At 39.0% G+C, this 288,358-nt stretch overlaps 17 protein-coding genes and 9 non-coding genes across 33 annotated transcripts in view; 16 read left to right on the forward strand and 10 right to left on the reverse strand.

Annotated features, from left to right (window-relative positions):
* Positions 1-11,846: 11,846 nt before the first annotated feature.
* LOC139937989 (rab GTPase-binding effector protein 1-like) lies at positions 11,847-44,079 on the reverse strand. The gene is made up of 22 exons (XM_071933310.1): positions 43,910-44,079; positions 40,613-40,750; positions 38,579-38,752; positions 37,907-38,054; positions 36,957-37,158; positions 36,032-36,154; positions 34,912-35,025; positions 33,875-34,010; positions 33,198-33,469; positions 31,976-32,189; positions 31,238-31,384; positions 30,105-30,232; positions 29,079-29,201; positions 27,968-28,066; positions 27,232-27,330; positions 26,272-26,310; positions 25,537-25,638; positions 24,045-24,234; positions 23,390-23,556; positions 22,477-22,593; positions 20,703-20,816; positions 11,847-19,591 (listed from the first exon to the last, which is right to left on the reverse strand). The coding sequence occupies exons 1-22, from the start codon at positions 43,959-43,961 to the stop codon at positions 19,430-19,432; spliced, it is 3,060 nt and encodes a 1,019-aa protein (XP_071789411.1). The 5' UTR covers positions 43,962-44,079; the 3' UTR covers positions 11,847-19,429.
* A 234-nt stretch (positions 44,080-44,313) lies between these two features.
* On the forward strand, positions 44,314-50,578 carry LOC139937991 (INO80 complex subunit B-like). Its single transcript, XM_071933313.1, has 8 exons — positions 44,314-44,509; positions 45,486-45,684; positions 46,002-46,204; positions 46,715-46,857; positions 47,504-47,665; positions 48,789-48,845; positions 49,120-49,235; positions 49,619-50,578. Exons 1-8 carry the CDS (start codon positions 44,443-44,445, stop codon positions 49,764-49,766), a joined length of 1,095 nt encoding a protein of 364 aa, XP_071789414.1. The 5' UTR covers positions 44,314-44,442; the 3' UTR covers positions 49,767-50,578.
* LOC139937992 (RPA-interacting protein B-like) lies at positions 50,283-65,295 on the reverse strand. The gene is made up of 8 exons (XM_071933314.1): positions 65,194-65,295; positions 61,798-62,004; positions 61,269-61,341; positions 59,563-59,674; positions 58,344-58,407; positions 56,697-56,834; positions 55,935-56,049; positions 50,283-50,341 (listed from the first exon to the last, which is right to left on the reverse strand). Exons 1-7 carry the CDS (start codon positions 65,293-65,295, stop codon positions 56,020-56,022), a joined length of 726 nt encoding a protein of 241 aa, XP_071789415.1. The 3' UTR covers positions 50,283-50,341; positions 55,935-56,019.
* On the forward strand, positions 52,116-54,664 carry LOC139938276 (uncharacterized). The gene is made up of 2 exons (XM_071933688.1): positions 52,116-52,577; positions 52,745-54,664. Exons 1-2 carry the CDS (start codon positions 52,116-52,118, stop codon positions 54,662-54,664), a joined length of 2,382 nt encoding a protein of 793 aa, XP_071789789.1.
* A 620-nt stretch (positions 65,296-65,915) lies between the features above and the next one.
* Positions 65,916-70,525, reverse strand: LOC139937993 (transcription elongation factor SPT4-A-like). Its single transcript, XM_071933315.1, has 4 exons — positions 70,396-70,525; positions 69,135-69,241; positions 68,544-68,599; positions 65,916-68,084 (listed from the first exon to the last, which is right to left on the reverse strand). Exons 1-4 carry the CDS (start codon positions 70,456-70,458, stop codon positions 67,963-67,965), a joined length of 348 nt encoding a protein of 115 aa, XP_071789416.1. The 5' UTR covers positions 70,459-70,525; the 3' UTR covers positions 65,916-67,962.
* A 565-nt stretch (positions 70,526-71,090) lies between these two features.
* On the reverse strand, positions 71,091-95,652 carry LOC139937990 (E3 ubiquitin-protein ligase RNF10-like). 2 transcript variants are annotated; one of them, XM_071933312.1, is made up of 21 exons: positions 95,220-95,652; positions 89,972-90,144; positions 88,706-88,905; positions 87,865-87,955; positions 86,982-87,039; positions 86,216-86,342; positions 84,455-84,588; positions 83,995-84,059; positions 83,051-83,104; positions 82,707-82,751; positions 82,297-82,357; positions 81,701-81,777; positions 80,732-81,149; positions 79,807-79,940; positions 78,785-78,902; positions 78,339-78,440; positions 77,662-77,847; positions 77,068-77,183; positions 75,762-75,882; positions 74,995-75,123; positions 71,091-74,426 (listed from the first exon to the last, which is right to left on the reverse strand). In XM_071933312.1, the coding sequence occupies exons 1-21, from the start codon at positions 95,308-95,310 to the stop codon at positions 74,326-74,328; spliced, it is 2,601 nt and encodes an 866-aa protein (XP_071789413.1). In that variant the 5' UTR covers positions 95,311-95,652; the 3' UTR covers positions 71,091-74,325. The 2 variants fall into 2 exon arrangements, with proteins under 2 accessions (XP_071789413.1, XP_071789412.1); XM_071933311.1 differs by having other exon boundaries at positions 77,068-77,186.
* Positions 95,653-95,736: 84 nt separating this feature from the next.
* Positions 95,737-106,638, forward strand: LOC139937994 (uncharacterized). Of its 5 annotated transcripts, none has more exons than XM_071933321.1 (8): positions 95,737-95,819; positions 96,881-97,022; positions 97,739-97,843; positions 98,738-98,861; positions 99,404-99,768; positions 99,978-100,078; positions 100,816-100,905; positions 101,364-106,637. In XM_071933321.1, exons 2-8 carry the CDS (start codon positions 96,906-96,908, stop codon positions 101,581-101,583), a joined length of 1,122 nt encoding a protein of 373 aa, XP_071789422.1. In that variant the 5' UTR covers positions 95,737-95,819; positions 96,881-96,905; the 3' UTR covers positions 101,584-106,637. The 5 variants fall into 5 exon arrangements, with proteins under 5 accessions (XP_071789422.1, XP_071789417.1, XP_071789419.1 ...); XM_071933316.1 differs by having other exon boundaries at positions 95,787-95,860; positions 101,364-106,635; XM_071933318.1 differs by having other exon boundaries at positions 95,795-95,864.
* Positions 106,491-114,080, forward strand: LOC139937995 (uncharacterized). The gene has a single exon (XM_071933322.1). The coding sequence runs from the start codon at positions 106,491-106,493 to the stop codon at positions 107,358-107,360; it is 870 nt and encodes a 289-aa protein (XP_071789423.1). The 3' UTR covers positions 107,361-114,080.
* A 2,464-nt stretch (positions 114,081-116,544) lies between these two features.
* LOC139938576 (RING finger protein 215-like) lies at positions 116,545-138,424 on the reverse strand. Of its 2 annotated transcripts, XR_011786176.1 has the most exons (11): positions 138,191-138,424; positions 137,263-137,418; positions 135,940-136,011; positions 135,389-135,474; positions 134,128-134,185; positions 133,573-133,680; positions 132,761-132,877; positions 124,479-124,610; positions 123,638-123,740; positions 122,931-123,025; positions 116,545-120,109 (listed from the first exon to the last, which is right to left on the reverse strand). XR_011786176.1 is itself a non-coding variant. In XM_071934152.1 (10 exons), the coding sequence occupies exons 1-10, from the start codon at positions 138,338-138,340 to the stop codon at positions 122,985-122,987; spliced, it is 1,023 nt and encodes a 340-aa protein (XP_071790253.1). In that variant the 5' UTR covers positions 138,341-138,424; the 3' UTR covers positions 116,545-122,984. The 2 variants fall into 2 exon arrangements, 1 of the variants encoding a protein (XP_071790253.1); XM_071934152.1 differs by having other exon boundaries at positions 116,545-123,025.
* A 134-nt stretch (positions 138,425-138,558) lies between these two features.
* Positions 138,559-141,295, forward strand: LOC139938577 (THAP domain-containing protein 1-like). The gene is made up of 3 exons (XM_071934153.1): positions 138,559-138,905; positions 139,564-139,688; positions 140,613-141,295. Exons 1-3 carry the CDS (start codon positions 138,835-138,837, stop codon positions 141,239-141,241), a joined length of 825 nt encoding a protein of 274 aa, XP_071790254.1. The 5' UTR covers positions 138,559-138,834; the 3' UTR covers positions 141,242-141,295.
* A 1,538-nt stretch (positions 141,296-142,833) lies between these two features.
* On the forward strand, positions 142,834-157,142 carry LOC139938676 (uncharacterized). Its single transcript, XM_071934287.1, has 5 exons — positions 142,834-143,081; positions 145,693-151,027; positions 151,240-151,410; positions 151,671-154,551; positions 155,328-157,142. The coding sequence occupies exons 1-5, from the start codon at positions 143,069-143,071 to the stop codon at positions 155,985-155,987; spliced, it is 9,060 nt and encodes a 3,019-aa protein (XP_071790388.1). The 5' UTR covers positions 142,834-143,068; the 3' UTR covers positions 155,988-157,142.
* Positions 157,143-159,498: 2,356 nt separating this feature from the next.
* Positions 159,499-159,570, forward strand: Trnat-cgu (transfer RNA threonine (anticodon CGU)). Its single transcript has one exon. It is a non-coding gene; the product is annotated as a tRNA-Thr (tRNA).
* A 226-nt stretch (positions 159,571-159,796) lies between these two features.
* On the forward strand, positions 159,797-159,868 carry Trnat-cgu (transfer RNA threonine (anticodon CGU)). The gene has a single exon. It is a non-coding gene; the product is annotated as a tRNA-Thr (tRNA).
* A 219-nt stretch (positions 159,869-160,087) lies between these two features.
* On the forward strand, positions 160,088-160,159 carry Trnat-cgu (transfer RNA threonine (anticodon CGU)). The gene has a single exon. It is a non-coding gene; the product is annotated as a tRNA-Thr (tRNA).
* Positions 160,160-160,381: 222 nt separating this feature from the next.
* On the forward strand, positions 160,382-160,453 carry Trnat-cgu (transfer RNA threonine (anticodon CGU)). Its single transcript has one exon. It is a non-coding gene; the product is annotated as a tRNA-Thr (tRNA).
* A 226-nt stretch (positions 160,454-160,679) lies between these two features.
* Trnat-cgu (transfer RNA threonine (anticodon CGU)) lies at positions 160,680-160,751 on the forward strand. Its single transcript has one exon. It is a non-coding gene; the product is annotated as a tRNA-Thr (tRNA).
* Positions 160,752-161,012: 261 nt separating this feature from the next.
* Trnat-cgu (transfer RNA threonine (anticodon CGU)) lies at positions 161,013-161,084 on the forward strand. The gene has a single exon. It is a non-coding gene; the product is annotated as a tRNA-Thr (tRNA).
* Positions 161,085-161,302: 218 nt separating this feature from the next.
* Positions 161,303-161,374, forward strand: Trnat-cgu (transfer RNA threonine (anticodon CGU)). Its single transcript has one exon. It is a non-coding gene; the product is annotated as a tRNA-Thr (tRNA).
* Positions 161,375-161,606: 232 nt separating this feature from the next.
* Trnat-cgu (transfer RNA threonine (anticodon CGU)) lies at positions 161,607-161,678 on the forward strand. The gene has a single exon. It is a non-coding gene; the product is annotated as a tRNA-Thr (tRNA).
* A 207-nt stretch (positions 161,679-161,885) lies between these two features.
* Trnat-cgu (transfer RNA threonine (anticodon CGU)) lies at positions 161,886-161,956 on the forward strand. Its single transcript has one exon. It is a non-coding gene; the product is annotated as a tRNA-Thr (tRNA).
* A 1,101-nt stretch (positions 161,957-163,057) lies between these two features.
* On the reverse strand, positions 163,058-198,061 carry LOC139939171 (ATPase MORC2-like). The gene is made up of 26 exons (XM_071934945.1): positions 197,774-198,061; positions 195,846-195,899; positions 195,659-195,693; positions 189,660-189,728; positions 188,934-189,024; positions 185,928-186,111; positions 184,218-184,311; positions 183,341-183,467; positions 182,732-182,860; positions 182,468-182,547; positions 182,256-182,338; positions 181,782-182,008; positions 179,818-179,972; positions 179,309-179,440; positions 178,608-178,713; positions 177,729-177,822; positions 177,047-177,085; positions 174,387-174,458; positions 173,465-173,647; positions 172,973-173,062; positions 171,845-171,992; positions 170,516-170,657; positions 169,150-169,575; positions 168,454-168,586; positions 168,016-168,132; positions 163,058-167,360 (listed from the first exon to the last, which is right to left on the reverse strand). The coding sequence occupies exons 1-26, from the start codon at positions 197,833-197,835 to the stop codon at positions 167,277-167,279; spliced, it is 3,156 nt and encodes a 1,051-aa protein (XP_071791046.1). The 5' UTR covers positions 197,836-198,061; the 3' UTR covers positions 163,058-167,276.
* Positions 198,062-200,925: 2,864 nt separating this feature from the next.
* Positions 200,926-213,843, reverse strand: LOC139939172 (transmembrane protein 248-like). Its single transcript, XM_071934946.1, has 7 exons — positions 213,700-213,843; positions 209,618-209,785; positions 208,593-208,884; positions 207,669-207,810; positions 205,942-206,104; positions 204,612-204,755; positions 200,926-202,708 (listed from the first exon to the last, which is right to left on the reverse strand). Exons 2-7 carry the CDS (start codon positions 209,771-209,773, stop codon positions 202,691-202,693), a joined length of 915 nt encoding a protein of 304 aa, XP_071791047.1. The 5' UTR covers positions 209,774-209,785; positions 213,700-213,843; the 3' UTR covers positions 200,926-202,690.
* A 730-nt stretch (positions 213,844-214,573) lies between these two features.
* On the reverse strand, positions 214,574-227,005 carry LOC139938041 (carboxypeptidase B-like). Its single transcript, XM_071933394.1, has 10 exons — positions 226,812-227,005; positions 225,308-225,389; positions 224,288-224,506; positions 223,454-223,552; positions 223,182-223,283; positions 220,224-220,334; positions 218,854-218,944; positions 217,423-217,631; positions 216,696-216,780; positions 214,574-216,077 (listed from the first exon to the last, which is right to left on the reverse strand). The coding sequence occupies exons 1-10, from the start codon at positions 226,871-226,873 to the stop codon at positions 215,884-215,886; spliced, it is 1,254 nt and encodes a 417-aa protein (XP_071789495.1). The 5' UTR covers positions 226,874-227,005; the 3' UTR covers positions 214,574-215,883.
* A 2,093-nt stretch (positions 227,006-229,098) lies between these two features.
* Positions 229,099-237,870, forward strand: LOC139938042 (IgGFc-binding protein-like). The gene is made up of 4 exons (XM_071933395.1): positions 229,099-229,268; positions 230,822-232,228; positions 233,191-233,278; positions 234,227-237,870. Exons 1-4 carry the CDS (start codon positions 229,205-229,207, stop codon positions 234,450-234,452), a joined length of 1,785 nt encoding a protein of 594 aa, XP_071789496.1. The 5' UTR covers positions 229,099-229,204; the 3' UTR covers positions 234,453-237,870.
* Positions 237,871-239,463: 1,593 nt separating this feature from the next.
* On the reverse strand, positions 239,464-260,253 carry LOC139938043 (phosphatidylinositol transfer protein beta isoform-like). The gene is made up of 10 exons (XM_071933396.1): positions 260,182-260,253; positions 256,695-256,725; positions 250,294-250,457; positions 248,660-248,759; positions 247,855-247,932; positions 247,025-247,105; positions 245,508-245,588; positions 243,057-243,152; positions 242,211-242,333; positions 239,464-241,324 (listed from the first exon to the last, which is right to left on the reverse strand). The coding sequence occupies exons 1-10, from the start codon at positions 260,199-260,201 to the stop codon at positions 241,283-241,285; spliced, it is 816 nt and encodes a 271-aa protein (XP_071789497.1). The 5' UTR covers positions 260,202-260,253; the 3' UTR covers positions 239,464-241,282.
* A 3,109-nt stretch (positions 260,254-263,362) lies between these two features.
* The window catches only part of LOC139939051 (TBCC domain-containing protein 1-like), a 70,818-nt gene continuing 45,822 nt past the window's right edge, over positions 263,363-288,358 (reverse strand). Inside the window, exons 13-19 of one of the 2 annotated variants that reach the window (XM_071934767.1) lie at positions 284,957-285,049; positions 274,300-274,379; positions 272,936-273,058; positions 270,490-270,665; positions 268,889-268,986; positions 267,071-267,220; positions 263,363-266,257 (exon numbers count right to left, since the gene is read on the reverse strand). In XM_071934767.1, coding sequence (XP_071790868.1) covers positions 266,183-266,257; positions 267,071-267,220; positions 268,889-268,986; positions 270,490-270,665; positions 272,936-273,058; positions 274,300-274,379; positions 284,957-285,049 — 795 coding nt within the window. In that variant the 3' untranslated portion in view covers positions 263,363-266,182. The remainder of the gene's footprint in view (positions 266,258-267,070; positions 267,221-268,888; positions 268,987-270,489; positions 270,666-272,935; positions 273,059-274,299; positions 274,380-284,956; positions 285,050-288,358) is intronic. The other variant, XM_071934768.1, reaches the window with a different exon arrangement.

Here is a 288,358-nt window from a genome sequence, read left to right on the forward strand (position 1 = left end):
CGAACAACAGCACTGGCTCTCAGCGACTCTGCTGCCAAGTACTAATGTCCTGTCTGGGAACGCTCAACACATGCTTCAAAGCTGGACCTGGCACTCAATGCCTGATGCCGTATCATCACCAGCTGCCTGACACAAACACCAAAGGAGCACCTGTACACACTTGCTGGCATAGCCCCTCCCAACATACGGAGAGCTGTCACCAGCCAAATGGAACGCTAAAAGCAGATGGATGACACTCGCCACCCCTGGTTGGCCATGCTCCAGGAGAAGTTTGTGCTTCTCCACCATGCCCCTCAGGACACTGCAGTGACAATCAGAACCCGACTCTGGCGGGATCACCAAAGAGTCACGCAGAGAAACACCTCGGCAATGAACATCCCAGCCGCAGTGGTGCCAACTCAAAATGGACCACATGGAAAAGCCCCAACCGTCTACGTACCCAAATCAGGAGGTGCCACACCAACATGGTCAAATGGGGTTTGTGAACCAACTCAGACACCTGCAAATGTGGGGAGAAGCAGACATTGAGCAATCTCCTGTGTTGTCGACAACTCCATTCACCTGTCACCTAGCCAATGACCTTTCCGCTGCAAATGGCATTGCCGTCCTGTGTGCGGACTACTGGAGGGACACCATATAGAGCAGGATCGAAGGACACCATGAAGAAGAAGTCAAATTAACAATTGTAAACATTCTCCATAAAATAGTTCATATACAAAGAGCATCATAAATGAGGGTGCTTGAGTTTTACGATGATAGTTTGTTATGGTTTCTTTCTCTCAGATTTCTGTGAGAGTCGAACAACTCTCTTTTAAACTAGTTGTTTCGATTAAACAAACTTATCATACAATTTTGAAAAGAAACATACAGGAGGGTTTGTGGACTTAAGGCTTAAACCTTAAATGCTGTCTTCGGAAATATATTACATGTCAATCAAGCAAACATATATATATTCACGCCAAATACTTTTTACTGTATTAATTTTGCAAGGTTATGGCATATGTTCATGTACCAGAGTGTGGTTGCTTCAAAACAAAATTCAGGAGAGCAAAACAAATCTGCTCAATGAATAATAATTATTTGGGTCTTACAAGTTGATAGAAAATCTTGACATCACTTGAAATTTGACTAGGAATAAAGAGAGGCACCACGGTGAAATTGAGTGTTGTGATGCAGTCATTTTCCAGTAGTAATAAACATGTGAGGGTATGGGGAACACTGCGTGTATCTATGTCACCATGGAGGTAGGTGTCAAATAAGTGGGGCTCTTGTCTTTGGCGAGCTCTGTGGTTATAAGTTGACCATGGGGTCTTGTATTACACACGCATTATAGTAATGAGTGTTTTTTTACTCCAAAACAAAATCGTTAAGGCTATGATTGGATGAGACCATGTATCCATTAGTAAGTAAACATCTGAGTAGGGTCTGGGGACACTGCATGTCTCTCTGTCACGTTTTTATGGTGCAGAATACAAACAGCACTCTTTCAGAGCATGACATCATCGGTCGACAGGCAAAACAAATGGGTCTGTACATGAGCTCAGGCTTGATGTCCTTTTGACTAATTTTGATCAGAAATTGGAAATGAACTGAAGAATTTCCATCCACAATGTATGGCCCATTATATTTGAACTGCAGTGATGAAGAGTATCAAACACGATGGCATTTTACACCACTATGAAGTTTTAGAGACTGCCCCCCCCCCCAAATTTGCAATGAGGACTCTATACCAATTGGAAAATTTATGACTTAGAAAACTGAATTTGATGACCATGAAGCCCCCTTTTAAACTTAAACAAAATCTTCATTTGAGGGTAAATCTTACCAAATTAGGGTCCCTCATTACTTGCCAAGCTACCTACCAAACTGGAAATAAACGTACCTTGAGGTTCTGAACTTTAAAATGAGTAGGTGTTGTTTTCCCCACAGCAATTGGTGATAGTAAGGGTGATAATGTACCTTTCTAGGTGGACGTAATCCCTCTGTGCGGTAATACGACTCAGTAGAATCCCAGGATTTAAAAGGTGTGTCCAAGTAGTTGAGTACAGCTTTATCTGCAACAGGATTCCAGTGGTTGCAGGGTCTGTCCTGAGAGAGCATGTGGAGATGAGAAGGACTCCACACCAGGTTTCCACACTCGGTCATTGCATGTAGGGAAAAAAGGTGACATTTCTAAGCTGAACAACAACTAGAGTACAGTGGTACTATGAAGCAATTTAATTTTTGCAGTATTAAGCACCGTAATGCGCCATATCACTAGGTGTTTCAGAAGAAGAATGTTTGCATGGGAATGCTATTCAATTAGTTTATAAACAATGTGTTTGCTTGGGCGCTATAAACACAGCATCATCGTCGAGTTTTGTTGTTGCAAGCCCCTGCTGAAAGGTTGGGACACTTTTCAATTTAGGAAAGACGTGATCTTAACAGACTTGCAGCCGATTTCACGAAACGCTAGGATCCTAACTCGAGTTAGGACGAGTAACCCGTCCCAACTTAGGATGGGTTCAATGCGTCTTACGTATTTGGATACGGAACTGAACCCGTCCTAAGTCCTAAGATTAATCCTAACTTAGGAAGAGTTTGGTGAAATCGACGGCTGTTGTTTTAACTGTTGCTATGCAAGAAAGTAAAAGAATAAACCAGGAGAAACCTAAGAAGAATTCTTCTTTTTCCTGTGTGTTTTTGCTCAAGTGATTAGTTTTATAAGACAGGAAATATGCTTGTTATGATGTATGTTGACCAATCAAAATATAATCATGTTATTCAGGGCTTATATTGGGGGATAATTTGTCAGATTTACTAGATTAAAGGGTTTGTTTCAAAACAAGAACCAAATAAGTTTTTTAACTGGACTTGCAGTGCTTGTAGAAGTATTGTTCGAATAATTGCCTGACCTTCTGAGTTAGTTTTACTTCCAGTCGTAAAAAAACTAAGTCGCTGAACCAAATTTAGGTATTTTTGTGTACAATAATTTATGAGTATATGACAAAAAACACTATGTATTCAGATTATATGGATAAAAATCGTAATTAATGGTCAAAATTCGAACGTAAGATTAGCATTCAGATGTGTAATGGAAGGTTGTTGTATGGCCCCCCGGGGTGGAGGAGCAATCGGAACGTACCGCACATGCCGTGTCTCGTGGGGGCTGGAGGTGTAAACCCAAGCGGTATGAACTCCCAGCTTGCGGGTCTGGCCCTGGGCTTTGGAGGGGGTTGGGAGCCAGACATCAAAGTACATGTTTGTCATCTTGGGTTTGTCAGTCGGTACACCTCGCGTCAAATCCGTTATTTCTTATGATCGCAACATTCCATAATGCTCTGTACTGTTTCATGGCCCCTATTTTCTTTTCTTTTTTAGGAGTTATCAGGTCATTAAAAAAAGATTTATGTCAAAGCGTAGGAACACCGCACTGTTGTTATATTGAGAGTGTTGTGTGAGTAGCTTTTGAACAATGCTTTATGAAGAAGAAAAAAGAGAAACACTAGGTCATTGAAAAAAGATTTATGTCAAAGCGTAGGAACACCGCACTGTTGTTATATTGAGAGTGTTGTGTGAGTACCTTTAAACAATGTTTTATGAAGAAGAAAAAAGAGAAACACTAAACAGAGCCCCCCCCCTCCCCGATCGTAAAAAGGACAGTGAACAAGAATTTGTTTATAAAAGGTTAAAACAAAAATAATGATAAAACAAAATTCCCTCAAAGCATAATTTTGTCAAACAAAATATTATTTGTTAATTCTGCGAATGAAGTGTTATTTTGAGATTTTTGTGGCATGTCGTGAATAGTTGTGAGCGACAAAAGTGGCTAACCAAGCAGGAATTCGGTCATGACTACTTTTATAGTACAGAGTCGTAGCATGATTAACCATGTGAGTTGAATAGCAGTATTGCGACTCGCCTAAGCAATAAACAATTCGCAATTTCCCATGAGCTGTTCCTAAACATATGGTTACGACTACAGTCCAAAAGATATTATGTTCCAAGCTACGCAGCTACTCAGATACGCTTACGTTCCAAGATACACTTCAAGTTATGCTATCATATCAAAAGGTACGCCATAATATCAAAAGGTATGTTTTCAATTCTGAGTCAAGTTACGCTTAAGTTCTAAGATATGCAGCTATGTTTACGTTGAAAGATACCCAGCTACGCTTACGTTCCAAGATATGCTTCTGTTCCAAAAAATATGGTTACGTTCCAAGCTACGCAGCTACTCAGCTACACTTACATTCCAAGATACGCTTACGTTTCTTCAAGTTACGCTATACTATCAAAAGTAGATTCAAAAGGTACGCTTCCAATCCCAAGTCAAGCTACGCTTAAGTTCCAAGATACGCAGCTACGTTTAAGTTCAAAGATACCCAGCTACGCTTACGCTCCAAGATATGCTTACATTTCAAAAGACATGGTTACGTTCCATCTACGCAGCTACTCAGCTACACTTACATTCCAAGATACACTTCAGCTTTCAATCATGAGTCAAGCTAGGCTTACTTATGTTTCAAGATTCACAGCTACGTCTCAGTTTCAAAATACTTTCTCACAAGGACGCTTTCACTCCCTCAATCAGTTTCTGCTAAGCAATACTATTCTGTGCTAAGCAAAACTTTGTCCCAATACAGGCTTTATTACAGCATAACAACACGATCGCATTCCAAACTGTATCATGGCAATGCAGTAGAGGCCTAGTTTATTTGTGCCTGGAATATGCTTTATTTACTTGTCATTGTTGATCCCATCATTTTATTCTGGGTAAGTACTGTACCGACGTCGAAGCATGGAGGTCTACCTCCATCGTCGTCGAAGGAATTTGCCTGATCCGTGTATTCATGCTGGTTGTTTATAATACACGGATATAAAGACTTGCACATTATGCTGCGTCATAGTAGTAAACGTTGCTATTAGCAAAGCACCAAGGTCTATTGCACGACAATGTCACAAAGATTTGACAGTTGCAACGGCTGGAAACACGGACACACTGGCCTTTTAAGTTTTACTGCTTTTAGTCTGGTTCCCAGACCCAAAAATCTCCGACTAGGCTCTGTCGAACTTAGGGTCCGGTGTGGCGGTCTCGGAGCTCCGGCGTACTCAGAGCTCCAGATTACCAAATACGGTAGTATTACGTCATGCCGTGCCTGCGCACACCAAGCGAAAGTAGTCAATTTTAGCGCCGTGCCGAGTACACTCTCATAGTAGCCTTGTGGACAAGTCATTGTTTGTCCCACGCAGTGAGATAGTCCAGTTGCAGCGGTGCTCTCCGCGCGCGAACTGTTGGTTGCGCAACTACTGCATTGCCCGACTCCAGGCAGCTCGTAGTAGTCGCGCAACCAGCAGTTCGCTGCAACTAGACTATCTCACCGCGTGGGGCCATAAACGACTTATCCACAAGTCTATTCACGTAGCTGTCATGGCGGTGCCCATATCGTGTGGTAAACGAGTGGAGCGTATGCGACAGTATTGTGAAAAAAGTAATAATACGTAATAGGTATTTGAGGAGAGCGAATTACAAAGAAGGTTCTTCTGAAAGCCAGAAAAGGTTTTTGGGTTGCCCCTCGAAAAAGCACTCGTACGATAACAGAACAGGTCTCGTTTTTGTGGCGGAGGGGGGGGGGAACGGGGGAGGTCACCGCAGCATGTATGCAGAGCACCTAAGACTCACGCCAGCAACGACAGCATGCTACGTCATCCCGGAGAGCTTGGCACGCCAGAGATCTAAGACAATGATTACTGCGTGCCGAAATCCCCGGTGACGTCACCCGGAGCTCTGAGGCCGCCACACCGGTATCACCCAAAATCACGTGACCAAAAAGGAGGAATTCCTCCTTTTTCAAAGTTATCCGAAATGTTCCAACATTCGGACAGTATCGTTAATGGTCGGTATGGAATCATAATGTCAGTCCTGTCGGCCTTAGATCCAGGAGTTTTTATGCCGGCTATTGTTATTTAAAGCCAATGCAGGCGTTTTGCCTAAATAAAGCGTTTGCAAAGCGTTGCGACAAGTTCAAAATATACCTGGGAAATCGCTCCAGGATCTGGTAAGTTTTTGTCCTTTTTCTTCAAAAATATTTTCTCCGAGGTGTTTTGACTTGAGTGTCCATTAGACATTGATTGAGGATTAAGTGTCATGATTTTTGAAAGTGGTAAAAATGGGGCAAATCTGGTGACTAGCTATCAAAATTATACGTGTTGAACCAGATTGTCATTTGCCGATCAAAATAATCTCGTAATCCTCCAGCCTGGCGGCCGTCGGGAGGAGGGTTACAATATCGCAACTAGTGCAGACATGGTTTCCCTGGAGATGACCCCCGACCCTGACAAGTTGTGTCATGCTCTATTTTTAACCGTAAGTGATACCTGACCTAAGATTTTTAACAAGAGACGTCCAGGAATAATTTTTCGCTAATTACTTGACATTTTGATGATTTATTTTTACAGCAACCACCTAAAAACAACATTATTAAGGTTCTTGATAATTTTACCAAGACGAAGTCGAGGTAAATTATCAAGAACCAGGCCTAGGTGGGTTTAAATCACTAGTTGAAAACCGATTCAACACACTTTGATTCCCATTCCTATACCTTTTCGGGCAAAAAACATCAACATTTTTTGTGAAAAAGTAAAATAAATGCAAAAATTATAATTGTTCAACGATTTCTTTCAACACAACACCCCTCCAGCTATGAAATGGTAAGGCTCCCGAGTAAACAATTCCTTATAAGGAGATTGCTGTGCGCGTCCCGCGTATCGCGTGATGTGGCATGACTGTTCCAGCTGTTGCTCTCGACTAATATAGGAATGACGAAACTGTCTTATAAGCACAGGTGCAAGCTCGCATGTTACGCCCATGTTTCAACACTTTTTACTGGTCATTATAAAAGGTTTAAACACCCCCACGTGACGCGCTTTCCACCAATAGGAATAGCAAAACTGTCTTCTAAAGGTATTTATGAATAATGATTGTACACTACTCTAAATTGCATTTAAGGAGGAACATTCGTTAAAACACAGTCTTCAATAATATTATGTTAATAATAAATTAATGCAATGCTAAAAAAGACGGCTAGTCAAATAAACTTCTCCTGTCCGGGTTTAATTCCTTTAACCCAATAGCACGATACATGCAATGCAATCATTGCAAAAAGTCACAATACTAATATTATACAATACAATTATTATTATTATTATTAATAATACACAGTTACACAAGCAGTGTCTAAAACTTTAAGCATGGTCAACGGGAAGGTCAAAAAAGGTCAGCAAAGAGGGCAGCTAGTTGTTATTCTTTCTTAAATTGAATTGAATTGAATAGCTATAAACACGGCGCGCACAATGCTGCCTGGTCTACATTTCCTGCAAACAATCCGATCAAAATAGGGTCCTAGAACTCAAAATCTATCCGATAAACTGAGGGTTTAAACACAAAACAATACTCACGAGTGGCTCGATGAGCTTATCCCTTCCAAGCAAGTGACTAGCTTTTTGAAGCAAAGAAAAAGAGTGTGCATGTCAGGTGACAATCAAAAGTTAACTTTATAGAAGTTATCAACACTGAGGGCGCACTTGGGATCCCTATAGTTTAAAATTTTATTTTATGTTTTTGTTTTTTTCTAATGAGTAGGGTAGATGGCCTTATTTCGATCCAAACTGGACCTTCTTTAGGGGCATAAATTTCCAAAAAATTACATATCCATAGAAAAAAGAGGAGAAAGGAATTAAAGGAAGGGATCCAGAAAAAAACTGGAAAACTATAGCCTCAAAAGCCCTCAAAGTTTCTATTTTAGAGGAACGTTAAAGAATTGGTAAGAAAAAACATCTTGATCACAGATTTACATAAAACTACACGGTCTAATAATGATGATAGTAGAAAACATCCTATGAAATATTTCTGTCTGAAATGTCATAATTGATGAGCGTTTTATTTTATTTTGTTAGGGCATCGAGTGCAAAATTTGTAATCGATTTTCCACTATTTTCTCGTGACCCAGACGGCCAATCGATCTCAAACGTCTCCATTGTCTGTTTATGTATATTTTATGATGGATAACATAAAGTGCTTATACACTGCCAGCAACTGTTTTGTTAGCAACAACCAATTATGTAATGTTTCTTTAAGTAAACAATAGACCGATCCAGTAGGCTCCGCCCACGACGCACGTGTGAGCAATTGCGGAAGAACACGTGGGTCTCTCCAATGCCTTTCTGCCATAAAAATTATAGCTCTATATGCTTTCTGCACAACTCTGCCGCGCGCGCCATACGCGCACGCAGGCGCCATGTCGGACCTTCGTTGCGTTGTTATTGGTCAATACGCAATGGGGCGGAGCTTAATGGGTCGGTCTAATAAGAGTAAAGTGGTGTGGCTAAAGGATGAATTGATTACTTGAACATAAAAGTGGTAAAAATGCAGCAGGGAAACATGAAAGGGTAGGATCACAGAGCAAGTTGCATCATGATGCAACTATTATTGGGTAATTAAAGAGGAAGATTAAAGGTTGGATGATAATAACTAGAACAGCGAAGCTGCCATGGCGAGCCGCCGATCGCCAGAATAGAACCAATGGTGACAGAAAAACCAGTTTTGTTCAACTGATTACTTGAAACATAGTCTAAACTTGAAACAATTCAACTGTACACTATAGTGACTTGGGTACGAAGTGACTTTGGGTACGAAGTGGCTTGAGTCCGAAGTGACTTGGGTATGAAGTTACCGACATTCATGAGGCTAATAATGAGGGTTTCTGGCTCCGCGGAAAAAGGTTTTAAAAAGATAGTGAAGCACAAGATTTATTATCGGGGTGGGGGTGGGGATGGGTGGCCATGGAAGGCGAGGATTTTGAATAACGGTTAGAATTTATTTTCAACTTTTTTTGCGGACTGGATTTTCTGAACACGCTGAGCTCACAATGAAAAGAACTCATAGGGACTTATTTTTGCGAGATCCGGTTTCAAAAAACCACTTCAGGTGCATAAATTTATCAAGGGGCAAAATGCTAAGAGGTTCGGCGAGAAGGTAGATAGCTATAGACTATTAGATAGAAGTGTAGCAGAACGAATTCATTTGGTATTATAGTTCTAGTCCTAAGAAAGCATGGTGAACTGTTGAAGAAAAGACAGTACTCACAAAGCTCGACAGTGTTTTGCCTATAAGTTTCCATTTGCACCTTGTGATGTGCTATGCTGGCGCTGACTGCAGAAACTTTACTGTTAAACTGGTCCCGTCCCCAGCACACAACCACTCCCAACCGTGGCGTAGCCGCTTGTTCACTCGACCGTGCTGCGTAGGTTTTCGTATAACGGGACATTTCCACTGAATCACGTGCTACCTTAGAGAAGAGCTATTGTAATACTTATACAACTGAGTTATTAACATTCAAATTAGCCAAGGAGCGTGCAAGCCACACACCCCAAATAACAAAGAAACTGGATTTTAAAAGCGCTGGTCTTAATCACCGCGATTTCATAGTAGCAATCAATTGAATCTTCGCGGGCTTTTACTTTCTGCGCTATGATTGGTGAGCTCTGAAATGACGCAGTATGTCACTTACGTCAAGCGGGCGGGGTTATTGGTTATTTCGTAAACCTGCTTAAGGCACTATTGGTAAAACTACTCAAAATATTTCTAAGCATAAAAACTTACTGGGTAATAAACGAGGAAGAGATGTTGATCTCCTCTAAAACATCGTGGGAACTGGCTCCCTCTGAAGTAACACAATAGTAGAACAAGGCGTGTATTCTAATGGCTTATTAGATGCTAATTAAGAGAACGATTTACCTTCCTCCAAAATAAAGTCTGCCCAATTTTGGGGAACTATGTGCAGTGTAGGCTGCAGAAACTACAGAAACAACGACCAATACAACTTATTCCCACATACATTTTTGGGTTAAAAGATTAATTGGGTATACGGTACAAAACACAATGTCCACTCTTACAATGATGTCACACAGAAATTACATAAAATTGATGGTGATTACATCATTACCTAGAATGAGATGATGTAATGGTCAACGGGGGGGGGGGGGGGGGGTACTGGTCAGCTGGGAGACCTGGATGTAGTAGCCCAGGAGTATTGTGAGTGGTGCTTTCTGGAAATGGGGTGACAGAGTATATGGGCCACCTGTTGAGGTGTAAACAACTATTATTTGGGGATTCTAGAGATAACAGTGGGAAATGATCCTTACACTACCCCCTTGCTCTATGCACTACCCAATACTGCTGTATTTTTCACCCAATACTATTGTATTTTTCACAAGGTAGTAACTGGTTGTTGCCGTTTTACCAAACAAAGACCCTTTGGGATGGTTTGTGTGTCCTGCCAGCACGTTTTCATCCTCAAATTCCTTTTAAAATTATTGAAAAGTATAATGTCAGGGTACAGAACGTTTTCCGACCCTCAGAGAAATAAACGGAACGGAAAGTTATCCAAATAAACCATTTGTGAAGGTACTTTGTAAATCTTACTTTTATAAAAGAACAGGCCTCTTCAAGTGAGCTCCAGGTTCCTCACATATTATTGCAAAGAGCCATTGGCAGCTCTATTTAGATTGAAAGAAGAGTACTTTCATCTCGATTTAGAGTGAAGTACGTTCAAATTTCACTCAAACTGAGTTGACATTCTCAAAAGAGCAACGCTGACACGATTCTAGGTCAAGAGACTTGACATTATTTTCCACTCTATAAATACATTATAGAAGAGTAGGCTAGTAGGCTAACACACAACTCCCAAAACAAACTGTATAAATTTGATACTGCGGCTAAACAAAGCAAAAACCACTGAAAACGCTATTGTTTTTATACTCACACAGAATATTCTTGGCTATCATGGTTTCTCATTTTTCAAAGGAAGTCTAAGCATTGTTTTATGAATACGAACACTTGTAGAGTACCAATTGCCAAGACCGCTGTTGTAGTCGTGTAAAACTACGACCACCGACCAAGCTTACAAGAACATAGCATTGCATGCACGTATATAAAAAACATGGATACCTCTGATGATTGGCACAACAAAGCGATTCGCATACAGCTTGAGAGATTCTTAGCTCAAAGCATGCAAGGAATTTACCAGGCGCCTCGAAATTCCCGAAAAGACAAAAACAACACTGTGCTGTTTCAGTGGTTTTGTATAAGTTTTTTGTATAGTTTCTAACCTTACAGTTTGAGTAAATTTGTCCGAGACACCCAAACCAAACAGTGCGCTCTTGGGTCCACCATACCTCAAAAAGGATAACTAAGCACTGCATTACACAATACTTTCCCGAGTTCTGTGAAAAGAATTAACTGCCAAATCACTTGGGTGGGATACGAACCCATGACCGTTGCAGTGCTAGGATACACACATTAACATTTATAATGGGGTTTATGTGGTTGTTCGAAGGAAGCAAGAACCTGGGTTTGTATTTTGCTTAGAAAATGATGCGTAATAGAAAATGCAAATTTCACCTATTAAACCGTTGCGGTACCTGCTGCTAAAATTTAGTTTTCCAACTGCCTCTATAACGACCACGAAATCTCGGTGGTAGTAGGCCTACTGTTCTAGAAGTGCAAAGGTCTTTGGTTCGAATCTCACCGGAGTAATATTCCTGGGTTTTTTCCACAGAGCTCGGCAAGGTATAGACCTACTAAGAATACAATGCTAGCAAACATCAGTTTATTATGGGTAAAACCAAAATTTATATTCCTCATCCCCGATGCAAATTCCATATTATAAGATGGCTATAAATTGTTTGTATTTAAATGCCACGCATGCTTCTTTCATAACAAAAGAAGAAAAAGAAGAAGAAAAAACGAAAGTCAGACGGAGCTCTAACAAAAAGACACACATTAGTCTTTATCTTGATATGTTCAACTCATTCTTAAGTTTAATAATAAAAAAATTAAGGATCCAAGCAATATTGTATTGTAATAATATTATGCTAGACCTAGCCTAATTTATGTTTCTCTGTTCTATTCGTGCATTGCAGACTGGGTTTCAACCACCAAAACAAAATAAGTTATTAAAGTAAAACGGAGACACAATGTGAAGGAAAAGAAAAGTTGAATATTTTTACTGATGTAATGTTGACATAACCGGCATTGTAAACAATAACAGTAAGAAAGAGTAAAAGCACACTTTTTTCTTAAAGGAAATATCAATCCACTCCTCTTACGAAAAAACAAACTTTAGAAATTGAACATTACAGAATTGGTGAGAAAAACTCGTCTAAGATCACAGATTTACATAAAAATTACACGGTCTAATGATGATGATAGTAGAATACATTTCTTTGAGTATTTCTGTCTGAAATGTCATATTTGAAGGAACAAACATTTTTCCGTTTGGAGTTTATCACTCAGTGAGAGTTTTATTCATTTGTTTTTGTATGCAAATTATTGTGTAATCGGTTTTTCACCGTTTTCTCGTGACCCAGATGGCCGATCGATCCCAAACTTCTACAGGCTTGTCAGTTTTCATGTATGTATAATGATGGATTACATAAAGTGCTTACACATAACACTGCCAACAACTGTTTTGTTAGCATCAACCAATTCTTTTAAGGAGATATTATGCGGCAGCTACCTGCACATGTACTCTATATCCATTAAACTCTGCACCCACATCAAATTAAATTACATTTGAAAAAGACAAATTTGGGATGAAGTTGTTACAACCAAAGTGCACAATCACCCAAATTGCTTTTGTTTGATTAAAGCAATTCAAATAAATAATTAAGCAAGTTTTAACCTGAATATATTTACAAACGATAGCTCAAACATGTTTTCACAATTGATGTATAATTTTAATTAATGGTACAACTTTGATCATCTTTTGGTTGGTTTTTAAGCTTTCTTTCTTAAATGCAGACCCCACTTAAGAAAAGTTATCAATGAGTCCCATCCTTGAAGAGTTTTCTTAAGCACAAAAAATAGCTAAGCACAACAAAATTATACTTAGCAACATTTCACGTGTATAATTTGTAAACGGTTGTACAATTTGTAAACGGTTGCTGAGTTTGTTTTGCTGAGCAGGAAATTGTTAAGCAGTTTAGTTTTGCTTAAACAGCTCTATGTAATAGGGCCCAGATTTTTAACTTCTTTTAAAGAAGTATTCTCTTCTCGATTGACACACCTAATTAAATTCATTGGACTAAGATAAGACCGGAAAGCCTGACCCTGTGAAAAGCAGTTGGTGCTTGGGCCTACCTTCAAAAAAGCTGCTCAGCAAAATCTGCTAGAAAATCTGCTTAGCAAATTTCTTGGCTAAGCAAGACAGAATCAGGGTATCAATCACAGCAATGGCAACTGTATGGTATTCTGGCATATTTGATAAGCAAAAGTTTGTTATGCTTAGCAAGTTTTTGTGCTTACCGGCTTTATAATATTGGGGCCCGGTCCCACCCTTTTGGAATCTTCATTTTTGATTTAGAAGAAAACTGAAGTGTAAAGGTTAACTTTGGTTCCAGTACCAGTCATGATAGCTATGCAAGATCCGAAAACTAGAACATGTTATATATTATTACAAACGAAATTGCACAAGCATAATTAAAAAAAATTAATGTTCACCTTTCTGACAAGAAATGATTGACACAAATAGCATTAGAAATTGAAATTGTCCTGCATTCTATTAAAACCATACTGATTTCTAAGGAAACATATACTCTAATTGTACGCTGGAACGATAAAGGCCCAAGTTCATAAGCCTTTTTTGAGATATGGCGGACACTATAGGAGTGCACTGTTTGGTTTGGGTGTACACCGGGAAATTTACCCAAACCTAATAGTGTTGAAGCATTATGTCCGCCATACCTCAAAAAAGCTCATAGAAAATATTGCAGCAACTCATTTTTGCTTAGCGGAAATGAGCAGGATACCAGTCACAAATTGTACATGCAACATGGTAGTTTGGCTGGTAACTTTTTCTAGTAAGCATAATTTTGTGTAAGGAGCTAAATTTTGTGCTTAAGCAGCTCTATAAAATTGGGCCCCATCTGACAAGCAGTTCAAATATTGCAACAAAACACAATTTTGCTCACAAAACTTTTCTAATACAAAATGTGCACACTTTGGCTGGTAATGTGTTCCTATGTTCAAATATTCTTGTTCACCTGTGATTCAAGTGCATTTTTCATCTCATACTTTTGTATTATACTATTCTTCCTTTTCTAGTGTAGCGTTAACGACTGTGTCTTTTACGTGTGTTGGTAGTTTTATAGCAACACACAGGACCTACAGCTTTACATCCCATCCGAAGTCCGAAGCAATGGTTATAAAGTGTCTTGCTTAAGGACACAAGTGACACAACCGGGACTCGAACCCACACTGATCAGATACACCAGAGCTTGAGTTCAGTGATATTAACCACTCAGCCATTACAGCCCATGCCAATGCAATTGCTAGATTTTTGTGTGTATTTTGTGGATTAGTTTGTAAGATTAAGATGCCCTAACTGTCATATTGAATGAATATTTTACAACTGCAGTCAAATTTGAATAAACATTGAGCAAAATTTGCTTTGGCTCTACATTTAGCGTCAGTCCCAACATGCATCATGCATACAGTGTGCATTCATTATCGTTAATAATTTAGATCAATATATGTATACTACGTTGATCTATTATTATATATATTTGTTAATATCATTACATTATTATATATTATAATTTATTTACAGGAAGAAGACAGCCAAAAATACCAAAAAACATACAACATTCATACAGTCAAATACCTATAACAATTTAAACATTATAACCACCGCCCAATTTCGTAGAGCTGCAGCACAAAAAGAAGCTAAGCACAACACAAATTATGCTTATAAATCAGAATAAAGCTACCAGCCAATATGCCACGTGACATACAATTTGTGACTGGTATCTTGCTCAACTCTGCTAAGCAGAAAAATGTTGAGCAATATTGTCAGCTTAAGCAGCTCTATGAAATTAGGCCCAGGTTGATGAACATTAATTCGTTTGAATAAAATAGTTAGATATAAAAAACAGCAGTGAAAAGTCACCAACTTCCAAAAAACTTTGAAAATTAGTCTAAAGGAGCAAATGTTAACACACATGTCACTATAGGAGTGAAGGGGAACACTGCCTTCAGATGCGGCGCTTTGGGTTATAGAGCATTTGTTTTGAAATGGATGCCATTAGAGGATATTTTAAAGGGTGTAAGTGGTTTTAGATCAAGTTCTGGTAGTTAAGTCATTGAAGTGTTGGTTCGAATCCCCGTCATGACACTTGCATCCTTTAGCAAGATGCTTTACTAAATACAATTGATCCTCTTCACCACGGGGTATAAATGGGAACCTGTGAGGGTAGAGCAGCTTTGGATAGTATAATGCATTTTGAGAAACTTTTCACTTCGAAGTACTGCGGTTATGGAAAATATATCACTTTTTTATCCCCTACATTTTGAATCTGAGAATGTTACCGACAGTAACAATTCTCAGATTGCCTATTCCAATTGCAGATTATTCTTCCTTGAGTGGATATACATTGTAACCACTCCAGATTATTTCAAAGATCTCAAAAACGCTACCACCTTTTGAAATGAAATTTACACAGGTTAGTTTTATGGTATATATCGCAAAACTATATACCATTAAAACAAACAAAAGGTTCCAAAGGTATCATGTACAATCTCTTTAAATGTTGTTGTTGCTGGCAAGCACAATCTACAAGAAATTGAAAATGGCTTCAAAAATGAATGACTGGTTAATGGATGTGTTCCTTGTGCCATGGACAAAAGTTGTTTTAGTTTATGGTCCATCGTGACTGCCATACACATGTAGCTGTAACGTATTGATACGTGGTTACGATTTTGTGGGAAACTACATTACCAACTATAAAGTCCTCGCTATTGGGTTCTCCAAGCTACTTGGATTCTAGTACATTAACTAGTTGTTGCTAATCTGCTGTCACTGGTGACAACCTAATATGCACTCTTCCTTTACATGGAATTTTCACTGGTTGTTAGCTCTCTTATGCTTACTTATTGTACCTACTAAGCGCAAATGTCAAACCCAATGGGTTTAAGATTTCCCTTACAGGCCCACATACATGTAATGCGTGGACAAAGTGGAAACAGGCTTGAAAATGTATGGAATTTTTTTCAATTTTATAAAAGTGATAATGAAGTATTGTTCTGTATTATATCTGTATAGTGCAATTTAATTTACTTCTGCCGTTTGTATCCAAATGAACACAAATAAATTCAAGTCATGAAGATCACTTTTAAATAATGAGTTTTTCCTCAGGAAAAGAAGCGTTTTGAAACCAAAACCGAAGATCGCTTGAAGGAAAAGGATGAAACATCTGTACCCAGCAAATAAGAGCAGTACAAAGTGAATCAGTACAAAGTGAATAACAGTATGAACAAGGTAATGTTATCCAAGAAATGCAATTTCTAAAATTAACAATAGACCAATGAACTGGGCCGAATTTCATGGCTCTGCTTACTGCAGAATTCTGCACATGCCATCATCATTCTCCGCTTACTGTGCAAGTGCCCAATTTCTGTGCTGGCTGTGTAAGGGAAAGAATGCCTAGTACCATGGAGTTAGCACGCTCACCCGTTAAATACGCTTGGCATAAGCATGGAATCCCCTTCTTCTGTAAGCGCCGCTTATTTGATTATGGTAAGCAGAGCTATGATGCTTAAACCTGCTAACCTAAATATCTGAAAAAGTACGGGGAGGGGAACACAGAGAAGCGTCTTCTGTAACAAATTTAATGAAAGTTTCCAATTATAAGTTCACTAATATGTATTTATGATCTTAATATAAAAAATTTGTGATTCTGAAACATTTCAACATGTTCAAGAATAAAAGAGAACTATCTTGTAAAGACAGCAATGTTTGTGCCTCTGAATTTTTTTAAATTTTATATAAGGTGCATCTGAACTCTAGTTACTAGTAAAGTTCCTGTTTAAAGTTCTTTGACAAATTCTGCCTGGAGGACATGCTTCAATAGTTCACAAACTGTGTGGCACGAACAAGACTTTCATAGTGTTCTACTCAAAACATACAGGAAGCACAAATATATGAATTCACAATAACTATGATCAATCAAAGGTGCTCTTTTGAGTTGCTCTCGAGGATAAAAGTTTGAAAACCTTGGGCGTCTTGAATCTCCATGTCTATTTCAAAGCTTGCCCACAGTTGATTCAATGTATTAAAATATATGCAGGATTGACTTTACTACATAAGTATTTACCAAGAAACAAAAATACAAATCGTCTACAGGAGAATCTGGGTTTATATGTGTTTTCAAATCTGCACCTTTTAAAGAACAAAAACTAACATTGCTGTATGAAAAAGCCGGTGTCGTAAAAGGCCTGCTGTGTTTGCACCGAGCCCTCTGACACAAGGAAATGCTAGGAACTTTTTGAAAGCACGGCTTGGGCTTTAAGATTCCGCTTGGGATCCTTCAGTCATTTTCAAAAACTTATAGACCCCTTGCACAATGTGGATGGCACTCACCTACAACCTATCCTGTACGCCATTTTAGGGGTCAAACTCATGCACAAAAATGTTGATTCCCCTGTTAAACCCGCATTGTGCGGAGGTATGTTCCGCATTGTGCAAGAGGGGTCTATTGAAATCAAAAGAACCCCCTTGCATAACGCTAAACGCAACGATGTCATGCACACGTTTTGAAATCTATCGTCCTATCGAAACAGCTATCTTCCAACGATCTGCCTCCCTTTGGGCTCAGTGATGGCGCTTTTTAAGAGTGTAACATCATATGCAAGAGAGTATTAAAACTATAAATAAATAGTAAACTTGCGGGTACAACCATGTGTAAATCTCTTTTGTGTAAGAGTTGACTCAGAGAAAAGCAGATTTGGTCGCGATGCCTCGACCACATGTACACTCTGCTCGTCTTCTCCTGAAGATGAGCTTTACACATGGTTGTATCGCAAGTTTACTTTTTATTTATAGTTTCTTCATACACTGTGTATATATGCAAGAGAGTTTATACTTTTGGTAAGGGTCTTCAAACTGGTGGAAGGTCCTTGAGCCAGAGCCCAAAACTTAGTCGTGGTTTAAAAAATTACCTACATTAAAGGCAGTGGACACTATTGGTAATTGTCAAAGACTAGCCTTCACAGTTGGTGTATCTCAACATATGCATAAAATAACAAACCTGTAAAAATTTGAGCTCAATCGGTCATCGAACTTGCGAGATAATAATGAAAGAAAAACCCACCATTGTCACACGAAGTTGTATGCGTTCAGATGGCTGATTTCGAGACCTCAAGTTCTAAATCTGAGGTCTCGAAATCAAATTCGTGAAAAATTACGTCTTTCTCGAAAACTATGGCACTTCAGAGGGAGCCGTTTCTCACAATGTTTTATACCATCAACCTCTCCCCATTACTCGTAACCAATAAAGGTTTTATGCTAATAATTATTTTGAGTAATTACCAATAGTGTCCACTGCCTTTAAATGCAACATTCATACATTCTGTACATTATACAACCAATGTTAATGTATCTGAACATGTCTGACATGCATAAAAAAACACATACATTGTAACACACCTTGCTCATACTTTTCTTGATTTAAACATTTCGACATTCACTAAATAACTACGAGTGCCTTTATAAGAACACTCAAAAAATTAACCTTTACACTGAAGATGGTGATGAGAATGTGTAAAGACATAAGGTAGTGTATATAAAGTGAAAATGTTCAGCTCACACGCAGTTTCATCTGTGATGTACATGTATTAATCTGCAATGTACACAACATGTATGAGTATCTGCAGTGTGAATGCAGTGTATCTACGCATGTTGCACACACATTGTTTATGAAGTGATCGTACAATGTGTGCATGCACTCAGTGTAGCAGTGTGTTTTACACTACGCAAAGTGTGGACCTGGGAACAAAAGAGGTCCTCATATCAAATGTAGAGACTTGAAACACTATGTGGACTTACAAACGTCCACACAGTGTTATGTACAGTGTTGAAAAATAGGATTTTCCTTCTGTGTACAGCAGGAATGTACACACAGTGACTACAACACAGAGCTGTGAGTGTGTACTTGTAGTGTACCTATCAGGGCTGATACTTCTTGGAGGCAACAAAGGCGATTGCCTCCATGTCCCCTGGTCCCTGGTCATTGCCTTGGTGCCCAATAGAAATTAACAATTTCCACACAGGGTGCCCTTCACCAAGGAGAAAATGCTTTGGTGCCCTTGCCCTTTAAAAGGCGAAGGGTACAGGGCTGATACATGTTATGTTGTAGTTCTTCTCCACATTGCACAGGATATACATGTAACAACACAGTCTGACTACGCATCTCTTCCAAATACGAGCAATAACCTTGAGACTGCAACAGTTAATATACATACAGCAAGTTTGAACCAGCTTGAGCCAGTTTGAACCAGTTAGAACCAGCCAAATAAGGATCTACATGTAGCCTACCCAAACTGTGTCTCTGTGTGCTACGTCTCGGGTGCCTCTTTGCTGAAATATGGCGCTGACTCGTTGACTAGTAATGTGTGACAGATATTGCAGACTGGCATCCGACGTTTGCGTGGACCGCTCTCCACGTTGTGGTTAAGACACTCTGGACAGAAGACTTTACCACAGTGCATGCAGTGGTGCTGTTGTAAAAACACAGAGAAAGATCATTCAGTCAGTGGATCCATCTCTAAATGGGACCAACAGGGCCCAATTTCACAAAGCTGCTTAAACAGCAAACATTGTTTAAGGGCAGTGGACACTTTTGGTAATTACCCAAAATAATTATCAGCATAAAACCTCACTTGGTAACAAGTAATGGGGAGAGGTTGATAGTATAAAATATTGTGAGAAACAGCTCCCTCTGAAGTGACGTAGTTTTCGAGAAAGAGACCTCAGATTTAGAATTTGAGGTCTCGAAATCAAACATCAGAAAGCACACAACTTTGTGTGACAAGGGTGTTTTTTTCTTTCATAGTTATCTCGCAACTTCGACGACCAATCGAGCTCAAATTTTCACAGACTTGTTATTTTATGCATATGTTGAGATAAACCAAGTGAGAAGACTGGTCTTCGTCAATTACCAATAGTGTCCAGTATCTTTAAAGACATTGGACAACTTTAGTAATTTAAATTTTCAAAGACCAGTCTTCTCACTTGGTGTATCTCAACATATGCACAAAATAACCTGCGAGATAATAATGGAAGAAAAAACATGAAGTTGTGTGCTTTCAGATGCTTGATTTTGGAACCTCAAAATCTAATTCTAACGTCTTGAATTCAAAGTCCTACATCTAGTCTAGGATTCTGTATCAGGCTCTTCGACTAGATATAGTCCATATCACACCCAATCTCATCTACATGTAATAACTTTTATAACGCCTCTTGCTTGTTCTGTATTCTGGTTGGCTGAAACACGGTCACATTGGACGAGTCTAGTGATCGCGCGCGTGTTTTGCAGGAATAGTGCCCGCAACTACAGCAACTACAAAACTTCCTTTCTTTTCCAGATTTCTGTTCTTATTTCACATTTAATACCGAGGTGTGTTATAACACACTACTGACTGGCATAAATCGGAAACTAGTGTACGTCTATTCCCCGTGGGCCTGTGAGTGACCAGAAGAAGGGCCTATTTCCCTCGACTTCGGGAAATAGGTCCCTCTTCTGGTCACTCAAAGTCCCTTGGGGGAATAGACGTACACTAGTTACCTCATTGCCAGTCAATATGTGTATAATAATAATATCTATCTTACCTTTTTCTTCTTCTGTGAACCAAATGGTGATTTACATCCTTTGCATTGTTCCACATCTTCTTCGTGTTCCCACCTTACTTCATTGTCTTTCTGTCGGATATTCTCAAGCTGAACCTAGGAGAAATCAACAACAAAATGGTTACTTTAACTTGTTTTTTACCCTTGCACTGATCAAAGCACTGTATACTCAGTATTTCCACGAGTTCAGTGAAGAAATTCACAGGCAAATCACTCTGGTGTGAATCGAAATTGAACTACAACAAAACAGTCATCTATTGAAATAGGTTAATGAGAAACATTACTTGAGAAATACCGAACTGAAAACGACCCACTTTATTTCTAAATTAAAGACCGATCCGACGAAACAAAATTGGTAGCGCCCTCTATTGAAAATTACCAACCGCGATGTCTTTTTTGTGCACAATCTAGGCAATGAAGACACCGCAGCAAATGGCGTGCGGTGCTCAACACTTGCGCGCCTGATTCGCGTCGGATTGGTCAATAGCAGGACTCCTCACACAACTATTCTAATGAGCATTACAAAAAAACACAAAGAACACAAAATTTTGCTGCACGATCAGTTACCTGTACAAAAAAAATCAGAGCACATAACACCCATCATTCGCTCTCTTCATTGGCTTCCAATTCACCAACGCATGCACTTCAAAATTCTTCTTCTTGTGTATAAAGTTGTTCATAATTTGGCCCCTGTACATTTCTCCATAACCTCATAGCCCTTCGCTCATCTTCACTAACATCAGCTACCTAACACCTTTGCTCTTCTTCAATCGCTCATTTCCCTGCTTTCCCCTGGGCCCCACACCATGACACGCTATGGCGATCATGCTTTTTCAGTCATAGCTCCAACACTTTGGAACAAGCTACCCACCCACATTCAAGCAGCTCCTTCATTGGACATTTTTAAAACATTACTTAAAGGCACTGTGTACACTATTGGTACATGTAATTACTCAAAATAATTATTAGCATAAAACCTTACTTGTTAACAATCGATGGAGAGCTGTTGATAGTATAAAACATTGTGACAAACAGCTTCCTCTGAATTAACATAGTTTTAGAGGAAGAAGTAATTTTCCATGAATTTGATTTTGAGACCTCAGATTTAGAATTTGAGGTTTGAAATCAAGCATCTAAAAGCACACAACTTTGTGTGACAAGGGTGCATTTTCTTTCATAGTTATCCCGCAACTCCTTAGGCCAATCAAGCTCAAATTTTCACAGGTTTGTTATTTTATGCATATGTTGAGATACACCAAGTGAGAAGACTGGTCTTTGACAATTACCAATGTGTCCAGGGTCTTTAAAACCCATCTGTTTTGTCAATCTGGTCATAGTGCTTAGAAACTACCGTATTTAATTGTTATCATTATTATTATTATTATTAATGGTTTTGCCCTTAAGGCCATCATAGTTTTGTGTTAACTGCAACTGTTACCTGACACAACATGCACAATGGCATAGTGTGGCTAAGTATTGCAAAATATAACCAACTTCATTTGAATGCACTCTTATTTCTCCAGATTTGCAAGACAAAACAAAATGATAAAAGCTAACTTGAGTATATTACCATCATACACAAATCTCTAAAAAGAAATACCTCTTTTTGAGTGAATTTTAAGTTAAAAAGACAACTGACAACTGAGCAGGGCCCAATCCTAGCTCTGCTTACCGTAAGCATAGAATCAACGCTTACGGAGTCAAGCATATTTTTCAGGTAAGCACTTGTGGTATTTGTTGACTGCTGTTAACTTACTTGTAATGATTGAGATAATCGAACAAAGTCCCTCTGTACTGCCTCACTGTTATCCAGCTCTACTTGCAAGGATTGCAGTTTATTTCGACTCTCTCTAGCCTCCGTCTCAAGTTTGCTCTGCAAGTCAAGACAAACTAAATTCATTGCATACATGTATCATTTATATTTGAAAATCGCTTGCCTGAACAGTTTCCACTTGAGACAAGACCAAACTTCCAACTGTCTAAGACTGTGAAGTGAAAACAAACCCAGACTCAATGACAAATTAAAGGCTGAGACCCAGAGGTCAGAAATCAAGGCCCAAAGGCCAGAAACCATGACCCAAAGGTCAAGGAGCAAGACCCACAGATTGGGGATGAAGACCCTAAGGTCCAAGACCTGACCCACAGATCTGAGACTGTGACATAATTTATATTTCAAAAGGTCATAACTTCAGCATGTTTAGAACATCAAATTCACTCAAGTGTATGTAGAAATGAACTTTGTGTATGCTCTTTTCAGCTATATACTTTGGAATAGTCTCCCCCATCTCTGCGCTCTGCTGATTCACGTCATGTTTTCAAGAAGCATCTGAAATCACACCTGTTCCCACAATGATTGTTTGGCCGATTTCATTTGCATTGTTTCATTGTCTCCTTGTTTTCTTCATTTCATCACAAACCGCTGTGGTCTCTATGAAATGGCGGTGTATAAAACAATTTTGTATGTATGTACTGTACTCAAACAGATAATAGTTCCCTGTGACTCTATTTCACAGAGCCCAAAACAAATTGTGTCTGGTTTCTTAAATCAATGAAGTTTAAAATTTGGAAAGAGGACTATGGCAAAGACTAAATAAGACCCAAATGAGTTTAGATATTAACACCATTAAAAGTACTTCTTGCTTCGGGACCAACAGCACTGATGAGCTTACCTTGAGTTGTAGAAGTTCTGCCACCTGAGCCTGCAGTGCTGAGATGACTTCTCTAGACTTGGCCTCAATGGTCTTCTTGCCGTCTTGCAACTCTTGCAAGCTCCTCTGAGCATCCTCACAGAGTTTGTGCTCCTTCTCAAAAGTGTCCTTCTGGCTTCGCAGGAGCCCTTCGGACAAAAAGAAAATAACAACTTTTTATCTTAAAGATTCAACCCTTGTGTTAGGGGTCAAGAATATTACTTGGGTTTTATTGTACATTGATTTGCGGGTTTTGGGTGGTTAAAGGCTTTTGGTCATTGGTAATTGTCAAAAGACCAGCACCCTCACTTGGTGTGTCCAAAGGTATGCAAAAATAAAAAACCTGTGAAAATTTGGGCTGAATTGGTTATCAAAGTTGTAAGAAAATAATGAAAGAAAAAAACACACTTGTTGCACAAATTTGAGTGCTTTCAGATGGCTGAGAAAGGCTTTAGGGTGAAGCCTTTCTAAGATTCAAATATTTTGGAGAGAAGTTACCTCACTTTCAAAAACTATGCTACTTCAGAGAGAGTCGTTTCTCACAATGTTTTATACTTTCAACTGCTGTTCGTTGCTCATTATTTGAGTAATTACAAAACGTGTGTAAAACAGCACTTGATACCGAATTATTACTCACTGAGTTCTTCCTTGTACTCATCCATCTCCATTTGGTACGTATCCTCCAGCGTCATCTTAGTGTGTTGCTCTGCCTCCAGCTGCTCCCTCAAGAAGCTGTTCTCATTCCTTAACTTCTCCTCGATATGCTCAGCGTTGACGCGCACTGTGATGATATCCTCACGGTACTTAATGCATAATGTTTGTAACTCCTAAATACAGCAATGTTGAAGACAGATTTATGAAAGGTGGAGAGCCATTAGCATTTTTTAAATATGTAAGACACTTTGGGAGTGCACTGTTTGGTTTGTGTGTGGAGTATACAGCCTCATTGGCTCAAACATAAATCAAATAATAGTGGATTCCTATATAGCAAGCATACATCCGCCACTCAGTGCTGCTCAAGGCACTTTAACATACAGTATTTTTCTGCTAGGTATGTGGAGTACATTTGAATTATAAGATCTACTCCTTTAACGTAGCACCATGTAATGGTTTACAAAATGTTGTGGCGCAAAATGCAGCCAATCAAACCAACAACTCCGGGGCGAGCCCCTTCTCTTTTCAATAAGTGCACTCGGTTCTTTTTACCTTTGTTACACAATACACAAAACCAACAGCTTTACGTCCCATCTGAAGGATGAAGCATCATGGTTAAGTGTCTTGCTTTAGGGACTAAGGTGTCATGACTTGGATTCGAGCCTGAACTCTGCTGATCAGAAACAACAGAGTTTGAATCCAATACTCGTGTCATGGCCGAGTGGTTAAAACCACTACGCCATGACACACTTGGCCGTGACAAGCCACAGTAGAGAAATATGGAGACATTTGTCATTATGAAAAGTGGAAAGCAATTAGCCTTTTTGAAAATATGTTGAACACCATGTGAGTGCACTGTTTGGTTTGGGTGTCTTGACCTTTTACATTGTTGACAAACAAACTGAGCTAGTTGGCATAGACGGCCGAATGTTAGTAAAACACTCAATCATGTTAACAGATGTTTTAACCCAATTCGCCATCTTCTGCAAACTTTGAATTATATAAAATACCTTCCATGACTGTTTGTCATGGTTGTATTGTTTTCAACAATATCAACACTATGTTTAATATTTTTGTAACATTGTGACAAACAGATTACTATCTGTTTTGTGTGGAGTTTATGGCTTTCCATAGTTTTCCCAACCTCGGTTAGCAAAAACTGGGGCTGTGACGTTGCAATAAAAAGGTCTGTACAGAAAAATTTACCTAAACCAAATACCGTCATAGTATTGTATCCACCATATCTCAAAATTGATTATTAGCACTTGAGACATGGCGGTCACCTTAGGAGTGCATTGATTGGTTTAGGTGTATACAGTCAAATTTATCCAAAACTAATACTGTCATAGCGATGTGTCCACTATATCTCTAAACGGCTTATGAATCCAATGAGATTGCCATGTAAAAATGGCTGGAATTTGACATAAGGAATCCTGTTACTATGGTTGGCATGAGCTTATGTTTGAATGACTTACATCTAGACCTGACGGAAGATTAAACTCCTCCCCGCTCATAATGGACATATGTAGCGTTCTCTTGGCACTAAGGCTCTCATTCTCTCCCTGTAGTCTGCTCACCTTCAATGACGATAAATAAAAGATAGCCGATAAAACAAGGAAGGCTTTAGTCATGTAGCACTTTAAGACTAACTTGTTACATAAAAACTGCATACATGGCGTAAGCTGTCTTAGCAACAGTTCTTTGCATCTGAAGCAGGGAATTCTGTGCTGATGTCAGGCGTATTTTGCAGGTTAGCAAGGAATTTTGGCTTGTGCGCATGTGACTTCACGTTACTAGGCATTCTAGGCTTACACTGCTAGCGCAGAAATTCGGCCTTGCATGTAAACAGAGAATGGTGATCGTAAGCGCAGAATCCGTCAGTGAGCAGAGCCCTGAAAATGGGCCCCAATGAAGTAGTTGTTGCTGAGAACCTGATTTGCAGAAGGATGTGGCTGCAATATGTTCGATAAGCAGGCATGTGATGGGGCCTTTGGCGTTAGCTACGTCAAAACATGATTACATAGCAAGTATTTGACTTTTTTAAAGGAAGGAAAACCGGAGGGCTCAGAGGAAAACCCCTGTGGCAAAGGAAAGAACTAATACTAATCCCATTTATACCTAATATCAGTGTTTCGAGAGCCACAGAAAGCCAACAACAAAATGAATCGCCAACAAAAACTGTCAACACCAAAGACTTTCATAACACTTACCTCTTGATATATCTGTTCTCTGGATTCCATTAACTTTTGCTGATAATAAAAAAGGTAAAAAAAATTAAAAAGGAAGTCAAAGGATAGGTATATGTTTGGTACTCACTCTTCAAATTGATGGCAATCAAAACTTTTGGTTTGAAGCCTACAGCTGCTTCCGATAGTATAAAGCATTTTTAAAAGAAACATTTAATTTTGAAGTTATGTGGTTATGAGAAGATATCAGTTTTTACACTCAGTATTTTTCCAGCAAGGTACATGTGGATGGAGTCGGTTTTGAAGTACGAGACCTATTCCCTCATCGCACCATGGGATGGTTTACAAGGTGCTGTGCTGCTTCCGATCAGACCAGGAACACCTGGGCGAACCCTTCTCTTTACAATAAGTGCACTGAGTACTTTTATATGCATTACACAGTACACGGGACCTACGGCTTTACATTTCAACAAAAGGATGTAGCTAAAATGGTAAGTGTCTGGCTTAAAGGAACGCGTTTGCCGTTGCCTTTGATCAAACGAGTTGGTCTATAAAAAGCATTTGTAACCGTTTGCTATAATGGTTGGAAAGATGTTTTAAAAGTAGAATACAATGATCCACACAAATTTGCCTCGAAATTGCGTGGAAATTGCCTCAAAATAACACGATTTGAACCCATAAATGCCCGACCGTGTGTTAGTCAACGAAGTAAAAGGAAAACCTTGCAATTTCGAGGCATATTTGTGTGGATCATTGTATTCTACTTTTAAAATACTTTTCCAACCATATGCATTTTATAATAAACGGTTACAAATGCTTTTCAAAGACCAACTCGACCGGTCCAAGGAAACGTGTTCCTTTAAGGACACAAGTATCAAGACCGGGACTCGAATCAACACTCTGCTGATCAGAAACACCACAGCTTGAGTTTTATGTTCTAATACGCTCGACAACGACATTGAACCCTTTCAGAGAGTGACTTACCAGCTGATCATGCATTTCATTGTGCTCTCTTAAGTACTGCTGTCTAAGATCTGTCAGGAACTTCTCAGACTCCTGGTTCATCGCTGTTGCATTTCCGATCTGTCCAAAGCAGAAGAAAGAGGATTCTTCATTACAGATACACACAAGATCTTCAAGCACGATGCCAACACTGGTAAGACTAGTATCTGCACTTAATGTGACCAAACATTATGCATGAAATACATGTAACAAACCCGTGAAATTTTAAGCTCACTTGGTCATCTGAGTTTTTAAGAAAATAGTGGGTAAAACCTATGATATAAGTTTTTACTGTTTTTTATAAATCAGGTTTATTTCATACATCTGTACATCAGGTTTTCGACCTGCACAATCAAAAGTAATTGTTTCATTCATTTTCCATAAACTCTAGCATTTCAAGCTAAAATGTTTAACGAAGTTTTCTACCAGAACCATCATAATACCATGTAAGGTACATGGCAATGTGTAAATATTTATAGTTTCAATCTTACAAATGCAGAGCCTTTATACTGTCATTACTTGTAACAATTGAGATGGGAAACATGGCAAAATATGTATTATATTATAGAAAATTATATGCTCATTCAAACAGTGTACAGTTTGTTGGATATTGATTTGCAAGACAGTAAATAAAGAATATTTATTTTATACAGCAATGAGTGCTACATAGGTTGAGGCTTTGGTTCTAATCATGTGAATTTCTGGCTGTATTTCTCACCTGGCTCTGTGCATCTTCTGCAGCATTCTGTAGACTTTCCTCTAGCTCAATCCGTAATCTCCTCTCTCTAGAGACACTTTCCCTTTCGGCATCCAACTCCTACAGGAACAGAAATTCAGGTGTTTTATTAACTCTACTATATTATTAATATTAAGGTAATAACAGGGTAGCGAAAAGTTTTTTAACAGCCGTTTAGAACCAGCAGGGTCAGGGCCATGCGATGAAGGCCCAAGCCGAAGGCAAGGGCCTTTTTCAAACGGCCACGGCCCTGCAAGGTTTTAAACGGCCATTTAAGAGCGAGTCACTACTCTTTTATCCCATTCATCATGTTCATAAATGCCCTTTTGTCAAAAGGCGAAACAGTATAACAATTCTAGACAATCTGCCACTTTTTTTGCAAACTTTCAAAATCTTTTGTCAAAATCTTTTGTGTGCATCGGGTGTTGTGTTTATGAGCGTGTACACACATATTATGCTCCGTTACTAGTAGGTATGAATGGCGTTCTGCGTAAGTTGAATTGGTGTACATGAGCTTGCGCGCCCAAAACGCGTAGCCAGCCAGTCTTAACAACTCCAGCTGATCATTATCAACCGTTAAAACACCACATGTGACGCGCTCTCCACCAATAGGCATAGCGAAACTGTCCGAGGTATTTATGAATAATGTTTTATGTAGATTTTCCCAGCAAAAAGGACTGCACATTTGGTAATTGTCAAAGACCAGTCTTTTCACTTGGTGTACAGTATCTCAACATATGCATAAATTAACAAACCTGTGAAAACTTAAGCTCAATTGGTCATCAAAGTTGTGAGAGAATAATGGAAGAAAAAACACCCTTGTTGCACAAGTTGTGTGCTTTTAGATGCCTTGAATTTGACGCCTACGCTGAGGTCTTCAATTCAATTCAATTATTTTAGTGGGAAATTACTTCTTTCTCAAAAACTACATTCTTTCAGAGGGAGCCGTTTCTCACAATGTTTTTTACTATCAACTGCTCTCCATTGATGGTTACCATGTAAGTTTTTATTGCTAAAAATTACTTTGAGTACTTACCAATAGTGTACAGTGCCTTAAAACACTAATTTATCCCTTTTGTAGTATTGCACTCACCACTTTGAGGCTCTGTGTGAGTTCCTTGTACTCGCCCTCGCGTGATTGGACGCTCTGCAACTGGTCTTCGTAGTTACTACACATGTCACAGGGCCTTCCAAGCTTCTCCCTTGCTATCCTTATCTGAGAATCACAAGCCCCAAAACATGAATAAATTATGACTTAAAAAATACAAAGTAAAAAAGTTTGGTATTAACTTTTTTTAACAACCTACTTAAACTGAAAGATCACTTATTATATAGTTTGTAACAAATAAATTGTCTGCTTGAAAGATTCTCAGAAGTCAAGAAGATAGAATTTGAACGACCCATAAATCCTCTTGTTATTATCTGTAGCGCCAGGAGGCATGCTTTCGAGCTACAGTAGTTTTAGTTCATTTTTATTGTCATTTTTATTGTCACTGACTCGCATGATTTGATGTTTTTCCCTGTGTTTTGGTATTGCTTTCTTTGTCGTTTTTGTCTTGTTTTCCTCTTTATGAACCTTGCAAAGATAGGGTTCGATCTAAAGCAGAGACAGTCGAATGTAACACTAACCATCCATTGAAAAAATTCTTCATCAAACTAAGAAGTGGTAGGAGATGGCAGTCGCTTTGATGCAAAACAAACAGGTACCTCAACTCCTTCATACCATACTCTGTCCGTCTACTCAACCTCAGTGTTTAACTACTTTGTTTACTTTCTGCTTAGATGTTGTTATCACTTTGATTCCATTGTGGTTTATTATGTATTTTTCTGATTAATAAATATTATGTATTTCCAGTAGTTCATTTATGATTGTGCCTTATTATTAATTTTGTCTGTATTGCATGTATTCAAAATGAATTTCCTCCATGGTAGGACCCATAACAATTGAATTGAATTGAATTGAATTGTCTGTTGGTTTTGATCCCCTCATGCAGGCTTCACACTCATTTTCTCAAATGGTTATTTCCCATAGTTGTCTTTGCAAAGGAGTGCAAAAAATGAAGGAGGGCTTCAATCAAACACAAGAAGGAAGACACAACATGTTTTCATGAACTCTGACCTCTTCTTGGAGTTTCGTCCACTCCGTTTCGCTGACGACCCTCTTCCCTGCTAGCGATGGAAACATTTCGGTGCGCGCTCTGGCGCTGGCAAGAACTGATCGCATCTCCTCACCCTCTGGCGTTTCCCCTGTAACAAGATGGTCAGAAATCACTTATATACTGTTCAATGGAAGACAACCTAGTTAGGAAATACTATGAAGTTCTTAGAACTTGCTTTTAACACTACCCTGGCATACAAGTGTTAAGGCAAAAACTGTTGCTGGCTGTCTGATAGCATTACTTAACTTATTGCAGTGTCGTGACAAGGCTACTACATGTACATAATGTCCATCAGACCTGTTCAAATAATGAATATTTGGTTGCTTTTTAGATCCACATACATGTACTTTAAAAAAATTACTTTATACATTTGTTGTTGGCGTGCCAGACCCAAGCTCTAGTGTTGTCAGCAGCAGAGTCTGGGTTTGATTCCCGGTCATGACACTTGTGCCCTCGAGCACGTCGAGCAAGGCACTTAACCATGATTACTTGGTAAAAAGCTAGGAAGGCAGTGCATTCTGCTCTACCAGCCAGGCTTCTAGTTAATGATACCATGCCTACATCCTTGGGACTGTGAAAGGGGTAACCCTGTTTCAGCCCGAGGAGTACACTGTAGGTGGCAACGAGCCCCTGGTGGCAGTTGATTTGGGTCAATAGCCCAAATCAGTTAAGTGTAGCCTTCATCTTAGAATGTGTGAGTGATACACTTTTTTTTTTAAACGAACCCAGCTCATTTCACTACAATTGATAATACATCTGAAACCTTTGCTGAAAAACTTCTTACAGGTAAGTATAAAACAATTTACAAGCCAAGATAGCTAGTGAATACTTAAAAAAAAAACTTCTGGTTCAAGCCCCTTTCATACTTCCTGCGAATGCGAATGCGATATGAATGAAGACATCGCATATTCGTACAAATAATTCGCAGCGGTTGAGTTGTGCTCAACTCTCTTGGGAATATCGCTGCGAAAACAGAGTTATCACGTCAAATTTGCATCGCATTCGCATACGTATGAAGTATGAACCAGGCTTTATGCCTAAAAGGTATGCTACTAGGAAGTGTAGGTTACAGTTAGGAGTTTCATGATCTTACCAGAAATTGCACGTTCCTGAGCCTCCGTCAGACTAATGCTGGATGACAATGAGGCTGTCTCTGCGTCCATGCCATACACTGTGTTATCTGAGAAGCTATGGGCTGCTATCTCATTCATACTACGATGAAGTGGAGAACTCGACTGACCTGCAGTCGACAAATAAAAACACACTGGTTTAAGCTTACATTCTAGGAATGTATATTGTAACAACCGCACAGATGCTGTGTTGTGAGTGGTTGAGATCACATCACTTGTAATGGCTATTTTAACCATTTCATAAAGAGTGTTTCACAATACAGTGCGCCCTCTACAGTTTATTATGGAGACGTCGTTTTTATAAAAATCAGTCGGATACAAAAGTCACTATAATAGATGTTATATTTGCATTGTGGTTTAAGAATATTATTTGGTTAAACCCTTACACTGATGTGTCTAAGCACTGTATGCTCAGTACTTTCTTGAGTTCTGTGAACCAAATTCACAGACATATTGCTAGGGTGGGATTCGAACCCACAACCTTTGCCATTCTAGAGTAGATGTCTAACCTACTAGACCACCGAGATTGCCCATTATTTTACCAGAATTCTTTTTATTGGGAAACAAAAAAAAGGATTTTGAAGAATCAGAAAAGAAAGCCATGTCTGAGCGAGTGGCGACGATGATAAAATAACAACTATGGTCTCAAAAAGGTTCTGGTAAAATGAGTTACACGAACAGACCAGAAGGATTGTAGACACCTTGAGTTTCAAACTGAAGTAGCTCCTCCGGATCCACGTTGGGCGTCGTGAAATTCTGCGCCGACGCTGACGAGTTGACAAGCAACCTTGTACCCAGGTGGCTAGGCCTGGTAGACTCGGAGTCCAGCTGAGTGGTAGGGGAATTGAGGTCGATGAGGGAGGAGGATCGGCCATGTTTAACCTGGGGCTCAGAGCTTATGAGTGGTTGCTCCACCTGCAGGTCAGAAATAGGACAATTAAAAAACTCTGTAATTCTTGTAGGGCCTATATTCACCATGTGTATATTTACTTTACTGCATGTCGCTTGAATTCAAAGTCTACTCCGCGGCAAAAGAATAAAAAGCAAAACCTTGTTGCCAAAGAACAAAATATACACAGCAAAGTAGATATACACATGGCGTAATACAAACCGAGTATACTTTGATACCTCACCATGCAGCGCCTCAAAAACTGAAGCTCTATTTCTTTAGCCTACCAAACATTATACCTATTGGAATATGGTGTGAAGGTACTTTGATTTTTGCAGTTGGGAATAAAATTGCAGAGTCGACCATGCTACATTTTTGTAGACATGAAAATTCATGAAAAGCTTGTACTTGAACCAAACAAGACCTTGTTGCTAATATCAGGGCCCACATACCCACTATAGCACAGGTCTGAATCCAGTAATGTTATCAATAGACCAGTCCCCTAACAACTGGGCAAGTCTGTCAGTCCAGTGTTTTTTATCCCAAACACTGAAGATTGCTTAGTTTATATTGCTGTACTGGTTTTGCTCTCCCTGCTTACTTCTGCTAAGCAAACAATTATTATGCAATATTTTGTGCTCAAGCAGCTCTATGAAATTGGGCCCAGGATCTATACAGACTAAGACAGGGAAACAACCACTAGACCACTAGGCCACTGAGCCAACCTGGGCCCAATTTCACGGCTCTGCTTACCGCCAAACTCTGTGCTTACGATCATCATTCTCCGCATACGTGCAAGCGCCAAATTGCTGCGCTAGCTTTGTGAGCCTAGAATGCCTAGTATGGTGGAGTAAGCACATGCATACCTGCTAACCCATGAAATACCCTGTTTTCCGCAAGCACCAAGGTAAGCAGAGCCATGCAATTGGGCCCTGATGTCTTGCCCAATGCGGTGAAATTGTTTAGTAATCTCAGGGAAAACCAGGAATGGATTTGGTAGGAGTTGAACCCTATACATTCAGTATCCACCGTACCTGAGCCGATTGCTGTAGTCTCTCAGTCTCCCGTTCATGCTTAGCCTGTTGCTCTTTGATCGCCTGTACCCGCTGCTCAGCCTCTTCTCTCTCCCTGTCCTTCCGCTGGGCCTCCACGATCTGCCGTTGCTGCTCCTCAGTCAGCACCGACTCCATCCGTCTCATGTCCATCATCTGCAGCCGTTGCGACTCCAGGAACTGGTTGTTGGCCATGTGCCAAGTGTGCTTCAGGTTAGTGTGCTCTTGTTTCTCCTTCTCTAGGAGTCTGCAGACTGTGGGAGTGGAGCATAAGAGATGTACATGTTAATAATATATTATAATAATAGTGGCTTCTTATGTAGCACACATATCCGTCACTCAGTGACGCTCAAGGCGCTTTTAACATACAGTATTTTCCTGCAAGGTATGTAGGAATATGTTTGAATTACGAGACCTACTCCTTTGATATGTAGCACCATGTAATAGTTCACAAGGTGCTGTGGCGCCATATGCTGCCAAACAAACCAGGAACACCGGGGCGAACCACTTCTCTTTTCAACAAAAGATCTGAGGTTAATTTTGTGTTCAACAAGACGGGTAGTATTAGTATAGATATTATTATTATTATAGTTATTATTATTATTAATTCTAATCACATTCAAACTGAAGTGATTTTTCTTTTTGAATTTAGTACTAACCTTCTCTTAGTTCTTCTCTCATGGTATCGTTGTCTTCCTGCATGACATACTTCTGTTTGTTGAGAACAGCGACGTAGAGTTCCATGTCAGAACGTGATGTTTTCTCTGCCTCCAACACACTACTCAACGCACGAACCTGTCAATAGTAACAAACAGATATTAAACATGTTAAAGATGCTATGTCAGATTTTTGGCCCCAAACATTAAAAAATAGATTTTTTTGAGTGATTGGTATTTCAAAGAGCATCACCCGCTCTAACGAAAAAAGGTTGAACTTTTACTTTTAATGGGCAGGAACCATGACAAAAAATTAAAACGTTTCTTATCAAACACATAAGAATTGGTCATGTGATATATTGTCGGGATCCTGACAAAAACAAATTTTGAGCACTTTATTTCACTGCTACTACTAATTGGGGGACTTTTTCGAGCAATGGCTCAAATGAAAGCTTGTAACTTTTCCGACCCCCATCAAAATACCTATTGAATTTTAAATCAAAATTTTTGGGTCAAATCGGCAAAAAATCTGACATAGCATCTTTAATTTGAAACCATACTTTTTAAAAAGGTTGGAAGCAAGGGGGGCCAATCAAGAACATGGTAAAGATGATGAAAGAAGATACAGGGATGGAGACTACCAATGAACTAGTTTGCTGCATGAGGGATCGTGATGTGTGGTGTGTGTTCCATCGCACTCGTCTCAAGTAACTTGCGTTGACGAAGTGGACAGTGCAATCACTAAGTAATATTTCTTTCTGAAATAATAAGTCATCGCAAGAAAATATGCCCGGACATACACATAATCCTTTATAAAACAGCATACTCTTGAAAATGCGACCTGCTAATTTTAACAACATGTACATGTAGTTGTATGATGAATTTACTCAAAGTTACATGATAGAAACTAGTGAAATTTTCATTGAAAAAAAACCAAGGTTACTTCATATTCATATGAAATATGAACCGACCTTATATGAAATATGAACCAACCTTGTCATTGTAACAAAGAAAAGTGATTGTTTTCTCATTTGTCTTACCTTTTCATCTAAGTCAGCAGAAGACATGGAAGAGCTAAGCACTGATTCAGGGGGTGTGGCAGGACTCTGTGCTTTGTCTACAGTAGAGATCCCCAGATCCTCAAGACCGTATTTCTGATAGGGAGAAACATGGGCATAGTAAGCATAAGACTATGTTAGGGGAACACATCCAAATAATTTAATTCTGGTGTTTGCAAGTGTGACAAAATAGCAGTGTCTACTGTATCTCTTCCTGTGATCAGTGGGTCATTATACAATTGTTGCACGCTGAGACGGGGTCCATGGCGTTTTGTACACCCGAGGGGGAAAATGGCACCCAAAGCGAAGCCGAGGGTGCCATTTTCTTCGCCGAGGGTGCCATTTTCCCCCTCGGGTGTACAAAACCAATGGACCCCAGTCACAGCGTGCAACAATTGTTTTGTTATACCTTGGTAACATTATTATTCCTCTTCTCGAAGTTCTGTTGTCCTCCTCAATTATTATTAAATAGTTTAAAACAAGTTTTCACTGTTCCCTCGAACCCGCGGATGTTTCATACTAAAAAGCGCTGGAAATCGACCAACAGTGGGAACGATCAAGGTAATGTACACCGGTGATCATCACTCAGCCATGGTACATGCGTCACGGCACGGTTCTCGACCAATCAAACTTCACAGTTTGTTACCGAGGTATAACAATCTTAGTTGGCACTATCTAGAAGCTAGATTGAAGACCCTCCTGCAGTGGCCTTATTCAACTCACAATAATAATAACATCAAGGGAAACTGACTGGGTTAAATTTTAAATGATTTGGGGTTGAACAAAGAGAAATTGAAAGAGTGGGATATGAACTAATGACCTTCGGATTCTTTTCTACTTAAGCAGCCCTATGAAGATCGGCCCTGGCTCAAAGAATTATCAGAAATTAGGGCATGCATTGGCCAGGTTTATTTTCTCAGAATTCAACAACTTAGCTGGTACTGTAGCGTAAAGCGTTAAGAAGTTAGTATCATATTAAAGGAAATCTCACAATACGAACCAGTAAAAACAGCTTGCCGACCAGCGAAATTACAAGCTAACCGGTCCTGCTGGCTAGTCACTGAAACAGTAAAGAGCAAACTACTGAAGATTGAGCTCCTACCTTTAGCCTGTGTTCCAGGGCTCTCCTCTCAACCTTAGCCCCCTGTAGCTTCTCCTTCAAGGATTCAATCTCCCTCTCCAAGGGAACCACAACAGAGCGCAAGATCTCGGTATCTTTCTGCGCCTAAAATAAAACGAAAGAACAAATGATATGAGGAAATATCAATATAAATATGAATAAAATATTACTGATATAATTACGCGGTAATGTTGTTTGTTTGCTTGTTTAGATGATCTTCCTGTCAAAGGAACTTGGCAAACTCCCACAAGGGGATATAAATGCTAAGCTGGCAACAGCCAAATACATGTATGATTCTGAGTTGCACAAATCAATAAATAGTGATTCAGTATATAGACAACAAAACTATCCTAGTCATTGTGAAATCAGGGGACAGATTAGGGGAGTTGAACCCACAACCTTGTTATTGCAAGTACTGCAGTCGTACACTAGACCATGAGCAACCTGATTTCTTTTTATCAAAAATGACATCTATAAGGTATTACTCAAATCATTCCTGGATTTGCATCAAATTCCTTGAGACCATGCACTCAATGAAGCTTCTGAAATGTAAAAGACTTAATAACCATAACACTATCTCAACCCTTGTAGAAAGCACCATTCATTCACATGGGCCCAATTTAATAGAGCTGCTTAAGCAGACAATTTTGCTAACATTACAAACTTTGTGCTTAACAAAATTAAGCGGGATACCAGTTAAAAATTGTGCATTTGACATGGTTTTGGTCCGTAACCATAATCTGGTAAGAATAAGTTTTTTGTGTTTAGCTATTTTTGTGCTTAAACAGCTCTATGAAATTGGGCCTTGGTTGAAGAGAAGCAATTTGTGGCTAATTTGTTTTATCAAAGGCACAAACAAAAATCCTGAATGAGAACAGTCATTGTTTCTCCTCATCCCCGCCAATACCTTGAGCATGCTATTCTCCAGGTCTTCTTCCTCCTTGGTAGGTGTGTGTTTCTGCTGGGGAGAAGGTTGCTGTTGGGGTGGAGGTGGTTGTTGTTCTACTGTTGTTGGCTGTGGCTGTTTTTCTTCCCTTGATGCTGATGGGGAGTTTGATCCTGTCAGACTGCGTAGTGATCTTGTCATGCTAGACAACAGACTTGTGTCCCTTCAATCAAAGACAAACCAATGTTAAACAATGGTCACACTGAAAAGAGCAGTATATAAACTCAGTTCTTACAACACTTTGAAGAGAACACACATTTGGTTTTAATCCTTTATAAATGTAGAAACAATATATATACATATAATGGGATTTGAGGTATTGCATGGTGGGGTATCAATATATATTTGGTTTGCAGTAACACCATGTTTGTATCTACTTGCCAAGTAGAGTTTGTTTGAAAATAAACTCTGCCTGGCAAGTAGATACACACATGGTGTTACCGCAAACCAACAGTAAAACCTGTGAATCATTTTAAAGTGATAGAGTTTTGAGATATCGCCGAAAATCTGAAGCGGTTTTGTCCACGCAGGAGGGCATGTGAGGGCACTCCCAAACATTTTGTATCACTTCTGGGCATACCCAAAACAGTTTTTAAAGAATGGAACACATTACCAACACAGACATCATAGCCATCACGGACTATAAGACTTTTAAAGGAGCCATAACAACCCACCTCTAAAGCAACTTACAACTACGGCCAACAAAAGTGGCAGAACATCAATTGAAAAGTGTGCAGGACAAATCGCGTATATACCTTTGGAAGTGATACAGATACTAATGAGAGCGCCCTCACGTGGTCAAAAATACGACGCATTGAGAAGACAGTAATTAAAATACCCATAGAAGGAGGAAATCTGGAAAGTTGTCAAAGGCTAACATTTATTTTTATTATTTTTTTTAAGTTCCTTACTTGTCTGAGCCAGACATCTGACTTTTCTCGGCCATGATTTGCTGAAAGCTCTGAAGTTCCTTATTGAGTTGCTCGTTGGCCGCAAGAAGCTTCTCCCGTTCCTGTTGGTAGGTGAGTGCCGTCTCCTCAGTAGTCATGGCAACTGCATCTTTTTTAATGAAAGACAAGAAAGGAAGTTTCAGTTTAAGATGTGGGAGGAAAACCCTCATAATCAGGTAGGGACTAAAAACCCATTACGAAGTGCTCCCAGCAGAACTTGAAGCGGGTCCTTGAGGTAAAAGTTAAGGAAAGAAGGGACTATGCCAACTTGGGATTTGAACCAAAATCCTAAAGGTGGACGGCAAGGAAAGAAGGGAGCACATGCCAGCCAAACCTGACGGCTAGTCCATGTACATGTACACATGTAAATTGCTATATTAGTTGGAGTGTAATATACCGTGCATATTGTTTGTTCTAAATCTGAGAATTGCGCTTTTAAAAGTGGCATGTTTGCGTCAAGTCTACTTGAAGATAAATTTGTTATGACACGCACTAGTGGAAATCCAAAAAAATAAAGCGTCCCATTTCCACTCCTCTTGTGTGATAAATTATAATATTATCTTAACTTCCCTTGTTGAGATCATAGAATGAACACTGGGGGGGGGGGGGCAGTCTAGTCAACTACATGCTTACCTCTAAGGATAGCCTGCATGGTGCCCACCTCATTCTTCCACGTTCTCCTGCATTCGTCCATCTCCTCCCTGTACGTTGTCTCAGCCATCACAGCTACCGTCTTCAGCTCATCCAGCTCGTTCTGCATGGTATCCCGCTCACTCCGCATTAACTCTGCCTCCTTGATCAACTCCTCTGTAGATGGGTGGCGAGAAAAAGTAATGTCAAGTTGGTGCAAGGTTTGTCGATGTTAGCTCCCCGAAGTATTGGAAGTTGACATATTAGTTTTACTATACATGTACTTCATACATATTCAGTTACCGGAACAATATTATTTGGAGCAAGGGGGAAAGGACGAATAAGGGGATCAATGTGTGGTGAAGAGGTTTTCAACTTGTGGTTTAAACCCAACGAGGCCTGGTTCTTGATAATTTTACCGAGACGAAGTCGAGGTAAATTATAAAGAACCAGGCCTCGGCGGGTTTAACCACTAGTTGAAAACCGATTCAACACACTTTGATTCCCATTCATAAATACCTTTTCAGTCTAAAAACAATGAACACTTTTTGGTCAAAAAGTAAAATAAATGCCAAAATTATAATTGTTCAATGATTTCTTTCAACACAACAACCCTCCAGCTATGAAATGGTAAGGCCCTCGGGTAAACAACTCCTTACAAGGGAATGCTGTGCGTGTCGCGCGTATTGCGTGATGTGGCACAACTGTTTCAGCCGTTGCTCTCAACCAATAGGAATGAAGAAACTGTCTTATAAGCACCATATTTCAACACTTTTTACTGGTCATAAACAAAGGTTTTATACACACCCACGTGACGTGCTCTCCACCAATAGGAATAGCGAAACTGTCTGAGGTATTTATGAATGTGAAATAAATTGAACCATGATAGAAAAATAAAAAAAGTTTGTTCATGTGTTGAATGTCGCTATAGCGATGTTCGCGTGTGTACACAACACCCGGGGAACAGTTCCACGGGCGATAGTCTATTTGTCATGCCTCCTAAACACGTGTGTGAATATGTGTGTGCACGCACTTAGTAGATAACAAAGATACATGTACATGTAGCAACTGCCACGTGATATTGAATAGACTAAGCTTGGGCGATATCACGATATTATCGAAAATCGCGATATTAATTTGGAAACGATTTCGATATCGGATGGATTTGGTTTTAATCGAAATATCGATATATCGCGATATATCGTGATATATCGCGATAACGATTAAATATCGCGATGTATTTGCTAGCTGAGACATCTTGCACCCCATAGGTTTGGAGTAAAACCAGAAGAATAGGTCATTAGAACACCTCTCTTATGCTATGACTGTCTCTTCTACAACTTTCACTTGGAGTTTGAAGACTGATGATGTCAAATTTAATTAATCGCGATTATATCGAATAACAGACCAGTGAGAATTTGACTTTCAGTCATGATTATCATGAGGTACAGTAAAATCTGTAAACTATTTCAGGCCTGGAAGACCGTGCAGGCCATGGCCTCTGTTGATCTGGTCTTGATAATTCAAAAGTTTCCCATAGACTTAAAGGTTTGTCCAATGGAAGTTCTCCTTGTAAAATGAAAATTGCCCCGCCCTCGGCTTGACTACTTTTGAAACTGGCACTTTCCCCATCTAGGATCTTATGAAGTTGCATCGTGGCAGAGCAGTCTAGTTTGTTGAACCCTAACTCCGGTGTTGTCAGCAGCAGAGTGTGGGTTGGAATTCCTGTCATGACACTTGAGCCCTTGATTGAGCAAGGCACTCTGATATTTATTCTTTTTAGTGTATTAAAAAACCTGAGCACTGTAAATTGTCAAAGGATCGAGGGATGACTTGGGCTAAAGAAGTGGGCTGCGGGTCGGTAATTTGGTGTACAGACAGCCCAACAATCTTTGCCATGGTGAACAAGTTGAAAAGTTTATGGGCAAGCCAGATACTGATGGATTATCTGTGAGGGAAAATGTCAAGTCAAAGACTACTTTCTCTATCCTAGACGAGACCCTGTGGTTAGGAATTGTTACGTTCACTGAAAGCTACCTTCTCTCGTCAGGAATATTTCCTTGAACTTTGCCCTCTTCTGGGCGAAGTCTGCCTCTTGGGTCATCCTCTCCTGTAGGACACTGCGGAGGTTCGTCTCCAACTCTTCCACACGTTGCCGGAGTGCATTGACATCATCTTCAATGAGATTTAAGCAGAAATAGAACAATTATCAAAATCATAAAAGCAAAACATGAATGATTCTCACCTGGTGTATTGTTTAAAGAAAAAGTTCAGGTGAACTCAGACAAACGCTCTAGAATGGGACTCAAACATGTGCCCTCCGGATTACTGCACTGGTGTGGCAGGAGATCCTGTCCCACCACACACAGCTAACTGCCTACAAACTTCTTCTGACAGCGCCCTCTTTTGAATCATCCTCCTTCAGCCCATGTTAATTTCCGTATGGGGGACAGAATCTCGGGTGGACAGATTGCCCTGGGACACCGGCACTCTATAAACTGAGCTACATGTACATCTAGCGCTAATGTTGCCAATCTCCCTATTTTGTCAAAAATAGTTGTTCAGGAGTGACAGTCAAAAGCCAATTTCATCCTGTAACTGCTGTACAGCCAGCAGCCGATTTCTTGAAACTTTACGCAGCTGCTGGAGTCCACTTGCGCAACGTTTATGTCTTAAGTGGACTCACGCAGCTGCGTAAAGTTTGTGAAATCGGCTGCAGGGATCACAGCAAAGTTGACGATCTACCCTGGGAAAATGCAGTACAGGGATAAGCTATAAGGGGATGCAAATTTGTTTTTCAAATACCAAGTAATGAACACAGTCAGTTTCCTTTTGGTTTGTTACTAATTGTTTTGAAGGATGTGAATTACAATGTGTATCTATTCTATAGACTACATAAAGTATCTTATTGAAAGATAAAGGATAATTAATTGCCATAATTTCGAGCCTTTGTTCAGACTATTGAGTTTGACAAAACCTTTCATTAAACTAGCTACTTTTCTTTATACGCTTGTTGGTTTTCCTTTCGATGTCAACACTTACATGTATATCTTGCGGTATTGTTTGAGACTTGAGGAAGTAAAACCACAAGAAGAAAAAAGTGTCAAAGCTCCACATGCAATTTACAATATTTCCTTGTTAATATCTAACTGCTAATAACTTCTGTACTCGATGCATCTGATGCATAGAGAGTTGAGCCTAATGTTGGGGTTGTTGGGCTTGCCAAATAGGAATGACAAAATTTGGCAGGCAAGTCTAGTGTGTATGAGAAAAAAACGTGCAATCCTGTCAAATTTAAACATCTTTTTATGAAAAATGTATCCTGCCACCACCTTTATTCGTTAGGAAAGAAATTAAACTAGCAGTTGATTTTACTTTTATAGTTAATTAAAGGCGGTGGACACTATTGGTAATTAATTAATAAATTAATCAAAATAATTATCAGCATAAAACCTCACTTGGTAACAAGTAATGGGGAGAGGTTGATAGTATAAATGTTGGGCGCGATCGGTCAATCTGCGCGATCGGTCGATCGCGCTGCGCTATTGAAAGATCAATTTGGCCCATAGCAATCGGTCAATCGCGCAACAATCCGTCGATCGCGCAACAATCGGTCGATTGCACAATGAACATCTTTGCGCAATTGACCGATCAAGCTACGAGTATTTTTCCCGTGATCAACCGATCGCGCAGGAATGGTTTTGCGCGATCGACCAATAGTGCAGGAAAAGTTTTGCGCGATCTACCGGTTTATGCAGGAATGGGTTTGCGCGATGGACCGATCGTGCAGGTAAACCATTCCTGGGGGCGATTTCTCAAAGCAATAAAATTCATTGCAAGACAAATTTTCAGTATCACCATGGTGATTTATATTGTGACTTCACACTTAAGTTGGCAACTATTGATTTGCAGTTACGATCAATCCAACATCTTTGTGAATTCGGCCCCTGAACATCGGCCGATCGCGCCAAACAATTCCTGCACAATCGGCCGGTCGCGCCGAGCCATTCCTGCACGATCGGTTGATCACGCATGTTCGTTGCCGAGTGTTGCGCGATCGACCGATTGTTGCGCGATCAACAGATTGTTGCGCGATCAACCGATTGTTGCGCGATCCACCGATTGTTGCGCGATCGACCGATTGCTGCGCGACCAATAGATATTTCAATAGCGCAGCACGATTGGTCGATAGCGCAGCGCGATCGGTTGATCGCGCAGATTGACCGATAGTGCCAACATAAACATTGTGAGAAACAGCTCCCTCTGATTCTGAAATGATGTAGTTTTCAATCAAGAAAAAGTATCTAATCCTATTGTTTGTATTTGTATATTGTGTTTGTATGGAAATGAATGTTGATTGATTGATTGATTGATTGATCTTTCCACGAATTTGATTTCGAGACCTCAAGTTTGGAATTTGAGGTCACGAAATCAAGCATCTGAAAGCACACAACTTCGTGTGACAAGGGTGTTTTTTTTCTTTCATAGATATCTTGCAACTCCGATGACCAATCAAGCTCAAATTTTTACAGATTTGTTATTTTATTATGTATGGGGAGAGATACACCAAGTGAGAAGACTGGTCTTTGACAATTACCATAGTGTCCAGTGTCTTTAAAGTTAAAATTAAAATGAGAAATTCCCTTTTTTGTAAGAATTTGTGGAAAAGTGGTGGCAGGAAGAGGATACGGAGGTCTTTTTTTTTTCTCCTGTTATTATTGTTGTTGTATATTTGGTTTGCGGTAACACCATGTGTGTATCTACTTGGCAGGTAGTAGTTGTTCTTAGGGAACTGTCTTGCTTTATAATTTTATTCTACTGCCGCGGAGTAGATAATCGGAGGTTCGGGAGACTTCTCGGTTCTGAAAAGAACTGTCCTGCTTTTTAACTATTACCAGGGCGGATGGTACTTTAGCTTTATAAGATCGTAATTAACTGTACTGCCGCGGAGTCAGTTCTGAATTGGACTCAACGTTTCGACTAGCTTGCTCCTCTATCTAGTCATTGTCAGGAGACTGCTGTTGTCATCTAATAATTAAAAGTATTTTATTGGTTAGCAATAATATTAATAATATAGCACGGAATTAGGAATGGTTGGGCTCAAAAATTAGTAATTTAAATTGTGGGATGGAAATGGGTAAGAAACTGCTGGTCGAATTAACCATGTCGAATTACATCTTTTCACAATATTCAACCACGCCCACCACCTTACACCCCATCCAACTGCACAGGACAATTACTGCATTGTTTGCGTGCGTTGCACTTTTGCACTCCGCAGCTCCGTGTTTTGTAACAACAATTTCATTTGACCACGACATTTAGACATTTACGTACCTTCTATATTTAAGCCAGCCGCACGATGAACACTGTTGACCTGGTTCTCCATGTTTCACTTAATGGATGTAACTAATTACGTTAAAATTCGGAAGAAATTCATGATTTGCACACGGATTTCCTATCGCCTTTAACGTCGATCTTCGCACTCACAAAATTATTTCGGCCATTTTCCCATAGCATAATTAACCTCGTACAACTAATGTGAATTGTTTTTTTTAAGTGCTGAAAATTCCTCCAAATATATTAGAGTACAATAATTATATTCTTATAAGAAATCTTCGAAAGATTGATTAATAGAAAAAGTGTGTGTTGACGTTTTTATATTGAAACAAATTTCTGAATTAAGCGCAAGTTGATTAAAATCTGGATTTCATCAATGTCAAAGGTCAAGAGTTCAAAGGTGAAGTTTGGTCTGCGCTAGCTAGCTCCTCGAGAGATAAAAACAACCACATTTAATACAGAAGCAGAACCTCAATCAACTTGTTTTCTTCTTGTGACTAATCTTGTTTACTTAAATCGTTGTAATTGAGATGGGAAGGCGGAGAGAGGACGATCACTCTGGAGGAACACACACAAACATGGAGGAAGACAATAAAGGTAAGCCTCCTTCCGGCCAATTTTTTAAAGTAATAATTTTTTCAGTGTGTTGTTTTATTTTGACTTGTCTGTTAGTGTTATTGCATTTGTACCAATTTTGTGTTCAAATTAAGTTTTTAATTTTATCTCATATAAATTTTACAACTTCAATAGGGGCCTACAATTATTTAAAGTGCAGGTGATCAAATCATCGGCATTTACCAAAAAATATCTGCTACACTGTTTTATTTTATGAGTTGGTTTACAAATATTCAAGGAACCGTTTTAAATTTATTTAAAAATATTGTGATTTACTGATTGACAGTGTGAGAATTTAATATTGTCCAGAGAACAAAAAGTTTTGAATAGGATTTTGTACTAGTGACCTGTTAGGTACATGTAGGTTCGTGAAGATGATTAGCAGAACAAACCTCAGAAAAGTTTGTGTATGGCGCGACCACTTTTTCATTCGATATGAAATAATATAGTATCTAATTTACCTCAATGAGATATCCCTTTTTGTAAAAAATAAGTGAAAAAGTGGTGGCGCCATACGGAAAGTTATCCCAAACCTCAGAGTTAGGAAAGTTAGAGGTGCAGCCAGCAAACATAAATAGATTTTTTTTAAAGTAATTTGTTCCCCATGACCATATGTAGGGTTTGTTGTGGTACGTCTTGCATGGAAATGTGAAAGATCCAAGCACCCAAAGATAACCAAAACAAATTGCCAATTTGACATGTTTGAATTGTGTTGCTCCTAAACTTACATAAAGTGTTATAACTGTTGCATTTGTGTGTGACATGCCTCAAAACACATGTGACATTACTCCTCAAGTAAGGTTTTATGCTAATAATTATTTTGAGTAACTACTAAGCCATATTAATGTCCACTGCCTTTAAGTAATAATTTTTGCAGTGTGTTGTTTTTTACTTGTCTGCCAGTTAATAGCATAATAAAGGGATTTTCTCATATATTCTGTACTATTTTTATGAGCAGATTCTTCAAGCAGTCCTTACAAGAAACACAAGAAGCACAAGCACAAGAAACACAAGCACAAGAGATCAAGAAGCGACTACAGTCCGCTTCATAGCCCTGAACCATTCCTATCATCAGAGGCTGTCATGAGCGACTCGTCTGGCAAACCACAGCTCAAATTGAAGATCAAGATCGGTGGCCAGACTCTAGGGACGAAAAGGTATCCAGGAGGGCCTAATTTGATGCTAAGCAGAAATTTCTTTAAAAGCAGTATTTTGTGCTTAAAAGGTCTATGTACTTTTTGTGGGAAAAAAAACACAATGTTCACAGATTTACTTTTAACTTACAGTTTGAAGATAATGATAGTAGTTAATGATAGTAGATAATGATAGTAGAAAGCTCTAGTATATAGTGCTAAATATAATACACATCAGTGTATATGGGTAAACCAAAAATTAATATGCATTTTGTTTCCTTGACAATGACCCTTTTTATCTGATTTTACAACATTCAATCTTTTTTCCTTTTAATGCAAAGCTACGACAGAGTTATTTCACCACACTTCACAAGTGAAGAAGAGGAAGAAGAAGAAGAAGAAGAGGTGGAGGAGGAAGTTGAAGATGAGGCTGAGGAGATTGAAGATGAGGCCGAGGAGGAAAATGACGTGGATGATGAGCCAGTTGATGTCGTCCAAGAAGAAGATGATGATGAAGAAGAAGAAAGATTCACTCCATGGCAAGGTAAACATAAAGTCTGTAATGAGCCAATATAGGCAAAGGGATCTAGGAGGGTGGACTAAAGTTCTTTAATTTACAGAATGTGGGTTCAATCCTGGCCTGGTCCATCGCAACACTTGTGTCAGGCACTATATCATAATTGCTTCTCTCCACCCAGGAATACAAATGGGTACCGGTTCATCAGGCCAGTGTGTATATCCGGTTTCCTTGGCATTAGACAAATGAGAATATTTCAATTCCAGGACAGGATGCCAGTCAATTTTAGGTTACCCTCCGCTCTCGCCAGTATTCATTTGTACTCCTGGCTGTTTGGAGAGAAGCAATTATGATAAAATGCCTGACGACCCAAGTCTCGCGCTTGACCAGGCCAGGATTGAACCCTCATTCTGTAATAACGGAACTAAAGTCCACCACCCTAGACTGCTCTGTTGCACAGTATTGTGTTTGTGTATTATAGATTAAAAGTACTATACTAATGTGTGTCTGTTTTTGGGGGGGTTTTTTTTCCTGAAGATCAAACACCACCAGCATCTCAACATGGATCGGAGAATCCCGATGAGGACGAGGCCTGGCTTGATGCGCTGGAGGCGGGGCAATTAGACGCTTATGGTGAAATCAAACGAGTCAAGGATCCATCCTTACTGACAGCAAGACAGGTACATAAATAGTGCAAAAAAATACTGATTTATGGTCTCTAATGTACAGTATAGTTAATCGCCAAAAAGCTGTGACATTAATAATAAAAATAATAATAGCTGACTCTTATATAGCGCATTACATAACTAAAAGAAATACCAATGCGCTTAACAAAAAACAAATAGCAACAAATTAACAATAAATACACAAATACCAGGCAAACAAAAGGATTAAACTGAACAATAGGCAATAGAAAACAAATGGGATTTGAGCTGAGTTTTGAATTGTTCTATGCTCTGTGGAGAGCGGATGTAGCTTGGAAGAGAGTTCCAAAGTTGGGGGCAGCACATTTAAAACCAAACCCCAAAGATAAAATGGCAAACTTTAAAAAGACAAACTACTGTACCTAAACACAGATCAGGAAAACATTGCACAACGAAAATAGTTTAAAAACAAGGACAGCAAAAATAAAAGCTATTTGTTTGTTGTTGAGATTAACCAGGGTTGGAATTGGGCTTGTCTTGGTAACGGTTAACTGGTGGGAATTTTAAAAGGTATTATTCCTCTTGAAGGAAGGCAACAACTGGGAGTGCTGGAGTCAACAATGAGTTCCCAAGGCTGAGATTTTTTCTTGAAGTGATGGTAAACATAACTTTCTCCCGACAGAGAGCAATGTTACATGGAATGTCCGCTGAAGAAGAGAAGCAACTACTGCAGCTCCCTAGCGGTGCTAAACCACTGGAGATGACTGAAGAGATGCTGGAGAAAAAAGCTGAGAAGGCTCAGAAGAGGCGAGCACAGGCGCATAAGAAGGTGGAAGAGCACAAAGTAAGTTCTGTTTAAAGGGTCTATGCAACTTTTGTAGGACAAAAAACACACTGTCCACAGATTTACACTAAACTTACACAGTTTGAAGATAATGATAGTGGAAAGCTTCCCTGAAAATACTACGTGCTGAGGTGCTGTAGTTTTGGGGAAATGAGTAAAACAATATCGGAAAATAATTTTCGTCTCATGAGACCAAAGTTATTTTAATAATTTACAAACGTATTTTCATGACATTGTTTTACTCATTTCTCAAAAACTACAGCACCTCGGTAAGTAGTATTTGAAGGGAAGCTTTCCACTATCATTATTTTAAAACCCTGTAAGCTAAATGTAAATCTATGGACATTTTGAAAAGGTACCCAAATCCTTTAATTTAATAAAAACACAGCATTTGTAAGGCGCACTTTCTCTGTAAAACACACAAAGACATCGGTCCTGGTCAAAATGGATGTGAGACGAACCCAGTTTCTAATGGCTTGAATTGGGGGGGGGGGTTGAGAATCCACCAAATCACCTGACCACAGGGCTTGTGGCTCAAAATGTTTACTGGACCAGAATTCTTTTTACAAGACCAGAATCAAAACAAGAAAGAAAGTGTTCTTGAAAAAGCGCAAAGATATTCAAAAGAAAATTGATCTCATTTGTCTTTTTGGGTACTGTTTTAAGTATGCTTCATTATGTCATTACTCAGTAGAGTTGAAAGGTATTTCATCAGATAAATGTCAAAAATTTACGATATTATTTTTTTCTTAAAGAAATTAATTGACATAAGACGGCCAGACTTGTCCAGGCAAAAGTATACTGGCCGAACACCAAAACCTGGCCTCACGCTAAAACCATTTTATCTTCAGTGGTGACCAAGTGGCAGAGTCTCATCTAGGATTGCAAAAGTGCCCATCCCCCATCATTTTTCCCACACCCCGAACGATGTGGGACGTCAAACTTGGCCGCCTTGAAAACTCAACGTAGAACAGCACACACATGTAGTGTCTTTGCTTTGGTCTTTGCCTTGTTGCCCCTGAAATTGTAAGATTTAACCGATTACTGTACAGCTGTATGAGGTCCACTCAATGTTCTTTTTTATCTAAGTGTTGTGTATGATTATACTTTGTTTTTCTGACAGAAACAAACGATAGCAAGACTCCTGAAGAAACAGGACAGCAAGCTGAAAGGAATGAGGGTAATTAGCCAGTTAATTAAACCTTTACACAAACAGTTTATCAATTATCAATCTAATCTGCCCGATAACTTGAATATTCTATTAACAGTGCCACCAATTTGTAATCTTAATTAAAATAATGATGCACGCATCAAAATTACTTGATTTTTTTTGTAGTTAAAAGCACTGATTACAACCATTCTGATGTGTATTCCTGTATGCAATCCTGTCATATCCTAGAAACTAAAAACCCATCCCCTTACCACATTCTTGGTGATCGTATTTTTACAAACAGGCAAGATTACGACGTGGAGCTGATGCACCCAGGATTCATTACGTCAGCAACGTACACAGAATCACCATTTCATTCCCACCAGGGAGGCAGTACCCACTTGAGAAACAATCTGCACAGTAAGTCAAACAAACATTACTAATTTAGAGAGCTACATAAAACAACTAGAGGGCGCACTGGTGATGCTGCTTGCACAAACGAGACGGGACCGCAAGGAGACACGCGCGCCATTCTGCACGCGCGTTAAATATGAAGTACACGTTGGAGTTTGTGTTTGTTGAATGCTACGCGATGCTGTTTTGTCAACTTACAAAATTGCAGCACAAACACATGCTGTGCGATGCTGTTTTATCAACTTGGAAAATGGGCGCATGCTGGGCTGCGTATATTGGCCAGTGCGCCCTCTAGTTCTTATATATAACTCTATGATACAATCTGAACTAATTATGGCATCTTTAAAAAGTAGAGACCCTCAAATTGTTAATAATTTGTTCTTCTGCAGGCCCCCTAAGCCGGTAGCTTTATGTGGAGCATCAGGGTGTAGCAATCCCAAGAGGTATTCCTGCTCCAAGACCGGAGTTCCACTCTGCAGCTTAGAATGCTACAAGAAGAACCTACTAACCCATCAGCCAGTTACTTGTGCATCATGAATACACTGGAGCACTGTCTAGCTCCTGCACCATCGATTGAGGTTTTCAACACTGTAAAGCATCATTCTAAAAGAACCAGTCTTGTTTCTTGACACAACACTATGGCCAAGTTTAAAGAATGGAGAGAATTTGGCCATGGATACGCACATTGGCTGCAGTGGCAACATTGAAGAACAAGACTTTTTGGCCTAAGCCATTAATCAGAGATGGTTTGTGCAATTCACAATCATAGACATTAAACCTATGTTTGTATGAGCGAGATTGGCTGTTGCAAGCTTGGCATTCATCCCGGTATGAAAATTGCTAAGTTCCCTCGACCGGAAGATCATCTAAACAAAAAACTTTGACACTTGGCCCCCAAACGGTTATTAAGCATGGGCTTCGAAGATTTTTCAAAAGTGGTTGCTTTTAGATGAAAATTCTTAACATTTCTTCCTATGGGGGACGAGACGATGGTTGCTTTTCCTCAGAAGTACATACATACATGTACATAAATAAACTACTAAGAACACTTACCATCCAGTTTTACAAATTCTTCTTGTCAGTTACTTGTAGGTCTTGGCCTTAATATCCCTCTATCAGGAGTGAGAAATATCATGGTTATTTACAATAAACTTTTAAAATGAGTACAATATAAAACACAAAACAACACAGAGTTGGCATGACCAGTAAGTTTTCTTTGATTGCTTCAAGGCCCAGTTATGCGCATTTTATGGACTCAAAACCACACCTGTGATGTTTTGAATGATTACATCATCTGTGAATGGGCTTTCTAACTCCACCTTGCAAATATTAAAGCTCATGTGACAAGATTTGTATGTACAAATTGTAAATAAACTGTAAAAAGTAACAAATAAAAAATGGTGTCCTTTTTGTGGTTTTTATTTTCAAAATATGTATTAACATGGTTAGTTTACAGTAATCAACTCAAAATAATGTTGAATAGAAACAAATACATTAAATAAATAAAAAATTCAAAACAAAAATTACAAGTGCACTCCTTTGATTTGTTTGCTTATAGGCAAAGTATACATTTGGTTTTGGGAAGTGTTAGATTGTTTTATCCTATACGTAGATGTATACAATAACACTGATATGTGAAAACATATATTGTACTGCGTCCTCTTACGGCTCGAATCAATAGGCATTCTACTCTGACTACCGGCGGAGCACCAGGCTTTAAAACTTATGACCTTATTCGAGTCAGAAGTACTTGACTGGTGGAAACAACAGAGGACACATGTCCTTGAGCAAAACAAGAAGGATGAGTTGTTGGAAGGGATGAAACCAGATCCCTCTATTGACGAATACTTTAAGGCCCCAGATATGCCAAAACCCATCAGAGGGACCATGAAGAAGACCAAGTTTGAAGCTTGGAAGAGTGAAAACTCAGTCTGGTCGATCCAGGAGGACATGCTCCGTGCCTCTATTCCGCTCATTAAAGCAGTCGAAAAGATGAAAGATGCACCTGAGGGATTTCAAGAAGTGAAAACCCTTTTGACGTCCTCGGGCAGCCTTTTAGGGTCAGCAATACAAAGGGTATCGCTTTTCAGACAGCGACATGCCGACCCCTTCATTAAGGAAGGATACCTCAGAGATGTGACTCCTTCGATGGGCTGTATCCTGGGCGATGAATGGGCCCAGAAAGTAGAAGAGGAAGACAAGCTCAACAAAGTGACACAAAAGGTGGTCAAGTGTACATCAAGTACAACAACAAAACAGAAAATGGCTCCGAAAGATAAAGACAATACTTTCAGGAGATCCTTCAGCTACAATAAGGACAAATCTTCTTCATACAATAGTCGGAACAGAAACAACCGTGGGCAATACCATAAGTCCTTCAGCACTGGTAGACATGGGCGATTTGGCCAGAGTTATGATTCTTTTCGTTCTGAATCAAAGGGAAAAGACTACAACCAGACAAAAAAGTTCCAAGAAAACTAGTTGTCAAGCCTCCAGACACCAACAGACAACAAGAGCCCGATTCGGTAAACTACTATGGGCGTCACTATGCAGGAAGGATAAAAAATTATCTTTCCGAATGGGCAAAGATGACCAACGATCCCTTTATTCTTCAATCTGTAGTGGGTTACCGAATCGAGTGGGTATATCAACCGTGGCAAATAAAAGTGCCAAAACAGTTTCACATGAACGAGAAACAACGACTTTTAGCTCAAATAGAAATAGCAAATACATGTAAGTTGGAAAAGGGAGCAGTAAGACAGGTGGAAGATCGACCCGATCAATTCATCTCCACGATCTTTGTCATACCCAAGAAATCAGGGGGGATTTCGACCTGTTTTCAATTTAAAACGGCTCAACTGGTTCGTCAAATCCGAACACTTCAAAATGGAATCAATGAACATGGTAAAACAGTTGATTCAGAAAGACGATTGGATGGTCTCCATCGATCTAAAGGATGCCTATTTCATGATCCCAATTTGGTCCGAAGACAAGAAATTTCTGAGGTTCGAATGGGAAGACAAAATAATGGAGTTTCAAGTACTCCCATTCGGGTTGAAAATCGGCTCCTCGACTATTCACCAAAATGATATAAAACCAATCATTTCGCATTTACGACAGAGATCAATGAAAGTGATTATTTATCTAGACGACCTTCTCTTGATGTCTCAGTCCGAGGAAGCTTGTCAGTCCCAGAAACAACACATTCTACAGTTGTTCGAAAAACTGGGTCTATTAGTGAATTGGGAGAAATCTCAATTGATACCATGCCACAAGATTTGTTTTCTAGCATGTCTAGGGCACATGAGTGACTCATGCAGTATGACACTGAGTCTTCCGGAGGAAAAGGTAAAACGTTTGGAAATTCTGTGCAAACAAACGTTAAAGAAACCCCAAATAACTGCAGAAGCGTTGGCCAGCATACTGGGGAAGATGAATGCAACAGCAGAAGATGTAGTCCCAGCAACGTTTTTTTCAGGGGGCTACAGACAGATTTAATTCCCATTGTCCAAAAGGACCCTACGTACCAGAGTCTGGTTACCTTGTCAGAAACGAGCATTCAGGAACTGCAGTGGTGGGCTCAATGCCTCCGTCAATGGAATGGGAAACCAGTGAGATTACCAAATCCGGAAATAACAATAACATCAGATACGTCGACCCAGGGGTGGGGTGCCCACTGTGGGTCGACCGAGACAGGGGGACGGTGGTCTTTAACCGAGAAAGAGCACCACATAAACTATCTAGAACTACTGGCAGCTTTCCTAGCCCTTCAAACCTTTGCAGTGGACAGGAAGAATTGCCATATAATGATGCGTCTAGACAATTCTACAGCAATAGCATACATCAAGCACAAAGGAGGGACCCATACATGTACCTCCAGCCTCTCTCACCTAGCGATCAAAATGTGGAAATGGTGTATGCAACGGGAGATCATTCTTACTGCATACCATGTCCCAGGGATAGACAATTGCATAGCAGATTACCAGTCGCGAGTGTTTGTAGACAGGCTGGAGTGGGTGTTACATCCCCAGATTTTCGCACAACTGTGCCGTCATCTACAGTACCGTCCAACAATAGACCTTTTTGCCTCCAGACTACACCACCAGATACCTCGCTATGTGGCGACCAGATCCAGGGGCAGTAGCGGTAGACACTTTCTCAATGAGTTGGAGGAACGAACAAGCATATGCATTTCCGCCCTTTTGTCTCTTGGCACAAGTGTTGAGGAAGGTAGAGATGGACAAAACAACAATCCTTGTAGTAGCGCCAACATGGACGACACAGATTTGGTACCCCATGTTACTGGAATTAGCCATAACACAACCAATCCTGCTTCCTCAGTGGGAAGACAGTCTAACTCAACCCCATTCAGGCCAGCCCCACCCATTGAGCAGTTCCCTTCATCTAGCGGCGTGGCTGCTTTGCGGAAACAGTTCACAGCGAAAGGTTTTTCGCAAGAAGTTTCGCAAGTCATGCTCGACAGTTGTAGACCATCAACTCACAAACAGTATCAATCAGCATGGACAACTTGGTGTAGCTGGTGTGATAGAAGGGGGCTTTGTGATCCAGTTTCAGCACCTATAACTGAAATCGTAGAGTTCTTAGTAACATGTGAGAAGGACAAAGGTTTGAGTTACAGATCTTTGGGGGTGTACAAATCGGCTATTTCAATGTATCATCAACCTTTAGAGGGTAAACCGGTAGGGCAGTCAGCTGATGTTTGCAAATTGATGAAAGGTTTTTATAATCGAAATCCACCGAGACCAAAGTATGCTTTGACTTGGGAGGTGGACCAAGTGTTGCAATACATCAAGACTCTCCCACCAAATGACAGTCTGTCGTTGAAATTGCTATCTCTCAAAACTGTGTTGCTTTTGGGACTAGTAACACTGGGAAGAGTGTCATCTTTGGTGCACATTGACATCAGGGATTTGTGTGTTTCTCAAAGTGAATTGAGGTTCATTCCAACAAAGTTGCATAAGCAAAACAGACCAGGTAACAATATTAAGAGTGTGATCATAGAATCATATGAAGAAAAACAAATTTGCCCAGTGTATGCCATCTCGAAATACTTGGCACGAACTAGGGCATTACGAGGTACTGAGACTCAATTGTTTATCAGCCACATGAAACCTCATAAGAAAGTGGTTTCTTTAACGGTTAGTCGTTGGATGGTTGAAATGCTCAGTGTATCGGGCATAGATACTGATCGTTTTAAGGCACATTCAACAAGAGGTGCAGCAGCATCTTGTTCTCACAAATTGGGTGTAGCCTTAAGGGATATTTTGGAAACTGCTGGTTGGGCTTCTAATTCAACATTCAGTCAGTTTTACCAAAGGCCTACAGCAACCTCAGTGGTTGCAAAGGCTGTGCTACGTGGGGTGACTTCAAAGTCGCCTATTGATTCGAGCCGTAAGAGGACGCAGTATAATTAATGATTATGCAAGGGTACTTACCTGAAGTATAATCGTGATTATACAAGTCCTCTGGAGGTGAGAATCAATTCCCACCCAGTACTCAAGTGATTGTACTTGTCAGTATCCCAAGCCCTTGATTCTCACCCTCAAATGATTCACATATTGAGTTTGTTTGTGGATACCAGTAAGATATTCAGTGTATATAATTATGTTTGAGATTATGTTAACATGTTCTTACCTTTTTAGGCATGTTTTATGCTTACTATACCTGTTGGTTATTAAGTGTTAACCTTTGAGGTACAAGTTGTAACAATATTTTGTAACGGTTGAGGTTTTGCCTCTACATGTATATATTTAACTCTTTATGTTTCAAGAAATTTTACCCACCCTGTAGTTGTCACTAGTGAGTGTTGAGTGACCCTCCCAAGGAACAGGGCCTAATGAGAAGAGGTCGGAGTTCAGAGGTCAGGACAGGAAGTGGAGGTCATAAGTTTTAAAGCCTGGTGCTCCGCCGGTAGTCAGAGTAGAACGCCTATTGATTCTCACCTCCAGAGGACTTGTATAATCACGATTATACTTCAGGTAAGTACCCTTGCATAATCATTAATTTCAAAAGGTGGTTGCCGAAAAGATATCGCCGAAAAATCTGCAACGATTATGTCCATGCAGGAATAATAATCCTAATAGGAATACACAATCTGAGGACATTGCTGACAGTAACGCTTCTCAGATTCAAATTTTGAGCGAAAAAAATTACATCTTTTTACACAACCAGATTACTTTGAAGTGAAATAAAAAGGTACTTTTCAAAAGTTTTTTGCTATCGAATGCTGCTGTAGGCTTTTAACCAAACCAATGAGTTTTTATTGCCACTAATTTTAAGAGTGATTACCAAATGTATACCTTCCTTATTAAAGGAGACGCATACAACTTGTGAACGTTAAGTTGCTTACACATAGAATAACAATCATATAAGTTATAAATATAAGTCTTGAATATGTACACAAATCTTTACATCTCCTATCAACAATGAATGGTGCAGGTTTACAACTTCTCGGCTGACAATGCTATAGAAAACATGGAAATACTGTTTAAAGCTTTTGTGTTGTGACTCTGATGACCGAATTACAATTAACTTTCACAAGTTGGTTATTGCATTTGCTGTGTCTTTTTTTAAACATGTTATTAAAAGCTGGGCATTTTGGGATCCAAATGCAAAAGAAAGTAGGCACTGACAAAGTTAGGGTGAATCTTTGTGCTATGTGAGAGGGCAATTTTTTCAGCCAACCTTCTTTGTAATCTCTAGCACTGGTTTCTCTCAGTGTTGGAATTCATTTGTTCAGTCGCTGCATCGGTCACTCCAAAGGTTGAGTTTAAATCACAATGAATAGGAAATCACACATCTGCAACAAAATGAAAAAATTAACACATGTATAAATGTCCATAGTGAGCATTTGCCCTAAAAAGACTGCACATTTCTGTTTTCTTTCAAGAGGCTGTGAGACTTTATTGGGTAACTATATCCCCAATGTCCATTTTATAAACTTACCAACTGTCTTTCAATTAACCCAGGATCATGACTTACTACACCATTAGTTATAATGTGCTAAATAAGAGGTAGCCATGGAGGGGGAGTCGTTACACTATCGGAGCAATGGGTATAGATAAAACCCTTGCATATGTCATAAGCCAAACACAGTCCCCTCACTTAAGTCAATGAAGAGCTATCATTGGCTGAGAGTTGTGTGTGACGCGTACATGTGTGGGGTTTGGTAAGGGGTAAATTACATTATAACATTAGTGATTCCTGCAGCACTAAAAGAATAACAATTTCATTCGATAAATTTGAACAGGAAACTTGCACAGGGCCCACAGCAAAAGCACAGGGCAACACGACAAGTGTTGTGGGTGGCGTAGGTTATTTTAAGGCCTGGGCTCTAGTAAAATTGCCATAAACCGTGACTTTGGTAAATTGTAGCCTCTACTGCACGAATCAACTTATTATGCATGTTTGTATCACAGGGGACCAGTCTACATCAGACATTCATACCTGACAAGATAATAAGAGGTTGTGTGCATTGAAGGCATCGGTGATAGTAAACTCAGGCTGGCCATGGCATCTTGCACTGTGCTGACTCACTCCCTCCTCCAGCTGCTGTCTGACATTAGCCAGGGTCAGGCAGTCTTGCTAATAATGAAAGCAGAAAACAATGTACTTTGAAAACGAAGTATTCAAGAATTTATTTGAATAAGCAAATACAAAATCAAATACAAGATTGCGAATCATTAAACTTGAAGTATCAACAGCTTGCTTACACAGAAAGGGAAAAAAGAGGAGGGACACATTTTTTAACTGAATGTTTCTTTACTTGGTGTAGTTCAAAGGATACCAAATTTCCATTCATAAATACCTCAGACAGTTTCGCTATTCCTATTGGTGGAGAGCGCGTCACGTGGGTGTGTATAAACCTTTGTTTATGACCAGTAAAAAGTGTTGAAACATGGGCGTGACACGCGAGTTTGCACCTGTGTTTATATGACAGTTTCTCCATTCCTATTGGTCGAAAGCAAGGCCGAGACAGCTGTGCCACACCACGCGATAGGCACGCTGCGCACAGCATTCCCTTATAAGGAGTTGTTTACCCGAGGGCCTTGACTGGGCCTTACCATTTCATAGCTGGAGGGGTGTTGTGTTGAAAGAAATCATTGAAAAATTTAAATTTTTGCATTTATTCTACGTGTATTATGAATGGGAATCAAAGTGTGTTGAATCTGTTTTTAACTAGTGGTTTAAACCCGCCGAGGCCTGGTTCTTGATAATTTACCTCGACTTCGTCTGGGTAAAATTATCAAGAACCAGGCCTCGTTGGGATTAAACCACTAGTTGAAAACCTCTTCACCACACATTGATTCCCTTATTAAAAACAAATGGGAATCTTTTGAGTACTACATGGCAGCAGACTTACCAGGTAAATGTCCATTGTTAACGTCTACAGTAGTTCTGAGCATGGGCACATCCAGAGAACAATGGATTCAACTGGCAAGTCTGCTGCCACCTACGTAGCGTCACATAACTCCCCAATTGCTAAACAAAAACGATTCTAGTAGCTATGACTGCACAAGTTCAAACTTCAAAGCAGGGGGGGGGGGCTAGTTTTTTTAATCAAATTTCAATAAACTATTGGGGAAAACTTTGCACTCATGACCAAGTAATAGCTAAATACAAAATAATCAAGGACAAATAGTCAAAATAGTTTGAGTGATTTCGATCTTAAGCAGGGCCCAATTTCATAGAGCTGCTTAAGCCCAAAATATTGCTTAAGCAAAAAAATCCTTGCTTAGTAAAATCAGATTACCGGCCAAGACTCCACTCAATTGTTATGCTAAGTAAACAACAGCTAAATACCAGTCACGGGGAATGTATATGTCATGAAATTGTGGCCAGTAACATGTGTAAAATAAGCAAGCCATTTTCGTGATTAAGCAAATATTTTGCTTAAGCAGCTCAATGAAATTGGCCCCTGATCTTTAAGTGTCTTGCTCAAGGACACAGGTTTTACAACTTAGATTTGAACCCACATACTGATGACTAAGGCACAAGCACTCCAGTTCTATGCGCATGACAGTTAGGCCATCACACCATGACAATTTGTTTTGTTAATGCTAGTATTTGAATGACAAAAAAATTAATAGTTACCTCTGTGTTTATCCTTGTTCCACAAGAGCAGAAAATTATCCCTTTACTTAACATCAGAGGATTTCTAGAAAGACAAATATTGATCATGACAGTTAATACAAATTAAAAAAATATTAAATAATACTTTTTTAATAAATGCTATTCATTTCATTTATCAATTCTGGTTGTGAAGCCAAGGACTCTCAGAAAAATGAACATAATCAATTTACTAGCTAAGAACCCAATGGAGAGAAGACAAGGAAGGACGTTTCAGTTTAAGATGTAGGAGGAAAACCAGACCGAATTTTTCCAGGGACAACCCACAGTCAGAAAGGGACTGAAAACCCAATTCAATTAGTGCCCCCAACGTGAGTCCTACAGGTGGAAGGCCAAGAAAGATACTACTGCGCCAACCCGACTGTCCAAAACAAATAAGCTACATTTGTACTGTTGGTTATAAATGTAACACAATGGCAGTCTAATGGCAACCAGCCCCAAGCAACCTTGAAGAAAAAACATTTGCAATTCAGTTTCCCATAAACCTCTTGGTAATAGTGAGAAACTCTTGGAAAAGTGTATCTCGTGCTGCCAAAGTATTCCTTTTGTATGCCAGTGCTTTGATTGGTCCGAGGTGATGCTTGTCAGGTGCACCCACATCACCTCAGACCAATCAAAACACATGGAAAGCATATTTTGGGTGGCACGGTTGGCTTGTGCGTAAAGCGCTCGCCTCTCACCAAGGTGACCCCGGTTCAATTCCCGGTCGGGGCCATATGTGAGTTGAGTTGTGTGTTGGTTCTCTGCTGTGCCACGAGGGTTTTCCAGACTATCCGGTTTTCCTCCCTCAGGAAAATCAAACACTTTCGATCTTGGCTGTGCTCCGTGGTCATAATGGGTTGATGTGGCTGGCAGCTGAATGCGCCCTTGCATGCCTGCTTTTCGAACCCCTTGTAGCCGCGTCCTTCGCAATTCAGCTCTAGCTGCGAGTAAGGACGATTAGCCCCCCAAATTATTATTATATGTCACTGCACAACTATCCAATGAGATCATTGTATCCAATAAAATCACTGGTTCTCTAAAACCAATACCTGTTTTTTGCTTGCGGATAAAAGACAGGGGACTACAGTCTAGTTGCCTCCAAGTTGCCTGTAAAAAATTGTCTAACAACAAGGCGCTGTTTGTTGAATTGAATTAGGTTTTAGGTCATACAGCAGTAAACTCGGTATATAAACTCACTAACCTTTTGCAGATGGGGCATATGAGATCATCTGAGTGGAGTTGTTCTACTGTGGCACTGAGTGACGCTTCCGCTAATTGCACACTGGCTTCATATTCTGCTATGATGGCATTCTCTGACAAACAGGATGAAATAAATAATTCTTTTAAACACTTTCTTTATGATTCTACACAGAAAAATGTTTCTGACAGGTATGCTAATTTTTTGAATTATCAGACCTAACACTTAAACATTAAATGGTTTACGCACTGTGAAGGGCGCAATCTGCAACTGACTATGCCAGAAACACTGGGGCAAACCTCTTCTCTTGAGATTGTGTAAAAATGAAAAAGCTTGAATACTTGACACGGTCTCCTCATAGATTTGAAATGAAGCCCCCTGAATGCTTCCCCCGGATGTTACATGTATCAGACTCTCTACATCATTTCAAAATCTAAAGGTTTCTGGTCATAACAAGGGCCAAGTCTGAAATCTGTATGATGTCTGAATAAAATCTGAGCTTGAAAGAGTAGGTAGATCAACAACAAAACTGAAATTTTGAAGAATAAAAATGTCAAACCACAGGCCTGTTGTTACAATACAGAAAAATCCACAACACTGCAGTGCTTGTAGTTGGAAATTGTTGCCAGAATATATTTTACAAGACCAGAATCAGAATGAGCTGAACAAGTAGAGAAGATCTACATGTACTTCATTTGTGTTTACGTGTTAGTGTTTGATAATCTTGACAGAGAATTTAAATATAATAAATAAATACCTTGGACGGTTTGAAGACTCTGATTGGTCAAAACCCGGTCACGTGTGAGAGAAAAGTCACAAAATTTGGACAATTTTAGCCGTTTAATTCGCTAAAAAAGGTATTTATTAATGGGAATAACAGTGTTCGTACCCGGTCTTCACTGCGTGGTAATGACCTTGGTCATTGGTTGGTGGCTGGCGTTGTTAACGGACCTCGCCTCCGGCTCGGTCCGTTAACAGCGCCAGCCACCAACCCGGTCATTACCACGCAGTGAAGACCGGGTACTCGCACTGTTATTCCCTAATTAACACGTTCACAGTCAACATTTTTTCACAACGATATTACACATTGTAGGTATTTTATTCAACATAAAACACTAGACCACTGCGCATGTTCTATAGAGCTTATGCATTGACGTCATCCAGCCGCCAGCTTAGGGGGGAAAACAGTGACGAAACAATCGAGACGCACAGATTTGTATGCGCGGCGCACAGTATTGGCCAATGAACAATCTCCTTATGAACTCTAGGTGAGGGCGCCCTACTGAAATGACGTCATGTGCATAAGGTCTATAACAATAATAATAATAAAAGTTGCTTCTTATCTAGCGCTCAGGTCTGTCACCCCTGGTCACTGGGCCTTAAATCATTCCTTAAATTATCTCGGCTCCCTGGGGAGTATACAGCCTGTGCCGCCAAATGTAGCGCAATCAAGGCTAATCAATCACAATAACCAACTCTGCCCTCACAGGTACACACTTACCCCTGGGTGGAGAGAAGCAATTATAGTGAAGTGTCTTGCTCAGGGACACAAGTGTCACGACCGGGATTCGGAGCCACACTCCGCTGAATCACCAGAGCTTGAATTTGGTGCTCTTATCCGCTCGACCATGACACCCCTACTGTGAGTTTACAGGCACAAAACTAAATCACAGGCCTCATCAGTGCTAATTTCGAGCCCTGCTGCATACCTTCTATCATGAGTTCTGCTTGAATATCTTCCATTAGGGAAAGAAACCCATCCTTGTTCAGGTCCTCCATAGACTGTTAAATAAAATCATATTATGTTACTATATTACAGAGCAGAAAGTCTGACATCTAAATGTTGTAAACTTGTTTAAGGGTCAGTCCAACAGTTTAACCCTCTGAAAGCAATGATTCTAACATTGGGTACCAGCAAGGAGAATGCCGACAAGGATTTAAACGTTAGTCCTTGTAATGATTATGTCATGATGCCTTTAAAAGGAATTATTGTATCTCTTAAGATTTGGCGATGGCGAGAGCAGTGACAAAATATCCTCTTCAAGTTCCCCAGGATTTTAAGAAGTTAACAACAATTCTGCTTCCCATGGTGTTGAGTAAATTTGCATTGGAACTTTGCAAGAGGCACCACAGCAAAAGCACAGGGCACCACGGTATATACTGTGGGCTAATTCGAGACCTGTTCTGCATTAGAAAATTTGTTTTTGTTCAACCCCAAACTAGTCAAAATTTACTCACATCATCTGGATTGCAACCATGGGTGGTTTTCATCTCCACACTGGCCTGTCTGTGTTCCCATTGCATCAGCTTCCATTCCTCTGCCATAACCTCACTGACCACTGAGCCTCGTCCAGGGCTAATGGCCCCTGGGGAGGATCCATCAACCCCACTACGGAACTTCTGTAGGAGATTCTCTCTACTGTTGCGAAGTCGTTGAAAACATCGCTGTAGAAGCCATCAGAAAAAAAAGAAACATAATAGAAATTTTTCTTTTATTTCTTAAAAAAAATGTCAAACTACAAGTATTTTTGTGTAGGCCTATAGTATAAAAACATAGCTTTATGACCCTTTTTGCACTGGGTGTTAGATAAAACGATGTGTTTTACCTTTCAAAAGTCAGATAAGCTGCATCTAATACGCAGAAAACTACAGCATTATCTGTTTAGAAATTTCAGGATGCTATGTCAGATTTTTGGCCGATTTGACCCAAAAATTTTGATTTAAAATTCAATAGGTATTTTGATGGGGGTCGAGAAAGTTACAAGCTTTCATTTGAGCCATTGCTCGAAAAAAGTAGCAGTGAAATAAAGTGTTAAAAATTGGTTTTTGTCGGGATCCCGACAATATATCATGTGACCAATTCTTATGTGTTTAATAAGAAACGTTTTAAATTTTTGTCATGGTTCCTGACCATTAAAAGTAAAAGTTCAACTTTTTTTGTTAGAGCCGGTGATACTCTTTGAAATACCATTCACTTAAAAAAATCTAGTATTTCTAATGTTTGGGACTTTGGGGCCAAAAATCTGACATAGCATCTTTAACACATATTCGTTCTTTTAATCATATTTATTTTGTTTTCTAGAATTTCTATGCTCGAAATAATAAACAGAGTTTGCATGTTAATTCAAATTTCTTCTCGTAGTCGTTGTCAACTTCTTGAGGGTGACTGCTCTATATTCCGACATCCCTATGTTCCCACACCCCTACAATGTATGTTCCGACACCCCTATGTTCCGACAACTCAACCTATATCAAATAATAAACCACAAGGAAAACTGACTGGGTACATTGGCGGACTTTTTTCGAGCAATGGCTCAAATGAAAGCTTGTAACTTTCTCGAGCCCCATCAAAATACATGTACCTATTGAATTTTAAATCAAAATTTTTGGGTCAAATCGGCCAACCTATAATCCGACACCCCTACATGTATGTTCCGACACCCCTATATTCCGACACCCCTATGTTCCGACACCCATTTTTTCCCGACAACCTAAACACCCCTATGTTCCGCCACCCCTACACGTGTTCCGACAACCTGCACCAATATTTTGTGCTAGCAATTTTCCAAGAAAAACGGTGTGAGTATAATATTTATATGAAAAGTGTTATTCTGCAACTTTGGTTTAGTAAGAAGGGCTGAGTAAATGGGGGGGGGGGGGTAGGACTTGATTATTTGTTATTATTAATTGTTAACATATTATTATTACTTTTATTATTATTTTTGTTGGGGGGGGCAAGTGAAACTAATTACACATCGGCGCAATAAACGCAGGGGAGAGTTGTAATTTTTTTAAATTGAAGGCTCATGTCAGGGACACGCATCTAACAAAGAAAATTGTAAAGTACCGAGCATTTTCTTGTGAGCTAGCTTACCCTGGGAGCCATAACTCATGTTTATACAGTCGTTTGACCAGTTCGGGATCACTTTTTGAATTTACATTGTTTTTTGTTGCAATCTCTTTGATATCTTAAACAAAAAAGTTTATCGGTTTACCTAAACATGTCATAAAACTCACCAAGTATTCACTGACGAAAAAATATTGGTTCTTTTGAAGAGGCTTTGAGAAAAGTATCGTCACCTGTTTGACCAGTTCAGGATCAGTTGAATCTATTCTGAATCAGTAGAGTGCCCTTTATTGCAAACCCATACTCCCATTCATAAAACTGTCTCTCAAGGACACAAAACTTTAGAGGTGTGTTGGCATGGACTTGGACTTCCTTTCTTTAGTGAATGTCATGCAAGTGTCCTCAATAGCAGCGCAAAAACCCAGCCACAAAACCCCAAAACAACAGCAAAGGCAAATGAAAAAGTGAAGCGAACCTAAAAAGCAATATTGACCCCTCCAAGTTTAATTTTCTCACAAAATAAAAAATCTACAAGAATTTGTTGAAGTAATGTTTCTCAAAATCAACTAAATAAACTTTCTACTGCAGTAGTATGATTTTACCATACTTACTGACTTCGTAAGTTAGTGCGGCACAATTTGTTGCAATGAGATGTTGAGTGATCCCGAACTGGTCAAGGGTAAGCTGCCCGCCCAAAGAAGATTTTGGGATCTTCGTCACCTCAAAAAAACAAGATGACTGCACAGTATTTACAGGAATGTCTTTTTACACATTCTTATCATTTTACATAAATATTTTTTGCCCGGGCACTCCAATTCTACAGGTAAGAAGTTTTAACAGTGTTTTTCAACCAACATTTTTAAACAAAAAAATGATAAATTTCGCAGACAACCTTCAGGAAAACAGCCATAATTTATTTGCTGATGATATTTGGCACCTTATTTTGGGGTTTGTTGGTTTAATGGGTGTTAATCTTCACATTTATCAACAGAAATTGGTAATAATGAGAAGTGATATAATTATTTGGTTATTGCAAAGTTGAAGTGATCCCGAACTGGTCAATGATCCCGAACTGGTCAAATGACTGTATTCACAAAACAAAAGCACCAAATTCATGTGTGATTCAATTATCTTAATTTGATTCAATCACTTTAAAAAAGAAATGGACAAAATTCAACTTATGAATGTTCAAACTTATTACCGGCCGAAATTCGCCGGGAAACATGTAATACAACTTGTGTTTTTGTTATTGGTCAACAGAGTAATATAATGTGCGAATATAACTTGTCGGAACATAGGGGTGTCGGAACTTAGGGGTGTCGGGATATAGGGGTGTCGGAATATAGGGGTGTCGGAACATAGGGGTGTCGGAATATAGGTTCAGTTGTCGGAAGTGTCGGAATATAGGGGTGTTGGAATATAGGGGTGTTGGAACATAGGGGTGTCGGAACATACATGTAGGGGTGTCGGAATATAGGTGTGTAACCCTTTTAGAACAACCCCGTTCTTCAAACACGGGGTGGACGTCGGAGGGTCGTGGGGGTCGAGGGGGTTTTAGAACAACCCATAAACAACATGTTCTTCTGTTTATTAATAAGGAAGCTCTCAACAAATAAAAAATTGGGCTGAACTCGACATCAATCAATCTGAATCTGCCAATTAAATTAATCAAAAAAACAAAAAAAACGAATGCCGATCATGCCGATTTTCTTCATCATGTTTATTCTACAATTTACACATTTTACAAAGAGCTTAAAGACAGTATACTTCATCACTGCTATACTTACTTTTCTGTATGTATCTCGCCATTGTGGGCTTGTATTTTTGTACAATGCACGGTGTTTTTCCATGCGGACAGAAGTTGGTGACTTTCCTCTGGGGGTCGCCATTTTGATTATGGCGGGTTCAATACGGAACTCTGGGTAAAACAAAAACTAAACTAGTGATCTAAAAATAACCTCTACAGCAATCCTGACAGCAATACATCGCATCGCCCACTTTAGAGCAAGAAATAATTTCTTTAGAAATGAAAAAATATATATTAATTTGGGGTTAAAGATCGAAAGAAAAGTTTTTACCATATTGCATGGTTTCAAAGAAATGTTTTAGATTTGATCTATTTTGTGGGTGGATGGGATTTGGGTATTTCTACAGGACTTGAGCGGGATTTGAACCAATTATAATAACCAATAATCTCGTTCTACTCAATCCGAACTATCTGTAAAGGCCGTTTAAAAATTAATCCATGGAGCAACATGGATGGTTGATTGCATTTTATTTATTTATTTTTGTCCAACAGTTATTCAAAATAAACAAATCAGAGTCTTTTAAGAGCAGTCACTTGGGCTACTTAGTATAGTAATCCCAATACCACTTTCCATGACTAAATATTTCATAGAAATTACTTCATGAGTATAACACAGGGATAAAGACATACAACATTAAAATTGCTTATGGATCAATTGATTACAACCAAAGACAAATAACTCATTTCAAAAACTAAACTAAGTGTTTGGAAAAATGTTTATCATTTATTTTATTCAACTGACTTCAAGGATAGCACAAACTCACATTAATAGACTTTGAGGTTCCGTTTGTGTTACTTTTTGTTTTTATTACACACAGCAGGCCTAGAAGTCTGGAACTTCATATTCGAGGGCAAGGCCATTTTCATTTTGTAACGGGCACTTTCATTGGACAATCTGAAAGTCTATGGGAAACATTTGACTAGCCTACCAGGGGTGCGTTTACGCGGTCGTAACCAAAAAACTATTTCGGTCAATGGCCAGTGGTTAATCCATGGCAAGTTCAACCGAAACAGGTATTGGTTTCAACTGTCAAAACACACCCCAGGGGCAACATAAGCCTTGGCCTCTCATGTAATAGACCCTTCCCATGAAATATGTTAATTGCACATAGCGCGTGTGAACTAACATTTTGGTTGGCAAAATGAGGGAATATTGCGCTGTTTTGTACCTGGCTAATGGGTGGGTAATGCAGACGCGATTGTGTGTCTGGTTAGCGCACATCTCTATGGCGTTTGCCAACCAGTAGGGCCGATGTACGCATGCGTGAATGTTATTAGCATATTTCATGGGAAGGGTCCGTGCCACTGTGTAATTTAAATGGGTCTTATACAATGAGGCAAACACTATCCCATTATGACCTCTGTGTACATTTTGACACTCTAGGCTCTTTCAATCAATCAATCAAAAGTCATTTATTTAGAGCCAAAATAAAAAGCTTGCCCTAAAGGCTCCGAGGCACAGTTGAATTAAGCATACATTTAAGTAAGCCTGCTGGAACAAGTGAGAAGGGCACCATTTGAGGCTGCCCTCGATGAACTGTGCATGGACTTGATAACAAGAAGTCATACTTAAATTAAATGTAGGCAATGTCAATTTTATCTTATAATCGATGCTAAACACTATTACTGTTCAAGTAATTACATTATGTAATACATTAATAAAACATGGTTTGGAATGAAAGTCATTGTAAAAAAGGTTGCACAATGTGCTCCTCCAAAAAACCAACCAAACCTTTTGAAAACCAATGGCATGTTTTGCTAGACTCTTAAGGGCTGAGGACTGCACTGGTACACTGATCATAATTTACATGGAATCAAGCATACCACCAAACTGAGAGTCCGGATGCTGAGTCACCAATATGGTGTTGATGCTAGTACATGTAAATCTATCAAAGGGTTAGGGTAGCAATAACAATTAAATGCAGAAGTGATTCTGGTCCTAGCTCACACCAATGGTTTTGTATACATTGGGAGTTTAATTAAAGATTTTATTTGAAGTTATCGCCATTTGATAAAATGACATTCTTGCATGATACATGGTCATCAAACTTCAGATATTTACAACCATAACTATGGATCCTTTATAGATCAACAACATGTTAGATAATGTTTGTTTGTTTGTTTAGATGATCTTCCCATCAAACTTGGCAAACTACCCACAAGAGGATATAAACACCAAGCTGGCAACACCCAATCCTAGAAATATTTAGTTAACTACCAACTGTGAAAAACTTAAATATTTATCCCCCAGCAAACTTGAATCCTTGCTGCTGGATTAATAGTGGCTGTATTTCTTTGTAGTCCAATCACATTTGCAGAATAACTAATAGTATTGCCAGCTCTCAACAAAAACAATGCGAGTAATTATAGATGCTGTGTGCATATCTTACTAACATCTATTCTCAAGCAAGCTTGAACCCTCACTGCAGGTTGAGGGGCTAACAGGCATTCTGGACCCAAGTTTTGGAAGTTTGGCGAAAGGACGTTGAAATAAAACAAGGTATTTGGAATGTTTTCTGCTTGGTGTTTATTTTGGTTTTAAATGCCCCAATGTGCACTATGGATTTGTGTGTAAAAATTTGTGTGTATCGGCACATAGATTGTGTGTTATGGCTTGTGCATGAGGGAGAACCCTGCTACATTTGACCATACCCCACTCGCACTTGTAGGATAACTAAATAATATTAGACAAATAATACAAACAAACACGTTGAGACAGACACTTAAAAAAGTAAACTAATATTGTTCTTCATGATCTTGTACTGGTGTCTCTGGATCTGTAGGTAATTCCTCGACTCTTTAATTCTCTGATGACTGCATTCGGGAGTCGCCCTGTGACTGAGATGGCATAGCAACCTTTCTGATTTCGATCTGTGGTCATACAAACAAAAGGGCAATGGTTATGGCAAGAATTATGAGTTTATGCCTTTTAGCCCCCAAAGTTTAACTCTAAGAAACATTACTGTCAATTAAGTAACTCAAAATGTGTATTCTAATTACAGACTATTCTTCCTGCGTGGACATAACCGCTCCAGATTTTTGGTGATTCCACCTTTTAAAAATGAAACTATGAGACATAAAGCTCGCCTCATACTTCCTGTGAATGCGAATGCGATACGAATGTTGGCGTCACAAAGTTAAAATGATTGATTCGCAGGGGTTGAGTTGTGCTCACACATCGCATTTCGCATTCGACAGAATGGCTTAACACTCCTCCTTCACTAGGCTTAACACTACTCCGATTGTTAACCCCTTTTATAATTGAGGAGAAACATATCCCGTTTTAAAATTGAGGAATAACTTATCCAAGTTTCATTAAACAATTCTTACTTATTCTCTGCCATTTTCCAACCCAGCTGTCTTCAGGGCTTGTGAGGGCAATAATTCTGAAACAAAAAGACACAATTTGTAAAATTTGATGAGAGCTCCTTTGATAAAGTTTAATTTCACTAATATAGGAAACAGGAATGTAATGTATGATTTTGAAAGGGCAAGGGCACCAAGGCATTTTTACCTTGTGAAAGGGCACCCTATTAGGAAATTGTAAATTTCTACTGGTTATTTAAAGGGCACAAAGGCAATGACTTGGGGGCATTTAGGCAATCCGTTAAGTATCAGGCCCACCTGAGGAAACCATTATCAAACCTGATACTTCTCAAAGGTAATAGAGGCTAATGCCTCAATATCCCTAGGCATTGCATTGATGCCCCTTTGATTCCAAACAACTTTTTCCGATAAAGGTGCCATTAATCAAAACAACTAAAAACAACCCTGCCCTTACAAGAATGCAGGATCAGTCTGTAAAAAATTGTCGACTGACCCAACAGACTATAAATAGAAGTATGTGTTTTGAATTGCCCAATACTGTTTACACTCGCATTTGGCAAGGAGGACCAACCAAAGGTAGAACCCTGAACTTACCCATCAAATGATGTACTTGTGCAATCATATACAATATCTCTGTTGCCCTTCATTTGCAGGTACTCCTCACAGTTATCACAACCATCCAGTTCAAACTGGTCAAGTGTCTGTAGATAACGAAACAAAGAAAAGAAACAAGATTTTAATTGATAAGTAAAATAATTAGTCTTGAATAATTACTATAGAGAGACTGAAGAACAGGTTCTTGTAAAAGTGTTCAAGCATGTGTCAAGTGTTCAACTTCCATGTTGATTCAATCCAATGTCGGTCAGTTTGTTAGTACCCAAGTCACTTCGTACCACAAAGTAATTGTCTGAATGATGGGGCGGGCCTGCCGCCATTCAAACTGGGGTTTTAAGGGTGCATTCTGAATCAAAGACAGGCAGGACAAAAGACCTGCTAGTGTTATTGTTAATCAATGACAGCGTGCATGTTTTGGATTTGTTTGTAACTGCCAAATTAGGGTTTACTAATAAAACAAAAATTAAAAATAAAAACTGTGTGCAGTCTAGTTGCGAATAAGGTAAACCTCCTGCCGACGGCAGGAGGGTTACAATATCGCAACTATGTGCATTCCTACTAAAAAAAGCCGACAATGCCGACAACAAGTCCAGAGTGCTGACAAGTTCTAAATACCTCAAAAACAGCAAATAAACGAAAGACTTATTATTAGAACCATCCCCCATCATGGAGCTATAATTTAGAACTATATATGTGTGCTTTGTAACCTATTTTATATATATAACAAATAATATAAATAATAACAACGAAATGTCAGTCAATTAAATATTCTGCTTCGGGACTCACTTACTGAACGCATTCTCTCTTTCAGGACATTTGTAAACAAATGTTATTGTTAATGTTAGTCATTTTTTTTAGTGTTATTAATATTATGTTATGACAAAATTCTGTCGTACTTTATCGCAACTGACTAATATAAAGTCTTATTCTAATCTAACTAAACTAAGCCAAGACCGATATTTTATAATTAACATATTTAATTTCAAATATTGGCTTATTCAACTATAACTAGAGGTGATATATTCATTTAGGGTAACTACAACAGTCCTAGCATGCCTATTCTTTTAGTTAGAGTTTTATTAAATGTAAGGTCGAGTTGTCACGCCAGTCAAGTCATAATAAAATAAACACTTTTAACACTGAGGTCGAGTTGTCTCATCAACAATACGCGATAGCAAAAGTAGATTTACCATTAACCAAATACCAAATGTAAGTTTAACAATTAAATATACATAATTACCTTAACTAAAGAACAAACGAGACATGCCCGCAAGTTCCTCAGTTCTTTAGGTACAATCTCCATGACCAAACTCTGTTGAAATTGTTGACAAAAAAATGACAAGGTATCGCGGGCGAGAGAGCACAAATCCCATACGGTAATGTTAAATAGCGCCCTCTCTTGAACGGTGTTGCTCGTGTGTGACCGTGTCGTCTGCAACTAACCTTTTAAAATATAACTTGCGCCAATTGTGAAAGCCCCCACGCAAATAATTTTGGGGTTATAATATCATTTAGCTTGGTTTCCTTTAAAATGATAAACCCACTGTCACAGTACATTTGTAATCATACTGTATTAAAAAAACCAAAATGTTGTCTGCTGCTCAGGATTCAAACTGACTCTAGATTGGCAAAGGGCGTGGGTTCGAATCCCAACCAAGTGATATGCCTGTGGATTATTTTTTTCACAGGAATTGGGGGTCGGGGGGGGCGGGTCGAGTATACAGTGAATAAATCAATGTATGGGGAAATGCAAAAAGTATCTTTTTCCCATGTTGCAAACTGCCATTAAACCATGATTAAACTAAAGCTATACAGAGCAGCAAAAATGAAATTAATGTCCCTAAAATAATGAGTAAGCTGAACTAGGACTTCAACCCAGGAGAAAAACTATTCATGTAATGCCAACGTCAAAGGATTAATCTCCAAGAAAACCTTTTATTAGTCTATAAAGAGAATCAAACAAACAAATCCTGGCAATTAGCCAAAGTCAATAACCTGCTGCTTTAAGGCACTGCCGTCGATTTCACAAAACTCTTCCTAACTTAGGATTAACCTTAGGACTTAGGATGAGTCTCGACTCTGCACTGTTGCATGCAGACCTTAAGATTAATCCTAAGTTAGGACGAGTTACTCGTCTGAACTCGAGATAAGATGAGTCCTAACTCTTTGTGAAATCGACGTCTGGATACTATTGGTAATTACTCAAAATAATTATGAGCATAAAACCTTACTTAGTAACGAGGGGAGCTGTTGTTAATTACAACATTGTAAGAAACGGCTCCCTTTGAAGTAACGTAGTTTTCAAGAAAGAAGTAATTTTCCACAAATTTGATTTCGAGAACTAGAATTAGGTCTTATTTAACTTTTTGGCAATTATCAATAGTGTCCAGCCGTCGATTTCACAAAACTCTTCCTAACTTAAGACTAATCTTAGGACTTAGGACGAGTCCCAACCCTGCACTGTAGCATGCAGACCTTAAAGAATTATCTTTAGTTAGGACGAGTAATGAACGACAGTTGGTCAAATTTGTGCCTTCGGAATTGCGCTGTAAGAGTAAAAAAATATGGTAATCAACATTACAACAAAGTTTCTCAGAGTACACAATATTGGATTTTAAGAACATCTCAACACAACCCTTTATTAACCTGCGAGCATCGACAGTATAATAATATACTGTAGTTTCAAATTCTAAAACCAAATATCCTTTAAATACAAATAATAATCTTAACAAATAAATGTTAGCACAATTCATACTCCCTGCCAAAGCAAAGTGAATTTGACATGACAAATTTGCAACGAACAATTCACAAGGGTCTCAACTCTTGTGAAATATTTGCATTGAAAATATTGTTGTGACGTCAAATTTGCTTCGCATACACATTTGCAGCTAGCAGTATGAGCTAGGCTTTTAAGCATTAAAGCCATTATACACTTTCGGAACAGAAAAAGAAAAAAAAAGTTCACAGATTTACAAATAACTTACAGGGTTTACTGAAGGTCATGGTGAAAGACTTCTCTTGAAATATTATTCCATGTAATGCTTTACTTTTTGAGAAAGCATTAAAACAATTATCAATTCTCGTTGTTGAGAATTATGGATTTATTTTAAACACATGTCATGACACGGCAAAACGTGCAGAAACAAGGGTGGGTTTTCCCATTATTTTCTCCCGACTCCGATGACCGATTGAGCCTAAACTTTCACAGGTTTGTTATTTTATATACAAGTTGTGATACACGAAGTGTGGGCCTTTGGACAACACTGTTTACCGAAAGTGTGCAATGGCTTTAAATGTTCTATTATGGAAGCAAAAGAAAATGAAAAAAAAGTCTAAGTTAACACATTATTTAAGCCTTTCATAAAAAATAGCAATTCAAATTTTGTTTTCTTCCAATTCTCAATTTTACAATTATTCACAGTAATACAATATGCAAATTATATAGGTGTTTTAAATAGCATATGCATTCAGTATATAGATTGTTTTTTATACATTTTCAATAACCTTTGATTTAATCAAAAGTTGATGGAGTCATCTTGCTCAATCTAAGTAATCTGAACATCATGCTTTCAAATTTTTAGGTAATAGCTGGGAACCGTTTTTTTTTCTACAGCAGGTCTTCGTTACAAAACGTTGTTGTGTTACCAATGCACTGATAATAATAAAAACCACTATCAAAGTGCCTTTTATTACTACCCCAGTCATTTATACTTGAGCAGTCCTCAGATCAACTCAACTCCCTTGGAGTATGCAGTACCGGCAACCAAATTGGTGCACATGTTGCTAACATCGACAACCTTTACTGTGCAGGTACCCATTTACTCAAACCACTCCTCAGCCTATCTCAATTCCTTTGGAGTATGCAGCACCGCCAACCAAAGGCAGCAGAGGTTGCTAATAATTCACATCAACAACCTATATCTGTGTAGTTACCCACTTACTCCTGGGTGAAATGCCAAACAAATATATTTCTGCAAGATTTTTAAAGCAACGATAAACTCTACTTTTTTTTAATACCCCCTAAACGGAACAATCTCTCAGATAGATTGCAACTTCCACAAACATCACAGCAGGGTTTTAAAGTTTATTGTTTAGTTTTCTGCATAATATCACCAACTGTTAAACCAGTTATCTAAGTAAGAATGATTAACAATTGAGAGAGGTCTTTTTTTCACAAAGGCAACTCAAAGGTTACTCACAAAGCATTGATTGCAGGAATCAGAAATCTAGTTTTCTAAATTATGGTCGGTACTTGAAAGTTTAATTTTGTCATTATCATAAACCCTCCTCTAGTCTTATTATTCAGTATCATTCACAGCTGTTTTAAACCAGTGATATCATCAGTTAGAATGTCATTTTACTGGTCAACTTGCTTTTTCACTGGTCCATAGTTTGGAGTTTCCTTTTAACTAGCATGGGACTATGTGATTTGAATCAATATGAACAATCAGTGGTTAATGTGTAGCAGTGGCAAGCATTTAACCAGCCAGCTGGACTAGTTTGACAAAATTCTGACTGGTCCTTTGGTGTTTGAACTGGCAACAGTATCGGAGGGGATTCAAGATCAGACAATTATATTGACCATTGTCAAAGGGGAATCTCTAACCCAATAGACCTTATCACAAATACTAGGTACGTGCGTGTGTAAGGTGGTCTAGCTAGCGATCAACTTTGATCCATAGCTAGACCAGCAGGCACCTCATTCAACAGTCAGCGCTTGCGCAATGGGTATTTCTGAAAAGGTCTATGGAAGTTCATTGCAGCGCCCTCAGGCGGTCAAATACACAGACCAATGTCCATGGCCAATTTCATAGAGCTGCTTCAGCAGAGAATAGTCCTTAACAAAAAAAATTCTCAAGAAGACAATCACATCATACTGACTGAAATGTTGAGTTGAAACTAACAGATTTTTTTCAGAACCCACCCCAACTCATTTAGAGATAATCATTACATGGTGTTACTGCAAACCTTTCCATATAATTTTTTGCTAAGTAAAATGATCAAGATACCAGTCACGAATTGTACTTGTGGCATGGTAGTTCGGCTGGTAACCTTACTCTGGTAAGCATAATTTTGTTGTGCTGAGCAACTTTTTGTGCTAAATGAGCAGCTCTATAAAAGTGGGCACAGTTGTCATTTGATGTGGATCACAATTTAAATCTACGGTGATTTATTTGAACCTCGGTCCAGCGGTTGAGAAAAGCAGCTGCTGTTTCTTCTTGCCTTTCTTGCCCCTCTTTCCGGAACCGGGAGATGAAGTTATGTCATCATCTGCAGAGGAGAAAAACAAAATTATATATATATATTTTTTTTTTAACTTCACCTTTGGCTGTGAGTGGCTGAGCAATACAGTGGAACCACACAACAGTTGCTGGCAGTGTAAGCACTTTATGAAATCCACCACATACAAATACTGATAAACCTGTAGAAGTTCGAGACCGATCTGGGTCACAAGAAAATAGTGTAGAACCGATTACACATTTTGCACATTGTTGCAAACAAAAACTAAATAAAACGCTCACTGAGCGATAAACTCCAAATGGAAAATTGGTTTCATTAATTTCTTATCAAATAAGACATTTTTTTAAAGAGATGTTTTCTACTATCATCATCATTAGACAGTGTACATTTGATGGAAAACTGTGATCTCAGACAAGTTTTTTGCCTACCAATTCTGTTATGTTCCTTTAACATAATTCAAGTTGGTGTACACAATGACAATCTCTTGTATAAGAGTAATAGCAACTGTTTTTATATAACACCTAACACCTCTAGAAGAAAGTCTCGAGGTACTTAAGAAAGTCTAGTACCTAGACTTAAATGTGTACAGTTGACTGACCTGTCTTACGGGAAGCAGCCTCCATAGCAGCTTTGTCTAATGCAGCTTGTATAGCATCACTGAAGGCATCTTTGTACTGTGGTATTGGAGCGTAGTCTTCATTGGAGCTATCATCACTTCCGTCAGGCCCTGTTACATACATGTAGATCATCAAAATGTCTTCCAATATATTGTTGCTAAGCTACTCCCACTGGATTAAATTTAATGGACTTTATGCACTCTGGTCACCAAGCCACCATCTTAGAGGTAAAACGATGATTAAACAATGGAATGCCATCTTTGTACACACCTTAATCCATAAGAATTCAACGCAACTTCATATTTCTTTATTAAAAAAAAAAGAAACTTTAAGAGATCCTTTATAGCATAAAGCCAGAGGGCCACGCCAAGGTGAGGGCTAACCTTATCTGATTTGAGCGATGGACCATGTTGACCCAAGTCAACTGCCACAAGAGGCATGTTGCCACCTACTACTGGGGCTGAAACAGGGTTACCCCCTTCACAGTCTGTAAGGATGTAGGCAAGGGTATCATCCACTAGGAGCCTGGCTGGTAGAGCAGAATGCACCGACTTCCCAACTTTTTATGAAGCACTTATGGTTATGTGCCTTACTCAAGGGTCAGGACCAGGATTCAAACCCAAATTCTGCTGCTGACAACACCAGGGCTTGGGTCTGGTGAACAAGAGCGATCAGCCACAACACGCTATAAATATAACTTAATGAAAACTACAACACTTGGAAACAAATTGACAAGAAAGTCACTTACCTCTGACAGACGGTTTACGAATCTTCCATTCATCCTGAGTTTTCTCCGTCCCTCCACTGCCTGCTTTGACAATCTTAGGCCAGCTGCTGGTCTCTGGCTTTGTTTTCCCTTCACGAAGCATCTAACAAATACAAATAAAATAAAAATAAATACAAATAAAATGGATAAAGGGAGGGTTTATAGAGGACGTGACCTGTGACATCACATGTTTACAAAAGAGCCACCAAGCCTGGACTTCCTGCAGGCACGATTTGTACACAGCCTAATGGAAGAAAAAATAAAATCTTATATTTTATGGAGATTGCACTGTCTAATTCTTATCAACTTTTAATTATATGATGAAAGTGGGCACAACTCAAAACTTGTTCAGCTTATTTATGTGGAAATTATGACACAGAATGTTAACTTTCCCATATGACCAGTGCAGTTATCTTAACCTGCCAGAATACCCAAAGAATGTACAAGGTCACACTTATTGTTAACAAAATTCACATGGTCTAAACCTTTCATGATTACTTTATAAATTAAAATATCAATGATCTTAATACTTCCTTGGTGAGAAGCACTGCAGCTGTTGATAATGTATTAACATTTTGAAAAATGATTCCATTCAAAGGAATGTAGTTTTAGAAACTAGGATTCAAAAACATTTCATTCTGCAAAAGCTTTCTGCATAAAGTGCGTCTCAGATTGAGTAACTAATTGGCTTAATTCCAAGAACGTTGCAATGTTTTGAAATGACATTTTCACAGGCTAGTCTTATTGTATAAATTTACATTTATAAAAAATTTAAACAATCTAATGATTCCAAAAACCAAAGTCTTGAGTTCTTGTTCTTTTATGCACAACATTTTATTATGTTATTGGCCCAATGACCAAGTATACAGTGCTTAATACACATCAAGGTAAGGGTAAAACAAATTGTATTCTCTATCCCTGATGCAAAAATATCAACTGACAATGACTAGAGCAAGCTAGTCAAAACAATACAATACAATACAATAATCTTTATTGATCTTTAGCAATCCTATAAGCTTGAGTAGTAGTCCCAGCCGAGTTTCTACCTTCTGACCAGGGAGTAGCTAAAAAGCAGGACAGTTCTTTTCAGAACTGTGAAGTCTCCCGAAAAATCTACTCTGCGATAGTAAATTATATAGCAAGACAGTTCTCTAAAGAACAAACTGTACCAGGCAGGTAGATACACACATGGTGTTACTGCAAACCAAATATATATTGATATCTCACCATGCAATGCCTCAAATCATACAAAATTTAAAAGAATTAGTTAATATTATGTATAACTTACCTGTGCAAATGATCGTGAAGAGGCACTAGACTCCTCCATGCTGGCAGTTGATGCCCAGCTTCCAACAATCGGTGATGGACCACCAGTGCTATCAACATCATGCCCATACTGACTACCTGCTGGATAAATAACGTTTATATACCTTTAAAGGCAGTGGACACTATTGGTAATTACTCAAAATAATTATTAGCATAAAACCTTACTTGGTACAAGAAATGGGGAGCTGTTGTGAGAAGCGGCTCCCTTTGAAGTAAAGTAGTTTTCGACAAATTTGATTTTGAGACTTCAGAATTAAATTTTGAGGTCTTGAAATCAAGCATCTGAAAGCACACCACTTCGTGTGATAAGGATGTTTTTTCTTTCATTATTATCTCGCAACTTCAACGACAAACTGAGCTCAAATTTTCACAAGTTTGTTATTTTATCTTGCTAATCTTGCTTAGCAGAAACTAGGTACCAGCCAAAATTCCACAACATTCTACATTGTTCCATCTATTTCTACTTAACAGCTTTATGAAATTGGGCCCAGGTGTTATGTGACTACATTTTGGGGGGTGAGATTAACAAGTTTGGTCGGCAGGGAGTCTGTCTTACCTCCATATCCAGCCTCTTCCTGGCTAAGCTCAGTTGGTGACCCCAAGGAGGACACAGTGGACTCTGGTGATGCAACGGCAGATGACCTTTCTGATGACACAGCGTGAGAAACGTCGGCCGGCATAGAGTCTAACCCAAAGGTGGGGAACTGGGTGTTACTCTGCAAGGAAAACTTGGGTGTCGGGTCTACAAATCAGAAGAAAAACTATCTATAATAAGAACCATTTCTTATATAGCGTATTTGACAATAACCGTTTCAATGCGCTAACATTAGTGCCCTGGTCATTGGGCCAATAACACTTCTTCAATCTTTCTCAGCAAGTATACAGCTGCCGTGGCGCTCTGAAGGCTTTTTCATGTCAACTTCTTCCCTCGCAGGTACCATTTATACCGCTGGGTAATGACAATCAATTATGGTAAAGCATCTTGCTCAAGGAAACAAGTGCCACGACCGGGATTCGAACCCATACCCTGATGACTTTGAATTTGGTGCCCAAAACTGCTCAGCTATGACACCCTACCTAAATTGATGCAATAGAGTTAGAGATGAAAATAATGGAAAAACATAACACACACTCATCTCATGTTTTAAAAGGTGTTATCTTAAGCAATCACTATTGAGCGTGTATGTGTACAATAAAGTAAGTGTTGCTATGACATTACAATTTTTCCCTTACACTTTCCATTCTTCTTGTTCTCTCGGATTTGCATCTTGCGCTCTTGTTTCTTCTCGTTGCGGACTTTCCTTTCCCGCGCCTTCTTTCTCTTCTGAAAATCACCTGAAAATATGCAAAAACAAAACACAAATTTGTTGTTGAAAACATGATATTCATCATAAAGACTATCAACATAACTTTTACGAACAAGGATAGCAAGTTTTAAATCTTTCTATGGAATAATTTTTTTATATTTTATAAACCCTTACACTGATGTGAGTTCTGTGAAAAAGAAGTTCCACAGGCACATCACTTAGTGGGGTTCGACCTTTGCATTGCTAGAGCAGACGTCTTACTACTAGACACCAAGCTATCCCGATGCCTAGAGGCAGTTTGAATCCTCAGCATCGAGGATCGAGGGATAAAGAATATAATTGGAAAAGATTTTTTTTAACTGTTTTACCCACCAGCAAAGTGTTGTATGGTTTCTCTGGACACCACTGGTGGTTTAAATTCCAGCTCACAGATTCCAAACTCACAAGTCAAAGGTAGATGGAACAAGTAACGCAAACGATGACGAAGTGCCTGATGAACAAAGAAATAAAGCCATCAGACAATTATAAAAATAAATAAAAATATTTGGGTTTGCTTGAGAGTTCTTGGTTCTTCATTAACATGGGAACCATTGGCAAATGTCACTTCTGTATATTACTTTTTCTTTAACCTCTAGCTGTTGTGTTTTGTTTGAGCATTAGTTGGTCAAATCTTGCAGCCGTTTGCGGCTGCTATGGGCATTTTGGTACAAGCTGCTTGCAGCCACTACAGCCTCTAAATGGTCTCTAAATGGTCTTACTATGGTCTCACAAGTGCAATGACTGGAACTCATTGTCAGAATCGCGCTACGTTTATTTATTTATTTTTTACTGTTCTTTAACCACCCCTGCAACACATTGGTTCAGCCTTCTCGCATGACGTATAGCCAGAAGCCAATCGCGCGCGTTTAATTTTCCCGCTGCTAGAAACCGCACCCTCCTGTAAATTTCCAGTGCTTTTTTTCGTGTAACATAGGACGCTTTTCGTTGTCACAGTATATTACGTAATACATCGGCCATGGTTATTGTCCCCATGTAGTTCTGTTATTGTTGTTGTTTAGTCTATCGTTTGTTGGTGTTTGTTCTTTGTTGATTTTGGGCGTTTAGGAGTGAGTGAGTTTGCTAGTGAACTTGAATGTTAGTTCTGAACTCGAGTCCTATCCACTAAGTAGTTGTACAACTCTCTGTTATTTCTGCGATATAAACCGTGATTTTCCTCTCTCGTCGTATCACTAAAATCAGATGACAGGGTTTTGACAAAACTGCAAATAGTTTGTGTTATTTAAACTACAAATCAAAGACTTACCTCATTCATTGACATCACTAAAATCAGATGACAGGGTTTTGACAAAACTGCAAATAGTTTGTGTTATTTAAACTACAAATCAAAGACTTACCTCATTCATTGACATGTGTTCAATCTCAACTACTTTAGCAGTGATGGTCTCCGGGCACTGAGCAAAGCTTCCATACTCCCTAATCAAACAGCTTACATTCAGTGACTGTAGATACAAATGTTGGCCGTCCACCGCTGTATACATACAACAACAAAACACAACATAAATCTCTCAATTGTTCTCAATTGGCATCAATTATGTACAAACAACCTCCAGATCAATGCGCAGGCGCTCTACCAACTGAACTATCTACCAGTCTCCCTATTTATTAGTCAATATCTCTGTTCGAGGGTGCCATTGAGGGATCACATTGACTGGTGTAGCAGCCCTTACAGTTATATAAGTTCTTTTGTCCCGTAAAACACGCCCAGGCGGCCCGCGACCATTATTTTCTTTACGTCACTCCATGTGCGTTTCTCTGTATATAAAGCTTGAGTGCACACGCACTCCGCCTTGCACTTCGCATTTTACCCTCTGAGCAAGCAACAGCAACCAACCTACTTGTTGTACATGTGTATGTATATTATTTCTTAAACCGTTATCGCCTTTTCATTATCAACTATCATTTTCCCAGAATAGAGATAAATGACAAAGTAGAGAAACCGCCAACATATGGCGTGGTAGCTTAGTTAGAGGGCCGGCACATTAATCCGGAGGTCACTGGTTCAAATCCCATTGAAGTTAATTTGTATTCAACCCCAAATCATTTTAAAAACATTTACCCAGTCAGTTTCCCTTGTGGTCTATTGTTTGATACCTCACAAATAAGTATAACGTGTGATGTACTTTATATTTACTATCTCGGGTTAGCAAAACACAAAAGTTGAAATCCTAGACAAATGAATGTGTATCAAAATAGAAATTTAAACATGTTAAATGGCAAAGTTAGAACATCATTTAAACAACTGTAATCATAGAAACATACCTTGATAGAAGTAGTATACATGTCCCTTGCCTTCACTCCGTTCTGCCGAAGCTGACGCACCCTCTAGTTTCTCACGCCTCTGTCTAGTCGGGACCGGACTTTCTCTTCCCACTTCTTCATCATCCTTGGACACTCCCTCGACCACGCCCTCGACCACGCCCTTGACCACGCTCTCATCAGTACTGTCTTGCAACTGGCCTTCTGCTTGGACCGGCGTCCCCGCTGCATCTGATCCATTAACAGACGGCAACTGGTGCTCCGTCTTGCTCGGTGTCCTTTTAGCGTTGCGAGATGTGGAGTAATCTTGGAAAGGTTCTTCGATGGTGAAGCCTTGTAGAATCGGACTGTGACGGCCAGCATTGTGTTCTTCAGGATCATGCTCTTCGTCAGAGAAGGCTGAAGAGTAGTGCTTGTAATTCTACGACAGAGATAATGAAGGCTATATTATGCAAAACAGACTGACTTCAAAATTCTTAAAATGGTATTTGGGGGGGGAAATCCACAAGACCACATCAGGGCTTGTTGGCCAAATTGTTAACCGGACCAGAATTTACCTCTATACCGATGTGTATTAGGCACTGCATACTCTCGAGTTCTGTGATTAAATCCACAGGCAAATCACTCAGTTGGAATTTGAACCCATGACCTTTGCATTGCTAGAGCGGATGTCTATACCATTAGACCACAGACTAGAATAGTTAACATAGGCCTACTGTGTTCTGCATACTAGTTTTATTTCAAGCACCATCACACACACTGTATAACATATGAGAAGATTTATCTCATTTGTGTTTATGATTGTACATACATATATCATTGCTCAATAGAATTGAATGGCGTTTATTTAACTAAAAGTCAAAATTTTGAGATCACTTGTATTTTGTTTACGGTATTACAAAGTATGGTTTTATTGGTCCACTGAATAACACATGACACCCAGTCTTTCAGAAAAACAAATCTCAAGCTTACATTACAAGGAGGTGATAGACCAGAGTATGCTTCTTCATGATGCTTCTCTTGCTCTTGATCATCTTGTAGGTTCAATCCTGTTAACAACAAATAACATCCAATCAATCAATCAAACAACCACCCACCAGGCATTCTTAGAGGGACATTGTCTAGAAAAAAACTGGCACAGGCTTGCAAACTCCACTTGCCCTGTGAGCTGCTAAAAACCGGGCAACATACATGTTTAAAAAGCTCATACTTTGTATATGTGATGTAATAACAAAAGCATTTAAAATGTGTCAATCTATGTTTGAGTAAATTTTGGGTGAACAAAGAAATCTTGACTAGAGCAGTATTTGGACCAACAATCTCCAGATAACTACTAAATGCTGTGGGTCTCCTAAATTTACATGTGTCAGTTTCCCTTGTGGTTTATAACTTTGACTTGTTTTAGTGTGTGAATATCACTTCGTTTGACTATTAATTCAGTTGTGATCACTACCATTCAAACGTCAGAAAGATACATTTATGACAACACATGTTAAAATCTGGGCATTTGAGTTCAAAGAAAATCCAGATAAAGAATAAGTAATAAATGGAAGATGCAGACTACTCACCTACAACAGCAGAGGATAGTTTCTGAATTTTCTTCACATTATGGATGCTTTGTTCCCTTTCCTAAAGATGAGATATAAATAAAAGCACCATTAGACTCTGATGATAGTGTCCAAGATTTCATTTCATTTCACTTATTAGTTCTGGTTGTGAAGCCAAAGACTTTCAGAAAAGTTAACTAAATCACTATACATAGCCAAGAGGCCCATGGAGAGAAGACAAGGAAGTTGAAAACTGAAAACCCAATCCACATAGTGCCCTCGGTGGGATTTGAAACGAGATTCTAGAGGTGGAAGGCGCGGAAAGATATCACTACGCCAACCTGACATCCCAAGACCGATGATTGTACACAAATGCATACCTACTGAAAAATGGGTAGTCTTTAAGTGAAACTGCAAATTATATCACGTACCTTGATCATTTCTAGAGCTGCTAAAGGGAAGCTGTCCTCTAAATCCTGTATTATAAGAATAAAATAAAATGTTAGATATGCAAAACATAGCAATTCCCACAAAATCATACCTGAGACCGTAGTCTTTCAATATTGAGACAGGTTTTAACTATGATTATAGATGCACATCTCTAGTATTCAGATTCTAATGATATATACTATATCTACTACAAAAATTGTACATCAAGTTTGATTCCATTAGAATGATTGGACCCTTACATTTGTAAAGTAAGTTGTTTTTTATCTGGACAGAAAACATTTCAATACCATTGGTGACATGAGTCATTGTGTTTATGGATACATACCCCATCATTCTCCTGAATTTGAGTCAATAAAGCGGCCCTCTCTGGTTCGATGATCTAACAATATAAACAAAGTAACAATTAATACTTTTAATAGAGGGCTTTATCAACGAATGTCTCAAAGTGATCATTATTATTTATCTCTAGACAGGTTTTTGATTTCCAAAAGTTATGCGACACATTTCGTGTTATGTTACACCTTCCAAGGGTTTTTACAAGGTGCTGCAGCGCATTCAGTAGCCACTGCCAGAAACACTTAGGCAAACTCCTTCTCTTAGAGACACTGAACACTATTGGTAATTGTCAAAGACCAGTCTTCTCACTTGGTGTATCTGAACATATGCATAAAATAACAAACCTGTGAAAATTTTAGCTCAATTGGTCGTCGAAGTTGCGAGACAATAATGAAAGAAAAAACACCCTCGTCACAAGAAGTTGTGTGCGTTTAGATGGTTGATTTCGAGACCTCAAATTCTAAATCTGAGGTCTTGAAATCAAATTCGTGGAAAATTACTTCTTTCTCAAAAACTACGTCACTTCAGAGGGAGCCATTTCTCACAATGGTTTATACCATCAACCTCTCCCCATTACTCATCACCAAGTAAGGTTTTATGCTAATAATTATTTTGAGTAATTACCAATAGCGTCCACTGCCTGTAACGATATGTGTAACTGGTTTCTTTACGTGTATTGCACAACACAAGTCCCATCCAAAGAACAAAAGTGTCGGCTCGGGCCTTGATCACACGGCAACGACCCTGCCGGTTCTAAACACCCGTGAAAGAACTCGTCGCTACACTTTTATTCCCTTATTTACATGTAAATAAGCTTTTCTCTCGTTTCATGTAGCTGAACAATGTTTACAACCAGTATTTAAGTTTCCAAAAAAAATGGACACCCTTTTACCAAATCCTGGCTAAAACCCTGCACGTGATCAGTTTTCTTACCATCTCTTTGACTTGCTCAGGGGTCGCTAGCAGCAGCTTAACCATACAAGTGCTGCTTGGGTCATCTGAGTAGGCAACAAAACACATGTTAATTATGGACAAGATTGCTCAGGCTCAATAATTAGAAGCAATGGAGCAAAGACAATACACTTTCAAAATAACTCTCAATTGTCTTTGTAGGTTTCAAGCAATACCTTGAATGTACAGACCATGCACGACTTGTAAGAAGTCAATAAGTCCTGGGAAGCTTGGGTTCCAATACACATTACTTTGATGTGTGGGGTAAGCTATTGAAGTGAAACAATTCTCAAAATGATTTATACTATACAGTCGCTGTTGACTTCCAAACAATTTGTTGTTATTGTCATTCATTTTAAGAGTGATTATCAAAGGTACACCTTTGACTCACAGTTCTAAGCAACAACAAAGAGAATAAACCTTACAGCATGGTTGTACATACCTTCTATGGTGAAGAGCTTGCCATACTCCCTGGTAGTATGAGGCTGAGTGACGACAGAGCCTTTCTCTCGTTTCATCAGACGGAAGGTTATCTCATCACCCTGGCTGTATCCATGGGTTGCCTTAGCAACAACACTGAAAAACAAACAAAATAAGTACGTTTTTTTCAAGATACTTTGGGTCTAAATTGATTACATCAAGGTGGCCAGGTTGGCGTAGTGGTATCTTTCCACCTCTAGGACCCTCGCTCAAATCATGCCGGTGGCACAATGTGGACTGAGTTTCTAGTCCTTACCTGACGGCATGGGTTCTCCCTGGAATAATTCTCTGGGGTTTTCTTCCCACAACTTAAAAATGTCTTCCTTGTTGTCCTCTACATTGGGTTCTTGGCTAGTACAGTGATTAAGTTTGCTTTTCTGAGAGCCCTTGGCTTCACAACCAGAATAAATTGAATGACTTGCTCAAGATAAAGCCGGGAAACTACTTGTTTCGTTCTGGCTCCTCACCAATCCTAGTTGTTTCCAGGTCCAGAGGACAGTATACTATGGTGACCGAGCCTCCTCACACATTGGACCCGTTCACTTGAATAAACTAACCAATGCCACCCGGAACATTGTTTCTCTGGAAACATTCAAAATAGAACTAATACACTGCTCTTCACACAAGCATACTGTGTCTAGGTTCTTGGCTTACAAAAGAAAATTGCCATGTTTAATCATTTTACATGTATTTACATATAAATATACATGTAGCTGTAGTGCCATGAGTAAGAAAGTGCGCTTTATAATTTAGGTATTACAAATACAAATATTATTGTTACTCTACAAAGGACTCTCCAAAACACACAGAGATCTTATAGTGACAGAAACAAGCAAAAGGGTAGATTGAGCCCATAGCCATGATAGGCTTGTGAGTTAACATGGTTAAGAATGATATTTCAGGTGAAATCTATGCCTGGGTGTTTACGGTTATTTTGTTAACATGTACCTGTTTTTGAGAGAATTTAATTACAGTTATCTGAACCTTAAAAATTTTAACGAGTAACCCGGATGATTGGTCGGTTAATGATGTAACCGTCACAGGCTAAGTGAAATCCTGGGTAGCTCAGAGCTTTTGTTCTTCTACATGAATTTACAGATCAAAGTGAAGAATTATTTCATCATTGCTACCACTTAAGTACAAAGTTAATGTACAACTGCAATTTGGCACATACTCTATGCTGTGAAAACTATTTTATTATACTTCATCTGTTCATGAGTCACAAGATTTACTTAAAAGTGAAACTTCATCTTTGAGAGGGCAAAGCTAATGTTCAGTTCAGTACATTTATTTCCAATTCCTCAATCAATATAAATAAATACAATGTTTACAAAGTGACAATACCCTGGGAACATCTTCAAAGCCTATGGGAATCTCTTGGAGGGGCACCAATATCATGGCAAGAGAGCCTATGAGAGCCCAGAACCCATGCTGTGTCATTTGCAGATCGCTCACTCTCCTGTTTTGGACCAAAAGAATGGAACACTCTCTCTAACCACATCAAGGATGCTAACCTTATTCACATTTTTAAGAAACTCCTCAAATGTTTTCTACTCCAACAAGTGTATCAAAATTAATTTCATCAAACTGTCTTGAGCGCCTTTGAACAACCTTGGTTGATTTTGGCGCTACATAAATTCCCTCTGATTGATTGATTGATATTGCCACTATGTAACTCAAGGCCAATGTTAGTTGGCAGAGAATGCTCTGCACTTGTCTGTACCTTTTCAGATCTTTCTCATGCACCGCTTCATAGCAGATAGGGCATTTTCTCCAGGTCCTGTCACCCAAAGCAAGATAGTGCAGTACACATGTCCAACAGTAGATGTGACCACAGCGAGTAATTTTAGCTAAAAAGGAATAAACCACATTGTATTAATAACAAAACAGACATGTCACTCTGCAATTGTTAAACAGAGATGAAAATGGATTAGAGCAAAAAGAAGTTGCAGGTTTTTCATTATGACACTGAAATCAGCTGATTGGCTGAAAATTGCACGTCTCAGCAGACTTGTTAAAGGGAAGGCAAAATAGGAGAACAAGATGAATGAGTGAAGATAGGCAATAATGGATAAGGGTCTTGGTCAGTGACAGAAGCACGGTAACTGGTATTCGAGTAGGATTCGCACCCAGAAATTAGTTGCTAAACAACCTGATATTTACACAAGTACCAACATTGAAACCTCAGAAATAGGAACACCAGTTTTACGAATCCACAAAAAGTGACGCATGAAGTCATTTAAGTAATTTTTTATTACATGTACACATACAAATGATGTAGTATTTCAACAAGAAATGTTCACAAATCAATGTTTCCTGAGGTCACCAGCTTTATGGCAACCACTTCTTACCAGAGCTTTTTTTGAAGCCTGTAATCTAAAAATCTGGACAATTCCAACTAAATCTGAATAGTCGGCAGGTATGTATTTTGTCCTAATCACTAGATCCCTTAATCACGTTATCGTGAATGACAAGATATGCATACTAACCTGCTGTTGGTGGGTAGAGACAGATGGGGCATGATGGAACCTCCTGACCAAGAATCCTCTGCAAATAGATGGCGAATAAAGTAATATCAAGTTCACCATTCTCTCAGTATCATTTACAAGTAACCGACCATTTGAAATCATTCAACTACAGAGGGCCCATTTTCATGGCTCTGCTTACCGCCGAATTCTGTGCTTACGATCGCGATTCCCCGCTTATGTGCAAGCGCCGAAATTCTGCACTAGCCTTGTAAGCGTAGAATGCCTAGTAACGTGGAGTACGCACCCGCAGAAGCCAAAATTTGCAGCTAACCCGTGAAATACGCTTGACGTAAGCACAGAATTACCTGCTTCCGTAAGCACCGATTCTGTGCTTACGGTAAGCAGAGCCATGAAATTGGGCCCTGGTTGTGTATGCTACAACAACTTTGTTTGTCTGTGCGAATCAATTCAATGTCTTTTAATAACAGTGTTTTCCAGTGTAAATGGGATGCTTTTTTGCTTTTTCAAAGTCACCCAGTATAACCAGTGTTTCAATGTGAGGGCTACACTTATAACTGATTCGGGCACGTTTTGCCACCTCTTCCTTGGGCTGAAACAGGGTTACCCCCATTCACTGTCTGTATAAAGAATGTAGGCATGGTTATCATCCACTAGGAGCCTGGCTGATAGAGCAGTATGCACTTCCTTCCCAACTTTTTACAAAGAAATTATGGTAAAGTGCCTTGCTCAATCAATGGCACAAGTGTCATGACTGGGTATTTAACCCACACTCTGCTGCTTATAACACCAGAGCTTGGGTCAGGTGAACTAAATCACTCGGCCACGACTTGCCAACATCACAAAACCATACAAAGACAGACTGTAATCTAGAAATTCTTCTCACCACTTGTTCAATGAGATCCCAATCTACCAGCTTGTCTGCATTTTTGCAATGTATGGAATAATCACAGCCAGCCTTCACCACAAACTGACAACTGCAGAAGAAAAACAAAGCATCACTTTAACAAACAGTAAACTGGGACAATGTCACTGAACGTAATGAACATCAATGATCAACAAATTGTAAATTTGAATTCCAATGATTTAAATTACTTTGAGCATGGTTGAAAAGTTCTACTACGTTTTTACTTCTTGTAAAATCATTCAGTACTAGAAACTGAACAATTTTCTCAGTAGATCTACATACATGTAAAGGCATCGAGTTTAGATTGATATTGCTGTCTTGCAAATCTTTTGTGGCTCAGTTTTTTTTTTTTTCTTCTACATTAATTTTACAGATCAAAGTGAAGATTTATTTCATCATTGCCACTGGTGAAGAGAAAACATTGCGGGTAAAGACACACTTTGTCATTTTGCACAGGTAGAAGCACTTTAAAGATTGTCGCTAATTTTGACTGTTTAGGCAGAAATATGTTTCCTGTCTTGCATTACGTAATGGGTAGTGCAAAGTCCTTTAAATGAAAGATTTACATTTCTAATTGAATAATGAATCATTTTTACAGACAAAGCAGTACAAAATATGGGTACATGTCTGTACCATTATGTGCGTTGCTGGTTTGTGATTCCATTTTTACGCACAGTGCACTAATGCATAATAGACACAAGAATTGTTTGCCTTTCATGGGCATTGAGGCGATGACCAGCGGTGACATTGAGGATAATTGGTTAATATATTGCCCAGGTGTCCTCCCTGTTGCCCAAACAGATTTAGATAAATAACCTACTTGGCCTGAAGGAACTGTTCTTTGTTGTACCGAGGGTAGCGTTGAGTCCACTTGTTCCTACCCCTCCACCCTCCAGGGGTCGTGTAGTCTGATGCACCATCCCTAGGGGCCATTGTGAAGTTTATCAAATGGGTCAGATTCATCTTCTTGGGTCCGTGAGTGAGCGCAGAACCAAACTCTGCACTCTGAGCCTGTGTCACCTGACGGCCGCAAAGAATAAGAAACAACAACAAATTGATTAAAACATGCATCCACATCGCTACTTACATGTACATGGACAATACTTTGGTCACAATGTATTGAGTCCAGTTTCTTCAATTAGTTGTTGTTCAATCATTGTACACCTACTTTAGTGTATTGCTGTAACGCGACAAGTACCATGCATTTCCGAATGTGAGCTTTCTTACTGTTAGACCACAAAGCACTCTAAATAACAAACGGACATATTTGAGTCCATACTAGATGGACATTGCACAGTTCCTTGCCAGAATGCCCTGTGAGTTAAGATATTTCTGGTGAAATCATTGGTACATGTAGCTCAGTGTTTGTGTTCTTCTACATTAGTTTACAGATCAAAGTGAAGAATTATTTCATCATTGCTACAATGTACCAGTCAAGTACAAAGTTTATTTGTACAACTAAATGCACAGCGAATGCACTATGATGTGTTAACTATTTGATAATACTACTTGAGAGTAAGAGGGAATGACTTTAAAAGTGGAATGTCATCTTTGAAACCATTTTCATTTTGCAAAGGACATTATATTCTTGAAAGCCTATAGATGGGAATCTTTTGAAGGGGCACCACTGGGGCACCAAGGCCAAGACCACAGCAACACAGGCAATGGTCACCAAGTAAATCCAGGCCTGAAAATATTTGGGTTGGGGTTATGAAGATTCGTTGGCCATCCATTATCTCAATTGAAGACCTCAACAATTTAACACAAGTTTGAAGAATTGGTGCAAAGGTCAAAAGAAGATGGAACTGGCTTGATATGTGTACTATTAAGAAATGAGAACAATCACCATGGCATGACTGTCTTGACATGGCAACAAGAGGGCAAGAGAAAAAATGGAATGCCGAAAACAACTTGGAGAAGAAAACTGGTTGCAATGTTTAATCAATGTTTATGCACATCTATTGATGTAGTGCCATGAGTTTTGTGTTTTAGAATGTGCACTTTTTAAATAAACTTTTGTGGTGTGTATTGTAGAATTTAAAATGGTTGTGTTAAAAAATAAATGGCCTTGATCTGACTCACGTACCTCATCACGTCTGCCTGACCAGTTGTTATGGTTACGTGGCCTCTTATCAGCAAAACCCTTAGACCTTTGTGGATTAGATCTGCGCTGGGGACTGGGGTCCTGAGCCCCCTTAGAAAATTGCACATCTCTTTTCTTGTTATACCCTTGTCCATTTCCATTTCCTCGGCCATTATCTGGAATTTAAAAGGGGAATAGACAATAATACTTTGAGGTTTTACAACAATTGTATTGAGTCCTGTAAGTAATCCTTGTAGCTGGGACTACTAGAAAAGCAATTTTGAACCCTGCTGTATTCCTTGGTTTTGTGAATTCCTTGGTGGCTCAGTTTTTGGTGTTCTTCTACATTAGTTTACAGATCAAAGTGAAGATTTATTTCATCATTGCCACTGGTGAAGGATCCTGGTGAAAAGAAAATTCTACATACACTGTAAAAAAACAAACATATTGTATACATACTGTACATGTAGTTTAAACTGTCGCCCATAATCAGTTGAACAATTTTAAAATATGGCTAAAATTAGGCACACTGCCACTACTTTATCATTCTTAGTTTACTTGGTAATATCCTTACATGTACCTTTCCAAAGGGTTTACAGACAGGCAAACTTTGAACTGCTGTACAAAGCGTCAAAATCATGAAAAAATTTTATAAGAAATTTTCAGGTTAATCCTATCTCGAGTTGTTCGTCCTAACTTAGAATTGGTTCAATGCGTCCCAATGTCAACGGAACTTAAAGCGTCCTCTACGTCCTAAGATTAATCCCAAGTTGTGAGAGTTTGGTGAAATCGCTGCCTGGTCTATTCTCTATTTATGGATGGTGGTGTTGACGGGATCATTTTGACAATGTCAATTATGCTCGCTACATTTCATTATCCTTTCCAGGCAACAAGTGCGTGAGAGTTTCCTCCGCGCGATGAAATGTGCATGTTCAGCAATTCCTCAGACCTCTACTCAACTAAACTCAACTCAAATCAAAGAGTAGTTGCAATAACGCAACACTCTTCCCGACGACGGAGGAGGGTTACGTAACTAGTCAAACAAAGAGCAAAGAGGAAGATTTTCATAAAAGGGAAATAAAGTTCAACATCAATTAAAAAAAGGTGGCTGGATGCACACATTTGTCCCAAATTAAATGCAAAGTACTTATTAAAAAAAATATTTAAAAAAGTATGGATAGGGCGGAAAGATTTCCATATCTTGCCAACACTTTTTCACTCATTTTATTTTTACCAAAGTGAACCTTCATTTTTAATTAAAATTGGTATTGGATAAACTTATCAGGCATGAGAATGGGTGATGATAAAAAAACAGGAAAAAAATTCAGTTGATTGGAAATGTCAATATTCCTTACGGCCGGGGTCCAGGGCCCGCTTAAGGGCCCTGGGAGCTCTGGGTATTTTAGAAGCTCTGTGGTGGTCTCTGATGCATTTCTGACACCTATTTTTCCAGGTAGAAGTGAGCTACTTTTGTGTGATTTTTCCTCTTTTTTTTTTTTTAATAATAGGTTTAAGGGAAAATAAGGAATGTAAAGCTCAAACAATTCAAACAATTTTGGGTTCGCCTGCGATTTTGTTACAATTCCGGAAAAAGAAAGGGGGAAAAAAATAATAGTAATAATATTTTTATTTTTTTGACGATCTTATCCCTTATTTCTGCCCTTGAAAATGCTTTTTTTCTCACCAACAACCATTTTTATAGGTTCTTGATTTGAAATTCGGTTGAGTAAAAGAAATTCTTTTGCAATTAACTGTTTGTGATTTTAACGATCCGTCGGCGACGCACATTTTAAAATATATATAGGCCTATATATTTGGCGAGAGCGATGTGTTTTTGTGAAAGAGGTTGTTATTCAGCATAGGGTATAACTGGAACGAGGTTGAGATTAGACCCCAACATAGAAATAGAACCAATGAAGAAAGCACGTCGTCCGGACGTACAGTGTGTTCGCTGGTTCCCAATATATCTTTCGCTGGTTGTGAGGCAATAACAGGTACCAGTTTACCATGGCCTGCCGGCAATCTCAGATTCGTGCCGCGCCGCTCATTGGTTCGTGTGCAAACCTGCACGTACACATTACACAGTACACAGTAAACATGGTGCAAACACATGCATTGTTTTTTCAGTAGACTTTCAAAAGTCTCCACACGTGTTATCTTTGCTGCAGCAGCAAGCGCATTACACGCAAACATTATTGAACCATACCACTATAAACGAAGCAAGGAATGAGGCAAGTTTATACATCTGTCGCTGCTGCTGCATGCATGCGCGATGCCAGGAAGACAACAAGCCGTAAATTGGGCCAGCTGCTGGACGGCAATTTATTGTTTAGGTGCCGGTATTTCATGAACGACGTGTGGGGATCCGCGATAATAACAATTACAAAGGTAAACTTACATTGTCTGACTAGAGAAGAGGGATTAGAGAAATCCAAATGTATACCCCCAAAAACCTACCCCCCGATTTTTAATTCAGAGACCACATATTTTGAAGTGAAAAATCAGGAATTCCGGAAAAATCCGGAAGATTCTCATGCCTGACTTATTCTAATCATAAAATTACAATAAACAAGCGAAAAGGTGGTGGCAGAATACAAAAGTTTTTCCAAATGTGATTATTTGAATCCCGATTATTTACCATCCCCCCCCCCCAACCCTCCCACAAAAAAACACCATGGCCATTTACCATATTTTCAATGATATGCATTGTTGGGCGCGATCGGTCAATCTGCGCGATCAACCGATCGCGCTACGCTATTGAAAGATCTATTGATCGCACTGCGCTATTGAAAGATCTATTGGTCACGCAGCAATCTGTCGAGCATGTAATAATCAGTTGATCGCGCAACAATCGGTCGATCGTGCAACATCCGCAACGAACATGCGCGATCAACCAATTGTGCAGGAATGGCTCGGCGCGATCGGCCGATTGTGCGGCAATGGCTCGGCGCGATCAGACGATTGTGCAGGAATGGTTTTCCGCGATCGGACGATTGTGCAGGAATGGTTTTGCACGATCGACTGATTGTGCAACAGAGGTTTTGCACGATCGGCCCATTGTGCAGGAATGGTTCTGTGCGATCGGCCGACTAATGCACGTATCAATTGTAGTCCCGGCCCTGGGGGACCCGGGACTTTGGCAGAGGTAGCCGGGACATAGACGGGGATGTGCAAAAACCGTGCACCGCCCTACCGGGAAAATAGCGGGGTCTTTGCCCAGGTTGTACAATTTATTTCCCCGCCCTACTGGGAAAATAGCGGGGTCTTTGGCGAGGTTGTACAATTTGTTTCCCTGCACTACCGGGAAAATAGCGGGGTCTTTGGCGAGGTTGTACAATTTGTTTCCCCGCCCTACCGGGAAAATAGCGGGGTCTTTGGCGAGGTTGTATAATTTATTTCCCCGCTCTACCGGGACAATAGCGGGGTCTTTGGCGAGGTTGTACAATTTGTTTCCCCGCCCTACCGGGACAATAGCGGGGTCTTTGGCGAGGTTGTACAATTTGTTTCCCCGCCCTACCGGGACAATAGCGGGGACATACCTAGCCGGCCTTGAATGAAAAGCTGTCCATATTTCGTCGACGGACGCACAGCCAGCAGCAGTGTGGCACGGTTCGATCCGATCCGTTTACGCACGCACACAGGCCGATGTAACCAGTTTCATTTCAGGGCTTTGCGGTAAACGTAATATTTAACAAATTATTTTTGTATTCAATACAAAAGTTAAAATACATTTTATAAAACTTGAAATGAGTATTTCTATTGTTCACATTTCTTCATAGATATAATTTAAAACAAACATTTGATTTAAAAAAGAAAAACAATTATAATATGTTCTTTGTTTAACGTATTTTCTCGTTCCGGTACGCGCGAGACTTGCACAGTCTATTAAACTGGTAATCGCACTGATCAGTGGGTAATCGTGATCAAAAATATCTGTTGGGTACCAGGCAATGTGCTAACTTGACAACTGACTGTTCTGTGTGCGCGCACGTGTGTACGTGTGTTGTGTGATGTTCATGCAATATTAACTGTCAAAAAAGTGCTGTTGATGATCATCCCACGGTTACGTTACATGCACTGGCCCACTCTACTCTAGATCCCAGAGTAAGGACCCCATTGTCAAAAAAACATAAAATCAAACAACAGATATCCTTATCATGGGCTTATAAAACCTGGGAACTGAAATATAAACAAAAACATGCATGTATGCATCAATAATGAAAGCTGATTTTAAAAACGAAGACGTTTTAAATTTTCAGTCCTGATCAATACGACCTCATCAAGCACAACAGCGATCGCAAGTGAAAATGTCAGCTACTGGTCTACATCATATGTACGGCTTCCTTGTGTTGAAAAATAATCATGTTTATTATGCAAATGACGGGTATTGACCGAGCAAAGCATTCTGGGAAATATAAAAAATGGCACGGCAAAATCGTACACCTGGAAACGAGGTTGACAAGGTATTGACCCCCAAAACAGTGGAAATGATAGACGCACATTAATTTGCAGTTGAGCGCTCCGATCCGCGGCTCTCTGCTGCAAGCAAGGGGTAAATAGCCATCAGTCAGAACAAATGCCCCGCATGTCGGGGCCGGGATAGTGCAAGGTTTGTAACAAATGCCCCGTATGTCGGGGCCGGGATAGCACAAGGTTTGTAACAAATGCCCCGCATGTCGAGGCCGGGATCGTGCGGGGTTTGTTATAAATGCCCCGCATGTCGGGGCCGGGATCGTGCAGGGTTTGTTATAAATGCCCCGCATGTCGGGGCCGGGATCGTGCGGGGTTTGTTATAACATGCCCCGCATGCCGGGGCCTGTGTATAGCCGTGGATGTACAAAAAACAAGTGCCCCGCCCGGCCGGGCCGTAGCGGGGCATGGCAGGGACTATCACGCCGAGCCATTTTTACATCCCCGGCCAAGTCGCCGCTAGTCCCGGGTCCCCCAGGGCCGGGACTACAATTGATACGTGCATAAGCAGGAATGGTTAGACGCGATCGGCCGATTGTGCAAAGCCTTTCCTGCACGATCGGCTGATCGCGCAAAAAATACTTGTAGCGCGCGGTTGATCGCGCAAAGATGTTCATAAATGCGCGATCGACCGCTTGCTGTGCGATTGACTGATTACCGTGCGACCAATAGATCTTTCAATGGCACAGCGCGATCGACCGATCCCGGTGGATTGACCGATGGCGCCCAACACATACAATAATACAATCATTACAATTTTATTTTGGAGATCGTTTCTGACCTTTTTTACTTGGCTCGGACGGATTCTTGGCTGCAGCCGAAGCAGAACGATTTGTGATAACACTCTTGTCCATCTCTTTCTCCTCTAACATCCACACAGGATGCGGTAAACAACGAGTCAACTGCACGCACAGCCACTCCAAATGGAGATAAAACTTGACGGTTCAATTGATGAGACATGGCGAAGCTAATTCAGCACTCCATGTTGGAATAAAAAAATGAAGAAACCAAAAACTTTGGATTCCTGCAGATTTTTGGTTTTGGATTGTGAAGGTGAAAATGCGCAAATATGAGCCTTTGATAGGCTCAAAGTGTGCTTGGTAGCACAAAGTATACTCGGTTTTCCTCGGAATGTCCCCAAACGTGGTCGTTAGACCAAATTTGGCGATATTTGAACACGATTTCTCACGACGAAACCTTCTCTATGGCGACATGCGCGCCGAAAACGAGGCTAAACCCGACAGGGTCAAAGTTCAATTATTGCAAGACAACCACTGGTACTCTGTACCTTTACCAATGGTTTTCCGATACAACCCCTAAAACCAGCGTATTCACCAGCGGCGGAAAATTCAAAACAGTTGGACTTCTTGTTTTGGGATCGGTACGTCTTTTTGAAGAGGGAGAGAAGTTGTTTGTTTGTATGTATGTATGTAAGATATTCATTTCAACAAATTTAAGTCACACGTACAGTAATTTCAGTCAGAGTGACCCTGAATGTAATGTGTACTCTGATATTTTGTTGCTCTTTTCTCTTTGTGGAATTTTGTCTTGTCAAACTGTCAAAATGAAACTGAAACCATGCTGAAACTGAACACAAATTAAAATTTTGGTTTTACTCGAGTCAAATATTATACAATTAATTATCAATTAGTATTAATAGAATAAGCCCAATATTTACTTATTTATTTTATACTATAGTGAACAATTTGATAACTATTACCGGCTAAATTTGACTAAATCATAACTATTATTATTTAAAAAACGACGTAGATGTATGTAGATTGTAGAAAAGTGAAGTAGCCAACAATAAATAATAAATAAATATATAAACAATACTAATATTTCCAGGATCAACAAGAGAGAATTTCAACATGCTCAACAACCACAGTAACCATATCTTGACATGTATGAGTGACACTGTCACTCACTGACAGTAGTAGAATGGATTCCCGCAACATACTCTGTGTTCAAATCTTCGCTTTCGATGCTTCACCCATAAAATTTATAAGAATATTCTTCTTAATTTAATAATAATAATATAAAATAGAGTTTATATTGTAAATTGAATTAAGTTAATTAATTAACTTTACCATTCCTTTTTCTGATTTTTGGCTCCCAGAAGATTTTTGTTGTTGTCCAGTACCTTTTTTTTTATATTTTTTTTTCCAGTACCTTACACTTATAGGGCCTATATCTAGCAAGCTTTGTATAAAACTAATGATTGAGAAGTTGCAATAATGTAATCCCTCCTCCTGACGGTGGAGGGGAGGAGGGTTACGTTATCGCAACTATTGATCGAGCACCTTTAATTTTACTGAAATTCAAGCCCTGAAACTGATTGTTCACCTTTTCAAACCTCCGAGTCTGATTGGTCTGAAGGACAAAATTACAAACAGCATTTCATTTATTTTAATAATAGTGACATTTCTTCCACTCTTGCAGATCTTTTCAAGGACACCATAATAAGATGGAGATATACAATGAATATGACGCACCAAAGAAGATGCAGTATGCCTTCTGTCAGCAAATATCCTCAGCAGAATTTGAACAACAAGGGGCAGTGGAAACTGAAAAGGCATTACAGGTCAGAATGCAAGCTTAACATAACCCATTGCGTTACAAGACAAGTGACGGCATCCCTCCTTGAAAATATAAAATTTGAGTAGGAGCATGCATGCATGAGGGTCTGCACGCTTACATTATAGCCCAGTGGCGGCAGTTTGTGCAGTATTTACGACAAGACAAGGCATGGCACCAACAGGAATTGCTGTGGTGCCCTGTGCAAGGTTCCTTCGTACAAATTTAGACGCGCCCTTACAATGTACCTGAGTGAAATTGCGTGTCTCTTCAAGATCAAATTGAGAAGGCCTGAGAAGGGCTGTAAAAAATTTTTTACCACCTTCAATATAGAAAGGTTTGCGGTGATAATCTCTAAATGAGTTGGGATGGTTCTACAAAGAAACCCTTTCTATATATCGTATTTCCACCATGCAAAATCCTATACTAAGTACCTTCAAAATGTCTATCCTTAATCTTCACTTCATGGTGTCCTTTGTTTGGCAGCCCTCCTGAATCCTCCAATATATCTCCACAGAGTTTGTCCTTAGTGGTTGCTCACAAAATGCGAGTGAACCCTGAAACTGTGGTGGGCTCATCAAAACTCTTCAACATGTACATGTATTTGTAGCCTACTGACTACAAAAATGTGTGAAGGGTTTTGGAACGAACCTTGAATTTAATTTTACAAACTGACAGAGCACGGGTTCTAACTTTTTTCTCAAATTTGTTTTGCTCTTGAAGGAGTTGATGAGCTATTTAGAGAAAAACCCGGCTGTCTACAAGAAGGTTTTAGTGAGAAAGAAGCAAGAGGAGGCAGAGAATGCTGGCATCTTTTCCTACATGAAGGTAAACGCAGGGATGAGAAATTTAAGACTTATCTGAATTCAGACTTTTTGAGTCAGCTTGATGAAGCCTGGGCCTAATATAAGGCTCTGCTTACCGTAACGAGGAATCGGCACTTGCGGAAGCAGGGAATTCTGCGCTTACGTGTATGTCAAGCGTGTTTCTGAGGGATTTTTAGCTTGTGCACACTCAAAGTTTATGCTTACACAGCTAGCGCAGAAATTCAGCGCTTGCACAGTAAGCAGAGATTGGTGATTGAAGCCCAGAATTCAGCGGTAAGCAGAGCAATGAAATATGGCCTAGGTCTTTGATCTACTTCTCTAGTGATGAGGACACTGTTTGTAGAAGCTGTGTGGATTCTGAACCCCAGGGGTTCCCGAAAAGTTGGAAATGTCACAATTTCAACCACATGCCTCTTAAAATTTGGATCCTAGGAATGTTTTCTACTTGGTGTTTATCTAAGTTTAAAGAACCCTACTATGCAGTCTGGAGCATTCCTAGAGAAAAACTTGAAAATGGAATTGTCTGTTGCAAACTGCTTACCAATCCAGGCCTAGAATTTCATCTTTGAGAGGGCAAGGCAATGTTTATTTTTTATTTTTTTATGTTGCAATTCAGCGGCATGCTGCAATGAAATATTTAAATAAAAAAAAACACTTATAAAGGGCACTTCCATTGGAAAATATTTTAAAAGTCTATGGGACACTTTTGAAAGGGCACCAAGGCCAAGACCTGGGGCAACAGGGGCCATCAAAAGGACCATGCTATATAAATGTCCACCCTAGTAGCAGAGTCTCTCGAAAGCTAAATGTTAAGACAACACACAAACATGTAAGGCCTATACCTGCATAAACAAAAGAAGTCAAGTAGAAATAAACTTTTTGTTTTTAACCACAGTGCAAAGTAATGGCAACGATGCGCGGCCCCGACTACCTGGAGGATGAAGTAACCAATGAGGAGACAATGAATAAACTGGGTGCTCTGGAGCATGAGATGGGCAAGGTGTACGACTATGCACAAGGTAAGGCCAAATTTCATTCAATCCCCCGACCCAACTCGGGACTCGAACTTGGGGGGTAATCCACAAGACTGGTAAATCCAGTAAAAAAATCTTGAGCTACGAGCTCAAGATTGTTTTACTGGACCAACATTTATTTTACAAGACCAGTTTCAAAATGAGTTGATGGAGCCTAAACCATGTGTACTAGATTAAGCTTATGCAGATCAGCCCGGGTACTCAATAAAATGTTCCTTTTTTTTTCAAATTGGCTAAATATCATGCCTGTACAGACTTATATAAGCTTGCCCTGAACTAATGGACATAGCTTTCGCCAGTTCGTACTGTTTACATCATTTCTCAGGCCTGAATGTTTCATTTTTGAAAAGGCAAGGGCACCAAGGCATCTTCTTCGTGGTAAAGGGCACCCTAGGAGGAAATTGTAAATTTCTACTGGAGCATTTCAAGGGCACCAAGGCAATGACCAGGGTTTATGAAGGCAATCGCCTTCAGTGCCTCTGTGAAGTATCGGGCCCTGATTCTTTTTATCTTTGCAATTGATACAGAGGCCAACAAGAGCAAGAAACGGTTTTCCCGTCGGATCGCCGCCAAGAAATCCAAGGCCGCCAAAGGCAACAAAAGCACACCCCCCGCAAACTTCAAGGTGCCCTCCTCAATCTCGCATTCCACGAAGAAGGCTGTCCCAACACCACCCCCCTACCCGCCACCCACATCAGCCTCGTATTCAATGACACCAGAATCAGATGACGATGTGTTTCTGTACCTTCCGATCACCCCTGCCAGGAGACCCCCTCTTCACCCTGACGCCTCGATCAACTGCACCATCCCAGTCCCCCCACCTCCCCCACCACCGACGCCCAGTTCAACTGAATCCCGGGTGCTGAAAGAGAGAACAAATCTCAAACATCAGGTATATACAAGATTCCAAATATCAATTGAAGTTTTCTGCTTTACAAAGTGCTCCTTATTTCATATCACTGTTCTTGGGAGAGAGGCAATAGGTTTCATGTCATTTTTTAACTTGTTGTTGATTAATAGGAACACAGGTAATGAATAAAACAGGCACTGCCAAATCATAAAAATTAAAAATTTGTTTGACTATATGTTGTTTGTCTGCAGGGTTGCTTTGACAGTCCCAAGTATGTCTCCACACCTAAGCCTCCCCTCACACCTAAGCCTCCCCTCACACCTGGCTTCAAAGCAAGCCTTGAGAGATATGGGTAAGAATCCAGTCATTCTCATCTATTATTATTTGACATGTACATTTTAGGCCTCATTCAGATTTCAGTAAAGGTTTAATAAAGTTTGTATTGTCCCAATTCACTTGGGCCCAATTTCATGGCTCTGCTTACCAACACATTCTGCGCTTACGATCACCATTCTCCACTTATGTACAAGGCCAAATTTCTGCGCTAGCTGTGTAAGCGTAGAATGCCGAGTAACGTGGAGTACGCATGCGCAAAAGCTAAAATTCCCTGCTTACCCATGAAATATGCTTGGCGTAAGCACAGAATTCCCTGCTTCTGTAAGCGCCGATTCTGTGCTTACGGTAAGCAGAGCCATGAAATTTGGCCCTGTCCTCATCAGTTTCCCTTGATGTGCTATACTATCACGTATTCATTTTAGGCAATGGGCCCACGTTCACAAGCTCCCAATATGTTTACATGCAATCTGACTCCCACCAACGGCGGACTGAGTAGGCAGAAGCTACATGATGAGATTCCAAAAGCCCCCCTTCTTAGTTTTATAACCTAGAAACCCTAAGAATCCTGACAAAAAGTTTTTTTTTAAATCATCTGTTTGCTTACCAAAATAAGGTTACCAGAAGAAAAAAACCATTCCACATCTATACCATCCGTTTGGTTTCTGATAATTTTGAAAATTTTTAAAGCAATATTTTCTGTTGTGATCACAATGATTAACTCAATGTTTGACTCTTTCTATTATACCAATGTAGGTCCACATCCTCCCTTAGTTCCATTGCCAGCGTACATGATGAATTAGTATCATTCAATAAGAGCAAACTGAAATCAGTCTCAAAACCCAGGTAAGTTCAAAATACTGATGACTTTCAAAAATGTCCAATGGGAGTGCCCTCTTTGCAAAATAAAAACAGCCTTGCCCTTGCACATTTTATACAAAATTCCCGGCCTGAACTCTCTTCAGTACAGAGTAGGGCCTATACAGTGCTAACACAGTGGTCAAGTGGTTGGTCAGCAGGACTTACGATAACAAGGTTGTGGGTTCGAGTTCCCCAGCTAACCGCTAATTTCACTATAATAAGTATGAGTTACTGAATCACAATTTTTACGATTTTATAAGGTCTATAATCATAGATGTCAAACCAATGTTTGTATGAGAGAGATTGGGTGTTGCCAGCTTGGCGTTTATATCCCCCTGTGAGTTTGCAGAATTCCCTTGATGTGAAGATCATCTGAACAAACAAACGCACATCATCAGTGTATGGTTTTCAAAAAAATTAAATCTCTCCTGTTTTTTATTCAGCCCTAGGAAGTCCGCAAATGGAACCCCCTTCAAGACGCCTCAGTCAAGGAAGCGAGTCATCTCAGCCAGCATTGTACGAGCGTCAATAACAGACATCTGCGGCGTATCGACTATCGACGCCTTCAACCAACAGATGCTGGAAAAATTCCGGAATGCACGAAGCCCTATTGTGAACAGTCCAGCAAGTGGCATCAATAGCCCATCTGGCTTCACCCCCTGAAGATGTGGTTTTTTCTGTTCCTGTTCTTTTGGACAGAATGTTGTCTTTCTATAATGAAACTAGGTTCTTAATAGCGCTATATCACACGCATAAGACTCAGGAATGACATTCTTCCTGAGTGCAATTTCCACTCTCTGTTTCCTAGGAATATTCTAAAAAATTATGTTAAAATAGCGTAAATTAAAAAGTCTATTTAAAGCTTGAACTACATGTAGGTCAGCACTTGTGCTCAATAAAATTACTCTGCCTTTCTTCGAGAACCAGTTACCATCTCTGAAGAGCAAACCAAAGCACTCAAGGTATGTAGAGTACTGGTACGTTTTTGAAGCATGAGAGACCTACTCCTTCAACATAGTGGCGTGTCATGGCCAAGCGGTTAAGAGCACTGGATTCAAGCTCTTGTGTTTGATCAGCAGAGTGTGGGTTCGAATCCTGGTCGTGACACTTGCCAAATAAAATTGGGGAGGTAGTGCTTTCTGCTCTACCGGCCAGGCTTTGGACTGATGATACCCAAGCCTACATCCGTATGGACTGTAAAATGGGTAACCCTGTTTCAGCCCTAGGAGTAGGTGGCAACGGCCTCAGGATAAAAATAATTGTACATTAGCCCACACCTTGAAGTGTCAAGATTAGGACTCAAACCCACACTCATGCTGATCAGAAACACAAGAGCTCGAGTTCAGTGCTCTTATCCCTTCAGTCAAGGACACGCCAGAATCTGAGACACATATTTAAAAATGGATGTCGTGATCCTATGACCCGATAATGGAGAGCCTGGCTTGGAAAAAAAAGAAAAACACATAGATTACTAATCTGTTTAACATGTTTAAAAGTCATTGTTTATTTTTAAAGGCCAATAACTACAAAGAAATACATACATGTATTCAGACTGTTTTTGCATATAACAATAAATACTTTGAAAGTAAATATTTACAGAATAAAGATTTGTAAATAAAATCTGTTAGAAAGTAAGTTCATTGCTTTTAGATTTGTAAATATAGCACTGCGCCACCTGTTGTGTTTATTCCTTTAAAAATACACATTTTATAAGATTATCTAAAATCATCCATAAACATCAAAACAATCAGCAGCAAAACATCAATAATGTCAAAAGTTTTTCTTTAAAAAAAATATTTTAAAAAATTATAAAACGTTGTAAAATAAGGTGTGCATTAAGAACACTGCAATTCCATGGGGGCTATGTATTTCTTTGTATCATTATGGTATCAAGAAACCTAATCTACATTACGCTAGTATGCTATCGTATTGTGAAAAAACATAAAGCTGTTCAAGCTGCTATATATAGGCAATTACTATTATACAAATATAACATGGTTTGAGGGTGACTAGCCGATATTAGCTCCCCGAGGTATTGGAAGTTGACAAACTAGTTTGTCAACTTCCAATACCGAGGGGAGATCATCGACTAGTCACCCGAAATAAACCATGTTATATTTGTTTTACTATACTTCATACATATTCAGTTACCGGAACATGAGTTTTGAGCAAGAGAAAATGATGACTGTGAAACAAAATGCACATGATAATGTTTATGTAATGGATGTGTCACTGAGAGAGTGCTGTTCGTGCGTGTATACAAAACAGTGCCACAATCAATAGCGCCCGGGGATGACGTCGCGCAATGGTAGTGCGCATGACAAGTAGAATAGCTCCCGGGGAACTATTACTTAACATGCGCATTTACCACTTGCGTGAATACTCATGTGCGCGCTTGGTAGTTAGCAAAATTAACACCTGGCACTTGGTGATGAATGGACCAATGAGAACTTGACTCTCGGTCATGAATATTTATGAGGTATAGTATTACAAATTACCTTATAAACACACTGGGCACATTTGGTAATTGTCAAAGACCAGTATTCTCACTGTGAAAATTGGGTCCCAATTGGTCATCAAAGTTGCAAGAAAATAATGAAAGAAAAACACCATTGTTGAACAAATTTCAGATTGAAATATTTTGGTGAGAAATTATCTCTTAAAGCCATTGGACCCTTTCGGTACAGAAAAAAAAGAAAAAAGTTCACAGATTTACAAATAACTTACAGGGTTTACAGAAGGTAGTCGTGAAATACTTCTCTTGAAATATTATTCCATGAAATGCTTTACTTTTTGAGAAAACAGTAAAACAATATCAATTCTCGTTAACGAGAATTACGGATTTATTTTAAACACATGTCATGACACGGCGAAAAGCGCGGATACAAGGGTGGGTTTTCCCGTTATTTTCTCCTGACTCCGACGACCGATTAAGCCCAAATTTTCACAGGTTTGTTATTTGATATAGAAGTTGTGATACACGAAGTGTGGGCCTTGGACAATACTGTTTACCGAAAGGGTCCAATGGCTTTAATAAACACTAAATGTACAATTCAGAGAGAGCCGTTTCTCACAATGTGTCATACTATCAACAGCTCTCCATTGCTCATTAATTACCAAGTACGTTTAAGTAATTACCAAGTGTGTCCAAAGCCTTCAACCTTTAAAGATGCATCACCAAATTTTCACAGAGAGATTTTATAACTTTCAATAGACCCATCCCTTGAAATACGTAAATTGCACATAGCGCGTGCGCACTAACATTTTGGTTGGCAAAATGAGGAAACATCGCGCTGTATTGAATACGTAACGCAGAATTTCCTTGCAATATTTCCTTTCCCAAATCTATTCAAAATTTTAAACAAATTGTTTTAGTCAAATCAGCCAAAAATTTGTCGTGGCATCCATGATCTTTAACCACCTTGAACAATCCATGTACAGATCGGTTGTGCCATTTTTGTTAAGCTGGTATTCCTACATGTAAGTGCCAACTCAAGTAAGCATTGTTTTAAATCATATATAAATTAAAATATAAATTTTGGTTTTACCCAAATACTTTACACCAATGTGTGTGAGCACTGAATACTCAGTACTTTCCAAAGCTTTGTGTAAAAAGATCACAGGCATATTACTCGGGAGGGATTCGAACCCACAAGCTGACAAGTACTATGCCTGTGATATGCCTACAGGTGATTTTTTTTCATAGAGCTCAGGAAAGCACTAAGTATACAGTGGCACTGATGAGTGCTAACACACATCGGTGTACACGTACATGGGTAAAACCAAAATTAATGTTAAGTATCCCTGATGTAAATTTCCATCTAATAAATATAAATATTGTGAGCATAAACTTCAAACCTCTATAAAAAAACATATTGCTATTTTTCTCATGTTTTTTAATCCTGCATTTTAATGTTTTTCTTGACTGTACAGCGCTTTGAAACTGTTAAAGCGCTTTATAAATGCATTTAAGTTAAGTTAAGTTATACAATAAAAGAACATAAATTTTATTACTACTATTTTTTTATTACATTATATATGGTGTTTGGCTCAAGTACATGTACAACTTTATGGCATGTATGGTTAAACAAAACTGTGGTGGTGGTTAAGGGGGCAGAGAGAACATTTTCATTTTGATAGTAGGGTGGAGAAGTCCAAACCCTTTCAATAATATTTTGAGAATAAACTTCAAACATCCATACAATAAAAATTGTATTACTACAATATGGTGTTTGGCTCAAGAACAACTACAATGTATGATAAAACGCCATTAAACTGGGGTAGGTGGTAAAGGGGGTTGGTGGTAAAGGGGCCGAGAGAACATTCTCATTTTGATCGTAGGGTGAAGACGTCCAACCCCTCTTCAAAAGTATTTTGACCATAAACTTCAAACATCTATATAGTACAAGATCATAGTGTTTGGTTGCATGGCTTACATGTAGGAACAACTACATGGCATGTATGGTAAAACGCCTTTTAACTGGGGTAGATGGTAAAATGGGTTGGTGGTTGAAGTCAAGGGTCATGCTTGTTTACTGATGTTTCACTGGTACCACGCGCACTGGTAACACGCGCAACGCAAAAAACTTGCACGCTTACACTGTTACACTCAAAATACCAATGATTTTCCCGATCCTATGGGTTGCCGATGCACCGCTCACGCCCGCCTCCGAGCAGTTTTTCTTCGTGCTACAACCCAGAGTCTTTTCAATACGATTGTGGCCCCAGTACCGATCCTCGCCCAAAGGGATCGCTATGCTCACACTGAACCCAGCCAGTATAATCCTCACACCTATCTAGAGGCTCCGCTACTTTTTCTTTTTTTCTGGATTTTGACTACCCCTCGTGACAAAGTGAAGATGCTTTCCAAAGCTCAGGACATGATTACACCATCCTCACGAAGACAACAGCTGATGCCCAAGGATGTGAGAAATGAACAGGCCGAAAATTAACCAAAGTTAGTTGTTCTTGGTTCAAGGTGAGGATTTGTATGAGTGAAATCCTGACTATTGGTGAATTGTTCTTTTAGTAAAGGAAACTAAGATATTTAGTGTGTCATCTGAATCATCAATGAATCCAAAATATTGTAAGATGTGATTTGGACTGTTGAGAGGATGGAGTTAGTTGGACCCTGATTATATTTGGCATCCTTTTGTATGCGGCAGCCGTGGGCACTCAAAAGAGTTAACACCCATGGCAGTCCTTTGAGGTTGCCGGAGCTAACTGGTAATTGTTAGCTGCAACACTCGTCAACTTCAACAGTGTCAGGACACTTCGTACCTTTGCCACTTCGTACCTTCCCTTGAGACACTTCAGACCTTCTCAAGAGACACTTCATACCTTCAGACGAGACACTTCGTACCTCCAGGATTTCAGCACAGTTTCTGGATTTCTGCATCTAGAAACGAAGGGTCACATTGCTAATAGAAGGTGGACTTATTGCACAGATTGAGGGCGTCGTGCATTAATTATTTAATAATAATTACGTGTTGACTGATGGTGATGAGTATGAAAAAAAACCGAATTAAACTCAAATGGTGTTCTATTTGTTTACATGTTGACCGATAGTGATGAGTATTTCATTTAACTTGAGTGACAATTTCGAAATCCCGCAGGAACAAGAGGAAGCCACGATTGCCGACCCAACTCTTCATGAAGAACTCGAGGGACTCGGTGATGTTCCTGTTACCAGCTTCAAGATCACCACTGGAGGTACAGTTCAGGGAAAAAACATTCTGGTTGACTCCAACGGCTACACATACACCATGAAATGGAAGAAGGACCCCACTCCTCCATTCTCTGCATGGGTGTGTGGCTTGCAGAGTAAGACCCAGGGTTGCCCCGTGTCTGTCCTTCAGCATGGTGATCAGTTCAAGTTTGGTCACAACGAGCATCACCTTCACCCTGCCGTAGGAGATGTTGTTGTGGCAGTAAAGAAGGCAGCCAAGGACAACGTCTTCCGCCCAGCCAGCGACATCGTTGAAGGAGTTCTTACCACTGAAGGAGTTCTGCCCGCTGATGCTCCCGTTAACTGCCCAAGACACGGCAATCTCACAAGAGCTGCCAACAGAGCCCGGCAAAGACAGCGGCCCCAAGAACCTCAAGACCAAGACTTCAAGGTCATAATGAACAGCGTCCCGGAGGGGTTTCTCCAAGATGATATTCATGCCGGAGAGTCCCGGCATGTAATATTTGCAACCCCGGAACAGATGGCGGCTCTCGACGGGGCGAAGACCTGGTATTTGGACGGCACGTTTAAGATAGTTAAACGGCCTTCCTACCAGTTGTTCACTATCCATGCATTCGCCAAGAGTTACTCCGGTGAGCAGGAACAGGTCCCTCTAGCCTACTGTTTTATCGGAAGCCGGACGAAGGCAGATTACAAGAAGATACTCAAGACCTTCCAATTCTACATGGTTTGTAGAATATTCATCACTTAGCTTCTTGCTATCGTTGGTGAAGGATCGAGAAAAAACACATCAAAATGCCAATCTGCACTAGAAAAAGTGGTAGAAGTATTCTCCTCAGCTAGCTCATGACGAAGTCGCTGTCAAAATACTGAAAAATAATTATGGCTTCTGTTCGCAAAGTCTCTCCACTTGACAGTAGCGGTACTGACGGAGAAGAAAGGAAGGAAATACTTCAACTTGGTGCGAGGCCTTACATGTTTGAGCCCGAACGGGGTCTGATGACGACAGCGATGATGAAGACTCTTCCGATTGTGATTTGGACAACGATTGTGTCGGAAACACGGAATGGTACGCAAGCTTAAATCATATATTTTTCCTAACGTTGAGAAAGAAAAGTCACTAACTCATCCTTAATAATACCATCCACTAATAATAATATTAGAAATTTATATATTTGTTTAAAAACACCAGCCAAGCAGAATGTTTGATCACCCGTCTGGACTGCACTGCACTGGCTGGGATGTTACTTCTCAATATCTAGGTGTACATGTAGACAATGTCAACCCAAGGTAACAGCAAGGGAAAGCATCTGCTGCAAGGAAATTGACAAGCTCAGGGTCGAATGGCCACTAATTTGACAGTAGATGTGAGCTGAATAAGTAAACGTATAAAGTACAATTTTTTTTACAATTTTGAGGTTTTTTCGCCGCCAGACTATCGGAACTAACAATGACGTTGAGGGATGGCACAGAGCCATTAACACAGCTGCTAGGACCCGCAACATGAAGTTTTACAAGCTGATAACATTACTGCATAATCAAGGACAGATGAGGCTTGTAAACACGATAGGAAACTCAGCCGTTGTCAGAAGAAGACCTACAAGCGAATGCACGCTAGACTATGTGATTTGTGGGATAATCTGGACAAGCATTTTTTGTAGAATATTCATCACTCAGCTTCTTACTATTGATGGTAAAAAATCGTTGAAAATGCCAATCTTTACTAGAAAAGGGGGTTAAAGGGAGAAAGAACGAGCGGAGTATCCTTGCATGAGCTGCAAAGAAGAAGTTACCAGAAGGCAACATGAAATGGAATGCAATATTTGCTGCCGTTGGCAACATTGCAAATGTTGCACCACAGGTAAGTTTAAGTACATGTAAGGCGTCGTTTTTAAGCATTTCCATTTTTATCTCTCATATCCATGTCTAAGAAGAAGAAAGTTCATAAATTAGACGTTTCAAATGTACTCTCCATATTTAGTCACAATTCAGCGAACGTGCTAACTCACCAGCATTACTTTTTCAATCCTTATGTAACAGTATGTGGAAAAATTACTTCTTTAAATGGCTGATAGTTAATGTGTATTGTTATAGCCATAACATGGGAGGGGCAATAATTGATTGTATCACTATGGTTGGAATGTCCCGTCAGGCATTTGGGCTATTAAGCTTTTGTAATGGGTTTCATAGAGCGCACTATAAAACCCAAAAATTTTTATGTGGTTGAGATTTGCGTTGCGGGTGCTGAGAAGGGTATTGTTTGGGTGTGAACCAGCGGACAGCTAGGCCAGCGTTGAGGCTGTGTCGTGTCGACCCGTCTAGCACGGGTAGGGGTCCGGCGGGTGTTTTAGGGCCCATCAGCAACGTAAATCCTCCCAGGAATCTGGGACCCAAGGATAAGTGGTGTCGAAGCCAAAGGCATTGTGAGTAACTTTAAACTAATTTTACTGGGAGTTAATCAAGCTATGGGTTGTTCTCAAAATGTCCCTTGTTCTAAAATGCATGCAGCCATTGACTACTGTTTGCCTAAATAGTTGATCATAGATGTTTGCCTAAAAGGTTCACCTATAAAATTTCGTTGTTAAAGCATATTATTGTTGTTTACTTGATCTTTTGTGTATGGCCATTGTGAGATTTGTGAAGGCGTAGCTTTACCGTGTTTAAATAGAATTGTTTGTAGTAAAGGTTGTAAGTTGTACGGGTTGCTCTAAGCTGTGGAGAATGCAAAGGTGCAAAACTGGAAGATTGTTAAAGCTAAATTATTGTGGGGTACTTCTATTAAATTGTAGTTTCTTTATTATTTCTAATCTGGTGTCACTGTGTTCCATTCTTGTATCTGGGTTTTATGTCTGATGTTAGTCTGAGTAGAGTGGCGCAGGGGTCCACTCTGCGACACCTTATACTTACAAAATCCTCCTGTAAAAGTAAATTATTTTTCTGTGCAAGGATTGACAGAAGGCAGGAAACTGACACTGCGATGCAGGACGTGCGACATTGTTTTTGAATGCAGTCAATTTGGAAATATATTGGTCTTTTTACGACCAACCCAACCAGAAATAGAGGCTACCAATTGTGTATTTATTCAAAGAGAGCTATTTGATTCAAACATTTTGAAAACATACCGAGGCTTGTAAACGATAGGAAACTTAACCGTTATCAGAAGAAGACCTACAAGTAAATGCACACCAGACTAGAATGGACAAGATAATCTGGACAAGCAGTTTTTGTAGAATAATCATCACTCAGCTTCTTGCTATTGTTGGTGAAAAATGGTCGAAAATGCCAATCTTTACTAGAAAAGGGGGTAAAAGAGAGAAACAACAAGCAGAGTACCCTTGCATGAGCTGCAAAGAAGAAGTGACCGGAAGGCAGCATGCAATGGAATGCGATATCTGCTAGCATTGGCAACATTGCAAATGTTGCACACCAGGTAAAGTTAAAGGGAATGTACGTTAATGATGTTCGTTGAGAGTGATGATGTGAAGTACAATTTGGAAATTTTTGTTAGGTTCAAAGTTAAAGTATAAAGCACACTTACAACTTCAAAGTTTTTGTTAAAAATTTCGCATAAATACTGAATAAGCCGCCAGATGATCAGAACTAACAATGACGTTGAGGAATGGCACAGAGCCCTAAACACAGCTGCTAGAACCAGCAACATGGGGTTTTACAAGCTGATAACGTCACTGCATAAACAAGGACAAATTGTCACTCTTCAGATGGCTCAGGCTTGTACACGATAGGAAACTCAGCCGTTACCAAAAGAAGACCTACAAGCGAATGCACACCAGACAATCTGATTTGTGAGATAATCTGGACGAGCAATTCTTGGAGAATATTCATCACTCAGGTTCTTGCTAACGTTGGTCAAAAATCGTCGAAAATGCAAATCTTTAAAAGAAAAGTGGATAAAAGGGAGAAGCAACAAATGGAGTACCCTTGCATAAGCTGCAAAGAAGAAGTTAACAGAAGGCAACATGCAATGGAATGCGATATCTGCTGCCGTTGGCAACATTGCAAATGTTGCACCACAGGTAAGTTTAAGTAAGGCGTCGTTTTTAAGCATTTCCTTTCATGTTTTATCTTTCATAATCATGTGTAAGAAGAAGAAAATTCATAAATTATACGTTTCAAATGTACTCTCCATATTTAGTGAAGATTCAGCTATATTGAAGGAGTATGTACATTTAATTGCCAAGGTTTTTGTTTCAGACTTCTGTAGTTTGGACATTTTGAATACAAGCTTCTCGCTGGCATTGCAGTAAGCCGATTTGGCTTAGTGGTTGTGAATGCTGTGTTAAAAGGGGTAAACGAAAATCCCCAAATCACTGTTAACCTGTTGAGTGAATTGTGGGGGGGGGGGGGGGGGTTCCTGAACAGGCATGTTCTGTCGTTTGCAGTATATTGAACTCACAATGCCGGGTATCCTATCCTTCCAGTATTTCTGCTGTGCCACTTCGTCTTCATTGAGTTCAAAGTTCAACTTCATCAACAAGTTCAACAAACACTGTTGTTAAAGACTGCCACGCTGAACCCAGCCATGTCAATAGTGCTAATCTCACCAGCATTATTTTTTCAATCCTTGCAGACATCATCCTCCTGTAAAAGTCAAATATTTTTCTGTGTGATGCAGGAGGTGCGCCATTGTTTTTGAATACAGTCAATTGGGAAGTATCTCGACATATTGGTCTTTTTCCGACCAACCCCACCAGAAATAGAGGCTACCAATTGCATATTTATTCAAAGAGAGCTATTTGATTCAAACATTTTGAAAAGATACCGAGGCTTGTAAACGATAGGAAACTAAACTCAGAAGAAGACCTACAAATTTGTGGGATAATCTGGACAAGCAATTTTTGTAGAATAATCATCACTCAGCTTGTTGCTATCATTGGTGGAAAATCATCAAAAAGGCCAATCTGTACTAGAAAAGGGGGTAAAAGGGACAACAAAACGAGCGGAGTACCATTGCATTATAAGCTGCAAAGAAATTACCAGAAGGCAGCATGCGATGGAGTGCGGTATCTGCTGCCATTGGCAACATTGCAAATGTTGCACCACAGGTAAGTTAAAGGGAATGTTTATGTTCGTTGAAAGTGATGATGCAAAGTACAATTTGGAAATTTTTGTTAGATTCAAATTTTAAGTATAAAGTACACATACATGAACAACTTTGAAGTTTTTGTTGAAGATTTTTGCATAAATACTGAATAAGCCCTAGGCGATCAGCGAGCTCCATTAGCCTCATGAAAACTAGTTTTTTTCAGTCAGTCACATACATGTAGGCAGTGCAGAGACTTGCATGACTGCTTTTGACGACGTTCTTGGAGAGGATTTAATCTCTCATAATGCCATGTTCCACAGTTGCACTGAAGAACAACGGAAAGAAAAGGTCATGGAAGATTTTACAAAGGCCGATAGTTTATAAGAGTTTTGATAGCACCTGTTGCAATCGGCATGGGAGTTCATGTGGAGGAGCTACAATCATGTGTTACATTTATGGCCCAGCACCTGATGTAGATGACTACTTTCAAGAGAATGGAAGGATTGGTAGAAATGGCAAACAAAGTTTTGCTATCCTTCTGAAGTTTCCAGGATGCTTTGCCTTAAAGTGTACGATTGGTCGTCCTATCTAAGCCGTTAATGTCACAAAGTAAAGCATATCAAGGCGCACCATCGTTTTCGCCATCTCTTTTACAGTGATGGATACTGTTTAACGATTTTGTGACTCACAGAGATTGGTTCACAATCTTTAAGGTCACCGGTATGCTGCCAGCACATGATGGAATGAAAGTACAGATTCAGCCACAAATGGCAAGGGAAAACTCTATGTAAGGTCTTCCCAGCAGAGGATGCTACATGTACATGTATGCTCAACATGGACGTTCCTTCTAGCTCCACATAATCTGATGATCCCCTGTCATCCTTTGGACATACAACCAAGACCATCGACAGCAAACGCCCTGCTCAGTGCGGAGACTTTGTTGTCATAGAAAATCTTGTATCCCGCCTGTTAATGGAAGAAGAACTTGCTCTACACAACTACCATGGTGGTGAGGTTCTTAGCAAGGGAAGAGAAGTCTAAAAGATGGCACTGAAAAGACACCCAACTTTTCAAGCCATAGCGACCCAAGTCGACATACAATGGCCAGTTGCTACGGCAGGGGACAATTACACCAAAACACTCAAAGATGCCTTGAATGGCAAGTGTCGGAAATTGGCTAGTAAGCTACATGTAGGCCTTTAGGTTTTACTATTTGTATTTATGTATTTCAGACTATTTAAACAAGATTTCACAAGTGATGCAAGCTTCATGGTTCAGTATTTTTTTTTTACTAAATTGTTTTTGTTTAATAATAAACGTGTTTTTTCAGTATACTTGATACACTAGTATTTTATTAATTATTTTAAGTTTTCCAATTTGTAGCTATTTATTTAATTGTGTAATTGTGTAATTGTTTATTCTGTAATTATATAGTGGGTTTACATTATTAACCACATTAAGATTTGGTCTAAACTTATCCTCTTCAATATTCGATCATGGCACCTGGCGCATTGATAAGTCACACTGCACCTCCCAGTAGCCCATACAAATCTTCCTTCTTACATTTGTATTTCAGCATTCGTTTAGTGTAGACGTTTTTTTTATTTTTTAGGTACTTCCTAGCAATAACACTATTGCAAGCGTTAACATTCTATTTCCAACACAACGGCCCAACCCAATTCTAAACTTAAATCTAGTAATAATTGTCGCTGTACTAGAACCAGTGATCAGCTGCCTACATGTAGGGTTTCGCCTCTAGCACGTAGATCCATACACACATTTTATTATTTGTTTTGTTTTTTAAAAGTAAATTGTTGTCCAGATCTAAGATATATATTTGGGTGGGTTTTGTCACATAAGCAGAATTCTGCTTTTTGCTGCAAAGTTTCACCAATGCCATGAATGCATCACAATTTCTTGTCAACATGTATCATACCTTACCAATACACAGGGTGATGTCCCAGATGAGCTTCTCTGTGTTAATCTATTAATGATAATGTTTTAATTGTGTTTTCAATTAATTTATATCCTGAAGCCCATCGTCTAGATTTCATCGTGGGTCGAAGCCATTGTCAGACATGCGTTGGATTTGCCAGTTCAATAAAAACCTCCTGTAACCAAGACCAATCAGATAGTAGTAATAATAAAGTCTTGTGATGCACACATGTCCACCTTGCTGGATGTTCAGGGCACATTACAAACCAAATACAAAACAAAAGAAAACAGATACAACAAAATTAGTTCAGGAAAACCAAAGTTCTCAACCAACTTATAAACATACATTGTATTCAGTAACCATTGGCATCTTCTACAATTCATTTAAGACCACCACGATTAGCAGTTCAACAGTGATTGGAAAGCACCATGAGGGTATAATCCAACACATTTTATCGCATTCCCTCGCAAAGACGTACAATTGAAAGGGCAAGGGACTGCCCCAGGAAGGAGCTGGACGTACACTACTTCCTGAGAAGTTTCCTCAGGTTGTGGAAACGCCAACTGCTTCTCATCACCCTACAAAGCTATGCTGCAGACTCCTGCGGCAAACAAATGTAGGTCATGCATGCCGAACAACAATCCCCTCCCTACAGAGACACATTGAGATGGAGATACCTTGTTTGTCCATCAGTGCTCGAATAAAAAGATGGGGCAGTGCTTGTCCTTAATGAGGGACCTGACTGGAATGATTCATCATGGACAATTGACAGCTGACCTGGACTTTCTGTGTTTAAAAAAACATGCACCAAAAAATTCAGCCCTTAACCCAATAGAACACGGATGAGCAAAATGCTGACCTCAGTGCGACTTCACAGCACATTGGAACTTGAAGACCTCAATACATTTTGTCTACAAATGCAATCATCGTTCCGAAAAGAAAATATTTAAGAAACAAAAAACAACTGCCCCCGGGAAGGAGCTTGACGTACACCACTTTACGAGAAGTATCCTCTGGTTGTGGAATCAGCAACTGCTTTTATCACCCAGCAAGGCTACGCTTCAGACTCACTGCGCCGATCAAGTGTAGATCAACAACAATCTCCTCCCTACATAGACAACTTGAGAAGGAGATACATGTACCTTGTTTGTACGTCATCAGTGCTCGAAGGAAAGATGGGGCAGTGCTCATCTTTGATAGGGGACCTGACTGGAATGATTTGTCATGGACAGTTACAGTTTATTTGTCTCGCCTTCTTCGCCGAGTTGACCTGGAATTCCTGTGTTTAACGAAATTCGCACCCAAAGGTTCAGCCCTCAACCCAATAGAACACGGACGGGCACCTCTGAGCAAAATGCTCACCTCAGTGCGACTTCGCAGCACATTAGAACTTGAAGACCTCAAAACAGGACATAAGCGCATTCCCATCAACCTCTCTGCTAAGAATCTTCAGATTTGCCAATTCTATCTGCCATTTCATTGTACATTGCAAGCCAATTATAAAGTCCAATTTTTATGCCCTCTGGCAAATTTTCTCCTTTTGAATAAAATGTTTGTTTATAAGTATTGCCATTCCACACATTTTGGAATAGAATGGGCAAAACATTCACTTTTCTCATTACTGTAAGTACCTGCGCCAACAAGTTCCCATCAATGTTTTCTTGTATATTGGTTAAGTTGAGTGTTCCTTAATAGATTTCAAGTGAAGAATAATCGTGATCATGTTCGCTACATTACTGGTATCATTTCATAAAAATTTCATTTCATTCTGGAATTCTTCAACTGGCTGACTCTCAGCAGGCAACCAGTGATTTTCCCGCGTTGTACGTGTATGTTCCGCATGTACATGTACAGTGTGTATGTGTAATCTAGCTTGTTAGCATGTGTGCCACTCTTTTAGTTTTATATTAGGAATCAAGGTGCCAAGAAATATTTTGATTAGTTTGTTTCTAATCATGGATCTTTCTAAAAGTATTTAAACATAGAGGGCGTGATGCAGCAGTACGCAGGTTTCATTGTCTCCTTGAAAACCACCTTAAAGATTACGATTTAGTATATTCCATCTCCTTCAAAATCGAATCTTACCTCGGAATTTCCACCTACATTCCTTCGGTCACTCCGTATTCTTACATTTTATCTGCAATGCCTCCAAGAAAAGAGAAAATGCAATCAATGGCCTCAGGTATGAATGCAAGTTGGATAAAGTCATCGTCAACCAGGAGTCCCTTCTCTCTAGACTGGTGACAATTAAGAATAAACAGAAGAAGATGAGGATTGTATCATCTTTTCTTCAAGATCTAGAGGCCAAAAGCAAAACCACGGCAGATAAGATCTCAGCGTTGGCCACCAAAGCAATTTTCTTTACCAGGTGATATGGTCACACTTATACAACACTACATCAAGTGGTGACAAGGGAACCTTGTATGAGCTCGCATCTTCTTGGAGGCACGCAGAGTCACTAGTGATCCGATGAGGAACATCAATGCTGCTGCTGACCTAGTTAATCAATTCACCGCTGTCTTGGTGATAGCAGCATCCAGTACTTAGGGATTTATTCAATTTCTGATAAACCAACACAGAACTATCTTTTTAATTTTAGTTTAAAGTCACCTGGAAATAGAATTTTTTTTCTTTCAAACATAAGAGTATATATGCTTACGAACAATAAACAATTTTTTTAGTAATTTTTTTTCACGATTTATATGTTTCAAAAATATATAAAGTTGTTTCGGGGGCTGACTCCGCCTACCCCTTTTGTGACGTCAATCGGGGCAGACTTTGCCTGCAATGCATATAGTAAACACACGTGCAAAGTACATGTACGTCCAAGTCGTGAGTTGGTACATTTCAAAAAGTGTTTTTCTGCATTCAGCAGCAATACACCTTTTTTTTTTTAAACGTACAAACTCACGACTTGGTCCGTACATGTACTTTGCAATTGTGTTTACTCTACGCATTACAGGCAAAGTCTGCCTCGATTTACGTCACGAACAGCGCCCTCTCGGGTCGGGGTCTACTCTTAAATTTGTAAATAACATAAGAACTGATTTTTTAAAACCTTAGTTAACTGTGTATTCACATTCCACTCATCAAAACACATATATTAGTGACAAAAGCTTTATTTTGAAAAAATACCACTTCCAGGTGACTTTAATTGTCTGCTTACTTTGGCTTTTGTTTGGGTGTATGTTTGTTTGCATGGCGTGTATGTTGTTTTTTGGTGTATAGTGTTTGTTTTGTTTTCGTTGTTTCTTGGAGGCACGCAGAGTCACCCGTGATCCAATGAGAAACATCAATGCAGCTGCCAACCTAATAATTCAATACACCACTGCCTTAGTGATAGCAGCTTCCATGAAGTACTTCAAGATTGACTCAATTACTGGTAAACCAACTCAGACTGAGTTTCAATCTGGAGTTCATCGAGACCCAAGCCACTATGTGCACATGATTCTCAAAGAAATTGTTGGGAGAGTAAAAGTCAAGCTGCTTCCAAAGCCAGCGCCCACATACCCATCAGACATTTCCCCTTGAGTATTGGCCAGATGGGTATTTTACCCAGCTCCTGGGGAGTAACGAAACATACCAGGCATACCAGGAATGCCTGGGAGAGAATGTGGATCTGTGGAGAGAGATAGCCGAGCTGAAGAATAAGCTAACGAAGTCCAAGGAAAGAAACATGCAGCTTCATGAAATGATGAGAGGTTTCATCCCTAAATTTGCAGTAGAGAACAACATCCCACCTTTGAAGAAGACTGATGTTGTCCCAAGTAATAACAGTGCATGTTATAATGCCAGGCGTTGTGTCTAAGGCTAAGTAGACAAAACATTTCCATCCATTCCACATCCACATCCGTCATGAACTTGCAAGAAGACGATCCGGGAAGATGACGTCCTTGGGAATGCCCCGTTTGTTATGTACATGTACGTGACACAAGCTGTTCAATACAAAATTTGGGCTTCCCAATACATAGACAAGGCATTGCTGTTTCGAGACAATGCGGTCGTGGCTATGTCTGGGCCAGGGGCAGTGTGTGCTAATGCTCGCAGTAAAGCAAGGTCAGGTTGTTTTTTGCAAGGCATCATGCATTACAACCGCGTAAGATTCAATCAGTTGCGCAATGGACCACTGCGTTTCATCGGGTCAACTCGTACCCAAGTCAACTCGTACCCAAGGCAACACGTACCCAAATTATTGTACCCAAGTCAACTCATACCCAAGTCAACTCGTACCCAGGTCAACTCGCACCCAGGTTAACCCAGAGTGTTGTGGACTTTGAGGTTGGATCTGATCAGCCATTAAGTCTGTCTTCGCTGATGTACACATAGCAGGCTGCTTGTACCATTGAACACAGGCAGTCTGGCTGACGTGCCAGGAGCTTGGGCTGCATGTCCCCTACATGCCGACGTAGCCATCAACGACTTCATCAGACAGCTGATGTCACTACCCTTCCTCCCCCAAGAACACAAAGCTGAAGCTTTCAAGAAGTTGCAGGAGCTAGCAGAACACCGATACAAGCTTTAGTCCACCTTTGCAACTACATGGCTGCCAATTCTGGGTCAGAACTGGTCGGTGTTCATGCGGAGCATTCGCAGGAATAAAATGAAAGAAAACCAGGATTGTCTCCTCGAAAAGGATGCTCTTTTCAACTATTCCCGAACAGCACCCCGTTTGGGTTGATGTGATTCAGTGATGCTCGCCAGATGGGTGATGGTGACAGAATAATCCGTCTGTACTAATTCTTCCTGGTGATAAATCACAGGCTCCAAATATAACTTGAACCTTGTTGGTAACAAGCATGCCAAAGGCATAACACTTTGGGTGGCAGAGCAGGTAGAAGAGGCCCTGACTAACATCCGGAAGCAAAGTCTCCAGCAGGAACGCTACTCCAAAAGCTTCAACATAAGAATAAGTGGAATACCGGAAACCCTCAACGAGAATCATGTAGTTCCCTTCGAAGGCAATGCAGACATTAACAATCAAGTTCAGCATGCCAGATATCACATTCAAGAACGCCCACCGGACTGGTCGTTCACAGTGATATGCTTCAGACAAGTTTGCCCTTCCCAGCATTAATGAGATGAAACAAGATTCATCCATAATGTCCTACCCAAACCAGGCACAAACAAACTACATTGTAAACCTCATTCTGGAAGTAGTAATTTTCTTCGTTTACCAGGTGATATGGTTACACTTATACGACACAACATCAAGTGGTGACAAGGGAACCTTGTACGCAGCTCTTAAATTCTTAATGTCATGCAGAGTCACCATTGATCCAATGAAAAACATCAACGCAGCTGCCAACCTATTTACTCAATACACCTGTAGCCTCCAAATCGCTACAGATGGTTGACATGATTGACGGTTGATTGAATCACAATTCTCAGAAAATGAGACGCACAGCTTATGTTGACTTTTATGAACTTGAAAATGTTTATTATAACTAACGATGCTGACCACGGTGTGGCAATTACAATGAGATGACAAGGATCGTACTAGATGTGGTATTCAGAAGATTGGTGACTAATTTTACTTTTAAGATGGCAATTGGTAGCAAACTTGGTTATGGTGTGAGAGTGTGTGAGTGTGGCTGTGGTTCAACTGTAACAAGATAAAACACACAAAAAGGCAAATTAAGTTAGTTGTCAATATACAACTCAGCCAACCTTCCTCTGGATAGATAAACTGTCCCAAAATTACACAAACTTTAAGAAAGAAAGGACTTATCCATCCATAAATGACATGTTTGAACTCCAAACCCAGAACTTCAAGTCAACAGTGACATGCAGCTTCACTGGGGCCGGAGTTGGAAAAGTGGCTCTTCCAGTAGTGCCTGTTAAAGTCAGACGCCCTGGGGGATTCACCGACTTCATATGCACATACGCTCTACTCGATACTGAGTCCACGCAGAGCTTTTGTTCAGAAGTGTTGACAAAAAGGCTTCGACTACAAGGGAAGCATGACACCATGAGGCTTACAACGCTTGACAACCTCGACACCCTAAGTGACACATTTGTTGTTAACCTCGAAGTAACTGACCTGAATGATGAGAACATTATTGGCATGTCCAATGTGCTAACTAGGCCTAAGCTACACGTCAGCCCCAAGTGCCTCATGACCCGTGAAGAACTTGACAAGTCGCATTTAAGTGACATTACTCTGCCAGATGTTGACACAAAAGAAAATCCCTCTCTCCTGATCCCGAAAGAAGTGCGCGTAGGTGGTATAGGAGCACGTTATGCTGCAAGGACCATTCTGCAAATCAACTCAGAATGAGTTTCAATTTGGAGTTCATCGGGACCCCAGCCACTATATATGTGCACATGGTTCTGGAAGAAATTGTCAAAGTACACCCTTCCCAGCATAAATGAGATGAAACAAGAGTCCCCCATTTTGTCCTGTCCCAAAATAAAATAAAATACTCTACACAACAAGGTCTCAAAACTCACATAAAATGAGGTACACCCTGGGGTTCAAGAGCCCGCATGACAGAAAGAAGGTTTGACGTGTACAAATTATCTGCCGAGTAGAAGAAAAGAGAAAAGAAGATTATGTTTTGTTTATTTTTTGTAAAATACACTTTTAGTTTGAAGAATTTATACTTCCCTTTTAAAATTACATGATAGGGTGGAATATGGTGTTTACCAGTTGATTACATAAAAATAAACCAGTACAGACATGACGACATAAGTGCCCAGCTCCCAAGCTGGCCACGAGGCTGTCAGTCTGAATCCTGCATTCAAAGCTGAAAGTACCACCATGTCATTCTTCCGTGCAAGACTCGTCTCCCCCCTTGTATGCCAATATAACACTTAGGGTTAGTTTTGTTGTAAGTATCTACGTTTATATAGGGTTAATGGTTCCAAAAACCAAAGGTATATTTTCCTTTTAAAGCATTGCTGATTTAACTAAACTCAATTTATTTATTTTTGTTATCAATTTCTATGTAGATATTCAGACAACTTGAATCCACTGGCCCGTGCCATGCCTCGACACTTTGATTTCTGGGTGCAAGATATGAACGTTGACTGCACGTTTTACAAAAGTTTCCGGATGACAAGAGATGCCTTCAATTTGCTGTGTAGTACGTATGGTTAAAGTTTACAAGTCTAACACCAACATACAACGAGCCTAATGTCTTTTTGACTTTGATATTCGAGGGCCAGGAAATTGTCAGGATTCATGGGTTTTTGAACAATCATTCACATCTGGGGTCCAGCTCATCTCTGCTTCTGCTGATGGAGCCAGTGTTCCTGGTGTAGATGTGCTCTAGCTGATCTCTGTTTTTGTGGATGGAAAAATTAGTGTTGCTGGTGTAGATGGGGTCCAGCTCATCTCTGCTTCTGTTGATGGAACCAGTGTTGCTGGTGTAGATGGGGTCCCGCTCATCTCCGCTTGTGTTGATGGAACCAGTGTTGCTGGTGTAGATGGGGTCCAGCTCATCTCTGCTTGTGTTGATGGAACCAGTGTTGCTGGTGTAGATGGGGTCCAGCTCATCTCTGCTTGTGTTGATGGAACCAGTGTTGCTGGTGTAGATGGGGTCCAGCTCAGCTCTGCTTCTGTTGATGGAGCCAGTGTTGATGGTGACCAGCTCTCTACTTCTGTTGATAGGGCCATTTCTGCTGGTGAGGATGTGATCCAGCTCTCTGCTTCAGAGGAGAGGCTAGACCATGTGAACCCCCATAAAAATGATGAGTAGCGCTGATGAAGACAATTCAAGTGCTCAAAGCGAGGACCTTCAAGTTGGTAACAGTGTGTTTTTCCCGCCTGTTCTCAAACACAACCATTCAAAAAAGAGGGTGTATAATAAGCATCATGCTTGCTTCTTCTGTTCTAAACTGGTCACCAATATAAGCAAGCATTTACTTGAGGTGCATAAAAAGGAAAAAGAGGTAAAAAAGATTGCAGCAATGGAAAAAAGAGTGAGCATGCGCAAAATACATGCAAGTACCTACTGTTTTACCATAGGGTACCTAGCAATAAGGAACCATGGGGATAATTCCCGACCACGAGAATGACCCCTTTATCACCTGTACCATTTTGGTACAATACCTTCATTTTGTTTTACAACCATGGCCATCAAAGTCCATGCTATTGGACCTACATCTTTAATTTGTTCCTCCCTGGTACCAAAATACAAGTTAGTATAAATCCAGATTCTGCACTGGTTTTCACTGGGTACCGAGTACATTTCTTTATTTGGAGCATACCACCATTTACCAAATGGGCAACAGCAGTTTAACAACCAAGTGCAGGTAAAAATGAGTACCACCTGTAAACAACCCTCTACATTTATACCAGCCACATGTTCGGTTTACCATTAAGTAACCACAAAGTGACCACTACCACGCACCACATTACATTTAAGTACCTACTGTTTTACCATAGGGTACCTAGCAATAAGCAACCATTGGGGTACATTCTTGACCCCTTTACCACCGCTACCATTTTGGTACAATACCACCATTTTGTTTTAAAGCCATTGGACACTTTCGGTAAACAGTATTGTCCAAAGGCCCACACTTCGTGTATCACAACTTATATATAAAATAACAAACCTATGAAAATTTAGACTCAATCGGTCATCGGAGTCGGGAGAAAATAACGGGAAATCCCACCCTTGTTTCCGCACATTTCGCGGTGTCATGACATGTGTTTAAAATAAATTTGTAATTCTCACTATCGAGAATTGATAATTGTTTTAATGTTTTTTCAAAAAGTAAAGCATTTCATGGAATAATATTTCAAGAGAAGTCTTTCACCATTACCTTCTGTAAACCCTGTAAGTTACTTGTAAATCTGTGAACTTTTATTTTTTCTTCTGTTCAGAAAGTGTATAATGGCTTTAACCAACCATAGCCATCAACATCAGTGCCACTGGACCTACATGTAGATCTTTCTCGTTCCTCAGATCCGACTGTTTTTCAATATGGTGCTGAGTAAATTTCTCCATTTGGAGCTTACCGCCATTTACCAAACAGGCAACAGCAGTTTAATAACCAAGTTCAAGTAAAGTAAAAATTAGTACAAGTTGTAATAAAACAGTTAACCATCGAGTAATTTTACTGTTTGACCATAAAGTTTAGTTTACTGTTTTCCTATCAAGTTTTACTGTGTACAGAGTGTTACTGTACATCATTTACCAAGTACCACGGTATTTAAACACCAGATCACTAGTGGCCCAAGGGCTGGCTGAATCAATCATAAAATATAGATAGCAGTTCTTCAATAGATGACTATGAAAACTGCACTTTAAAATATATTTTGGGTACACATAAGAGGTACACATACAAACTAAATTTTGAAAACAAACTTCAGTTTTAAAAAATTGAAATGTTACCAGGGTGCACAAGCAGCTGTTCCTATTTCTCATCCTTCAATACCTCATCTGTTGTCATAGTTGAGTGCTTCTTGTGTTTACCCCGGTCAGCCGATCTGCCAATAAAAACATCAAACACAATTCAATGATCTATTTTGCTTCCAACAATTTTATGGTATACAAATATTGACTGCTTCGAGTGCTATGGTTAAAACTACAACTCGCGAGGTGATCCCCGGAGCGTTCTATTTTCCCGAGGCGCAGCCGAGGGAAAATGGAATGGTCCGGGGATCACCGAGGTATTCAAAGGTATTGTCTTTGACAATTACCAAAGGTGTCCACTGTTTTTAAGCAAGTAAGGTTCGCAGTGACACCATGTAAAAATCTCTTTGTGAGTCGTGGTAGCTCTGAGAAGAGCCGGTTTGTACCCTGTATAAATGCCTGAAGGTCGTTGGCTCTGTGCGACAAGATGATAAAAACGTGTCATCAACATTGTGACTTTCCTGCAATATTCAGCTTGCAGAGAAAATGCAAATGTTTGTTGATCAACCAAATAATAAGTCTCAATTTAAAGTGAAAGTAGCTTAATTAATCACTTTGACCCGAGTCCGGACATGTAGTTGTGATTTACCTACAATGTTCAACTTGCAGATGGTGTACATTTGTTGACTGTCAACCAATATCCACACATTAACAACGAAACTGACTTAGTGTTAATCATGACTTACCTACAATGTTCAGCTTGCAAAGTGGACATGTGCGTTTGTTGATCAACCAATAATCCACACATTTACAATGGAATTGATGATAGCATGGCAGAACTCGAACCATCTACATGTAGTAGGATAAGAAGAGGAAAACAAGCAACTAATTTTATTATAAAAGAACCTTATACTAACTGTTAACAAAAGGACGGCGGAAATAAACTAAATAGTATATGCCACAAGAATCATGCCACCCATTATGTTAAAGTGCATTGAGATTATTTGTTGGTGTATTGCGCTATATACATGATGTAAGAATGGGTTAAATAATAATAATGATTTTTTAAGCAAATTTATCTCTCTTGTAGAAAAATAAGCTTACGGACTAAGCACCTGACTCGGGAACCCATTTCAAATGTATTCAATGAACTCAATATGCAATACACACCATGTGTGTTTTGCGCCTTTTTGCAAAAAGAACAAGTTTCAACAAGGGGCAAAATTTGCCTGCTGAATTTTTCACAAAACTCAGGAAAGTACCGAGTATACAGTGCCTAATACACACCAGTGTGAAGTTAAAAAACAAACTATATCCTTTATCCCTGATGCAAAACTCACATCTGTTAAACCGCTACCCACTGCTAACACATATGATTCAAACTGCCTCTAGCCACTGAGGGGCCACCGAGCTAGCTTGCCGGTCTAGTGATAAAACATCTGCTCTAGCATTGCAAAGGTCTTGGGTTTGAGTCCCATCTGAGTGAGTTGCCTACACAGTGCTTAATACATCAGTATAAGGGTAAAACCAAACTGGATCCTTCATTCTCGATGCAAAACTAACATCTAATACTCATTTCTATCGTACCTTCCCTTGTATAAACTCCTCCAGGCATATAGCACAGCTCTCTTTATCTCTGCTTAGCATATAACGTTTCCTCTTGTACTTCCTGGCAGGCATTTTGGATAGTGATTTTTTGGCAAGTCTCTGTAGACAGCTCTGGGATAACAATAACAACAAAATGTATTTATTATGCATTTTTTTCAAGCAAAGTAGGCACCTTATAATATTATTACATCTATTCATTAACTAAGAGAGGTTTGCAATAACACCATGTTAATATCTTTTTTGATTAGTGTTGATTCTGAAAAGAACTGGTGGTTAAAGACTCAAATTTGGTCAAGTTATGCCACTGGTAAAGCCAACAGGGTTCAATTAAATAGAGCTGTTTGGAAGCAGAAAAAAAAAATACAGTCGACTCCCGTTAATACGAGGTCCGGCGGCCTGGCCCAATTTCCTCGTATTATCCAAACCTCGTCTTAAACGCAGCGCGCTAAATATAGATACACACGTCGTCATTTTGCATTCACACAACACGCGTAAGTGCATACATGTATACACTTGTACACAACACGTGTGCGTGATATACATGTACATGTATACTTGTGTAAGCCTGCACGGAGCTGTTTGCTTATCAGAACAGCTACTACAAGTATCTTGTACACAAGAATATCATTGCTAAATGTCTTTTATAGGGTTTAATGCGTAACGCAGTAAACCGATTTAACACCAGGAAATATGCATAATTATAGTCAGGTTGCACAGTCGGGGCTATAAGCGATTGGGATTGTCAGGGCGCATTCAGACGTGGTTCCATTGTTCTTTTCAACCAACCAAAGCAATGCATTTGGGGAAAGGGTGCTTGTCTTTCTGGGAACCGTCATTGAATATTCTGCCACCGAGGAGTTAAGATAGATTGTATAGTTTCGCAAAATTCGGTACCTTCTTGGCAACTCGCTGGAAGTGGGAACCGCATTGAAGAAATCCAAGTGATACCTGATGAGGAGGGCGAAGATGGGCGGCTACAGAGAGTGGTGAAGCCGATGGCTTACTAGCCGGGCAAATCGGGTGAGTCGCTACATTTTCAGACCTAATGCTGGGGCAAGTACAGCCCCAACAGTAACGCTAGTAGGTAACACGAGTACGGTGAATACGGAAAGGTTTCAAACATCTAGTATGTATAAAGGGCCAATAATTGCGAACATCCCACAGATTAATAGTCAGGATATTTCATGGCCTTTACACGTAACTCGGGGTATAACGGACCAACATTCTCAAAGCATGAGTACAGGTACACAAGGACAAGAAAGGGCGGACAATCATAATTTTTCTGGCAGCTTGCCGTTTAATATGAAAGTTAGTCAGAGCTTGTGTCAGTCAGGCCAATCAGGAATAAGTAAGCCTAGTAGTTTAGTGTACAACTTGGCAAACTCTAGTCAATATTCAGGGTATTCCATACATAACAGGGATGGGGCATTGAGTAGGTTAGGAGGGACATCATCTTCAATAGAACTGGGTGGTGCCCAACTTTCAAATGCAGGATGCAAAATAAGTACAGTAGGGAGCAGTTGCATGTGTGGGTCCATTGATTGCACAGCGGGCTCTTGAAGCATACCGATGGCGGATAACATGCAGCATATGAATTAACCATCAACTCCCTTTAATCCATTGATATCGGTTTGTAGCGAATTGGGCGAGGGCCTACCGCTAACCTTAAAATTTTTAAGATTATTCATAGCGAGTTTGTGGATTTTGCTGTGATCTTACAAAGAAGAGTGACCCTATAGTAGTACAAATAGCCTACCGCTAACCTTAAAATTTTTAAGATTATTCATAGCGAGTTTGTGGATTTCGCTGTGATCTTATAAAGCAGACTGACCCTATATTAGTACAAATAGCGGTCAAGACACAATAATTCTTGCTGGCTGTAAACGAGGGGGGTTTTATAATATGGAAAGATAATAAACACAGGCGTCCAATTACTTCTATACATTACATGGACCTCTGCATTTTTGACTTATGTAGCAGTGTATTTGCGAGCTCATCTCCATAGAACACATAGAATTATTGAAATAGTGTCAGATCGTACGCACAGAGAGCAGCAGCTCGTCCAATAAGGGGGGATGGCGCACTTTTAGAATGAGGCAGCAATTAACACCAGTTAGATCATGGGCATAATTGACGATGAATTATGGGCATTGCACGTCACAGCACCATGTGTTAATCAAGCTCTAGAACAAAGTGTACATAAAGAATAGAAGGGCAATACCAAGTTTCATTATGACCTTTCGGAATGATTGATCATTATTAGGCACTAAATGGCCAGCTTCCATAAATCAAGGGGTAGCCTATTGCATAATATTAAAATTAAAGACCTTTGCATCTTCTTCCATTTGTACATACGTATCTGGTATTTCATATGTTTAATGAATAGGGTGGTATAGATGGCCTTAGCTTTCGATCCAAACCGGACCTAGTTCAGAGGCATAAAACGAGTACAAACAAATACATATCCATTCATAGAAAAAGAGAGGGGAAATGGATTAAAGGAAGAAAGAAGCGGGAAAGAAAGAAGCGGGAAAATAACAGCCAATCAAAGTTTCTATTTCAGAAACAATTGGTGGCTATGAACCAATGCGAGTAGAGTGGCGAGGACAAAGGAGGTTTCATATGAAAGGATGGATTACTGGACCATAAAAGTGGTAAATGCATCGTTCGTTAACAATGCAGGGAAACATGAAAGGGTAGAATTAGAGAACAAGTTGCATCATGATGCAATTAACAATGGTCAATTAATAGAGAAAAGCAAGATCAAAAGTACGATGGTATTAAAAATAGGTATGAGGGACCTGTGGAAAAAAAAGGGGGTTACTTACATGAGATAGTTATAGTAACAAATATATAGGAACAACTTTAAAAAATTAATTTATACTTGAGTTACAGAATATAAACAACATTATAGTTCTCAAGCAGAAGTGAAGTGGGGGTAACGGGAATTTATTTAACACCAGTGTTTATGTTTAGTCCAAAGGACTTGACTGTCTTGAGTTGGTGAATCCAGTGTGATTCTCTATGCTTGCAGTTATATTTCATATGTTCATAAATTGCACAAATGGGAGGATCCCAAGGGTAGTTTCATTGTTTCTAAGATGAAAGAGGATTGTAGACGCTTGGACCCTCGGCAAGATTCAAGATGTTCCATTACATTTCCAGTGCTGAGCAGTCTGGTTAGTTTTTACCGCCAGTCTGCAAAATATTGAATTATTCGGTTGGGTCCTGAGGCGAATTAGAATAAATCTGCTTTATACTTGTTAAGTATAAAGAGTTACACAGTTCAATGGTTTGGCGGGAACATTGAATAGGACTGGGTGCGGTACCCAGGGTAAGGCTTATCTGGCTATGCTATCAATATACACATTAAAGCTTTGTTAATTTAGTCTTTTTTTAGTCGTTATATAGTTTAAGTATCATCGGTAACAGTAGCAGCTACCATAGCTTAGCAGGGAGGTCAGTACTAGCTTGAACCTGAAAGCGTTGATTTGCATAGATCAGGTGTACGTTTCCAATATCGATTGGTTTTTCGTATCTGGCGGTCAACACAGCACTGATGTTCCATGGCAATGACACGTTGTGTCGGTACAAAATGTAACGAACAATGGAGGCGGGCTAAACCGTAAAGCTTACGTATTTGAACAACAAAGGCGCATGATTAAAAATTATCAGTTGATCCGGTTATTCAAGTTACAGGGTGTAATTATTGTCAGTGAAGACGAAAATTCGGTCGTTACAAAAAGTAACAAACATTATAATGTGGGACTAAACGTACAGAGTATGTACATGAGATGAGAAGACGCATGATTAAAAATGATCGAGTGATCCGGTTATTCAAGTTACAGGGTGTAATTATTGGCAGTGAAGATAACAATTCGTAAAGTGGTTACAAAAAGTAACCCATTATAATGTTGGATTAAAATGTAACAGAGCATACACATGAAATGACAAGATGCATGATTAAAAATAGGTTCAATTACAGGGTGTAATTTTTACAGTGAAGACAAAAATGTTCGATGCAAACGTAGAAGAGTGTGAAGATGAAAAGAGAAGATGAATGATTAAAAAGGAATCAGTTGCTCCGGTTGCAGCATAGCTTGCAGACATCTTCATCCGGTTGCAGCATAGCTTGCAGACATACCATATTTGACTTATATGACCTTTATTAAAGTAGCATAGTTAATGTTTAAAGTATAATCAGCATATGAAGCTCTGCTGTTAAAAGCAGCATTCTTGGTTGCCCTTTTCGGTTATTCTGAGGGTGAGTGAGTTTACAACTCACGATGGCAAATTCCCGGGCGTTGCGTATTGGTGATATTTCCTTTAATCAGGAAGGGAATTTGCAAGTAGTTCTAAGATATTCAAAAACGGATCAAGTGGGTAAAGTTCAATCATTTCTATTGACAGGAATGCCAATACTTCACCGTTTGTACATTGAGGGGGGACCCTATGTCATCCAGACAAGTTAATCACATCTTAAAGTAGGGATTAAGGCCTTCAGGTAAACCGCACACCCTTTTCATTTCATAGTTGCAGGATATGTTTGGGGTTCGGGAGGAACAAATCAAAAGTATGGGGAGATGGAAGTCTGGAGCACTTGAATCCTACATTAGGCCAGACTTAATGTTTTCAATTGTCTAAAAGGGGGTAGCTTGTAGCAAGGTCATAAATAAGCAGTGTAGACAACCGCTTCTTTAATTAGCATATTGCCGTTTAAGATAAATAATCATTTACAAGATTGGTGAATGTTGAGTTGGTTGTTAACAAATTGTGTACAACATTTTCAACTACATACAAGACTTTGACAAGATAAAATATTGGTCAGAACAGATTACCCAGGCTGTTTTTCTTTGAATTTGTTTTTATACAGATTTTTTTCGGGGACAGTATCATTCCCCACAGCAGCGGCACAGTGGTGGTACAGTGAAATGGAAAGGCGTGTCTGGGGCACGCCTGGACGGCTGGGACTAGGCTCAGGAGATACGGCAAAAGGCGAGGTCCCGACGGCAATAGTGTTACATCTAAGGACCAAAGATATCTTGAAGGAAAATTCGGGACAGATAACACATAGGGTAAAAGGGAGCCTAAAGATGTTCATCAATCCGACGCAAGAACGTGGGTACCGGGACAGTATCATTCACCACAGCAGCGGCACGGTGGAGGTACAGTGACATGGAAAGGCGTGTCTGGGGCACGCCTGGACGGCTGGGACTAGGCTCAGGAGACTCCTGGCAAAAGGCGAGGTCCCGACGACAATAGTGTTACATATAAGGACCAAAGATATCGTGAAGGAAAATTCGGGACAGATAAGACATAGGGTAACAGGGAGCCTAAAGATGTTCATCAATCCGAAGCAAGAACGTGGATACCGGGACAGTATAATTTGCCACAGCAGCGACACAGTGGTGGTACAAGTGACATGGAAAGACGTGTCTGGGGCACGCCTGGACGGCTGGTACTAGGCTCAGGAGATACCTGGCAAAAGGCGAGGTCCCAACGACAATAGTGTTATATCTAAGGACCAAAGATATCTTGAAGGAAAGTTCGGGACAGAGTAGACATAGGGTAAAGAGAGCCTAAAGGTAATTAGGAACATCCTACCCAACACACGGTTAATTTGGTCAGACATTTTGTTAAGGGTGAAGTATCAAGGTAAAGTTAAAGGAGGGCAGAAAAACGCTGCACTTGGGATTTAAATATATGCAAAGAAGATACTTCGGGAGATGCAAAACGCACCTGTTATAAAACACCCCCATCTCATTAACCCTTCCCGGAAGGTGCGTACTGGCAAGACATGATTCATTTGGTTCCATCAAAATTTATCAGACGGGTTGACACTCGGAGAAAGTTTTGTAAAAAAAAAAAAATAAAAAAAAAATAAAAAATAAAAAAAATAAATAAAAAAAAAGGGGGGGGGGGTGTTTGGGCAAATTTTTATATCAAAATTTGCTTTGGCGGTAAGTTTAGGTTGTTCCTATAAACAAGAAGCTAATAGGCATTGTAGCCTGTGAGGAAGTGGTAAATTCATTTATGTGAATTGATATGGATAAATATGGTGGTAATAAAATTATGTGATTGTATATAAAGAAGTAGATTAATTTGGTACCTTCTTGGCAACTCGCTGGAAGTGGGAACCTCATTGACCCGGAGTTTTCTCCAGTCAATGAGTGCATTTATAATTATAATAATTGTAATTAGTCTGGTACCTTCTTTGGCAAATCGCCGAGAAGTGGGAACCTTTGCGGATTGGAAATTTACCGTTCGCAAAGTGAGGGATTACCCCCTTTGCGAATTGGTCGCAAAGTGTATCATAATGGGAACTGGTATACTTCTTTATGAGTGTGGATATCACTGGATGGAATTAAATAAAGGGAAATCCCTTATATTATTATGAATGGGCGTTTTACCACCGAATTCAGAGTACGGAATAAATTAACTCTTGGCAGAGTTCACTACAACAACAAATCCTTGTGTCTGTGTATATTTATCAGGTGGTAATTGAGTGATAACACTACAGCAAAGAGATATCAACTTGCCGTTCAGAGCGAGTGGATTCTGCCACGTAGCGCATGGTATGAACATGATGCATGCACTGAACGTTCATTTTCATTGGTGATCGACATGGAGTATTATGGTAACAGTATGTCAAGCGTCTGGAGTTCTGTTGCACATGGACTGAAGGGAGTGAAGATTGTATAAAGGAGCTTGTTTCAGTTACTTTAAATAAATAAAAACAAAAAAAATTCTTCTTGATTGATATTATTGGTTTAATAAAATCTTTGCGTATTTGTGTCTTTTACATCATCTCTATCTTTTGATGTGATTGAATTAAATGTTCCGGACGGACAACCTTTGTTTTTGTTACTTTTCTTAAAAAAAAATTTTTTGGAAACGAGGGAATCTTTATTCATTTAATTGTTATTATTGAATTAATAAAATCTTTGCGTATCTGTGTCTTTTAAATTAATTTCTTTTTGATGTCATATCTCTATCTTTTCATTTAGAGATGGCAACCTTTGTTTATCTTTCCTTTTAAAAATTAAATAATGGGGAAGGGCAACCTTTGTTTTCTCTTGGGGAAGGGCAACATTTGCTTTTTTCTTTTCTTTTTGGTATCGAGGGTAAGACACTTACCCTTGATTTTGATGCTAGCCATTTTCTTTTTCGAATGTGGCAGTTACAGTTACGATGAACGTATGAGAGATGGTCCCAAAATGTACCCCTTTTTATAATTATTTGATGCGGTAAATTGTTTGAAGTTTGGGCTATTTTTAATTGAAAAAGGGGCTCTACTAAAAAGAAAAAAAAATCGAACAGCGAAGATGTTTTTGAAGTTTTGCAGGGATGATACGAGCAAGGATTAATCATTAGAACCCCCAAATACTGCCGAGTGCGTTCGCCGACATGAATTTATTAAGTAAGCGGCATGTTTTTGAAATTGAGAAGGATTGTTAGTGACTAAACCGTTGGTGGTTTTGAGCCACGCGCGTGATTTAAGCCCTCTATTGTCGGCTTGGGTAAACCAGTCCGTTGAATAGACTGGTGGCACTCTACGAGCACCATGCAATTAGCACCTCTATTGTATTGATCATGGGGTTTAAGGGCTTCATGTCATTTCTCAACCTTGACGAAGGTAAGCTTTTTTTACACACTTATTCCAGGCCCTCGCTACAAACGTCTGAAAACAATACATTTTGTCTCCAAGGGACCGCAAAATTACCTCGTTATAACTGTGTTCTCGCTACTACCGTGCTCGTACAATCCATATTTAAATGCATTGAAACACCCATGGGGCAGTTCGGGACCGGCAAAAAACCTCAAAATAACTGGAACCTCGTAACATGCGAGCTCGTAATAACGGGAGTCGACTGTACTTAGAATTTTCTGCTTAGCAAAAAAGAAACGAGATACCAGTCACAATTTTTACATGTTGCATGTTAACCTTGGCAGCTAACCTTATTCAGATAAGCATAAATTTGTTATGCTTTAATAGGCCCTTTTGCACTTACATGTAAGCAGCTCTATAAAATTGGGCACAGGAGGGTTTTGTATGCGAAAGGCTCAGTATCTGCGCCTTGAACACCCAGCAGGGTGGATATGTGCGCATTACAAGTCTTATTATTATTATTATTATTATTATTAGTATCTCAGTCAAGGCACAAGCATCATAGAAGGCAATATGGGGATTGGAAACCTTTCTAAAAGCACACAAAAACAGAATGAGGGAAGGGTCCAGAGTAATGGATAGGTACACTCACCTCTATATCATCTGTGTAATCACTGTCAGCCCATGTTATCCATTTACCATGGAGTACTATCATCAGGCACAATGTACCAACTATTGATAAAAGTGTCGTCCAAAAACTTGGAAAAACCTGAATACATTCACACAAAAAAAGAATTTTTTTTGCTTAAACCAATAATGAAAAGTTGAATCTACAAGGACCACTTAGTGAAAAAGCCGCCTTAAAAGAACTATCCATTTTTTATCTGTCTTTAGATAGATATTGAAGTTAAAACGATTTCAAGTGGCAAAAAGTTGCTATGTTGATAATAATAATATTAACTAGTTCTTGTATAGCGCATTTCACAATAACTGTATCAATGCGCTTTACATAAGTGTCCTGCGGCCAATTTCACGAAACGCTAAGATTAATCCTAACTCGAGTTAGGCAAGTAACCCGTCCTTACTTACGATGGGTTTAATGCATCCTACGTCTTCAGATAGGGAACTTAACTCGTCCTAAGTCCTAAGATTAATCCTAAGTTAGGATGAGTTTGATGAAATTGACGGCTGGTCATTGGGCCAATAACATTCCTTTAATCTTTCTCAACTCACTGGGAGTATACAGCCCGAGCTGCCATGCTTTCAGAAGGCTTTTTAAAACACACTATCAACCTCTACCCTCACAGGTACCCATTTATTTCCCCTGGGTGGAGAGAAGCAGTTATAGTAAAGCATTTTGCTCAAGGACAAAAGTGTCACGACCGGGAATTGAACCCACACTCTGATGACATGGCCACCAGAACTTGAAATCGATGCTCTTAACTGCTCGGCTCACAATCTTACCTTTGCTTGAGAATGGCCTGACCCCAGGCATACTACACCTTCCCATTCCTTGTATGTTCCCCCATTAGATCGGCCACAGGTAGACCAAAGGGTTAGTCGAGCTGTGTTCTGTAAGAGACAAAGACGAGGTCCGTCAGGAAAAAGTTTTGTGAAACCTTTTCTTAACAATTTCAATGTGTTGTGGCTTAAAGGCACTGGACATTATTGGCAATTTCTCATAATAATAGGAGACTTTGGATCTAGAGGGCAGCAGACCTACCATGTAAATTTCCATTGTTTCTGTAGTTCTGAGCGTGCGCATCTTGCCATGCTTGCTGAGAACAATGGATTTTACCTGGTAAGTCTGCTGCCACCAAGCGTCCCAAATGTTCCCCATTGTACGCATAAACTGTCAAGTAGCAAGGAGGTTTCTTGAATACCAAAGTTACATGTTTAAAATGGAGTCTAACACTAACAGATTTTTGTTTTACACTAAATAGTTGAACTATACTATCCCCTGCCAAAATAACCCAGAACATTTTCATCCCTTTGAATTTACAAATAAGCATTTCTTACCCAGTAATGAGAGCGCGAAGACGTTCCATCATTGATCTTTATACTCACTTCTGATTTACTGTTGGCAACAACAAAGGAAAATTGAACGATTAAACTTGTGGTTTATTACTTGTTATATAAAATTACTTGTTATATAAGATAAAAAGTTGCATCCCCCTTACGGTGATCCCTTTGCTGCCACTTCACAGGTTGTATCATAAACTTGGGTGTGATTCCTGGTTATATTACACTAACAGGTTGAAAGGCTTCTGAATGGCGGTCCTGAACAAAGACATTAGGGACAGTGTTGTAGCCACGTTGGGCGATGCTGGGCGGGCCTGCCCAGGACTCACAATTTTTGCCCAGCACTCTGAGAAAAATACATTATGCTGCCCAGCACAGATTTCAAAGTTTTTCCACTTTGCATTGATCTGAGATACAGCTAATGATGAAGAGAATCAAATGTCACAGAGCAAGAACACCATCAAAAGGCCATTCAACTTATTGCATGGCCCCATAACACGAACAGTTTGGGAACCTGGCCCCACTTCATCAATAATGGCCCCATAATTAAACATGAATAATTTTGTTGATCCCCCTTGGTAGACTTCCAACAAAATTTGATTTATTGCCCACTACTAAAATTGGTCTAGCTACAACCCTGATTAGGGATCTTTTATTTTGGATGACAGATGGTTCTCCGACTTATCATTCTGAGTTGTGCTTAAAACCAACGTTTGGGGGTTCAACCTACTGAAAAATATTAATACATGCGCAGTCGGTAACCGCACTCGCCTGGTCATGTGATTAACTCAAAGATGATAGTCCTGAAAAATCTAAATGGGTTGTCCGCGGAACAGATAATTGATACAATGGATGGTCATGGTGTAAGTTTTCACCGTTGCAGAACCTTCCGTCGTCCAAAACAAAAACTCCCTATTGACAAAAACATTTACCAATCCAGAAGATGCAGGTTCAAGTTCCGATCCAGTCATCTTTCTTTGTTCAACCCAAAATTGTGTAAACCACGCACGATACTTCACGGAGGCAACTAAGGCGATTGCCTTCATGACCCCTGGTCATTGCCTTGGTGCCCTTGAAATGTTCCAGTGGAAATTTACAATTTCCTCATAGGGTGCCCTTTACCAAAGAGAAAATGCATTGGTGCCCTTGCTCTTTCAAAAACAAAGCAAACAGGCCTGGTAAACCATTCTGATACAAGACTTTATTATTTAAACTCGAAACCAAAACCTGTATATCTCAAGCCTAATTAAAGTCTCACCTCTCTGCTGCTTTGCGTATCTTGGTGATACCGACAGCTTCTTGGATGACTACAACAGGCTGCTTGAAGAGTTGCTGGACATCAAGCTATCGATATCAACAAAAGAAACTGGATTTACATTCTACCAAAGTACCACACAGGGCTCGAATGTCCACAAGATCAACAGGAATTGTAGCTCAAAATATCTACTGAACCAGGCTTTTTTTTTCCAACCAGATAAAATAAAAAAATAAAAAATATGTCATAATATTGTAACTTACTATCCACTCTTATAAAGTGTGCATGTTGAATGCATCGTGTGCCAGCCATAATTCATGAGCATCAAACCCCCACAATCAAATGATTTGTCACATGAAAGAATTATTAGATATGTATTCGGAGGATAATGACTCTCTCCTTCGGCCACATTTTCAATGGTGAAATAAATGGTGTGAACTTGAATGGTCACTATTTCTACCAGCCAACTTCTGACAATGTGGACATATTCTAAGTCTTTGGCAAATTATCTGAAATTGGAGGTAGATAGAACACTGGTCTTTCCATAGGCTTACCTCTTTGAGTAGGGCAGGGTTCATGGCCAGAACAATTAATGCTGAGGCACCAAACAACATGGCATTTCTTACCTGCAAAAGCAAAAGTTATGTTTATAAATCCCATTGAAGCGTAAGTCCTGTGAAGTTTACGCAATGTAACATACACGTATATACAGTTCTTATGTAATTTTTTACAACAGGTGCATATGGCAAGTTTTGTTTTATTTGTGAGATCTATCGTAGCCTGCAGGGGCCAACAGCGGATAAGAGCGCCGAACTCAAGCTCTGGTGATTCTGTTCAGCAGAGTGTGGGTTTGAATCACGGTCGTGACACTTGTGTCCTTGAGCAAGACACCTATAATTGCTTCTCTCCACCAAGGGGTAAATGGGTACCTGTGAGGGCAGAGATGGTTCTTGAGATTGATTTAGTTTAGTGCGCTACAAATTTGGCAGAAACAGGTATACAGACCTGGAATTTCATCTTTGAGAGTGGAAGATTTTTTCATTTAACAAAGGTAATTTCCAATGAAAAACATCTTACAATCTCTGGAAAATAAAGGGGCCACCAAGGTAAAGACTTGGGCAGGCACCTCAAAATGCTCTCTGTGTTATTTCAGTTGAGCTTAGGTGGCTCAATCTGCTGCAAACAATGCAAGAAATAAAATTATAGCAAACCCTCCAAAAGATAAGTGTACTGTGTTCATTTTCAAAGCAATATACAACACATTGGATTTAATAACAATAACTGCATTTATAACGCGCCTTTTGCCAAAGGATACAAAGTGCCAGGTATTATTACTGCAAGGAGTGGGGCGAATTTTAAGATATTTGACCTAATCCTTAAGCACCATGTCATGGTTTACAAGGTGCTGTGGCGCAATATGCTGCCAATCCAGCCAGGAACACCGGGGCGAACCCCTTCTGTTTTCGATAAGTGCACTGGTTTTTTTAACACACGTTTACACAACACATGGGACCAACGGCTTTACGTCCCATCCGAAGGACGAAGCAATGGTTATGTTTCTTGCTTAAGGACACAAGTGTCACGGCTGGGGAATCAAATCCACACTCTGCTGATCAGAAACACCAGAGTTTGAATTCGGTTCTCTTAACCGCTCGGCCACGACACTCCTATACATCTGAATCTTCTGAACCTACACTCCACAGACAAATGTTCCAAGTACAAAATGTGCTATAAAATAGCTTCCTTAAATTATTATTATTGGGCCCATGTCCTAGTGTACACATTTCAATTTGACAGACAATAAGAACTGAGAATTGTAATTGACTGAATACAACAACTCTGCCAAATTAAAACAAGACAAGTGTCTTTTTTCTTACTTGGTCAAGAAGAGAGCATCTTGTGGGATTGGAGCTGGAAGGTTGTTCCTTAATGGTTTCTTCCACTGCTGGTAAATAAATCAGACCAATCCATTCCTTCTTCCCGGAATCATGATTATTGGCTGGCTGGGTTGACTTTGTACAATTTTTAGGAAGCTGGTGTGATAAACATATTACAGAATTTACAGAATTTATGATGAATCTGGGCCCAATTTCATAATTCTGTGTGGCTGTTCTTTTCTGATTAAACCCATAGGCCTAGTGCTTTTCCGCGTCCCAACCAAAAAGCCGATTTCAACTTGTTTTCTTGAAAAAATGGCAGACGATCTTTTCAGTTGTCATGCAAAACTGCTGCGATGATGGGTCAAAGGTCAAATAAGCCTGCGAGAGCCTCGTTCAAGGTAAAGGTTTTTATATAAATCCATCGTAAATCAAATCGGTCAAAAATCAAAAATGTCTTAGTGAAATCGAAAATGCAGCCCGTCGCAACTGCGATGGATTTTGTGGTTCTCGTCACGCTTGCGTTCAATTTAGCGATGATCGCAAAACAAAGTGTAGTGAAACCGGCGGCTGGTCACTTGTGACTTGTTGGAATGCTCAATTCTGCCGAGCATACTTCTAGAAACTATAAGGCTCCCCCATGAGGGGGGAGCCTAGGGGAGCCTTATATTATAAGTTATACTTATAGTTTTATACTTTGTGGAAGTATGCGGAGCACCGACTCTGAGTCTGACTCTGACTACTGAGCAGAAAATTGCTTTAAATTAAAGTTTAATTAAGCAATGTTTTTTGCAGCGGCAGCTTTGTGAAATTAGGAACTGGTCTCATTCAATCCATTTACATTGAGGCCCACATTGAGTCTACCTCCATGCCATTGCATTGAATGATTGATAAACGTCTTAAGAAAGGCTTTTCAGACTCGAGTTACCATTCGCATGTCGACCCCCACAATTCCTTCCGAGTCCAGCCCGCCAATCCGTGCAAATTGCCCTCGAATTTCCACCACCGATTCGCTAGTTTGGTGCAAGAAGACGACTGCTTCACCCTCCCCACGTACTCCACGCATCCCACTCGTCATCAGCACAGCTAAACATACTGCGATTTGATAATTCGGAGGAAGTAATTTTGAGAAGAATCGGAGGGCATTCCGCCGCGGGAAAGTGACACCAGCTGCCATCTTAAATTTTCAGGGATTTTTAAAACAACCGCACGACGGCTGTTTGGCGTGGTGCAAGTTCCGTCAGCAAACAGTCGTCATCCACGGAAACAAGTCTTCAAGTATTTGGGCTCGCGGTTTTTACGGTGGCATGTGTGATGTAGACCCATTTCAGCTGTGAGCAACTAAAATTTATTTTACGTAAAATCCATCAAATAAAATGCTTTCATCAGTGGTCACACAGTGTTCATTTCAACTCCAAACCACGCTACATCCATGCAGCAGAACTCAAGAGGGCGCACTTGTCAAGCCGCCATCATCAGACCGGTCAAAACAAAACAATACCTTGATTTGATCATCATCGGAAGTCCACTCGTTCTTCTGATCCGTGATCCTATAGAGTATTCTAAGGGAAAATGCCCGAAAGTTGTACAGCTGTTGGATGCACCAACCGGCGAGTGAAAGGAGGTGGTGTTTCATTTCATAAGTGAGTAATCATATTATTAAAAAATGAAACGCCGTGTCCGAAAACTGGACATTGTTTGTACTTTGCACTCATCATATAATATACATTCATTCATAAATACCCCAGACAGTTTCTCTACTCCTATTGATGGAGAGCACGTCACGTGGGGGTGTTTAAACGGTTGATAATGACCAGTGTTTATAACCGCGTGTCAGGCGCGCAAGATTATCATGCGGAACGCAACTCATAACTACTACTAGTAACAGCACGTAACCTACTTCACGTACACACTACCCGCGCGCAACAGACTCTGCACAAAATGTTTGACAAAAAATATTTCAAACCTCGAATTTTCAACTGTCTAAGTGTATGTAATTGTATTTTTGTAACGTTTTTAAACAAAAGGGCATTTATGAATAAGGGAATTAAAAAGAGTAATGACTCATTCTTAAACGTCCGTTTGAAACCTTGCAGGGTCGTTGCCGTGAACTCCACCCTGCCGGCTTTAAACGGCTGTGTAAGAATTCGTTGCTACCTCCTCCTCCTAGCCCTGTGCATGCATGATGCAGTAGAATGCAATCTGTATCAATATCCTGATGTACAGTACCTGGTAGGCTATGCTTCCTACACTAGAAAACATGCTTTATTTATTGTTGTGTGGATGTTCTGTTTAATTCAGATTCCCTCTTGGAAAGCAGACTCTACTCAGCAAGTGGGTTGCAGCAATCAGCAGACCTGACTTCTATCCGTCAAAACACCAAGTGGTGTGTAGTGAACATTTTCGGGAGAATGACTACATAAGATGTTTGTATTTACTTGTACTTGTTTAGTTACAGGGTCATTTTCGTGTCAACTCAATACGCTTTGGAACCTGACTGTCTTGAACTTTACTTGTGCTAACAATAGATTTTAATTGTTTGGTTTTATTTTATGACATAACGACGGCAATTTTACGAGTTTTAAAATGGTTTAAAGTTTATTTTTGTACTTTACTTTTGGTTGGAGATACGGATTTTCAAACGTGGCCATGCTTTTTGTCAAAAGTTTGTTGACCCTTATCTCAAAAAGTTATGAACAAAATTACATGGAATTGTTTTCGTGGGGTTTCTCAGAGAGTCTAACTAGCGCACAGAATTTCATTTTAATCTGTGGCAGTCCGGTTCCAAAGGATGTTGAATTTACATGGAATGACCCTACAGAGAAGTTTTATTGGCCATTCAGACTGACATTTGGTTAAAAAAAGGAACAAATAAATTAAGCGAACGCATGAAATTGCTATATTCTTTGGTAATCTATAAATATGTTATTAACAAATCCAAGTTGACCTTTAAGGCACTAGACACAATTGGTAATTGTCGAAGACCAGTATTCTCACTTAGTGTATCTGCATAATTTTTTTTTAGTGTTTAATGCACAAAATAACAAACCTGTGAAAACTTGAACTCAATTGGTCGTCGAGGTTGCGAGATAATAATGGAAGAAAATACACCCTTGTCACACGAAGTTGTGTGCTTTCAGATGCTTCATTTCGGGACCTCAAAATCTAACTGGTAAGGTCTCAAAATCAAATTTGTGGAGAATTTTTCTTTCACAAAAACTTTGTTACTTCAGAGGGAGCCGTTTCTCATAATGTTTTATACTATCAACAGCTCTCCATTGCTAATTGTTACCATGTAAGTTTTAATACTAAAACTGACCAATAGTGTCCACTGCCTTTAACATTTGCAGGTGTGCATCCCAGAGATGACCAAGAAGTTGTTAAGCATGAACTCATGGAGTCTGCCGTACCCTCCATCTTTCCAGATAAATACCTGACACATAAACAAAGGAAGCAAGTGAGAGAGAAGCAAGCAAGTAAGAGGCCTCCACCTAAAAGACAATTGATGGCAGCAGAACCTGGCCCGCAACCTCCAAAAAAAGCTGTTATTAATGTTACAGAAGAAGAGCACATGTATGCGTTATCGCTAAGTTCAGTCAGTGGAAAACTAATAGAAACAACCAGCAAACTTCAAGAGGTTCGTAAGGAACTCAAAGTGGCAAAACAGAAAGTAAGACGTCAAAGTAAAAAAATCTCAAGTCTTCTGGAGGCAGTCAAAGATAAAAACATGATAAACCAGGGACAGTTGGAGCTATTGAAGCTTGACTTTGGACCGAATACTTTCACACTGATTGAAAATGAGCTGAAGTCAATGGAGAAAGAAAAACGTGGTCACAGGTTCTCCGAGGAAATCAAGCAGTTTGCGCTGACATTGCATTTCTACAGTGCCCGGGCCTATGAATTTGTAAGACAGTATTTACATCTCCCACATCCCAGCTCAAATCTATTCAAAAATAAAGTACTTTTTTCTCTAAAATAAAGATGTTTGGTGAGGATTTTGGTTTTTGTTTGTTTGTTTGTTTTTTTTTGGGGGGGCGGGGTTTGTGTGGGTTTTTTTTTTTATTGGTTTTCGGTGTTTTTTCGGGGGGGGTTCATTAGTGCAATTGCTTTACTTCATTTTTTTTTCTTAAATTTATTTATTTATTTTATTTATTTATTTAATTTAAGTATTCATTTGTTTATTCCATTTATCATTATTTTTATTCATTATAATAATTTGTTGGTGTTGTTTTGTTTTGTTTTATTGGGGGGGGGCAGGGACACTGTTAATGGGTGTTGTCTTTATACAATTGTTCAAACATTGAATTATTTCAAATTTAGCTGAACAGGGACCTCCTAGGATTTATGGTCTTCAGATATGATGAGTAGAGAATTGAGTATAAGTGGAAAGTGGGTATCTATGTTGTTGAACGAGGTTTTTTTCTCTTGAAGTTTCCTGGTTTGTTCATTGTGCCATTTAAAAAAAATATTTTTTCAATATCCAGCTATAATAAATTGAAGTAAAAATGTCCATAGCTTTGGTTGTGTTCGTGGTTTCATATTATTATTATTATTTCTTTTTTTTACCCATACACCGATGTGTGTTAGCATACCCATGACCCTTGCAATAGAGCAGTGTCTTACCATGGAGGAAGAATCTTACTCCATGGTCTTACCATGGAGGTTCTTCCTCCATGGTCTTACCAACTAGACTACCGAGATTGCCCGGTAAGCTAGCGAAACTTCAGTTCGAATCCCATGTTTTGGCATTGGATACCGCAATGACAATAGATGTTAAATATGCATCGGGGATAGATAATATTATTTTATTTATCCATAGACCGGTACGGGTAAACAAAAAATAATAACAATAAAATTATTTATCCCCGATGCAAATTTAACATGTAGTTTTTTTATAGCACAAATAGGTCAGTAGCTCAGTTTTCGATGATCAAGCCGAGCATTTCCTAGAGCAAGACGATCGATCACTGCACTCAACCTGTGAAGACAATCGGAGGATTGTTCATCCAAACTCATGGGCACAATTTCATAGAGCTGCTTAAGCATCAAAAGCAGCTAAGAACTAAAAAAGTACATGCTTACCGGAATAAGGTTATCAGCCATACTGCCATGTATTGTGTACAAGTTGTCACTGATATCCTGCTGATCCTGCTAAGCAGGAAACTTTTAAGCAATTTCGCAGCTCTATGAAATTGGGCCCTGTCCTGCATTAATACCTTGGAAGACTAGTGAGCGGTGAACAAAATTAAGTCGGTAAAATTTACCATGGCAACCTTGTTTTAGGTCAGTAAGGTCCTAGATATATATAGGGGACTAAATTTCAAATTTTAAACTATTAAGCATAAGGAGAGACGATGCAGGGGATCAAATCGGGGATGCACGTATGACACCGTTGCATGACGCGCACCCGCAGCGCGCGTCGCGGGATGTGGAGTGCGTTTTGATGATGTCACACAGATTCCCTGTGACGAAACAAAGTGCTTCGAACGTTTGGCGCGCTTCCCTGGACGACATCGCTGGGTTACCTTTGTTTTTGTTTTCTTGCATGCTCTCATAAACTCTTGAGTTTCTGTAGCGTAAACAAGCAATTTGTTTGTGAAGCTGTGATTTGATGCGATTATTGCGATTTTAGTATTTTTACTGACTACTTTTGTTGACTACCGGGCCGTAGAACCTTCGAAGCCGGGTATTTCCGTTAAACTTGAAGCGAAAGTTGTCACCGAGTTTGCGTGGTTTTTGTAAACACCGCTGACTTCTAGTGTTATTTTGATCAGCATTTGTTGTGACCCAACGACTGTCAATCACAATGTCTGATCGCGGTAAGTTGACTTCTAAACTATTTTTACAGAAACTTTTCAGAAGTTTTCAAATAGCCCCACTCAGTCAGTCTATAATGAGTTTGTGACAAATATCAACTTCATATCAATCACAATAGTTAAGGGAAACTATGACTGGGTAGATTTGAAACAATTGGGGGTTTGAATAAAGAACGTTTACTGGAACGGGACTTGAACCAACGACCACCGGATTAACGAACCGCCGCTATCAGCCCTTATGTTGGCGGTCCTAAAAATAGTGATTCCTGAACCACCGAGTTAACAGAAGTTTTGAATGCTGCAGATTGCAAAATTTAAAGGAACATTATAGAATTGGTTGTTGATCAGACAGTTGATGGGAGTGTAAGCATTTTATGTAATCCACCAATGATAATCTGACAAACCAAGTTTGAGATAGATCGGCCATCCGGTTCACACTCAAGAAAGTAGTGAAAAAACGATCACCATTTTTGCATTTTTTTTACTAAAACGCTCACTCGGCGATAAACTCTAAACGGGAACTTGGTTTAATTTATTTCTCATGAAAAAGACATTTCAGACATAATTATTTCAATGGATGTTTTTTTACTATCATCATCAGTTAAGTTTTGTTTAAATCTGTGATCTGCACGGTTTTTGTTCTGCCCAATTCCGTAATGTTCCTTATACTTTGAACGTCTTCCCGTAAACGGGACATCTAATTCTACTCGGCATAGTCTGTAAGTCGGAGGAGGCAACGCCTATGAAAGGATGTGACAGAAGAGACAGCCTTATTGTTAAAATAATTTAAATGATCCCGGTTCCCATATACTGTTTATTTGTGTTGAACTTTTAAACCTTTGTTTGGTATAAAAGCCAAGTTCTGACTTTCTTTGTGCAGATGAAAATAAACTATTCAAACAATAATTTTGCTCTTGTCGCCTGAATTGATTGGATTCGCAATAAAAGAAGCCCCATCCTATATATAACAATTTTATTGTGGATTTTATTGGTAAACATCAAAATGTAAGATTTTTCCCTACATGTTACGCAAAACCGGTTTGCATTTACGTTGTAATTAATTTTGTAAAAATCCGAAGATATTCTTTGAAGTGACAAGTGATGGTGTCAACTGAGGAAGAATTTGCGGAGACTTCTAAATTCTAAAACATTTTTTTTCTTTAAAATGAGCAAATTACGCCAATAACATTTTGCAATTTGGCCTATTGGCTTGATTAACAAGAAAGGTTAATAAAACTTCAATGGTTTTGTCAAGTTAGATTTTCTTAAACTAGCTAAAACAAAGGTTTTGTGTTTAATAATCGATGATTCATTAAAGTTAAATTCTTCAAAACTTTACGGTTTTCACGTGCAGGGATAGACATCATCCGGCTAATTTCAATTGCTAACCACAATAATTTAGGAGTTAGTCTTCAAAGGCAATTTTTGAACAGTTTTCAATCAGAATTATTTCTCAGTAACCCACTGCGGGTACAACGAGAGCATCTATTTATGGTTACCCAATTAAAGTTTGTTTACAGACAGTGGACACTATTGGTAATTACTCAAAATAATTATTATCATAAAACCTTTCTTGGTTATCCCGAGTAATGGGGAGAGGTTGATAGTATAAACATTGTGAGAAACAGCTCCCTCTGAAGTGACGTATATAGTTAGCGAGAAAGAAGTAATTTTCCATGAATTTGATTTCGAGACCTCGGATTTAGAATTTGACGACTCGAAATCAAGCATCTGAAAGCACACAACTTCGTGTGACCATGGTTATTTTATGCATATGTTGAGATACACCAACTGTGAACACTATAGTCTTTGACAATTACCAATAGTGTCCAGTGTCTTTAAAGGTATTAAGCAGGATTGGTGGAGCTGACAACCATTTACAAATAAGCAACATGTGAATAATTGCGCAATAATCTATTATTTGGGTCAGCAGAAAATTGAGAAAAACCACATCCAATATTTAGCATATTAACCTACTGTTCTTTATTTTTTGTTTAAACAATCGAGGTGTTTTTTCTTTTTCAGATTCAGTTTTCTCGAATATTACTTTATTTTTAGAGGGAAATATTTCACAAAAGAATGGCTTTCAATGAATTTCATAACTAGTAGTTCATACTTAAAGTTAAACACCATCCTCAACCCTCACTGTATAATACATTTAAGAACCAATGTCTTTTAAAGGCACTGGTCACATTTGGCAGTTGTCAAAGACCAGTCTTATCACGTGGTATCCCATCATGCATAAAATAACAAATCTGTGCAAATTTTGGATTAATTGGTCATCGAATTTGCAAGAAAATAATTATATATAGAAGACAAACTTCCTTGTTGTATAACTTTGTGTGCTTTCAGATGCATGTAATAAAAGTCTTTAGCTGAATTACTTTACGATTCGAGTAAACAATAACATCCTAAAAAAGCTACAGAGGGAGCCGTTTCTGACAATGTTTGATACTATCAACAGCTCTTCATTGCTCGTTACCAAGTAATTTTGTGTGCTTACACATACTTTGAGTAACTACCAAATGTGTCCAGTGCCTTTAACAAAGTACAAGCTGACGCGTTATTTTTTTTTTTATAGGAATTTTATTTTTTTCGTTTATTGTATATTCAGAGCCAAAGAATTGGCAAAGGAAGTTGAAGGAAGAACGGCACGTCCACTTTGTTGACATCATGGACGAGTCACGCCGAGCGCCACCCTTCGACCATTTCCCCATCACGCCTTCAAGACGTGGTGGACCCATTAGGCGTCTACTATTCAAGGTTATACCTTGTTATTCGGATCGAGAGATCAAGTATCTGTACGAAGAGAAAGAGGCAGAACCACCAATGAGAAAGATGATTGGTGAAGATCAGAAGAAGGGGATGAAGAAGAGGAAAAATGAGAAGGAGAATAAAAACATCAAGACGAAAGAAGACAAGATAGCAAAGGATACGATTGAATCTGAGAAGGTCAAAGATGTGACCGAAAATGAGAAGAAAGGCACTGCGCAGATCAGGCGCACAAAAACCTCTTCATCTTTAAGGCCATCTTCATCAGCAGAGGGACCTCAAAGAAAGCCCAAGGCAAATAAACACAGGAAGCGTGCTCAGAGCGCATCTCAGAGACGCTCCGTGTTGCCTTTGGGTAAGTGCCGCCCTCTCCCGCCTATACCCAGGAAAGCCAGCAAGAAACAAAAAACTGCCCTTCCGGAAGATTCTCAACGAACAAGCGAGAAAATTGAGAAGCAGCTGGCGAAGTCGCCTCAGGTGTCTGAGGTAACATCTCCAAGATACCCACCGACGGCAGCCAGAGAAAGACGCCGTAATTCAAGCGAGTCCCTCTGGAGACAAATGAGATACCAACAGCAAAAGATCGGCTTTATTCTCCGTGATAAGGCCAAGGCAAGACGACTAGCTGAGCTAGCTGAAGCTCGAAAGAACGGCACATGTCAAGATGGAGTAGTGACCAAGCATGTTGCTCAACAAATGATACAAGTTGCTCAACAAATGGCCCAAGTTGAGGCCAGACTGAGCTGTGTAAGTGCAAATCAACAACAGATGAATCAAACTGATGTAATCCTGAACCACATTGAGCTTCTTGAGCGCAATGCGTGTGCTCAAGACGACATGCTCATCACAATCAGCCAAATCCTTGGACTACAAAATATCCATAGAATTCTCTCTGCTGAAAATATTCTCCAACACAACCAACTGCCTCCAGCAGCAGCAGCAGACACGGACGCGACGAGTGACAACAGTTATGGACCATCAATGACCTCCACACATGAGGATAATAACAGCAACACTGACGAACTTTCAGACTGGGAAGACCTGATTTCTATCTCATCTGAAAGTGTCTCAGAGCAAACCACCTACTCTTTGAGTAAAAAATCCACTAAGAAGACTTACTCGAGACGTGGAAAGGCAAAAAAGACGACATACAAGAGGAAGTCATATTTAGTTGCACAGAAGAGTGACTCTGAAAGTAGCAACAGTGACGATACTTGCAGTTCTGTCCAGGAACAAAGTGAGATTGAACTGTTCCCAATAACTAAAAGAAGTACATCAACTGGGAAGAAACACAAGAAGAGGAAGACGAAAAAGCAAAACAAGCTGCATGTGAAGCTGTCAGAAGGAATGAGCCGAACTCCTGCCAAGAAGGTTATCAGTGATATTTCCGATACAGACAGCAACCTGAGCAGTGACGACACTTACCGGTACCAATCGGTTAAAAACGGAAACACAGACAAGAGGAGGTCATACACGGTTGAACACAAGAGTGATTACTCTGACAGTGGTAACAATGATGAAGAAAGCATAATGGGACAAAGTGAAACTGAACTTGTACCAGTGATTAAAAGAAGTTCAACAACTAAGAAGGACAAGAAACGCAAGAAGAGGAAGTCAAAACAACAAATAACCAAGCTGCATGAGAAGTCTCCAGAAGAAGATAGCCAAACTCAAGCCAAGCAGGTTACCAGTGACGTTTCAGATACGGACAACAGCCTTAACAATGACGACACTTACCCAGCAGTAAACAAGGGGAACGCACCGGGTGCAAGAAACAAGAGGAAGACTAAAGGCCGTCAAGTTATGACCATTGAGACCCTTTCCTCGGAATCAGAGTCCAATCTTCAGACGTTGACCATTGACAGCAACCTTAACCATGACGACACTAAGGGAAACACATCGAGTCCAGGAAACAAGAAGACCAAAAGCCGTCAACGTAAGAGAAAACCATCGAGAAAGATGACTGTTGCAATCTCTTCCTCTGAATCAGAGTCAAATCTTCAGGCTTTGAACATTGACAGCAACCTTAACAATGACGACACATACCCACCAATAAATAATGGGTACGCACCGAGTCAAAGAAACAAGAAGATTAAAGGCCGCCAACTCAATGGAAAACCAACAAAAATGATGCCTTTTGGAATCTCTTCCTCAAAATCAGTTGAGTTTAATCTCCAGACCCTGAACATTGATGCATCACCTGATGATGAAGCAGAACAAAAAACACTTCAGCGAAAGAGAACTCCTAAATGGAGTACTCGAAATCTATCTGAAGATGACACACCAGTACACACTGTGCTTCATTCCCCAGAATCTGCTGGAAGCAGTTCTGGTAGATCTAAGAATCGAGACCACAGACGTAAAAGGTCTTCGTCACAACCAGAGCGACTTGAGGATGTGCCTGAACGTGCACAACCATCTACATCTAATGTAGATGAAGGATGCACTTCCCCTGTTAAACATGTGAGCGGTCGAATGAGGCATGCCCATAAGTACACGAAGTCCCGAGAGCCGAAATGTCTTGCGTTAAGTGATGACGAAGAAAAATACCAACTCGCAGTGAACATAGCAGCAGCACCTGCTCCAGAATCAACGACACCCTCTATGAAGGAGGAGACACTTATCTGCGGCAAGTCTACAAGAAAACAGAAGAAACAAAACAAGACAAAAAGATCTTCAGAACCAAAAACAACCTCATTAAAAAGTGAGAATTTTGATAACTCCGAAAACGATTTCATGTCGCCAAATAGTGTGATTGTGTCAACTCCTACCATTGAGGAAGCAGCCTTGGCTACCATGCCAATGAAGACCCGAAATACACACCAACGAATGAAAAAGCAGTACAAGGAATCTGAGGTTGCTCCACCAAGCAACTCTGAAGAAACCAAATGTCCCACTGTGCCAACAGCTCAGACTGAAAACACAATCTCAAACAAACCTTCGAGAAGGCCAAAGAGAAATGCAAACAACAGGAACCGTATTAAGTCAGCTCTTCCAACAGATGATCAGGACGATCATCAAACCAATGAAGCATCTCTGACCACTCAACAAACACATGTGGATGACAAATCCACGATTCCTAAGAAGTCAGATCCTAAGAAGCTTCACTGGTTAGATAGTGACACCGGGAGTGACACTGACATGTCTACAAAGAGACAAAACATCGAAAAAGAACTGAAGTTGAAGAAAAGAATGAGTGTGAAGAGGGAACGAGAACTATCACAGAAGTCTGAGATATCACTTGAAAACCCAAGGGTCAACGATCTTAGTGAAAAACAGACCAAACTCACAACAACTCAGAAAACGAGTAGCAACTCACCAGGCGTCAAGAGCAGACAAAATGAACGCGAAGTATTGAATCAAGACGTCAACCTATCGAGCACTCTTGACATGGTCCATGGTGCAGCCCAAAGAGAAGAAAAGAAAAAAACTCAAAAGGGGGAAACACCAGTAATCACTGTGGCTCCCATCAACAATAAAGATTTACTGCCAAAGAGTCAGGGGCGTCTTGAATGTGTTGCACTTAACCGTGATATCATCAAGGTGCAAGGACCACATAGTCCCCCAGAGGAGGAAGAATCTACAAGTGACGAAGACTGTGGGTTCATGACTTCGGCATTTCCCGTGAAAAATACTGATACTGACCCAATCAATGACAACCCACAGACAGAACAAAACGTAAATGAGGTCAGCGATGTGCCGAATCTAACTACAGAGCGCAATGAACTTCAGGGAAATGAAATTGCCTTTTCATCAAAGGAAAGTGAAGGGGAAAGTGAGAAAAGAGACAAGAAGTCCAAAAAATCATCCTCTGTCTGGAAGAAATTACAACACAACAAGATAATGTTTAAGAAGAATAACCTTAGTAAACATTCAACCGATTTGGAGAAAGCATCAGCCAAGAGCGAGCTGAAGCGTGCCAGTGAAATGCAGATGAGAGACACTGTGATTGATGCTGAAGCAACAAGAGAGATGTGCACAGACGTCAAGAGGCAGGGTAAGGAAGAAGAAGACACGACTTCTCAACCCTCTGATAACAGCACAACATCAAAACACAAGGAGCATCATAAGAAAATTAAAACACCAAAGATGCTGAAGAAAATTGCAAAGCAGCAAGGTCTGTTCAAAAAGAAGAACAAACAAACGCCAGCAAATGATGTTGAGAACCCTTTACTAGAAGGAGAGAATTCGCAATATGTTCAAGACGGATCTATTGAACCGGAAACGAACAGCGACCTCTGTCAAGGATCTGGATCCGAGGGATCCAAAAAACACCATAAGAAACGCAAAACACCAAAGGCGTTGAAGAAAATAGCAAAACATGGACTGTTCAAAACTAAAAGCCAGAAAGCAGTCGAGCCGCCCAGCGGAACGGAGAAGTCTAAACAAGATGATGAACTTCATTTCTTTGATGCTGGACAATCTTCCCAAAAAGCTAACAACAACTTGTGCCAAGCAACTACCTCGTCTCAAATAGGAGATGGCACGGAGAATACAGGGGTCGAAGAAGACAACTACACACAAAATGACCTTGAAACTACTGATGCCAGTGAGGCCATACAACGTCGCAAGTCAATGTCAAAATGGAAAAAATTCAAACATGACCAAGGTCTCTACAAAAAGCAAAAGATCCGAAACGTCAAATTCTCAGGGGAACAGCAAGAAACATCAAACCACGCTCTAGGTGGCGTGAGAGACAACAACTCTGTCTATAAAGAATTGATGAAGAGGAGAGAAGAGGCCAGAAAACAAAAAGAAGAGGACAAGGGGCTTAAGAAAGACCTTAAGAAAACCAAGAAACAGAAACATGTACTGGCAGATGATAGTGCACGAGATCAATCCCCAACCTCCTCATCACACGGCAAGAAGAGTAAACTTGCCAACCTTCTGAGAGGAAAGAAAGACCATACAATTCAGACAACCCAGATTGTGCCTCAGACTTCAGAGATGAAAGAAAATGAAAGTCCAGTGGGTCTGGCGAGCTGCAGAAATGGAGCACCTACCGCTGTGAATCCAGACATGGAGCTTGTGGGAGGGGAAGCTGTAAGAGAGGGCAATTTCATGACTGCAGACCACACTTCACACGAAGTGAGACCATCAAAGACATCAACAGCGGCAGCAGATCATAACCAAGAGGCTGAGGTGACTGCTGGTTGGTGTGATCCCACACAGAACAAGTGAGCATTAAACCTCGAACTTCTCAATTGAATAATTAAGACAATTTCATTTAAATCCACGGTTTCATAGCAAGTAATGGTATAAAAGTTTAATCCGCTGTGAAGATTCATAGTAACCAACAGGCATAATCAAAGGGAAAACATGATATTTTCCATTGTTATCAAATATTGTTGACTTATTACTTAATTATCCCATGCCTCATGTTTTACAGACTCAAACTTTCAAACGACGTCAAGGAAAAGAAGCATGACGACCAAACTGGGAGAATTTCTCGCCGTCATTGTGATACGGCTTCTGGAGTAAGGAGTTTCAACCCAGTCGATGACAATGACGTTTCTGGTACAGGCCGTGACTCTAACAAGATCCCTACCACACGAAATGGGTAATACACCTTGACTAATTTCAACCAAACTTACATTGAAAACAAAAACAAACCTTAAAGAAACAATAATTTGTTTAAGTTATTAACTTTCTGGTCAAATAAAATGAATAAATACAATTTTGAATGTTCTTAAACTCAGGGGGTGACAAGTAAAACTAATTCTTTTTGCGATTTGCTTCTACACTTTTAAAGTATACAAACTGTATTTTCCTGTTAAATAAAAGTAACTTTTAATATATGCATTTATTTTATTTCCATAGACATACTCAAGGAGTTCTTCCTGCTCGATTTGATAACTCATACAAGCTGCCAGCAAAGAAGTCAAACTCATCTCAACGTGACGAGGACCGCGCCGTAAGTGGTCAAAGTCAACAACGAAAGCAGATTATGTCTCAGATCCTACAAGAACTCGATGATACTTCATCTCAGTCTGACAGAGAACAGGAAGCCCTCATCATTGACACACCAACACAAAAAGTGACAGAGACAAGGACGAGCAAATCCGAGAGAAGCTGCACTGTTGACATCATCAGTGAAATAACATCGCCAATACCTTCTCGACAGGTCAAATTGCTACCACAAGCCCAAGTTGAAGAAAGTGACGATGATGTGATTCCGAACTTACAACGTCATCAGTCAAAGACTGAAGGCTCTTCCCCTCCCGTCGTAGAGGTCAGAGCTGCGGTCGAGGATAATGAGGAGAGCGAGTCTTGCGATGATATGATTGACCACATTATTATAAAGCCTCCTGCATCTCGTAATAATGAAGACAAACAAATTGACAATTCCGAACACAAACCTGATTACAACTCATGGGATGACGAGTCAGAGGAAGAGACAACCAATCAAGCAAGACAAGACAACTCACCAAACGTGCCCAGATCACCAGACATAGAATTCTTAGACGAGCTGCTGGACGAGCTCTCGCCATCCAGCAAGAAGCACGGTACAACTCGACAAGCTGACAGCAAATCAAGACAAGTGGCTAGAACAGACAACCCAACTAAGAAGACAAAAGGGTTGAATGTCATCGCAGCAGATCAGAAGTCCGATGACGTAAGTTTGACCCAACATGCCGATAATGCTCCACAAGATCAGAACTGTGTGAATGAGTTAGACGTCATTGAACAGATGCTTTCTACGTCTGCAGGCAAGGACGATTTTGATATTTTTGACATTGTGGACAGAATGCCAAAATCTAAGACCAAGCTTGTGATGTTGACCACACCTCTTGAAAGCTCACAAGAGCAGACATCTGAAGATGATTCCTCAAATTCAGGCCAACTGAGTTTGAATGTGGTGTCTGCTAACAAACACAACGATGAGCCACTTCAAGGAGAAAACATGATCAAGCAATCTCAATCGAATGGAAACATCAAAGAAACTACATCACCCAAAGCAGAATCTGATGTGTCATACAATAGCAAACAAGCATCTTTTACATCTCAGGAAGAGGATTCTGCGATGTCTCTTGACGACAATGTGCAAGGAAGAGAGGTCGTTAAGAAAGAGTCGCAGAAAATCTTAGACTCAGTGAGAAGCCAAGAGATGGTTCACAGCCCGGGAAAGAAAGGGGAGATTGATAAGCAACCAATACCGAGAGAAGGTAGATCATCTTTGGTGATCGTGGAGTCCAAGAAACCAGTAGATGAAAAACCTATTGATACTGAAACACACACCGCGATGTCAACTCAAGAAAAACACATTGCAGGAGGGAAGATTATTGTAAATCCTGCATGGGGGATCAGTTCGCTCGATGACTTTAATCCTTCCAGTAACAGGAGGCAAGACGTAACCGTTGGTTCTGACATTAGTGGTGAGGTTGAGAAGCAATCACCCACTTCCAATTTGAACAGGACCGATGACGTAACTCGTGACGTGCCAAGAAGTCCATCTTCGGAGTCTGAAATTTACTCAGACGAAGACTCGTCTGTGAGTTTAGACATGACTCAGCCACCGGTCACTCCTGAAGATAAAGATGAGAATACAAGCAAGCCAAATTTCTTGGACTATCTCACTCAACTGAAGCTCGAAGAGTCTTTGAAAAAGGCTGGGAAAACAGTGACTGCCTCACCATTTGAAAACTCTGATGTTCCAAGTTATCTTCGCACAGACTTCAATCCATCTCCCGAACAGAAACCGTTCAAAAGATGGGATCCAGCAGCCGCTCAAAAGAAGATGGAAAAGATCTGCAGATCTAAAAACAAATCGAAGGAAACATCAGCAGAGCCACGATGGCTGAAGGAAGATTTCAATCCCGCTCCTGAGCAGAAACCATTCAAGAAATGGAATCCAGTCGTAGCCCAAAAGACAATGCAAAAGATCTCCGGAAAGAAGACAACCACTGAGCAACAAGAGCCACGTTGGCTCAAGAATGACTTCAATCCAGCTCCAGAACAGAAACCATTCAAGAGATGGGATCCCTCAGTAGCACAGAATAAGATGGAAAAGATTGGTCTTTCTAAAAAGAAATCTCCCGAACCCACAGAAGTGCCACGATGGCTGCAGAAAGATTTTAATCCCGTCGAGAATGGGCGAAAAGCTGATGATTGGAAAGTACCTGGAGCCAAGTCCGATGTGCTTAGTTCAACCCCTGATGACAGCAAAGACTCAGCAGAATACTGCTGGGACACTGATTCTTCGATGTCTCTTGAAGACAAGGTGCAAGGAAGAGAAGCTATTAGGAAAGAGTCGCAGAAAATTATAGACTCAATGAGAAGCCAAGAGATGTTTCACAGCTCGGGAAAAGAGTCATCTACCAAGTTATCTACCTCTTCCACTTCCACAGCAGTCGACAAGGACATCCCTCGTTTCTTGCGAGCAGATTTTAACCCTGACCCAGAGCAGAAACCTTTCAAGAGATGGAATTCTGCAGAAGCTAAAAAGAAACTCGACAAAATTGGAGACTCGAACAAGAAGTTTCCAGAGAATAATAAAGACGAAAAGCCAATGTGGTTAAAGAATGACTTCAATCCAACCCGGAAAGAGACAAAACCAGGAGCAGCCACGAATGAAACTGCTAAAGATGCATCAACGCCAAGGTGGCTTCAACCCAACTTTGATCCAGCAGGTGAAGCTACGAGTGTGTCTGAGCCCAGCAAACGGACAAGTCGTAACATGCCTCCTACGGCACAGTTCCAGGTACTGACCACACTTAAACGTTTTATTTTGTCAGTTAAAATAAATGAAATATTAACACTTTAAGTACTCTGAATGATCTGGGCCCAGATGCATGCCGCCGCTATCGAAATGCGCCTACAATCACCTCTTGCCGCTTAGTAAGCACCTAAGCGCCAAATTTAAAGACACTGGACACAACTGGTAATTGTCAAAGACCAGGCTTCTCACTTGGTGTGTCTCAACATCATGCATAAAATAACAGGTATGTGAAAATTTGAGCTCAATATTGGTCGTCGAAGTTGCGAGATAATAATGAAAGAAAAACACCCTCGTCACACGAATTTGTGTGCTTTCAGATGCTTGCTTTCGAGACCTCATAATTCTAAATCCGAGGTCTCGAAATCAAATTCGTGGGAAAATTACTTCTTTCTCTAAAACTACATTACTTCAGGGGGAGCCGTTTCTCACAATGTTTTATACTATCAACCTCTCCATATTACTCATTACCAAGTAAGGTTTTATGCTAATAATTATTTTGAGTAATTACCAGTAGTGTCCTCTGCCTTTAAGCGCTAGCGGACAAGCAAAATATTCCCTGATAACAAAATAATGAAATACTTCGGCGTAAGCGTGGAATCTGCTTCGTAAGCGCCGTTTATTTGCTTACAGTAAGCAGAGCAATACAATTGGGCCCTTGGCTATTTATTATTTTTTTGTTATCATTTTTTTTAAAGATATAGTTCTTCAATATTGTTCTCATAGCAATAACTCAAATAAACACTCATGGTTGTTTCCAGCACCCTGCTCTTGGACAACCAACCTATCAACCCGACACTGACATGTTTGATATCCACTCAGAAGCATTACATGACGAAACCCGTCACCAGCCACGATTTGTCAGAGACATCCATGGTCAGCCCGCCGATCCAGCTCGAAGAGAAAGAAGCTTAATTGACAACCCGCCCCAACGGATGCAGTCTGGATTGCACAGTGTTCCTGGCCACGCACCAGCCTACCCACCAGATGCACTGCAGAGTCAAGTCCAAGCTCTCGATAAGTCATCTAATGTGCCAGCTTGGCTTCAGAGTAAGCCTCAACCACTACCAGAGACAACTCGGAACATGCCACAGTTACCCGGTGTCTCTCCAATTAGCACCCAGAACACACACCATGGAATGGACAACTGTAAAACTGATGTCAGACCAGGAAGGACAACATTCAGGCAGTTTGCTCCACCTCCAAGACAGACGGACGGTCTCGATGTCATTTCGTCAGACATGGAGTATGAAGAGACTTACCCATCGGGTTTGGGGAACTCTGATCTACCCCGTCCCAGCTGGATGAAGCCTGGTCTTGCCCCTGCCGGGAACGCGTGGCAAAACTCGGCCAATGAGCGTCGTATCTTATTCAATTCAATATCAAAGACGCAAGCCAAGTTTACGAACCGTATTATGTAGTCGCTGAGGCAGGGCTTTTTTCAGAAAGATGACTTAGGCACTGGATACTATTGGTAATTGTCAAAGACCAGTATTCTCACTTGGTGTATCTCAACATATGCATAGCCAACCTGAGAAAACGTGGGCTTAATTTGCAAGAGAAAAATGAAAGAAAAAAAACACCCTTGTTGCACATGTTTGGTGTTATTTCAGATGCATAATAAAAGACTTTGGAGGATTTTTCACAATGTGTTATACTTCCAAGGCCTCTCGTTTTCTCTTTAACAAGTAAGTTTTTATGGTTACAACTTTGAGTAGTTTATACCAATAGTGTCCAGTGCCTTTAAATAATTATAATGAAATAAATAATAATAAAAACTTCAGAAATACAAAAATTGTGATCTTTTGTTGTTCGTAAAAAAAATAAGTATTTTAAAAAAACGAAGTAAAAAAAGAAAAAGTTTTAGATATTCTTGGATTGTTAAAATAAACAAATTTTCCACATGGTGTGAATTACTATTTTGCAACGTTGCAGGATGAAATCCTTGTCTGTAAAAACCGTCAGATAATTCTCAAACTTTACTCCACAACGTGATCAGAATATTGACCCGTTTCGCACTATGTAGACATTTCGATCAATGTATTTGTTATAATGACTGTGCCATTATACAAGGAAAACACTCCTGTTATATCATTTTATAATCAAATTATGTAAAGAAAACAAAAACTCTCTTAAGAAAAAGAAAACAAAATTCGTCTGGTTTCCTGCATGCTTTATAAAAAAAACTAAGCCATGGGCAAACGCGTTTCACCATTTCTTGTTTCTTCTTCAGGTTTGACTGTATTGTATTCAGATTTTAAATTAGTTAAAGTATTATTTTGTATTGGTAGTTAAAAAAAATTAAAAATATTTATGCTATTTATTCTGCATTTAAGTGCACAATGTTGAACAGATCTACTGATCTAGTGTAGGCCAAGGTTAAATAAAACAAAGGGAATTTATAATGTCTTATTCAAAATCATGGCAAAAGCTTCCAATTTGGATTATGAAGAAAAACCAACTAACAAGGTATAACAAGCCGTACAATAAATGCAATACATTTGCGAAACAAGACATGTGCTGAAAAATATAAACAAAACAAAACAAGATCAAAATTATAATGACGCATATGCTGGATTAGCCTACTTACAATCATGTTCATTGTAAAGTTTAAAAAATGAAATAAAATTAATTGTTATTAAATTAAATTAATTTGTGTTGCCTGATGAGTCATTGTGAAGTGAGAGAATTATACCAGTTTGAATTAGCAAGTTGTGAGTGGAGTACTTTCAAGTAATCCCTGACACACAGATATTTTTAGAAAGTTAAGGGCAATTACAAACATGGACATGACACAAAAGAAATTAAATTATTGACACAGCTTTCTTTCCACTTAAAAGTCATAGCTTACATATGAAACCAATTTATTTTTAGTTGTTGACAAGGAATAAACCCAATTTTGCCAAATAAAAACTCAGCTTGGGCTCCATGTAGGCTTGGCTAAATTGACTGGAAAACTGTAATGCTAATGCGACTGACCGTAATGCGACTGACCGTGGTTTTGCCATGTATACCTAAAAGTTCAAGTTGCTGACCATTAATTGGATACTCACGTATAAGAGTAGTGTGTTACATGTAACACTTTCGCAAGTTTTTTAGTTAGAGGAAACTTTTGAATTTTGACTAGTGTATTTTTACCATGTCCTTTTTTTGTAATGCGACTGACCGCTTTTTACAACGTTATAACGTCCAGAGCACAACGCCCACATCATTTCTAATATCATCAATTCAAAGCCTTGGGTGTCAAGTACAAATCAGTCTATAAACTTCGTGGAAATAATTTCTCACACAGAACTACTAGCACAGAGATCAAGAAATGACACAGAAAAATTTAATGCGACTGACCATGGAATTGCCCTTAAGCAAGGAATCAAAATTAAAAATCAAATTTCAGTTGCTTAGGAATCGACCAACAAAGTCGTTTTAATAGTTGTCACTGTTATTGGCCGTTTAGGCCTCTCCTGCAACATCTCAATTTCACATGGATAAACTTTTGCTCTGGTGGGCAGCGGAAACGTATACCCCGTTAATTTCATTTCTTGCTCGATTTTGGGAATTTAAACATTGCTGGGTTTCATTAAATTAGCCACAAGACATTCCGATTCGCGCAGTATTCCCCTTGTTACATTATTTCACACATAAAGAATAGTTTCATATACACACTGTACACGGAAGATTTGTAAACACTTTACTTCACGTTTTCTGCCAAATCACAAGTATTAACTACCGTACTCACGAAAGAATATAACTCGGCGTAGGAACTCCCATGGAAAAGTGTGTGTCGACGCAATGCCGAAACTCAGGACAGGTACCTCCATGGTCTAACACACTCCCTTGTCGAGACCTCGTCGGAAGCTCAAGAGAGCAGAGTAGCTTTTTACCATGCCCGATGGTGGCCCCGGAGATGTTCCCGTTCTTAAACACACTCCTTCTTACGTGTATACAGCAGTAATTACCCGGCCCTATAATCCTATACAGAATTCCTGAGATTCCCAGAACACAATGCAGACCCCGGTACACCATGCAACATACCAAGCACCAATGGTGCTTTTGTATAGATTCAAAATGTATTGATTGAAAATGAACGGTCCTTGTTTTCTTTCTAGTTTTATATAATGTAGAGGGAGCGAGAAAATAATATTATGCAGAGTACCAAAGCATAATGTATACAAGGGAAAGTAAACAATCCCATTTAGTAATCACTCTTATAATTAATGCTAATACAAACTTGTTAGAAGCCTACATCAGCTTTCGATAGATAAAGATTTTTGATAAACATTTCACCCCAAAGTGGCTATTTAAAAACACATAATTTGTTTTGTTCTGACGTGTATATTTGTGCCTTTAACACTGGAAGGCGCGGTGGCCTAGTGGTAAGGCGTTTGTCTCGTAAACAAAAGATCGGGAGTTCGCCTCCCTCTCGTGCCTATTTTCCTTTTTATTTGCGTGTTCCAAGACTCAATTATTGTTACACACTTATCTTTCGATCTAATACTTTTGTGCCAGATCCTTTTGGTTAACAAAGTTAATAAATGGGGTAGTCCACAACCCGTTTTGTGGCGCGGTGGCCTAGTGGTAAGGCGTCTGTCTCGTGAACAGAAGATCGAGGGTTCCACTCCTCTCGTGCCCTTTTGGGTTTTTTTTCTATGCATACGTTACCGGAGGACAACGTTCATAAAAACGCTGGGAAACGCAGCTTTGTAAAAATGTTTAACTCCCTCTCGTGCCGTTGGTAAATCTTTATTTAAGTTATCCGAGAATAAACTCAAGCATTTTGTCACAAACATAACCAGGGATATATAGTTAAAATAAAAACTGCTTGGTAAAGTAGGACCAATATCTTTGGTTTCATTTTTCTCCTTTGAAGAATACCTTGATTTTTTATTTTTAGAAAGTTAACAATTGGGGCAGGCAGTCCTCATCTCTTCACGTGGCGCGGTGGCCTAGTGGTAAGGCGTCTGTCTCGTAAACAGAAGATCGAGGGTTCAACTCCCTCTCGTGCCTTTTTTGTTGTTCTTTTATTCGTGTCATTCAAGAATCAACTCAAACATTATTTTGTTCGAGAAATTTTTGGGAAGAGTTCATAAAAACGCAGGGAAGTGCGGCCCATCTGTTTCGTAGAATGTTTTTTGTTTTTTTAAACGCTGACTTTCATCTCTAGACCAAATTGTGTGTCAGATTCCTTTGTTTAAGAAAGTTGATAGTTGTGGCAGTCCACATCACGTCATGTGGCGCGGTGGCCTAGTGGTAAGGCGTCTGTCTCGTAAACAGAAGATCGAGGGTTTGACTCCCTCTCGTGCCTTTTTGGCCTTTTATTTGCGTCATCCAAGAATCAACTCAACATTATTTTGTTCAATAAGTTATCGGGAAGAGTTCATAAAAAACGCAGGGAATGCAGCCCACTGTTTCGTAGAATGTTTTTGTTTTTTCAAACGCCGACTTTCATCTCTAGACCAAACATTGTGCCATATTCATTTATTTAAGAAAGTTGATAGTTGTGGCAGTCCACTTCTCGTCATGTGGCGCGGTGGCCTAGTGGTAAGGCGTCTGTCTCGTAAACAGAAGATCGAGGGTTCGACTCCCTCTCGTGCCTTTTTTGGCCTTTTATTTGCGTCATCCAAGAATCAACTCAACATTATTTTGTTCAATAAGTTATCGGGAAGAGTTCATAAAAAACGCAGGGAATGCGGCCCACTGTTTCGTAGAATGTTTTTGTTTTTTCAAACGCCGACTTTCATCTCTAGACCAAACATTGTGCCATATTCATTTATTTAAGAAAGTTGATATAGTTGTGGCAGTCCACTTCTCGTCATGTGGCGCGGTGGCCTAGTGGTAAGGCGTCTGTCTCGTAAACAGAAGATCGAGGGTTCGACTCCCTCTCGTGCCTTTTTTGGTCTTTTATTTGCGTCATCCAAGAATCAACTCAACATTATTTTGTTCAATAAGTTATCGGGAAGAGTTCATAAAAACGCAGGGAAGTGCGGCCCATCTGGTTCGTATAATGTTTTTTGTTTTTTTTTAAACGCCGACTTTCTTATCTCTAGACCAAACACTGTGCCAGATCCATTTGTTTAAGAAAGTTGATAGTTGGGGCAGTTGCGATCACGTCATGTGGCGCGGTGGCCTAGTGGTAAGGCGTCTGTCTCGTAAATAGAAGATCGAGGGTTCGACTCCCTCTCGTGCCTTTTTGGCCTTTTATTAGCGTCATCCAAGAATCAATTAAACATTATTTTGTTCAATAAGTTATCGGGAAGAGTTCATAAAAACGCAGGGAAGTGCGGCCCATCTGTTTCGTAGACTGTTTTTTTTAATTTGTATAACGCCAACTTTCTTATCTCTAAACCAAATACTTTGCCAGATCCCTTTAGGAAAGTTGATAGTTGGGGCAGTCCCATGGAGCTATATAAAAGTATATAGCTCTATGGGCAGTCCACACCACGTCATGTGGCGCGGTAGCCTAGTGGTAAGGCGTCTGTCTCGTAAACAGAAGATCGAGGGTTCGACTCCCTCTCGTGCCTTTTTTGGCCTTTTATTTGCGTCAACCAAGAATCAACTCAACATTATTATGTTCAATAAGTTATCGGGGGAAGGGTTCATGAAAACGCAGGGAAGTGCGGCCCATCTGTTTCGTAGAAGGTTTTTTTTTTAAACGCCGACTTTCTTATCCCTCGACCAAACACTTTGCCAGATACGTTAAAGAAAGTTGATAGTTGGGGCAGTCCACATCACGTCATGTGGCGCGGTGGCCTAGTGGTAAGGCGTCTGTCTCGTAAACAGAAGATCGAGGGTTCGACTCCCTCTCGTGCCTTTTTGGCCTTTTTATTTGCGTTATCCAATTCGAGCAACTGGTAAACACCGTGGTCTTTTGTCTATGCATACAAATAATCGGGAGATAGGCCCCTAACGTTCGTTAAAACGAAGGCTGGGAATGCCGACCTATGTTTTACTTTTTTCAAGACCCTAATTCCTGTGACTCAAACATTGTGCCAGATTCTTAAGTTAAAGAAGGTTAATAATTTGTGCGATTTAAATTCGCATGTGGCGCGGTGGCCTAGTGGTAAGGCGTCTGTCTCGTAAACAGAAGATCGAGGGTTCGACCCCCTCTCGTGCCTTTTTAATGTTCTTTCATGTTCATTGTCCATAATTATGTGGTCCTTTCTCTGCTATGCAAAACGTTATCGGGACATATAGTTAATACAAAAAAATGCATAGTTTTGTTTTTATCTTTGAAAATTCTTATTTTAAACGCCGACCCTTCTGTGGCTCAAACACTGTGCCAGATTATGGTTAACAATGGGGCAGTCCACAAATAGCCACGTGGCGCGGTGGCCTAGTGGTAAGGCGTCTGTCTCGTAAACAGAAGATCGAGGGTTCGACTCCTCTCGTGCCTTTTTGGCCTTTTATTTGCGTGACCGAGAATCAACTCAAGCATATATTGGGGGAAAAGAGTTCCAAAAGGATGGGAATGTAGACACCCCCAATCATATCCGCCCGATATTGTGAACTCTATACTGACCTCTGTTTAATACCGTCCCGTAAAGTATGTTAGGTTTATTGGGAGCTAAAAAAAATCATGAAGGATATTGTGCTAATAATAATGTAGATTTATTCCATAGGAAACAGAAAAACGTATAATACCTCTTACCTTACATTAAAACGTAACAAAGTTATTCTCCGAAACACGATTTTAAAAACACGAGGTCATGGGCGGCTATTTGATGTGAAAAAGAGCGCCCTTAATTGGCCAAAGCTGGAGAACTGTGCACAAACCGTATTGGGAAATTACGCCGATGACTACAAGGGGTCATTTGCATGTCATTATCCCAGACAGGCAGTTTTCTACTCCCGACTGAAAAAGCCGCGATGAGATGTGCATTTTTGACTTGAATTATTTATTACTAAAATGCACATTTAAGCGTAAAATGTCATAAAAGGGTAATAGTTAAAATATTGAGATTATCCTGTAGCCCCTGTTATAAGACGAGGAGGCAAATCTTAAAAGAGATCCTCTTAATCATCGGAAAAGGGAGTTGCACTGTGGAAGCACTCTAGGGGGTGGGGGAGGACACAGGAGTTCATCTGATCATCTGAAAAGTGTTATGCCTGCATTGGGGGTTTTTGCAATTCACGGGATTTGCAAACGTATGTACGAATAATATAGGATTTGAGGCATTGCATGGTGAGGTATCGGTACGTTTGGTTTGTGGTAACACCATGTATCTAGTGTATCGTATCTTCTTGCCAGAATGAGTTTGTTCTTGGAGAACTGTCTTGCTTTATTTTACTAACGCGGAGTAGATTGTTCAGGTGCTCGGGAGACTTCTCAGTTCTGAAAAGAACTGCCCTGCTTATTAACTATTACATGGGCGGATGGTATAGACATAGGCTGGGACTACTAGTTTGTACAAAACATAAAACATTTTTCACGTCACAAGCTGATGTCCACACAAACATGGACACAAAACAAGAGTCAACTCTTAAATTAGGTCGTCATAATTATACAAATCTTGTTTTATTTACAGTGTTTACAAAATGTGCACGAATCTGTTTAAGTCTTCACAGTGATAATAAAAAATAATAGTTAACACATAGCAACAAGATTGCTAAATGAACCTAGGCCTACTGTTTTAAAGAGCAAGCTCTTAAAAAAACACAATTCTGCACAGCTCTTTAATTTTAAACAAGCAAAGCATGATAACTGAACTTGATAACTTCTGAACACAGACTTGGACTGAACCAACTTGACAATTGTTGTTCTTTTTACTAAATCTTACCAAATTGACAAACAGCACACATTGACAAAACAATCACACAATACAAAATGCATACAAAAATAAATATATCGTTAAAGAGTTTCTGTTAAAATGATAAGCAACAAATCTGCAGTTTAAAATAAAAAAAGAACTGTAATTCTACACGGCGATGCATGCGTTTTAGCTAATAATCTAATAAGCATATTACAAGCAAACTAGAACAAAAACAGAACAGCTTATCGACAGAATATGCCACAACCATGTTATTTTGCAAACTAACACATGATAAGACAGACAAAACAACTGAAGTGTTGCATGGTATTGCATCAGTTCAAAGAACTTTTGCTACTGGCCATTTTCACACAAAAAAGTATTGCTGTATCGAATAAGCAAAAACCACAACGATTAGAATTTGGCTTTGAGCTTCATTCTTCCAATTTAAAGAGACAAGGTAACAGACCAAACATTGTGCTGTCATCTGGTTTCCCACCCATTAAACCTAATGTAACAAAACTGAGGCTTACCTACAAAAACAGTCTGGTCCCTTTGAATGAAACACTGAGAATTTCCACTGTCATTGTCATTTGGATTATTGTAACACACTTGTATTATGTGGAGTACATGTATTAAAAATGATGGGCCAATGTGCATACCAAGGCATATGGCAAGGGCATTTTGGCAATTTTCACTATTGTATCATGCACACCAACATTAACGTTTACCCATTCAAACATGTACTAATGTAACCAAATAAACTGAAGAAATAAGAACTAATCTCTAGGAATGATTGCCATAGCACAGAAGCGAATAATTATAACAAAGAAAGCTGCATAGTGTCTCTAAAATAATAAAGATCTAGGCCTGATATCATACTGATAATATCATGTAAAAAAAAAGTTTGAGTAAGTAATGCTTAACATAGATGAACATACTAAAAATTACTGTTAAGTAGTCTTGGCATGCTGAAGCTACATGTATCTGCAAACAAATACAATGCATGACATTCCATCCTAAAACACTTTAAAAAATCTGTTGTATCCAACATTCATACAACCCACAACATTCACACATCAACTGTTTGTAGTACCCTCACAAGCCATGACGGAAACATTTGTATATGTCACAGTATCCAAACAAAATAACCACTGTAACAGCCGACAAGAGATTCACTCCATGCATTGAACTTTCAACAAGTACATGAACAGTTTCATCCCAAAACCCCTCCAAGAACATCAATTATGTTAAGTTGAGATTTGACAGACACAAGGTTACGCTTCATTGACGGACTGAAGAAACCTGCACAGAACAACCAAACAGTCGAGGTAGCCTACCTTTTTAGCCACACCTGACAACGAGACAATGTGAATACAGATGGTCTTGACCAGTTCCTACAAGACCAGACAAAAGATGCTTACGCAAAACAAATTAAACTACATGTCTTAATCCCACAAGTTTTTCAACAACAAATACAAATAAAAACCATTTCAGCCGTATTATCAGATTTTAAGAGCAAAACGAACTTCTGCTTCAACACATTGTAAAAAAACAACATTTTGGGAAAGGTTCTGAAATTGCAACAAATTCAACACTGAACACTCAACACACAACTGCAGGGATGAAATTGCTTAGAAATGTACACACATCAAATTGAAAGTACACTAGGCCAGTGCAACCAACACCAGACATGTGTCTTTGGTCTACATTTTGTGAAGACCAGCGAAGCAGGGAATGTGATGCAAGTTTAGGTCTGGTAGTTTGAGCCTTATTTTATAGAGCTGCTGTTGACGCAGAACATTATGCCGTTTCTTGCGCCTGTTTTGCCTGCGACTCACTCCACGCTTGATTTTCCTTTGGAGACAACTGCCAAGTAGACTCTCTGCTTAAACCAAATCTTTGAAGTTGGGCTACAGTCTTGAAATTCCTCAGTGTATTATATTAAAGGCTCATTGAGAATGACACAACTTCCAAGATTTAAAGATCCTGATTGAATGACAATAGGCACCATCTAGACAACCATCTAGGTATTGTATCTTCCAGTTAGCTATTCTTCATTTCAGTACACAATGACAATTTGTATGCACCATCTACATTGTGTACAGCCACAAGACGTCTCAATCAGCTAGTCTTCATTCCAGTACATATCCATCAAAGAAAATGAAAACTCCTATCATCACTGTAGCATATTCAGCAACAACTCCTGTAAGCTCTAACAGCAATAATCCTCTTGGCACTCGAGATTGGAGATTTTGAACTTATTAAAATCTTGTCTGCAAAAGTTAAAGGGAACATACACGCAAATATTTTGCCTCTTATTTGAGCTGCACCGACTCCTGTCTATACTTGAGCATGATCCGTAGTCAGCAACAACTCCTGAAAGCTCACACTGCTATAATACTCTTGGCAACAGCTTAGGTCCTCCTGGAACTCTAGATTGGAGGTTCTGAACCTCTTAAAGTCTAGTCTGCAGAAGTTAAAGGGAACATACATGTATATATTTTGCCTTTCTATTTAAGCTGCAGGGACTCCTATGATTACTGGAGCATGATCTGTAGTCAGCAACAACTCATGAAAGCCCTCACTGCTATAATACTCTTCACAAAAGCTTAGGTCCTCCTGGAACTCTAGATTGGAGGTTCTGGACCTCTTAAAGTCTAGTCTGCAGAAGTTAAAGGGAACATACATGCATATATTTTGCCTTTCTATTTAAGCTGCAGGGACTCCTATGATTACTGGAGCATGATCTGTAGTCAGCAACAACTCATGAAAGCCCTCACTGCTATAATACTCTTCACAAAAGCTTAGGTCCTCCTGGAACTCTAGATTGGAGGTTCTGGACCTCTTAAAGTCTAATCTGCAGAAGCTAAAGGGAACATACATGTATATATTTTGCCTTTCTATTTAAGCTGCAGGGACTCCTATGATTACTGGAGCATGATCTGTAGTCAGCAACAACTCATGAAAGCCCTCACTGCTATAATACTCTTCACAAAAGCTTAGGTCCTCCTGGAACTCTAGATTGGAGGTTCTGGACCTCTTAAAGTCTAGTCTGCAGAAGTTAAAGGGAACATACATGCATATATTTTGCCTTTCTATTTAAGCTGCAGGGACTCCTATGATTACTGGAGGATGATCTGTAGTCAGCAACAACACATGAAAGCCCTCACTGCTTAAATACTCTTCGCAAAAGCTTAGGTCCTTCTGGAACTCTAGATTGGAGGTTCTGAACCTCTTCAAGTCTAGTCTGCAGAAGTTAAAGGGAACATACATGCATATATTTTGCCTTTCTGTTTGAGCTGTCAGGACTCCTATCATTACTAGAGCACTATCCGTAGTCATCAACAACTCCTGAAAGCTATCACTGTAATCCTCTAGGCAACAGCTTAATCAACTTGGCAATCAAGATTGCAGGTTTTAAACCACTTAAAGTCTAGTCTGCAGAAGGTAACAGGAATATACATACATACATACATGTTTCCTTTCATTTTGAGCTGCAGGGACACCTATCAATACTTGTGCATGATCCGTAGTCAGCAACAACTCCTGAAAGCTCTTACTGTAATCCTTTTGGCAACGGCTTAATCATCTTGGCACCAAAGATTTGAGGTTCTGAACCTCTTCAAGTCTCATTTGTTGAAGTTAAAGGGAACATATATATTTTTGCCTATTGGGCTGCAGGGACTGCTTTTCACATCTCGATCAATCCCACTGCTGCAACCATCTCTCTGCATGTACCCTGGTGGCTACAATTTCATCAAATGTAGTTGTTTGACAGGAACAATGCATTATGAAAATCTCCTTGCAGTAATGTTGAACTCTTTATCAAGACCCTTTATCGCTTATTTTGGACAATCCTAGGTTTCCAAATTCAACTTGCAACTCCACTATGACATGTTTCCTTCAGGACTTGGCAAATATGTCTCAATTATATAGTAGTCATCATTGTGTAGAATTAACAGTTCATTCGTCCTGCATGGCTTGTTTTACACAAGCAGCAAGCATGAGGTCCACTTCCTCCCCACCCGTATCAGTCACAACAATCTCCTTTACCATGAAGAAAAAACAAAAGTACAACATCAACCTAATACCAGATTATTAAAAAGTTATTTTCAAGTTTTGCAAAAGTGGTACATGTTGGTGGTTTAGCCCACTACAATGCTAGCTGCTTAATAAACACACATGATACAGGGTACAAAGTTGGGGATACCATTTTTTACAAAAGAAAATTTCTATAATACAACCATAGGATATGCGCAAAAAAAGGCCAGTAGGTTGTGATGGCGACTGCTCTATATTCTGACACCACTATTTTCCGACAACCCTCTCTTGATTATACATGCTATGGTTGGGTTAGGGTTAGGGTTCGGAAATGGAAAATACATCAAGGGTGTCGGAACATAGGTGTGTATCTGGTTATGATCAATTGCCTTTTTCCTGAGGGGGCATGACTATTTTTCTCAAGTAAAGGGCACTTCTATGCAAAAACTATGGTTTTCTACACACAGGGAATGATATAAGAAAGGGCAAATTGCACAATAATCTTGTGGCTCAGGTTAAGTGGTTCTTCTACATTAATATTACAGATCAAAGTGAAGAATTATTTCATCATTGCCAATTGAAAAGTTGTGATTTCAATTACATCAAACCCCATTTCTGTCAAGTCATGGGGAGTCAGGAGCAGTAAAAAGGGAATACTTACATCGTTAATTGACCTGAGTAGTTGAGAAATGAGTTTTCTGAGTTCAACAAGTTTAAGTTTGGTGGCTTCAGTCTCTCTGGCTTTCTCGGCTGCCTCTGCCTGAAAACCTCCAACAAGCTGGGGGAAAACAAGTTGATAACTTACTTGACAAACCACAGACGGAGTTACCCCAAATGAACTTGGAATGGTGGGAGTATAATCAGGTGAGATTCGAGGTAGCACCATGTGTAAATTTCTTTTGAGTAGTGTTGGTCTGACAGAGTTGTAAACCACTGGTTCTTTTCAGAACCAACACTACACAACAGGGATTTACACATGGTGCTACCGCAAACCTCAACTGACTGGACAATTCTGATTAACTATCAAGACCTTGATAGAAGGCAAAGCTCCTATCAAGTCACACAATTTTTTTCATGACAGTTTAATCTAGCTACTTACATTTCGAAGTCCCTTCTCGTATTGGTCAAAGAAATCGTCCAGCGAGAAATCACAAAGCTGATCTAGAGAAAGGCTGTTGATCATTTCTTTGTTCATTGGCCACTGTGGCGGCAAGAAATAGCGTAGACATTTCCTGTAATGAAAACAAAATGTTTTGGGGGTTGAACAAAGAAAAATTGACTAGAGCGGGACTGGAACCAATGACCTCCGGATTAACGTGATGCCGCTCTACCCACCAAGTTATCTAGCACTATGTTGGCGGTCTCCCTTTTTGTCAATACATTTACAAAATCTGGTAGTGGTACTTTTAGAAGAAAGAAACATTTATTCCAGGCTTAGTATTGACTCTGGACTTTGTTACTTGTATCATGATTGTCCAAGTAGTGTTTATAATCCCCGAGGTGCCATTATTCAGGAATAGAAATTGCCAAAGGAAGCGGGACGGGACTAACAGCTTTACATCCCTTTCAAAGGATGAAGCAGCGCCTTGAACACCCAGCAGGGTGGATAAGTGCGCATTACAAGTCTTTATTATTATTAAAATCAAGCTTGAGTGTCTTGCTTAAGGACACGACTTGGATCGAACCCACACTTTGCTGATCAGGAACACCAGAGTTTGAATCCAGTGCTCTTCCTAAATTCCTAACGACTTGCAACAATTTTCTCGAATCCGAGGTAAAATAACTCAATAGGTACCTATATCCCATGGCAAGTTTATTCTCAACGGTTGACGAGACTGTCTGGATACTCTTGGAATCCTTGGAAACCATCACAGCTTCTGCCTTGTCTTCTTTTATCTGTTCTTCTGCCTTGTCTTCTTTTATCTGTTCCTCTTCCACATCATCCTTCTTGACTGGCACATTTGCATTGGGGGTAACTGTAGCTTTAGGAGGGTCCACCGTCTTGGCGGGAGGACTGACCGTCTTTGTTGGTGTGGATGGAGGGGACGCTACTGGTTTGACTTTTGTTGTTGTAGTGGGAGTTACTTTCTGAACAGCAGGTTCATGGGTCGGGGCTGATATTTTCGGCAAGGTATCTTCAGGTATTGTTGTTGAAAACTCTTCTTCTTCAAGTTCATTAGAGGGGGTCGCCAATCTGAGTTCTTTACTGTCTTTATCATAACTGCAGACAAAATTAGAAATCAAGGTGTTAACAAAGAATTACTGATTGCCTTTTAAGTATGAAACATCGATTTAAAAAAAATTATTTCATCTTTCCAAGACATACATATCATACAACCCACATTGTAAACAATTTATAAGGATCTTGAAGAAAACACTAAATAACTGTATATGTTTTGTGCATGTTTGAATGAGCATGTTGATTTCGGCAAAAGATTAATAAATAAATAAGAAACCCAATATGGTTGACACTTTTATAGCACATGTTATAATTTATTATTTACCCTTTACACCGATGTGCATTAAGAACTGTATAATCGATCAGGCCTGTATGCTTTGTCTTTGAACTAGAGCAAGGGCACCAAGGCATTTCCTAGGGCACCCTATAAGGAAGTTGTAAATATCTACTGGAGCATTTCAGGGGCACCAAGGCAATGACCAGAGGGCTTGGGGGCAATCACCTTGTTGCCTCAGTGAAGTATCAGGCCTGCTCAGTACTTTCCCGAACCCACAGCCTTTGCATTGCTAGAGCAGATGTCTTACCACTAGCCACCGAGGTACCCCCCCCCCCCCCCCAGGCTAGAGGCAGTTTGAATCCTATGTGCACCTACATGTTCTTAAAGGCAGTGGACACTATTGGTAATTACTCAAAATAATTATTATCATAAAACCTCTCTTGATGACAAGTGATGGGGAGAGGATGATGGTATAAAACATTGTGAAAAACAGCTCCCTCTGAAGTGAAGTAGTTTTCAAGAAAGAAGTAACGATTGATTGAGCTCAAATTTTCACAGGTTTGTTATTTTATGCATATGTTGAGATACACCAACTGTGAGGCCTAGTCCTTGACAATTACTAATAGTGTCCACTGCTTTTTAAAAAAAACATTACCAGTCATGTCTGAACCTTTTATAAAATGTCAGCATGGGTTTGTTCATTACCTCTTGTCGTATTTGTCTTTAGGATGGAGATCAAACTTGACCTTCCACCTGATGACGCTGCCTCCAGGTTTCTGAAAGACTTTGACGACCTTGCCTGCATACCACTTGCCATCAACAAAAGCCTCCACCTGTTTACCAACATCTTTGGGAAAGAGTACATTGTAATTAGCATTTACAAATTGATTAATTTGCTATTTCATGTTTCATGTAATATTTTAGGTTTAGTCTTGAAGACAATCGGAGCATACTAATCAACCACCGTTTTTTTTCCCAGAACCACCACTACTCAAAAGAGATTTACACATGGTGCTACTGCAATCCTCATCTAATTATACTCCCACCATGCATGGTTAAAAATCCTACTTCTGTTCAGATGAATCTTTATGGCGTTTTGTGAAACGCAGTAGAGTATATTTATATAGGTAACTGCGCAATATAAATGTTCGTTTTATTATTATTATAAACTTAGCTTAGGAAAACAAATGTTAAAATTTCCCTGTGTCTGACTACACAAAACAGTTCATGTGGTAATTCTATGAATTTAAACTTTACACCATTTTCACTACAAGATCTTATTATACCCTGAAACCAACTCTCTGGATCTAAGAATGTGTACATTACTGCTTAAATTGTGGAGTAACCCTTTCAATCAATCAATCAATCGATCAATCAATCGATTAATCAATCGTAAATATTATATGGCGCCATATTCCAACGATGATTGCTCATGGCGCCCTACTAGGAGACATACGCCTTTTGGCGACAGTTATTTTTTTAACTTTTATGCTCTCCTGGGCACCCCACTGTTGTTTTACTTTGTTTTCTTAAATATTTTTAAAGTATGTATATGTGCTTGAATGTGATTGCCCGAATAAATATTATTATTATATTATTACAGTAAGCTCTAGTAAACAGGTGAGATTTGAGTGACATCTTAAAAGTCTGTATTGTAGGTGATTGTCTGATATTGTGTGACTGTTCCATATCCTGGGCGCTGCAACAGAAAAGGAGCGTTCACCACAATGGGAGACATTTGGAAAGTCCTGTTTCAACAGTTCTTGCCAGTAGTGCGCATTCTCAGACATACGGGAGCAATACTAAGCTGCAAAAAGGGACTGTTATGTCTGCTACCTCCAGCGTCTCAAAAGACTCCCATGGTGTTTACTTCTAGGAATAAATAATGCAGATCTGTCAGAACTGGAATGCAAGTTATGAGTTGTGTTGTGGAAAGTCAGTAGGCGGGTCAGACTAATACAAGTAGCTAGTAGCCTTAGCAAAGACCCTACCCCCTCCAAGTTAAAATACTAATCGTAAAAATAAGACCCATACTTTCAGTCTCTAGTTGTAGATTGCAAGATGGCACATCTGCCTCCGATGAGGAGCTGTTTACTGTCGAGTCTGTTTCCATCTCTTCATCTGCCGATGATTGAGAGTTCACAGTCAGCCTCCTTTTCTTGGCAGGTTCGGGGGATTTATCCTAAAGACAAAAAAATTTGAAATCAAAATATTTAGTCAGGAGCTAATTTATTAATGACACTATTTTAAAGGCACTGGTCACTTTTGGTAATTGTCAATACCAGTACTCTCACTTGGTGTTTCTCAACATACCCATAAAATAACAAATCGGTGAAAATTTGGGTTCAGTTGGTCAACGAATTTGCAGAATTTGAGAACAATGAAAGACAAAAACTCTGCATTCTTTTGTGTGCTTTCAGATTCATAACAAAAGGCTTCAGCTGAAGTCTTTTATTAATTGAGTGAGAAATAACCTCTTTCTCAAAAACCATGTTACTTCAGAGGGAGCTGTTTATCACAATGTTTTATACTATCAACAGCTCTCCATTGCTTGTTACCCAAGTAAGTTTTATGCTAACAATTATTTTGAGTAATAACCAATAGTGTCCAGTACCTCTAACTGATTGTATTGGGAATAAATAACATTATAATTTGATAGTGTCCTTAAATGGATGTATAATAAATAAGCACTGTGGATGCAGTGGATGTATTTAGGGCCCAAGTCACCATTGATAAAAACAACACTTATTAGACAATAATCATGTGGCTCAGCTATTGGTTCTTCTACATTAATTTACAGATCAAAGTGAAGAATTATTTCATCATTGCCAAGTGATAACTAATGATTTCACTTACAAACATCATCGTCATTGTCCTTTTTTCTTTTTTAATATACGATATTTCCGGGTTAATTGAGGGCGCTTTTTTTTTCATTTCAAAGTTTCAAAGGCATACTATGTATGGTTTGAAGATAAAATGTCCTATCTCCACATTTTTTACAGTTTTGTTGTGTTTGTGCTGCTAAAGCAGCTTATCTATGTGCTTGCTTTTTCACATGTATTTTTTTCGAGTTGGGCTGTTTAGCCATGGAAGGACCGACTGATTGTCTGGATAGAACTTTCTGCCGACTGTCCAAAGAGAGAGTTCCAAGTCTAACATTACCTCACTGCTGGTTGTGTCAATTGACGATGGCTTACTACTGAGCCTCTTAGTAGCAACAGGTTTCTTAACTGCAGGAGCTGGAGGTGCTCTCTGAAAAGTAAAGAGCAAATTTTAGTGAACAAATACCGGCTACTTTGAGGAGTGCAGTAATACCAACAGCAGATGTGTAGGGTGTCAAGGTTGAAGCATCAAATTCAAGTTCTAAATTTAATTTCATAGAGCTGCTTAAGCAGAAAATATCGCTTAACATTTTTTATGATACCGGTCACAAATTGTACTTGTGGCATGGTAGTTTGGCTGGTAACCTTATTTTGGTAAGCATAGATTTGTTACACACTTTTTGTACTTCAGCAGCTCTATGAAATGGGGCCCTGTCCATAGTACAGCAAAACCAAAAAAAAAGCAACAGCACAACAAACACATCGTCTTGCATTGGATCAACCTGTGTATAGATAAAACCTTTTTTGGAGATTTCGGATGAAAAGATTTTACCTGTTGTTTCGCAGCAGGTTTTTTCTGCACCACAGCAGGAGTTGCTTTCTTAGTTTCATATTTGGCAGCTTGTGTGGTAGCGTATCTGCTGTTTGAGGCTGAGGATTGCCTACTGCTGGTTGCCGGCGGGGTAGAGAACCTTCTGTTAGCTTGATTAACAACTGGAGAAGCCTTCCCGACAGGCTAAAGAGAAAGAAATTGTACAAAGCACAAGTATTATAAAAAAATCTGTGGTTGTCAGTGATATTAGAATTTTGGCCAAGGGTGTATAGTGCTCGTATAACCTGCCAACTTTTTAAATCATTTTACTTTTATTAGTGTGTTTTCTTTTATATTTAATCAGCTTGTTTACTTGTGCTTTCATATTGTTTAGTGGTTTTAATGATTTCCATGACAATTTCATCTGAGCAAAAAATAGCAGAAAATCAGTCACATTTGGAACGCTTGGCAAAGTCTTTTTTTGGTAGGCAACCTTAGTGGTTGTTTTGTGCTCAGCTTAATTATGTGCTGAAGCAACTCTTTCAAACTTTGTTCACATTTTGTATTCCTGTAGTAAATTTTATGTGTGTAACAATTGAATCTTCATCGCTTAATTTATACACTGCACCACTGGCCCAAGGCCAGTGATTTTAGTGTTGGGCCAGTAAACTCAAGATGGGACAAGTCCAGTGGTCTTGCCAGTTCAACATCTTTGTCTAAAAAAGAAAAGATGATCATAATTTTAGTTTGTGTCTCACACAATGTAAATAAAAACCTGGTCCAGTAAAGATTCCGAGCTGTCTAAAACTCTTGCCATCTTGTGGGTACCCCCCCCCCCCCAATTTGAGCCCTGATCCCCAGCATGTCTTGAAATTGCACTCACAGTGGTTTCAGTGATATTATTGAGGAGGCAAAGCTGAAAAAAAATCTCGCATTTTATTACCTTATCTTTGTAGCTTTGTACCGGAGATGCTTTGCCAATTGGTTTAGGTGGTTTGGATGGTGGCAGCGAGGTCTGGGGAAAAAATAATAATAATAACCTTTTGATGCATTGATTTTACCTTCATAGAGGAATTAAATGTAAATAAATAACAAGGAAATCATCAATAATGTTCTTAGCGCATGAGATAAAAATGAGTTGGCAATTCAAACTGGTAGTCAGGTCTATTCAGTATTTTGAATAAAAACAGCATAACTTTATGATAAATTGATGAGGAAATAACTGTCAATAAATTACAATAATGATACAGAGTACATGAGATAAATATGGGTTGCCAATTTAATTGCTGTGGTCAGGTAAAGTGAAAAAAAACCAGAACCTTGTGATGCATTGATTTCAGCTTACAAGTACATGAGGAAATAACTCTCAATAAAAAACGAGGAAATCAACAATAATGTTACAAACAGAGAACATGACATAACTATGAGTTGGCAGTTGAATTGCTTTGTTCTGGTATGGTGAATAAAAACAGCATAACCTTTCATGTATTGGTTTGACCTTGAACGAGGAAAGGAAATATGCCAATAAGTAACAAGGAAATTATCAATAATGTAACAGTGTTACAGAGTACATGAAATGAAAATGAGTTGGCAATTTAATCGCTGTGGTCAAGTCTGGTGAATAAAAACAGCACAACCTTGTGATGCATTGATTTGACATTTTGACCTTGCATGAGGAAATAAATGTCAATAAATAACAAGTAAATCAACATGTTACAGAGTACATGAGATGAAAATGAATTGGCAATTTAATCGCTGTTAGTCAGGCAGGTCTGGTGAATAAAAACAGCCAACCTTGTGTACATTGATTTAACATTATTGACCTTGCATGAGGAACTAAATGTCAATAAATAATAAGGAAGTCACAAATGGATGTGAACAAAGTAGAGCAGACAAAAAAAAGAACAAGTTGACAATTTAATCCCTGCAAGATGCCTGACAAAAGAATTTAACCATTTGTTTTGGCTTTATTGTGGCTGCCCCGATTAAATAAAAACAAGATGTTTCATTTTGGTCTCAATATTAAAATAACAATGAAGACTGTTAAAAAGAAATGAAATAGCTCCTTTTCACAGCAGTAGCTTAAGCTACAATGTGATGCAATTAAGATCATCTCACAAACGTTTTTGTTGTCACCAGGGCCCAATTTCATAGAGCTGCTTAAGCAAAAATTTTTGCTTAAGCAAAAATTTCATTGCTTAGTAAAATCAGATTACCGGCCAAGACTCCACTCAATTGTAATGCTAAGTAAACAACAGCTTAATACTAGTCATAAGCAATGTATATGGCAGGAAATTTTGGCCAGTAACATGTGTAAAATAAGCGAGCTATTTTCGTGCTTAAGCAAATTTTTTGCTTAAGCAGCTCTATGAAATTGGCCCCAGTTTTTGAACACACTAAATGATTAAAATAATATTAAAAGTTCAATGAATTTCAATACAAAAGCTGGCTGATTATCCTGCATAGAAATATTTCCACCTGAAATATTGTGGGGAAAATGGAAAAAACAGGACAAGAACCCCAATCATCAATAGAAAACAGCACACATATGAACCAGCCACAATCCCTGACAAAATATGAGCAGTTTCCTGGTTTCACATGAACAGGATCAACTTAATTTGACAGGTTTGCTGTATGAGGTTGGATAAAATGCATAGAATGTCAAAAATGAAAAATACTGAAACATTGAACCAAACAACACATCAAAATAACATAATTAAAGAGTAAATAATGGAATCATAAACAGGGTTAAAGGATCAGCGGTGGTTGAAAAAACTAAATTTAACCCTCCTGGTTCTGTTTCGGTCTAGGAGACAATCTCCACAACGAGGCAGGGACCACAACAAGTAGTATGTATTAATGGATAGAATGTCAAAAATGAAATGACAAATTTTGAAAAAACAAATCAAAACAACAAAATGAAACACAAATAATCGCGTATTTAAAGAGCAAGTTTGAGACAGGGTTAAAGGAGCAGTGGTGGTTGTGAAACTAAATCTAACCCTCCTGGTTTTGTCTTGGTGGGTCTCGTGAGGTTCGTCATCATCTGATATGGTAAACACCTCTGAACCACCTCGCTTTCTCTGAAGAATTATCCCAAAAATGCAAATCTTAACTCCAGGCAAACCATACTAGATCTGTTTATTATTTGCCGATCACAACATTTTAACATAAAGGCCGTGCTGTTTTACATAAACATAAGTTGGATGCATATTGTGTGATTACATACATGGTTTCCCCAAATGCAAATCCAAAAAGATATTTGATCTTCCACTATTGTAGTTCTGCTTTTGCAGCTGCTGTTCCTCTCTTTTTTTTTTACTGGTAACAGATTTGGGAGGCCACTTTTCTACTTTTCTAAAAAATAATCTTCGAACAGAAGTCCCCTCTTGGTGGATTTAATGAGCGCCATTATCTAGATGGAATGGCGCTATACAAATCTGGTTATTATTGCAACGGGGCTGTGTTGGGTTAGGTTGGGGTAGGGCGGGTTGGGCAGGGGCTTAAAACTGTTATTATTATTGGGGGGGGGGCTGAGTTGCTGGTTATATGTCCCAAAATAAAAATAGTCAATACCGGTAATTAATGGTTTAAAAGACGTACCTGAATTTTATCTAGTTTTTCTTGCTTCTTTTTGATGTCCTGCAATAAAAGGAAAATAAGATGTGCTAAATAACCACTTCTTATAAGTCTAACAATACTATTAAAACTTTACTTACACTCAAAAATTTGAAAGTTTTTAAGGACTTGTACAGAGCTGTAAATTGTGCATTTTGTTCTAGAACAGAGATGAATTGTGATGCAACACATTTTGAGCGTTTGATGCAGTTGAGGGTTCCAAATGGTTGATCAACTTACTGGCAAATTGTAAAGAAAACAGGGGGATAATCAGACAATAAATAAATAATAAATAAAACACAGCATTTGAAAGGCGCACTTTCTCTGTATAAACATTTAAAGGCGCCGGTCCATGTCAATAAAAGAAATCTCCAATGTGTTCATAGGCCAGTCTGAAAAGATGTGTTTTAAGGGAGTTTTGGAAGTGAGAAATGTCTTGTGTATCTCTCAGACTTTGAGGCAGAAAATTCCAGAGGCGAGGGCAAGAATAGAGAAGGCCCTATCACCAAAGGAGGCAAGGCGAGTCCAGGAATCAAAAAGATAGATAAGATCATTGCAGTTCCAATATGCATCTTTTGTGCACCTTATGTAGTTATAGCCCCAGATCCTAATTCTCCTCCTGGATACCATGAGAGACAAAGTAATTTAAAATAAATATAAAAATTACCTCTAAAATTTCCTTTTTCTGTTCTTCTGCCGACTTGGTTTCTTTCTTGAACACACCAACTGTGACTGGGACTTTCTGTTCTGCATTCGAGCACCTGTAAAGTAAAGGTTTGAATTCAACTGGTCTTCTGCCACAAGTAGACACCTTTAAGGTCATGTAAAGTTTTACAAAACGAGTTCTGTTCAGTGAAATAAAATTGATGATTCTTTTTGTTCTCTTGTAGTTTTATACTTGTTTACAAGTAAGTTTGATAGCATGCAAAAGCTGACACATAAAGCTGAGGTTGGACCTAACTTTGTATGCATTGAAATTGATACAAAGACCAAACTTAGTTTGCCAACTTCAAAAATAAACATAAAGCCATTTCAATATCAAGCAGAAAACCCCAAGATAAACATCCGTTAGGTGTGTAGCCATAATCATGGGTACATTTTTTTGGCTAAAAAGACACCAAATAAACAGCAAATAAATATTGAGTAACTCTTTGCAGATCTTGTATTCAACAAACTCAAGAACTTTGTATTCATAATTTATTATTATTATTATTATTATTATTATTATTATTATTATTATTATTATTATTATTATTATTATTATTATTATTATTATTATTATTATTATTATTATTATTATTATTATTATTATTATTATTGTTATTATTATTATTATTATTATTATTATTATTATTATTATTATTATTATTATTATTATTATTATTATTATTATTATTATTATTATTATTATTATTATTATTATTATTATTATTATTATTATAATTGACTCAGCGACTGTTATTTGCTCATAAAATGAAAACAAAAAAATGTATACCAAAAAAAGCTTTCATTTTTGTAGTAATTGATAAAATGAAACACAACTAACCTGTTGTGTGTGATATCTGAATTCATGGAACACTGCCAATCATCGGTGAATACTCGGTTGATATTACTAGCAGAGAATGGTATGATCCTCCACTTTAGACAGAAATCTGAAAAAAATATAATAGAATGTATTTTTGCATACAGATAGTGTCCAGTAATATTGGTAAAATTAAAAACGGGCAGAAGGCTAAAACAAATACTAGCTATCTGGTATAAAAAAGGTCAAACAAGTAAAAGGTTGCAATACAAAAAACTAAGAGCTAATTTGTAAAAGTAGCAGGGCAAACTGGCTATTTAAAGGCACTGGACATGTTTGGTAATTGTCAAAGACCAGCATTCTCACTCGGTGTATCCCAACATATGCATAAAATAACACACCTGCGAAATTGTTTGCTCAATTTGTCATCGAAGTTGCAAGAAAATAATGAAAGAAAAAACACCCTTGTCTCACAAATTTGTGTACTTTCAGAAGGCCGATGAAGGCATGAGAAATTACATGTACCTCTTTCTTAAAAACTAAGTGACTTCAGAGGGAGTATATGTTTTATACTATCAACAGTTCTCCGTTGGTCATTACCAAGTAATACTGGTGTATACAAACAATTCCAGTTCCTTTTAAAAGAACAAATAATCGAATAGTAAAGGGCAAATGAGTGAAGGGCAAAACATTTGGATAACAAAATTTGAGATTTGACAACTTACCACACTGCACAAGAGTTGGGGTCTGCATAGCTCTCTTACGGACAAACTTGATGTCCTCAGAGGGTGGATCCTTCCAGTTTTGGCTGACGTACCCAAAGCTCTCCCAGAACTTGGTCACACCGAGAGACCCCGCTACAAACATAAACAACATCATCATCATCATCCCTTACCTCCTATAACTACAGAATGTTGGCTGCAAGTAAGACCTGCAGAGATGTGTTCAGGTAATCTGTTTATGTCCATTCAATAACATTTTCGTGGTATACAATGGACCCTTTTCATGAAAAATGTAAAATGCACATAGCGCGTGCGCACTAACATTGTGGTTGGCAAAAATGAGGGAATATCGCGCTGTTTTGAACACAGCTTTTGGGTGCATGACGCAGACGCGGATGCGCGTCTGCTAAGTGCACAACTCTATGGCGTTTGCCAACCAATCGGGTATGTATGCTTTATACAAAAGTCATCTGCTCACTCAAGGTTCAATTGTTAATGTCTTAAATACTAACTGATGTTGACGTCTTTCCAGTATTGTGAGAGGTGATCTCCCATAGCCTTCAGTAAGTGCCTGAACTCCTTAGCATCAGCAAAGTCTTGCTTGTTGTGTGTGGGTTCTAGCACCAGGTAGGGGACATCTACAAACCCTACAACTCCGCTACATTGCCTGCAGACGAAACAAAAGCGTGTAACAAAATAACTATTTCCGGAGTGGTTTTCTCCATAGCATCTACTATACAAACAAAAAATCTGTTGCTCACTACAACTTCACAAAGGGGAACCTCTAACAACAAAACCTGAACAACAATCTATAAGCATTGATGTCATCCAGCCGCCATCTCAGAGGTAAAATGATGACGAAACAATCACAAAGCACAGATTTGTCTGCGCAGCGCACAGGTTTGGCTGATCAAAAACAAAAACTTATTGCTACAAATTCTAAATCCTTCTTATCAAAAACCTTGTGAAATCAAAAACCTTTCGCAGCACCACAAACTTTCGCAAATCACAACACCTTTCATACTCTATAAACCTGCATATCAAAAAAACTCTCGCTGCATTAAAGCCTCTTGCCATACCAAAACCTTTTCCAAATAAAAAAACTCTTTCAACTCAAACACCTCTCGTTACTCAAAAACCCTACTGAAAGTTCAAAACATTTTGCTACTCAAAAACCTTACTGCAGATCCACAAACTCTCGCCACTGTAAGACCTCTTACTGCACCCGAACCTTTGTTAAATCCCAAAGCCCCAAATCAAAATCTCTTGCAAATAAAAAAATTCTTAGTACTAAAAAAATGACTGGAAATTAAAAACCTATTGCTGTACCAAACCTCTTGGAAATAACACAAACCTTATTCTACTCCAAAACCGCCTTGAAATAAAAAACCTCGCTATTACAAATCCAACATTTCTTGAAAACCTCTAGTTACTCTTAAACATAATGGAAATGAAAAAACCTTTTGCTGTACCAAACCAATTGGAAATCACATCTTTTCCTACTGAACAACCTAAAGCTACCCCAACACGTCTGAAAACCTGCTCCAAAGTGAAAACTTGTTTCTACTCTAACATTTCCAAAAATTGAATACTTCTTGATACTCTAAAACCATATGCGAATCAAAAACATATTACTTCTTTAAAACACCATGAAATAAACAAACTGTTGCTGCACCAAAACCTCTTACTACACTGAAACCTCTTGCTACTCCAAAACCTTGTTGTTGCACTTAAACCTCATGCTAAATCAACGAACCTCTTGCTACTTATAACCTCCAATTCAAAAACCTCCCACTATTCAGAACCTACTACTAGAATTTGAAACCCTTTCGCTGTACCAAAAAAAGCCTCTTTCAAAACATAAAACCTTATCCTACTCCGAAACCTGCAAACCAAAAACCTCTCGCAACAACAAAACCAGCAAAGCAAGCCCCTTTAAGCTATCTACACCAAAGCCTCCACATATCAACACTTTTTGCACTACATGTACTCCAAAATCATCTGCAGATCAAATCTGCCGTTACTCCTAAACACAAATAAAAACTCATGACATAGCGCTACAAAACCTCTAAAAAAACAAAATCTTGCTGCACCAAAACTCACCAAATTCTTGTCATCATTACATTTATTTACATACTAGAATCTATAGACAAACTATCAGTTTGAGGATTTGTCTATTTTTGTTCTAGTTTTATACTTTATAACACAGAATTCACAATTTAATTGAAAGGCTTATAAAGCTGAATGGCATAAGAACTTATAGATGGCCCCTGGAAAAAAAACTTGTTGTAGCCAGCACTTTGAGGTGGCCTTTGACTTTGTGTGTCTGGCGACTTGCATTCAAAAAATACTTAAAAAATCATACGCAGCGCATAACTGCATGCATCTTTCCATTGTTTGAGTCATCAAAGATGGCAGCCAATGCAAGGCGTCTTATTGTGTCAAACAACTATGTCAAAACAAATTTTCAACTTACACTCCTCCATCCACTTGTGGACCTACTCTCTCATACATCTTGATCAGTCTACCACAATTATAGATGAACCCACCATCATATCTTCGATTGCTTAGGTTCAGACCAAAGGTAAAGTTCAGCGTCTTGGGTTCTTTAAGGGATTTCTGTTGTTTATCTGCTATCTTTTTGCGTAGCGTGGCAAGTTGTCTGAGTTCTATGGCTTCTGTGTGAGCTTGTCTGGTTGCAGCCTATAGACATAACAGGATGATCATTTTGTTTAAAAACATAATATTGTACTGGTTTATGTAAATTGAACTCGTGAATAATATTATCTTTGATTTAAGAAATTTCGAATCAAGACTAACATTTTGACATATGAATACAGAATATTTTCTGGGGGAATTATCAACATAATGAAAAAAATCAAAATAAAAAAAAATATTAATATTATTTTAATGTATTTCAAACAATCAGACAAATGTTTGGGATAAGTACCCTTTTGTCCTTTGGGCCTCCTTGTCCAAACTTCTTCTCCAGATCCCGAGCTTTACTTTCAGCCTCTCTTGCCTTTTCATTTGCTGCAATATAAATTGATTTATTGATTTATATAGTGACGAATGGAATGTATATATGAGGAGGGAAACAATACAAACGTTTACTTTCAAATCACAGGAAAATATTCAAACTTTTCAAATTTGAAAACTCACCGACTTTGGCACTATGGACAGCCTCTGCAGTTTTCATCTCTGACCTCGTCTTGAAACGAGTGGAAGTATACTTGTAAAGCCTAGCAACAATAGATCGAAATCAATAAAGATAAAAAGCTTTGCTTTTCTTCGGATATCATATTATCCTGTATTTTCTGATAATTTAACCATTGTATGAAATATTTTGAGAATGAAGTAACTTTTTTTAAAATTTAGTTGACAATAAAGTACATAAGATAGATCATAGATGGTACAATTACTTACTTTGGTTTGTAGAGCGAGTAGGCAAGGCGTTTTGTGTGCACCTTGTGACCTTGAATGTAGATTTTCATTTTGGGTTCAGCATAGAGAACTGAAGTGTAGGCTCGAAAAGAGCGTCTCTCCGGTACTAGACTGAGGGGAAATAATTACCCGATGAATAATGTTTTATTTGTCAATGATTATATCTCATTGTACTATATTGATACTGTTTTTCATGAAGTACGACGGAAAAAACACATCATATTTTCAACCTGCTTGAGATGTGTGAGCAGTGCTTGTTCATTGAGGTCATAGTGGTCTATGTAAATTGACTCCTGTTGTTACGAGCTCGCATTTATTATTACGAGGTTCCAGTTAATACAAGGTTTTTTGTTGGTCTCCAACTGATGCCCAGTGCTTGTTTTAATGCATTTCAACACAGATCAATTTTTAATGCAACAGCAAGATTTCCCTGGTGTCTTGCGTAAGCAATGAACCATCTAGCATTACACACTGTAGGTTACCAAAGAAATCTGCGATCGGATACCACAAGCTTCATAAATTACGAATTAACAGGCTAGTTCAGCGAATCTCATAATAACGAGAGTCGACTGTAGTGGTCTACATACATACCTATCATCAGCAATTCCCGTTGAAGACACTGATCCAGTCAACAAAATGTCACTAGCATCTGTACTGATATCCAGCTCTGTATCCCCATTATCCATGAGTTTCAAGTGGTAAATGATTACCATTGTTCCTAAAAATCAACAGTTGAATCATTTTATCCAATGAAGTTCACTTCAACCGCTTTCAGTAACAGTCACTGTTTTAACTTTGAAACTGAATTAAACCTTTTTTTCTGGTACCTTTCTGTATTTAACCAAAAGTGTTCACTATAATATATCTAGAGAGGGTTCCATTTAAGGCCATATTTGTCTATTTTGAAGGCACTAAGCTACAGAGCAAATTTCATAAGCGATTTTGAAAAAAGATAAATTAAATGTCTTGTCTGAAGCACTACCAACGTAGAAAGAGTTGCCATTATGATATAAAAACAAAATTTTGTGTGCGAGTGTGTGCGTGAGTAGTTGCTTCGATGTATTTTGAGAGGCTTTAGGTTTTTTTATTAGGCTTATACCGGCCCAAATTTTGTGTAGACCCAGACACAAAGTCTATTGTTGGTTTTTCAGAGGCTTTCAGGGTTTTTTGGAGGTCAGGCCCCACTTGTTTTAGCCTCCAGACACATTGCCAACAGTGCCTGTTGGATATTCCAGTTCTGGTTGTAACTGATTCAGTTACAGTATGTACTGTACCATTTAGTATACTTTTATTTGTATAATGTACGCAATCCATTATGCCTTTGATCTTATAGAATTAGAGATATTTCTCTCAGTTAAGTGTTACTAATTTTGTCAACAAAGTCAGTTTACAAAAACGTGTGACTTTAATAATAATGATTAATAATAATAATAACATTAACTAATAATCCAATGGAAGCCTTTAATACCTGAATCGCCAATGATCTTGTCAAACTGGGCAAAGAATTCAGTCTCCGTTTTAAATGGTGAGTATTTGTATATCAAATCCATCTCTATTTGATGCTGCGGACACAAAATGTACAGATAATTTTTTATTTAAATGACATAAAAACATACTTACTATTATCGTGAACAGTATTTCATACAGGTACTTTCTTTCCAGTTCACAACATATTATGATTCTCAATATAAATACTTAAAACCATATCGGTTGAACACATTACCGTTTGGATAACCAACATTAAAGGTCAAAGAGGTTCATACAGTCGACATGTTAATACACATTACACTGAATGTATAATTAATAACAAAACACCTATCTTATTCTAAAACTATCTTAGTAAATTATTAACACAACACTTCATGTACAAATCTCTATGAGAGAAAGTATCAAAATCACTTGAAATGTTGTTACACATAAAAAAAAAAACATAAACTATCATATTAACATGAACAAATTCATTCACAGCTGTTTTGCAAAATAATGGAAATTGTTTATCTAAACAAAAATGTAACTACCGTTTATGTTTATGTTCCCTTTATGTTCCTGTAACTACAACATAATTTGCACAACAGTAAAGGTTGCTGTACTGTATATAGAGTTTAACTCACAAATGCCATACTTTGCTGCACTTAGCTGCATATCAGTGCACCTAACATTGTAAATGCCTAATAGACCATGCCAAGAGTGACTTTGTATATGCTAGGGCAAACCACATACGTACTATACATGTACTGGCAAATGGAAAACTGTCCCTTTTGTATAATTTCCACATAAATTCAAGGACAAGTTTTTAGGTGTGCCCCCTTTCTTCATACCAAAAATTGTGAAAATTCAGAGAGCGTCATCTTTTTTTGTGCCATGTACAAATAATACATTATTGCACAAATTGTGCCTGAGGGAATTTCAGGCTCTGTGACTCTTTTTGTAAACATGTGATGTCACAGGTTACATGGACTATTGAAAGCAAAGCCTGGGCCCAATTTCATGGCTCTGCTTACCCTCCGTAAGCGCCGATTCCGTGCTTACGGTAAGCAGAGCCATGAAATTGGGCCCTGGTGTGAACCATTTCACTTCACATTGCAAGAGAGGATTCGAGTGTACAGAGAAAAACAATCTGTTAAAATTAGAATACCCACTTCACTTGACAAGCATCACGGATCATACAATATGCAGTGTTGAACACACCACATTCAGGTAGAACCACAGGGCAACCTCACAATTACACCTAAAACAATCTGGCTTCCTGTGATTATTGTATGTGAAATTGAGATTCGCTTTGACCAGATGTCAATAAAAATGAGTCAAGAAGAACATCCCGGAACAATTAAGAAAACAAAAGATCTACCTCAACTGGTCAATCTCCAGTAAACATGTAGTGGCCACAGGGAGCAATAATAATATAGAAGGCTTGGAATTAAACTAAGGCCACTGGCCCGAGTGGCCCTTCAAATAGTTACCACAGACTTTCAATTTTTGGTCATACATGTATTGAAAACTGAAAAAAGCCCTGCCCTCTCATAGATGGAAATCCACAGGCCTGATAATAATTTGGGGGTTGAACAAAGAAAAATATACTAGAGTGGGATTCAACCAACGACCTTCAGATTAACGTGCTCGTGCTCTACCAGTCAGTTTCCCTTATGGTTAATATTGATATTGAATAATTGATACATACCCTTTCTTTCTCTCCAGCGCCCTGCACATATGGATGCCTAGTATTCTTCTCAAAAGAAGGCATTGGCACTATAACTTCCTCAATTTTTTCCTCTTCATGGAATGTGCGAGACAAAAATAAACACGTCATTGTTGCCCCTTGTTTGGTGAACAGGATGAAGTCTTTTCCAATTCTCATAGAACCTCTGAAAAAAATTGGAACATCTTTAAGTTAATTTATCTAATTTGGGGTGAAACAAAAATATGACAAAAAAAACAGGATTTTAACCTTGGTGTTCCAAAGTCAAGTGCCAGCGCTGGCTTTTAGCGGCTGGTTCCATACTTTTTTATGGGGGACCAGTCATATTTGTCGTTGCCGAGCGATTAAGAGCACCGATTCAAACTGTTTTTTTTCTGATCAGCAGAGTGTGAGTTCGAACCTCCAGCCGTGACACTTGTGTCCTTAAGCAAGACACATAACCATTGCTTTGTCCTTTGGATGGGACGTGAAGCCGTTGGTCCCATGTGTTGTGTAATGCATGTTAAAGAACCCAGTGCATGCACTTATGGAAAAGAGAAGGGGTCCACACCGGTGTTCCTGACATCTCAGCATCCAACCATTGGCATCCTAACTATTGGCACTGAGGGAGTGGCTAAACAGTTTTCTAGCCTAAACCCAAACAAGGCCTGCATACCTGACGAGATCCAAGCGAAAGTACTCAAGACAGTCGCGCTGGAAATTGCACCTGCCATGGCAGTTCTTATTCAACAATCTTATTATGACCTGAGTACCAAGCCGGACGACTGGAGTAAAGCGCTAGTCACAGCACTGTGTAAGAACAAACCAAAGAGTGATCCCGGGAATTACAGACCTATCTCGCGTACATGCTTGTCCGGCAAGACTATGGAGCATGTAGTCCTGGGCCACATTGCCAAACACTTATCACAGAATAATATCTTACTGGACAACCAACATGGTTTCAGGGAAAAAACTTCCACTGTCCCCCAACTTACCAGTTCCACCCATCAGGGAAAAAACTTCCACTGTCCCCCAACTTATCAGTTCCACCCATGATTGGGCATTTACACCAAACCAACGTGGACAGACAGACCTGATAATGCTCGATTTTAGCAAGGCCTTTGACAAAGTTCCCCACCATAGATTGGCAGAGAAGTTAGAGCATTACGACATCAAGGGTCCGACACCGAGATGGATACTATCATTCCTCAGAGGTAGGCAACAGGCTCTATCTTAGTCATTCAAGCTGACAGTCAATGGTAGTCAAGCTGGCAAGATGTTTCATCTGGTGTGCCACAGGGGTCGGTCAGTGGTCCGTTGCTCCTCTTATACTCAGCAACCATCTGAAGTCACCAATTTGTCTATTTGCCGAGGATAGCATCGTTTATAGGGAGATCTCCAGCTGACCACGCAATCTTACAAGAAGGTCTTAAACTCTTGCTACCTGGGCTGATACCTGGCTTATGAGTTTCAATGTAGGATAATGTGCACTCGTGTCAATCACTCTAAACATTCAACAAGCCCAGCCTCCATGAATAGAATATCCAGGGAGAAGTACTTCACAGAGCTAAGGAACATCAATACTTAGGTGTCACAACATGATCAGACGACCTGAAATGGACCACCCACTGCCGGAATACAACAACTTAAGACAGCTGAACCCTGGGTGTGCTTAGAAGGACCCTATCAGCATTTAGTAAGGAGGTGAAAGCAAGAGCTTACCTGTCGTTAGTCTGCCCTCAACTTGAATACACTGGAGAGGCATAGAATCCACACACCCAGACTGACATAAACCGATTAGAACAGGTCCAGCGTCAAGCCGCTCGATTTGTGCACTCCGACTACCGCAGAACTACTCCATTTACACCACTGGTTCAAGGTCTTGAGTGGGACACCCTTCACACCAGGCGTCTAATAAACCAAGCCACCACGTTTTACAAAATACAATTCAACATTGTTTACATCAACTTCATCATGTCACAGCCTACACAGCTACAAGTACCAACAATCCTACTCAAATGTTGATGCCTACGGATACTCAACTACCCTAGAGCAATTTGTACCTGGAACCGCCTTCCTGCTTCAGCAGTGAATGGTCCATCGATGGAAACATTCAAGTTGGCAACTCTTCCAGCCATCAGGGAGATGCGTCTACAACTAAGCCTAAGAAGTCTGTAAAGGCTATAAGTTTCGTTTTACACCAGCACCAGCACATCTTTGTATCTACACCTTTTTTGGCACATCCATTGAGTTTATGTTCTTGATTGGCACCTTGAGTTCTTGCTGCACCGGCTGATAGGTCATTAACCACCAACCTCCTAGTTTAGCCTTCAAGGCTGTAAGAAGGAGCAACCCACTGAAGACTGAAGACTGGCTGTGGCTGCTGTATGCGCCGTAGCATCTTGTAAACCATTACACGGTGTGCTAAGGACTAGGTCTCATAATTTCAAAATCTTCGTCCCACTCCCCTTGCAGTAAAAATAATTGGCGCTTTGTATCCTTTAGTAAAAGTTTTATTATATTTAACAGTATCCTTCAAATGCAAATAAACTTGTCTGCTTGCTGCACCTTGTAAACGATAAGACGGTGCTACACAAATGGGACCATAGTTCAAAACATATCTCTGCTTATCTGGTAATAATGACAGAGCTCTTTGTTATACCCCAAAGGGTGTAATAAAGTGTAACTGCGCAGAGTTCAAGCTACAACGTTCAAGTTCCAAGTTTGCTCAAATCAAAATTGTTCTTATGGAAAAGCTAATAATGTGTTCCATGTACTTGTATTAACAGTCAACACTTGTTATAAAAAACACTGTTATAAAAACTTTCTGCTTTAGAGAACATATCTGAAATCTTGAATTTTATTTCTGTTTTGTGTTTCTTTGTTTTACTGCCCTCTTATAAATAACAACCTTCCAGTAATATTTGCAAAGTCCTATCCCCAGCGACCCTTTCATATAAGAGTCGAGTGTATATTAATGCTCCATAGTTCAGAAGGTTTGTCACTTACGATTTCAAGCCGTTTCCATATTGTCCAATCATATTGGAATCCAAGACTCTCTTTGTTGATTTTCCAAACTGGATAACTGTAGCAACCTCAGCTAGATGTAGCAAACAATAAAACTCACTATTAAAATGGATATCCATTTCCCTGCTTCAACTCATCTCCGAAATAGCGAGACAGACATACTACAAATTAAAACACTGTACACTCTAAGTTCATTCATACTATAATTAACTATACACCTGCCTCTGAAGAAAGTTCGATTTGGACCGAAAGCTAAGGCCACCTACCCTACTCATTGTAATATACACTATAGTCAGTGTAAGTACAAGTCTAGTCAGTCAAAAAGATATCATAGTTTCATTATGCCTATGAAGTATACATTGAGGGTAGTACACTGCAGATATCTTGAAAATTATTAGTGAATCATGTGTCAAAATGGACCGTGTTGGACATTTTATGAGTTATTAATTTAATTATTTGGTAAGGGCGGTGCAGTGTTGTGGTAAAAATTTGAGGTACAATCCAGGTGGCTTTTTAAAAATCCTTTTTAAAAACAATACACCATGTCTGCAATAGCATGTTGGATGTCCACCACAATGCACAAATTTGCGGCACAGTGCAATCAAAATGAGACAATCTGAACACCAATTTCCTATAGTTTTTCGTAAATAAACAATGAATGGAAGGTGTGCTTCTTGTCAGTGTATTGTGTGTCTGTAAATTATTTACCTGGATCCATTCCAGACCCATCATCCAGAAAGTTAAGCAGGTAGCCACCACGGAGTGATTCATTTCTCTCTGAAAGAAATTAACATTTTATATAGTAACTAGAATCATACAGAATCCCTAGAAATGCAACTGCAGAATTCTTAAACTCCCCACATCCTTACAGCCATGAAGGTGAAGGCCTATTTGCAAAGTTTTGATTATATTTCCTATTCAGATGCCCCATAAATTTAGGTAAGGGCTTTTCAGAATAGTCACTGTTTCAACCCCCGCCCCCTTCCCAACCCAAATATGTGGGTGGGTGAATCAAAAGAAATAACTGAAAATCAGTAGACTTCAGTTTTTATTTGAAATAAAACAAACATATATAAAGAAATACCCTATGGCCCAGATCGTCAGCATGTCCAACTTAACTTAAACTACAGAGTTATTTCTTTAAGCCATTGAAGACACTGTTGTTGGAGACCTTTGATATAAAACACTTCTTCTTTAGTGTATTTTGAAATCTGGCCGTTTTTTCCAATGTTTTTTTTAACATCGACCTTTCTGAATGATCCCTCGCCCTGGAATAGAATTTTTTTTCTTTCAAACATAAGAGTATATATGCTTACGAACAATAAAACATTTTTTTTAGTAAATGTTTGTCACGATTTATATGTTTAAAAAATATCTAAAGTTGTTTGGGGGCTGACTCCGCCTACCCCTTTTGTGACGTCAATCGAGGCAGACTTTGCCTGCAATGCGTAGAGTAAACACACGTGCAAAGTACATGTACGTCCAAGTCGTGAGTTGGTACATTTCAAAAAGTGTTTTTCTGCATTCAGCAGCAATACACCTGGTCGGCATTGCCGGAAAAAACAAAAACAATTTGTTTTGAAACGTACAAACTCATGACTTGGTCCGTACATGTACTTTGCAATTGTGTTTGCTCTACGCATTACAGGCAAAGTCTGCCTAGATTGACGTCACGAACAGCGCCCTCTCGGGTCGGGTCTACTCTTAAATTTGTTAATAACATAAGAACTGATTTTTAAAAACCTTAGTTAACTGTTTATTCACATTCCACTCATCAAAACACATATATTAGTGACAAAAGCTTTAAAACAAAGACGGTTCATGTACATGTATGTTCATTGCACTATTGGTACGCCTAACCATTATCCACTGTTACATTTCTGTTCGTCAGGAAAAAGTAGTGGCTCGTTTTCTCTTTTCTTTTTAGTTCACTGCTTCCCTGAAAGTTCACACTTGATCCTGCTAGGAGGGTCAAAGGAGGATCTGATCTCAAAAGGGCACTCAAATGGAGATCTCCGGCTAGTGTGAACGCGATCAGGATCATGATCAGACCCTCTTTTTTGATCTCCCTTTAATGCGAGATCAAAGGGAAATCAGATCCCGCAAAGGCGATCAAAAAACAAGTGTGAATGCAGATCGAGATCAGATCCTGCAATTAAAGCTGCTCACATCCGGCCAACGCTCGGCAATCTTCCTCCGTGGTGTAATGTACATGGGGATCGTATACATGTAAACTGCTCACAAAAAGTAAGGAAACTTTTTCCAATCCAGTATATTTGTTAATATTTAATACTCGTTTTGTATATGATATATATCAATGCAAAGCGGAACTCTTCCTCTTTAAAATGATACCACATTTGCAATGATTACATGTTGCTGGACTTGGCTACACGAATAACAATGAGGCAAAGTCACAAATCAAATGTGCCAAAATTACCGTTGTCTGTGAATGGTCAATAGGTAATGCTCAATAATCAAGCTTTTCCGAACCATTAATGGTTTACACAATTATTTGCACCAGTGAGCTCACCAGACACAATTAACCCTAACCTCTTGAAAAACACCCTGTTTAATGGGTATTTGCAAGACGATATTCTACAGCCGGATGCAGTCCCATACTTGCAAACTCTTGTACCAAATGCCATCTTTCAAGAGGACAACGCTCGCCCCCATCGAGCCCGACTGGTGACTGACTACCTGAACAATGTTGGATGCACCGGATGGATTGGCCCGCTAACAGTCCAGACCTGAATCCCATGGAACATCTGTGGGACCATCCACTCGTTACTGAACTTCTTGTATCAATAAAGTGTATTAATATCAGCTAAGTTGTCTTGCTCTATACCAAACTTCTTGTCTCAATAAAGTGAATTAAGATCAGTAAGTAATGTCTTGCTTGTTTGAATTACAGTGTCAATTTGATTGTTCACCCATAACACAAATTGCAAATTTTGGCACATTTGATTTCTGACTTTGTCTCGTTCTCATTAGCGTGGTCAAGTCCAGCAACATGTAATCGTTGCAAATGTGGTATCATTTTAAAGAGGAACAGTTCAGCTTTGCATTGATATATATCATATACAAAGAGAGTATTAAATAATGACAAATATACTGGATTGAAAAAAGTTTCCTTACTTTTTGTGAGCAGTTTACATTGTGCATGTGCACTTTATCGTAAACTGGTCCCCGACCCCATAATTCGTATGAAACTGGTAACCAACATCACAACGATTGTGGATACATGACTCACACGCTTTGCAGCCTCCAAAATTTTAAGTATCGACCTTTTTCGTTCATTATCTAACGTAGGGCGTAAGCATATTTTTTAGCATTCAAACAAATTATTTTCCAATATATTTTTAGTTTGGTGTCTGAATTTTCGTCGAGTTCCAGTTATTTCAGGGAACATGCGCGCGCACAATCATTGACCTCGCACAGTAACCTTTGCCGTCAGCTGAACTGAACTTCAGTTTAACTATGCGAGATCAATGTGAGATCATACTCAAGTGTGAACGCAGCACAAAATGCTTGATCTCGCTTTTGGGATCTGATCCTCCTTAGATCCTTGTAGGAGGATCAAGTGTAAACGCGGTGCCAGTGACGCTGCCATAATCTTCTCATGAATAATGCTGGCGTCTGTACTTGCTATCAATGCAAGCATTACGTGATGCAATTTGAGGCTTTGCATTCATGCCAAGTCATTCGTTGCTAGCTTGACACATTGAATGCCACGGTCATGCCTGAATGAATGCTGTCATAGCTAAGAATCCATTGTCAATCTGCTTTTAAACAGGCATTCAATCATCTGGAGTGTCGCCATGCCAGGTGCACGTACAACAGTTGTGCGTTTCTAATTGCTTCTCGGAGATAAAAGCAAGTTCCGTGGTAACCTCTATCGTGATCTTATCAATTCTTATCTAATCCAGTACCCTATAGAAACAGGCCGATTGCAGAATCTTGTCAGATTCGCAAGGATTTGCAAGGACCACAAATCGGGCAGGCATTACGTTCAGGGACCTGCACATTGTATACAGTGTGACAGTTCGTAAAAATTACTGGGTCTCGGTGGATTTGCAACCTTGAACAACCAATGAATCATTTGAATCGGTGTTGAGTCACGCAACCCCCTTTCACACGTCCCCTTTCAATATCGTACATGTAGTGGAAACTAGCCTGCATTAGAATTCAGTCGGTTATATCGGGGACCTTTGCAGCCTTCTTCTGAACCACACAGACGAGAGGGAAACTGTAATTCCCGAAGATCCTGGCGACTAGCTGCAGGTAGGCAACACATGTGTCGGACAGTGCTACAGAGGTTTGCGTATTTTGATACCGTACGCCAATTCAAATCCCCGGAATTCTTTTAACGCAACAGTTTTGTCATTTCTCGTCTAGCTTGATGTATGGTGGTTCGTGTCGACTACATGCACATCCGTTTGGAATCCCGAAGAATGAAGGTCTACCTCATGGTAAATATTTGGAGCAACAGCACCGCAGAATGGGGTCCATAGCAAATTTGGGTAATACTGGATGGACAGCCAGAAAACTGTTTCCAGGCCGTAAACGTCCTGACAGAAGCACAGTTCCAATCAAGCGTTTTGTATTACAACAAGCGTTCCTAAAGTTAAAAAAGGCAGATGGACGGTCAAAAAACGTAGCCCTGCTCAATCGCCCTGACCTTACCAGGTCAGCAGATGCAAATCCATATCGGGAAAACCTTGTCGGCTACTCCAAACGATTTGCCCGTTGACCTATACTTCCTTGGTAAAGACTAAAGAGCACGACAGCGAGCCAATGATGTTCTAAAACATTGTTTGAAACGACCCCCTTTGACGTAGTTTGGGTGATTTTCACCAAGACATTTCAATCAGAGAAATCCTTCAGGCACAGGCATTGGGCACATGTTTTTTTTTTTATCGAGCCCCCCCTTCTGAACGAACAGATTGTGCTGATGAGGCTTGTTACTCCTTACGTCAGCATAAATTTCACACTTCATTTTGTACCAAAAGTATGATGAGATACATCTTCTTCCCCCTGTGGAAAGTCGAGCCTTACCTAACCCACATTGTTAACGATATACCAAAATAAAAACTCTCACAACACAGACTACATATACATGTACATAACATTACAAGAAACCACAAAGACATCACTCAAAATGCGCTCCCGTGGGTATAAAACACGCACGTGTTGTGGGTCTCAGTTTAAGAAATCCATCACCAACTTTTCTTGGGCACTTTAGTATAAAATATGCTTTAAATCAGAACACCCATCCTTCGCTCTCTTCATTGGCTTCCAATTGACCAACGCATCCACTTCAAAATTCTTCTTCTTGTGTATAAAGCTGTTCATATTATTTGGTTCCGGTATATCTCCTAGACCTCATAGCCCTTCATTCTTCTTCACTTTCATCAGCTACCCGACGCCTTCGCTCTTCTTCAATTGCTCATTTCCAGCTTTCCCCGTGACCCCGCACCATGACACGCTATGGTGTTTGGGCCTTTTCAGTCATAGCTCCACACTTGGATTAAGCTAAAACCCACCTACATTCAAGCAGCTTCTTCATTTGACACTTTCAAATCTAAACTTAAAACCCATCTGTTTGTCAATCTGGTTATAACGCTTAGAAACATCCGTACTAAGCGCTCTATAAATGTTGTAAATATTATTATTATTATTATATGGGTCTATGTATGGGGCCTACACGATTGCCTACAAACTCCCAAATTAAAGGAAACAAATGCCAGTGTCTTACAGTACCTTTAAAAGACAATGAATTTCTTTTCATTGGCTCCTTTGTTTATCCTCTTATGTTCCTGCATATATACATGTTTTTTGGTGTCCCTTTAAAAATATACAACCTCCCTTTTTTCTTCTTTTTTTAATAACAAATACATGTACATGTGTAGCACTTTACAAACTTAAGTCTGATTCTAATGTCATGTCGGTGATACCCAAAGACAATCTAATGCGGAAGCACCCTGCGGCAGCCCTATTAGGTGGTCAACATAAGCTACGTTTCCTTACAAAAATAGGGGAATACAACATTTCTTAACATAATTCCTGCAGACTTGCTATTTTTGTATAATAATCAATACTTTATACCAACAGTCAAAAAAGTACAGGATCTCATGTCATGCGTCTTCCTTGTGACGTCATTTTTGCAAGATGCTGCGACCAGTATTGTACCAATGATTTTCATTACATTACCTGCGATTACTGTCGGTTATATTATGTGTACAATTAATTTTACTCCCAAAGCAAACTCCTGAATCCGAGAGAGTCTGGGTGTCATGCACGCTGTAAAACATGACCTCACAACACGCTTGGCTGGTGAAGGCAAAACACGTTTTTTTTATCAAAAAACAATTCCTAGCTAAAAGTGAAGCGTTGGTTCAATGTACCTTATAGTGTAGATTTAGCTCAAGTTAGTTTTAATTTATAAATAACTTAAAAAGGCAAATACAAGTCGAACCAAGTTTTCCAAGTTATAACGGGAAAACATTATTTTAAGTTTTCTGTTTATTAAACATAACATAGTACATGTATACACAAGTTATACGAGTCCCGTACATGATATAAACAAAGTAACACTGGTTCCTTCTTCATACAATGGTTTATTTAATCAACAGAACATCAACGGCTCAAAGCTTATGTTTATATTTTTATCCAGTTATGCAGCTTCCGGGTGACCTGCTTTAACTTACCCGCGTAAACATCCATCCGTCTTGCTTGCGCATCCCTTTATGAAAAAGAAACAAAATCAGTCAAGGATTAAAACAGATGTTATCACTTGGTTAGCACTTGGTAAGGAAGATAAACAAATGTTTTGTCTTATTTAAGTTGGTGTGGAAGTTATGCAACGAGTTCCGTCTTCGAAGAAAAGAAAGTCACCTTGCATTATCCAGCAGCTCCGCCAATGCCCCGAAGAGGAATTCGTGGGTGGTCCTGTGCAGAAATATTGCAGAGAAACAAATTATTAATAAAAACAAAATTAGGAAAAAAGTTCGGTTCGAAATCCTACTTGAATAGTTTATTAACATTTTGAAGAGGAAATAAACTGTTCCCTTCCTAATGTCATGTGTGTCCCATATTGACGAGATATGCACAGACAAATCTCGAAAAATACGTTACTACAGAGGGAACCGTTACTCACAACTTGTTTTACTATCCATTACTATTTATCAAGTAAGGTTTTATACTATACGACCATTGTGAGTAATTACCAATATTGTCTATCAGATTGTCAAATACCAGTCTTCCCAATTTGTCGTCGAAGTTGCGAGAGACTAGTGGAAGAAAAAAGCCCTTGTCACAAAAGTTGTGTGCTTTCGATCAGATGCTTGATTTCGAGCCCTCAAAATCTAATTCTGGGTCCCCATATCAAATATTTTAGTGAGAAAAAAACTCTCAAAAACTACGCTACTTTAGAGGGAGCAGATTCTTACAATGTTTTATATCACCAGCTCCCAACTAATAATTAACAACTAATTTAGTTTTTATGCTAACAATTAATTTGAGTGATCACCAATACTGTCCAGTGCCTTTAATAAAAGGAAGAGAAGGTGCACAATATGCACCTGTCACTCTTAAAATAACCTTAACCTGAATTGGTTAAAATAAGTAGGCCTATACAGCAGCATTCGATACTATAAAGCATTTTGAGAAGAGTACAACCAAGGACAGGGTAATTGGTATTGTGACGTCACTCTTTGCTAGCAATTAAGATTGATACAAAGTTAAGATCAATCGAAGTGCTTTGTGAAATTGAAAAAGCGCGGAAATCTAGCGTTTCCCGTTAGTCACTTACAAAGCTACAAATTAATTTGTCTTCCCTGTGTGTATCTTATACAACTTCACTAGGCTATGTGACAAAATTTCTTGTTTTGTGAAGAGCAATGAACACTACATTTATGCAGAAGTAAAGAAAAAAAGCTACAGTTAAGTTTCAAACATTAGTCCACTGTATGTGTATTTGTTCCAAAATCAAGCAACTCAAGCTATGCGGTCAGTGGATTAGTCTTAGAATCCCAGACATTCCCATGATAATATCCATCATCCAATAAACAAAAATAAAACCCCTTCGATACTATCTATGGTAGGGTCTGGGCCTTATTTTAAAGAGCTGCTAAGCACACAAATTTACTTAGCATCAAATTTCTTCCTTGATAAAAACAGGACTAGAATCAAATTTCCATTTGTTGCAATTTGAACATTACGTGGAAGTTTGGTTGGTTAATGTTGTTTTTATCAACTTCAAGGAAAAATTAAATTGGGCCCTGAATATTCCATCCGTAATCAACCCAGACGAGCATGTGGTGGGCATTACCATGCAGTAAAGCAGCAAATAGCACGTTGGCGTTTCGCAAAACTATATTATTCCCTACCTCCATAGGCTAACTCATACGCCAACGGTAGTCTAGTAGTAGTATAGTAGGCCTGACACACGGAGATAGAATCAGTAATCACAGTATAGTATTTTCTAACAAATTAAGGTCAGTACTGTTGAGGTTGGAACAGCATAATGACAGACGCACAAGGTCATCACCCACTGTCATTCAATCCAACGCCATGACCTTGCGTAAAATATCCCATGGGATTGTTATCACACGAAAGTGGCGCCTTCACGGTTGTCTGCAAACACTATCTGTGATTTTCTCAATCATCAGACATCATCTGCATTAACGATCCACATGAAAAACCTCTATGATAATTATTACAAAACACAAAGCACACTGAAAACATAATGACCAAATCAGACCATAGCCCTGATAATCATCATACATAGCATGCAGCTATAACAATTCAATATGTCAACTCACGAGTTGGTGTGCAGATAGTCGAAGCTGAGCTGTGCTCTACTCAGCCCTTGGTAGACAACCATGATTTCAGATCTAGAATTTTCGGCGAAGAACAACCATGCAACGGTCAATAAGTTGGATCCAGACTAGCTGTCATCACGACACAAATTCAATCGCGTAACACAATCTAGTACATTCTCGTCAGTCAGTAATGGGGTCTTCCTTTCATAAAACCGCAATTCTCGGTGACGAATTTTACTCTTGTCGTCCAAGTAAAGATCAAGAGAGGACAACGAGGTGGATACTCGATGCTTTTATACACATGTGACAAAAAATGCGTAAACCGATCTTAATATCCCTACGCCTGGTAAGCGCACTAACTTGTATGTTGTACATGTATATGTACATGTACATACATGTACATACAATGTACGTGTAGTATACGCTCATGTACATGTATACATATTAATACAAACACTCCCCATGATAGCCTGGGGTTTTATTTCACGTGTTCGCAAAACACAAAAAAAGAAGCAATCAACCGCAACATTATGGGGTTGATTGGCTGGTACCCATCATGTGCAATGCCTTGCATATTGGGTGCCCATCACGCCCTTCATTAAGGAGACGTCGAGACATGACCGCAGTGCACGTTTGCAAAATTATTATTCATCCGCGTAATGGCTGCCATGTAATGTCGAAATAATACGGAAGCGGAGGAAAACAACAGGAAGACTAAACGCGACTGCCGAGTCGTCCTCTCGATTTCATGAATAATTATGCGGTAATGTTCAGCTGATTGATACAGCCTGTTTGTCGGATAGGATACATCTATTTGAGAGGGATTCTTGGAGCTTTATGATGAGAGAAATCTCAAGTTTTTTCCTGACGACGAATGTGTTTGGAGTCCACCACATCACAGCATTGGTGTACGTGCACATCACAGCATTGGTGTACGTGCATGTACATGTACAAAACCAATATACGTGTGTACACATGTCATGACATGACTGAGTGCAAGCCACCGTTGTTGAAATAAATTTAAAATGTTCACGACCATCATGTCTTCATTATTAACATAATATCCTAGACTATGTAGGTAAACCATATCAAACTTGCATATTGTTTTATCTACATGTTCGTCGTTGCATGGAAAAAGTGTAGGTCGACATATCTGATCATGGTTATGTGAGAGCTAACGATACAAATAATTTGACGGCACTGGTGTGTTCTCTGTTGTAAATTATAAATTCGAAGAGGATGTATCGGCGCGGCACGATGATTTCCGGGATGCAATGTTAGGTGTGCCATTGTCCACGTTTCTTTTCATGGTGAACCTTTAAAAGTTCAATATTCATTTCAAATATCTTTTAATAGTATGGGATTGTATACACGGTTACCCTTTTCGAAGTCCTCCCCCGACGAGGAGAAAAAGCTCGCTCAACACGCGAAGTATAGGAGGGCATGTCGATCATGGAGGAATAAACTAGTAATTTATTCCTCCATGGTCCGATGTACATGGAACCCTGGTCGGTTTTCATACTATAATTAAAGCTCATTCCCGTAAACAAATCGATATGTAACACTTTGTACTGTTGTCAAATAAATGTTGTATGTTGATTAAAATTGAATAAAGTAATCAATTCCTTGTGTTTATTTATTGCCAAAGCGGTACTGGTCCTAGTTTTAATTGTCTACATTATATTAATTGATTTGAAAAAAATTTGAATTTATTAATTTTCGTATGACCCATCAGTTTGAAGTAAGTACATGTAATCGTATTGATCTTGCAGCAAAATTAATATAAACATTACACAAACAAACAATGGTGTGTGCATGGGTCCACTTGTTGATAATGGTTCTTGCTAACTCGTGGTACAATAATATTAGACACCTTACAAACCATTGAACTGGAATCCGTATGGAGAAGTTGAATGCGATTGTGCCAAACCATGGCCAAACACAGCTACAAAATACAATTTACATGTATGTACATGTATTTTTTATATACCTCGCCTTGTGGAATGGCGACACTTTTGAGGCTTCCTTAACAAATTAAATAAGTAGATTTCACTTATTCCAAGGTTATCGTGCCCTACTATTCATTCTGACAAACAACGTATAAAGGGAAGTTGTGATACAAACCTGCTCTGTTGAACACTATACAAACGTACATAAAGACAATGTTTATCATGTCTGGAAACAAGTGAGACCATGGGTTCATAAATACATGAACATTAACACAGTACATGTACTATTCTTACCTTTGTCATCCTGTCCTCTGCTGAGCTCACACAGAGAAAATAACCACATGCTATGTTAATCTGGAAAATCACAATTATCACATAGTTTTCTTATGATCCAAGACTGTTAAAATACCATGCCCTATATTTACTTCATCTAAACACAAAGGAACAGTATAGTTTCTGGGGAACAATAATTTAGAGTAATAAAAAACGGGACAATCTTGTTGATGCTTGACAAATTTGTGTCAAGGTATATTTTTTGAATAACCACACTTAACCATATACATTTACATTAATTCATATTTACATTCCATGCACTACTTTCATTTTGATCATCTAAAATAAAATTTGTTTGAACTTTGAATCCATTATACAGCTTCACATGTACACTGTACATGACAAACAGACAAGTTGAGTGAGCTTACATAAGCCCCATACTATAAGCAGTTAAGGAGTTGAAAGAGATCGATCTATCAATAATGAGACTAGCCGAATTTTTAACCAATTTCTTCAAATATTTTCTTGCTTAGCTTAAGTTTCTTGTCCACGAACACTTGAAGTATTCAACAAAGAAAAAATGTAGCCTAAAAGTCATCAGAATGGGTTCAAAATTCAATCAGTTATGGAAAACCAACAGGTTTTGTCTGCTTCTGACTTCCAACTACATGTGTAGCGTGCATAAGGCTTACATAATAACCTGTAAACTACTTTACACACAAAAACACACAAACATGTACAGTGCCAGCTTGACACTCATGAAAGGCATTTAAGAAAACTGTTGTTTCTACAAACAACTAACGAATATCATACCATGAAGAAACAAGTTAATCTCGTCCGAAAGCTATTAACTATTATAGGCACAAGGGTCTTGTAAAGTAGCTCAAGTTCAAACTGGATGATTTTGAAAAACACATTGCCTATGTTGACTTTGTCATTTACATGTACAAATGTGTACAGCAGTTGTAGCACATCTAATCAAAACACAGTCAAATGTTTCACAGCTAACAGTTTCTTGCATACCACTTCTCCTTGAAGCACAGATTGATGTCTAAAAACATTCATCGTTTGCAAATTCCATATCAGTCAATTCCTCACGAAGTGAAATGGGCTAAACAGAACAAGTAAAATTTGAAGCTCCTCCACAACAAATCATAATGGTATGATTTTGTTATATACAAGCATTTGGTAACACTCTACCTGGCTCCTGAACTAGGTTTTTTTTGAAAAACCTTTAGTTAATCCTTAACTAATTTAGTGAAATAATCTGTTTCACCTTTCTACCGTGTTCCTAAATAACCCTTTTGTGTGTATTGAGATATTTCAAAAGAATAATAATTTCAAGATGCCCTGAACTCAAGGCATGCACACTTACATTATGTTCCTGTCCTTGAAGTTGTCTAATGGGTAGGGGGCCTACATGCCACATTAACTGGGATTTAAAATGAACTGCTAAAAAAAAGAACATACAAATAAAAAGGCTAATATTCCAGTCGCCATCAGTGTGATATATTCGTCCTGGGTCCTTGAATGGAATGTAGCAATACAAGCCTTTTAAAATCTCATTGAAAGTGACATAAAATAATTTAAAATATACAGATCATTATAATCACACGATGTACAGTACAGATTTTAAATCCCCTCACTGAACGTCTACAAAAGTCTATGGATCCTACAATCTTAACTCACACTTAACAACAAATTGAGAACAAAATTTTCAGTGTTTTTTTAACGATTAAAAGTTCAAAACCTGCCCCTCCTTAATGTGCAAAATCTTTAACTAGATTTTATCTATGGTGCAGTGTTCATTTTCATTGGGTTTCTCTGCTTTTCTATCACTTACACATGAAGAAATTTATTTTTTTTAAACTGGAAATGAGAGCAGATCAAAAACTCCATGCATCATCTGACTTATAGTGATACAATCCACACGAAAATCCTCTATCCTCTCACATGATACTACGGTACTGTATATAATACAGTGCATCAAACTTCTTAGATCAACAGATTCAAAATTTGCCCCAAATCAATCATTGCTCTGCAACGAAACCTTACAGCATCATCTTAATATTCATGTGGAAAAAGCCACTGTCATCAGCATTGGTTTATGCAACTTCAATATACAATTTGTATTTTGTTCTGCTTCAACAGCCCTGCCTGAAGGTTAGCTGGCTATCTTGAACTCTGCTGGATCATCTGAACATTGTCATCATACATATACATGTACATGTATTTGCATACCGTGCATTGGGAAACCAGTGTTCCCAATTGTCTTGACGAGTCCTTCCATCAAAGCTGGTTTTCATTGAACCTCTTTGTCCAGATGTCACAAACCTTCACATGAGTGGATTAGGTAGAGTGGATGATACCAGTTATTTTTTATCACCAGAATCACTTCCTTGACAAGCACCAGTTAGACTCGGTTTGATGACCACTATCTCCTTGCTGACCATGCTGTCAACCAAGCCAATCAACAGCAAACAGGCATCATTTGCTTAAAATGTTCACATTTACCTTCATAGTGATGTCACTTCAATTGCATCCCATTTAGGGTATTGTTCACTTTTTCTCTGAACTGCAGCATAAATTAACAATAACGCAGTTACAACATCAAATTCTGTCATTTCTGTCCAGTGTCGTGAAGTACACACAAAGTATAATGTGCACCAATGGATCTGAATGTCCAGCTTTCACTTCAAACGCCCGGCTGAATCTGCAAAAAACAAATAAAGTTGTTAGAAACGATCCACAAGCAAGGTTCTTGACCAAGAATGTTTCAGAGGGCTAAAAGATGTAATGCCAAATATACTGTACAACCACCTCCATGCCTGACAGTTGGAGGCAATGTAGGTGATTGCCTCCATGCACCCTGGTCATTGCCTCGATGCCCTTAAAATGCTCAATTTTAAGCATGAAACTTTCTCATAGGGTGCCCATACAAGGGAGAAAATGCCTCAGTGCCCTTGCCTGTTCCAAAAAGAAGTATACAGGCGGCGAGGCCTGCACCTCTATGGTCTGATTAAGGAAACCCTGGGCCCTCCTTTCAAGATTGATGATTATTATAGGACATGATGTCTAACAAGGATGCACAATTTCATGTCTAGAACCCACAACTGCATGTTGCCTTGTTTATATGAGGCTCAGGTAAGTAAAGCTGTTTAGTTTGAATTAGGTTGATAGAGAGATGTATTAAATTATGAAATCATAATATACATGTAGTTCTTTTTATCATTAGATGTTTGATAACATTCTTTTAGGATTTGTATGGGTTTTTATCATGAGTCATCATGAAATTTGTTTACTAGAACATTGCTCCACAAACAAAAAAAGGTAGTTCAAAGGTAGGAATTCTTCAGCGAAGTAAACAATCTTTAAAGTCACCTGGAAATAGAATTTGTTTTTCAATAAAATAAATTTTGAGTAATTGTTTTTAACGATTTATATGTAGTAAAAAAAAGAGTTGTGTGGGGGTGACTCCGCCTACCCCTTTTGTGACGTCAATCGAGGCAGACTTTGCCTCGATCGAACATTGAACACACATACGTGCAAGTACATTCAAGTCCTAGTCGCGAGTTTGTACGTTTCAAAAAAGTTTTGTTCTTGCATTTTTCCGACAATGTCGACCAGGTGTATTGCTGCAAAACATTTAAAGATTGGGTCAGTTTGCAAAGTGGTTCAGTCCTACGTCTTTTCCAGTGCTGTGCAGCAAACATTTCGAACTGCCGTGCTTCGAGAATCCGGAATACACTACACATTTTGACATGAAGAGAACAGTTCTTTTCTAAAACATAACGCCATCCCAACAATTTTTATAGCTAGTGGGGAAGTCGAAGAAGGTACCTGCAAGACATAACGAACCTAAAGGAGCATTTGCCTAATGTGAAAAAAAATCATGTATTGTTTCAACTTTGAGGGCATGTTTTTAACTTGCGCCAAGCGTTACTATCTTGTGTTGGCAATGCATGCGATCTATCGCGCCTCGATTGACGTCACGAACAGCACCCTCTCGGGTCGGGCTTATTTTCAAATTTGTAAAAAACATGGAACCTAATTTTTTTAAACCTTATTCATAATTCCACTCATCAAAACACATAATTTTAGTGACAAAAGCTTTATTTTGACAAAATACCACTTCCAGGTGACTTTAAGACTGCTTTTGCCAATATTTGAGTTCTGCTTACATTTGAAACAGGACATTGGCACCATCATAGTTAATAAAAAGAATAACCAATTCTTATATAGCGCATTTCACAATAACCCTATCAATGCGCTTTACATTAGTGCCCTGGTCATAGGGCCAATAATATCCCTTTTAATGTTTCTTAGCTCCCTTTAGATCGCTCCCTTTAGATCGCTCCAAAGGCTTTTTCATTCACAGTATCAACCTCTACCCTCACAGGTACTCATTTATACCCCTGGGTGAAGAGAAGCAATTATAGAAAAGTATCTTGCTCAAGGACACAAGTATCACAACCGGGATTCGAACCCCAACTCTGGTGACTTAGCACCAGAACTTGAATTCGATGCTCTTAACCCCTGGGCCATGCTGTTTCTTTGAGCTAAACATTTTTCAACATCCACCCACCCTTTAAAGACACCTATATGAGAGAACAAACCTTTTTTTCAGCGCTTGTATTGTGCACATTTCTCTGTTTAGTCGGTGGTCCTTTGAGAAGTGCATAGCAGACCCACATGATTACCATAAAAAACATGAAGTAACTGGTGTACATCAAATGTAGGTTTATCAGAGACTGCTCAGCCTGTGTTGATAAAAGAGAAACTTGGTGAGGAATAAAAACTACTGCAGCTTTTTGGTAAGCCCTGCTTGAGCCAGACACTTTCAGATTTGCTTCTCCCTTAAAATGAAACAGCTGTATATACTGTGTGTGGTGATAAAGGAAGCCAGTCCACATGTCTATTTAAGAAAATAAGGTTCACCCTGGCTTTTCATGCTAGGTCTTACGGCAGTAAGACACTTAATAAAACCAGTTGCCAAAACCAAACACGTCGGAAAGTTAATACGACAATACATGTAAATGTGTACATGTTTAAATCTGGGATGCTGAATCTTCCTGCGCAAGTAAAAAGGATAGTTTGTTGAAGCCCAGTTAGCTTACTTTCAAAAAAGATAAGCACAAGCCTGAATTACAAGTAGACTTTGATAAATTTTATCTACTTTTTCTAATTTTTGCTTCACAAAGGCAAGACAATCACCAAAAGGTATAGACTTGAAACAAATCAGTCAACAGTATACTCTCTGTTGGACTCAGTTTTACTTCTGCTGAAATTATGCAAATCAAAGAATGATGTTCAAAAGGTATACGTCAAGATCAAAGCAGGCCTGTGGCTGTACATGGACTGATGAACTCTCACCTAAATTCAGCGTCGCGCGCTCACCATTAACCATAGATGTAATAAAGGCGCACACATACAGCAACTGGGTGTGAGTTCAGAATTCCATGTAAAGCCACACACCTCCTTTGTTCTTGACATATGTGTCAGTTGGGCTCTACCATGGTGTACAAATTCTTAAAAAGTTTTAAACTGCTAAAATAACAATAAAGGGCAAAGTGAGTCAGTTTGTGTACAGATCTCGTACATGTACAGGCCAGGGCCCGATTTCATGGCTCTGCTAACCGCCGAATTCTGCATTAACTGTCACCATTAATTCTCCACTTGCACGGCAAGCATCAAATTTTATCGTGAGCGTACAATGCCTAGTAATGTTAAGTACGCACTTGCACGAGGCAAAATTCCCCGCTAACCTGTTGAATACACTTGACATACATGCACGCGTGGAATTCCCTGCTTCCGTAAGCGCCGATTCTTTGCTTACGGTAAACAGAGCCATGAAACTGGGCCCTGATCTGCTAATAATAGCAACTACTGTAGAAATTAATAAAAGTACAATGCAATGCAATGTAAAACTTTACATTATGTACTTACCGAACTTAGCATTACTGTGAGATGAGGATCAAACTTGTGCTTAGCATGAGCAACTGTTCCTTGAGTGCACCAACTATCAATAGCTTGACCTTTTGGTCGAAAGCTCATCCACGCTGAACTATTCTCATGGTGGGAGTCAGTGGTATTGCACGTTGCTGGACGTCTGAAGTCAAAACAAAACAAAAGATTTGAACAAACCCCTTGCATGTGATGTCACACTGCCAAAAGGAGGCATATCATTGGACGAAAGCTGTTTTGTGTGTGTAAAAACTAAGGGTGTAACCTCAGTGTTCCTGGTACATTTCGCGTTATGCAAGTGGGTCTATTGATTTCTATAGAACCCTTACACAACAGAAAACGCACTATCCGAACCACTTACCATTTTCATTTACCGTTTTCAAATCTTTTGTGCACGGGCTGGTGTTGACCTGCAAGGGGTCTCCAATGTTTTTAAGAGCTTTATCCTTTTCGTATATATTATTTGTATTTTTGTATTTTTATGTGAATTGCCAAATAAATAATTATAATAATAATACATATATTTGTAAAAAAAAAAAATTATAGGTCCTGACCTCTGAATGATACAACAAGATTCATAAATTTATCTGTGCTGAATTCCTCCAATAAATTTACATATCAGTTTAAAGGCACTGGATAGTATTGGTTAATGCTCAAATGATTGTTAGAATAAAATCTTATCTTGTTAGCAATCAATAGAGAGATGTTGATAGTATAAAACGTTGTGAGAAACGGTTCCCTCTGAAGTAGCTTACTTTTCGAGAAGAATTTCACACTAAAATATTTGAACTTGACTTCGAGACCTCAGAGTTTGATTTTTAAGGTCTCGAGTTTAAGCATCTGAAAGCACACAACTTAATGTGACGTTAGTGGTTTTTCTTCCATTATTATCTCGCAACTTCGAGGACCAATTGAGTTCAAATTTTCACAGGTTTGTTATTTTGTGCATAACATTTTTATGTTGAGACACCAAGTGAGAAAATTGGTCTATGACAATTACCAAAGGTATCCGGTGTCCTTAAAACAAATAACTATTTTGGATATAACTCTGCATACATACAGGACGTCTGACAATGAAAGATGGACATGATCAAGACTGAAGATTGCATGCAACATTCCATAAACAATGCACTAGTCAAAGTAAACTTTTAAGGCTATTGTCCATAATATTTTTTTAAACCAAATGTATTGTTCACTTCCATAAAACAATATTGTTGTGCATGACTTGCTAATAGAAGGTGCTAGAGTGGCTAGTTCAATCTGAAAGCACACAACTTGAGCAACAAGGGCATTTTTTTCTTCCATTATTCTCTCGCAACTTCGACGACCAATTGAGCTCAAACTTTCACACGTTTGTTATATTAATCATATGTTAATATACACCAAGTGAGAAGACTGGTCTTTGACAATAGACCTATCCATTAAGCTCCGCCCCATTGCGTTTTGACCAATCGCAACAAAGGTACGAAAAATAAGGTCCGACATGTGTGCGAGTATCTTGGCGCATGCGGCAGAGTTGTGCAGAAAGGCATTGTAGAGCCCCCACGTGTTCTTGCTCACACAAGCGTTGTGAGCGGAGCCTACTGGATCGGTAAATTACCAAATGTGTCCATTGTCTTTAAATGAAAAAACTAAAAACGATATCAAGAACAAAAATGAATGCATGCAAGATTACTCGCTGATTACATGTCAGCGATTTACAGGTTTACCTTGATGTGGGAAAGACAGATGCTGGCCCAGTCAGCATGAGACACGTCTGCACACCGAGACTACACACAGTGGGGTCATTGCACTGTGGGGGCTTCAGCGGGTGGGGAACCTCAAACTGTACACTGACCATCTCTTCAGAGCCTGCAATGAATACCAACCATTTAGAAAAATAGTCTTCAACAAGATTTATCACAAACAATGATAAAGAGAGAGACAATAAATATAGAGAGACAACTGTGAAAAAAATTGACAGTGATTCACTCACAAAACGGGAGAAATATGCATTGTTTCTACAGCGTGCTGATTCAGTGGCCACTCAGGCCATACCCCTCTAGTACCAATAATAATAATATTACATGTAGTTGTTTAGCACTGTATCAGTATCACACCCCTAAATAAGTATCAAACCACGCAGTAGTATGTCCTGCAAGGTATGTGGAGCTAAGTTTTCAAGTATAATAGCTATTCCCATGGTGCTATGGCACAATTTGCTGTCGATCAGATCAGGAACACTGGTGCAAACCTCTTCTCTTGACGATAAGTGCACTTAGTTCTTTCATGTGCCTAACACAACACAAGGGACCTACTGCTTTATCAACAGCAATAATGACTAAGTGTCTTGCTTCAGGACACAAGTGTCGTGGCCGGAACTCAAACCCACACTCTACTGATAAGAAACACCAGAGCTTGTGTTCTTATCCGCTCGGCCACTGGAAATTCCCATCAATGATCCAGGCCTCGAAAGCCCACAGCAACCACAGCATATGAGTGGTGCCCTGTGCTTCTGCTGTGGTGCCCATTGCAAAGTTCAAGTACAAAATTTTCCTCACAGAAGTGCCCCATACCATAAGAAAATTACTGTGCCCCTTTAAGAATGAACATCAAGGCCTGACGACCTTATAGAACTGAGCTTACGTATTTACCTTCTTTCCCAAGCAAACTTGCAGGAATTAGACTCGAAAACATTGTAACATTTGTAATGGTTTTGGCCATATATATTGAGGGATCGATCATAACCATGACAGACAGAGAAATGTTTCTTCTCATGGACCAGTCGTCCTCTTCGTCTTGCGATGGACTTGTCACTGCAGAGATAGTTGTGTTGTTGTCCAGTTTGTTGGGATTCTCTGTTGTGAGCACTGTCGTCACAGTAGACTCGTTCATGGTAAGGCAAAAGTCAACACTGGATAAATCATCCAAGAAGGTGTTCCAATCCTGAACAAGATAATTTGATTTCAATTTAAATGCCATCATTACAATTTAATATAAACCACAAGGGAAACTGACTGGGTATATCATTTCAATATTTACCCAGTCAATTTCCCTTGTGGTTTATATTGATATCTGAAACAAATGGTCCCATCCCCTTCAGGTGATATGGCTGCTGCTTCCCAGGTTGTAACGTAATTTGGGTGTGATCCCTGGCTACACGGCAGTTAATGGTTGTATGGCTTCTGACTGGCACTCCAGATCAAAATATTGACGAATAGCGAGACGCCAACATAGGGCTAGATAGTTCAGTTGGTAGAGTGCCGGCACGTTAATTCAGAGGTTGTTGGTTGGAATCCCTCTAGTCAATTCTTTGTTCAAGTAAAAAAAATCATTACAATTTAATTCAACACATTTTTTTTTCCTGTCCCAGTAAACTTTTTTCCTCTCATTTTCAGTATTATACCATGTAGCAAAGCAGTCAAAACTCCTTTGAGAAATTGGTGATGTTTTCATTAAAAATGAAATTGAGCCCAGGTTTTGACGATCTTGATCTTGCTATACAAAAGCTTGTCAAAAACAATGGGACATTGCAATAGTTTATACAGGAAGTATGAACCAGGCTTTACAGATGGATTCAAAATGGAAAATTTACTTTCAACTTAGCCAGTCATTATTGTACCAGACAATATTTTAAATGAACTATGTACTGCCTACTTTATATTAGAATGTGATTTACCTCGGACATATCATAATTTGGAACCTCACTGTGCTTGAAGTAGTAGCCAAGGATAAAGACGGACAGAGCAAAGAGGAACATGCAAGCAATGAAAATGACAAGGGGAGGTTTGCTCACAACATGCCCCTTCAGGTTCTCTAGCGGCTTGTAGGCCATCGTAATAATTATCTGCAAATAAAGAACAGTAAATTAAATCATTTAGAGCAATATTACAGTATCATTATAACAACTAGTCTTGGTTTCAAGACCATAGTGTTTTCATTTACACACAACCACAATTTGGATTTTATGTACACTGTATAAACATTGAGGGCGCTGTTTAATTTGTTATTTCCCAGGATCCAGTGTTGGTGGTGAAAATGAAACAGTTCGCAGCGCTCTCTATGGTTTACTCAAAGTCCCTTAAACCTAAACAATGGTTTCTGTGTACGCGGAAACACCCAGTCTTGGAACCACTATAAAGGATTTATGCAAAGGGTTCTCTTCACCGCTAAATAAAGGGAAGGGGGAAAAGGAAATGAGCCGATATGAAGGTACTGCATGAGAAGCTGCATGCCCGAGTACAAAAGGATGTGTGTTGGCCAAGGCTAGCAATCCTATCTAGAGGCTAGGAGTTTGCACTTGCAATCACTTGCAATCATCCAATTTCTTTCTTCCAAGGTGCTAACTATCAGTGGGTGGTGCTGGGCATGGGTGGGCCTGCCCAGGACTCACAATGGGCCTGCCCAGGGCCTGCCCAGGAAGCACATTTTTTGCCCAGCACAGTGTGCCACCCAGCACAGATTTCTAAATATTATCCACTGTGTATTGATCTCAGACACAGCTAATAATAAAGAGTATCAAATGTCACAGAGAAAGAACACAGTAAAAAGGCCTGTTATTTTACCCCCAACACAAACAGGCGCCCCCCCCCCCCCCAGCAATAATGGCCCCATAAATTTGGTGCTCTTCAAAATAAATTGATTTATTGCTCACCACTTCAATTGTTCTAGCTACAATCCTGCTGCCCATACATGTGTACAGATGGCAAAAGGACTTCCAAGTTCCAACACATACTCTTTCAGTTATTTCAGACTACACAACGACTAATTTTGTGCAATAGCAGGGCCAACATTGCTTTTGAAATATCAATGATGGTAGTGTAACTGTTACTTTTAGAGAGTAGGTCAACAGGCCCGAGACCAGTGATTTTGTTCGGCCAGTAAACTCACAACCTGACCTTACAATTGAGACTTAAAGGCAGTGGACACTATTGGTAATTGTCAAAGACTAGCCTTCACGGTTGGTGTATCTCATTATATGCATAAAATAACAAACCTGTGAAAATTTGAGCTCATTCGGTCATCAAAGTTACGAGATAATGAAAGAAAAATAACCCTTGTCACACAAAATTGTGTGCATTTAGATGGTTTATTTCGATACCTCAAATTCTCAATCTGAGGTCTCGAAATCAAATTCGTGGAAAATTACTTCTTTCTCGAAAACTATGGCACTTCAGAGGGAGCCGTTTCTCACAATGTTTTATACCATCAACCTCTCCCTACTACTCGTCACCAAGAAAGGTTTTATGCCAATAATTATTTTGAGTAATTACCAATAGTGTCCACTGCCTTTAAGTTCAAATGCCAACTAAATGCCAAATAAGTTAATAGGGCCTAAATGTAGCCTAATTAAACTTGGTACCTTTTTTTACAGTGATTTATTCCCACAAATAGTTTTTGCTTCCATGATGTTTGTTGAGTCCTAACCTCTTCTACATTTTACTCTTTTCTAGATTTTGTAATTCGACTTGGCAACCATTCATTGCCCACTTACCAGTATAGCCATCCTAGCCATCCCCTCCCCCCTACTCCTGACCTAAAAGAGGAGGTTCTACCCGCTATTGTCTCAGAGTCCATGCTGTAGTCTCTGCTATCGTTAGTAGATATAACCTCATAGTTCTAGGAGTAGCCCCCCCCCCTTGCAAAATCACCTCCTCTACTACACTAGTAAAGTCACCCACCATGATAGTTGTGATAACGTGTACAGCGTATGTACACATACTGTACATGTACATCACACCATCTGTACGGTACACTAACTGTACATGAGTACTTTCTAAGTAGAGCCTTGGTGGTTTTGTATCTGCCAAAACTTAGGGCGGAGCTCATTATGCTAATGTTTACTAAAAACCCGTTCTCAATGGTTGTTGGTTGACCTAATAACTCTTGCTGCAATGTCAATCACAATGTCTGCAAGTCGCTGGAAACCAGTCCAATGGTGTATAATTTGCAACTACAGTACATCGTAGTGTAGCCCAGGTTGGACTCCTCCGTTGCAGGCAAAGCGACGGAGTCCAGGGTATAAAGGTCCCGTACCATTGCGAAAATGTTTCAAAAAGCTGTTAAAAATACTTCTACCTAACTCGGGAGTCTGAACTTTTACTTACATGTTCCTTGTAGTTGGAACTCAAAGTTCGCATTATTTAAAATTGTTGAATTTTCTCCTTTGGTGTTAATATTTTGTGAAAAGAAAATTGAAATTAGCGTGTTCATATCCCACGTCGTGCACTAACTTCCGTGTAAACACTTTCTTGCACTGATCACTGGCAGCCTACTATTTGCAGCCAAATCGCTGTCAACCTGCATAGCGTTAACCAAACACTAAGCAGATGGATAATAGTCAGTGAGCAATTTACTCAAAGCGCAGAACTATGCGATACCGAGCATTGACGTCTTGTGCCAAGACTCCATTTGACAAATGAGGCAACTTTTTACCATAATTAGCGCATGCTAACCGTCCCAAGAAAAAAAATATACGCGTGCAGGAAAGCGCCCTCTGTTGTCCGCACATGTACAAGAAGCACTGTGAAAAAGCAAGACGACGGCAGACGATTTTGCTGCACGCTTAGAATTTTTTATTTTTTTAAACTTGATATTTGTAACCGAAATTCAACCTGAAATTTATAAAAATTCTATTTGAGCTGGAATATTTTATGCCTCCTGGATTTTAAAATGTATATTGGAGGAGTTGAAGGCGAGTTAACGGCACCTACCCTGTTTTGACGGCGAATAGCGGCAATATAATGCACTGTACTCAAAGCCATGCGCACTTGGGCTCTTACTATCCATTGGTACACGATGATCAACATCGCCAGTGCAGAACTTCGACATATTTTCGGATATAATTTCTTCCATGGATATATTTGTTAGCTGTGAACTCGTTGAGAATATAGTGAGGGACACTTTAATATATGAACGAATTTCAGCTTCTCAAATCAGATAAAAAATTAAGAAAATTGTAGTCAAACTTGTGTTCGCATTGTAAAGAACCTTTATACCCAGGACGTCAGTGCAGTGGCACTGACTGATGTCCTACCAGGGCTAATCGTAGACAACTACAGAAGCTTGACTTTCGCGATAATGCATTTTTACCGTGGAATATAATCAGTGTCGATGTCCACATGAAAAAAAATAATGAATGACATTTTGGGTACAAAGTCAGAAGTTACTTTGGTACAAAGTGACCGACATCGCGATAGCATGAGCCTAGCCCCACTTGTGTGGCCAAGGCTAACTGAATCCTTAGCCACACGTCCATACCATTTCCTCATGCAGCTTTTCAATTCACACAAAGCAAGCTAAGAGTTTAGGTGAACACATTCAGCCGGTTTATACTGCCGAGTCGCTCGTAGGGGAGGCACCAGAATTTTTTTATTTTTGGTTATTTCTTAGCTGCATGAATGAGGAAATGGTATGGACGTGTGGCTAAGGATTCAGCTAGCCTTGTCCACACAAGTAAGTATGCCAAGTAAGTAACTGCATTGGCAGTGAGTTCCAATCATCAGCTCTACTGCCTGATGCACTGTCATTCATGTGCACTCTTCCACTACTCAACCACTACTCAACTACTACTCTAGCTAGGGCCTACTACAACGGCACAACCACTGACTGCCAGTTTGGTTGCCAGTTTCCTCATTCATACACTGCCAACCATTTTTTTGATTGACGTTGTAAAATTTTAGTTAGTAATAAATAAACACACGAACAAGTCAAATTCGGTATATTTTGCTTTCAATCAATTAACAGAACCTCAACCATTACCTGATCAAGTAGAACTCAGCTCTAGAGATGTCAGCATTTTGCTCACGGTGGCTACTGTAGTGCTAAAAAAACGAACACATCAACGTTAATTTTCACACCTCTCTCAGATGCTCTCAGAAAGCCGACATTGCTGGCTCTACGTCATGCATGCAATTCAGCACTAGCTGAAATCCCGTTAACGACGAGAGTTCACGGAGTCTGATTGGCCACGAGAGGGGGCTATTTATAATGTAGTGCTGTTCATATCGACGATAATAATGTGAACTTTGTTGTGTGACTTGTACATTCTTTGGGTATTCTGGCAGGCAAATTACTGCACTGGTCATATGGGAAATTGCCATTTTTTCCAAATATATCGAAGAGTTATGAAAGAAAAAGCTTAAAAATTAACAACTTATAGGCCTATATCACAACATTGGATAAATCATGAAGGGCACTTGGGTAAAGCGAGGACCTAAAAGTGGTTTTTGTTTTTTTGCCAGTGGATTGTTTGTAAACTGTTTTGTTTTAACTAGATCCGTTTGTCTTGTCTCCATTGTTTGTTTGTTTGTGTTTCTCCATTGTTTGTTTGTTTGTTTGTTTGTTTGTTTATTTTAAACAGGTCTTGTAGTCATAGTGTGGCATGCTCTTTAAAGACACTGGACACCTTTGGTAATTGTCAAAGACCAGTCTGCTCACTTGGTGTATGTCAAACATGCATAAAATAACAGAACCTGTAAAAAATTGAACTCAGTTGGTCGTCGAAGTTGCGAGATAATAATGGAAGAAGAAAAAACATCCTTGTCGCACGAAGTTGGTACATATATACTAGATTTAGGGACCTCAAAATCGAATTCTCATATTTCTAAAAGAAGAGAAGCATACAAACGGGAAATAGTCTAAATCATTCCTTCATGGTTTATTTATTGTTCAACATTATTTGGTAACAATTAGTTTGATGCGCCTAAGATTCACAATAGGCCAAAATGCTGGTTGACAAAAATAACGAGGAAGTTGCCGTTATGACTTATTCCTCATTTTATATTGGAACAAAATGGTATGACAAAAACAATAAACCGTAAACGAATATGCCTACTTTAGTTCAAGTTGGCACTAACACAGTTTTACACTAATCTTGAAGGTAGGGGTAATGGAAATCCAACATCAAACTTGAACTCTTATTGGCAAACAATTTTGTAGCAGAAACTATTCGTCCATTTTTGTAACTCAAAATAATGTGACCTTTACAATCTAACTGTAGAGGAGGCTGGAAAATGTAACATAGAGAGTCATATCGTAAGCAAGCATGATTGTTGTGGGTGAACATTGTGTGTGGTTTCTTTCAGACATAACAAGATATAGTATAAGACAATAGTAAGTATAGCCGTCCTATATTCGAGGTAGATTCTTATGGAGCATTAGGTCTACTCACTGAGAAGGTGGCCGCCGAGAGCCTTCATGATTTGTGGATAAACATTGTGTGTGGTTTCTTTAACATACACCTATATGCATGTAGTATGTAGTATACACATAATTGACTAGCAATGAGGTAACTAGAGTGTACGTCTATTCCCCCGAGGGACTTTGAGTGACCAGAAGTGCGACCTATTTCCCGAAGCCGAAGGCCGAGGAAAATGGGTCGCTCTTCCGGTCACTCAGAGGCCCGAGGGGGAATAGACGTACACTAGTTACCGAATAATGTCAGTCAATATGTGTTTTATAACACAGCTCGGTCTTAAATGTCAAACATAAGAACAGAAATCTGGAAAGAAAGGAAGTTTTGTAGTTGTTGTTCACGGTTCAAGTCAAGAGAGGGCGCTGTAACCGGGCACTATTTTCAAAGGTACTAGTTCCCGCAAAACACGTGCGCGCGATCACTAGACTATATTAGTTGATACCACGTGACAGTTTTTCAGCCAACCAGAATACAGAACAAGCAAGAGGTATATTGTAATATAGTAGCGCATAGTACAGCTAATTATAGAATAGTTCAGTAAACTAAAGCAGTCCTACTACGGGATAGATTCTTATGGAGCATTATTTGCTGAGGAGGTGGCCTCAGAGAGCCTTCATGGCAGCGAAGGTCTCAATACCGGACTCTGCGGATAAACATTGTGGTGTGGTTTTATTCAGACCTAACTATAGAATAGAATATACAGTTTAGGCTTTTAATACAGTATAGCAGTTCTACTTCGGGATAGATTCTTATGGAGCATACTCGCTGAGGAGGTGACCCCCGAGAGCCTTCATGGCAGCGAAGGTCTCAATACCGGACTCTTCGATCTGAGATGCTGGGAGGAGGAAGCCGAATTTTCCGGTATCTCTCAGTTCCATCACGTACGAGTACTTGGCTCCCAGTTTGGAGAATCCCCAATCCACACTGCATCCAGAAGCGGCATCTGTGAACATATAGAACAAAATATTGTTGCACCAATCCATCCCAGAATATATATTTTAATTGAGGAATATTACTTTATGTGATTACTATGATTACTATTGAATGGCTTATTTTGATGAATATATCACCACAATATTGAGCCAAGCGCAAGGATTGTGATTTTGTTGATCATGTAAAGAAGGTGTACGAACATCGAGTTTGACGAACGAAAGTTATACTTTGAAAATCCTCTTTCGGGATAGACCAAAACATACATGTATCTATGAGGCCCACTTATCATGTTTGTTGCTCGCTCTCAACATGGATTTGTATGAACTCGGTAGTTTTCCATGAAGAAAATAAAATGTGAATGGTCGTTTGACGTGTAAAACTTAAAATAAAAAAATTTAAAAAAATAAAAACATAGAGAAAGGACGTCCTTGCTTTAAGGTGAAACCAAGTCGTTTCTCCAGAGGAGGTCCTTGCTCTGTTGAACCAAGTCTTCAGTTTATTATTAGTCGTACACGGAAAATCACAAAAAAAGAAAATGAGCTCGCCTCACTCTATATACTTGACTTGTAATACAGGATGAAAACAACAAGGTTTATCGCTTCAGATCATTAACTGTTACGCAACTTACAGAGGGTTCTTGCAGATGGTCCGTATGTGTACTCAGTTCCGAACTCGGCCTTCAAAGCGTTTACAACCTTTACTGATGCAACGTCCTATATATAAAACAAAGTTACAAAGGACGGTTAAGAACTATCAATGAATGATAAAGAAAGATAACTGGGAATCGTGTTGTGTATGTATTTGAAGAGTTAGAGTGTATAGAAACTGAAGCATTCATGACTGAGGACTGGGAAGCAAAGATAATGCGTGTGCGATCTTTCAAGCTCGGTCTCAAGTTCAATCAATCAATCAATCAATCAATTAGAGGGAAATTATATAGCGCCAAAATCAACCAAAGTTGTTCAAAGGTTGGCATGTAGTCATTGGAGTGTGGGTTCGAGTCCTGTTCAAGACACTCGACCATAAATAAATTGTCTTCACATGTGTATTTAATGGGACTCCGGAAATATGGTCGATTAATATCCCTAGCAATGTAACATAAGTTGTAGCTTTCCGGGAGGTAGCCTCAACACCTGACGTCACACTTCTAGGCTCGTGAATGCCAGATACCAGGGGGGTGTGTTCCACTTGCGCAAACGTTGCCAACGCCGTGACCGGGATTCGAACCCACACTATACTGAACAGAATCAGCAGAGCTTGAATTCGGTGCTCTTAACCGCTCGGCCATGACACCCACAAAACAATGATTGCTCCGTGGGGTGCCCGTGTAAAAGAGTATTTTAACACATTCTTACATGGTCTACGCTCTCAGTTGGGAGAGCAGCAAAGGCTGAGTATGACCAAGGAGAAAGGAACAGTTGGGAGTAGGCATGGAAGTCGATGAAATTCACAACTGTCTGTTGAAGGTTGAGAAGGAAGGAAGTGGTGGCGGCAACCTCTGGCTCAGAGTGGACTGATGGTCCACGGTAAGTATCCGAGCACTTCTGTGTACTGGCCCCTTGTCCTGCAAGTCAATGTGAAATTAGTATGTATCAGTCAGTTCAAATGTACCCAATTATATCTGACGTATGCAAAATGTTACCAAATGAGTATGAAAGCTCAACGCTGATTGGTCTACACGTTTTCATACGAGACACAAATTCACGGTATCGGAGCTGAAATAAGTGTATTTCAGTTTGTGAAAAAATACCCAACTACTGACGTAGTCAAAATGTTACTAATGAGTATAAAAGCTCAACAATTATTCTTCACTTATACGAGACACACATGCACGGTAAAAGTGCCGTATACAGTTTTTTGTTCTTTGATTTCAAACTAGGTTAAAACTGTTTTAATTCAACTTTATAATATCCATTGATTTTTATATCAGGAAGGCTTGGTGCCAAGGGGAATTATACTAGCACCTCAAAAGTTTCAACTACTGTCATCTCCTATCTGAGGGAGTGGGTCAGTGTGTACATTAATACAAAACAAAATTCAAAAGACCAACATAAGTTTTTATTTTCCAAACTTTCCACTGAGGGGTGCTTAACGAAATCTGATTATAAAAAGTGTGAACTAATAAGCTTTTGTTTATAAACCTATTACGATATCATCTCAAATTGCAGCTGCTTCGCTCCCACGCTGCAAAACTTTTATGTAATGAGCAAAGCCTTCAAAAGTTCAATTTGATTTCCTGGTTTATTAGGTGACTTTCATTCAAATAGACAATTTTTATTGATTACATTTGGAGCCAACTGTTTGTTTCAGTCTGATATGGTTGTAAATGATATACCATAAAACTAACACGTATAAATTCATTTCTTAAAGTGGCGTTTTTGAGATATTGCCGAAAATTTGCATGGGGCGGTTGTGTCCACGCAGGAAGCAATACTGCAGTCCGCTTTTCAGCTTCAGATTTTGGTGGATAAAAAGTGATACCTTTTTGCAGGGTCGTGGCTGTGCGATAAAGGCTCTTGCCTTCGGCTCGGGGGCATTTATCGCACGGCCACGACCCTGCCGGTTTTAAACGGCAGTCGAAGAACTCGTCGCTATATACCCCGACAGGAATTGCACTTTGCTTGTACCGAACTGTTCGAAAATTTTGGGTGATTAATCTGACAGTTTCTTTGGGGAGGTAGCCAATTTCTACACACATGATGGGTTTCGATTGACAGAGCAAAATCGCTACACAGTTTGTTGGTCTCTACGATTTTCATAGCCTGAATAGTTTGATATGTACTTACCACCCCATCTGTAATCGTAGTTTCTGTTGGGGTCTGTTCCAACGCATACTTGTGCACCGTATGTTGAACGGGTCTTTCGCCACAATCGATCCTTGAATTTTAACATCAAAGAAGTTGAAACTTTAGAGTGTGACAATAACATGTATTTTACCATTGCATAGTTTCAAATGTTTGCATGATGTGATCTTTTGCATATTAGTGGGATATTCGCTCGGCCCTAGCGGCCAGTCTATCCAGGACTGCTGGAATGGGCTAATCAGTAATGCGTGCAGTGTTAGTCTTGGTGCAAGACGTTTCTCGTTTCCTTTTCACACACACCGCGGCCAATTCACCGACAGCGCGCGGAACGACTCACCTGACTTTATAAGTCCACTCACCGTTTCCGGCGGTGAGTGGACTTATAAGTCAGGCGAGTCGTTGCGCGCGCTGTCGGTGAATTGGCCGCGGTGTGTGTGAAAAGGAAACGAGAAACGTCTTGCACCAAGACTAGTGCAGTGTGAGTGTGCTGGATGAAGGGACTGTGAGCGCCTTGACTAAACCAAAGAGCATGCTCATAATACGTTTGCCCACCCCAGCGCCTTTGGTTAAAGGCAAGACGCTGGGGACAAGCCAAAGTGGGATGTAGCTTTAAAAACTATAAGATCACTGGTCCAGTGGTTCTGTAGGACTTGCTATTATAATAATAATAACCTTACTTATATAGCGCTTTTTACAAAAGCGATACAAAGCGCTTACGAAATACAATAGCAACCAAACAAAAAGATAAACTACATATTTTACTGACAAAAACAATGCAATTAACAATGATTCAATCTAGAGTAACTTAGGATAGAGGTGGGTTTTTAATTGGGATTTGAAGGAACTCAGGGAATTGGTTAAACGAACAGATTGAGGAAGACGATTCCAGCATTTTTTGGCCCAGTTGCAGCTATCATAGGTTGTGGGTTCGAATCCTACCAAGCTAACTGTTGATTTCACAATGGCTAAAATAAGTACTGCAAGCTTACTGTTGATTTCACAATGGTTAAAATAAGTATTGCTTATAGTTTTTGAATCCATGTTTCTTGATGGTGCAGTTCATAAAGCCATAGAGAGGTGTTACACCATTAGCTCTGTTCAGGACCAATGAAGGATTATGGACTAATTTTAGATACTTCATGGAGAACCGGGACAAACAAATGAAAAAGAATAAACAATCTCCATATGGGAATTTTTAAGACCGGGTGCTCCACGAGGAAATCTGTATACAAAGTCTACATGGGGAAACTGTTTAGTGAAAAGGCACAAAAGAATGCTACACTAATAAGGGTGTTTTTGTAAACTGTTATGTGATAATACCGAGAATTATAAATACTTTAGACTTTACGTACGTTAATCCATGTGTAAGTGTAGCCATCGACGTTCAATGAGGGCACAATGTAGATATCGAAGGTATCCAACATCTTTGTTACGGTGTCATCGGTACCGTATTCTTCAGCAAGCTGTGGGGAAAACAGTTACCAGTTAACAAAATAATACTATCCAAAACTGAAATTTGGGGTAAACATATTTTAGACTTTGGTTATTTAGTTGGGTAAATTGTTACTACTTTGGTTAACATACGACAGATTTCAACCAACAGGGGTCTGACGGTCAATATAAGTGGGCATGAATTGCCCAACCATTATTTCTGACCAACTAATCCCCACTTCCTCCAAAATGCCCAACAGGTTGGGTAAAGTGCAGTATTTAACCAACAATCATGGGCAGTTTAACTATTTGACCAATCATTCATTAAAAAGCTGGTTATTTAGCGCGGGTTCGTTTAATAGCACTTTTCCAAACTGTTGGGCGGTTCACCTAGGTTAATTAAAGTTATATTTTAGTTGGTTAACATTTTGGTTACCATTTTTAGCCATAGAATAAAACATATACATCTTTTATTAGGGTTTCTGTCATACATAGCGTAGACGACAACAGCTAAAAATAACGTGAAGAGCCCAATTGAACGACGGATTTGAACAGAAAAATGCCTACCATCATATGTAATAGTATTTTTTAACATCGAGGTTAAATGATCTTTAAATAAGTGCGTGGTCATTAAACTGCCGTGACTTTATTTTTATGGCTTTATCTGACGCCGCAAGCAACACACAACATGCATGGCGACTATAACTATATATAAGCCATTTTGAGATATGGTGGGCACAATGAAACTATTTGGGTAATTTTGCAGACATGCCAACCTCTGGGATCACAAAACTGTATTCTGAAACCCCAAAACCTGTATTTTGCATCAAAAACCTGAATTTTTTTTTTAAACACGCGTAAACGTAATTTTAAGCCCCGAGACAGGCAAAATAGAGAAGGTGTGAAGGCCATTAAGTTATCAAACAGCCTAATTAAACCAGTTAATTAAAACTTGAAGAAAAAAAATGAAGAAAAAAAATAAAGAAAAAATCAAAATAAAAAATAAAATAAAAAATTTAGCAGAGGTTTCCCTACGGGTGGATAACCCAATGGAACAGGTTTGTATGAAAAAAAGATATTGATAAATCATATCTTAAAGACATTGATTAATCATATCCTATTTCATATAGAAACCCTTGTCAATTAATTAAAATTAATATAATTTTCTTTGTCAAAAGAAGACAAGTACAAAACAAAACCAATTTAATTTCAATGAAGAAGACAAAAAAAACAAATCATCCCAAAAAAGTTCGTTTGTTGTATTTGGGGGCATAGTTCTTAAATTTATCTTATAAAAATCTCGCTTCAGGCGCTCTATATCTTTTGTGTCTTTATTTTGGCAAAAAATTCTTTTGCAAACTCGATTCGTCCGTTCACAAAACGACCGATACCATATAAGGGCATTTGACAACAGCGCCCTCTGTTGTTCAAATTGTGTTAGACGGGTTCCCTGTGAAATCGGGACGTCGGATAAACTGGCGTGTAGTAAGCAATGCAGGTTTGTGCTACTAGCGTGCGTGCAATGATGGATGCGAGGGAATCTCCGTTGCGCTCGCTCGATGTGTGGTGAAAGTTGAATAAGGAATACCCCGTGGAATAATAGAGTTCACTGGATGATCATTATCGGCCGTAAGTAGTCGGCCGAAAACTTATTTGTGTCAATAAAAAAATATTGAACTTGAGTTAAAAAAGGGCACGACGGCCAACTGGGATAAAATTGTATTTTTGCGGTGGCGATGCTCAAACCGTATTTTTTTTGCAAAACCCGTACACCCGTATTTTTTACAAAAACCCGTACGAAATACGGGAAAAACGTACTAGTTGGCATGTCTGATTTTGTCTGCCGCCCCGTGGCGTTTTGTTTTTTAAAGACAGTGGACACTATTGGTAATTGTCAAAGACCAGTCTTGTCACTTGGTGTATCTCAACATTTGCATAAAACAACAAACCTGTGAAAATTTGAGCTCAATCGGTCATCAAAGTTGCGAGATAATAATGAAAGAAGAAACACCCTTGTCACACGAATTTGTGTGCGTTTAGATGGTTGATTTCGAGACCTCAAGTTCTAAATATGAGGTCTCGAAATCAAATTCGTGGAAAAATACTTCTTTCTCGAAAACTATGGCACTTCAGAGGGAGCCGTTTCTCACAATGTTGTATACCATCCACCTCTCCCCATTCCTCGTCACAAAGAAAGGTTTTATGCTAATAATTATTTTGAGTAATTACCAATAGTGTCCACTGCCTTTAATAAGATTGAGCCCATTATTTTGCTCCCGTTTAACAACGTGTGGCCTAAGGGAAGAGACGTTTAATACTATATCGAAGACGTATCTACCTAACAAGGTACTCAAGGCGCTGAGTTTATAATACACAAACTTTCAGAAAGATAGGTTATTGGAGTGATGAATTCCGAGACCAAATTGTAGCACCGAATAAAGGTGCTACGGCGCATTCAGCAGTGTTGGTAATCAGTCCTAACAATAGTTGCAATGTAAACTACGGTTTGTATAAAACATTTTTGAGAACCATTTCACTTTGAAGTAATGTAATTATGTTAGCTTTTATCGCAACATAATAATTATTTTCTCTCAGATTGTGTATTCGGTTAAATGGATTATTCTTCCCGCGTGGGCATAATCGCTCCGGATGTTCGGCGTTATCATAAAAACCCAACCACATTTTAGGATGAAATTTTCACAGATATTATCGTTGAATAAGTTATTACAGGCCTTTATAGGCATAGGACTATAACAATCAAACGGTTAAAAAAAACAAAGGTATACTTTCCCAGAGGAATTTTCCCGATAGGGCTGCTGCTTACGTCATCAACTGGCATTCAGGTTTTACATAATGAAAATGTGTACATGTGAACTTACGGATTTGGCGATGTACATGACAGTAGCAGGAGACACCCATTCACGAGCGTGGATACCACCCTGCCAGTAAATAGCGGGCTTTTGGAATCCGGCTGTTCCCATCTGAAGGATAACCCAAATGTACTCATAGTTAAAACAAACTTTTCAAGAAAAGTGACCAATTGAAACTGGCTGGGAAAACCAACATAAACATATACATTTTTAAACAACAATAACTATGTAAAGGAATACTATTTCATGCGAGCAACGAGATTATAAGAAAGCTGACCTACCTTGATAGCGTTGATTGGACGGCCTTCGAATGACGTGGCGATCTGGAAGTTCTGTACAAAGCTGTATTCGGCTGCAAAGTCCTTAACCCATTGCTGGATCTGTAAACAGGAATAAACAAATTTTCGCGTCACTTCTTGAACAACAAAAATGCGAAAACACAGTCAGGCTCGTTTTAAGAACCGATGCGTTCCCCAATTTACTCCTTGTCGACGCAGGGAGAACGCCGTCAACTTCAGCATTTTGAAGTTCAGTTCATGATTGTGTGTCATTTTGACTCCCAAAATGGAGCACTGGATGTTGCGGGTGCCTGTGTTTAAATGATGCGAATTGTTTACTGTGAACAGTGAAGTCAACATAATGTTGGGAATTTAAACACGATGTAAACTTGCACACGTAAACACAGTGTTAATTATAGTTTCAGTGTTCAAGAATATAATTTTCGTTAAGGGTACAAGACAAAGGAAACTTAACACAGTGAGCAACACACCTGTGTGGGGTTACAATGTGCATTGGCGTGGTTATGGTTATCGTTTCTTGTTTTTTCCTTTCTCTAATCCGACTTCTTTGCTCCTTATTGGTAAGGCATTTTGTCTAAAAAGGTCGTGGGTTCGAATCCCACCAGTAATATGCCTGGGTTTTTTTCTACATAACTCTGGAAAGTAATACTGTGCTAACACTCGTCAGTGTAAGGGTAAAACCAAGTTATTAGGCCTATTGTTCTTCAGTTGTGAAGGTTACAAAAAAACATTCGGACGAAACAAAACATTGCAAGCTATTTTTTCTCTAAAACCTAATCATTACATGTTAAATGGGTGGACTTAAACAATGGATACCTCGGCGTATGTGTGATAAATCGTGTAGTCGAATGACGCGGCGCTGATGCTGACGTCACGGTGCATCTGCGAATCGGCGACGGCTTGAACGTCATCGATCATGACGTCATAGGAGATGCCACGAACTTCGAGGGCTTCTTTGAGGAAAGTCTGGAGTGCCGGCGATACCATTACGTCAACGGGGCGGTCAAGGCGTCCGGTGTTCTGCCAGAAATCAAGCTGTGGAAGAAACAAAATTGTTTTTAAAACTTTCGTTCTCTTGGTATAAGTTAGTCAAATTTTGTCACAAACAACCGAGACTGAAACGAGACTATATTAAATCGATAATTTAATTCTCAATGCATGTTTGTTGTTCCTATATTATAACAAGCTACATAAGGGGACATTCAGAATAGTCAATAATGTAAATAAGTCTCAATTTTGTTTTCGAAATTGTTTTGACACAACCACCCACCCCAAACTTCGTTTTTGAAATATTCAATGGCCTAATGCTATAATCTATAAACACTGAAGAACACAGTAATGCCTGAAGTGAACCATACGGGCCTATTTTCCTATTTTAAATCAAAGGTCTCCAATATCTGTCGTTTTCAATGACTTTTCCTGGCTTAAACACACGTTTTGTAGTTTATTCAAGAATGATGACGATCTTTCTCGTATGTTGGTATTTATAAAAACTGAAAGTTCGATTTTCAATTATTTCATTTGACCACTCACAATTCCGAGTTCCTTTTTATTTTAAATAGAACTTTGTTATAATTGACTTTTCTGAACGGCCCTTAAATAACCAGAGTCTAGAGGTTACGTCAAAACACTGAGAAACTACCCGGTTGTGCCATCTACCAAAAGAAGAAAAACCAGATCACCATCACTTTGTTTATTTCATTAATATATTCTTAATTATTTTCAAAAATTATAAATGAAGTGACAGAATAAAAGCTCGCCATTGCCTAATTAATTTGTGCGATAATTTGATGTTTTTCCATAGCATAATTGATATGAAAGAATTTCGTTTTCTACCTTAGAGGCAAAGTCATCCTTCAATGAATTCAGCCATTCTAGCTCAGACGGATCACGTGGCTGTATGCGGAGTGTCTGATACCTGAATAATGAAAAATATTGTTTTATTTCTAAAAGCACTGGACACTTTATTTGTAATTGCTCAAAATAATTGTCAGCATAAACACTTACTTGGTAACGAGCAATGCACAGCTGTTGATAGTATAAAACATTGTGAGAAAAGGCTTCCTCTGAAGTAGCGTAGTTTTTTTTTTTGAAAGAGGTAATTATTCACTCAAATAAAAAAATACTTCAGCTGAAGCCTTTAATGTTTTGCATCTGAAAGCACACGAAGTAATGCAACTAAGGTATTTTGTTGTCTTTTATGATTCTCTTGCAAATTCGATGACCAATTGAGCCCAAGTTTTGACAACTTTGTGATTTTATGCATATGTTGGGAAACACCAAGTGATGATCCTTGGTTTTGACAATATTATTTCCAAAGGTGTCCAGTGCCTTTAATCATACCAGTACTAATTTTGTCTGCAAAGTAATTCCATCTAATTTGAAGAACAATAACCTTTATCACCTTGTTCCGGTAGCCTATATGTTTTTTTGTTTTTTTTTTCAATTCATATTATTACTCATAGTTATTATTCATGGTATATTAAAACGTATAGCCAGAGGCAAAGTTGCTTTGAACTTTACTTTGTAAAAAACACATGATTTCAAAATGACGAAAAAGGCAAATCCAAGGCAAACAAGAACTGTAAGTTATATTTAAAATAAAAACATTCACAATTATATTAAAATCATGATAACTATAAGTAGGCCTAAGGCTATAGGCTGAATGCTTAGGAAAATACAACAATAAGGAAACTTTTCTCCTATAAAAGTTTAAAACCAGATTTAATTGGAAGATAACCAATCACACAATAGCAAAGCTAAAAGAAAATTCCAACATACCAAGCTATAGACACACAATTATAATTAAACAGAATTAAGTACATTTCGGGTTCATTTTAAACTACATTTCCCCGGTAATATATGGCCACTTTTCTTAAAGTTATTGTGCAAATTTGTCAAATTATGCTGTTTTTCTCAATAACATATTTCTGAATGAAAAAAAGAATAGAGGATCGATTTGTGTATCCCTTGAAAGTCAAACATGACAAAAATGTGTGCGACATAATATAGGCCTAATGCTTACAAATAAAAACTTATCATTTTTTAAACGTTAGCCTAGCAAAATTAGATTGAATCTTGCTATCTAAAGCATGATTTCACGGAGGAGAAAGTGGTCAAAGAACAACTTTTTTAAAAAAATCCTGTTTCGATACCAATTTTCGGACTATCAATGACATTTTTAAGCTGTACACTTAAAAAATAACAAAAAATGAAACATTGCAGTTAAAATTAACCCGTTATTATAAAATAAAAATAAAAATCTGCACATTTATATACAGAATCGTGTGCAACTTTAAGCAATATACGGTTTGATAATAATTGAAAGACAATTATTTACCCATCATATCGAACAGCAACAGCGCACACCAAAACGGCGGCAAGCACAATGAACAATTTCATCTTGAAGCGTGAACTCCTCTCAACAACGAGTTTCTAAAGTGTGCCTCAACATCACCTGGCTGCAGCCTTTTAAACAATCGAGTCCTGTGGTACATGGGATTACGGCTCCTCTATCATCTGATCAGCAAAATGTTATATTATGGTGTATGTACAAGTTATTAGCACTGCATTTCTCAGGAGCAAGTATCGTGGGAGTTCAGCAATTTAGACACATCTGTAAGATAGTGTGATCATCGTGGGAGAAATCAGCTGTCTTTGCTAAATACAATGTATAGGCATACATACCAAGACATCCTATGAGTGAGGGTTCGCACATGAAAATACACAGCACCAAATGAATGCATCCAGTTTTTAAGCTATATTGACCCGTATATTCGAACATAATTACCTTCAAATAGCTGTTGATAAGCTTGTACCAGCAAATTATCGTTTCAACGCTTGCAAACGGATACACAAACTGACCAAGATTTTTGTTTTGTTTTGCTGTGATAATTTGTTGACACGTCATTATATGACCGGTGTTTTAGGGAAATCGGTTCGCCGAAGATTCTGTCGGGGAGTTAGGGTGGGCTGAAGGAGGGGGGGGGGGGGGGTAAAAGAGGGCACCAACAGAAGTAGTTTGTACACAGTACGCCGTATGGGGGACAGAATCTCCTGTAACACCGGTTCAAAATACTGGACTATTAATAATAATTATTAGTATTAACCGTCAGATGGTAGAGTACCCGCACGTAAATCTGGCGAACTGCAGGTTCAAATCCCGCTAGAGTGTATATAGTCTATGTTCACACAAAATGTACTCGTTAGAACAAAAACACACACGACAAAAACACAGATATAATTTTGTGCATCCCCCTTATGTGTGGTGAAGAGGTTTTCAACTAGTGGTTTAATCCCAACGAGGCCTGGTTCTCGATCATTTTACCGAGACAAAGTCGAGGTAAATTATCAAGAACCAGGCCTCGGCGGGTTTAAACCACTAGTTGAAAACCGGTTCAACACACTTTGATTCCCATTCATAAATACCTTTTTGGTTAAAAGGCGTAACAAAATAAGAAACTCTGTGAAACTTATATGTTTCCACCTCCCATGGTATGTTCATGTACATGTTACATGTACATGTTACATGTACATGTTACATGTACATGTACGATGGCCGTACGCGTGTGTTTTCCAGTTCCGTTCGTGTGCATGCGCGTATATAGTCTTAGTGCATATTCGCTGGTTTTCCTTTTACACACAGCGCGGCCAACTCACCGACAGCGCCTGCATCGCCCGTAACAAGAAACGTCTTGCATCAAGACTAGCGCGGAGTCTCCGCCGACAACCGGTTATAAACAAAGGTTTAAACACCCCCACGTGACGCGCTCTCCACCAATAGGAATAGCGAAACTGTCTGAGGTATTTATGAATAGAACAATAGATTTCTGGTGTTTTGTATAGCGACACGATTGCATCAGTGCTAGAAGTTTATTGTACACGGCTATACTCATAGTGTTTTCATTTTACACTGAGTGCAGATCAGGGCCTAATTTCATAGAGCTGCTAAGCACAACAATTTGCATAGCATGAACTTTCTGTCTCGATAAAAACAAGTTACTGACCATATTTCCACATGATTTTCAGGATGAGCAAACAACAGCTGAATACCAGTATAAAAAAAGCAATATGCAACCAATTGAAATTTGGTTTGTAATCCTGTTTTTATAAAATATGAAATTTGATGCTAAGCAAATTTGTGTGCTTAGCAGCTTTATGTAATTGGGCCCTGTGCATCATACCAGGAAGTCAGGAGCGATGAAGCTTTCCTGCCTGCAAAATTTTGCTCATGCATTTGGCATTAGTGTCATCTACAAAGTATAAACAAGTATTACTCGTTAGTCATATGAAGATCACATTAAAATCTTGATCTTCACCAAAAGTTATAAAGGACAGAATTTTTGGTTCAATCGAAGTTAAAGTACATTACACCATGGAGGTAGAAATCACACAGGCCTCAGTTTTGTTTATCTTTCAATTTTACTGCGGCACATCCAGAAAAGTCGTGAATAACAAACACAACCGCATGGTTGGTTAAAATGAAAAGAGTTTGGTACGGTAGATGCACCAATTCAGTTAAGCACAAAGGAATACCTATGAAATAAACCTCGACATGGGCCTTTTCATATTCCAATTTATACATCTGTGAAGGTCGTTTTCCCTTGGTGTTTGCCTATAGGAAGAAACGGTAGCTGTTTTTGACAACTCAGCAGTGGTTATGTATAGCCCAAGTAGGCCCAATATTAAGCACCCAACTTAGTAACTAGTAGCACCTAACTGTTCTCTACCAATATGTTACCGACCGTGTTTATATTAGTTTGTTGTGGGGTATTTCTTGGCGATTCAGCAGTACATGGTGAGTATAGTTCCGGAAGATCTAAAAACTCGGTGTAGGTCTACTAACATCATGTAGAAATTTATTCCTCCATGCTAACGTTTACTCGTTCATATACCCCCTTTTGATGGTTAGTAATATAGTGTGCACAGCTACAATTATGGGTAGGCCTATAGGCCTACATGTTTTGTTCGTATATGCATGTTATGAACAAAAGTTTGTAGTAGCAGTATGACACGTCTGCTTTGTTTATGAAGAAACGGTAGCTGTTTTGACAATTCAGCGGTGGTTTATGAGTATTAGTAAAGTATTACCTATAAGCATCTAACTGTTCTCTAATCATTGTACCGACCGTGTTTATATTAGTTTGTTGTGGGGGATTTCGTGGTGATGCAGCAGTCTTGAAGATCGTAAAGCTCTAAAGCTTACTATAAGTGGTTTACTAATACTTAAGCCTATTAACACAATATACATGGTTATCAATCTGCCATTAGGGTACACCCTATAATATGTACACAGCTAACCATAACCCTAACCATCCCTAACCGTCCGTGCCCGAACAACAGTTTGAAAACCACTTATGTAGGTCTATACATGGAGGAAGAAAATAGATAGCAGTAATCTCAATGTAATGTATAAACCATCAGTGTGTCGTTGGTAAATAAAAAGTGCCGAGTTTGTCAAGTACAAGATCTGCAAAGAGTTAGGCCTATTACTAAATATTTATTTGTTGTTCATTTGGTGTCTTTGAACAAAAAGTGGTATCCGTGATTGTGGCTGTGCACTTTTACATATAGACATTAGCCCTGGCGGCCTTATACCTTTAGTAATGTGTACAGCAGCGAGGAAGAGTTCTATATAGGGCTCATCTAGGCCTATGGAAAGTATGCTTACGGTTACCGATAGTTTTGGTAATACTTAGATGGGCCCGCTCATATACTACAACACTTTAACTGGAATTGAAGTTCCAATTTTATTTTGGGAAAAAACCCATACTGGTTCCAAATCAAATGTTGTTTACGTGTAGGCATACGTTAAATAAGAACATTGATTTGGTGCAATGTCATCCAGATTTAGGCCGTGCTATCTTTATATGCTTAATTGGTTAACAATTTTCTGCTTTTCTGTTTACATTTTTCTGCTTAGTAAAAATGAGCAGAATGCCCACAGATGGTACATGTGAAAAAAATATTTTGGCGAGTAACCTCTTGTGAAAGCATATTTATTTTGCTCAACTCTACGCAACTGGGCTCTGTGGAAAGGAGTACCGCGTGCCATAAAGACATCATAATACAAACTCGGTCTGCAAAGTTTCTTGTTTACTTCAGATGGGAAATAAAGCAGTTGGTCCCGTGTGTTGTTTAACGCACGTAAAATAACCCAGTGCACTTAACGAAAAGAGTAAGAGGGTACTCCCTGGTGTAGCTTGTATGATTGGCTGCATATTGCGCCACAGCACCTTGTAAGGGAAACATACTATGCGCTTTGATAGGGGTCAGTAGTGATAAAGCGCTAATAATAACACAGTATTATTAGTATTTATTATTAACAATAATATTTATTTCCTCTTTCAGCACTGCAAACTAACGTTGGACGAGAATTCATCTTTGGGTTTGCTGAAAATTACCGGCCAAATGCCGACCCATCGGTTATCATCACAAACATGTCCCCACTGGACCACGAGAACGTCACCGTCACCATCAGTACACCGGTACACGGGCTATTGCAGACCGTTCATCTTCAGGGCTTGGACAGCTCCAAGCAAATAACACTGCCTCGTGAGCTGGTACCATACGGCGAATCGCCAGACCTATCTGTCATCATCGTGAATGCCGATGACGATATTGCAGTGTACGCCATCAACGACGCACACGACCGCTCAATGGACGGGTTCACGGTTCTACCCAAAAGGTCTCTGGGAACCGAATACTTCGTAGCAACTTATGAACCCTCCTTGTCTTCACAGATGCTTTTTATTGCTACTGAGGATGACACTGTGATTCGCATTCAGTTATCAAACCATGTGGTCTACAAAAAAGTCGACGTTGAACCGGGACGACTGATCACTATTGACGCAAGTAAGTACAAGGTGTTCTTGCTGGAAAGTGACAAAGACTTGAGTGGAACCAAGATCACGTCTAATAAACCTCTCGCCGTTTTAAGTGGGAACAGGTGTGCGTTTGTCCCGGTGGGTGTGTTGACGTGCGACCATCTTGCCGAGATGCTTCCCCCTTTCACTCAGTGGGGCAAAACGTTCGTGATCATGACATTTTTGGGCCGTTCTTCGGGTGATATTTACCGGGTCATCGCTGGACGCGACAACACGGAAGTTACCGTCAAATCTCAGACGTTCATTTTAAAAGAGAAAGAGTTCCGGGACTTCGAAATTTTGCATGGCAAAACAAGTTTAATTCAGTCTGACAAACCTGTGCTTGTTATACAGTATGCCAAGAGCTTTGCAGCTGATAATGTAAACGGGGATCCGGCAATGACGATTGTACCTCCAATGGAGCAGAGTGTTAACCTGGTAAAACTACCAACTTATAACACCACAAAAGACTTACAGGCAGTCGAGAACTACGTGAATATCTACGCCCCGTGCAAAGAGATGTACTATTCCAACCTGACACTAGACGGGGAGGTGATTCGAGACATCGTCTCCGCTGATCGGATCGTCCGGGTAGACCGTTCAGACTACTGTGCCGTTGGCTTTCACATTGACCACGGAATGCACATCGTCGCCCCGGGGCCGCAAGGGTTTGAGAGCTTCGTCGCCATTGCATATGGTTTTGCCCAGGGCAATTCGTACGCGTGGCCGGCTGGTCTGGCCACAACCCAGATCGTCTGTGAGTACGTGTTACCCAGTAGCAGCATCCAGTACTATGATTGCAGGAGAGGGATCCTCGAAGTGCACATTCCATGTAATGTAACCGAGGTTAAAACTATTGAAGAATGCATCAATATAGATTGTGTGAGCTATGGTAAGCAATTGGGGACTCGAGTTTCGGTTTATTACCGTTTGACGAAATGTCGGGAGAGCAAGAACAACAACACACTAACAACAAACAAACAAACAAGCAAATACCACCAACAAACTAACAAGCACAAATAATTGCTGGGTATACCACGCCACAGCCTTTGAGAGTCAACTAAATCTCATGTAGCCCACTGTTTAAACAATCACGTGATTTATAATAATTATTATATTTTCAATGTATCAGTGGTCTAACTGCAGGTGTTTTGGTTTGCCAGGCATTCAGGAATCGAACCAATTTTGTCATAAAAAACATACATACAGCGGACACTATTGGTAATTGTCAAAGACTAGCCTTCACACTTGGCGTATCTCAACATAGAATCACAAACCTGTGAAAATTTGAGCTCAATCAGTCATTGAACTTGCGAGATAATCATGAAAGAAAAAAAACACCCTTGTCACACAAGGTGTCCACTGCCTTTAATACAGTTAACATTGCACTATTGGTAATTGTATAATCAAAATAATTGTTAGCATAAAAACTTACTTGGTAACAAGCAATGAAGAGCTGTTGTTAGTATAAAACATTGTGAGAAACGGCTCCCTGTGAGGTAACGTATAGTTTTTGAGAAAGAAGTAATTTCTCAGTAAAATATTTTATTTGATTTCGAGACCTCACGCGTAAGGTCTCGAAATCAAGCATGAAAACACGCAACTTCGTGTTACAAGGGTGTTTTTTCTTCCATTATTATCTCACAACTTCGATGACCAATTAAGTTCAAATTATCACAGGTTTGTTATTTTTTTGCATACATGAGATACACAAAGTGAGAAGACTGGTCTTTGACAATTACCAAAGGTGTCCAGTGTCTTTTTGTTACCATTCACATAGACTGCTATATAGGAATTTCACTTTAGATCTCAGTGTAACGAATACAGCTATTTGATTTTGTTGTACCTGAACAGATAATCTCATTTTCATCTGCGCTGGAGTTGCAGTCGCGGCAATGATTCTACTCAAACTATTTAGTTACTTCGTCATCGGAAGGACATCGTAAGTATTATAGTGTATGTGAGGGGCTACCTCTGACCCCTTGTGGAGAAAAAACTTGAATCACTACATTTCAATTAAAGACTACACATGTATATACAAGAAAAAGGCACGACAGTTCTTTTCAGAACTGAGAAGTCTCCCAAACAATCCGATAAATCTACTCCGCGGTAGTAGAATATATAGCGAGACAATTCTCTAAAGAACAAATTCTACATGGCAAGTAAATACACACATGGTGTTTCGCAAACCAAATATATTGATACCTCACCATGCAATGCCTCAAATCCTATAAAGACTTTAATATAGTTATCACTGACGAATCTTGAGTTGGTAGGATTTGAAACTTGTCGTGATTGGAGTATAATCAAGCGATGTTTTGTCCAAGCACCATGTCTTTTTGAGATTGATTGACCACTCAACGTTTCGACCATGCGGTCTGCTCCGATTGTCTTCAGGGGGGGGGGGGGGGGTGGACTAACTGGTAGTTGGGCTTACAGTTCCCGCCTTCGCAAGCCCAACTACAGTTAATTTCCATGGCAGTACTGAAGCAGCATCCAGCAACCGAGTCGGTGGCAGCGGACATTCCGGGAAATTCTTTGTTCTGTGTGCATGCTCAAACGTAAACAATGGAAATTTACCTGGCAAGGTCTGCTGCCCGTAGCGTAAAAGTCTCCCATCACTCAAACTCTCACACAGGGGAGCAATTTTTTGTGCTGTACATCAATTGCCGATGTCATAGTGCTTTTCAATTGGGATTTTTTTTATTCTTCTAAATTTGATTATAAAAGGGAATCCCGTTAATAAACAACAAATGTAACATTTTGAGGATGGCAATTCTATATAATACTACAGAAATAATGCCACCTCTAACATATCTATGTTTGTATAACGTAATCCGTGAAATGGTGTAGTAAAGTTTTAACATTCACTTTGTCATGGTTCTCCTAGATTGAACAAGCAACAGATCGCATTTGGACAAACTGCACTGCCACTACCACCACCTCCTCCGGAGATAACTATAGCAGCCTTCGAGACTCCCAGTTCACCGCCGCCTGAACTCATTATCAGGCGTGATAGTTTATCCCCTTCAATGATACCTGGTTCGCCGATGCCTTCACCAAATACGAGGAGAACGTCAAGACAGGAACGCGCCGACCGTATGAGGAGGAAATAGAGATACTACAAAACTGTTTAACAAACTGTTAAAGACAGTGGACACTATTGGTAATTACTCAAAATATCACCATAAAAACTTACTTGGTAACGAGCAATGTAGAACTGTTGGTAGTATAAAACATTTTGAGAAAGCTCCCTCTGAAGTAACGTAGAAAGAAGTAATTATCCACTAAAATATTTGAATTGTATTTCGAGACCTCTCAGAATTAGATATTGAAGTCCCGAAATCAAGCATCGGAAAGCACACAACTTCATGAGACAGGTTTTTGCCAGGATTTGGTAAAAGAGTGTCCAAACTGTGTGTCAAAATTGAACACTAATAATAGGCCTACATTTACATGTAAATGTCAGATATAACAAGGTGTCCAAACAGGGTGTCCGAAAGACACCCTACACCTCTGGCTAACACTATACGCATGGCAAGTATTGTTTGAAGCTTTGCATCGTGTAGAAAAAGAAAGAAACTATAAAGAAATGGTAATCTTGCGGGTACAAACATGAGTAAATCGCTTTTTGGTGGGAGTCTTGGCTGTGAAAAGAGCCGGTGTGCACACCGTCTCTGTTCACATCGGCTCTTTTCACAGCCAAGACTCCCACCAAAAAGAATGGTCTCGACTTTCCGAAAGTATACTCTGCTCGTCTTCAGGATTCTGCTTTTCTCCTGAAGACGAGCTGGGTATACTGTGTCGAGACCACACCGGCTCTTTTCGGAGCCGACACTCCCTCGAAAGAGATTTACACATGGCTGTACCCGTAAGTTTACTATTTATTTATAGTGTATTCATAACAATGCATGGCATTTTGACAGCTAAACTATTTTCGTATCGTATGACTATCGTATGCAATATATTTGAGATTTATGTTTTTGGTGTGAGGGGAAAAGAAACTTCGAGTTTCATAAGTGTAACGGATGTTTCATTTCATTTTTTTCATTTTTTGTTTCATACATGTAGATAATGTATCAATCCTTGCCGAATATTTTGATATTTTACTTTAATTCTCACTTTTAAATGAAAAAGTGCTCCATCAAAATGCCTATGCATTTCAGATGTGAAGATCCAAGCATTTATTTTTTGTATAAATACTTCCCATTTTCAATATTATAATCCAGACCTTGGGTACAGTGGTTAAAGTAAATTGGTGATCTATTTATATTGTAATATTAAGTAGGGTTTTGCATGGTGGGAGTTTAAAAAGGTAAAGGTTTATGGTAATTCACATGTAAATCTCTTCTGAGTAGTGTTGGTTCTGAGAAGAACCGGTGGTTTTACAACTCAACACATGGTGCATTCAAAAAGCCTCGCGTGAATGCATAATATTGTGTAAATTAATTTGATAGAAATGTATTATATTTGCCACGTCTTATATACCGCGGTTATTTAACTATTTTTTTACTCATTTCTGAGGACAAAACCCCCAAACAACAACAAAACACAATCTACAGCTCCATGCCAGTGATTCTTTTAAGTGGGTTGCTTATGTGGTCTTTATATATAGGGCTAAAAAAAACAGCCTTCAATACGATCTTACTTTAGTGCCTTAAAATACTTGTTTCTTAACTAGTATGTTTACTTCGAGCAGTCAAATGAAATTTCGTTACAGACTTAATCATTTAAATATTTCACTTTTATTTGATGATATTTTGATCACACTATATCCATTTTCGAAAACCGGTATAATATTCTCAATATGCATTATACATCATTGTGTAGTCTATATAAAGGAGGATTACTTATTACGAGTTTCACTTCACATCTTTCCCTCTAATCACAATTTGGATACTTTTTTTTAGGGAGGGACTTTACCATCACTACTCCATCACCAGTGTGTGATTCATCTTCCAGAATTCCTACCACTGGGATCAATTGCTTAGAGCTGCTTAAGCATAAAATTATCGCTTAACAATTTTCTGCTCAGCACGATACCAGTCACATATTATACATGGTACCTGATATTTTGGTTGGTTAAACCTATTCTGGGGTCGATTTCACAAAGAGTTAGGATTATAGTACTAACTTAGGACTAGTTATAGGAGATAATATTACACAGTTAAAGTAAACTCGTCCTGACTCGAGATAAGACTAGTCTTACTCTTTGTGAAATCCAACCCTGGAAAGCAAACTGTTGTTTTGTTGAGTTATAATTATGTCTGTGCTTAAGCGGCTCTATGAAATTGGGCCCAGGTTGTACACATAATTTGTATGATCAATAATGGTTTTCATTTTACACTATACAAATCTATCTGATTTTTTGGTTTTTAAATGTTTTGAAGACATTTTGTTTATTATCACATAAAAAGTTTACTTTGTGCTGACACATGATTGTTTACTGATTCCCGACACCGATTGATCTTAGATACAATATTGCAAGCCAAATTATCTTAATACCAATCTAGGCCTTCCCAAGAATTGAGGTAAAACAAAATGCAGATATTCTGCCAAATATGCACAACGTGCTGTGTACAATCATTAATAAGAATGATCAAACAAGAGCCATTGCTGATAGTTTTTTTTGTGCACAAAATTAAGCAAAGTATCTATGTTTATAAATAGGAAAAATGATATCCCACTTGATTATGTATAGTACCTTTATCATTGTATTGTCGGGCATCTGAAACTGTGATCTTTTGATCAGAAGAAAACAAATGGCATGTAGGCCTAAGTGATGCACCCCTACTTGTTAACCATGTCTCAAGTATACAAAAATGTAGAAAATATCTTAAAGGAAATAAATGAGTTGGGTAACAATATTTCATGCATGATGATTTATATGACGACAACGCTATAATAATGCTATGATCTCTTACTCAAAGGGGCACGCTGCCTTCGGATTGTGCGCTTTGTGGTTTAAAAGGGGGATTTTGTTTGATGTGTTTAATTAATGACCACTGAAAATTTAATTTTAACAAAATATATAATGATTCACACAAGTATCCCTTGAAGTTGCGTGGTGTTTGTGTTGAAGTTTCATGAAAGAACATGATCAGAGAATCAACATTTTGAATCCACAAATAGTGGACTGTATGTTCGGCAGGTTTTGTTTCCAGGTAGGCAAATTTACGTGTTTTGTTTTTTTAATCACTAGGCCTAATCACTAATTACAACACACTGTGGGTGGTCTTGTAAGTAAGCAACTTTTTTAAAGGTTTAAGGAGCAGGTCCAGCAACATTTTGAAAAAAATTTGAAGGCACTGTGCCCCTTCAAGACAACAATGCATTTAAAGTATACAATACACTTCTAACCGTAAATTTCTAAATAAATCCTTGTATAAGGCTCTACCAAATCAACATTTCTAATTCTGTACATTGCAATGCAAAATGAAAGCTATTCAGTTGTATTATAACGCACAGTTGCCTCAACATCCCGTCCTCTAAAAATGGCAAATCAAGTTGAGGGAACAGTTTGTACTCTGCGTAGTACAGGAGGAAACAAAAGAAACATGGCCAATGCAACGATATGCAGCAACTTTGTACACACAACGCATATTGCTACACTGACCATGGATGATAACAAATCATTTACATTGACCAATAAAATCCAACCTTTATGTATAATTAGGTACATGGACAAAAACAGGTAGGCCAACCACCTACTCAGTTTGGGATATACGCCGATTACATTTGGGTTCTATTCTACTGTCATTTTCTCTTTAAATAATTGCCAAATATTCCCCTGGAGCTTTGAAGAGAACTCGTACTAAATTCCACATACCATTTACATTTGGGTGGGTTCTCTTGGTTCTTCCACATTGGGAAACAATGAGGTTTTAAAGGAGAATTTAGGATATTAAGTAGCTTTAACTCTAAACCTTCTTTTTGGTAGTTTTGAAGCCGAGGTCTTTTTCTCCAGACTCAAACACGGAAAGCACACACCATAAACACATATTTTCTAAATATTGCACCTTTCCTTAATTTGGCTGGGGTATCAAACATTTGGAATTTGGTGGAAAATTGAGTTTACCCTACGAGATATGGAAATAATATGACAAATAATGCAATGAAGTTAGTAAAACTGTAGTTGGTAAAACTGACCACAACACGATAATTGGAAGCCACAGACTGTGAATACCACATGTACATGGTACAACTGTGATTGCACAGTTTGTGCACAGTGAATTCACCAATTAATGAATCAATCTGAGGTGGTTTGCCACACTTTGCATTCTCCAAAGACTACTACCAGAATTCCATCACGAGATTTTGAAGTGACAAGAATACAGTCAAACAACTGCATCTCCATTCCGACAAACATTTGAGAGAATAAACATTTTCACAGAAATAGGAAACAAAACATCGCCATGCTTGCAAAACACCAAGGTGTCAGCCAGCTTGTACGCCCGTCATGTACTAATGACGTCTGGGGATCGCACACGCACTTGTAAAGCAGTACAAGTTTTGACAAAAATAGTGCCCAGAACAGAACCAGTTTGTCTAATATACCAAGCATTATAAAGCCTTTGACACACTCTGATAAACAAGGCTTACCTTTTAAGATATGCAGTATTTTTGACGACAACAAAAAGGTATTCTCATCACCTATCCAAGGCATGAAGCACGGTCTGCTAAACGCCCGACTATAGACACAACTGGACAACATAATGATCCAACCACACACAGCGACATCCAGGTCGGTAAAACGAGTGCAAATTTAACACTCACATAAATCCAGTAATGGCCTCATATTCTCCCCACAAAACGAGACACAAATTAGTCCTCAACTTAAGCACATCTCAGGAGTAAATCCACGTACTGTACTTGGGAACCATTTGACACATGGCGACTGACCCTTCAACGTTTGGCGTTTAGTGCACAACTGCAAATCACGTAACAGTCACACATCGAATCGCTCAACTTCATTGGTCGAGGTTTTAGATAATGGGCGGAGCTTAAAAAGATTTTGCTGTCCTCGATTCCCAGAATTTGGCGAGTGCCAGGGTATTGTTTTACATTTCAGATGAGCTTTTACAATGTTTTGACAATGAATGATGCATTTTGCCGGTCACACAAAGCTCTTCCATTCTACAGACGTAAGCCTTACTTTTAATTTACCATGATGTCTCAAGCTTAAACCATTACATGCTGATAAAAATCCACTTTTTCATTTACACTTTGAAAACAATAAACCATTACATTTATGTCATGTGGGTTAAAATGCAGCTATCCATTTCCCAGTACACTTGCTTTACCAACAACACCATCAAAACACCACCACACATTTCGTCGACCCAGTAAATCAAGACTTAATTTTGTTTGGACATAAACTCAGTGTGAATGCCCTCAACAGTCTGCTAATCCAACCCGATCCCATGCATTTAAGTCTTCCGTGTGAACCCAGGAGACAATCTCACACACACAGATCTTCACTACATACACATATCTTTGATACCTTTACACCTAATATACTTTTTCATGCATTTTCTTCTGCATATTTAGAGGAGAAATTAAATACCATTTAGTGTATCCATACTTATTAAATGGAATTAGGAACTAATTAGCAAATAACGATAATAATAAATTAAACAATCAAATTTGAGTGATGTGAAGGTAGGACTAGGTATAAATGTGTTCATGTAAATGTACCAAAATTATGCAGATTAAAGCCCAGTTCATACATGTACTTCCTGCGAATGCAAAGCAAATTTTGACGTCACACTGCTGTTTTCGCAGCAAATGTTTTGCAGGAGTTGCTGTTGCAAACTATTTATTGCGAATTGTCAAGTCAAAATTTGTATCACATTCACATTCGTAGGAAGTATGGACCGGGCTTTTTAAGCTGTCCTTTTTTACGCAACAAAATTACAAACTGTTTATAAGAATATTGTACTTATTTTGAAGCCAGCTTATGACATAAAAAATATCATTTGAAACTTCAGTTACTACTACATGTACCTCTTTGTAAGAGATGATCCAGATGTGATGGATTATTCAATTTATACCTTCTTTTGGCTGCAAGCAATAAATAATTTCAAGTCAAAACAGACCAGGTTCTTTGAGCTTTTTCAAACCTGTGAGATAAGAAGTTACAGCACATTGCAAATTGGAATATTATTTGTGACCACCAAGAAAGCTGCCAATCAAAACAGCAAATTATAAAAGTGTCAATTTCTTTAAAAAAAAAAGAAATAATAACCCATGCCTTTTTCAAACCCCAAAGGCAGAGTTTGTAACCCAGAGAAAATTACTTACATATGTATACAATGTCATTAGTCATGTACTATAACAAAATCCGACTCAAACAAATAATACATGTACATGAAAATGAGTACATTTCAAAGGAATAATAATTAAATGAAACAAGAAAACCCACCATAATGTGACAGCAACATCTAAACTTTCTTATTGGCTTATAAAATATTTGGTTTAAGTGTTACAATCATTTAAGCTGATACTTACAGAACCACACAAAAATTGCTTCAAACTTTTAGGACATAATTATTTAGTTTAACATGATAATCTGGACCCAATTTTCACAACTGATCAGCAGAAAATGTTGCTTAACAACTTTATCTGCTAAGGGAAAACAATGATTTGGGAACCAGTGAAAGCAATGTCAAGGACAGGTAATTTTGCCTGGTAATCTGTTCCTGCTTAGCAAAATTGTCACGTTCTTAGCAGTAAGTTGAAATTGAGTCTAGGTACTTTACGCGACCAGGAGCTTGATTCGGGAGCAAGAAAATTAATTAAATCTATTCTTATTGCTACAAAAAAAAAATCTTTTAAAGACATTATTCACTTTGGGCCACAGCGCCCATGAGGTGATATTTTTGCATGTGTTTATTTTGTTTTTACATGGAATTTGAAGATTAGCCCCGGAGCCATCGGACTGTGATCATTTTTCTTTGGTGCCTCTCACCTCCCCCTCTTTACGCATCTGTGGAACAAAAGACAATACTTAAATAAGTAGGATTTAAAACTTTGCATGGTGGAAATACGATATGGAAAGGTTTGCGGTAACACCATGTAATGACTATCTCTAAATAAGTTGGGGTGGTTCTGAAAAGAACCGTTGGTTTCAACTTGACTTTTCGATCAGTATACTCTGATCGTTTTCTGGAGAAAGCTAGACTCTGATGCTGCATGCTGCTTAAGTACTGTGGATGTGGATTAGCTTGGTGATGCACGTTGGCGGGAAATAGAGGCAGGAAACTTAGGTTTTTGATATCAAGTAATAAACCACAAGGGAAGCTGACTGGGTATATTTTAATAAATTTGGGTTTGAACAAAGACAAATTTACTGGAGCAGGACTTGAACCAGCGACCTTCAGATTAACTACCAGCGCTCTACCAACCGAGCTATCCAGCCATATGGTGGCAGTTGACTCTTGTTACAACAAGATTGCTGGGACTGGCCAAATGATCTCTTTTTAACAGTTACAGTGTAAAGCCCGGTTCATACTTCCTGCGAATGCGAAACAAATCTTGACGTCACAAATTTGCAAGGCATAATTCGGAGGGGGCGAGTTGTGCTCCAACTCTCTTGCGAATATCGCAGCGAAAACAGAGTTGTAACGTCAAATTCGCATCTGATTCGCATTCGCACGCAGGTATGAACCGGGCTTTATAGGAAGACAGCAAAACAAAGAAACACAAAGCACAAATGAGAATTAGTAACTGCAGAATGTACTCTTTATAAGTAGAATCTCTTCATTAGACTGCTCTTTATAACGAGAGTTGACTGAATTGTCCCGCTAATGGCTCTGATCTAGGCCAAGCCGGGTATGCTCACGACACAATGGAAAGCCAAAGAATTTGCTTACTTTATCTAGCTCTGCTTGGGTTTCATCTTCAAGTGCACGGATGTCGGCCATTGTAAGACCAGCCCATTTATCCATCCAACTGTAGAGTTGACGGTGAAAATTTGTGAATACTCTCCTTTCGGCCTAAAAATTGAAAACGAAAATACAATTCAATTTAGATCAAACTCAAATACATTTCCATAAATCATAAAAATGTCTTAACAATACGAATGTAGCAATACTTAAAGGCATGGACACCTTCGGTAAATGTCAAAGACCAGTATTCTCACTTATAAATATGCATAAAATAACAAATCTGTGAAAATTTTTACTCAATTGGTGATCAAAGTTGCAGGAGTATAATAAAAGAAAAAACACCCTTGTTGCACAAGCTTGTGTGCTTTACAGATGCCTTAAAAAGGCCTCAAGTCTAAAGTCATTTAATATTTGAGCGAGAAATTACCAATTTCAAAAAATTATTTTTTGTTGCATATTATTTTCAACTAATTTTTCAGTGTAAACGAATTTCATTAAAGAAATGAACGGTAATCGCACTGTCTGGTCATTTTCAGCATTTTATTGACTATTTAGGGGCCAACAAATTAATAAAAATCAATTAAAGACACTGGACACTGTTGGTAATTGTCAAAGACTAGTCTTCTCACTTGTTGTACCTCAACATATGCACAAAAATAACAAACCTGTGAAAATTTGAACTCAATTGGTCGTCGAAGTTGCGAGAGAATAATGGAAGAAAAAATACCCTTGTCACACGAAGATGTGTGTTTTCAGATGCTTGATTTCGGGACCTCAAAATCTTATTCTGATAATGTCTAGTGCCTTTAAGTAGGAAGGATATTTACCCACCTTTTGAATCCAGCTCTCTACTATACTTTGTAGTCCAAACCACACAAATTCAATTGTTACCAGTTTGTATGCGCACATGTGAGGCTCACAGGTGTTCTGCAAGACAGAAAAGAAAAATTAAAAATTGTTAAGACATCAAACATCAGAGACAATATGCCAGGGTTAAACCACATAAGGAAGTGTAGTGGCCGAACCGTTAAGAGCACCGAATTCAAACCCTGGTGTTTCTGATCAGCAGAGTGTGGGTTCGAATCCCCAGCCGTGACACTTGTGTCCTTAAGCAAGACACTTTACTATTGCTTCGTCCTTCGGATGGGACGTAAAGCCCTTGGTCCCATGTGTTGTGTAACGCATGTAAAAGAACCCAGTGCACTTTTCAAAAAGAGAAAGGGTTCGCCCTGGTGTTCCTGGCTGTGGCTGCTGTATGCGCTGTAGCACCTTGTAAACCCTTATAAGGTGCTAAATAATTGGGTCTCAAAATTCATCACTGCAATTACCCATCTTTCTGAAAGTTTGTAATACTCAGCGCCTTGAAAGGCGTACCTTGTTTGGTAGATACGTGCGCTATATAAGACTTACAGAGGGTGTTTAAATTTCTATTTCACTACTGGTACAGAAAAAAAACATTTGAAGGTGGTTTTTGCTACTAGCTTCATGAAACTCTGTTTACAGAAAACCAACAGAATTGCTCCGATGATTATCAAAATCCCATAGGAAATACAAATCAAGGATTTACAGAAGGTGTGGATATTCAAGGGTCAAAGATTCAATGCGTAAAATTTGGGCAAAAACAACCTCAACGAAATCGAGTAAAAACTTTGCACTGCAAAACTTAATTGGTAATATTTGTAATCAACAGCTAGATAGATGGTAGATATGTGCGCTATATGTGACCCACTCTGTCGAAATGAGGAATACTGATTAAATTTAATTTTTGAGTTTATCATAATAATCCCAACAAGCAAATCTCAACATTTAAAATAAAATAAAAATCATGATCATACGACCTTCCTGTCTGAACTAATGTGGAATTTTCGATGACCTAGACTCTTAATTTTATGACCCGTTTTGGAAACCATAAACGCCAGAAAAATTAATTTTTAAAAGCGCGACGTCTCACACACATTAAAATAATATTTGTTTACGAAATGAAAACATCGGTTTTTGACCCCCCGTAGTCAGACAAACAAAATTGCCAAAATGTACAAACAACCCAACGAGAAGTTGAGCTATAATGTGTAGACAATTTCAACAATAAATTTGACAATCTTTACCTGAAATTTTAGAGCACTTTGCGTTGATATTTCCAACTTGAAATGCGAGTATCTTTCCGTCAAAACATAGAGTAAGGACAGCTGTCAGCGACACGCATCATACAGTAAAAATGACTCGGCTTGAAGACCAGGGAACACTCGCAATTTTCCTGTGCATGTTTCTCATGATTTTAGCGATATTTCTTTCTCAACACAAAACTTAACTGAAAGATTATTCCTTTAGCCTTCAGAATGATTTGGTTTTGGGATAATACAACTTTGAAAAACCACGAAACAATAATGAAAATTAGACACTGTTTTTCCGTCTTTCGATTTAAAAAACATTCCACTGTTATAAAACATACAAGTATCTTACGCGTGCGTGGTACCAGCGCTCTGTATATGGCGTTGTATGGTACATGTCGTATGGTGTCCAGCTAGCTATGACACGCCTGGCAACTCCACCGGGTCGGGTGATGGGCCTCTCACGCTGCATGGATAAACAGATGCCTCGGTCTCTGAGCCATACTAAATCTCGCAACGCAGATTTATTAATGAGAGAGGTCACTGATGAAACCGGGTTTGCCTTTGACCCCTTTAAACATGTATTGCAGTCACTATATGTATTGATGGTGGATATAAATAGACAGATATGGTCATTGGCTTTCCAATAGTATCTCTTGGTGGCGCTATTGATGAATGGATTTAGTCTATACGTCGCGGTCAAATTGGGCGTTTTTGTATTCTCCAGGGAACTATTTAAAACATTTTTTGATAATTACAGCAAGAACAGGGCTCAGAAATCGTCTGTTTTTACATCTTTGTTAATCTTTTGACGAAAAGGTAAGACCATAAATAACAAATATGAAGTTTTCAATTTTTGTGTGTTACGATTCATGTTTGGTGTCAAATTACACGAAATGAGACTTTACTACATATTCCTCATTACAATGGAGCGGGTCACATTAAGATTGCGATATTATTATTATTATTATTATTATTATTATTATGTATGTCTATACAGACCCCTTGCACAATGCGGACCGCACCTCCTGAAAATACACGTCTACCTTTTCCATCATTTTGGGAGTCAATTCCTTTGTGCACAATTTTGACTCCTAAAATGGCAGACAAGATAGGCGCTTGTAAGTGCGCTGCGCATTATGCAAGGGGTTCTATGTCTAAAACTGTTACGCACCCTCCAGTCAGTAGTGGTGAGAGGTCCTCGTTCCAACTTTTGAGATTTCACTATCTTTGGATCTGTCTTTGGATCATAGTCCTAAATGAATCAAAATAAAACAAGAAACTAAGTTATTATGGAATGCAATTTGGCGTTAACATCAATAATTATGAAACGATTCTGGAAATATCTTGATTGTTTGGCCTTTCACTGTTTGGGAGTCGCACATTATTACTAAGTAAATAAAGATCAGCTATGAGATTTGCTGAATGTGAAAATTCATGAGAAAAGCTTGCGAGTTTGGGTTCCCCCCTTGGACCTAGAGGCGGGGACCAAGCACCTAGTAGCGCAGCCATGAGGGCCTTCCCCAAACTGGTTGCCGTCTCTAATGTTTTTTTTATTTATAAATCTTGACATTTGCGACAAAATCGGAAGCAAAAGTAAAAACCAATCAGAAGCGACAAAAATAATTTTATTAAACAAAATGCAAACAGGATATAAAAGGCCCTCGTGCCTTTGCCATTTGACTCGTGCAAGTGGTCTCCCCTTCCAGTCGCTTTGTATCGCGGCTCTACGTACATTGTAGCTGTCCAAGCCACTAAGGCCTTGACAAAAGGCTACCTTCACCGGAAACCTTCCAGATGTTACAAATCAGGAGGCTTACAGACTGTGCATCACCAGAAAAATAACAACTACAGGTTTTGGACGCAATGTAGACTATTTCTTTCTCCCTTTTGATGACTGTCTAGAATTTCAATAGTTCTGTCTAGAAGATTTGAAGGGTCAAGGAGGTTTTGTGGCAAACTAGCCTTTCATTAACAAGTCGATTACTAGTGTTTTTTTAAATGTTATCTCGTAATATGCTTATAGGTTTTGCCAACAGAGGGGGTACTCTCATTCTGTTGCAGTGTTGTGAAAGCACCAACAAGTGTTCAGTGAATCTTGCATGTTTTTCAGCATGCATAAGTGAGATATTGCAGACTAGCAGCCTGTTTATGGGAAACATCGGGACAGTGTGTTTTAAAGGCACTGGACACCTTTGGTAATTGCCAAAGACCAGTCGTCTCACTTGGTTTATCATCCCAACATATGCATAAAATAACAAATCAGTGACAGGTTTGACTCAATTTGTCATCGAAGTTGCAAGAAAATAATGAAAGAAAAAACACCCTTGTTGCAAAATTTTGAGCGCTTTCAGATGCCTAAAACAGGCTTCAGGCTTGAAGTCTGTTAATATTTGAGTGACAAAAGCTATGTTAGTGTACTTCAGAGGGAGCAGTTTCTTGTACTTTATTTATACTATTAACAACTCTCCATTGCTCGTTACCAAGTAAGTTTTCATTCTAACAATTATTTGGAGTAATTACCAAAAGTGTCTAGTGTCTTTAACACTACAAACAAAGTGTGGGCCTGATAACAAAAGAAGTCCACATAATGTAGGGACTTGAAACAGTGTACAAAAAACAAGCCATGAAGCGATGTCTTTAGAAAAATCATTAACAAAATCATAAGGAAAAAAAACCCTCAATACTTACGCAGTCTTTAACTTTGTCGTTAGCTATATCAATCTGTACAACGTCTCGCTTACTTAATTGAGCGGGTGGCAGTTTGTGAACCTTGAGTTAAGAAAAAAATGATATAAAGAAATAAATAAACTGGTGTGATATACATGAACATTAATCAAATAACTATAAAATTACCTCAAACCACAACTGAACACTGCAGGCCATCCAACTGTATGTTTCATCATTTCAGTTTGAGTTTGTCTTTTCTCAAAGGTTACTTCGCCAAATTTTGCCATGCCAGAAACTGTGTCTAAAATAAAGTGGGTAATATTAAAAGTATTTTTAATAGTACACAGGACCTGTAATTTCATCTCTAAAGTGCTCTTCCATTGTAAATCTTAAAAGTCTACTGGAGAATGTTGAAGGAGCACCAAGGCCAAGACCAGGGCATGGAAGGCAGAGACCTCTGTGTAACTCGCGGCCAGGAGTACTTTTGAAGTATTTTTGAAGGTGGTTGGGATGGACGTAATATACACAAACTGGAAGGTTTTTATTATTTTTTATTATTGATGGTTTATTAAAATTGAACTTGTAGCCAATGGCTAAATTGTGTCAGGTAAATACAGTAAAATATTTTTAAAAAAACCTTAGGCATACACAATAGACGAAATGCAAATGCGACATCGACCGCCATCCTTGATGAATATGTTCACGTAAAGAGCCATCACTGGCTGAGATATGGGCGTAGCGCGTACACACTTGCATTTTGAATTCCATTGTTACATCAAAGATGGCGGCCAAGGGCGCCCATTGCAATCCGTCTATATATTATTTATTGTTTATAGTTGCTAAGGACTTACATTTTCCTGCTTTCCTCTGTCTGGTTTGTGCCATGTTTCAATGGTTAGGGAGAACTTTTCCTTCATGTAATCGGGATTCTGCCAAAAAGGAAAATATAAAAAGATGTTATCAATTACAACATGTACATGTGTCCACTCACACATCAATTGTAAAGAGAATAAACAGCTGGTCTTTATCACCCATACAGGCCTGGAATTTCGTCATTTTTAGGGCAAGGCCGCTTCGGCCTCCGATAGATGCAAATTTTGAAGGGCACCAAGGCCAAAGGAAAGGGCACCAAGGCCAAACAGAACATTGTTCAAGGGCACTGAGGCTAAAGAAAGTTTACACTTAGAAAATAAAACAAGAAAATGGAAGCAAAGCACAAACATTTTATGCTTACAGGGTAAATGTTGTTCAGGTGTTAAAACCCATTCTGGGCGATCTTCAAATTGCGCAAACCATTTCTGCACTATCGTTAAATTGCGCAAAATATTTGTACACGATAGGCAAATTGTGCACACCATTCCTCCACTATCGCACATTGCACAAACTATTCCTGCACGCCATTGCCCAAACCATTCCTGTTCGTTGATCGGCAAGTGCACAAACTATTCATATCAGATCGACTGATTGTGCAAACATTTTTGTGCAAACCATTTCAGCATAAACAAAACCACCGATCCCGAACTAAACTAATGTACTATGTCTGCCATTAAACTTCATAATCCGGAGGAGTGGAGTTGGTTTTATGGCACCGGCCCAATGAAAAGGGAAAGTAAATGTTTGATACATCGGTTAAATAGCAAATTGTTAAGTACTCACAGTAATGACCGTTTTGCAGTAAGGGTAAGCATTCCATGCTTCTTCCACCATCTCCAATGCACCCTCTGGTGCTAATGCTCTTACATAACCTGGAACTTTCCTGTAATTAACAAATGTATCAAGCAAACAAATCAATGGGTTTGCAGATTTTGCAAACAGGCAACACTTACAACTTTTAAATACTGTACCAAGCCCGATAACACAGTGAACATCTGTACTTGTTATACCACGGGAACAAATTACAAATTATGAAGTTTTATTGGTCGAGAACCAATTACGTGATGTGATACAAAGACGAATGTTAAATGGCTAAGGATGTGCGCTACGCATGACGCACAGCACAGAGGGTAACATGAGTTTTGTTTACCGGAATCTGTTACCTTGATTATCCCCACCATTGGTCGATTTCCAGCGCTTTGTACAATAGACCGTTCCATTAAGCTCCACCCCATTGCACAACCAAGTATCAGACAAATAAAGCCAGACATGTGTGCGCGTACGCTTGGCGCGCACGGCAGAGTTGTGCAGAATGGCATTGGAGAGGCTCATGTGTTCTTGCTCACACAAGCCTAATAGATCAGTGTATTAGAAACAGGAAAATGTTTGAGGGAACAGTGAAGAATTGTTTTGAACTGTTCGTCTGCTTAATAATGTTTAAACACCTTCTTAAAAGAAGAACATACATGTACATGGTACAGTGTATTTAAAACAAAACAATTGTAGCACGCTGTGACTGTGGTCCATGGGTTTTGTACACCCTCGGGGGGCAAAACCCCTTGGCTGTACAAAACACCATGAATTCTAACATCAGTGCAGTACCAGCTGCCAAAACATAGGATTCGAACTGCCTCTAGCTACCGGGCAATCTCGGTAGTCTAGTTGGTAAGACACTGCTCTAGAATTGCAAGGGTCGTGGGTTTGAATCCCACCACAGTAATATGCCTGTGAACTTTTTTACATAACTCAAGAAAGTACCGAGTATACAGTGCTAACACACATCGGTGTATGGGTAAAAACCAAAATTATATTCTTTATCCCTGATGCAAATTTAACATCTATTATACCATGGATTCTGTCACAGCGTGCAACAATTGTATAATGAACATTATGTACCAGAGGGAGGTCCCACCCCCAAACTCTATACACTCTTTCCCTCTCACACAGAAGTAGCCCTCCCCCTTCCCAGAAGATCATAGAGCTAAAGAAATCCTGAGATTCCCAGGAAACAATGATGACACAATGGGAAGGGGTACAACATGCCGATAACGAATATTAGTTTTGGTTTTACCCTTAAACAAATGCGTATTAGCACCGTATATACTTGGTACTTTCCCGTGCTCTGTGAACAAATCACAGGCATGTTACTCGGGCGGGATTCCCAACCCACCACCATTACAATTCTAGAGCAGTGTCATACCAACTAGACCACCGAGATTGCACAGTAGCTAGGAGCAGTTTGACTCCCTAAGCAGCCAGTACCGCAACGATTTATTCCCGTCCAAGTAACACATGTACAACGTAAGCCTGTAATTTTTTCACAGCGCTTTTGGAAAACATACAGTGCTAACACACATCGGTGCCTTGGTAATATCAAAATTAATACAAAAACAAAACAGTTAATATAGAATACTTACTGTTGTAAATGATAAACTTTATTTGTGTATTGCCCCTTCTCGATGACGTTGCCACTATCATCTTTCTTTTCATAGGGTTCGTTTTTCCTCACCTCGACTCCTTCACCTCCTCCTGTTTCATTCTTGCTCGCTTCGGCCACAGCCCATAATTGTGCGACTTGGTACTGAGGTCAGATAAGAAATAAAGAACATTTATTGTACATATATAATGCAACTTTAGACATTATATTTCAGGTCAGTATGCTATTGCTTGGAAAGTGAGATACCACTAAGGCCTGCAATATCACTGGTTGCCATGGTTTTGGCCTTGGTGCCCTTTTTCCAATTGAAGTACCCTTTGCAAAATGGCCTTGCAGTCTCAAAGATGAAATTTCAAGCCTGGCTCACCTAAAATGTGCCCTTTACTAAATCACGCACAGTGACATTGCCCCCCAATATAGTGCATCCAAGATTATTCTGAGGATGACGTCAGTGGAATTCGGTCAATGCATTAGTACACACACTGTGCACTGATTTTAAACTCCCATCATGCTGTACTTTATTGTATACTCGTATTAAAACATCATTAGTCAGAGTTGCTGTACTGTGTCAATAGTAACAACTTGAGAGGCTAATGGTCCTCACTTATCGTCTGGAGCTTTTAAAAAAGTGCATTAAATACATGTACGAGGATGTGTACACATTACAGTGTACAGTTGTAGCCTAGTTAGCCTACATGTACATGTTCTGTATCTCTAAAGGTTACAGGTACATGTATGCACATGTACAAGGCCCAAATTCATAGAGCTGCTAAGCACACAAATTTGCTTAGCATGAAATTTTTGCCTCGATAATAACAGAATTACCAACCAAACTTTCATGTGATTTTCAGGATAAGCAAACAACAACTGAATACCAGTAACAAGCAATATGCAACAAATGGAAATTTGGTTGGTAATCCTGTTTTTATCAAGCAACAAATTTCATGCTAAGCAAAATTTTGTGCTAAGCAGCTCTATGAAATTGGGCCCTGGTGACAACTCTTGATACAGTTCTCAAGGGAGTATTTTATACAGCCAGGGTCCAATCACAGAACTGTAGATTACACTGCATCCACAGATGAGGTCATGACCTCAGTTGCCAGGCCCTTGGAAGTGCCCCTTTCAAAGTGAATTATGACCTTGCCCTCTCACAGATAAATTTCCATATCTTCTATGTCCACAATACTACAGTACACAGCACTGACTCTTCTTAATCCTAATCCATACAAACTGCAGTGCATGTCATCCATTGTATGCAAAGATGTATTTTTAATGTTTGTCTGTGCTTCTCCCCAGACCTAGATGTTGCATTTTGTTTTAAGCTTCACCTTTTAATCTCTTCTAATTTTTACAACAATTTAGACCATATTACTCTGTATTATACACTATTTGCAACATTGAATAAACGTATCTTTCTATCTATCTACATGTAGGCTACATTGTACATCTATTGTAGCTTGACCTTATAAACACATATAGCAATCTGCACTAGATGTAGATCACAGACAAAAGTGTTAAACAGCCAATAAAGGATGATCTGAATCTTTCAACTATTACCTTTTTATGGCCAAATAGACATCTAGATACCGGTTTATAACCATTTTACTCTCAAAATTTGCATTTAATAATAAATAACTCGAGTCGAAACTTGGAAAAGAAAGGAAGTTTTTAAGTTGCTGTTCACTGATCATGTCAAGAGAGGGCGCTGTAACCAGTCACTATTTTAAAAGACTAGTGCCCTGCGGGCACTATTCCCTCAAAACACGCGCACGCAATCACTAGACTCTAATTTGTAGTTCACCCCCATATGGTATGTATGTGACCATGTGACTGTGTTTCAGCCAACCACAATACAGAACAAGCAAGAGGTGTGTAATAATATAAGCTTAGAACGCCGATGATTTGGTAACCGCATGAGTGGTGGAATGTTTGTCTGACAGCCGAGTATTTTTAGCAAAAATTACTATATGTACATATTTTATAAGTGTAGAGTGCTATTAATTTTGTGTATGGCCAGGGCTATGATCTTCTATTGACCTCATTGTTGTCCGTATGTAGAACTTTCATTGCATCATGTCAAGAAGAACCTGTTTAAAATTGTTCAAATGACACTTAAATTATACTGCCTTAGGTACACAATTATACAATACTAGTGTACATGTACATTACATGTACAAAGTATTGATTTTATTCATCACTTCCTAACACTAACAGAACCAGGGTGTGCATCCATTACACAGTGGAAATGAAACAGGTGGCTAAGCACTGGGTGTTTAATGAATTATATGATGGCGCACCTTCATTACTTAACGTGTAACATGAATGTTACTTATTTGACATTTACCTTGCTCAAAGGCAGCCTTTTCAATTAATTTTACCGAAGGGCAAGGATTTCACCGTTAACTTTGTGTGAGCCTGTGAGGTCATTTCCAGGGTTTTTCAGGCTAATAAATGAGGCAGTCACTTTGGTAACAGCCTTCCTTCAAAATCACAAAGTTAGCTTTGAAATTTATATAAACGCTTTGTGCATTGTGTTTACTACTGTAAACACTGCACGCTTCCTTTGGAAACCATTGCAACAAGCAGCTTGTACCAAAATACCCAACACAAGGTCAAAGTAAAAGGTCATGTCCGGCTATGAAATTGTCCAATGAAGGTTAACATAGCATCACAATATACCCAAAACCAGATTGTCTGGATCTTGTTATTTCTGTTGACATTTACATCCTGAACAAATTTTGCTTTTAAAAGAAATAAACAGTATCAGCAATGTCTGGGCATTTTGTGATGGTGATACAAAACAACAGAAATTAAAACATACTGAGGTAAGACCAGTATCTTTTTTGTATGCGTACCATTCATTTTCTGACTGAGTGTACAGGTTCAGCGAGTTTGTATACAACCTTTATTTGACCCGGAAGTAAAATTACCAACCAGGAAAGTACCTGTTCCTGAAATTTATTGTTGATAGCCTTTAAGGTTCTTGAAAAAGGTTTGCATGCCCAGTTACAAAACAATGGAAACTTACACGTACACAGGCCTACTTCCTTTTTGAAACGGCAAGGGCACCAATGCATTTTGGTCGCCCTATGACTATGAGGGAATGTAAATTTCTACACACATTGTAGCATTTCAAGGGCACCAAGGTAATGACTAGAGGGCATGGAGGCAATCAACTTTGTTTGCTTCGTGAAGTATCAGGCCTGCGTACATACATGAACCCTTTAAAGTTTGCATAATAGTTAATGGATTAGTTAACTGCCTCATCATCATGGCAGTTTCTGTTTACAGTAATTTTGCTCTGCGATCAATACTTCATTTTTCAAGTGCTAAACCGCATGGGAAACCTCACAGACTGGTTATACTTTAAATAAATTTGGGTCAAACAAGGGCGGATTTACAAGAGCGGGACTTGAACCTGGTAAAAATGTCTGCAGATCTGGGGCCAATTTCATAGAGCTGCTTAAGCAAAAAACTTGCTTTATAAGCACGAAAATAGCTCGCTTATTTTTCACATGTTACTGGCAAAAATTTCATGCCATATACATTGCTTGTGACTGGTATTTAGCTGTTGTTTACAAGCATAACAATTGAGTGGAGTCTTGGCCGATAATCTGATTTTACTAAGCAAGGATTTCTTTGCTTAAAAGCAAAATTTTGTGCTTAAGCAGCTCTATGAAATTGGGCCCTGGGAACATCATAAGTACTGTGCTTACTTATTTGCATTTAAAATCTATTATTAGCATTGGCACAGAGAGAGGGCTACATGTTGTAATTAGATATTAAGTTTATCTCATTAAAAATGCTCACCCTTCAGTATAGGGCAGTCAATCATTACGTAACAATAACATGTTTTGCACAGGGTCAAATTGTATGGGACACTCACTCACTGGTGTAATTCATTAGTGAGTGTACTACACTGTACATGTACATGTCACCATGGAGGTAGAAATATACTCCATGATGTAACATTTTTAATTGAGTACCAGTAAATGTGTTGACAAAGAAATTAACATCATTTAGGGCCTGCATTAAGCTTTAGTGCCAAGCATGTTTTTACACTTCTCACCATGTTTATATCGCACAATTAAACATGGCCATGTAATCTCCTCTCGATCAATCAGAATGGACAAAATGTCCTGGGTGTTTATCAATCAATTTGGTCTTATGGAATCCATGCACGCATAGAGAACTACATGTTGTACATTACACACATTGTACATGTGTGGGTCTCTGTACTTTAATTGAGTCCTAATGGAGTGCATTTCCTCCCCAGGTATATTACATGTATGCATACAGTGTCTGTGTTTGTACAATGTTCTGTAGGGTGACATGAGTCCAGAGTTTGCTATGCATCGGTAGTATAGTGTACATCACCCATTTCAAATGAAGCATTTAAAGGAACACGTTGCCTTGGATCGGTCGAGTTGGACTTTGAAAAGCGTTTGTAACCGTTTGTTATAAAATGCATATGGTTAGAGAGGTATTTTAAAAGTAGAATATAATGATCCACACAAGTATCATTCGAAATTGCGTGGTTTTTCTTTTACCTTGTTGACTAACACGGTCGGCCATTTATGGGAGTCAAATTTTTGACTCCCATAAATGGCCGACCGTGTTAGTTCGCAAAGTCGAAGGAAAACCATGCAATTTCGAGGCGAATTTGTGGGGATCATTGAATTCTACTTTTAAAACATCTTTCTAACCATATGCATTTTATAACAAACGGTTACAAATGCTTTTTATAGACCAACTAGTCCGTTCCAAGGCAACATGTTCCTTTGACTGAAAAGCTGCAGTTGATCGGGCAAAGGCACCAAGGCGTTTTCTTCTTGGTAAAGGGCACCCTATAAGGAAATTGTAAACTTCTACTGGAGCACTTCAAGGGCACGAAGGCAATGACCAGGGGGCATGGAGGCAATCGCCTTCGTTGCCTCCGTGAAGTATCAGGCCTGGAAAACATTTTAAACTCAACTCATCCTACACCGTACAGTACCATGTTGTTTTTATTAATGGTGTGACCGTGGCGATATACTTGTACAAATACATGTACAAAATAAATGTAACTGATGCAAGGCTGTCGTATTAGGTAAAAGGGGTCACCTTAGCAGAGGGGATGATAACGAACTTAGTACACGTACATGTAGCTGGCTGAATGAAAACAAACCTCTTCATTTGTAACTTTACAGTTGATACAATGGTATTATAGTGCTGTACACGTAACTGCCTTAAAGGCATGAAGGAAGATGTAGGCTATGTACATAAATGTATGTAGTCAGGTAAATTGAGTACAATGTTGTTTCACATTCTATGTACTCGAGTCTGTGAAACTTTTATTTGACTAACTCCCAAAAGGGGACATACACCAAGCTGGCAATCTCTCTCATACAAACATTGGTTTTATGTCTTTGATTATGAGTCGCACGCCACAAGTCAAGAAATTGTGATTTAGTAACTGGACGACAATACTAACTTAATCCTAGTCATTGTGAAATCAGCGGATAGCTTGGTAGAATTCGAACCTACAACCTTGTCATTTTCATGACACAAAAGCAATAAGGTTGTCATTAATGATTCTTTGCGCAAAATTCACACTGCACTAACAATATGTAGTACCTCCCACATACATACATGTCATCAACATTTCTCTAATTATGAGCAAGATGTTCATCTTATTGATTACTCTCAATGTACATGTACATGTACATGTAACTATAGACCCCATGTAATGTAGGCATACCGATATCAAAACCAAACAAGTTAGCCTCGACAAACAAATGACAACCAGAGAGGATCATTTGAAGGAGGTGTCTGAATTTGGCGGCTCTCGCTACAGCTATGGCTGGATTGCTGCGTCATTTTTAAAGTACAGAATGTCCTTTGCAACACCCTTAGCAACAGGCGTAGCCATAACCGTCAAAGGGCTATAATAACTACAGCTGTTGATGGATGACTGCGTCATTATTAAAGTACAGAATGTCTTTTGCAATACCCTTAGCAACAGACGTAGCCATAACCACCTAAGGGCTATAACTACAGCTATGGCTGGATTGCTGCGTCATCGTTGAAGTACAGAACGTCCTACTGCAACACGCTTAGCAACAGACTTACATGTAGCCGTAGCCATAACCACCTAAGTGGGTGCGACCTACATGTACAGGCCAAAAGAGCAATTCCAGTTTGGAAAGATTTAAATGGGAAAACTTTTGAAAGGGCACTAAGGCCAAGACCAGGGGCAACGGAGGCCATTGGCCTGTGTGGCCCGTGTGAGTAGGAGACCAGTAATCAGGGAATACAGGGTGTCAAAAAAGTTTGCTGCACTCGTCACCAAAAATTGTGCACACGTAAAACATAGTTGATTAAAGGAGTGGATAAACTTACCTCTTCCACAGTTAGTGGCAAAACTATCCGACTGGAAAGAAAGACAAAACACAAAAAAAAAACATTAACATTTAAACCGATTGGAGTTTGACTTCAGAGTATGATACACTGTACATGATTGTATTAATCAAAATAACTGAATTCTCAATTGACATGATAGGCTACACACGTGACTGTAATTTTCTCAAATACTGCCAAATGGCTACGCGTCACAAACCATGCACACACAAAAAAATTAATTAAAAACTCAGATGAATACCTGAATTGTGGATGGTTTTTACAGGGCCATCTCCTCATTTGACATTTTAACAACAATTTAAAGGAATTCAATACAAACCATCTTGGCTGAATTGTATTGGAATATATTTTATCTAGAACTGTATTGAACCTTTTAAAACTTTGATGTTGATGTAGCCTTGTAATAAAGATAATAGAAAGGATCTAGGAAGGAACTTCCTGCAATATGATAACGGCACCGATAACAGGTTGGTGATATCAGTGGTACATGTACGTATTATGGTTTTTGTAGGAGAGACATTTACTGTCTATCTGACATCACAAGCAATTTTACACAATGGTCCTACTTTTAAGTCAACGGATGAATGTAACCCGTACAGGTAAATGTATGTTGTTAATCTGACCAGTTAACCAGGGCCAGGGTCAGTTACATACATGTATGAATTTACTTTTTAGAGCGCAATTTCGCAAAAAAAAGATTTGATGAAATTTAATATAGTGTGCCCGGGTGGTCTAGAGCATCAGACTTGAGTTCTGATGGCTGAATCATTAGAAAATGTACACTTTTAGTGACACAAACTGTGTTCTTGGACAAGACTCTGTATAATGGCTTCTCACCACTATGTAGTAAATGTGCACCTGCGAGGAGGGTTTACAATTAAAAATATTCTATAATAATATGATTATCGCTAACCACCATATTTTGCGCTTATGATCACCATTCTCTGCTTACGGCAAGTGTCGTATTTCTGCACTAGCTGTGTTTGTAAGTGTAAAATGCACTTTCCATGCAAGCTATATATGCGTTAACGGTGGGTATTGTACTCTGACAGCGCCCACGCACTGCCGCACTGCCTTGTAACACCCCTTTCACAGAATGGTTTAGTCTGACTCGGCCGTGGCTCGGCAGTTCGTCAGTTCAATAGGCTGGTACCCGCGGTTCAGCGCTTGGTGACCCCAAAAATAAAGCGTTGAGCATATTGAGAAGTCAAAAAACGGGCGATGCGACAGAAAAACAACGGAGAGTACTGAGCAGAAAATTGCATTTTTTGAAGATGTTTTTTTTAATTTCACTCATCAAAACGGCAATGCAAGCAGTATGAATGTATACTGAGTGTGTGGGGAAAGTTTTGGTTGTGTAGTAGTACAAAGGAAACTTCAGTTATTGGTGGCTAAAGGTCGTAAAACTTTCATCTATCAACACCGATTTTAAAAACGTATAGCGTTAAGGGGAAGGAGGCCGAAAATAATAGACCCCTATTTTTATAGTTTCTAGAAGTATATGATTGTTAGACCCAGTAACTGGGGCGCTGTACTCCTTTTCAACAATTTTTGACTTTATCTGTCGTACTAGCGCCCCAGGGAATGGCACAGAATTTTAACGAATACCCAGTTTTTCGCGACACCCAGCCACAAAAAATGCCTCAAAATGACAAAAAGACCAAACAAACTAGCTCAAAAATCGCCTACTCTATTCTCGATACGTCTAGGATGTAACATCAGGCATTTAATTGTACTCACGATCATTTTTTAAACTCCAAATCGATGATTTTTAACTCCGCATCGTGGAGCGATTGACAAGTCTGCGATTTTCGGATGTGTATGGTAACGAAACATGGCGTCGCGTTGTGGGTGGATGTCCATCAACGGCTGTTTAATGCTACACTTGTTACAGGCGTTGCAGCGAATGCTATACATTGTACACGGGGATGGGTACAGGCGCTGCAGCTAGCGAGTGCCCACGTGCGTTCAATCATGGTCAACGTAACTTACACGGTGCCGGGTTGTTGGAAAATTATCAGAAAGGGGGTGAAAAGTTCTCAGAAAGGGAATATTGTCTGAAAGAGGGGATTTTTCTGGTCTGAAGTCTGCTGGATGAAGCTGGATGGTTCTGGATGAAGTCTGCTGGTCTGGATTTTTCTGGTCATCGCCCCCCCCCCAAAAAAAAAAAGGGAAAAAAAAAAAGGGGGAAAAAAGATGATAAATAAATAAAATAAAATTCTACAGTGACACTGGCAGCACTAAACATTATAAGAAGCAATTTAACCATGCACAAAAATCGTAGGCCTAGATGAAGTACAGCGGTTTTTATTTATTTATCATATTTTTCCCCCTTTTTTTGGGGGGGGGGGGGCGATGACCAGAAAAATCCCCTCTTTCAGACAATATTCCCTTTCTGAGAACCTTTCACCCCCTTTCTGATATTTTTCCAACAACCCGGCACCGTGTAAGTTACGTTGCCCATGATTGAACGCACGTGGGCACTCGCTAGCTGCAGCGCCTGTACCCATCCCCGTGTACAATGTATAGCATTCGCTGCAACGCCTGTAACAAGTGTAGCATTAAACAGCCGTTGATGGACATCCACCCACAACGCGACGCCATGTTTCGTTACCATACACATCCGAAAATCGCAGACTTGTCAATTGCTCCACGATGCGGAGTTAAAAATCATCGATTTGGAGTTTAAAAAATGATCGTGAGTACAATTAAATGCCTGATGTTACATCCTAGACGTATCGAGAATAGAGTAGGCGATTTTTGAGCTAGTTTGTTTGGTCTTTTTGTCATTTTGAGGCATTTTTTGTGGCTGGGTGTCGCGAAAAACTGGGTATTCGTTAAAATTCTGTGCCATTCCCTGGGGCGCTAGTACGACAGATAAAGTCAAAAATTGTTGAAAAGGAGTACAGCGCCCCAGTTACTGGGTTTATATGATAGTAATGTAACTGTCACCTGTGGCTGTGTGTAAGCACAGAATTCCCTGCTTCTTAATTAACTAATTCCATAATTCATAAACATAAGCGCAGATTGAGATTATATTTGCTTTAGAGTTTAGCCTAAACTCTAAAGCAAATATAATCTCAATCTGCGCGGGTTAGAAAGTTTGCGTTAAGAAGCAGAGCCAATGACATTGGGCCCAGCTGTTATGAGTCTGACCCAGGCATTGCTTTTTTTCCTGCACGATGACCAAAACAAGCACACGAAATAGACCGACTGCAGTCCTGTAGCCTGCACCTTGAAATGTACCTATGCACGTTTGTTGTATGGGAATCCCCCATGTCTATGATGACATTCCATTCACTTCAGTGAAACCCACACACATGACATACCGACAAACAGATCGCCGTTTACTTCAGTATTTCCACACTTCAACACAAACCCACACCATTAAACACATGTTATTTTCACCACAGTTCATTAATTGTGGTCGTTTTCACTTTAGTGAACTCTAAAACGACAAAATACTTACAATTCTTTTCGTAAAACCATCTTCAGAGATCGGGAACGTGTTCACAGACGCAAAACTTGATGGGATGTGCCGGGTATGACGTCATGCAACTAAAGTCCATTAATCGTCTGGTACCATTCTATAGACTGTTAACAAAACCTATATACTGCACAGGGAAGCAAGACCACCTTCCCGGAACTTTAAATGGTCCTTGGAAATAACTATTTGTTTACACGGGTATTTTATCGGGAACCAGTTATTATTATTTGGCCTGCAACTATTAAAATTGTGTTTGCCCTGTATTTTTTCCACTATTGAACTTGCTATTTTCATCCTTTGATTTGATATGAATAAAACCACCAGCTTGTTTATTATTATTAGCAACATCGGAAAACAATAATCCCAGCTGACACTTGCGTATATCCTGCCATGATTTACTAACCGATCAGCCAGGCCCAGGGCAAATAATCTAATCAATTCTATTTTAAAAAAATGGTTTGCTAAACAAAAGTGTAACAGAGATGATTTTTTTTTTTTGCAACAGTCTTTTTAAACCCTCCAAAACAACACGCCCTGATAACAATAAAATTTATGTAATTTTCACATCACATCTGACTGTAAGTGTCTCTTGAAACCCTCCAAAACACAGTATCAAAAGTAGAAAAAGGAAGTAGGAAAAATAAGCATAATTTGCATAAATTAAATAATTAAGTTTTCTCCTCTACTTTCCACTAAATGTACAGCATGCATACACATGCGCCCTGATAGTAGTAACATTGCTATAATAATTATTGTCATATCAAATTTGCATAAAACCAGGAAACCCTCAAAGTGTTGGCTGGACTGAGGAGGAGGATTCAACAGAGGGCGCTATCACAAAAAGGTTGTACACAGTTATTTGCCATTCGGGGACCAAATTAAATCTCCGGGGGACTGAATCTCCTGTCACAAAATGCACCACCGGCAGGAAGACGGAAATTAATAGAAAAAGCAAAATAACACTTTTAATCTAAAACTTGGTATTACAGCCTACATGTGCCTCGTGTAAAATTGTGGGCGACATCTGGCCTTTTTTTCTACCGAGCTAGCTGGAAAGGTTACCTATAGTCAGTGGTCTCAATCTGAGGCACCCTATGGTTCGCGAAACGTTCTGGAAATTGTCGTCAAACATTGCGGGGGAATAAAAAATCAAAATTCTGCTCTATCAAACAGTACCGTAATAGTAGGCTCAAACATCTACTATACGGTGTTATTTCAAAACAAAATCCTTTTGGTAATTACTCAAAATACTATAACCTTACTTGGTAACGAGCAAGGGGGAGAAGTTGATAGTATAAAACATTTTCAGAAACTGCTCCCTCTAAAGTGACGTGAAAACCAAGAATTTGATACCTCAAAATTAGATTTTGAGGTCCCGAAATCAAGCATTGGAAAGCACACAACTTCATGTGACAAGGGAGTTTTTTCTTTCATAGTTATCTCGCAACTTTGACGACCAATTGAGCTCAAATTTTCACGGGTTTGTTATTTTTTATGCATATGTTGAGATAGATACACCGAGTGTGAAGACTGTTCTTTGACAATATTACCAATAGTGTCGTGTCTTTAAGAGAAATGTTCTTTAAAATACACCTTTAGGCTACTTGTTGCATCAACAACAAAATTGAGAACAAACGGTCTTTCACAATTTGACACAGAACATGGCTGACCACGGACAAAGATGGGTTTTTTTTGTGTCAATGAGTCGAGTTAGGCCTTATAAAGAAAAAAACATAAATCAGGTGTTTGTCGCGCCAAAAACTGACGTATGGTTTAAAATTCTCAAAGTTTGGCAAATCGGTTTTTGTACAAAATACCAATATCAATACGTTAGTTAGAAATGCTAAAAAAATACCTAACAAGTGCAGTTTCGTATGACCACCATTGTGTTTGTAAGAGAGCGCGAAACATCGCTGTCTTCTAAAAACACATATAACACGGTGCCGGGTTTATGACTTTATTTCTACGAATGATGACGTTAGTGCTTATCAAGATTCAAGAAAGACAAGCACTTATTAGACCTTGGTCGATAACGTATTACTCTGCGTATTCGATAAGCCAGACAAGTTCTTCATATCAGAACAGGGTGTGTACCACTTCCAGTTTAGTTAGCAAAACAAGTTCTTATATCAGGATTTAGATTTGCAAGAAAAGTTATGATCGGAAGAGTAACCGTTCGATTTTCAAAATCTAGTCTTTTGTAGTCGATAATAGCCTAAGCAAGACAAGTTCTTATCAGAACAAGATACAGAGCATGGTACCCTTTCCAGTTTCCAAACACTCAAAGCAGTAGAAAGATATTTATAGCAAGACAAGTTCTTATCAGGACCCAATTTCATAGAGTCGCTAAGCACACAAATTTGCTTAGCATTTTATAAATTTCTTCCTTGATAAAACAGGATTACCAACCAAATTTCCAACTGTTGCATGAGGCTTGTTACTGGTTTTTAGCTGTTGTTTGCTTATCCTAAAAGTCACGTGGAAATTGGTTATAATCCTGTTATTATCAAGGGAAAAGTTTCATGTTAAGCAAATGTTGTGCTTAGCAGCTCTATGAAACTGGGCCCAGTATAACAAACTAGTCTGCAGTATGGCTATTTATAATTGCAATAGATAGACAGCAAGACAACAGAACAAGATATCCCCTTCGATTTTCCAAATCTATACTCTGCGGCAGTAGATTCAGGATTCATTAACGCATAATACGGAGACATTAATTTTCGGTTTAGCAGTAGATAGCAACAGATGGCAAAAGATTTTGCATTCGGTCCATTACAAATTTTTACTGGAAAAGTCCGCCAGTCTTGTGGTTTTCCTTTACAATAATATTATTACTATGTTTTTTAATCTCTTTGCCATAATTATTGAAATAGCGACGATCGGAAAGTATGGCTTGGATGGCAAGTAATAACTACAGATGACAGACGAGCAAGCAATTGCTGATAGATCCACTTGTTTTGTCGACAGTGATTTTTTAGGCTTGGGCCATCTTCTGATTTTTGATCTGTGTTGGACACTATCTAGCACTGTGTAACCTTGTTATGATAAACAAGCACTTACTTCTCGATCAGCACATTGAATTAATGGTACAAGATTATTAATTTTTAAATTACGTATTCGTATTCTTTTATAAACAATCCAACCAACGCAAGTTTTCGTAATATTTCTTTATTTTTCAAAAGGAATGCAATGTTTCAAAACATTTACAGCCCAGTTAATTTAAGTAATTAGAGTACAAGTAGGAAGTGCCATCAAGTTCTGATTACAACGATTCGTTAGTTTTTCACTTGCAGACTCCCACTAGCTTGGTTTAAAGTACTTAAACCTAACCACAATTGCTTTTCTGTGCACACTGGTGATATACTGACAACAGTAAAACCTACTTCACATACTTTGTAATTGAATTTGAAAAAAATTACTTTAAGAAGAAAGACATAGCCTCAATACATAAACCAGTGCCGTCATTTTTAACAAGTTGGGCAAATATCAATCAGACCAAACATTTTGTTGTTTCTATATGAGTCATTAAAGGCATTGGACACTTTTGCTTATTGTCAAAGACCAGTATTCTCACTTGGTGTATCCCAACATGTGCACAAAATAAAAAACCTGAGAAAAAATTGGCTCAATTGGTCATAAAAAGAAAAACACCCTTGTTGCCAAGTTTGTTGTGCTTCCTAGTTACCTCTTTCTTAAAAAACTACGTTACTTCAGAGGGGAGCCGATTCTCAAAATGTTTTGTACTTTCAACAGCTCTCCATTGCTTGTTACCAAGTAAGTTTTTATGCTAACAATTGTTTTGAGTAATTACCAATAGCGTCCAGTGCTTTTAATGGCAATTCAAATAAATGTTAAAGAGCTCTCGTCAGGTTTTAAAAGTATTTTTAAAAAGTCCCAATTTTCCAATTATGTGATATAGTTTCTTTTTTCCCTCTACATTTTCTACATTTTCAAATAAATGTACTCTTGTCATTTCCATTCGCAGTAGCTATCTGTTTTGTTGTTCCCTTTGTTTGGTCTTTCAAGTATGTTCATTTAGTGTACCTATTTTTACTTTAAAATATTTTCAACGGCAAACCGCTAATAAGCTTAGGCTTGTCATCCGACCTTGCCTCAATGCGTTTTTCTTCTGACGTTATTATTTATTATCTATTAGCGCTTAACTCTGTAAATTGCATACTGAAATAATATGTACAGTAAAAAAAATAGTATAGAAGAAAACAACATTTTAAATTGAATAATTTAATGTGGACGAATCCAACAGTAACTTAAGCTCATCTGCATGGTTCTACCATGACACTGCAAACCTCTAAGAACGATGACAGAAAAGAAAACTGCTGTGGTTCACAGAAACAGTCTGCATCCAAAATGCTACGGCAGCTGACAAACATGCATAGAGGTATATATAAGAACTAGAGGGCGCACAGGCCAATATACGCGCCCCGGCATGCGCGCAGGCGGCCATTTTCTAATTTGACAAAACAGGCATCACACAGCGTGTGTTTGTGCGGCCATTTTGTAAGTTGACAAAACAGCATCGCGTAGCGTTCAACAAACACAAACTCCAATGTGTGTTTCATATTCAATGCGTGTACAGAATTGCGCGCGCGTGTCTCCTTGCGGTCCCGTCGCGTTTGTGCAAGAAGTATCATCAGTGCGCCCTCTAGTTCTTATATATAACTCTATGCATTGCATACATGTCACAATAAGTCTATACTCATCAAGTTGTAGGCTGTTATAAATAAGTTAATAAATTATCCAGTCTTGAAAACTGGTTTCAATGTACATATAATAATTGGTCTCAATACTTTACACAGCAAATTCAATCAATCAAATAATAAACAATCGGTTTTGAAAGTAAGGAAAAAGGCTTTGCATAGGATGACATGGTGGCTGAAATAGTTGTCTGGTTTTGCCGAAAGAAACTAGTGCACACAAGGAAGCAAGCCAATGAAAAGCATGCGCTACTAATCCACCAAGAAAGCTGTAAATACCATTTAAGTTTGAAGGCACTGGACATATTATTTGGTGTATCCCAACATATGCATAAAATAACAAATTTTTTAAACGTTAAATTAAATTGGTCATTGAAGTTGCAAGAGAATATTAAAAGAAAAAACCACCCTGTTGCACAAATTTGTGTGCTTTCAGATGCCTAATAAAAGGCTTTAGGCCTGAAGTCAATTAATATTTTAGTGAGAAATTACCTCTTTCTCAAAAAGTATGTCACTTCAGTGGGAGTCGTTTCTCACAAGGTTTTATACTATCAACAGCTCTCCGTTACCAAGTAAGTTTTTATGGTCACATTTATTTTGAGCAATTATCAAACCTGTCCAGTGCCTTTAAAGACCTTAGATTTATCCAGCATTCAGAATGAAATATCTTGGCCACACATTCACAGGTATGGTCTACTACAGACTTTGGCAATTTCAGTTTAAGTTACATAACTTTAGACATCATCAAGTCCTTGCATCACCGGCCTCACTACCATGGGTAGCATCCCATATTGGTATCTCTTGTCACTAACCCCTTAAAGGAAAGCACTCAAAAGCAATAATGCAAAAGTGCCTGCTCCTCAAGCAAGCTTGTCAAAATATTGTGAGTGCTTGTAGGGCACTTATGCACGTGAAAAATTGCATTTGTATTGACATAATACATTTCGAAGTAATCATGTTTTGTGTCACCCTAAACTGCATACAGTTAGACGTATCACAAAATCAAAGAAGAATGACTGGGGAACAGTTGCTTTATGACTTGATGCACCTTTTGATTGTGTGATCTGCATAGTCTCTAACACGGAATGGATCATCCACACAGGACTAAATAAAATATCCATTATACATGTATTTCAAAATCACTCATCCAGGGGTTATGACCATTCTGGGGAAGAACAAACAGTACCGCGGCGAGATGTCGTAGACCACTGGAAAATACAAATGTAGGTTGTTGCATCAGCTGTCTTTTTTTCTACATCAAAAAGTGTTCACTTTGAAAGCGATGTATGGGTTGGCACCAAGCTATCTAGTTCCCTCTTGTGTCCACTTTCGTCCAACCAAGCCTGCCAAAAAAAGTACATAAATAAAGGACTTAAATTAAGCTCACTTTGGTATGCATACACAAAGTCACTTCACTTGAAAACAATATACATTGCTGGTCATTTTCAAATCACAACTTTGATTGAAACAACTAGTTTTCACCAGAAAGATCTTGAATGACAGATATTTCAAACCAAATCATTTTGCTTAAAGGGAAGGAAAACGTTTGGTAATTACTTAAAACTGACTTGGTAACGAGCATTGGAGAGCTGTTGATAGTATAAACCGTTGTGGGAAACAACTCCCTCTGAAGTAGTTACATAGTTTTTGAGAAAGAGGTAATTTCTCACTAAAATAATAAAAGACTTCTAGCTAGAAGTCTTTTATTCTTATCTGAAAGCACGCAAATTCGTCCAACAAGGGTGTTTTTTCTTTCATCATTTTCTCGCAACTTCGATGACCAATTGAGCCCAAATTTTTACAGGCTTGTTATTTTATGGTTATGATGGGATACACCAAGTGAGAAGACTGGTCTTTGACATTTACCAAACGTGTAACTTCCCTTTAATCAAAGATATAGGTGTTTATTAACGCGTGAAATCTTGTTCCTGGTTTAGTTGGCTTCATGTTACATCACAGTATTGTGAAGGAATTGGTTTCATACTTAAACAAAAAAGGTAGCTCCACAATGCATAGCATAAAAATACTGAATATTGATGCGCCTTGAGTGTCACTGAGTGACAGAGATATGAGCGATTTACAAGAAGCCACTATTATTACTATTGTAAAGATTGATTAGAAGATTTTGCCAATAATCTGTAGATCCAATGCCTTACCTGAAATCTACTTTCAACCAGTGTTTGAAACTGTTTCCTCTTGCTTGGTGATAACCCTGCCTCTTTGACCATCTGCTGCCAGGTCTGTATTTGTCCGTTCCTCTCTTTCAAAGCTCGTTCATACTTCAACGGTAAACCACCTGGTATCTCCTATCACATGAAATCACATAACAACAAAATTGGACTGAGTGATTAATAATATAAAAATAATACTGCAGTCTTATATACAATGTAGCGCATGCATCTACCAACAAGGTACTCAAGGCACTTAGTATAACAAATATAAACTTTTTTCAGAAAGGGTTTACAAGGTTTTTGTGTGAAGCGCTATATAAAAGCTGTGAATTATTATTATTATAAGGTGCAAAGGCGTATTCAGCAGCCCCTGAAAGGAACACTGGGGCGAAACACCTTCTCTAGCGATACATAAGTGTTTATGGGATCTTTTAAGTGCATTACACATCGCACAAGACCAACAGTTTTTTATGTCCCATTCGAAGTTCAAAACAATAATAGTTAAGTCTTGCTTAAGGACACTAGTGTCATGACGCTCGAAACCACACTCTGCTCATCAGAAACACCAGAGCTTGAGTCCAGTCGGACACGATACGCCACTCTAATAGTGGCTTAGAATTTCACAGCATCTGTGCCCATACAATTTCATAAAGCCTGTAAGCACAAGAAACCTTTGCTTAAAGGCAGTGGACACTATTGGTAATTACTCAAAATAATTATTAGCATAAAACCTTTTTGGGTGACGAGTAATGGGGAGAAATTGATGGTATAAAACATTGTGAGAAACGGCTCCCTCTGAAGTGCCATAGTTTTCGAGAAAGAAGTAATTTTCCAAGAATTTGATTTCGAGACCTCAAGTTTAGAACTTGAGGTCTCGAAATCAACCATCTAAACGCACACAACTTCGTGTGATGAGGGTGTTTTTTCTTTCATTCTTATCTCGCAAGTTCAATTACCGATTGAGCTCAAATTTTCACAGGTTTGTTATTTTATGTATATGTTGAGATACACCAACTGTAAAGGCTAGTCTATGACAATTTCCAATAGTGTCCACTGCCTTAAAAGGGTGTATGTACTTTTTGTACGACAAAAAACACAAGGTCTACAGATTTACAGTAAACTTACACAGTTTGAAGGTAATGATAGTAGAAAGCTTCCCTGGAAATATTACTTGCTGAGGTGCTGTGGTTTTTGAGAAATGAGTAAAATAATGTCATGAAAATAATTTCTGTCTCAGTGATCGTGAGATGAAAATTATTTTAGAATGTAAAAACGTTTTTTTTTCTTCATGACATTGTTTTACTCATTTCTCAAAAACTACAGCACCTCAGCAACAAATATTTTAAGGTATGTACGCTTTCTACTATCATTATCTTTAAACGGTGTAAGTTTAATGTAAATCTGTGGATATTGTGTTTTGTGTTACAAAAAGTACCCAAATCCTTTAACATAAATAGGTAACCAGTCAGAATACCATAGAGTTACCATGGTATTCTGACTGGTACCCCAGTCATTTCTTGCTTAGCCAAGAAATTTGCTAACAAAATCTTCTGGGCCCTGGTGTCTGAGTCACCAGAATATCAGTTCCAACCCCTTATCACTGCACTTGTGTATCTTGGTCAAGACACTATACTGTCACTGCTTCTCACCTCTTTGAAACAAACCCACAATGGTAGGGTTTGGTTTTATACTCTTCGCATATCATTAGGGACAAGGGTTAAACAGCCTAGGACCTTCAAAAAACCATGCAGCAAATAAAGGGAATGAATTTAATAATTAACATAATATTTTCAGAGACATTACCTTTGTTTCTCCTGGCATCTCAAAAGGAATCACAAAAGTAAAGAAGTCTTCAGGTTTCATTAACTCAAACACAGAGCTATCATCTTGATGATCAGGTCCTGAAAATAATCGAGTAGATTTTGTATACCATTACAAATTCACACATTAGGTTAAGAGGTAACACTTGAGAGGTAATGTCCCTCACATTATTTTTTAAACATTTTTTTGTGTGCAAGTTCGCCCCAAACAAGGCTGAAAGCTTGGTATGGGGCTTCAAGAAGAAAAAAAGCTGAAGGTAGGAATTGATATTCAGTCTAGATTACAGTCTTATTACCGAGGACTTTAATCCTTGGCACTTGAGACCTGGGCCCCATTTCGTACAGCTGCGAAGCACAAAAATTTGCTAAGCATGAAATTTCTTCCTTGATAAAAACAGGCGATTACCATCAAAATTTCCACATGATTTTCAGGATAAGCAAACAACAGCTGAATACCAGAAACAAGCAATATGCAACAAATACAAATTTGGTTGGTAATCCTGTTTTTCCCAAGGAAGAAATTTCACGCTAAGCAAATTTGAGTGCTTAACAGCTCTATGAAATTGGGCCCATGTCTCAAGGCATGATGCTTCAACGATTCTTGTAAAAGAGTTACATCAGTGTTCAAAAACTTCCTCTCAAATCAGAGTCTGTATCAATAGGGCGGACAGTTTGGAGTAGTATCTTTCCTCGCCTTCTCACAATGTATTTTACTATCAACAGCTTTCCATTGCTCATTACCAAAGAAGTTTTTATGCTGATATTTAAGTACACTAGGATTTGAAACTTTGCATGGTGGAAATACGATATAGAAAGGTTTGTGGTAACACCATGTAATGACTACCTCTAATGAGTTGGGGTGGTTCTGAAAAGAACCGTTGGTTTCTTTTTCTCCAGAAGACAATCAGGGCATACTGATCCAAACGTCGAGTTGAAACCAACGGTTCTTTTCAGAACCATCCGAACTCATTAGAGATAGTCATTACATGGTGTTACCGCAAACCTTTCTACAGTGATATGCTGATATTTGTTGAGTAATTACCAATAAGCCTATTCAGAATTGCAGCTATGCATGTCTGTTACTTCTGACAACGCAAATTGTCTATCTCCCTTGACCTTTTGACAATAATAATAATTTGGGGGGCTAATCATCCTTACTCGCAGCTAAGAGCTGAATCGCGAAGGACGCAGCTACAACGTGTTCGAGAAGCAGGCATGCAAGGGCGCATTCAGCTGCCAGCCACATCAACCCATTATGACCACGGAGCACAGCCAAGATCGAAAGTGTTTGATTTTTTCCTGAGGGAGGAAAACCGGATAGTCTGGAAAACCCTCGTGGCACAGCAGAGAACCAACACACAACTCAACTCACATATGGCCCCGACCAGGAATTGAACCGGGGTCACCTTGGTGAGAGGCGAGCGCTTTACGCACAAGCCAACCGTGCCACCCCGCTGGTATTTTCTAAAGGTCACGGGAGATAGACAAGTTGCGTTGTCAGCAGTAATTGACATACGCAGCTGCAATTCCGAAAAGGCTTATAGTGTCCAGTGCTTTTAAATGTCCATGGAGGACCCTACTCACCAATACAAAGCGGTTGATCCCACACATTAGGATGGGTGCCAAGTCCAATTGCAGCCATATGCTGCTGCAACATCGGGTAGTGTGTGTGATACGGAGCGAGGGTTATGGAGTCATTCCCACCCAGCAGCAGAGGTCGTGTTGGAGTCAGAAGATGCAATGTGCACAAGGTTGATCCACTGGAAAGATAACAAAATACACTTTGATTTGGTGTGGACTTGTAAATCAAACTTATTAATAATAATAATAATCCTGACGATGACTAGAGCAAGCTAGTCGAAACGTTAAGACCAATTTCAGAACTGACTCCGCGGCAGTACAGTTAATTACGATCCTATAAGCTAAAGTAGTAGTCCAGTCTAATTTCTATACCATCCGCCCTGGTAATAGTTAAAAAGCAGGACAGTTCTTTTTTATAGAACTGAGAAGTCTCCCGAACCTCCGATTATCTACTCCACGGCAGTAGAATAAAGCAAGACAGTTCCCTAAGAACAACTCTACCTGGCAAGTAGATACACACATGGTGTTACCGCAAACCAAATAATTTATACAATAATAATAACCTGTTTTAATATAGGGCTTTTCACACTCGGCGGGCGTCCCAAACGCTTCACATTATTACCCCTGGTCACTGGGCCTTCATTCACTCCTTAAACCATCTCAGCTCCCTGGTGGGGAGTATGCAGCCTGTGCAACATTAATATGCGCTACTCGGCTAAATCAATCATACATGTAAGAACCATCTCTGCCCTCATCTCTATCTTGCCATCTCATCTCTATTAATGAACCACAGTGAACTGTGTCTTGGCTAGGCACTTCATCAGTGTACAAGTTCCCAGCTCTTGCAGCTGTATCAGGGTAGCCACATCAGAGTAGGGTGCCGTCCGAGTGGTTATGAGCATCAATCTCAAGTTCCGGCGGTTAACTCATTAAGTGTGGGTTTGAATCCTTGCCACGATACTTGTTGTCTGAGCAAGATGCTTTACTATAACCAAAGTCTCGACACTCATGGGGTGACAGGTCTTTTTCTTCAGCTGCTTCACGCATCTGGAACTCTCTACCACTTAATCTTAGATCTTCTCTTTGTACCACAACATTCAAATCTCTTCTCAAAACTTATCTTATGTCACAGGTTTTCAAGGACTAATTTTGTTTGTTTTCTTTGTTTTGGTTTTTTACTGTGCCTTGAACACCCAGCAGGGTGGATATGTGCGCATTACAAGTCTTATTCAGTGTACAAGTTCCCAGCTCTTGCAGCTGTATCAGGGTAGCCATATCAGAGTAGGGTGTCGTCTGAGTGGTTAAGAGGATCAATCTCAAGTTCCAGCGATTAACTCATTAAGTGTGGGTTTGAATCCTTGCCACGATACTTGTTGTCTGAGCAAGATGCTTTACTATAACCAAAGTCTCGACACTCATGGGGTGACAGGTCTTTTTCTTCAGCTGCTTCACGCATCTGGAACTCTCTACCACTTAATCTTAGATCTTCTCTTTGTACCACAACATTCAAATCTCTTCTCAAAACTTATCTTATGTCACAGGTTTTCAAGGACTAATTTTGTTTGTTTTCTTTGTTTTGGTTTTTACTGTGCCTTGAACACCCAGCAGGGTGGATATGTGCGCATTACAAGTCTTATTCAGTGTACAAGTTCCCAGCTCTTGCAGCTGTATCAGGGTAGCAATATCAGAGTAGGGTGTCGTCTGAGTGGTTAAGAGGATCAATCTCAAGTTCCAGCGATTAACTCATTAAGTGTGGGTTTGAATCCTTGCCACGATATTTGTTGTCTGAGCAAGATGCTTTACTATAACCAAAGTCTGGACACTCATGGGGTGACAGGTCTTTTTCTTCAGCTGCGCCACGCATCTGGAACTCTCTACCACTTAATCTTAGATCTTGTCTTTGTACCACAACATTCAAATCTCTTCTCAAAACTTATCTTATGTCACAGGTTTTCAAGGACTAATTTTGTTTGTTTTCTTTGTTTTGTTTGTTTTTGGTTTTTACTGCGCCTTGAACACCCAGCAGGGTGGATATGTGCGCATTACAAGTCTTATTATTATTATTTATGATTATTATAATTGGTTTTCTTCACCCAGGAGTATATAATGGGTACCTGCGAGGGTAGAGGTTAATTGTGTTTGAAAAAATCCTTCGGTTGTGGAGTGTTGGTTTTTGGTCCAGTGGTTAGACTGCAGGACTTCACAATCACAAGGTTGTGGGTTCGAATCCTACCAAGCTAACCATTGATTTTACAATGACTAGGACAAGTATTGTAGTCTATAGTTACTGAATCACAGTTCATAATAATAGTTGTTAAACCTATGTTTGTATGAGAGAGATTGGCTGTTGCTAGCTTGGTCTTCATATCCCCTTGTGGGAGTTTGGAGAGTTCCCTTCATGGGAAAATCATCTAAACAAACATACAAACAAACAAACAAACAAACATACCTGAGACTGCATCTCCGCGTTGCTGCTATGACTTTGGTATCTTCACAACCACTCAGGTGGACTGCAGTATCCACAACGCCAAGGACTATGGTGGAGTGACGACATTTCTCAATGCTCACAAACCTAACAAAATCAGAAAAAAAACTCACATGTGAACGTAAAAACTGTTTGTCCATCTTTTCCTGTCTTACTATTACTATTATTATTGGTTTATTAAAAATCAAACATTGCAGCCAAAAGGCTGAATTGTGTTTAGGTTACAATATAAAAATACATTCAAACATCAAAGAGTAAAAACCAGCAAAGACAATAATAGATTATAAAAAAAAAGTAGATTTAAATATAAAATTTAAAAACTGTAAGAATAATAATACAATAAAAATATTAACACAATGAAAACAAATTATCTATAGGCCAGTAAAATTATTGGTGATTGAGCAGCAACAATGCAAAGGCAAAGGCAACTAAAACGATACCCCTAAACTTCATGACTTCTGAAAGCGTGTACTTGAATTAGTACGTGATGCACTCTTTTCTCCTTCCACTCACTGGTTTAATTTTTGGAACACCAATCCAGTTTTAATTTCAATTACTGTTGTTTAAATCAAACCCTGACTAAAACAAAGTAAGTTTTTGTTACAAATATTTTAATATTTGGTACCAGGATTTATCTTTTGGGAAATTTTTGAGGGCATCTTTGCACATCTGTTTCGAACGCACAACCTTTGCAATTCTAGAGAAGCGTCTTACCAATTAGAGCACAGAAATTGCTTGGTAGCTAGAGGCAGTTTTAATCCTATATTTTAGCAGTGTGTACCGCAAAAATTTAAAAGTTTATTTTGCACATCTGAGTCGAACCAACAACCTTTGTAATTATAGAGCAGTGTCTCGTAGAGTGTCATGGCCGAGTGGTTAGGAGCATCAAATTCAAGTTCTGGTGCGTTTTCACCGGAGTGTGGGTTCGAATCCCGGTCGTGACACTTGTGTCCTTGAGCAAGATACTTTACTATAATTGCTTCTCTTCACCCAGGGAAGTAAATGGGTACCTGCGAGGGTAGAGGTTGATATTGTGAGTGAAAAAGCCTTTGGAGCGATATAAACTGTTGCCCAGGTTGTATACTCCCAAGGGAGCTGAGAAACTTTAAAAAGAGATGTTATTGGCCCTATGACCAGGGCACTATTGTAAAGCGCTTAGAGAATTAAGTGTTAGTTATTAGGCACTATATAAATCGAAAGTTATTTATTTATTTACCAACAAGAGCACCAAGATTGCCCAGTAGCTAGAGGCAGTTTGAATCCTATATTTTAGCAGTGGGTAGCGCAATGATTTAAAAGTTGATTTTTTAAAATCTTCTGACACTTACTTGAGAGGAGACATCAGGTAAATAAAGGCATGATGACATCTGTGAATTTTGACCCGGGCATTGACAAGGGTGGAGGAACTCTGAAATAAGATTTTAAAAAAGAAAGTTATGATAATATTAAAGGAACGTTACAGAATTGGTAAGAAACAAAAATCGTGAAGATCACAGATTTACATAAAAACTTACATAGTCTATTGATGATGATAGTAGAAAACATCCCTTGAAATATTTCTCTCTGAAATTTCATAATTGATGAGAAATAAATAATCTAGTTTCGCGTTTAGAGTTCATCGCTCTGTAAGCGTTTTATTCATTTTTGTTTTGGCATCAATGCAATGCAAAATTTGTAAACGGTTTTTCACTATTCTCTCTTGACCCAGATGGCCGATCGATCTCAAACTTCTACAGGTAGTTCAGTTTATGTATATTGTGGATTACATAAAGTGCCTACATGTACACTGCCAGAAACTGTTTTGCTAGCAAAACCAAATCTGTAATGTTCCTATAAGAATGTTTAATCTGAGGTTTTAAGTTTAAAAACTTCACCATTTAAATACGCTTTTTATACTATGCATTGTCCTTCCTCAAAATAAAAGAGTTTGTAACTCTGACAAAAAACAAAAATGACTGCCATACATTATTATATTTATGACAAGAACTGATCAATCCCATCATTTATGTCTTCAAGTACAAGAAGTTTTGGAAAGGTCTTCAAGATATGCTGTGTGTTTGTATTGGTCCACCTCTCAGGCCAACTGGGTTGTTGTTCAGATTGCTTGTACTGGATGATGATAACACACCAAACTGAGTGCCATAAATATGTTTATTTTGGATGTTGACTACCTAAGGCGTTTAAGGACATCACCATCGGACCAGTCTTTTAATACAAGGCCACGACCCTGCTGGTTTAAAGCGAACATTCAAGACTTTGTGCCACTCTTTTGTTCCCCTAACCATGGAGGTAGAATCCATGCCTTAACTCAACCCAAGGGATAACAGATACAAGACCAACAACTTGTAAATTTACAAGCCACTCTCCAGTCAAGGCTAAATACTCCAATCAAGTTCTTAAAGTTCATTGTGAGTTTAATGTACATCTGTGGACTAAAGTTTTGTGTCCTACAAAAAGTACCTAGACCCTTTATTACATGATGTATTGATGGCCCGTAAAGGTCGGAGTAAGCATCTAATGGTGTCCTAGAAATTAATTTCATCACTCAAAACACTTAGTGATTGAATAACATGCTCGTAACTTTATAACAAATGAACTCACAAGGGCAAAAACATCCATTAACGTCACAGTTAATCAGGCTCCAGGTTAAACGACAAGGGCTCAATTTCTTGAAGCTACTTAAGCAGAAAAGATGCAGAGTCAACTGGAGTTAAGTGTTTATGATACATTGCTCTATAGATAATAAATTAATGACAAAATCAAAAGCTGTGTTCCCATTAGACTGTAGACTTGTGGACAAGTCGTTAAATCGGCCCCACGCGCTGAGATAGTGCTCTCGCGAGATCACTGCTCTCGCGCGAACTGATGGCTCCCCGATTTCGACTCCTCATTATGAGGAGTCGAAATCGACTTGTCCACAAGTCTATCAGTGGGGCCGATTTAACGACTTGTCCACAAGTCTAATTAGACTGCCAAGCGGAAAGCTACTGTGCCTGGCTTTGGTGTAATTCTACCATAAATTCCACCTGGACTTATATTCTGCGACAAGCAGATAAGAGCACTGAATTCAAGCTCTGTTGATTCTGTTCAGTGGAGGGTGGGTTCGAATCCCGGTCGTGACACTTGTGGTCTTGAGCCAGACACTTCACTATAATTGCTGTGAGGGCAGTGTTGGTTTTTGTGATTGATTAGCCTTGATTGCGCTACGTATTTGGCGGCACAGGCTGTATACTCCCCAGGGAGCCGAGATCGTTTAAGGAATGATTTAAGGCCCAGTGACCAGGGGTAATAATGTTGAAGCGCCATGAGCGTCACTGCGTGATGGACCTGAGGACTATATAAGAAGCCATTATTATTATTATTATTATTATTAATAGAGTTTAACACAATGGTTGGGGTAGGTTTAAAGCGCCTGTAGCTGTTCTCATTGGCCTTTTTATCGTGGCTGCGCAAAAGTCTTCCGCCACCTCTTTCAGCATGTTAGTTTTACAACACAGGAACGGTAAAAGTCATTCGACAGATACCTAACAAGAACATAACTAATATACTAAAGCTTTTAATTTGTGGAAAAACAAATAAAGGTTGACTAGGGCGGGATTTGAACCAACAACACTCTAAAGAGTAGAACTCACCATGGCCTAAAGATCCTAACTACATGTAATTACACGCTTGTGGTATTGTAGAACAAAGGATAATTGACTGGGCGGGATTTGAACGAACGCATTTGGGTTAACGTTTCTGCACTCTACCAAATGAGCTATCTAGCCCTACATGTATGTTGGTGGTCTCCTTTTGCATTTCTCATAAACAAGCCTCTTTTGCAGCGCTCTTGTTATAATGTTAGGCCACTTTTGGTTTTTGTTAAAAGATAGTCTGTTGGACTGTAAAAACAAATGTAAGCATATTAATGCACATACATCAAATAGGGGGCACGCCTCCACCGCCATAACTTTGACTACATGTTGCCTATCATTTTCATCGGTTGGGCACACTACAAGATAAACCGGGCACTCTCAAGAGAATTGCTCAACAACTCCAACACCAAAATGTACAAAGAGCAGCCCGTGAGTATGATTAGGTGCACAATCTCTATTAGTGGACATGGTAAGAGTAGCTAATAAATCTCAGTTACAGCGTTAATGTACATGCTGACCAGTTAATACTAGGATGGGACTTCAATGGGGGACAGTAAGGTTTACTGTAGAAGCATACTATTCTCAAAAAAACACCAGCAGACAGAGTAACTTACAGACCTCTTCTGTCATCAACAAATTGTGGGAAAACGCCAACAGTTGCCATTACTGTGCTAAAGTTTCAAACTCAGTTATGTCGTCAATGGGACTTTGGAAAAAGCTGTGTAGACAAAGAATAGCTGCTGTCAGAACATCATTTACAGTCTCAAGAGCATACGTGTACACTGCGGAATCCACAAACCATTTGAACAGTGTCATTGGATTTGAAAAGGGAATCTCCTAGTCTACATGTACATGTCGTTGCGGTTTGATGAAGTTATTTCTTTGGTTAACTAATAGGCTTAACAATTGCTCAGTCATATTTTTTTGTTTTAGTTTGTTCACTGATCTTCAAAGGTGGACGTGTTTATACATTACCAAATTTCAATCAAAAGCCACTATGTCTGAAATAAACATAACTTTTGCGGACAGAACAGACTTGGTGTACAAGGTTGGAATGGCACAAGGCATCATTGGAATGATTCTCAACACTCTCGCTTGGCTGGTCATCCTTCGCACCAAAAACCTCCACAATATGACTAACTATCTGCTGGCATATCTTGCTGTGGTTGACAGTATTTACTGTTGCAGTATAATATTTGACAATGTCAACTTGGAGATCATAGTTCCTGTGACAATTATTGGAAGAGAAATCTATTGTCGAATTATTGAAAGTTACTTTGCGTCGATGATTCTATTCTACCCATCAATTTACGGCCTATGTTTGGTGACCTATGAACGATATATCGGAGTAGTACATCCACTGCACTATCCAAGACTGATATCTGCCAAAAAGGTTTCTTTTGTGATTTTCCTGTCGTGGATGTTGGCTTTTCTTCTCTCAAGTCCTTACCTTTTCGGTGTGGCTCCCGGAAAAGAAACTGATATTGCATGTGAATACAACTTTGACTTGTTGTATACATTAACTCTCACGACAGACATTTTTGTTTTAATCTTCAGCTACTTTTTACCCATTACTTTTATGGGTTTGGCTTACTACAAGATCCAAGCCACTCTCAAGAAAAGTGCTCGACAACTCCAACAACAGAATGTACAAGGAGCAGCCATTGAGTTTTTACAGGCCAGACAGAATGTGATCAGCATGCTTAAGATTGTCATGGGGGCGTTGGTTGTACTATGGACACCAGCAATGATGCAAGTGATTTTTTGTTTACTTCCTCAAAATGAAACTGTCTGCTGGTCTCCGAATGGTGAATTGGTTCTTGCCCACCTCTATAATTTGTACAACATGAACTCAGTGATCAATCCCATTATTTATGTCTTCAAGTACAAGAAGTTTCAGAAAGGTCTTCAAGACATGCTGTGTGTTTGTATTGGTCGAAATCTCAGGCAAAACAGAGTTGGTGTTCAGATGAATGAACAAACCCCATAGAAATAACATTAACAAGAAAAACTTGCGAGGATCAAAAGCAAGAAAGTGAGGCGATCAAATATCTACATGTACATGTATGCTAAATATCAAATGAAATTTAGCATAGATTTGAAGGCTGCAAAGATTACAAAAAGGTTTCTTTTACATAAGACTTATAAGCAATTAAAATTTATAGGATTTGAGGCATTGCATGGTGAGGTATAAATATATACTTGGTTTGCGGTAACACCATGTGTGTATCTACTTGCCAGGTAGATATTGTTCTTAGAGAACTGTCTTGCTTTATTCTACTACCGCAGAGTAGATGTTCGGGGGTTCAGGAGACTTCTCAGTTCTATAAAAAAAAACTGTCCTGCTTTTTAAAACTATTACCCGGGCGGATGGTATAAAAAATAGGCTGGGACTACTACTTTAGCTTATAGGATTGTGATTAACTATACTACCGCGGAGTTAGTTCTTAAATTGGTCTCAACGTTTCGTCTAGCTTGCTCTAGTCATCGCCAGGATGAAACAAAATAATTGTTAATGTTGCTGGTCTTTTCTCTTTTTCAGTAGAGAAAGTACAGAAACAAAACATTTAGTTGAGTAAAGTATGATCAAAGTATTAATACTTTCACTGTTTTTGATTTAGATCTATTAAATCCAATTATCTTCAAGCAAACTTAAATCCTTGATTTGATTGGTCAATCCACGGGTACAGTTAACAGTTCAAAATATTGAACGCATTTCGTTTGTGCATTGTTGCAAAATATAATCACTTGGTGAAATTTGGCAGTTCCATTTCACTCATTCTTTACCTCCTTATTCCTATTCTGTTAAAGAATAGGCAGATGCGCGTGATCTAGCCTTAGCTGTAGCCGAAGTACCTGCTTCGGACACGGCCTTAATTAATTTATAAGGTCACCGATAAAATATTTTCAGGGATATTGATAGTCACTGTCACTGCGATTCCGGACTGACCGGAAAAACCCCAGTAATTAAGTGCACAGCTTCCATTACTATGCGAAAGTGCCTATCGATCGCAGTTATGGCATTGATGTATTATGCTGACCATTAATTACTGGAAAGGGACTTAAACTAGGGACAGTAAGCTCAAAGAAAACTATGCTCAGAATAACCACAGCAAAAAGAACAATTCACAGAGTTCTGCCATTAAACAAATAGTGGAAAACACCAACAGTTGTGCTAAAGTGTCAACCTCAGTCTTGGCATTGATGGAACTTTAGAATGAGCCTCGCAGCAAAAGAATCACTGCATTGCGAACAATCTCTGTATCAGAAGGATAGTCAGAACAATCACATCATTTCAGTGTCAACAGCTGAGAGTGAGAAATCCACAGACTTTGTGAACGATGTCCATGGAATTTGAATTTGGAAATTGGAATCTCCAAGTCTACATGTACATGTCACTGCAAGTTGATGAATCTTTTTCTTACACAGTTAACTATATGCTCAAAATTTCCAGTAATTTTCTCAAGGTTTTTCAATTGATCTTGAAAGGTCAGTGTGTATGAAGACATAACCAACTTGAATGCACTGAAGACAATATGTCTTTTGAATCTAGTGACACTATGTCTTTTGATTCTTCTGACTCTGAAGCGTCTGAGGCAAACACAACTCATGTTGCCAAAAGTGAATTTCTGTATACGTTAGGAATGGCACAAGGCATCATTGGAGTGGTTCTCAACACTCTAGCTTGGCTGGTCATCCTTCGCACCAAAAACCTCCACAATATGACTAACTATCTGCTGGCGTATCTTGCTGTGACCGACAGTATTTACTGTTTCGCCACATTCTTTGACAACTTCACAGTGGGGACTATAAATCCAGAAACTTTAATTGGAAGAGAAATCTACTGTCGAATCATTTTCAGTTATTATGCAGCGGTATTACCAACCTACTCATCCAGTTACGGCCTGTGTCTGGTGACCTATGAACGATATATCGGAATAGTACATCCACTCCACTATCAAAGACTGATATCTGCTAAAAAGGTTTCTTTTATAATTTTCCTGTCGTGGATGCTGGCAATTTTATTCTCAAGTCCTTATCTTTTCGGTGTGGCTGCAGGAAAGGAAATTGATTTTTTCTGTGAAAGAAAGATTGACTTTAATACATTTGGTCTCATAGGAGCACTTCTTTCTTTGATCTTCGGCTACTCTTTACCCATTCTGTTTATGAGTTGGGCTTACTACAAGATCCAAGCCACTCTCAAGAGAGGTGCTCAACAACTCCAACAACAGAATGTACAAGGAGCAGCCCTTGAGCTTTTACATGCAAGAAAGAATGTGATTCACATGCTCATGATTGTCATGGGTGCACTGTTTGTTCTGTACACACCAACAATGATGTATGTGATCTTTGGCTTACTTCCTCAAAATTACAATATCTACTACACTGATTCTGACAATCTTGTTACTACCATCCTATATACTATATATGACATGAACTCTGTGATCAATCCCATTATTTATGTCTTCAAGTACAAGAAGTTTCGGAAAGGTCTTCAAGACATGCTGTGTTGTTGCACTGGTCAACATCTCAGGCCAAATCGGGTCCGTGTTCAAATTGCTATGAATGACCAAAAAGCCCCATAGAAAAAAAAATCAACGAATTATAAAAATAGTAATATAAAAAATAATGATTCAAAGAAGTGCGAACAAATGAAAAAAAAATTGAAGATGAAAAGCAAGGATTGAGCCAAAAGCATCAAAATAGTGAGGTGGTGAACTACTGATGCACAATGTAAAAGAACAAAACAGACAAAGCACAAACATGAAGAATTGAATAATCACAACAAAGTTTTCTTTTTCGTTTTACTCTGAACAGTAGGCAGTTCAAATCTAGTGAAACAAATGAATTGCTAATGTGTTAATACGTGTTTTCTCGATGTCCAACTTTACTGGAGAGCACCAATTTACTTTAGTTGAATGTGTTATGGCGAAGTTCACTGCATATTAGACTTATATACTTTTAATTAATCAAAGCATGCAGAGCTTTGTCTTGATAATATCTCATATTTGCACATAATTTTGCGACGCTTAAAAAGAACTGCATCAGTGCAGTTGTAAATATCAGTTGTGTATAATTATGACACCATTTGATAAAATTTTCGTGTAGAGACTAATAGACTGTGCAAGTCTCGCGCGCACCGGAGGGAGAAAACACGACAACTGAAGAACTTAATTTTTTTATGAATCAAATCTTTGCTTTAATTTTTTCTTAATGCCGAATCTGAACAATTAAAAATACCTATTAGAGCTTGTTTAAATTAGTTTTAGCTTTTTAAACTAATACACAATTATCGGTTAAAGTCTATGTATAGACAAAAGAAAAACTCTGGGACAAGGATGTTTGTTTGATCTTAAATGTTTTGAAACCCCTTTTGTAAATCTACGCCCGAATGTGAAACTACTGAAAGCTGGTTTATACGCGGAGGCACGATGGTCGCAAGGGCGTTAGATAAACGCGTGACGCAGTTTAAAGAGGAAGCCGACGCCTAAACGACCAATGGAAAGGCTTTCCACCCCGCACGGCCAAAACAAGCGTCTGCGTAAGTTTCGTGATCGGAGATGGGCACAAATTCTTAATTTTTTACAAGTAACCTGACCTGAGGTCAAGTTTAAATATCGGTTTTTCTTCGTTATTATGATGACTTTATTTTTACTTTTATATATATTGGTAATTAGTATTACATTTTTAACAACATATGTCATGCTTATGGTCAGAAACTATATTAAACTAAAGTAATGGACGAAACAAAATCTCCCCAACGTAAAACTCCATAAGGTTGGGACCACAATGGTCCCGGAAGTTCAAATCTGCGCGAGACTTGCACAGTCTATAGCAACTGTCACCTCCATTCCTGCATGGAGAGGACAAAATAGTAATTAAGTGCACGATTCCATTAACATCGGTACAATCCCGAATCATAGTTGTGTATAATTATGACATTTTTATTATATCAATTTGGTGAAAATATTTATAGTCCAGTCACTGTGACTAACTGCTCTAAGAGGTTGAAACAATGATTAAAGGAACGTTACAGAATTGGTAAGAAACAAAAATCGTGAGGATCACAGATTATCATAAAACTTACACGGTCTAATGATGATGACAGTAGAAAACATCCCATGAAATATTATTGTCCAAAATGTCATGTTGTTTGGAGTTTATCGCTCAGTGAGCGTTTTATTCATTTATCTTTTTTGCATCGATGCCATGCAAATATGTGTCATAATTTTTTCACTATTTTCTCGTGACCCATATGGTCGATCAATCTCAAGCTTCTACAGGTTTGTCAGTTGATGTAATGGTGGATGACTTTAAGTACTTACACTACCAGCAACTGTGTGGTTAGCAAACACCAGTTCCGTAATGTTCCTTTAAGTGCATCCATTACAAGGTGAAAGTACCTATCGGTCGCAGTTATGGCATCGATGTACATGTATTAATGCAGACCAATTATTACTGGGATGTGACTTAAAATTAAGAGGGGAAACTAGAAATATAGTATTCTCAGAATTAACACAGCAGCAATTCACAGACTTTGCTCATCAACCTTAAGTAGAAAACCAATCAAAGGTTGCCATTGTGCTTAAGTGTCAACCTCATCAGTCAAGTCATTAGCGGAACTTTAGAAAAAGCCGCGCAGCATAAGGACAGTTCCGTTTCATCGTTTACAGTGTCGCCAGCTAACACTGAGGAATAAACAGACTTTGCGATCAATGTCCATGGATTTTGAATTTGGAAATTGGAATCTCCAAGTCTACATGTTCATGTCAACTGCAAGTTGATCAAGCTTTTTCTTACATGTTTAACTAAACATGCTAATCGTAATTTTCTCAAGGTTCTTCAATTGATCTTGAAAAGTCGGCGTGTGAAGACATTACCAACTTGAGTGCACTGACACTATAACTTTTGAATCCAGTGACACCATGTCTTTTGAATCCTCTGACATTATGTCTGAGGCAAACACAACTTATGTTGACAACAGTGACTTGGTGTACTTGTTTGGAACGGCACAAGGCATCATTGGAGTAATTCTCAACACCCTAGCTTGGCTGGTCATCCTTCGCACCAAAGGCCTACATAATATGACAAACTACTTGCTGGCATATCTCGCTGTGGTTGACAGTATTTACTGTGCAACCATATTCTTAAACAATTTCACAAAGTGGACAATAGATCCAGAAACATTTATTGGAAGAGAAATCTACTGTCGGATTATTTTCAGTTATTATGCAGCGGTATTACCAACCTATGCATCCAGTTACGGCCTGTGTCTGGTGACCTATGAACGATATATCGGAATAGTACATCCACTTCACTATCCAAGACTGATATCTGCTAAAAAGGTTTCTTTCATAATTTTGCTGTCATGGATTGCAGCAATTTTATTCTCAAGTCCTTACCTTTTGATATCGGCTGCCGGAAAAGAAACTGAAAGTGCATGTGAATACAACATTGACTTTCGTACATTTGGTCTCATTGGGGCACTTCTCTCAATGATCTTCGGCTACTCTTTACCCATTATGTTTATGAGTTGGGCTTACTACAAGATCCAAGCCACTCTGAAGAGAGGTGCTCAACAACTCCAACAGCAGAATGTACAAGGAGCAGCCATTCAACTTTTACATGCAAGAAAGAACGTGATCCACATACTCATGATTGTCATGGGCGCACTGTTTGTTCTGTACACGCCAACAATTATTTATGTGATCTTTTGCTTATTTCCTCAAAATAACAATGACTGCTACTCTGAAAAAGACAAATTGGTTACCACCATCCTATGGTCTATTTATGACATGAACTCTGTGATCAATCCCATTGTGTATGTCTTCAAGTACAAGAAGTTTCGGAAAGGTCTTCAAGATATGCTGTGTTGTTGCGTTGGTCGACATCTCAGGCCAAACCAGCTTTTTAGTGTTCAAATTGCTATGAGTGATCAAACACCATAGAAAAAAGCACAATTATGATGATCATATAAAAGATTAATTATTTAAGCATTACAGAGTTGGTTTTGCTGGCAAAACAGTTGCTGACAGTGTAAGCACTTTATGAAATCCATCATAAACATAAACTGACAAACCTGTAGAAGTTCGAGATCAATCGGCCATCTGGGTCACGAGAGAATAGTGAAAAACCGATTTCAAATTTTGCACTGCAGCGAAGCCAAATTAAAAATGAATAAAACGCTCACTGAGGGATAAACTCCAAACGCAAAATTATATTATTTATTTCTCATCAAATATGACATTTCAGACAGAAATATTTCAAGGGATGTTTTCTTACTATCATTATCATTAGACCATGTAAGTTTTTTTGTAAATCAGTGATCTTCAAGATTTTTGTTTCTTACCAATTCTGTAGAAGTGACAAAACAATGAGCAATTTTGAAGATCAAAAGCAAGAATTGAGCCAAAAGCATCAACATAGTGAGGTGATGAACTACCTGTAAGAAGATACAACATTAAGCCTTTGAGAAAGACTCTGCTAAGGTCGAAACGTCAGGCCATTAACTATTTTTTGCAAGATACAACTTCGTATGTTATGATTATAAGTCAAGCTTTATTCCAGTTAATGAGAATTGACTGGTACATGCGGGCGGCCAAGTTATAAGGTGAATACAATGCATTATGGGAAGTATAACACTAGACTTGAGTCAGTCTGCTTATGGCATACTGAGCAACTACACTACTGATATAGAAGAACAAAAGAGACGAAGCATAAATTTGAACAAATATTTTCTTTTTCGTGTTACTGTAAACAGTTGGCAGTTCAAATCTAGTGAAACACATGAACTGCTACGGTGGTGGTGTTTTCACATGCAGGAGAGCATCAGTTTACTTAAGTCGAATGTGTTAACAAGAAATTCACTGTACTAGACATGCTAGACTCTGATTTAATCAACCAACAAAGCACGCAGAGCTGTCTTTACAATATATCATGGGTTTTGTCGCACTTAATTTTGGACATTGGCAATTACTCAAAATAATTTTTAGCATAAAACCTTACTTGGTGACGAGTAACAGGGAGAGATTGGTTGTATAAAACATTGTGAGAAACGGCTCCCTCTGAAGTGACATAGTTTTATGAAGTACCTTTCCACGAATTTGATTTCGAGACCTCAGATTCAGAGTTTGAGGTCTCGAAATCAACCATCTAAGCACACACAATTTCGTGTGACAAGGGTGTTTTTTCTTTCATTATTATCTTGCAACTTCGTCGACCAATTGAGCTCAAACTTTCACAGGTTTGTTATTTTATGCATATGTTGAGATACATCAAAAGAGTAGACATGTCTTTGACAATTACCAACAGTGTCCAGTGACTTTAAAGGCACTTGTCACATTTGGGTATTTTCACTTGGTGTGACAATTTTGACTCTTAGTCATCAATGTTGCAATTAGAGAATAATAAAAGGGAAGAACCCTTGCTGCACAAATTTGTTTGCTTTTATCTGACTAATAACAGGCTTCATGTGAAGTCTTTTACTATTGAGTGAGAAATTACCTTTTTCTCAAAAACTACGCTACTTCAGTGAGCCCTTTCTCACAATGATTTATACTGTACCAACAGCTCTTTATTGCTTGTTACCAAGTAAATGTTCATGCTAAAAACTATTTTGAGTAATGACCAATGGTGTCAAGTGCCTTTTAAAAATATTTCATCAGTGTAGTTGTAATTATGACACCATTTGATGCAATTTTCGTGTAGAGGCTAATACCAAGTATCACCTCCACTCCTGCATGGAGGACAAAATACTAATTAAGTGCACGGTTCCATTAACATCAGTACAATTCCAAATCCTAGTTGTGTATAATTATGACATTTTTAAATTAATTTGGTGAAATATTGATAGCAGTCATTGCAAAACTGCACTTAGAGGCCAAATGATGATTAAGTGCACCATTTCCATTACTAGGTGAAAGCACCTATCGATCTCAGTTATGGCATTGATGTATATGTGATATGCAGAAAAATTATTAATGGGATGGGACTTTTAATTAAGAAAGAAAGCTAGAAATATACTGTTCTAAGAATGATCACAGCAGACAGATCATTTCACAGACTGCTGTCACCAACTTAGTGGGAAACGTCAACGGTTGCCATTACTGTGCTAAAAGTGTCAATCTCAGTCATGTCATTGATGGGACTTTAGAAAAAGTTGTGCATGAAAAGGAAAGTTGCTGTCAGAAAAACTACATTATTTACAGTGCAGTCAAGAGTTAAGAAATCCGAAGACTTTACGAACAGTTTCTTTGGATTTCAAATCGGAATCTTAAAACCTACATGTCACTGCATGTTGCGGAAGCTACATGTATTATGTACATGGTTAAACTACTTAGTTGAACAATTGCTTGTAGTTATTCTCGTTTTGAACTGATCTTCAAAGGTGGACATGTGTTACTACATGAACGTTACCAATTTCAATCACCAGCCACAACGTCTGAATTGAAGAACCGATTTCAAGCACCAGCCACAACATCTGAATTAAGCAACCAATTTCAATCACCAGCCACACTGTCTGTGATTGAGCAAGCAATTTGAATCACCAGCCACAAAGTCTGAATTGAGGAACCGATTTCAAGCACCAGCCACAACATCTGAATTGAGCACCCAATTTCAATCACCAGCAACAATGTCTGAATGGAGCAACAAATTTCAGTCCTCGGCCAGTATTTCTGAATGGAGTGACCAATTTCAACCCTCGACAAATATTTCTGAATGGAACGACCAATTTCAATCCTCAGCAAGTATGTTTATATGGAACACAACTTTTGTAGATAAAGACGACTCGGTAAAAAAATTTGGAACAGCACTGGGTATCATTGGAATGGTTCTCAACACTCTAGCTTGGCTGGTCATCCTTCGCACCAAAAACCTTCACAATATGACTAACTACTTGCTGGTATACCTTGCTGTGGTTGACAGTATTTACTGTTTCAGTATCTTACTTGACAATGTCAATTTCGGGACCATAGTTCCAGTGACCTACATTGGAAGAGAAATCTATTGTCGGATTATTGAAAGTTATTTTGCATCGGCATTACCATCCTACTCATCAATTTACGGCCTGTGTCTGGTGACCTATGAACAATATATCGGAATAGTACATCCACTGCACTATCCAAGATTGATGTCTGCTAAAAAGGTTTCTTTCATAATTTTCCTGTCATGGATTGCGGCAATTTTATTCTCAAGTCCTCTTCTTTTCACATTGGCTGCTGGAACAGAAACTGATAATACATGTGAATACAACATTGACTCATCATCTACATTCAAAACCATGTCTGAAATTCTTTTTGCTATTTTCACCTACTTGTTACCCATTATTTTTATGGGCTGGGCTTACTACAAGATCCAAGCCACTCTCAAGAGAAGCGCTCAACAACTCCAACAACAGAATGTACAAGGAGCAGCACTTGAGCTTTTACAGGCCAGACAGAATGTGATCAGCATGCTTAGGATTGTCATGGGTGCATTGCTCGTTTTTTGGACACCAGCAACAATCTGGGGAATGTTTTGCTTACTCTCTCAAAATGAAATATGTTACAGTGAAATTGTTACTGCCCTCCTCTTTAATATTTTCCACATGAACTCTGTGATCAATCCCATTGTTTATGTTTTCAAGTACAAGAAGTTTCGGAAAGGTCTGCAAGACATGCTGTGTTGCTGCACTGGTCGACATTTCAGGCCAAATGGGGTTGGTTTTCAGATGAGTGACCAAACCCCATAGAAAGAACAGGACTAAATGTCA

The sequence above is a fragment of the Asterias amurensis genome, chromosome 6 (assembly GCF_032118995.1).
Source record: "Asterias amurensis chromosome 6, ASM3211899v1".
In the NCBI taxonomy this organism is placed as follows: domain Eukaryota; kingdom Metazoa; phylum Echinodermata; class Asteroidea; order Forcipulatida; family Asteriidae; genus Asterias; species Asterias amurensis.

Bases quoted from the DNA above. Each gene is read 5' to 3' on its own strand.
- LOC139938576 (XM_071934152.1), bottom strand. From the start codon at position 138,340: ATGACGAGTGGGATGCGTGGAGTACGTGGGGAGGGTGAAGCAGTCGTC. The intron at 137,419-138,190 runs GTAACTCGAGTC...TTATCACACCAG, and splicing joins TGGGGGTCGACATGCGAATG to CTTCCTAAAAATTGTACAAA. The intron at 134,186-135,388 runs GTGAGACTTTAA...TGTTGCCAACAG, and splicing joins ATACGCAAAGCAGCAGAGAG to TAAATCAGAAGTGAGTATAA.
- LOC139938577 (XM_071934153.1), top strand. From the start codon at position 138,835: ATGCCCGAAAGTTGTACAGCTGTTGGATGCACCAACCGGCGAGTGAAA. The intron at 138,906-139,563 runs GTGAGTAATCAT...TGTTTAATTCAG, and splicing joins GGTGGTGTTTCATTTCATAA to ATTCCCTCTTGGAAAGCAGA. The intron at 139,689-140,612 runs GTTTGTATTTAC...TAACATTTGCAG, and splicing joins GGAGAATGACTACATAAGAT to GTGTGCATCCCAGAGATGAC.
- LOC139938041 (XM_071933394.1), bottom strand. From the start codon at position 226,873: ATGAAATTGTTCATTGTGCTTGCCGCCGTTTTGGTGTGCGCTGTTGCT. The intron at 223,553-224,287 runs GTATCCATTGTT...TCCTGTTTACAG, and splicing joins TTTATCACACATACGCCGAG to ATCCAGCAATGGGTTAAGGA. The intron at 223,284-223,453 runs GTAGGTCAGCTT...GTTATCCTTCAG, and splicing joins GTCCAATCAACGCTATCAAG to ATGGGAACAGCCGGATTCCA.
- LOC139937991 (XM_071933313.1), top strand. From the start codon at position 44,443: ATGGGAAGGCGGAGAGAGGACGATCACTCTGGAGGAACACACACAAAC. The intron at 44,510-45,485 runs GTAAGCCTCCTT...TTTTATGAGCAG, and splicing joins CATGGAGGAAGACAATAAAG to ATTCTTCAAGCAGTCCTTAC. The intron at 49,236-49,618 runs GTAAGTCAAACA...GTTCTTCTGCAG, and splicing joins CTTGAGAAACAATCTGCACA to GCCCCCTAAGCCGGTAGCTT.
- LOC139937993 (XM_071933315.1), bottom strand. From the start codon at position 70,458: ATGGAGATTGTACCTAAAGAACTGAGGAACTTGCGGGCATGTCTCGTT. The intron at 68,600-69,134 runs GTAAGTTCAGGG...TTTTTGTTTCAG, and splicing joins ACAAGTACATCATTTGATGG to AATTATTGCCCTCACAAGCC. The intron at 68,085-68,543 runs GTAAGAATTGTT...GTATGACCACAG, and splicing joins TGGAAAATGGCAGAGAATAA to ATCGAAATCAGAAAGGTTGC.
- LOC139939172 (XM_071934946.1), bottom strand. From the start codon at position 209,773: ATGGCCTACAAGCCGCTAGAGAACCTGAAGGGGCATGTTGTGAGCAAA. The intron at 208,885-209,617 runs GTAAATCACATT...TATCTTGTTCAG, and splicing joins CAAATTATGATATGTCCGAG to GATTGGAACACCTTCTTGGA. The intron at 206,105-207,668 runs GTAAACCTGTAA...TTTTGACTTCAG, and splicing joins TCTGTCTTTCCCACATCAAG to ACGTCCAGCAACGTGCAATA.
- LOC139938276 (XM_071933688.1), top strand. From the start codon at position 52,116: ATGGAATCAATGAACATGGTAAAACAGTTGATTCAGAAAGACGATTGG. The intron at 52,578-52,744 runs GTAAAACGTTTG...ATTGTCCAAAAG, and splicing joins TGAGTCTTCCGGAGGAAAAG to GACCCTACGTACCAGAGTCT.
- LOC139937989 (XM_071933310.1), bottom strand. From the start codon at position 43,961: ATGGAGAACCAGGTCAACAGTGTTCATCGTGCGGCTGGCTTAAATATA. The intron at 34,011-34,911 runs GTAAGACAAATG...TACTATTGACAG, and splicing joins CTGCTGACTTAGATGAAAAG to GTTCGTGCGTTGAGTAGTGT. The intron at 26,311-27,231 runs GTAAGTCACTCT...TTTTATTATCAG, and splicing joins ATGAAATGCATGATCAGCTG to CAAAAGTTAATGGAATCCAG.
- LOC139937992 (XM_071933314.1), bottom strand. From the start codon at position 65,295: ATGGCGACCCCCAGAGGAAAGTCACCAACTTCTGTCCGCATGGAAAAA. The intron at 62,005-65,193 runs GTAAGTATAGCA...TGGCTTCTACAG, and splicing joins GGCGAGATACATACAGAAAA to CGATGTTTTCAACGACTTCG. The intron at 61,342-61,797 runs GTGAGTAAATTT...TTTATTTAACAG, and splicing joins ATGGTTGCAATCCAGATGAT to TCTATGGAGGACCTGAACAA.
- LOC139937990 (XM_071933311.1), bottom strand. From the start codon at position 95,310: ATGTTAGAGGAGAAAGAGATGGACAAGAGTGTTATCACAAATCGTTCT. The intron at 86,343-86,981 runs GTTAGTATGCAT...ATTCCTTTTTAG, and splicing joins TCTCTACCCACCAACAGCAG to CTAAAATTACTCGCTGTGGT. The intron at 78,903-79,806 runs GTAAGTCTTTGA...TTTGTTCATCAG, and splicing joins AACACATGTCAATGAATGAG to GCACTTCGTCATCGTTTGCG.
- LOC139938042 (XM_071933395.1), top strand. From the start codon at position 229,205: ATGTTACCGACCGTGTTTATATTAGTTTGTTGTGGGGTATTTCTTGGC. The intron at 229,269-230,821 runs GTGAGTATAGTT...TTCCTCTTTCAG, and splicing joins TGGCGATTCAGCAGTACATG to CACTGCAAACTAACGTTGGA. The intron at 232,229-233,190 runs GTAAGCAATTGG...GTACCTGAACAG, and splicing joins TATAGATTGTGTGAGCTATG to ATAATCTCATTTTCATCTGC.
- LOC139939171 (XM_071934945.1), bottom strand. From the start codon at position 197,835: ATGGTTGTCTACCAAGGGCTGAGTAGAGCACAGCTCAGCTTCGACTAT. The intron at 182,548-182,731 runs GTAAGTAATTGT...TATTGTTGCTAG, and splicing joins TACTCGCTCTACAAACCAAA to GCTTTACAAGTATACTTCCA. The intron at 169,576-170,515 runs GTAATGAACAAA...TTTTGTCTGCAG, and splicing joins AAAGACAAATACGACAAGAG to TTATGATAAAGACAGTAAAG.
- LOC139938043 (XM_071933396.1), bottom strand. From the start codon at position 260,201: ATGGTTTTACGAAAAGAATT. The intron at 250,458-256,694 runs GTAAGTTTATCC...ATCTGACCTCAG, and splicing joins TGCCACTAACTGTGGAAGAG to TACCAAGTCGCACAATTATG. The intron at 248,760-250,293 runs GTAAGTATTCTA...TGTTAATTACAG, and splicing joins AAAGTTTATCATTTACAACA to GAAAGTTCCAGGTTATGTAA.
- LOC139938676 (XM_071934287.1), top strand. The intron at 151,028-151,239 runs GTGAGCATTAAA...CATGTTTTACAG, and splicing joins TGTGATCCCACACAGAACAA to ACTCAAACTTTCAAACGACG. The intron at 151,411-151,670 runs GTAATACACCTT...TTATTTCCATAG, and splicing joins ATCCCTACCACACGAAATGG to ACATACTCAAGGAGTTCTTC.
- LOC139937994 (XM_071933321.1), top strand. From the start codon at position 96,906: ATGGAGATATACAATGAATATGACGCACCAAAGAAGATGCAGTATGCC. The intron at 97,023-97,738 runs GTCAGAATGCAA...TTGCTCTTGAAG, and splicing joins AAACTGAAAAGGCATTACAG to GAGTTGATGAGCTATTTAGA. The intron at 99,769-99,977 runs GTATATACAAGA...GTTTGTCTGCAG, and splicing joins GAACAAATCTCAAACATCAG to GGTTGCTTTGACAGTCCCAA.
- LOC139937995 (XM_071933322.1), top strand. From the start codon at position 106,491: ATGAGTATTTCATTTAACTTGAGTGACAATTTCGAAATCCCGCAGGAA.